A 243,793-nucleotide genomic window follows, 5' to 3' on the forward strand; every position below is an offset into this window, starting at 1 on the left:
ACTGATGGCCTGATGGAGTGCTGGGTTGCTGGAGATGATTTGGTCGAGGTATTTACTATGGCCCTGTCAGCCTATTCATTAGACATTTGAGATTACATGGCACTTTCAACAAAGAGCAGGGTATTCTTGCAGTGTCCTGATCAAGATTTTAATTGTTTGGACATGAACCACAAAAGCTAATGCAAGAGACGGTCTCCAGTCTGAACAGAACTAGATTGTTTCAAGCATCAGTTTTCAAAAGGAATCTAGTCATTCTCCTTGAAATTTACATAGGGAACATTCATTGATGACTAAAGGCATTTTTAGTAGATATTACTCTCCATTTTCAGATTGTCATCTCCCTTCCATTTTCTCAGTAATGTGCGAAAACTGACAAAGAAGCCAGGCAGATGAATCGCTCCGAGGCTTTTGATCAGTGTCTATCCATATCAGCATGGCTCAGATTGGCAACACATTTTAATGGCAGACCACATACACAAACCCATGTTCACCATTCAATGGCATCACACCTTGCATGCCCAACACATTGTGCCAACCATGTGTATAACATTTACATCTTCTCAAGAAACAGGTGGTCATAATAGTATAAGTTTGATAAAAAAACAATTAAGCATTTGTAAGAGCCTTATGTCATCTTGACAGACTGATGAAATGCTGGCTACAGCACTGCACATCATTTTTTCAAGGCAATCACAGTTTCTCTCGCCCTGTCTCTCCTGTTATATGATTGTGTTGTTCATTAGCCCTGTAGACCCACATGTCAAGATTTTATACCCAATCTGGCCCATCTTACAACAACAACTGGACTAGAACTTTACTGTGCATCAATTTTTGTTGCACTATGTTGGTGAGTCATTTGCATCATTAAAATATAAATTAACATTTTCTTGTTTTGTACTGTAAATGTTTAATTGTATGTTTTGCCAAAATTAACTCCCAGTAAATCATGTTGAGATTTCGCCTTTAGATAATTTTACCAAAAAGGTTATATTTTGTACTTGCATTAACTTTTTCACTAAAGTTATCAGCGGGAAGAATTTCACCGCAATACGGCCAAATTTTGCTTTGAAGAAGAAAAAAAAACGATTCCAATGAATACAAAATACAGGATGGCATTTATAGGCTGCTGCCTGTGGTCTGGCACTTCAACAAGTTGGCAGTCTGAACCACTCAGATATGGGCAGATGCTCACCAGATGCCAGGCAGTTCTCCAAAGCAGAGAGAGAGAAATCAGAGGAAGCATGAACATCCAAGGGTCAACCATAAAATATGTATAGTAACTGTACTGGGAGGAAGACAGAGTGTAAACAAGAGTTGGGAGGGGGGGCGAACTAGAGATGAGCAAAATTATAAGCATGCTTCTTATAAAGCAGCAGTGTTGTTTAAAATAATAGTATTAAAAAACACAAGTTAACCACCCAACTACTCACAAGCTCTGGTTGCAATGGGAAGGTAATCATAACATTTATTTCATCCAAGATTTATTTCTGGATTGAAGATAATTTATTAACCAAGAGAAAGAGACAATATCTTATGATTAGTTATATCACTGCCACAGATAAACAGAGTGGAAGATGCATAACTGGGGAAGCGCATGAACGAGCTTATGCCCAGAGGGTTGCATACTTTGACTTGCATTGTCTCAGAGCCTGGGCTGGAAAAATAGGCTGCTCAATCTTGGCAATCATCAAGCATTCATTAACAGATTAAGGAGGTATCGGTGCTGAAGCCAAGATTTGGTCACATTCCTATTGACACCCCAGCACCAGTTAAACACATTCCTAGGGAAAACAGAGTCCAAGGCTAGTACATAAATCTGTGAAAATGCTGCTCTTCTTCAAATGCTGGACTGGTTGAAGTTGTTGTTTGGGAGGGAGAAGATGGAGCGGACACAAGTGGCCTGATACACAGGCAAGGCAATTGTGGCTGGCACCACATAGGTTTACTGGTGGGATAAAATCAAAGTGTATACTTTGGAGCACCTCTTTAAAATATACAACTGGCAATGATGGGGGACAGGGAACAAATCAAGGGTTTTGGTGTACCTACTTTAGGGATATCTCAAAAGTCCGAAATTCGATTTATTTTCCCCATTAATTCTATTTTTTTAAATAGATGGAGTGTGCCCATACTTAAGTTTAGAAAAAAAATATTTTTTTAACCATGTAACGCCACAACAGGTAAAGCGGTGCGTGATATCACATTTGTTTATTATGAAGCAACATGCTGAGGATAGAAAGTCCCCATCGGACTCCAAACACCTGCCCCCTGGGCACTGGAACAGACTTTTAAAAATTTCAATCATCAGTTTTCATTTTTTTTTTAAGATCCTACTGCTTCATGTTTATTTAACAATAAACAAATACTTTTTGTGAAACCGGCACTGAAGGAGTTAACACACTGAACCGGGAAAATCCTCCTGCTTCTTGGCAACCAGTCTGTGTTAATCTCCACACATCGAGCTTCAGTAACTTACTGGTCAACAGCAAGGAGGTGTCCAGACCTCCCCGTCAGTTTAAAGCACTGTGGCACTCGTATATTTTCCGTTTTATTCTCAGAAATGAAACAAGTCATAATCAGTCTCACTAGCAAATATCGCAGATCACATGAACAGATGCGGTAAAGTTAACATCCCCCCACCCCCTGTAATCTCAGACATACTTTCCTGTCAACTTTCCAGAACTCAGCTCGAGACCTTTAACCTCAATAAACAATCGTTGGGAAAGGCAAAAGATAAACGAATTAGGCACCGTCCCAACAAGACGCCAAATACTTGCACATCTTCTGAAGGAAGGAACGAAGCCCGCTTGCTTATAGTTAACTTGACTTTCTCCAAGTCATTATCACTATGTGGGCTGTCAGCCACCGCTAAGGGTGGGTGTGAAAGTGAATCGTAAATAGCACTTCATGCTGAATATGCCGGAGCCCTTTTTTCGCCTGTTATTAGAGAGGGAGGTGGTAGGATATACATTACCTGCATGAGATGGTGATCTCCACTTTAGTGGCCGGGATGTTGGCATGGAGGGGATCGAAGTCTCCTATGGACGCCATATTCTTGAAGCTTTCCACGGCGTCTCCCAGCCGAGCCCTGAAGCACTGAGCGGCTCCACTCCTCGGCTCGGGTTAGTGTGTGCACGAGTGATGTCACTTCATAACAAACACGAGGAACCGTCGGCGGGCGGGCAGAGAGAGAAGGAGGAGGGAGAGAATAGCGGCACTGAGCTTAGCTGCACCAAAAATCCCAACTAACCCAGCTCACAGAGGAGGAGCACAGGCATTTTTACTCACTGGCGGAGGCGCGCGCGCGCGCGGGGGGAGATTTCGGGGGAATTTAAAGAGAGGATGTGAAACTACACTATATTTCCAAAATGGTTATGGGACTGATTACATTGTGTATGCCCCTTTTAGTGAAATTACAGAGAAAACCATATATAGACAGTGAAACATACGTGCATTGTTCGTTGTATATAATTAAAACTTTGTTTTAATGGAAAGCTCACTCGACCAGAAATTAAGGTTCCAATACTGTTTCAAGATTCTTTCAATTCCTTCAAACAACGCCAGATAATCTCTGGCATAACCACGCAAAACCTATATCGACACTAGCATGTTATCATTGCACTAATAATCTATATGCTAATCTTTCAAATGTACTAAACACAGTAAAAGTATTTTCTATTCAGTCTACGTTTTAGACATATTGCAATCTCGGTAGTTCTGTACGGTCGCGATAAAGTAAAGTAATTGTAGAGTATGTTAAGAATTCGGAATAAATGAGCAATCCACTTCCGGTTACAGGCTCTGGGTTATCCCAGTGCCTACAAGGAAATACCACGTTCATCGAGACGTCGCTAATGACAAAGAACTGGGACAGGCGGAATTGTTCAGAGATAAACAGAAGCAAATACATGTCTGAAAAACAAAATATCTGATCGCGCTTTTATTAAATGGTTTAATATTACAAATAACAAGTATTAATCTCATTGAGTTCCACTTTAATACACTAAATCTAGGTTTGGTTGCTGTTATGAAATTACAGTTTTGACCACTATCCCACCAGATTTCCAAGGTCAATTTGAAACTACTTTTGAGGCTGTATTTAAATTATGTGCACGAAGCGAATCTGGATTTATTTATTGGACTGCGTTCACACCAAGATTACACTCTGAGCTGATTGGAAGCGTATCGGAAACATCTTCCTTTTTAATAAGGATGCTTAACAGGCAGTTGATTTTCTTACAGCTGCGAGTGGAATGGGTCATACCAGGCAAATATCAGGAACTGTACTAAATATAGTGAAATCCGATGAATAAAGAGAGAATAAATTGTCGGCAGCTAGGGAAAAAAGTACGATTTTCAAAAATAGCTAATTTGGTACCTTAAATTCTAAGGGCATTGGTACACAGATTATTAAAGTCTGGGAACTTGGGACAAGAAGAATTAACAAGGCATTCTAGGGATAGTTTACAAATACCTATTTACTCACCATGCTATTTAACCTTTCTCCATATGCTTGCGTGAAAAGTGTTATAAAAAGAAATACATATGCTAAGAAAGGCTGTTTTGTTTAATCAGGCTGGCAGTCTTATCATTGGCACTAAGCAACCAGTCTAAAAGAAGTAGCCAACAAGCCGTTCCCTTGCTAGTTATTGTTACTTGATTATTTCCAGGAACAGACTGTCGTCAGTCGTCAGGTGCAGTTGTTGGCCGCAATTATTGGTTCAACAGTTGATTACGACTGAAAAAAGTGTAATAGCGCCATGTACTATTCGTAACAGATACATCGTTGCAATACTCTTAGGACAGATTTTGGAACAGATGGCTGCCTCGAGCGTCAATTCTGCGGAGGTTTCCGATTCTCTTTAAATCGTTCTGGAAAACTGTAGCCTGCACAGTGTTCAGAACAACACCGAGATTTACACTTCGCCTTAGAGATGGGAAAAGCGAATCCTGCTCTGAATAATAACAAAAACCATTCGCCCTAGCCATAAAGTGTGTGGGTGTGTACATATATGCTTGTAGTGAACAATCCCACCTCAGGACTTTTGTTCTAAAACCGAGGAGAAACATTGCATTATCCAACTGTTGTTGTGTATCATTTGTAATAAGGACGATTTATAAATGCGGGTTTGTAAATGAGTATTTTAGGATAGTAAATATACTAATTTCGTTGTAACGCATTGCCCAAAGGTGTTTATAACTTAAGAAACAGGTTTGATCACATGCTTTGGTCCTATAGTGTGGTTCTCTCGCACTGACATCATAATCCATCACGGGGTGTTTAAATAGTTTATCAACATCAATCAATCCCAAGGTATGCGATATGCTTCCAACACGCCTATATTTGCATAGCAATGCGTTTGGGGGATGGAGGTTTATATTCTGGTTCTACATTTTTGATTCCTACAATTTTGAGATGTTTTGTTGGGGTGTGTATAATAAGGAGCAGTATGAAAATAACTTCTCTGACTGAGTCAAATGAATTGAGCAAGTGTTATTGCATCAAATGATTTTCAACTGATTATTACAGGTGATACACAAAATCAATTCGACAATTCAGTATTTCTCACGGTCCACTTTACAACAGAAATCCCATGGGAAAATTGTTCAATACAAGCACACACACACACACATCCACACATTTTGTTGCAGAAGTCTAGCATATATCCTCTCATATATTCGTACAGCAAGTGAAAATAAATGCTGTTTCCACTATGGGACGTTACTCCAGCGTCTGCATGTTAATCCCTGTTTGTGCATTATTTTATCATTGGTTGTTAGTTCCAGATTGTTGCTTTTTACCTGCCTGGGTATTTCTATCTATGAATATTGCTGCTGTTACTTATTATATTTGTGAGTCACTACTGTTTAGCTTTTGCTGTCACCGCTTGCTTCCAGTCACTTTTTACTTATAGATGTTTCTCTCTGCCTATTGCTATTCATCTGCACGAATGTTACTGCGTGGATATAATTTTTCGATTTGGGTGCCATTCCCCTCTTCTTGTCTGTATGTGATTCCATTTTACTTTAGGGTGTGACTCATCGTTTCCTTTCTGGGTGCAATTCCACTGTTCCTGTCTGAGTGTGTACGTGTCTGAATATTGTTCATTGTTACTCTTTACGTGTTGATGTTGTACCGGCCTAGGTTCTATTGCTATTTTTCTGCCTTTGTGTTGTTCCTCTCTTTCTATGTGTGTGTTGTTCCAGTCTGAATGTAACATGATTCACGTTGATAAACCACTTGGACACCCCGTGATGGATTATAATGTCAGTGTGAGAGAACCAAACTTTAGGACCAAAGCATATGATCAAACCTGTTTCTTAATTCTGTCTGAATATTATTTGTTCCTCTTTATGTGTTGATGTTATTCCTGTCTAGGTTCTATTGCTATTTTCCTGTTTCAGTGTTGTCTCCATCTCGGTGAAACTCCTCTAATGTTGCTCTTTTCCTGTCTGGGAGTGCATCCATTGTCCCTGCATGGCCGTATCTCCATTGTTCCTGCCTGGCCGTATCTCCATTGTCCCTGCCTGGCCGTAACCCCATTGTCCCTGCATGGCCGTATCTCCATTGTCCCTGCCTGGCCGTATCTCCATTGTCCCTGCCTGGCCGTATCTCCATTGTTCCTGCCTGGCCGTATCTCCATTGTCCCTGCATGGCCGTATCTCCATTGTCCCTGCATGGCCGTAACCCCATTGTCCCTGCCTGGCCGTAACCCCATTGTCCCTGCCTGGCCGTATCTCCATTGTCCCTGCCTGGCCGTATCTCCATTGTTCCTGCCTGGCCGTATCTCCATTGTCCCTGCATGGCCGTATCTCCATTGTCCCTGCATGGCCGTAACCCCATTGTCCCTGCCTGGCCGTAACCCCATTGTCCCTGCCTGGCCGTAACCCCATTGTCCCTGCCTGGCCGTAACCCCATTGTCTCTGCCTGGCCGTAACCCCATTGTCCCTGCCTGGCCGTAACCCCATTGTCCCTGCCTGGCCGTAACCCCATTGTCCCTGCCTGGCCGTAACCCCATTGTCCCTGCCTGGCCGTAACCCCATTCTTCCTGCCTGGCCGTAACCCCATTGTCCCTGCATGGCCGTAACCCCATTGTCCCTGCCTGGCCGTAACCCCATTGTCCCTGCCTGGCCATAACCCCATTGTCCCTGCATGGCCGTATCTCCATTGTTCCTGCCTGGCCGTATCTCCATTGTTCCTGCCTGGCCGTAACCCCATTGTCCCTGCATGGCCGTAACCCCATTGTCCCTGCCTGGCCGTATCTCCATTGTCCCTGCCTGGCCATAACCCCATTGTCCCTGCATGGCCGTAACCCCATTGTCCCTGCATGGCCGTAACCCCATTGTCCCTGCATGGCCATAACCCCATTGTCCCTGCCTGGCCGTATCTCCATTGTTCCTGCCTGGCTGTATCTCCATTGTCCCTGCCTGGCCGTAACCCCATTGTCCCTGCATGGCCGTAACCCCATTGTCCCTGCATGGCCATAACCCCATTGTCCCTGCATGGCCGTATCTCCATTGTTCCTGCCTGGTCGTATCTCCATTGTCCCTGCATGGCCATAACCCCATTGTCCCTGCCTGGCCGTATCTCCATTGTCCCTGCATGGCCGTAACCCCATTGTCCCTGCCTGGCCGTATCTCCATTGTTCCTGCATGGCCATAACCCCATTGTCCCTGCATGGCCGTAACCCCATTGTCCCTGCCTGGCCGTAACCCCATTGTCCCTGCATGGCCATAACCCCATTGTCCCTGCCTGGCCGTAACCCCATTGTTCCTGCCTGGCCGTATCTCCATTGTCCCTGCATGGCCGTAACCCCATTGTCCCTGCATGGCCGTATCTCCATTGTCCCTGCATGGCCGTAACCCCATTGTTCCTGCATGGCCGGAATCCCATTGTTCCTGCATGGCCGTATCTCCATTGTTCCTGCATGGCCGGAATCCCATTGTTCCTGCATGGCCGTAACTCAATTTTTCCGATATGGCCATAACACCATTGTTCTTACATGGCTGTAACTCCATCGTTCCGGTCTAAATGTAACTGCTACGAATCTGTCTGGGTGGTGTTATTTTGTTCATATCTAGATATTACTCCTCTCTTAGTTTCTGTCTGAAAGCAGAGAATCAGGGTAAAGGGTAAATGGTAGCTATTCAGAGTGGCCGAAGATGGGAAGTGGGGTTCATAGGATTACATAGGATATACCGCACAGAAACAGGCCATTCAGTCCAACCAGTCCATGCCGGCCTTTATGCTCCACTCGAGCCTCCTCCCGTCTTTGCTCATCTAACTCTATCAGCATATCTATTCCCTTCTCCCTAGTATGCTTATCCAACCATCCCTTAAATGCATCTATACAATTCGCTTCAACCACTCCCTGTGGTAGCGAGTTCCACATTCTCACCACTCGCTGGGTAAAGAAGTTTCTTCTGAATTCCCTATTTGATTTCTTGGTGACTATCTTATATTGATGGCCTCTAGTTTTGCTCTTCCCCACAAGTGGAAACATTCTCTCTGTATCTACTCTATCAAAACCTTTCATAATTTTAAAGACCTAAATTAGATCACCCCTCAGCCTTCTCTTTTCAAGAGAAAAGAGACCCAGCCTGTTCATCCTTTCCTGATAGGTATACACTCGCATTTTTGGTATCATCCTTGTAAATCTTTTCTGCACCCTCTCCAGTGCCTCTATATCCTGTTTATAATATGACAACCAGAATTGTACGCAGTACTCCAAGTGTGATCTAACCAAGTTTCAATACAAGTTTAGCATAACTTCACTACTTTTAATTCTATCCCTCTAAAAATAAAACCCAGTGCTTGGTTTGCTTTTTTATAGCCTTGTTAACCTGTGTCGATACTTTTAGTGATTTGTGTATTTGTACTCCGAGATCCTTTGTTCCTCTACCCCATTTAGATTCTTATTTTCCAAGTAATATGTGACCTCTCTATTTTTCTTACCAAAATGTAATAACTCACATTTATGTGTTGAATTTCATTTGCCAATTATATGCCCATTCTGCAAGTTTATTAATGTCTTCTTGTAGTTTTTTGCAGTCCTCCTCGGTATTGACTATCCCTTTGTTGGGCTTTTTACATATTGGGTTAGAAAGGAGTCCTTTACACCTTGTAGGAATTCCATTCCCTTATCCCCTTTACCTACCTCGTCTGTCCAATTACTATCAGGGTAGTAATCCCCCATGATTATTATTCTATGTCTTTTACTTATTTCCCTAACTTGTTTGCAAGGATCAGTGCTGGGACCACTGTTGTTCACAACTTATATTAACAATTTAGACTTTGAAATCAAAAACACAATTTCTAAATTTGTGAATGACACCAAATTGGGAGGGATAGTGAACGCTGAGGAGGACTGCAACAAATTACAAGAATAAACTTGCAGAATGGGCATATAATTGGCAAATTAATTTCAACATAGATAAGTGTGAGGTAAGAAAAATAAAGAGGCCACATATTACTTGGAAAAGAAGAATCTAAATGGGGTAGAGGCACAAAGAGGATCTGGGAGTAAAAATACACAAATCACTAAAAGTTGTAACGCAGGTCAATAAGGCCATAACAAAAGCAAACCAAGCACTAGGGTTTATTTCTAGAGGGATAGAGTTGAAAAGTAGAGAGGTTATGCTAAACTTGTATCGAACTGTGGTTAGAGCACATTTGGAGTACTGTGGCCATATTATAAAAAGGATATAGAGGCACTGGAGAGGGTGCAAAAAAGAATTACAAGGATGATACCAGAAATGCAAGGGTACACCTATCAGGAAAGGATGAACAGGCTGGGTCTCTTTTCTCTTGAAAAGAGAAGACTGAGGAGTGACCTAATAGAGGTCTTTAAAATTATGAAAGGTTTTGATAGAGTAGACACAGAGAGAGTGTTTACTCTATCAAAACTAAAGGCCATCAATATAAGATAGTCACCAAGAAATCAAATAGGGAATTCAGAAGAAACTTCTTTATCCAGAGAGTGGTGAGAATGTGGAACTTGGTACCACAGGGGGTGGTTGAAGCGAATAGTATAGATGCATTTAAAGGGTGGTTAGATAACCATATGAGGGAGAAGGGAATAGAGGGTTATGCTGATAGAGTTAGATGAGGTAAGACTGGAGGAGGCTCAAGTGTAGCATAAACACTGGCATGGACTGGTTGGGCTGAATGGCCTGTTTCTGTGCTGCATATCCTATGTAATTCTATGATTGTTGTTATTTTGTCCCTGTCTATCTGCAACTCCTATGTTCCCATCAGTGTTCTTCCTGCCTGAAAATTCTAATGTGTTCCTGTCTAGATGTGTTTTTCCTGTCTTGGAGTAACTCCTTTGTTCCTGTCTTGGAGTAACTCCTTTGTTCCTGTTTAGCTGTAACTCCTTTGTTCCTGTTTAGCTGTAACTCCTTTGTTCCTGTTTAGCTGTAACTCCTTTGTTCCTGTTTAGCTGTAACTCCTTTGTTCCTGTTTAGACGTAACTCCTCTGTTCCTGTCTGCGTGTAACTCTCCTGTTTCTGTCTGAATATTGTTATTTGTTCCTCTTTTTCTGTTGATGTTGTTCCTGTCTAGGTTCTATTGATATTTTCCTGTTTCAGTGTTTCTGTCTAGGTGAAACATTTATATTGTTACTCTTTTCCTGTCTGGGTGTGCATTGATCATTCCTGTACGGGCGTAACTCCATTGTTCCTGTCAGGCTGTAACTCCATTGTTCCTGTCAGGCTGTAACACCATTGTTCCTGTCAGGCTGTAACACCATTGTTCCTGTCAGGCTGTAACACCATTGTTCCTGTCAGGCTGTAACACCATTGTTCCTGTCTGGCTGTAACACCATTGTTCCTGTCAGGCTGTAACTCCATTGTTCCTGTCAGGCTGTAACTCCATTGTTCCTGTCAGGCTGTAACTCCATTGTTCCTGTCAGGCTGTAACACCATTGTTCCTGTCAGGCTGTAACACCATTGTTCCTGTCTGGCTGTAACTACATTGTTCCTGTCAGGCTGTAACTCCATTGTTCCTGTCAGGCTGTAACTCCATTGTTCCTGTCAGGCTGTAACACCATTGTTCCTGTCTGGCTGTAACACCATTGTTCCTGTCAGGCTGTAACACCATTGTTCCTGTCAGGCTGTAACACCATTGTTCCTGTCAGGCTGTAACACCATTGTTCCTGTCAGGCTGTAACACCATTGTTCCTGTCAGGCTGTAACACCATTGTTCCTGTCTGGCTGTAACTCCATTGTTCCTGTCAGGCTGTAACTCCATTGTTCCTGTCAGGCTGTAACACCATTGTTCCTGTCAGGCTGTAACACCATTGTTCCTGTCAGGCTGTAACACCATTGTTCCTGTCAAAGTGTAACTGCTATGAACCTGCCTGGGTGTTGTTCTTATCTAGGTATTACTCTTCTATTTCTGTCTGAATATTGTTACTCTGTCCCTGTCTATCTGTACCTCCCATGTTCCCATCAGTGTCCTTCCTGTCTGAAAAGTCTACATGTGTTCCTGTCTATATGTGTTGTTCCTGTCTGGGAGTAACTCCTTTATTCCTGCTTGGTGTAATCCCCATGTTCCTGTCTGAACGTTGTTCCTCTGTTTCTGTCCGAGTGTTGTTCCCCTGTACCTTTCTGAAAGTTGTTTCTCTGTTTGTGTCTGAGTGTTGTTACTCTGTTCATGTCTGAATGTTATTCCTCCATTCCAGTCAGTGTCCGGTTCCTCTGTAGTGTTTCGTCCCTCTTTCTTCCAGCATCTATTTTTACATTTGACCCCCCCCCCCTCTTTTTCTCGTGAACTTACCTCAGCACTTGGCACCCGTACTTGTTGTGCGCCTCCAGATGATGGATTTTGTCGAATTTACTGGAGGGAAGGTGCATCCTAAAAGTAAGTTATTGGTTCCAAACATTTTAGAAACAAAATGTAGCTGTGTTAGTTAAGAAACTTAGAACTAGTGAATAATAGTGATACAATAAGTGGCTTTCCAAAATATTAACCTCAGTTACTGCCTGTTTACTGGCGACCATTACACAAATTGTTGTTTAATAACACAATATCGTGGTTCCATTGCTGACTTTCTTGGTGCAGGTTCTTGATGGTGTGCCACAATATAAAAGAGTAACAAAAAGCTCTCAATCTCCGTCTTGAAAGCTCCAACTGACCCAGCATCCGCATCCTTTTGGGGGCGAGAATTCCAGAGTTCTACTACCCTTTGTGTGAAAAAGTGCTTCCTCATTTCCCTCTAGAATGACCAAGCTCTCATTTTAAGATTATGTCCCCCTTGTTCTTGATTCCTCCACCAGAGGAAATCGTTTCTCTGTATCTACCGTATCCAATCCTTTTAACATTTTAAACATCTCAGTCTGATGTTATTTAGTAGCTGTTTTTCATTCAGATGGAAACATATAAAAAGAAACATAAGGATCCATACACTGGCGTCAGGCCAAATGCACAGCATGGAATATTCAAAAAGCAAAAAAACTGCAGGTGTTGGAAACCTTTAAAAACAGAAATGCTGGAAACACTCAGCAGGTCAGGCATCATCTGCAGCAGTTATGACGAAGGGCCCACACCCGAAATGTTAACTTGTCAGTTCTCGCCACAGATGTTGCCTGGCCCTTCTGAGTGTTTCCAGCATTTTGTGATTTTGTTACTGAATGTTCAAAGACGGCAATGAATTGGCATCAGTTTTTGTTGAGAGTCGGAAAGCCTCAGAACTGCAGCGATATTTATTTCTGCATTATTTAACTGCACTAATATTGAACTAAGAGGTGACGGTAATCGCACCTCTTTCTTTGTAAGGAGTAAGAAATAAGGCTTTGTTTAAAAAAATGAAGAGTGGTACAAAATTGTAATTTAGAGATAAACGGACGGCTGAAAAGAATGCTTCCATTGTGCTTTGATGCCCTCGTGCACTATAAATAAAACATACAAGAATGTCAGAAACAGCGCGGGTAATATTCAGCCCCTCGTGAGTATTGATAGAGACTAGTTGAAAAAAACATTCGTGTTGAGAGCTTTCCCAAGTTGTTATCTTCACGGGTTTTGAGCGCCAGCCACTGGTGCAAACGTGCTATGATTTTTTGTGTAAGAGAAATAATCAAGCTCTTCGTGTTCCAAAATTGCATTTCGTCTTTAGTTTGCAAAGAAAAGGAACTTACGAAAAAAAACTAAAGCTTACTGCGGTTTTGATTAAAATACTAAACACATCCAATTCCAATATTATTCTAGGAACTGAGGTATAAAATCCTTTATAAATGTGACAACGGTAAATTCCTCCTGCAAATAAATCCCTCCTTATAGTGTGTTAGTGTTGGTAATAGTGAAAGTGGTACAAGTAGGGCCAACATTTTTTTTTAAAGTCTAACAACCTAGAGGAAGTGGAGGGGTGAAGAACGGTGGTGGAGAGGTAGAGCTGGGTGTTGTCAGCATACATGTGCAAGCTGGCCCCATGTCTGTGGTTGATGTCGCCAAGGAACCATATAGATGATGAGGGTGGTTAGTTAAGTGATGCGCCATGGGTAACTATGGTCACTTAAAACAAACAATAAAATAAGTTTTTTTTTTAGATCCAGCACCCATATAAAAGAAGTAAACTGGACAAAAATAATACGAATTGTAACATCAGGTTTTCCTCTTGAACACAATTAAAAAGACCTTGAAGAAGCAGGTAAGACAAAAGCAGTTTCTGGCCTAGATAGAGCTTGGTAATATAGTCATGACATCCTATTGTCTTCAATCTCACTTTCTCTGGGGTACGAAATATTACAAAATCATTGCTTTTGGTTCCAGTAATGACCACGAACAATGTTCTGACATGAGAAAAATTATCCACATGGGTGGCATTCTCCCAACATTACATGCACTTTTCCACAAACCACAGACAATAGAGTTTATACAAAAGAAGGATACTTAGTGTTTCTGAAATGTAGTTAGGTTAACAGTATGAGGATGCTTTGTATGCCAGTAGAAGCCCCATCTGATCTCTCAGCTGGATGTAAAAGATCCCATGGCACTATTTCAAAGAAGAGCAGGGGATTTCTCCCCGGTGTCCTGGCCAATATTTATCCCTCAATCAACATCACTAAAAAAGCAGATTATCTGGTCATTATTACATTGCCGTTTGTGGGAGCTTGCTGTGTGCAAATTGGCTACCACGTTTCCTACATTACAACAGTGATTACAGTTCAAACGTATTTAATTGGCTGTAAAGCGCTTTGGGACATCCTGAAGTCATGAAAGGTACTATATAAATGCAAGGTTTTTTTCTTTATTAAAGATAACTTTTGGATGTAATTGTTTGATTACCGCTTACAACTAGAAAACAGCCCAAAAAGAGGCTCCTACCGATTCTGTAAGATGTCATTTTGTGAATACCAGTATACATCTGTGGGAAAGGTCAGGGAAAAGCTTTTACTGAATAAATCAACTGTAGGAAACTTAGCAGGAGTTTGATTATGAAATAGGACCACATGGCAAGTGAAAACAGTTGGGTACAATGATATGGATTAAAGCCAGATTGCTAAACTGCCAAAAATAGAATTTATTGGGAGATTGGGACAGAATCAACAAAACTAGGTCAGTTTTGTTCAGCTGGAAAATGTGGTCACCTTGCTTTTAGATTATGTAAAGCCTAGTTACTCATTAACTTTTTGTCAAGGACCATAATCCTACATGTCTTGTTTGAGGGCCAGTATCGGTAATGCTCCAACGCACTGCACCATAAATTAATGATGGCCTGTACTCATGACTTCCAATGCACTATGGTGAGTTCTTGATTTAAATTGTGGTACAGTTTATCAATGGGCTTTCACTTGTACTATTCCACCTTTCCTAATAGAATTCCCTTGCTAATTCATGCTGGAGAAGAAGGGGGAGGGAATAGCACTGAATCCCAGTGTAAATATATTCCACATACAAGTAAGCTATGCTAGGAGCACTCAAAATACACAAAGCAGTAAGTCTGCACAGGGCTATTGGTGAGGGGAGCATGGGCCACAAGTAGCCCCAGCATTATCATGAAAAGTTTCAGGCCTTTTGTTGGCCTGTTACTATTGAGGGAGTGGGGGAGGGTGAAACAAGAGGTCGCCCCAAGCTGAGAGCTAGTACCATGCTTCTTATTTCTTCTCCCCATACTTACTCACTATCACTTATACAACAGAAACTTGTGTTTTGACAAAGGGTCCAGACCCAAAATGTCAAACTTGTCTATTCTCTCTACAGATGCTGCCTGGCTTGCTGAGTGCTTTCAGCATTTTCCGTGTTTTGTTTTGCATTTATGTAGCTTTTTAACATAGACAATGTCCCAAGGCACTTTACAGAGGAGAAGCATTCTGGCTGCCGAGTCTTTGGAAAGGTGACCAATAGCATGGTCAAAGAGATGTATTTTTGGAAGGTTTTTAAATCTGGGGAAGAAGGTAGTGAGGTAATAGGGGTTTGGGGAGGGAATTCTAAAGAGTGGGGGCAGGGTGAAAACTGAAGGCCATGACACATAAGATGGAGTAGAAGGATGAGAGTATGCAAAGGATGTGAGAGTTAGAGTACAATAGGATGCAGGAGGGAACATAAGACTGAAGAATGTTGCAGAGTAGGGTGAGGCAAAGCCATAGAGGTATTTGTAGCTGTGGACCAGGACTTTAAATTCCGTTAATTGTAGGATGGGAAGCCAATGTAGGTCAGTAAGGATGAGAAAGCAGGGACTAACTACAGGATACAATGTGAGCAACATTTTGGATAATTTGTAGTTTATGGAGGACTGGCAAGGAGGGTGTGGACAAAACGAGTTTAGATGTGACAAAAGTGTCGATAACGACGTTGGCAGTGGTGAGGCAAGGTGCAGAGGCAAGGAATGTTGCCGATACGGGAGTAAGCATTCTTGGTAGGCAATAGGTTATGAGTTTTGAGGCTCAACTCTGGGTTGAATAGAAGGCCGAGGTTTGTCCCCTTGGCAACTTTGAAGTATCCAGAGGCAGAAAAGTTCAGGGTGGTGTTGACCTTCATTGCCATAGGCAGTGCTGTTCCTGTGGTGGCAGATGTCGTCAGGTCAGCTTGCAGCAGATGGCATAACTCCATCACTCTTGGACCAGGCTTGAATGTTTCTGACATTTGCACCCACTGTTTATGGCCAAGCCATGACACTGTGAGATCTGGTGCCAAAGAAAAGTATTTTGCACCTGACCTCACTTAAATGAATTACCATTACATTGATTATTAAAATGAATTTTACCTTAAGGTGCTCGCTGTTCCTCCAGAATTAACTGCAGTATATGTCACTCAATGTTATTAATCCTACATATTTTTAAATCAGCAAGACACATAGAAATCCTTAATGATGGCTCAAAAGAGAACTTACCTTTGCGTTCTGATTAGAAGTACAAAACCAGGAACTAATTTCTGCATCCCAGACTGCCATGGATCACTAAGCCAACAGGCATCAATGATTGTTCAGAAGGCAAATGTCACTTCCAATGGATATTAATTCCTAACAAATGGCCAGCAGAACATTTTTTGCATAGGTAGATTTATTTAGTTGTGTCCCATAAAATTGCTTTTAAGAAAAAGTGCATTTTGTAATTGCAAGCATTACTTTTTCTCCCTAAAATCAAGCAATGATAATATTTGGAATACAGTTTTTAAGATTCGCTTATGGGGACACGCTTGTTTGTTATTATGCTCTACTTGTTTAATATCATAGAGAGTATGTTGAATCAGTTAGCAAATTGAAATGCTGTCAAATACTACAAGTGTTGTAGGCCAAATGTGAAAGTTGAAGGTTTCTCTTTCTATTGTTTGGACACATATTCACCACATAACCATTGCCATGGTCACAATTGTGTTTCCACATTGGGGGGTGTGGATGGAGCGATTTATCTTCTTCTTCTTAGGCAGTCCCTCGGAACCGAGGATGACTTGCTTCCACATTAAAAATGAGTTCACAGGTGACTGATGAGTCCAATGTGGGGACCTACAGTCTCTGTCACAGATGGGGCAGATGGTGGTTGAAGGGGCGGTTGGGTGGGGTGCTTGGGTTGACGTGCGCTCCTTGCGCTGCCTGCGCTTGGCTTCCGCTTGCTCCCGGCAAAGAGACTCGAGGTGTTCGGCACCTTCCCGGATGCTTCTCTCCACTTTGTGCGGTCTTGGGCCAGGGATTCCCAGGTGTCGGTGGGGATGTTACACTTTTTCAAGGAGGCTTTGCGGGTGTCCTTGAAGCGTTTCCTCTGCCCACCTTGGGCTCTCTTGCCATGCCGGAACTCCGAGTAGAACGTTTGTTCTGGGAGTCTCGTATCGGGCATGCGGGCAATGTGACCCGTCCATCGGAACTGATTGAGCGTGGTCAAAGCTTCGATGCTGTGGATATTGGCCTGAGTAAGAACACTGACGTTGGTGCGCCTATCCTGCCAATGGATTCGCAGGATCTTGCGGAGGCAGCATTGGTGGTACCTCTCCAGTGCTTTGAGGTGCCTGCTGTACATGGTCCATGTCTCTGAGGCATACAGCAGGGCAGGTATCACTGCTGCTCTGTAGACCATGAGCTTAGTGCCGGGTTTGAGGTCCTGGTTTTCAAACACTCTCTTCCTCAGGCGACCGAAGGCTGCACTGGCACACTGAAGGCGGTGTTGGACTTCGTCGTCAACGTCTGCCCTTGTTGACAGTAGGCTCCTGAGGTATGGAAAGTGGTCCACGTTGTCCAAGGCCTTGTCGTGGATTTTGATAATCGGGGGGCAGTACTGTGTGGCGGGGGCAGGTTGGTAGAGGACCTTTGTCTTACGGATGTTTAGTGTAAGGCCCATGCTCTCGTACACTTCGGTGAAGGTATTGACGATGGTATGGAGTTGGACCTCCGAGTGAGCGCAGACGCAAACGTCGTCTGCATACTGTAATGCAGCCATATAGCACGAGAATCCAAGTTTAAGTGCAAGGTTATATCCTTTCCTAAGATGTCAACATTAATTGTGTTTCAAAAGTTTACCAAGAAACAAGTAGCTTTTTCCATTTTCTCATAAGGAAATGAATCACTTGACATTATTATTGTGCTGGCAGGTTATGCCCATTGGGCAATGTTTACATATTTGCGTTGAATTTTCAATTTTTAAGAAACACATGCTTTTAAAATGAAAAAATCCATTTGAATTATATATTTTTCATTATTGGACAATCTTTCAGGATAACAGTGACAATCAGGTTGGTTTTTACCAACCAAAATGCATAAACTATGATTTTTAGCATCACCTAACCCATTTAATCTTTTCACTTTGGTGAATTTTTATACTCTTACATTGAGAAATGCCAATGCAAACAAATAGATATTTTCTACTTTGGATATGAAGTATCGGCATCAAGTGGTCCCTGGCTAACTATTGAACAGCCCCAAGGCTGAGTAAATCTCCCTCTTTTCTGCGGCAATCATGCACCTTAATCCCAATCTCCAAAGCATTCTGCATTGCACCAGTGTGAAAGTTTCTATTTCCCGTCTAAATGAGTGCACATTTGCAGGTAGTTTGTGCTGTGGAACCTTGCCCATTAAGAATTGGGTTTATACTGCCAAAACCCATTTTTTATTCAGACTCTTGCAACTAACAGAGAATTTCTATTCCATTCATCTGCAATGAATTCAAACCTAAGTCCCAGAGATGAAAAGGTAGTGTGCTAACACTTTTAAATAACTTGCTTCTGGAAACCAAAATACAAATATTAAAACACAATCTATATAAACAAAGTAATACACTGTTTATAACAAAAGTAATCCGCTATATATGACCAGTAATGTTGACATAATTTCATATTATTGCAAAAATACTGATACTCTTATTGCAGAAGCTGTATTTAGCATGGAAATAATCTTCAGTTTCAATGCTAGTGGCAGTGTACAGAAGAAATCAATGAAGGTTACGCGCCTCATTTTACTGCAATTGATTTTACTGTTTAAAATAAATGTATTGACAAGAACTCAAAAATACTTTAAAAATAACCATGGCCTCAGAAATCATTTTATGTAATTACATTTTGAATTGACACCACAGTAATTGTAGAGTTACTAATTGATTAACAAGAAATTCTTCAAGCATCATGAATTTTGTTTTTATCAGTCAGCACTAAAATTTGTTTTGAAAAAGGTCTTTTCACATAAGGATCAAATGCAATAAAAAAATGTAGATATGGTGTGTGAACAATATCCGATTTGCTTTATAAAGTATAAATAAATAATATAAAATTCATGGGAAGAAGTTAGACTTCTTAAACAGGTGAATCAAAGCTTCTGCTAATTTTAGGAAACCTGATTGATTTTACCTTAGCCCAAGGAAACTAAGACCGATTTAACACTGGCACTTTGACACCAGCTGAGAGCAGTTAACCATGCAAAGATTAGGGATTGATTCTGGGGCCTGCTTGATCTGAATGACCAAGTGCTGCACCACACAGTACATTACCACCAAACCAATAGGTTATATATATATGCTTGAAAAAAACTGTGTGGAACTATTGTTTAACAAATATAAATTATTCAATGAATCGTAATTAAAACTAGCAATCCCACAATTCCATTATTCAACCCTGGTGGACTGTCCTCCATAGAAGTAACCTTTGTCTCCCCCCATCCCCAACCTCAACAGTACAGGAGTTATTGTGTCCTTTAGAATATTGTTTGGCTATAACCTTCAATCACATTCCTAAAGAGACATTTATCCAGTTCCTTTTTGTTTATCAACACAGGACCAGCTTCTTTTCAAATCCATACATTGTGAGGAAGAAAAATGTCCTTTAATCATGGGAGACATTCACTAAACATTTAACTTACCCTTATTTATTTTGGGATATTACAGTTCTCTGATGTAGGCAGTTGCTGGGAAAACTTTTATTGTAAAATGCATTTTTTAAGAGATGATTGATTCCTTCCCAGAACAGATGTTACCATTTACTCTTGCAAAGCTGTGGAAAAATCCATCAATGTCATGGTGATTGGATGAAGAGGACATTCCAAACAAAAAATTATCTTGGGCATGAAGAACGCTTGAAGGCAAAATGAAACTAAATTTAACATACCATTTTTACCTCAGTATTTTTGTGTTTTTTAGATAATGATTGCTTGGAGTTAGAGGGTTTACATTAGACTAAATAAAAGTATAATATGTCCTTCCACTAAGCATTGATAAATAATTTGATTAAAACCAATAAACATGTAGTTGTTTTGCCATTGCATAAATTCACCTCACTTCTTACAAGACCTATCTATTTGGAATAGAAAGTAACAGCTGATGGTGCCAGCTGTTTGATTTTTCACTGTAGCTATTTGCATAATGCATGGGATATTTTAATGAGGAATAGCCTCAAGGTTTCTGTGGTCTTTCAGAAACTTCACTGAAAAATAATGAATCTTTCATTACAGTAGTTTTTTGTGTGTCAGGCACTACAAAAGAGACCTCTCAAATGTTTTTTTTTGCCCATAAAAGCTTTTATATGGGAATTCAGGTTCATATTTTGTTCACATCTCAGAGTTATAGGAATGGCTTCAGTTATAATACTTTTGAAACAATGTCAAAAGAATGAAAATATCTTAAGTATGTGATATAAATAAATAATGTAAAAATTTACATAGTCTAAAGTATCCTTTGAATAAATGGAATAGTTGAAACACCTTAAAGTTACAATCAACTTGGCTCAGTTAAATTTTTTTGCAGTCAGCAGGTTGTGGGTTCAAACCCCACTCAAGGACTTAAGATATAATCCAGACTGACACTTCAGTGCAGTATTGAGGGAGTGCTGCATTTCTGGAGGTGGCATCTTTCAAATGAGATGTTAAACTGGTATCCCATCTGCCTATTCAGACGGATGCAAAAAGATCCCATGGCACTTTTTCCAAAGGAAAAGAATAGAATAGGAAGCTGTCCTGATCAACATTTAGACCCTCAACTGACACCATCAAAACAGAAAAACTGCTTAATCATCGTATTGCTGTCCGGCGAATCTTACTTGCACAAACTGGATTGCCACATTTGCCTACAAAACAATATCAATATTTCAATGGCTGTGAAGCACTTTGCAATATCCTGAGAACATGCAAGGCACCAAATAAATGCAAGTCTTTCTAAGATATATTTTAATGAATGATCTAATACATAAAGCTATGCAGCTGTTGAACATTTATCAGAACTTTAAACTCACTGATTGTTCTTGCTGGAGTTTGTACTGACAAAGCGTATCCTCCTCATGGATAGCTGAATGTTCTCAATTGGAACTGATATGCTAATCAGAATGTATTCACAGATATAAAACAAACAAAAAATTCTGCAATTTATTTGCCTTGGCAGCCTTGATGTAGCGCCCACCACATTAATATTTTTAAATGTAATTGTAACCAGGTACTATGCAGGCTATGAACTTCCAGGGAGACACTACCACCTTGTTAAATAAATTCCTTGAAGAAAAATCTTCTTTATTTCAGTTCCTGGTCAAATATGTCAGTGACTAGATTTACAGCTTAATATCTCTATCTGGCTAATACCAAAACTGAAATGGACAAGAATAGAAATGTTTTGACAACTTTCCAACTGTAGGACAGTAGATAAAACAAGAGATTATTTCATTAAAATATTTCAATTAGCTGACATGATCAATTACTTGAAGTGGGACTAATTTCCTCAGTCCCTCAGTATCACCAGCTCTACCCATTCTGCCCCAATTCAGTATACAAGCAGCTTAGTGTAGAGCCCTTTGTGCAAAATAATGCCGTAAATGTACAGCGTGATCTTGACCAAGTTGTGCAACACAGAGCTGGAACAGGAAATAATAGTAGAAAGAATGTGAACTTTCATTTTTGCCATATTGTAAAATGTAGACCCATACATTTAAAACTAGCTCTATGGGGTCGATTTTCAGTGTGCCGTGAAGCGGGATTTTAGGCGTGCGGGGGGCTAAAATCCCGAATTCGGGGGTCCCGACACCATCCCACCCAAAACCCGCCTCCATGTAAGTTTCAAAGGAGGCGGGTACCCGCCCCGCACTGGGACCCGCCGACCCGAGGCGGGAAGAGATTAGTGCCAATTAATTGCCTGTTAACAGGTAGTTAACAGGCAGTTTTTAGCCTAATCCCTATTTTGAAGGTTGTCGTGTGGGATTCCCAACAGCTCCAAACCACGCCAGGTTAGAGGAGTCGGGCCGTCGGGTTGAAGGACTTGGAGGGGTCGAGATGTCGGTGTTCAGGTGAGTGATGGGTGCATGAGTGTAAATGTAAGTGTGTTTGGTGTGTCTAAAGTGTGTAAAGAAGTTTAAATTACCTGTACTTATCTTTACAGCCTTCCTTCCTCTAGGCTTCGGGAGTCCTTCATTCAGCCGGCACAGAAAGCAGAATGGCTGCAATCTGTCAAAAGTGACAGCCTGCAGCTTTCAGTGCCGGCGAGATTTCTAACTGAGTCTGCGTAGAAGGACTCAGGTTAGAAGTAAGACTGTCAGTGTTTGACAGCTTCAAACAGCTATGAAACACTGATATTTCATCTGTCAACATGTCTTGACAGATGAAATTTCAGTCTGTGATGTCACCTGTTGCCGGGTGACCCTTAATTGGCCTGCTGAGCCCGCTGGGTGGGCTCAACAAGGTCAATCAAGTGAAAATCGCGTGGATTGGCCGCATCTCGATGGAGGCGGGACTACAACCCGAAAGTTGTAGTCCCGTCTCCTTCCCGACTGCTGAATGAAAATCCAGCCCTTTGTCTTTTAGAAATGGTGAGATCTCAGACCTGGAGATTGCAATCTTCAACAATTGTTCCATTTTTTAAAATAGCAGCTAATGAGTCATAGAGCTGGTTTGAATTTAACCCACTTGCCTTACACATAAGTATCATTTTGTGTTCGTGAGACTGTATCTGGCACTAATTTTTAATCTGCACTAAAGGGATTTTTGAGATTATGTCAATCTCCCTCAGTAGTGAAATGAAGGTAACATGTATGACACGATGGGTAATTTTAAAGGGTCTTCCGTCTTTGTAATATAAGGAACAGAAATGCAAAACATAAACACAAGTTATTTTAAAAATGAGAATCCATGGTATTTCCTGCAAATGGATAAGGAACTGGTTGAAAGAGAGGAAGCAGCAAGTACTAGCCAGAGGAATGAAGCTTGTCTGAGGAGATGTACTGAGTAGAGTGCCCTAGGGATTGGTACTGGAGTCCATATTATTCTTGGTCTACATAAAAAAACCTGTGTTCAGAAATAAAATATAAAATGGTCTAATTTGCAGATAATACTAAGCTGGGAGCAGTCATTTGAAGAGGCAGCCAAAAATTACAGAAGGACATAAGTAAAAGTTGCAAGGAGCATAACTATGGCCAATTAAATTTAGAATGGACAAGTCCAAGATATCACATGTTGGAAGAAATAATGAGAAACACTAGTATAGATTTTCCCATCAGGCATCTGTTCAATCAGAAGTCAGAGCAGGCAGAACGCTGACCCTTCATTAATTTTGCCCTTTGTTAACTTTCAGGGTCAGCCTCATTATAATAACATCCAGCATTGAAAATGACTATTACTGGGAGCTTTCCCATTGGTGGTAAGGAAATATGGTGTTTGTGCAGGATTTACAGGCCTGCAGCTAATTATAGACAGTTATCATAGTTTGCTGATTTGCAAGTTTGCACCCTCCTTCTAAATACTTCTGCAAGCAGTTCAGCAGGCTAGTGAATAGCCTGTTTCTCAGATGGAGCCATGGTGATTCTCCTGGAGGAAATGAGGCACAGCAGAGTAGTCCTCTTCAGGACACGAGATCCCCTAGGCGAACTGCTCAAGGAGTATGGCAAGGTGGCTATAACCGTGAATGCTAGAAACATGCTACTGTGCACTTGGAAGCAATACAAGAAGTTTCCTGACCTTACCACGTCAGCCAAAATGGAAGAACCTGACAAATCCTGCGAAGGGAGGCCATGGAGGGTGCTGGAAATGGGGAACTACCACCAGCTCAGGATTCTTGATGATCTTCTCCTGTTCTTCCTTCTCATCCTATTTTCCCATTCACTCAATGGCAACAAAATATATACTAAAACACTTTACTGTGTCGCTCCTTCTACTGAAAACCGTATGGAAAGGCTTCTTATGAGGACACCATTGTAACCACGCTAATTCTTCTTTCTCTAGGTGTGTCACAGGAGGCCAAACCAGGCCCCAAGATGATTAAGCATGCTAGAAATTTATCCTATGTTGTCACCCACTCTGACCTTCCCAAGCAACAGTTCGATACATCCACCCCGTGGGATTTAAAGTGAGCTATATAGGAGTGCACTGGGTAAGACACACAGAAAGTAAGCAGAAGCAGTTGGTAGCGACTGACATGTAGCAGGAACCTGCTGTTCGGATGGCCAGCTCAGATCCTGCTTATGCTGGTGGGCCTGGAACTTGTGGGACCTGTTTTTAAAAGAAGGATGCTTTCTGAGAATCATGCATTGGTGGGGATCACATGGTGGCTTGTATGAAGAAGTTCACTAATCGCATGTGCACTACCTTGCACCATGGTTTTGTAATACTGTAGTCCTCCATGGAGTGTGTGTGTGAACTCCAGAGACTGCAGGGGAGTCTTGCATGGCAGAGGTCATACGGCGAGCCAGTGCATCTCCTGCAAATGCATAGGCTGCTGTCCTTAACTTCCCAGGTAGAACAGACTATACTTTCCTTGGTTTGACAGGTTTGGGGATCAGTTAATGTGAACTAAGGCTTCAATGATCTCATTGCTGCCATCAAGTCTGCTGTCATATTGATCAGTATCCATGATGAGGCAGTGCCTAGCAGCAGAGGCATGGCTGGAGAGGCACAGTTGATAGCATCTCTCAGAATTGCAACACAACCAAACCCTCTGATGCTTGCACATGTGCCAGAAAGTACACAAGGCCAGGTCACCCATGCAGTTGTGGAAGTGGCAGAGCTTGCAGCTGGTCCATCTGAAGACCCTGGTGCTGAGGGCAAGGGCTACCTCAAAAGGCCACTTCACGTAGACATGCTTTTGAGCTATCACCTAGATAAAGCACAAGATTTGCTTTAAGAGGATATGCCTTACACACTGTCAGCACCTGAAATCATTTTTTGTCAAATGGCAGGAATAGGAGATTATGAAGTTGAGTGGAATATTTAAGGAATATTTTTGGAAGGCATGGGAAGATGTAAGCAGGACTATTAATGCAATGGGTAGATTCCAAGTTTAGGAGAAGTCTCCTCTCTGAATGGTTTGATTCAACAACCTCTTCAGGCTCTTCCTGCTGGTCCCCTTGTTGAATTTGGGGGTCTTCCACCCCTGGGACCTATATGATGATGTCTCTTTTTAGGGAAAACTATGAAGTGGCGTGCTTTATGGTTACTCTTGATGCATGCACCTTATTAGTGTTCTCAGATACCGCAAAAGTGTCACGAGGGCTTCACAGGGTAGCCCTGATCACCCAGGATCCACCGTGCCACTTGCCTTTTGAATCAAATATTGTGAAGGCACCATGAAAACTACCTGGAAAGTGAACACTGAACTGCATAATCCGGTGCATATAAGTTGAATATTCATGGAGTGGAATCCTTTCCAATTCATGTAGATAGTAGCATGGTGTGAGGGATAATATAGTGCCACAAGGGTACAATCTAATTTCCTGAATCTTTGGGAATCCTGCACTGTAAAATTGCACAACCCTCTCATGCTGCTGTTGGTTGTTCATAGGGAAAGAGATATCATTTGTTGCTCCAGCATAGAAGGCATTGGGTACTTCATACAACTCTGGCCTGCCGATTGACTTATGTTGATGATGTTCCCAGTGGTATCCTGCAATCAACCCAAAGCATAAAAGTTTATGGTAACAACCTTACCAGCTTCTGACAAGGTTGTCCCTGTTTAGCTGCAGGTTAGCTTGGAGCATTCCCCTTGTGAATTGGAGCCTCCACTGGCTGTGCACTTCTGACCAATTCATCTACATACTCTTCCTAACGATGCAGGTGCATGAGTACCACCAAGTTGGTGCAAAGCATCTCAGGTGGAACGTGGTCTGTGTGGCATACCTCTATTGGTCCTCTTGTTCTTCCAAAAAAGTACAGTAAACCTATTGTGTTACAGTTGTGGAAGTTGAAAAAAAACAGTACCACAGAGTTGCCACATGGGGCTCCTAAGTGGAAACATAAAAATAACAAGAGAAAAGATAGATGTAACATGAAATTGCACCTTTTAATCTTCATAAAGGGCCTTTTAAGCGTACTTCCATAGAAAGCACAGTCTCACAATCTCTCGAAATCCAGGGCACTCATTTTAGTTGGGCAGATGGATAATGCAGTGTGAATTATGGAAAACTGCAAGAACAATCCAGTGATATCACTGTGGCCTCATTATCATACATCTGCTGCCATACTGGGCACTGAAAAATCGGATCTCAAAATTGGACCCTATGCTAAATGGGCAGAGATCTGGATTAATGGTTCTCCACTCTTTCCAAACAGTTACATCTACTTTGGAAAAAGAAGTGGAGAACCATTAATCCAATTACATCTACTTATCTGGCATCACGAATCAGCAAATCTACCCTACTTTCACAATGAATGATGTTGAACTAGCTAAGGGAGAGACTGAAAGAGATTTAGGAATGCTAATTACTCAACATTTAACAAGTCAAGGAGCATAGGAGCAATCAATGAAGCTAATAACATTGGTTAAATTAGTAGCCTACAAGGCTGAGGCCACCATACTGAAATTGTGCCGTGCTCTGAGACCACGGCCCCGATTTTCCTGGAGCCGTCGGGCGGGATTTCAAGCTGACGGGGGCTGAAAATCGCAGAAATAGGGGGTCGCGACTCCCCCCGCCCGAGTCCCCGACTTTCGCCCCCGTGTTTCAGCGCGACCCGAATCAGTCCCGCCCGCAGCAGACGGGACTGGTCGGCGGGAGCCTAATGATCAATAATTGGCATGTTTAATCCTATTTTCAGGGGCCCTTGGAATTTTCAGCCTTTCCCCACGTAAACCACGCCTGGTGGGAACACCGCTGATGAAACCTGGCGTGAACAATGTCGGCTTGCTTGCTTTCAGCTGCAGGTCAATCAGGCATGAAGAGGTTTAATCAGCCAGCATTTGTAGGCTGCAGGACCTTGTTGCTGAAGGCTTGGGGGAACTTGTTGAAGGCTTAGGCACAGCTGTGGAAGGTGCACACACTTCTCCAGTGTGAGCTCCTGGGAAGCCCCTCTCAGCACCCTAACTCAGCGCCTCCTCAATGGAGGAATCTGCCAGAAGCATGGGAGGCCTTTTGTTCCTTCCCTTCTTGACATTAGAGGATCTCCAACAGCAGAGGAGGCTGCAGCAGATCCAGCAACAACAGCAGCACCAGCAACAACAGCAGCACCAGCAACAACAGCAGCACCAGCAGGAGCGACAGGCTGTGGCTCAGCCACCTGAGGCAGCACAGGCCAGAAGGGGCCAGCGCCTGGAAGCCTGTCGGCGCAGGAGATACCCCCCAAACAGGGTCTACAGACACAGGGTGAGCTACCTCACCATGACTGAGCAGCAGTGCCAAAGGCAGCTCCGACTTTTGCGAGAGGTAGTGACTGACATCTGCGCAATGCTACAGCAAGACCTGGAGCCCAGAGCACCAGGTCGACACTCCTTACCAGTGGCCATCAAAGTCACCACCGCACTCAACTTTTATGCCTCAGACTCCTTCCAGGGATCAGCAGCAGACATCAGCGGCATCTCCCAGGCGGCCGCACACACTTGCATCAAACAGGTCACCGATGGCCTCTTTGCCCTCGCACACAATCACATCCATTTCACCTGGGATCGCGCAAGTGTGAGGGCACGAGCGCGTGGATTAGCTCAGCTGGCAGACTTTCCAAGGGTGCAGGGCGTCATTGATTGCACACATATGGCCCTTAGGGCACCCCATCGCAATCCAGGAGTTTTTGTCAACCGCAAGGGCTTCCACTCCCTTAACGTTCAGCTGGTGTGTGACCACAAGAAGGAGATTTTGCATGTTTGTGCCAAGTACCCTGGCAGCTGCCATGACTTCTTCAGACTGCGCCAGTCTGTGCCTCTGCTATTCAGTCCGCCAAACGAACTTCAGGGATGGCTACTTGGAGACAAGGGATATCCCCTGCGGAGTTGGCTAATGACGCCGGTGAGGAGACCAGCCAACAAAGCTGAGGAGCGCTACAACTCCAGCCACATTTGCACCAGATGCATTATCGAGCAAGCCATCGGATTGCTAAAGATGCGCTTCAGATGCCTCGATAGATTAGGTGGAGCCCTACAATACTCATCAGCCAGGGTCTCCAAAATTGTTGTGGTATGCTGTGTGCTTCACAACATGGCACAGCGTCGTGGCTTGCCGATTTCGAAGGACCAAGAGGCTCCTCACAGAGCCGCCTCGGATGAGGATGATGCTGAGGAGGAGGAGGACGGAAACGAGCATCCTGCAGAGGCCCGTCAACCAGCGGCACCAGTGCGCGAGAACATTGCTGGGCGGAATGCAAGGAACGCACTCATCCTGGCCAGGTTTGCGTAGCCTGGTACCTCAAACACTGTAGCCTCGCTGCTTCTTAACTGACCATGGACAGTGGCCCATCCCTGCGCATTTCTACCTATTGGACCAGCTTGCTGACATCTGCAAGAAATCCTAAGGCCTCATTGTGAAATCCCCATTTGCCAAATGACAGACGCCACAACTGCAGCAGTTGCCACCAGATTTTTTATGTACAACAAAGTGATAGCATTAAATCTATATACAAGACTTCTCACCCAAGTGACTACCCTTGTGATTAGTGGTGCTTTATTTTTCTCTTACGCGTGCTCCTACATAGTGGTACCCCTGTGGCTTCAGCAGATGTGGAGGCCCCTTGCTCACTTTCCTGCTGCTCCTGTCTCAACACCTTTGGCGGGCATCCTCTGGGGTGGCGAGCCTGTGAGGGCTCGCCAGCAGTCTGCTGCTCCTGCGGCTGTGCAGGGGTTGAAACTCCTATCTCACTTGGGTGTGGACTCCGGCGGGGCTCTGACCGAGGGCTCTGAAGTGGCATGGAAGTGAGAGCGCGTGGAGAGGAGCCCCCACTTCCTTGAGGTGTGCCAACAACCTCCCTCTCATGGGTCAGCTCCCCCTCAGTGCCTGCAAGTGGCTGGAGAGCACCTTGCAGCACATCAGGGGGGCCATGGGGACCCGTCTCTGCACTGGAAGTCCTGCTCAGAGGGACTTCCATGAAGGCCTGGTTTCGGTGCTCAATAGATGCCCATCGCTCCTCAAGAGATGTCATTCTATTCTGAGCACTCACCATGTTTTCGATACCCTGGCGACTAAGCTCCTCCATGGCCATAGCCCTCCTCTTCTCGGCTGCAGCCCTCCTCTCCTCGGCCGCAGCCCTCCTCTCCTCGGCGGTAGCCAGCCTCACCACGGAGGTAGCCATCCTTTCCGTGGTGATGCTTTCATGCGCCAATGACCAATAAGGCTGTGCTCATGCTCGCCATGGACTCCTCCATTCACTCCACACTCGCAGCGACCCTGGAGACAAAACCTGCCAGAGACTCCTGCATCTGTGCATGGAGATCCATCACCTCCTCTCTTGCGGATGGACCCAGAGGCATAGGGTCGACATGCAGCTGAGCTGAGCTGGCAGAGGCCTGCGCCCTCCGACGAGGACTCTCCACTGCTGTCCCTGTCTCCACAATCTGCTGATGCTCACTTGTGAGCTGTGAAACACCAGGTGACAACACTACTCTATGTCCCGAAGGCCCCCCCGAGGTGTGAGTGTCTGCGCTGGTGCTGGGTGCGCTGACTTCTGCTGATGCTGCGCCCTCAGAGGCTGGAGCTTCCTCTGAGGAGTCTGGCTGCAAAGCCTCTTCCTCCTCGGCAGTGGGGACGGGGGCTCCGGATGGTCCTGTGGGGGAGTAAAGGAAAGAGTTAGAGATCTGATGCCAAGGCTACTTGCACATTGGATTTGGCATATGCTTATAAGTCCAAATGATGTAGCTTCAGAATCATATCAGCGACTCATGCTATGTCAATGAGAGAGATGGGAAACTATTCTGTCACCAGCTTGCGGGCTTGCTCCTGTCTCTCCTGCCCCAGCTTCCACAGGCACGTCAGCCCCAGCAATCTCTATCACTGCTTCCTCCCAGGGGCTCAGGTGGGCGAATGAGGGTGGTCCTCCTCCAGTCCTCGCACGCTCTCTCCTATTGTGAGCTCTCTTTTCCTGCAATGAGGGAGACAAGTGGAGTTTGAGTGAGAGTGCAGGAGTGAGTGTAGAGATTGCATAGCATAGATACTTAGAAGGAGACAAAGATGGTGTGAGGCTGCAAGACCAAGGGCCCTCCCTGTGTGTTGTCAGTTGTGTTCAAAGCATCAGAGTGCGAGGGAGTGTGAGGGCTGCATGGTGGAATAGTTATGTGAATGTGAGCATAGAGAGGGAATGGGTAAGGGTGCATGGATGTGACTGTGAAGTGGGATGTGGAGGAAGAGATTGCTGAAGCTGAGTGCTGGTGGGGAAAGGCAATGGGGATCAGGCTGAGGGTGATGGAAACTTCATACTTACTTTTCCTGTACGGTGAAGGTCATGGAAGCACTTCCTGCACTGTATCCAGGTCTGTCGGGTGACTCCCTGAGAGTTGACCTCTGCAGCCACCTCCATCCAGGCAGCCCTGGTCTCTTTGGGAGGCCTCTTCCTCCCTGAGCTAGGGAAGAGGACCTCCCTGTGGGCCCTTACCCCATCCACCAATGTCTGGAGTGACGTCTCATCAAATTTGGCGGCAGCTCGGCCTCTGCCGCTGGCAGCAGCTGGTGCAGGCTCCTCTGCCATTCTGCAAGACTGGTTGGGAAGCCTGCAGAGGTTGAAAAGCTTGCTGGACACTTTAAAAGCACCACGAATGATGACATCATACTGTGGGGCTTTCTGACTGGAAATGGACAATTAGCAAGGATGCCCACACGCTGGAAATAAATTGGCCAATTGAGGGAAAATTGCGTGCAGCTGGCTGACCCATTTAGATTCGGGTTGGAACCCGACATTCGGGGAACCCGACAATTCCCCGCACCTTCGGGAAAATCGGGGCCCACATCTGGTGTGCTATGGTAATGTCTGGTCATCAAGATACAAAGGAAACAAAGAATGAAAGACATTTTGAAATGATCCAACTCCCCCCTCCCCCAATGCAAATGCTATATTTAACATTTTTTTAAAGAAGAAAACAATCCAACATGTTAATTGCAATATTTTATCTCAGTTTTTGATTTTAGGAAAGTTGCATGAATGTTTGTAGGTTATTACAAGGTAACCTCTTTGCAAAGGGTTCCTTTTAATCTGATTCATTCCTTGTGAAGGGGTTAATATAAAACTGTTTATAATATCGAGTCTGCTGTTATTGAATGTTCAATAAGTTGGCATTAAGCGCTGCTTTCTAGCTTGTGATCTACAACATCGCAACATCCAAGGTTTGCTAATTTACTACCACAACTAACAGCAGCTGTGTTTTTCCTCCAAACTTTTTTTCTGTAGGTCTGGACTACTCTTTCTCTCTTTCATTCAGAAAAATAGTCCAATGTATAACTGTGTGTGTCACGTGAGACAAGAACATAATTTGTCAACTCAAAACTCTAAACTGGTCAAAACTGGCTCCAGAAACTGTAATATATATAGAAACCCATGATCGAAATTGCATGCCTAATCTTCAGGTTGAAGATCTTCATGATATGTTCAGATACCTGAACAGCAGTCTTGGTATTTTGCTTTGGGTGGGGGAGAATGCAATGCAGATTGGTTAAAAGTTTCCAACTACAATAATCCTGATTTTTGGGTCCAATTGGATGAGTTCTGACTGCACGGGAACTTCTGGGATCAGTATCATTTTAATAAACAGAGAAAGATCTCAGGCTGTATTGGGCCGGGGGCTCACATAGGTTTGGGAAGGGGAGTGGAAATCACATGGCAGCTATGTTTACAGAAAGATAGACAAGGTCTGATTAACTTTAAAGGATTGCAGCTTAAAAGTAAGTGATCATATATGTACCTAGTTGTACAACTGTACCTAGACTTCTAACAGGCATGATAGAGACCCATGTGAAATGCTATTAGACATGATCAAAGCTGTAGAGAGCCAGCTTGCTTTTGAGCTATGTCAGAAGTGAAAAAGCCCACTAAGGACCATGTGGGGCCACTACTGGATACCGTAGGGCAGATTCAAACTGATTCTCAGGTTAGGGCAGAGCTGCTGAATGACTATTTTGCATCAGTCTACACTCCTGTAGATGATGCTTATGTTCCAGATGACGGGTGCTCAGTATTGAATAGCATTATTGTTAAAATAGATTGTAATGTAATTTTGGATAGATTAAAGAAGCTCAAAATTGATAGGGCTCCAGGTCCAGATAAAATCCATCCAAGGGTGATTAAGAAGATGGGACAGGTGCTCTGTCAGCCCCTTGCCCGCATTTTCAATAGTTCAAAAGAGTCGAGGATAGTTCCCTTAAACTGGAAGGTAGCTCATGTAGTTCAAATTTTCAAAAAAGGGGACAAATCAGAGCCAGGGAACTACAGGCCTATCAGCCTGACATCCATTATTGGCAAGATGCTAGAATGGATCATAGGAGATGTCTTTTATGATCACTGGTAAAGGGAGGGGCCATTAGAACATGGCTTCTGAAAAAATAGGTTGTGCCTAACAAATTTGATAGAATTTTTTGAGGAAGGCACTAGGGTAGTGGATGAGGAAAATCTGGTAGTCATCATCTACCTGGACTTCAGAAAGCCTTTGATAAAGTACCTCACACTAGGTTACTTCACAAGATGGAATCTTGTATCAGTAGAAATTTGAAATGCTGGATTAGAAATTGGCTCAAATTCCGCAGTCAAAAAGTTGCAATTAACGGATGTGGTTCAGCTTGGAGACATGTTATTAGTGGTGTCTCCCAGGAATCGGTCCTAGGCCCGCTACTCTTCATGGTCTTTATTAATCATCTGAACAGCGGTGTTGGGAGTACGGTAAGTAAGTTTGCAGATCACACTAAAATCTGTGCAAGGGTTAAGATGGTAGAGGAGTGTAATCAGATCCAAAAAATTTAGATGTGCTGTGGAGTGAGCCACCCATTGACAAATGGCATTTAATTTAGATAAATGTAGTGTCTTGCGTGTTGGTCGGGCCAACAGTATTATTTGCATACAGGAAAAAAAAATTAGCAACACACATACTCCATGAATGGTGTTGAAATAGTCAAAAGATGAAATTAAAGGAAATCATTATGAATTTGAGTCTGCTACAGATCTCTACTTGGGTTCAGTGCTACCATTTGGTTTCTCAAGCGGTCTGGTCATCTGCTTCTTACAGGAGTTAACTCTCACCGCCCTATATTTACTAAGGCCTCAGCAGGACTTGGGAGTATAGTGATCAATATGTTCTGCATTGGATCTCTGCATCTTGCGCACATATACACCTTCAATCTCTCTGAAAGCAGACTGAGTTAACACTATGATGTTTGGGTGGATTCATAAATGACTTTATTCCACAGTAGGAAAAACACAGAGAACACAGAGGAATATGATCAAGGGATTTTGTGCCTTCTTGTTTGGCATTGTACTCATTCCTACAGAGTTAACTTCCCCGGAACTAATTATTGGATCCAAAATAGATTGATGCTAACCAAATTTTATGTTGATCAAGGAGGCTGATGTGTCAGGCTGCCGGCTGTGAAGATCTTTGTGTGGAGTTTCCGCAGAATGTACTAGACACTGCGCCGGTTTTGGCGAGGTTCTGCAAAAACTCATTAGCATAAGCCCCAATGTAATATCTCTCATGAGTCAGCGCATTCAAGCCGTGTAATTGATTCATAACTGGAACAGCGCATTCACCAGCATTACAAAGAGGAGCGATATAGCCACGAAATGAACCATTCTTCAACTGACTGATATAATGGGCTTAGTCTTATGACTGCTGGTCACTGCGGTCTTTAATTAACTAATTACTGCAGCAGAGCAGGACCACACCTGTATGACTTCAATTGATTGCTGGTCACAGATCTTATGTACCAAGGGCAGATCAATTGATTAAATTCAGTTAAACTTTAGTTTCAATTCAGCGTAATTGCAGCAGCAGCAGCAGGAGACGCAGACCTGGGTCAAGGTTCAATTGACTGCTGGTCACTGCAGGTACAGGTGATTAACACGGGAATCATGTGACCAAGGGTGCCTGTGCTTCCAAACATAGGAACAGGGGTAGGCCATTTAACCCCTTGAGCCTGTTCGCCATTCAATGAGATCATGGCTGAGCTATGACCTAACTCCATATACTCATCTTTGCCTCATATCCCTCAATATCTTTGGTTAACAAAAATCTATCTAACTCGCATTTAAAATTAACAATTGCCCTAGCAGTTCCAAACTTCTACCACCCCTAACTTCACTCCTGAAAGGCCTGTCTATAACTTTTAGGCAATGTACCCTAGACCTAGACTCCCCAACCAGCAGAAAAAGTTTCTCTCTATCTACCCTGTCAGTTCTCCTTAATACCTTAAAAACTTCGATCAAATCACCCCTTAATCTTCTAAATTCTAGGGAATACAACCCTAGTTTCGGCGATCTTTCCTTGTAATTTAACCCTTGAAGTCCAAGTATCATTCTGGTAAATTTACGCTGCACTCCCTCCAAGGCCAATATATCCCTCCTAAGGTGTGGTGCCCAGAACTGCTCACAGTACTCCAGGTGTGGTCTAACCAGGGTTTTGTATAGCTGTAGCATAACTTCTAACCCCTTGAATTTTAGTCCTCTAGACCAGCATTCCATGAGCCTTTTTGATTATTTTCTGTACCTGTCCATGACATTTTAACAATCTACATACATGGACCCCTAAGTCTCTTTGGACCTCCACTGTTTCTATCTTTTCACTATTTAGAAAGTACTCCGATCTATCCTTTTTAGATCAAAAGTGGATGACCTCACACTTGCCATAATTGAAATCCATTTGCCAGTTTAGCCCATTTACTTAATCTATTAATATCTCTTTATAATGTTATGCTTCCATCTACATGCTTACAGTGCCGCCTATTTTTGTGTCATTGGCACACTTGGATATGTAGCTCTCTGTCCCATCATCTAAGTCATTAATAAATATGGTGCATAGTGGAGGTCCCAACACAGATCCATGTGGGACACCACTTGTCACATCCTGCCAATTAGAGTTCCTGCCCATTCTCCCTACTCTGTTTCCTGCTGCTCAGGTAGTTTCCTAACCAGGTCAATAATTTGCCTTCAGTTCCGTGAGCTTCAACTTTAGATAACAGTCTCTTATGTGGGACTTTATCAAAAGCCTTCTGGAAGTCCATATAAATAACATCCATAGACATTCCCCTGTCCACTACTTTAGTCACCTCTTCAAATTATTATTTTTTCATTACTGTTAATTTGCTTAAGTTAATTTTGGTAAGTCCCCGTCCTTGATTCAATATTAGTTTGCTTGGGATATCTGGCGTGCTATCCTCTTCCTCTACTGTAAATACTGACGCAAAGTAATTATTCAACAAGTCTGCCATTTCCTTATTTTCATTTACATTATCACCGTTAAAGGTTTTTGGGCGCCCGAGTTTCTGGGTGCAATGTGATGAAGACCCCCAAACGGCACAATTAGCAGAAATTCGCCATTCCGATCGGGGGTGTGGCATGTTTTGTGGGCGGGACTGCTTCGGACAAATGGACTTTTGAGTCAGCATAAAAGATTGCAGATACTCCAATGTAAAGTGGTTATAGACGTAACTCGTGCTTAAAATTCCATGACTTTTGGCGGTATTTCATTCGATTCTGCCCAGATTGAGCTGATATCTGGGCAGAAATCATGTGGAAACTCCAGGCCCTTACATTCTGCTTAAACTAGTCTCTTAGATGAGCACTCCTTTTTATATCTATGTATTTATGCATCTTTGCCAAATAAACAGCACCATGCCTGTTGCACGTCTATCCCAAGATAAATCCAGACATATTTCTCGGACTGATTCAGCTGCATTATTTGTATGAATGAATAGTCCAACAGGAGTATTTCACAAGATAGCTGACATGGCCAAATCTCAGTTATAATCCTACCACAATTTAAAAAACAAAATCAAACAATTTATAAAAATGCATGATCCCAGTACTGAAGATACAATCTAAATATAATATAAAAAAATAGATTTTCCTATTCTCTCTTCAATGTGCCAATTTTTGCCAGAGTATGGGTAACAACAGCCTTCTGGTACTGCATTTGCGACCATCGATTACATGAGGTCCTAGACAATGAGTGACAGTGAGTTCTTTGACCATGGTGGGCATCAGATAAGCTTTATCCTGTTCTCACAAGATTCAGATGTACAATTTTTAATAAAGGTCATTAAATAGAGATGAACATCAGAATTGCAGGCCAACTTTTCCTGCCTTCAGCCTGGAGATTCTCAGATGCTATACTTTCCCAACTCACTGCATTATTGAAACATGGAACTTTCCAGGCTTGTATGGTTCAGCACCATATCATAAGTAGTGTATTTACCAACTAATCTTGTTGGTAACAAATCTGTTAGAGTTTTGAGAGGTTGTAACTAGCAGAATAGATAAGGGCAAACCAGTGGATGTGGTGTATTTGGATTCCCAAAAAGGCATTCATAAGGTGCCACACAAGAAGTTCTTATACAAAATTAGGGCTCATGTGATTGGGGGTAATATATTAGTATGGATTGAGGATTGGTTAACAGACAGAAAACAGAGTAGGAATAAACGGGTCATTTTCGGGTTGGCAGGCTGTAACTAGTGGGGTACTACAAGGATCAGTGCTTTGGCCTCAGCTATTTGCAATCTGTATCAATAACTGAGATGAGGGGACTGGGTGTAATTTGCTGACAATACAAAGCTAGGTGGGAAAGTAAGTTGTGAGGAGAAAACAAAGAAACTTCAAAGGGTTATAGACAGATTAAGTGAGTGGGCAAGAACATGGCAGTTAGAATATAACGTGGAGAAATGTGAAGTTATCCACTTTTGTAGGAAAAATAGAAAAGCAGAATATTTTTAAATGGTGAGAGATTGGGAAATGTTGGTATTCAGAGGGACCTGGGTGTCCTTGTACACGACTCGCAGAAAGTTAACATGCAGGTACAGCAAGCAATTAGGAAAGCAAATGGTATGTTGGCCTTTATTACAAAAAGGTTGGAGTACAAAAGTAAAGAAGTTTTACTGCAATTATATAGGGCCTTGGTGAGACCACATCTGGAGTACTGTGTACAGTGTTGGTCTCCTTACCAAAAGAAGGGTGTACTTGCCTTAGAGAGAGTGCAATGATGGTTCACTAGACTGATTCCTGGGATTGGGGGGATTGTCCTATGAGGAGAGATTGAGTTGACTAGGCCTACATTCCTTAGAGTTTAGAAGAATGAGAGGTGATCTCATTGAAATATGAAGTTCTTAAGGGGTAGAAGTTTCCTGAATGGGGAGTCTAGAACTTGGACTGAGATAAGGAGAAATTTCTTCACTCAAAGGGTTGTGAATCTTTGGAATTCTGTACCCAAGAGTGGTGTGGATGCTCAGTCGTTGAGTATAGTCAAGACAGAGATAGATGGATTTTTGGATACTAAGGGAACCAAGGGATATAGGGATAGTGCGGGAAGGTGGATTTGAGGTAGATCAGCCATGTTTTTATTGAATGGCAGAGCAGGCTTGAAGGGCTGAATGGCCTACTTCTGCTCCTATTTCTTATGTTCTTAGGGAGTGCAAAACCTACCTATTTCAAGCACAATCTTTCTCCGTAGTTGCCTCATCCAAATTGCCACTACCATCTGACATTAATTCCTCTACTCTCATTGTGGATACGTACATTTAACTCTCATTAAGCAGTATGAATTAAGCAGCTTCTGTAGGGACTGGAAAAATTGCTACTACTGTTAAACTCATCAATATTTTCAGGTGCTGGTTATCTCAACTCTGCTTGATATTTAACATCAATCAGCACCAAAAAGCCTCCTGCTATCACCAGTATTGGCTCCATGCCACTAACAATCCCATCAACATAGACACCACTTCAGATGCCAAGTAGTTGTCTTTTTAAGCTCGGGACCTACATTGGCACCAGCGGGCATTGCCTCATTTACACAGTCACTTGGCACAATACCCGCATTAAGCTGCTCCACTTACTAAGCTGTTAACTCGACTCTGAAGGAATTTCCCTTTTACAAGATGTTGATTTCCTCAGGCAGGCTTCGGAGCTGATTTTCAACAACCCAACTGTCACTTCTAGGTTTCAATGTGAACCAACCCCTTTGCCCCAAGTTATGTGCTGCATGCATCCTTGCAGTAGGAGTGCACCATCTGTTCCTCAGGTCAGCATCTCCTAACTTTTCAATACTGAATGCTACAAATTCCTTATTATGGTTATCTTGGGTGGGACAATAATCCCCTCACATCTTCACGATTTCTACACTGAAAAAGGCTATTGATTTGTTTCTTGTATTGGGTCGAGGGACAATCACTAAAGAGCCTCTTGGTTCAGGATGCAGTCCATACAAGTTGTTTTCCTAACCCTAGCCTGCTCTCAGCGATCCTGCTTTACTGGCACAACTGATATAGTTCCTAACGAGAATCTTGTGTCACAAACACTATGCCAGAGTTTTCTCTTCCCAAGGACAAATCCCTATAGAATAAAAATTGACACCTTGGCCCATCCATTAATGCACTGGTTCTACCATTATGCAGATGCCTTTCCCCTGCAGCCGACCATTTAGTGCCCTTTTTCAAGCCTCCCACAGATGATTTCAATCCAAATCAGTCTACTTCAACTACCTCTGAATAGAATTAGGATTATATAGGTATAGCCGACATATAAACAGTTCAGAAATAAAAATAGAAAATGCTGGAAATACTCAAACATAGGAGCAGCAGTAGGCCATTCGGCCCTTCGAACCTGCTCCACCATTCAATATGATCATGTCTGATCCTCTATCTCAATACCATATCCCCGCGCTCTCCCCATACCCCTTGATGCCTTTTGCGTCTAGAAATCTATCTCCTTCTTAAATATATTCAGTGACTTAACATCCACAGCCTTCTGTGGTAGAGAATTCCATAGGTTCACCACCCTCTGAGTGAAGACATTTCTCATCTCAGTCCTAAATGTCCTACCCCGTATCCTGAGACTGTGACCACTCGTTCTAGAGCCCCCAGCCAGGGGAAACATCCTCCCTGCATCCAGTCTGTCTAGCCCTGTCAGAATATTATACGTTTCAATGAGATCCCCTCTCATTCTCCTAAACTCTAGTGAATACAGGCCTAGTCGACCCAATCTCTCCTCATACGACAGTCCTGCCATCCCAGGAATCAGTCTGGTGAACCTTCGCTGCAGTCCCTCTATGGCAAGTATATCCTTTCTTAGGTAAGGAGACAAAAACTGCACACAGGTGTGATCTCACCAAGGCCCTGTACAACTGTAGTAAGACATCCTTGCTCCTGTACTCAAATCCTCTTGCAATGAAGGCCAACATACCATTTGCCTTCCTAACTGCTTGCTGCACCTGCATGTTTGCTTTCAGTGACTGGTGTACAAGGACACCCAGGTCCCTTTGTACATCAACATTTCCCAATCTATCACCATTTAAATAATACGCTGCCTTTCTGTTTTTCCTACTGAAGTGGATAACTTCACATTTATCCACGTTATACTGCATCGGCCATGTGTTTGCCCACTCAGCAGGTCAGGCAGCATCTGTGGAGAGAGTTAATGTTTCAGGTCGATGAGCTTTCAGTTTGGTATGAACAGTTCAGGATTATTTACCAATGGAAGATCTCCCAGCCCAGAGCCCCAATGTCACTAAAGAATTCAATTTGAGGGTCACTCAAATCCTTGATGTCATACCTTCAGGGATTCCTGATACTGAAGATGAATCCTTTCTCCAAAATCTCCCATAAATCTCAAAATGTCGTTTCCAGAATTCATGATTCTCATCGCTCAGTGGGACATAGTCATAGACATACAGAAACTGTTGCATGTAGTGCTCCAAGTTGACAAGGATACAAATTATATTGTGCTTCAGCGGATTCCACAGTAGGTTTTTCCCCTCGTGTTCGTTCTCTCACCACCTGTGAGAGTGGCACTGGGAGTCCTCAACATTGACTCCGGACCCCATGAAGTCTCATGGCTTCAGGTCGATAATGGGCAAGGAAACCTCCTGCTGACTACCACCTACCGCCCTTCCTCAGCTGATGAATCAGTAGTCCTCCATGTTGAACACCACTTGGAAGAAGCACTGAGAGTAGCAAGGGCACAGAATGTACTCTGTGTGGGGACTTCAATGTCCATCACCAAGAGTGGCTCGGTAGCACCACTACTGACCGAGCTGGTTGAGTCCTGAAGGACAAAGCTGCCAGTCTGGGCCTGCGACAAGTGGTGAGAGAACCAACATGAGGGAAAAACCAACTTGACCTCGTCCTCACCAATCTACCTGTCACAGATGCATCTGTCCATGACAGTATTGGTAGCAGCGACCACCACACAGTCATTGTGGAGATGAAGTCCCGTCTTCACACTGAGGACACCCTCCATCGTGTTGTGTGACACTACCACCGTGCTAAATGGGATAGATTCAGAACAGATCTAGCAGCTCAAAACTGGGCATCCATGAGGCGCTGTGGGCCACGAGCAGTAGCAGAATTGTATTCCACCACAATCTGTAACCTCACGGCACAGCATATCCCTCACTCTACCATTACCATCAAGCCAGGGGACCAACCGTGGTTTAATAAGGAGTGTAGAAGAGCATGCCAGGTGCAGCACCAGGCGTACCTAAAAATGAGGTGCCAACCTGGGGAAGCTGCAACACAGGACTACATGCATTCTAAAAAGCAGAAACAGCATGCTATAGGCAGGGCTAAGCGATCCCACAATCAACGGATCAGATCAAAGCTCTGTAGTCCTGCCACACTGAGTCTTGAATGGTGATGGACCATTAAACAACTAAGAGGAAGAGGAGGCTCCATGAACATCCCCATCCTCAATGATGGTGGAACCCAGCACGAGTGCAAAAGACAAGGCTGAAACGTTTGCAACCATCTTCAGCCAGAAGTGCCGAGTGGATGATCTATATGGCCTACTCCTGAGGTCTCCACCATCACAGAAGCCAGTCTTCAGCCAATTCGATTCACTCCACATGTAATCAAGAAATGGCTGAGCGCACTGGATACAGCAAAGGCTATGGGCCCGACTACATCCCGGCTATCGCGCTGAAGACTTGTGCTCCAGAACTAGCTGTGCCTCTAGCCAAGCTGTTCCAGTACAGCTACAACACTGGCATCTATCCGACAATGTGGAAAACTGCCCAGGTATGTCCTGTCCACAAAAAGGACAAATCCAATCCGGCTAATTACCACCCCATCAGTCTACTGTCATTCATCAGCAAGTGATGGAAGGTGTCATCGACAGTGCTATCAGGCGGCACTTACTCACCAGTAACCTGCTCACTGATGCCCAGTTTGGGTTCCGCCAAGAACACTCGGCTCCCAACCTCATTACAGCCTTGGTCCAGACATGGATAAAGGAGCTGAATTCCAGAGGTGAGGTGAGAGTGGCTGACCTGGACATCAAGGCAGCATTTGACCGAGTGTGACATCAAGGAGCCCGATTAAAACTGAAGTCAATGGGAATCGGGGGGAAAACTCTCCATTGGGTGGAGTCATACACAAAGGAAAATGGTTGTGATGGTTGAAGGTGAATCATCACAGCCCCAGGACATCACTGCAGAAGTTCCTCACGGCAGTGTCCTAGGCCCAATAATCTTCAGCTGCTTCATCAACGACCTTCCTTCCAACATAAGGCCAGAAATGGGGATGTTCGCTGATGACTGCACAGTGTTCAGTGCCATTCACAACTCCTCAGATAATGCCCGCATGCAACAAGACCTGGATGACGTTCAGTCTTGAGCTGATAAGTGGTAGGTAACATTTGCACCACACAAGTGCCAGGCAATGACTGTCTCCAACAAGTGAGAGTCTAACCATCGCCGAATCCCCCACCATCAACATCCTGGGGGTCACCATTGACCAGAAACTTAACGGGACCAGCCACATAAATACCGTGATAAGAGGAGCAGGTCAGAGGCTGGGAATTCTGAGGTGTCTCACCTCCTGACTCCCCAAAGCCTTTCCACCATCTACAAGGCACAAGTTAGGAGCATGCTGGAATACTCTCCACTTGCCTGGATGAGCGCAGCTCCAACAACACTCAAGAAGCTTAACACCATCCAGGACAAAGCAGCCCGCTTGATTGGCACCCCATCCACCACCTTAAACATTCACTCCCTCCACCACCGGCGCACCGTGGCTGCAGTGTGTACCATCTACAAGATGCACTGCAGCAACTCGCCAAGGCTTCTTCGGCAACACCTCCGAAACCCACGACCTCTTCCACCTAGAAGGACAAGGGCAGCAGGCGCGTGGGAACACTACCACCTCCAAGTCACACACCATCCTGACTTAAGTATATCACCGATCCTTCATTGTCGCTAGGTCAAAATCCTGGAACTCCCGACCTAACAGCACTGTGGGAGTACCTTCACCACACGTACTGCAGCAGTTTAAGGCGGCGGCTCACCACCACCTTCTCAAGGGCAATTAGGGATAGGCAATAAATGCTGGCCTTGCCCATGACACCCACATTCCATAAACGAATAAAAAGTCCTTCAAATCCTGTTCCATTTTAGGAAGCGTGTAGTACAGCACACCAACTCAAAACCTCCTGAATTCAAATCTAAATATTTATATATTTTTACATAGACTCTTGATTTGTAAAGGTTTTAATTAGGGCTGCATCAGGCCTACAGGACTGGATTTGCACACTGGAGGGCAGTGCTGCTATAGGCTATAGCCAAATCTGACAATAACATTCTCCTAGACCAAATGCATGTCATTGACCAAGATCAGTTTCAAGCTGCTGAATTTCAACAGACACCTGAAATTAAATGTGGCAGCCAGCAATATCACTTTTAGTATAGCACTTTCCTAGTGATAGTCGAAGTAGATTTAAATATCAGAGCATGGTGTGGAAAATGTAAAAATGATACATGGGTGCAGTAAGCAGTGTTCTTTTGAAGTTGGGCCTCAAGCCTGTTGTTGAGGTAGTGTAGAAAAAGTTTTACTCCAGATCAAATTGTGCTATACCTGACCTCTGTGTATCTTAAAAATACTGGGAGCTAAAAAATGAGTTTGTTTGATTTGCCAACAGTATATCCCTTCATTATGATAGCACAAATTCACCAATTATAATTGGCCAGGAGTCATTCTGGTCCTTTCCCACAAACCAATCTGACCATTTTCAAAAATGTACTGTTCAGCCCAAATGCATAACTCTTTCCTCTCCAATTGCTTTTTGAATGCTTACCAGAGTCAATATTTAATGCACCAGGAGGCAGTATATTCTGTAAGTAATTAAGTAAGCCGAAGTTACATTATGCTTCACTCATTATTTTTTCATTTTAGAAAAGCACCCTCTGGTTCTTTTCTTTTGGATGTGCATAAAGCATCTTTGTATATCAATTTTATTTGCGCATTTCATGATTTTAAAAACTTAAATATATTTTCCCATTTTTCTAGTAGATTTAGCTTCCTTATCCCCTATTTAACCGTGTTCTAAAACATGGAATTATCTGTTGCCCTTCTCCAAATCCTTTTCACTGCCTTAACTTTTAAGTAGCTTGTTCATATTTTGACAACATTCATTGCGCTTCATAATGCTTTAGTGTATTTGTATTTTACAGGTCTACTTATACACCCAAATTATTTATTTGCATATGCAAATGCTGCCATACAATGAAGCAATGCTTTTAAAGCTCAATTGTTAAATGCAATTTTTTCCTCAATCTATTCACTACTTTGATATATAGTGACTATTATATGGCTAAATAGGAAATTAATGAAAATAGTTAAGACTTGCATTTATATAGCACCATTCACGACCAGCGGACATCTCAAAGCGCTTTACAGTCAGTGAAGTACTTCTGAAGTGGAGTCACTGTTATAATGTGGGAAACGCGGCAGACAATTTGCACACTGCAAGCTCCCACAAACAGCAATTTGATAATGACCAGATAATCTGTTTTCAGTGATGTTGATTGAGGGATAGATATGGGCCAGGACACCGGGGGATAACTCCCCTACTCTTCTTCGCAATAGTGCCGTGGGATCTTTAACGTCCACCTGAGAGCAGACGGGGCCTCGGTTTAACGTCTCATCCGAAAGACGGTACCTCCGACTTAGATGGTAAAAGAGTGAAATGCTTGGAATAATCTACCAAGCAAGGTAATAGACAGAACAGTGGAGTTATTAGATGCCACGAGGAACGAGTTGATGTAGTGGAGCGTAGACGTTTACAGACCAAGTACAGACCATCCAGGAGGGAGGGGGGAGGTTTTAGCATCACAGCTGAGCTCAATCCAAATCCTGTCCTCACCTAATATTCCCACATGGCCAATTCCCAGCAGGGGTGGACCTGTGGAATTCTCTGCCACAGAGGGGGGTGGAGGCCAGTTCATTAAACATATTCAAGGAGGAGTTGGATATATTTCTTAAGGCTAAAGAGATCAAGGGATATGGGGAGAAAGCAGGGACCGGGTACTGAATTTGGATGATCAGCCATGATCTCATTGAATGGCAGAGCAGGCTCGAGGGGCCGAATGGCCTACTCCTGCCTTCTATGTTTCTATGGGTCACTGGACAATGATCAACAGCAGGAACATGAGCTGATTTTTATGCCACTCTGGATAACAAGGCCAATTATAGTGCCCCCATCACAGCTAACTCAGCAGATACTAAATCAAACCTAGGCCTGCATGCTCACTACCACACAATGGGCTGAATTTTGCCGGCGTTCGGAGGACGGGCTTAACAAGCCCCATCAACGGAAAATCTTGTTGGAAGTCAGGATTGAGACGGATGCAGGGTCCCCACACTTCACGGACACTGCCCACCCCTGACTCGCCAGGGTTGGCAAAATCCAGCCCAATGAATTTGCCCAGTGAACCATTAATTGCTTCTATTTTATATTATGTTTTATATAGTCTAACATGCACTTGTTGGAAACAAGATTCATTTATGAAGCAGATCATCATGTACAATTTGATACTATTTGTTCTGCCTGTCGGATAAATTTTGCATCCAAAGGGTATCTCCCATTTATGGATGGTTCATTTAATCTGTGCAGTTTAAGCAATTCACACTCCAACTTGGGATATATTGTTGCAGATAAACGTAGTTTTAAATGGTATGGTTCAGTGCACTTAGATGTGATGTTCTTTCCTTTTAATTCACATGATACAACGACCCATTGTAAAACAAAATATTTGCAAGTTAAGCACACATTTCTTTATTAGGCCATTTGTTTACAAGCAGCCTTGAGAAACATCAAATAAAACCTAAAACAATCTGGTTCAAGAGGATTATTTACATAACATTTTCAGAAGCTTAGTAAAATCACACTATCATTCAGTCTAAAGCTAAATAAAATATATCCCCATTTAGTTATCTACATTCTACAGCATCTGGAAATCAACCAGGTGCAATGTAACTTGTTTCATCTCTTCAAACTCACTATATACAGTGCATTTCCACTCCAGGTGAAACTGTCCAGTTAATTGTTAGTTCTTAAATGCAAATATGCACATATTTCTCACTGTTAATATAGCAGCATTTTATCCACTCAACTGCAATGGCTACTTCCTCTTATTTGAAAGAAAAGCAGGCCGATGGGATTGACAGTGTAGTCTGAGCAGTGAGTGACAACATGGTAACGTTACAAATGGGAACACAAAACACATTTTCTAGACAAACTCTTTGCTACAAACATTTGAGTGCCAGAACGAGAATACTGGTGCGTAAACAGACATTGCTAAATCCAGTCTTTAAAGTAATGCAACAGCAATAATTCCAACCAGAAATGTACACCAAACACAAGTACAAACACTTAGGCCCACATTTGCTGTATCTATTAAAACCTGCACAAACCTTTTGGGGCAATACCACAGACCAAGTACATTGCAATTCCCATTAGCTGTATAGGATTATGATTTGCTACGCATGCTGTATTTTTTGATGTATAAGCCTTGCTGTTCTGAAAGCTATTGCAGACTGAATAAGCTTCTAACAGCTCTGCATAGTGAAAAGCTTGTCACAGTTACTATTCACACAACACAAACAGTCATGCATTATTTTTTTGATAGCTTGTTGAGTTGCTTCTTCTCTGATGAGTGTTTGATTAATGGTATGAATTTGAATGCTCAGAACAGATGAAAATCTCTACAGCCATATCTTCCAGTTTGCCTTCAGCCCAGTTATAACTGCTCGCTCAACCACCACAAAAGTGCTATCTGCCAATGCCAGTGTTTCTTCTGTCTTCTGTTGTAGTATTTATATTCAGCTGCTATTGACATCATCATTTGTGTCTGCAGTTTCCAAAATCTGTCCGTCCGATGGTCTTCGTGCACTCCAAATCCTCACAGTTTGGTCACTGGAAGAAATGTTTTAATTTGAATATATATATATTTTTTAAGAGATATTTTATACACAAGGGATTTTGTTTCCCTTAAAGTTTAACAATTATATATACAGTAATGATATATATACAGTAATGATATATATACTGATGGTTCTGGAAATCTTTACAGCCAATGTTCTGTACTCACTCTGACGCAGTAAAGACATGGGTAGAGTTGGTACAAATAGCATTTATGGGGCTGTCATGCCCTCTCATCTCCCCAAGTGGTGAAAAGTTGTCCACATTCCAAAGCTTAAGGATACCACCTCTGCAGCCACTAAGCAGAATTGGCCGGCCTGGTAAAATTCCCAAAGCGCACACCCAGTCCTTATGGGCATTTGGAACTTGCTAGAAAACAAAATCATGTCAAAACCTTGAATTTGGAACAACTTCAGTTAAGCAACAAATCGTAGCCTAGGAATTAGCATGTGGGCCTTCACATTATAGTCTTCCACTATTTTAGCTTATAAAAATCTCCTCCTACTCCAGGTGTAAGGTACTCAAGGCTAAGAACAAACCAAACTCCTCCTCTTCATTATAAACTTTCTTTTTCAGTGTCCTTTCCATCCTCATCGCGTCCAACACTACGAGGAGCTCAGATTTCGTAGATCATCTGTTCAGCCGTCTCAACCTCTTGCATGCACCGAGCCATTTCAGGCCTCAACCAATCCCAGCTTTAACAGAATAACTTCTCGTCTCTTTCCCGTCTCACCCCAGCCCCAAAGAGATTTCACAGAGGAAATGTATATCACTTTCTCCCTCAATCTCCTCTTGATCACCCAAGTACCTTTCCTTTGCCCAATGCTCAAGGACATAGTCTATGGCGGTCTTCAGGTGTTCCCCTGCCTTCAAAACTATCACACATCTTTAAAAAAAAAATGCATCCTTTATTCCACCTTCCTCTGCAACTCCCACCCAATTTCCAACCTGCCCTTCCTCTCCAAAGCCATGGATGTGTCATCGTCAGCTAACTCCATGCCAACCATTCCTACCACTTTCTGTTCAAACCCCATCCAGTCTAGTCTTCATCCCAGCCACTGTGGCCTTTGCTGCAGTCCATCACACCATCACCTCTCCTCTTTGGTCCACTTCCAAAGCAATGTGTTTTATTGTTCCATTATTACCTATCCCACCAGAGCCTGCACGTTTTCAATATAATCTCTTGTGTGGTCACATACAGCATGTCTGAAAGTACCATCCTTGTCTCTCTACTAATACTCATATGTAGACCGCCTATTGGAGACATTATAAGTCAGCTTCCATATGTGTGCCAAAGATACCAAGCTTTATCTCTGGCAACACCCCTGGCTCCACACCTGTTGCCATACTGTCTGACATCAAATCATGAATGAGCAAAAACTTCCTCCAACTAAACATTAGCAAAACTGAAGCCATCTTGTTTGACTCTGGCCAGAAACTCCACACCTTATCCCCCAACTCCATTTTCCTTACCAGCTGCTCACTCGAGCTAAACCTGAAAGTACACAAACTTGCTGTCCTGTTGAACTTTGAGCTGAGCTTTAAACCTCACATCGAGACCATCACAAGCTAATACCTATCGCTGCAGTATTGTGTCGTGTCCCTACCTCAACTCCCTTACTGCTGAACTGCTCATCCATGCTTCATCACCTCCAACCCTCACCTTGTTAGCCTCAAGAGCTCAACTCTACACAAACTCCAATTCACCCAGAACTCTACTGCTGCCTGCATACTATCCCACACCAAGTCCTCCTCATCTATCAGCCACCGCCTCGCCAACCTTATATATTCAAGGCGGAGGTAGATTGATTTTTGGACTCTAGGGAAATCAAGGGATATGGAGATCGGGCGGAAAAGTGGAGCTGAGGTCGAAGATCAGCCATGATCTTGTTGAATGGGGGAGCAGGCTCGAGGGGCCGTATGGTCGACTCCTGCTCCCAATTCTTAAGTTCATCTTCACCAACTCTCTATTCCCCAAAGTACTGACTGAAAAATCCTTGTTCATCTACAAATCTCTAAATAGCTTTGCTCCACGCTACCTCTGAAACCTCCTCCAGCCCTCCATGTTAGCTCACAACTTCCACTCTGGATCACTGTAGGTTCCAATTTTAATCCTCAGCTCAGCTGTCAGGAAGCATATCTCAGACTCTGATTCAACAACTTGCATTCAGATAAAGTTTTTAATATAGTAAAACATCACAAGGTATTTCAAAGTTTGGAGTCAGACCCAAGCAGGAGGAGGGAGGAGGAGGAGGAGATTTAGGAAAAGTGCAGTTGAAGAAGCAGGTTTTAAGGACAGTTTTGAAAGTAGCAAAACATGAATCAAGGCACAGGAGTATGAGAGTAAGTTCCATAATGTTGGATTAAAATGGCTGAAGGCTCTCTAGAGCACAGAAGGAAGGCACACACCGTACACTAGTGTTGGAACAGTGGAGGTGCAAGCAAGGAAAAGGGCTGGGGCAGATTGCAGGGGTAGAGAAGAAATAGGCCATTAAAAAGAATTGTAAACAAGAACAAGGTTTTTGAAGTTGATGCACCAAGGGATGGTGAGCTAATGAAGGTCAGCAAGAATAGGGGTGATAGGTGAGCAGCATTTTGTGTGTGATAGGATGTGGGGTGCGAAGTCTGAAAGAGTTGTTTATTTATGGTGGTGCTCAATTCCAGCAAAGAGGGCACTGGAAAAGCAGAATTTGCAGATGATAAAGGCATGAATGAGGATTTAGCAGCAGCTGGGGTGAAAGGATGGGGATAAAAGAAACTTCATAGGTGGGAGATGTGTTTTTTTTTTGTGATGGATCAGCTGTAGGGTTTGAAGCTAAGCTCAGGTTTTGCACCAGTGGGTTGAGCTTGAACAGGAGTCCAAGATGGGAGATGGAATCAGGGGTTGGAGTATTGGAGTTGCTAGCAGGGATCATACAGGGTGACCTGAGTGTTAAGCTGCAGAAACTTCTGGTTCATCCACAACTTACCTCATAGGTCAAAAGGTAACATAGCAACAGTCATAGAAAGGGTGGTGGAGAGAAAAAGCTGGGCATCATCAAAACATAAGAAAGCTGACTCTATGCTTCCATGTTCCAGAATCTTGAGGGTTAGGGATAACGTTTTTAAGGAGCAGGGTGATTATGACAGTTTTGAAAGGAGAGCAACTGACTGTTGGTATGCACGTTGAAATGGAAACGTTTGTAGGGCTATGGAAAAAGAGGTCAGTGGGACTAATTGGATAGCTCTTTTAAACATAGAAACATCGAACATAGGAGCAGGAGTAGGCCATTCGGCCCTTCGAGCCTGTTCCGCCATTTAATGAGATCATGGCTGATCATCCAAATTCAGTACCCTGTCACTGCTTTCTCCCCATATCCCTTGATCCCTTTAGCCTTAAGAACTATATCTAACTCCTTCTTGAATATATTTAATGAATTGGCCTCTACGGCCTTCTGTAGTAGAGAATTCCACAGGTTCACCACTCTCTGGGTGAAGAAATTCCTCCTCATCTCTGTCCTAAATGGCTTACCCCTTATCCTTAGACTGTGACCCCTGGTTCTGAACTCCCCAACCATCGGGAACATCCTTCCTGCATCTAGTCTGTCTAGTCCTGTTAGAATTTTATAAGTTTCAATGAGATCCCCTCTCATTCTTCTAAACTCTAGCGAATATAAGCCTAATCGACCCAATCTCTCTTCATACGTAATTCCTGCCATTCCAGGTTATCAGTCTGGTGAATCTTCGCTGCACTCCCTCCAAGACAAGAACATCCTTCCTCAGATAAGGTGACCAAAACTGCACACAATACTCAAGGTGTGGTCTCACCAAGGCCCTGTACAACTGCAGCAAGCCATCCTTGCTCCTGTACTCAAATCCTCTCGCCAAGGCGGCCAACATACCATTTGCCTTCTTAACCGCCTGCTGCACCTGCATGCTTACCTTCAGCACAAGGACACCCAGGTCTCGTTGCACTTCCCCTTTTCCCAATCTATTGCCATTCAGATAATAATCCGTCTTCCTGTTTTTGCCACCAAAGTGGATAACCTCGCATTTATCCACATTATACTGTATCTGCCCAATCACCCAACCTGTCCAAATCATACTGGAGTTTCTCTGCATCCTCCTCACAGCACACACACCCATCCAGCTTTGTGTCATCTGCAAATTTGGAGATATTACATCTAGTTCCCTCGTCTAGATCATTAATATATATTGTGAATAGCTGGGGTCCTAGCACGGATCCCTGCGGTACCCCACTAGTCACTGCCTGCCACTCGGAAAAAGACCCATTTATTCCAGCTCTTTGCTTCCCGTCTGCCAACCAGTTCTCTATCCAAGTCAGTACCTTACCCCCACAATCCCATGTGCTTTAACTTTGCACGCCAATCTCTTATGCGGGACCTTATCGAAAGCCTTCTGAAAGTCCAAATACTCCACATCCACTGGTTCTCCCTTATCTATTCTACCAGTTACATCCTCAAAAAATTCCAGTAGATTGGTCAAGCATGATTTACCTTTTGTAAATCCATGTTGACTTTGTCCGATCCTGTCACTGTTTTCCAAGTGCTCTGCTATTACATCTTTTATAATGGACTCTAGCATTTTCCCCACTACCGATGTCAGGCTTACCGGTCTATAATTCCCCGTTTTCTCTCTACCACCTTTTTTAAATAGTGGGGTTACATTACCTATCCTCCAATCCATGGGAACTATTCCAGAGTCTATAGCAATTTGGAAGATGACCAGCAATGCATCTACTATTTCTAGGGCCACTTCCTTAAGTACCCTGGGATGTAGATGATCAGGCTCTGGGGATCTATCGGCCTTCAATGCCGCCAATTTCCATACAAATACTGATTTCATTCAATTCCTCCCTCTCATTAGACCCTATGTTCCCTGACATCTCTGGAAGGTTATTTGTGTCCTCCTTTGTGAAGACAGAACCAAAGTATGTATTTAATTGGTCTGCCATTTCTTTGTTCCCCATTATCTGACTGCAAGGGACCTATGCTTGACTTCACCAATCTTTTTCTCTTCACATATTTATAGAAGCTTTTACAGTCAGTTTTTATGTTCCCTGAAAGCTTACTCTCATACTCTATTTTCCCCCCTCTTAATTAATCCCTTTGTCCTCCTTTGCTGAATCCTAAACTGCTCCCAATCCTCAGGTTTGCTGCTTTTTCTGGCCAATTTATATGTCCTCTCCTTGGATCTTATGCTATCCCTAATTTCCCTTGTTAGCCACAGTTGAGTCACCTTTTCTGTTTTATTTTTATGCCAAACAAGGATGAACAAATTCTGTAGTTCATCCATGCGATCTTTAAATATTTGCCATTACCTATCCACCGTCAACCCTTTAAAGTAACGTTGCCCAAATCCATCTTACCCAACTTGCGCCTCATAACATCGTAGTTTCCTTTATTTAAATTCAGGACCCTAGTCTCTGAGTCAACTGCTTCACTCTCCATTTTAATGAAGAATTCTATCATATTATGATCGCTCTTCCCCAAGGTGCCTCGCACAACAAGATTGCTAATTAATTCTCTCTCATTACATAATACCCAGTCTAAGATGGCCTGATCTCTAGTTGGTTCCTCGACATATTGGTCCAGGAAACCATCCGGTATACACTCTAGGAATTCCTCATTCACAGTATTGTTACTAATTTGGTTAGCCCAATCTATATGTAGATTGAAGTCATCCATGATAACTGTTGTGCCCTTATTGCACGTGTCTCTAATTTCCCGTTTAATGCCATCCCCAACCTCAGCATTACTGTTTGGGGGTCTGTATACAACTCCCACTAATGTTTTCTGCCCCATGGTATTTCTCAGCTCTACCCATACAGATTCCACATCATCAGAGCCAATATCCTTCCTTACTACAGGAAACTCTCGTTTAAACGGCACCTAAATATCTGGAATTCTCTACTAACCGGCAAAATTCTCACTCCGAAAACAACACCTCAATAACCGGCAATGTTGCCGAGTCCGAGTCTCCAGCGGTGGCCGAGTTAGTCAGTGGGGGTAGTTCTCCAAACTGCCACTACTCAGCTTCTTGGCGCTGTCGGAAGTCGGAACACCTCAATAACAGGAGTCTGACTCTCCTGTGCTGCCGGTAATCTCTTCTGATCCGCCATTTTACAGGAGTACTGTGTCTCCCACGCTGTTGGTAGTCATTGCATTGCATTACCCTCAACTGGCAGTACTGTAATTAATCAAGCATCTGCCACCATCCATTTAACATAACATTCTGTAGGCGAGTACCCAATTACTGTATACTGCACATTTTTGATTTTTTAAATTTTTCTTTGTTAAAAATAGCCTCGGTAGATAACCCTCTCTGTCATCCGGAATTTTTGATCAACCGGCAACACGCCAGTCCCGTCGGTGCTGGATACCAAAGAGTTTCCTGTATTGTGTTAATCTCCTCTTTAACCAGCAATGCTACCCCACCTCCTTTTCCTTTTTGCCTGTCCTTCCTGAATATTGAATACCCCTGGATGTTGAATTCCCAGCCTTGGTCACCCTGGAGCCATGTCTCCGTAATTCCAATTACATCATATCCGTTTACATCTATTTGCGCAGCTAATTCATCCACCTTATTACGAATGCTCCGCACATCAAGACACAAAGCCTTCAGGCTTGTTTTTTTTTTTTTTTAAAAACACTCAGTCCTTTTAGAATTATTATTTACTGCGGCCATGTTTGATTTATACCCTTGATTTCTCTGCCTTCCACTTTTGCTTTTCTCCTTCCTGTCTTTTGTTTCTATCCTTGCTTCCCTTTCCTCTGTCTCGCTGCACAGGTTCCCAACCCCCTGCCATTTTAGTTTAACCCCTCCCCAACAGCACTAGCAAACACTCCCCCTATGACATCAGTTCCGGTCCCGCCCAGGTGCAAACCGTCCGGTTTGTACTGGTTCCACCTCCCCAGAACCAGTTCCAATATCCCAGGAATTAGAATCCCTCCCCCTTGCACCATTCCTCGAGCCACGTATTCATCTGAAATATCCTATTTTTACTCTGACTAGCACGTGGCACTGGTAGCAATCCTGAGATTACTACCTTTGAGGTCCTATTTTTTAAATTTACCTCCTAACTCCCTATATTCAGCTTTTAGGACCTCATCCCATTTTTTACCTATATCGTTGGTACCTATATGCACCACGACAACTGGTTGTTCACCCTCCTCCTCCAGAATGCCCTGCAGCCGCCCCAAGAGAGTTGGCACAAGCACGATGGTCCAAATAGCCTCCTTCTGTGCTGTATGATTATATGCATTGTGCCAAGGAGGGGCATTGGAGTAATCAGAAGCTAAGTCAGGAGACAACCAGGGAACATGATGTGGTCTCATAGAAGAGATGTGTGCTGAGGGTCATGGTGGAGAGAAGAGAGACCAGAGACAGTTTTGAGAGGAGAGCTGGGGTAGGAAATTTCAAGTTTTTCTCCTTTTGTTAGATCTACTCAGCCATCATGCAACTTACATCAGCTTATTGCTGTGTAATCATACCTGGAGCAGTTCTTGCTGGGCCATGTCCCATTTTTTTATTCCATTATCTCTGGATCCACTAAACAGGCTGTCACCCAGGATTGTGAGCGATTCAATACCATCATAATGCGGTGGCTCAAAATTGTAGGTAGGGCTTACAGTCCCTATAGCACCTTCTGTTACATCAAACATCTAAATAGAAAGGGTAAAAGAGTGAGAGATTTATTTATATTTAGACTGTAATGTTTACCTTTCTTTCTACTTCTGTGACTTCTACACAAGGTTATGAAGGCTGGAATACTATAGATTAATTTAGTAATTCACAACCGTCAAATTGTAATTGGGTGGGGGGCGATTGGGGATTGAAATGGCTGAACTTTTTACAACCAATACAATTTGAGAAACAAGCAGATTCTGCAAAAGTTACATTACATATAGATCACAGTTTTTATTTATTTGTGGCATTTTCATTTATGTTTCCGCTCTTTTCATCTCTTCTAGGGAGCGAGCCTTCAGAGTCAGAAGGTGCAGTGTTCAAACCCCATTCGAGCCAGTTCTGGCAAGTGGAGACGAAAGCTCTGACTCGGAGTTCTTGGTTGACATCCAGTGGGATACTAACATGCAAAGGATGTGGGAGACACCCCCACCTCATCGTATGGGTTCTGGGAGCCCCCCAGCTGGTACAAAGATGGCTACATTCATGTTGCAGCCTATCAGACTGTTAATCAACATGCAAATCCTTCCACTACTTCACAATATTCTCTTCTAGGATACTCTGACTGATTAGATGATCATATAATTTAGTTCCAAATCCCTAAAAATTACAGTCTACAATCTACCATAAAGGGGCATGGAAAAGTGATTCAAAATGACTTCCTACATTTTTTCTGTGCACAATGAGGAACTGTTAGGACTCCAATGTGTTGCAACCAACATCTCCAATGTTAGATTACCATTTACAGTAGAAACATTGCTGTGTTTTAATTTTAAGATGTGGTACATTATTAATGAGTTTGGTTTAACTTAAAAACAGGAGTTCAGCATTCAAAAGATACATCTTAAGTATATGTTTTAATAGGCCTCAAAAAGCACAATCAATTTACATTTTAAGGTTTTAGTGATACCATTATAAATTACTTCACAATATTGTCCAGTACTAGATACAAAGCACAGTCATGCATTTTGCAACGCAAGGTTCATCAAAAGACATTTGCAATAACAATGTAAATTTTGCTATAAATATTTAATTTTGCACTATGAAAATATTACCTTTATGTAGTGATCTTTGGACCCAGTAATAATTAGATCTTGTCCATTTGCAGTTTGGTCAACAGTAAGGCACATAACTGGACCTAAATGACCAGTCAGCTTTCCAGTGGATTGAAACCTTGAAAATGGAAACATGGTCACCTAATCATTCTAAATGCATATACATTGCTAAAAAAATGTTTAAGAACATAAGAATTAGGAGCAGGGGTAGGCCATACGGCCCCTCGAGTCTGCTCTGCTATTCAATAAGATCATGGCTGATCTTCAACCTGAATTCCACTTTCCTGCCCAATATTTACTTTTTTTTTTTTTTTTATTCGTTCCTGGGATGTGGGCATCACTGGCAAGGCCAGCATTTATTGCCCTTGAGAAGGTGGTGGTGAGCTGCCTTCTTGAATCACTGCAGTCCGTGTGGTGTTAAGTACTCCTACAGTGCTGTTAGGGAGGGAGTTCCAGGATAATGACCCAGTGACGATGAAGGAACGGTGATATATGTCCAAGTCAGGATGGTGTGCAGCTTGGAGGTGAGTATTCCCATGCACCTGCTGCTCTTGTCCTTCTAGGTGGAAGTAGTCGCAGGTTTGGGAGGTACTGCCAAAGAAGCCTTGGCGTGTTGCTGCAGTGCATCTTGTAGATGGTACACACTGCAGCCACGGTACGCTGGTGGTGGAAGGAGTGAATGTTTAAGCTGGTGGATGGGGTGCCAATCAAGCGGGCTGCTTTGTCTTGGATGGTGTCGAGCTTCTTGAGTGTTGTTGAAGCTGCACTCATCCAGGCAAGGGGAGAGTATTCCATCACACTCCTGACTTGTGCCTTGTAGATGGTGGAAAGGCTGTGGGGAGTCAGGAGGTGAGACACTCGTCACAAAATATCCAGGCTCTGATCTGCTTTTGTTGGCACAGTATTTATGTGGCTATCCAGTTAAGTTTCTGGTCAATGGTGACCCCCCAGAATATTGATGGTGGGGGATTCGGCGATGGTAATGCCGTTGAATGTCAAGGGGCAGTGGTTAGACGCTCACTTGTTGGAGGTAGTCATTGCCTGGCACGAATGTTACCTGCCACTTATCAGCCCAAGCCTGAATGTCGTCCAGGTCTTGCTGCATGCGGGCATGGACTGCTTCATTATCTGAGGAGTTGTGAATGGCGCTGAACACTGTGCAGTCATCAGTGAACATCCCCATTTCTGACCTTATGATGGCAGGAAGATCATTGATGTAGCAGCTGAAGATGGTTGGGCTAGGACACTGCCCTGAGGAACACCTGCAGCGATGTCCTGGGGCTGTGATGATTCACCTTCAACCACCACAACCATTTTCTTTTGTGTTAGGTATGACTCCAGCCAGTGGAGAGTTTTCTCCCCCTGATTCCCATTGACTTCAGTTTTACTAGGGGGGTTCCCTAATGCCACACTCGGTCAAATGCTACCTTGATGTCAAGAGCAGTCACTCTCACCTCACTCTGGAATTCAACTCTTTTGTCCATGTTTGGACCAAGGCTGTAATGAGGATTGGAGCAGAGTGGTCCTGGCGTAACCCAAACTGGGCATCAGTGAGCAGGTTATTGGTGAGGAAGTGCTGGTTGATGGCACTGTCGACGACACCTTCCATCACTTTGCTGATGATGGAGAGTAAACTGATGGGGCGGCAATTGGCCGGATTGGACATACCTGGGCAGTTTTCCACATTGTCGGACAGATGCCAGTGTTATAGCTGTACTGGTACAGTTATAATACTGTACTACCAGTACGAAGACAAATTGATCACAACACTATTCCAAGCTCGCAGAAATTAGAGTTTTGACTTTTTTACATTATAATTTAATAAAATTGCTTTTTTCCCCCCCTGGTAAAATAGCTACAATAAAACAAATGTTACATGCTTAAATGCTAATCATTAACAGTTGTGGTCAATTGACTAAAGATTTTAACGTTCATTTTGTTGATCGTGATTTCTCATTGACCTGCATCAGCTTATGAATGCTTACTTGAGCTAAAGGGGGTCAAGTTTACCTTATTTACATCGTTAGTTTTGCACTAACTTAGCAGGTTCCTGCAAACCCAAACATATTATATGGCTATGACAGTATCTTTGGTGGAGACTATGCAGATACTGAAATTTATTCTCCCATTCAAACTGTATTACAAAGCTTTGCTTTTCAGAATTTATGCATGAACGAATATAAAAACAATTTAACCAAACTAAATTTCTACAAGGCCAAGTTTCTTTCACTTAAAGACAAAATACCTTTTGAGATCCCACATTCGCACAGAGTTACCAGAGGCAGCATAGAGAAACATGCCAGTGGGGTTCAGTGCAATTTGGTTTATCTGATTTTCTCCAGAAGGGATGGTAACTGTCCTATTTTTTGTGCTCGCACAAGCGTCCCCCATCGCTACCTGGCCTGATGACCTGAGAGACAAGAAATTGATTTTTCATGCTATATTATACTGTTATCTTTAATAAGTATGATCTTACCATTATCTTAACATGAAATGTAAATTTCTTCTCAAATTTGACAGAACAAAATGTTGCGCGTTCTTCTCAGAGGCTTTTCACATTCAACAAAGTTAAGTACATTCACTTGCATTAGGTGCTAGATGTCTCACTGTCAACTACGATACTTGGACACTGACCAAGCTGTACTTACTGGAGCCGAGATTTGTCCAGCATCTCAGACAGGTGCAGAACTACAAAATACACCCCCTGTACAGGTAGCCTACAGCTCATTAATATAGGCAAGTTAATTTTTTTACAAAACAACCAGTATTGACTATTACTATCTAAAAATTTATATTGACAACAGTTACAACATATTTAGAAATATCTTAAAATTTTAATTCTAATCAAGAAAGTCTTTTGTTTTTTTTGAACTGTAACTCAATTCTAAAATAAAATCCTAAATTACCAGGATAGATACTTACGTCAGTGTTCGAATGCATTTGGCAGAGTCTCGAATATCCCACACCTTAACATAAGATGTAGAAACAGAAAATACCAAACTGGAATAACTGCAGTATTTGACAGACACCACGTTATTGGGATGTCCACCAAGAGACATGATCTCTTGCCCAGTTACGAGGTTCCATACTTTACATGTGCGATCTGTTAAAAGTTTACAGAAAGGATTACTGCAGTTAGCCTGCCATTTATTTTGACGTCAGCTCACTACATATATAGCTACTTCCTTCCATGCATCCTCCTTTATCTGCAAGATTATTAAACTGGTTGCAGATTCCTCCACAATTTCTGAAGCAAATTCTCCTTTGAACTCACAAACGGGGTAAGAAAGATCAAGTACTGTATCCTCCTCTTGCTTCTTTGTAGATACAAAGCACAATAGTTAGATTGATTTGATAGAGTAGATCAAATTTAAACCAGCAATCCTGGGTCATCGACCTGAAACGTTAACTCTGTTTCTCTCTCCACAGATTTTCTGTTTTTATGATAGTTAGATTCAGTGCCTGAGTGAGACCCTGCTACACATATAGCAAAACAGGAATAATCCCAACAGGAGCACTAAAGATTGGGATTAACCAACCAAAATCACACCATGATACAAAATTGACCAAGAGACTGCGCACAGCAGAAAAGATCTCCAACACTATTGCCTCAAATGGGAAAGCAAGTGAAGGGAAACATAGAAAAATAGGAGTAGGCCATTCGGCCCTTCGAGCCTGCTCCGCCATTATATTCCCACTCTCTCCCCATACCCCTTGATGCATTTTGCATCTAGAAATCTATCGGACTCCTTCTTAAATATATTCAGTGACTTGGCCTCCACAGCCTTCTGTGGTAGAGAATTCCATAGGTTCACCACCCTCTGAGTGAAGAAATTTCTCATCTCAGTCCTACCCCGTATCCTGAGACTGTGACCACTCGTTCTAGAGCCCCCAGCCAGGGGAAACATCCTCCCTGCATCCAGTCTGTCTAGCCCTGTCAGAATATTATACGTTTCAATGAGATCCCCTCTCATTCTCCTAAACTCTAGTGAATACAGGCCTAGTCGACCCAATCTCTCCTCATACGACAGTCCTGCCATCCCAGGAATCAGTCTGGTGAACCTTCGCTGCACTCCCTCTATGGCAAGTATATCCTTTCTTAGGTAAGGAGACAAAAACTGCACACACTACTCCAGGTGTGGTCTCACCAAGGCCCTGTACAACTGTAGTAAGACATCCTTGCTCCTGTACTCAAATCCTCTTGCAATGAAGGCCAACATACCATTTGCTTTCCTAACTGCTTGCTGCACCTGCATGTTTGCTTTCAGTGACTGGTGTACAAGGACACCCAGTCCCTTTGTACATCAGCATTTCCCAATCTATCACCATTTAAATAATAGTCTAGCTTCTTGTTTTTCCTATTGAAGTGGATAACTTCACATTTATCCACGTTATACTGCATCTGCCATGTATTTGCCCACTCACTCAACTTGTCTAAATCACCTTGAAGCCTCTTTGCATCCTCCTCACAACCCCACCTAGTTTTGTGTCATCAGCAACCTTGGAAGTATTACATTTGGTTCCAACCAAAAAGGGTCTTTAAAGGGACAAACACTTCTGATCTGCCAAAGCTGGGTAGTTGCTTAGCAGGTGGCTTGTGGTGTACTATTTGCTTACGTAGCACTTCAAAGTAATTCATTGTGTAAAGTGATTTGAGGTGTTTCCCTGTGATGAGGCAATTTGTAAATACTTTGAGTGAACCTGAGTTACTCCCTTGCTGTCTAAATCAAAAAACAATTTTAAAAAATTCACTGAAAGTGTAGATCAAATTTAAACCAGCAATCCTGGGGCTGCAGCCCAGTTGATGTAAAACAGAGACTATGGCCCTGATACTTATGGGGAGGCGGGAGGGTGCAGGGGAGCACAGGGAAATACTGGCAAGGCCAGGGATGTGGAGGTCCTGCCGAATTTAACGACAGGACCTCATTATAATTATTTTTCTTCCATTTCCTGCCCGGCAGCCGGACAAATTGACAGGCTGCTGGGTGGGAAAACCAGCAGCAGGAGGCTGCAGCCGGGGACCTTTGGGGACGATCCCTGGCAATCAGGAGGAAGCCAGATATTGAGGCCTCGGAATTTAATGCAACCTATTTCCTCCTACAGTTTGAAGCAATTCTTCTCACCTTTTGCTCCAGTGAAAAGGAGATCATCTGTCGCATCCAGACATAGCACCGCTTTGTTGTGTCCTTCAGCTACATGACTGCATTGAAGCGGTGCATTCCTACTGCCTTTGGAACTGGGGAACAGGTTAATTATTCCCCTGTGAAAAGAATGGTAATAAAACTGGTTGATTAATTAATACCAATAAAAGATTTTGCTACATAAATCACAGATCAATAGAATAGACAAAGGGGAAAAATTGCACTGCTAGCATTTATTTTTAATTGATGAAATAAAACGGTCTTGGACTGCATTGTATTATCCTTCAGGGTCAAGTTATGAAATTAGTTGGGTTTTTTTTGCAACACTGCAGATATAACAATCGGAGTAATTTTCTATATTATTGAAGGGCAAAGCAATTGCCACTTTTTGACAAAATGTGGGATATCTCTCATACGTGGATAGGTCTAAATTCTGGGGGAGATATTTGACAAGTGTGACTGAATACCTCATCACCTCTTTGCTACCCTTTCACCAATTTGATTGACATGCTACAATATGCTCCATTTGATCTAGATCTTAATAAAGATCTCGGGCACATTTACTTTCCAGCTTTCTCCCATTATTTCTCTTCTCCGGAAGGTTGTGGCTCATGTCAAGATATAATTCCATGAGTGGAGCACCCTTCAGGCAAATGACAGTTAATTCTGTGGCACGTCACTCTTACTTAATTGTCACTAATCTACAATAGGATTAGTGACAATTAAGTGAAAATGACATGCCACAGAATTAACTATCATTCTGTATTTTGGTAAATGACTAATGTCATGTAATTATGTATGGTACATAGTTTCTTCTATCACTGCTGCTGTAAAATTATGAGCCAAAATTCCTTGGTGCAGGCAAATTGACTCTTAGAAGCACATATCATTTTTGACACTTAAAAATTGCATCTTTTTAACCAGTTTTAAAAACATGCAGCTAATTTCACCAGTTCTTATTCTTTTAGAAAGCAACCAACATGTTTTTCTTTTCAGGCATCTGTTATCTTGCTAGAATACAATTCATCATTTAAAAAAAAATGCACTGCAATTTGTGACATCAAAGCATTAGACTTCTTTTATTAACAGAGGAAAAGCTTTAACACCTACAAATGGAAAAAGTTAGGGTCATTCTTCAGCAACCAAAGCTTTTCAAAAACCATTTAGTGCACAAACAGAGCAAAAGTAAAAGTAAATAAATTTAATAAGCAACACCAAAAGCAGGGTAATCATCCAAACAGAAAAAGCAGTATGACCAATCGTTTATCTCCTGACATAAAAACACCCAACTCCCAAAGAACTCCCACAAACATTTCAGTACATTGCAACTAGTCCCAAAAAGTGGCAATTGAGGGCACCATTAGCATGCAGGAAATATTAGAAGCAATGAGCACGACAGTAGAATCTGCTGAATTGTGAGCAACAAGTTAGATAGTGTACCTTTGTACCTCCGAAAGAGAGGAATCACTTTCATCTGACCTACAATAAAACAGTGATGGAATTGTGAAGAGACATGAAAGAGGAGATATCAGCAGGTTAAACTCTGCACAATAACTAAAAAGTAGCACAAAAGCAAAATACTGCAGATGCTGGAAATCTGAACTAAAAAGTAGCAGTTTGGTGGGTACTTTAGTACTTAAAGTTACTGTACAGTAACATTGTTTTAGAAAAACTGATGCATCTTTTACTAACAAATTTATTTCACTTCATTAGGTGCTGCAGAGTCCAATACCTACAGATTTAAGGGCGTGAAAAGAAGAAATTAGGGGGAGGAAGCGCAAGTGAAGGGAAATGAGGGAGAGACACATACAAAAGACAACGTTCCAAGTGACAAAAAATGTCATCTTAGAGTTGCATCTCCGAGAACTGGTTCCTTTATTGCATGTTTGCAGATATGCAAAAAGCAATTAAACTATGAATTAGACATAGTTTGTTTAAACAGTACAATAGTTAGTTAAATTTTTCTAATGCATATTAATACTGACAAAGATACTGGAGATTTTTTGAAATGGCACTGCAACATAATTGTTGCAGCCTTCCAGTTGAATTGAGAAATTAAGCCAGTAGGAGCCTCATTAATATTCAAAATAAGGCTCAACAATGCAAATAGCAATTTAATAGATCTTTTAACCTTACTTTTGATCCCAAGGTGTTTAATCCTATCTACTGTGGAAAATAGTAATCAGATTTGAATGCTAAAATTAATTAATCCACTGACAATTTGGAATACTAATTAACCCAAATTCTGCCAGCACACTAAATTGATCTGCAGTACAACTACCAGCGACTTCATAGACCTGGCCACAAAACAAGCATACAAGGTACACAATGGTTATAACACATGCACTCTCTTCTCTCTAGTTTTTTCAATTCCCAAAATTTTCTTTTGTCCTGAAGCACAAGCCAAGGTACGTTTTTAACTCCAAAAATGCCCCTAGAATGAATGATAGCTTACAAAGTAGCAGGTGTGAATTGTGCTAAACCTTCATCTATTTGATACATTAAGCTGGTTAAAGGCGGCTCTGTACTCAGGACTGCCAACTTGAGAATTTATCTTTCCCAACATCTAAGTAATTTGATGTTACTTATCCATCTCGGATATTCTTACCCAAAACTACATATCTTTTCTCATCTCCCAGTCCTCAATCAATAGTTCTCTGTAACCAGCAGCTGAAGATTCTTCCTTTTTTTAAAAACTATTAGGTGCCAGAACAGGAGACTGCAATGAGAGACAACTGTAATAGGACAGACGTGTCACTAATTTGACAGTGGTGACTGTTTGGAATATTAAGGACTTGGGAGATGTTCTACTGGGGAAAATCAGAATTCCTAGTAGCACAGCAGTGGTGGTTTTGGGTAATTTCCCCCATCAGGAAACACCTAGCAACAGGTGACTGCTTCTGACAACACTGAATAAGACGGAAATCATCAGGTGAAGAATTTGTGGTCTAAGGTCCCCATTTGCCACTCTGGTGAAGCACGTTGGTACATCGACCTTGAAAACTGCTGCATTTTCAGAACTTGTACCAATCTACCTCCATAATCAATAACTGGCCTAATAACGCAGTAGCTCTGAGATTTTAAAATTACATATACAGATTGGAAAGTCTTTTACATGGGAAAAAATGTGCAAGACACACTTGTGACTTCTTCTTAAAAAAGATTATGGTTCATGAGTATTCTAGATGACAAAGTCATTTAAATCTTTGCTCAAAGTACAATTTTAAAGATCAACACTGGTCCAGTAGATATGAAAATAATCTCATCATGGATATCGCAACAAATTCAAGTTGTATTAAGTAATAGAAGATGGAAGCATCAAGTTAGAAACAATAGGCAGAAGTAGAAGGTGAAGGACCATAAATGTTAATGGGCACATTTAAAAGACATTTCATCTTGTGCCTAAAGGAATTCGAAATGTTATGATATGTGGGAAAGAAAGTGTTCACAGGCAGTCTTAAAATGACTCATTTCATTTTACAAATGTATCGCATCTTCAAGAAACCCAAACTGCTGTATAAACTGTACTGAAAATCAAAACATTCAACTGTAGCATTAATAGGTCGCTAAATGCCTATTTATGGTAACTAGGGATAATTGCCACAGAAATTTCTGAATCGAAATTGGAGCAAAAGCAATGTTCAGGAAAAACAGAATTTTTGCCCAATTCATAGAATGTGGATTGGGGTGTGCCCGCCCTTTCAATAATAAAATTACATGTTATGTGGACAGTACTGCATTTTCCCAGTCAATCGCTGTTCTGTACATAAAGCATGCTATCTTCTAAGTCATACCAAAATATTACCTTCAGGTTTGGTGGATATCAAAGGCTGCAAAGAAGCACTTCACAAGACTTAGGGGGCGATTTTACCAGCCCTGGGGAGGCGGGTCTGCCGGGAAAATGGCAGAATCTGGGGGCGGGTACCCATTCCGCCTCCGTGCCATCTTCAGGAGGCGGGTACCTGACCCGCGCCGGGTCCCGTCTCCTGGAGGTGGGAAGGAGATTACAGCCACTTAGCTGCCTGTTAACAGGCAGTTAAGAGGATTATCCCCATTTTTCCAACAAAAGCGCGGGCTTCCCGATGTCGGGAAACCCCGCCAGGGTCAGCGAGGCGAGCAGTGGGTCTGTGGGGTTGAGAGGGGTCCAAAAGTGCGCTGTGGAGGTGAGTGATGGGTGCAAGTGTGGAGAGCTCTAAGTGTGGAGAGGTAAGTATGTGAGGCGAGTGAAAAGTGTTAGAAAAAGTTTACTTACCTTTGTTTCTTCCTGCAGGATTCAATCGTTGAGGATCGGAGGCTCCGGCATCTCCATGGCAGAGATGACAGAATGGCTGCTGCATTCTCCGATGCAACAGCCATCTGCTTTCCGCTCAGGAAATAGGTTTGGTGAGCCTCGAGTACAAGAACTCACCAAGCAACAAAGAATGTCAGTGTTTGACAGCTACTCAAAGCTGTCAAACGATGACAATTCGTGTGTCAAAAATTTGACAGATGAAACGACATACGCTGACGTTCTGTGTCACTGGCTTTCCCTTAATTGGCCTGCTAAGCCCGCTGGGTGGGCTTAACAAGGTCAATCAAGGGAAAATAGCGTGGGTTGGTCACAAGTCGATGGAGGCGGGACTAAGCGGGACCAAGCAGAGTTCCGCCTCCAACGCGCCCCCATTGGCAAAATCACCCCATTATGTTCTGTTGGGATTTGCTGGCTGAATGTCTAAATTCCTGATCAATCTAACAGCAGTTTATGTATTGAACTTCCATGGTAGTCTTTTGGAACTCTCTACTTGCAGAGGTGCAGGCTCAGTATTAGAAGTTAAATGAGGCAGGAGGGGGTTTTATCAGCTCCCCTGCCTCACTTTCCTGTGTTTACCTATGGTGCACTCCAAAAGGTTGGGTGTGCGCCAGGAGCCTCCATAAAAGAGGGTCTGTGGGGTTCCAGAAGTACCCTGAAGGTACAGGGAGACTACAGGTTAGTTTCCCCATCCTCTCACAGCACAATCTTCAGGCCTTCAGTGACACTCCTCATTTTGCTCGCATTCTGCAAGGTCCTACCGGGGGGGGGGGGGGGGGTAAACCTGTGCCAGATGGGCAGCCGGGCCATGTTAATGGCCAAGGTCAGGAAATTTGGCAGGATTGCTTTCCTGGCTCCGGCAGAGGGGGGTGTCTGACACTCATCAGGGGGTTCAAAATGAAAACTGACATTATTGTCTTTCTCATTCGTCCAAGGGAAGGTAGTCACCTGGGATAATCTCCCTTTAAGAAAATCACTGGTCAGTCAGATGGTCTCCCATTCTGTCATATACAAAGCCTCATTTGAAGATCCACCCTTTATTTTCCACCCAGATGAAGCAATGTTGATACCAAAACACAAAGATATCAAGGCAAGTCAAGACAACAATGTTCAGTAAAAGCAATTATGCTGCTCAAAGTTTCTGCCTTACAGAAGGCAAGGAATTCTCCATATTTTTAAACATTCATTTGTAGGATATGGGTGCCACTGGCAAGGCCAGCGTTTATTGCCCATCAGAAGGTGGTGGTGAGCCCCCTTCTTGAACCGCTGCAGTCCGTTGGGAGAAAGAATGGGCTCCAATTTTCCTTGATTAGGCTCTGCCCTGCCAAGGAGCAATACTCATTACACAATTTGTTAATCTTATTCAGTAATGGGTTTACCTTAATTCTTATCGAAGAAGTCAACTGCCTAGACTAAAAGATTCTTTGTCCTATTTACATAAAAAGTCAATTATGTTTCTATTTAATGACACAGGAAATTGACACCAGAGTTAAAGAAAGAACATGCACTTATATAGCACCTTTCATAACCTCAGGATGTCCCAAAGCACTTCACAACCAATGCAGTACTTTTGAAGTGAAGGCACTGTTGTAATGTAGGGAAATGGAGCAGCCAATTTGCACACAGGAAGATCACACAAACAGCAATGGAATAAATCCAGACTTTTTTTTATTTTTATAAATATAAATGATTTTGGTTCAGGGATAAATGTTGGCCAGGAAAATGGCAAGAGTTGTTTTACATCCACCAAAGGGGCATACTTTGGTTAAATGGTTTAATGTCTCATTCAAAAGACATCACCTTCTTCAGTACTAGATTCTGTGTTCAAGTCTGTGGAGTGGGGCTTGAACCAACAACCTTCTGACTCAAGAAGCAAGAGTACTACCACTGAGCCACGGTTGACACCTAAAAGGTGAAACGGAAACAAAATGCAACAAATACAAGGGGTCTGCCAGACTGCCAGTAACTGTGTAGTTCACAGTCAATGAGAGCTATTAAGGTAACAATTCTGAGTGAGGAATAAAAACTTTAAGCTAGTAAGAATTTATAGGTTCAAAACTCTGACATTACTTTACTCAGATTCAAGTATTACAAACAAACAAAAAATAGCACTTAAATGCAACTATCAAATTAGGTCACAGGTTATTTCCCCATTCCCACCAGAAGCAGGTAATAATTAGGAGAAAAAAAAGCATACAATATCCTCAGTGAACCTGGGACTGGGTCCGAGTCAGCAGCATCTGAAGACACAACAAAAATACACCAGAGTGTAATATGCTGGTAATTAAGTGCTGATGATAGCACCAATGGACAAAAAATGCTTGCTTCAATTTGCCATTGCAAGTCGTCAAGGAATAGAATTTGCTGGAAACTAGCAATGTCATCACTACCCGAGATATGTTCCAAATTAGCTCTTTCAAATCTCTGGTCATATCAGTTGCAAGCTGTTTTTGTTTTTTTTAAAAAAAGGGGCACTACACTAGATTGGAGTGCTAATCTGAGTCAGTAGGATATCCTATACAAGGATCCTGATGAACCAGCAAAAGAGTCAGAAGATTTAATATTCATGTTTTCTTCAGCCAATGGGAAGAGTGGGCTTACGGCCAAGAATGAATATTCTGAGACATTCTGTACCCTTCACACCGTAGTCTCTAAGAGTGTTAGTGCCTTTTACTGATTTCTAGTACTTTTCAAAATGTTTTAATTGTCGCTCCATTTTCAGCTCTAAGCATCCTCACATGCAGATGATATGGGGTTGACTCCATTTTGCTATAACTTTAAGCAAATAGTCTTACAATCATACTAGTTTTTCCCCTTTTAGAGTAGTGAATGTATGCCCCAAGACTCTTGTTAAAGATGCTCAGCCCTCACATTAACAGGCTGTCTGGAAAACAATACATGGCAAAAATACTCGGGTCAGTAGAGGATTTTGTTGCAAGAATAATCTCCGAAACGCAGCTTCTCTCGAGGTGTGTCTCTTCCAGATAATAGAGCCGGTAGTATTTTGCTTTTGGTCATAAATATAATAGATAATCACCAATAAATCAAATAGGGAAGTCAGGAGAAATTTCTTCCCAAAGAGTGTTAAGAATGTGGAATTCCCTACCACAAGGAGTAGTTGAGGTGAATAGCATAGATGTATTTAAGGAGAAGCTAGATAAACACGAGGGAGAAAGGAATAAAAGGATATGTTGATGGAGTTAGATGAAGTAGAGTGGAAGTAGGCTCATGTGGAGCATAAACACTAGCATGGACCACTTGGGCCAAATGGCCTGTTTCTGTGCTGTACATTCTATGTTAAAAAAGGGGATTGGGGTGCTCCAAAGCAGAGAGAGTGGGAAAGCAAATGTGTGGAGAATACCCAAGCATGTTCCTGGAACGGTAAAGAGGGGCCCTGGCTAAATAAGTTAGGCTGTGGTAATGAGGTTGAGCAACTTGCCGAGAACTCACGGATGAATCAGGTTTACTTGGAGAATGTTTTAGATGTTCGCTTTCTAATGCGGGGGAGGGGGGGGGGGGGGGAAGAAGAGGAGCCAATAGTAAAATCCTCCAAAGCTGAGCTTGAAAAGAACTCTGGAGGTTGATGTATAAATTGACCTATGCCTAAGACCTGACCTGATGAACATGAGAGGTTGAAATCTCATCCTCTAGGTTTAGCTGCTCCCAAAAGGGGGAAGCCAATTTTAACAAGTAAGATCAGTCAGCATCTGTGTATAGAAGTGAACAGACAAGTTAACATTTCAGGTGTAAATCCTTCATCAGAACAGTTCTGACAATGAGTCCACACCTGAAATATTAACTTGTCTCCATAGACGCTGACTGACTTGCTGAATATTTCCATCTTTTTCTATTTTTGTCTCAGATTTCCGAGTATCTGTAGCTTTTTAAAAACTTGTTTGTCAACATACACAGCCTGAGCAATTTGTAGGTAGATTGAGCAGATGTATTGAGAAGCAATAGGTGCAGAGCGGGGAGTCCAACCCTTCTTGCTCACATTAGTCAGATACGCAAAGTCCAATAATCTCACGATTTTCTGCAGTAACAGATGTCAGCCATACCTCAGTTCCCTCGCCATAGTGAATGGTAGGCTGGCATTGACCGAATGATGAAGCGCATTGCGGCAGGAATCTTTAGTACTTGTATTTGGTTTTGGGTCCATCATTGTTAATTCTAGGCTGCGGAGTCTGACTAGGCAAGGTGTACAAATTTGGCAACTGGACAGACTTGCAACAAAAAATCTACTATTGCACGATTTTACACCTTCAAAATCAATGGGTTATCCATGCCCCTTACGTCAAAAGCACTTGCAATTTATTTGTATCTATTAAAAGTACTCTTGCCTCATCCAGGAATCCAGTACATCACTGTCTCTTACTTTATCATTTAATGTCGCTAATTCCTCATATGCTCAAGTCTCTGTGCAAAATAGTCTGGTTTGGTTTGAGTCTCTCTCATATCATCTGCTTGGCAACCAGAATGTGCCTGGGTCAAAGGCCTCACTCATTGTCTCACCCTCACAAAAATTAAACAGGGTGGAAGGAAGCTTCTATCTTTGACAAACTAGAGAATATATTACTCACTACAGCACTAACGTTGTGCTACATTGAGAGGTGCTGTCTTTTGGACATGTTAAACAGAAGGCCCCATCTGCCAGGATGTAAAAAGATCCCATGTGGCACGATTTGAAGAAAAGCAGGGAATTCTATAATATTGTGGCTGCATTCCTCCCTCAAAAGCCACAAGTAGATTATCTGGTCATTCATTTGCTGTTTGTAGGACTTTGCTGCCAGCAAATCAGCTGCCACATTTATTTACATAACCAGTGACTGCACTTGAAAGGTAATCCATCATTTGTAAAACATTTTGGAATACCATAAGGACCGGATACTGAAGAAATGCAAGTTTGCTCTTTCTTATTGGGTCTAAATGATAAAATGAAGACCTCATCCAAGTAGTGCAACATTTTTAACAAACATTTTAAGTACAACAGCAGCAGGAATTACAACACGAGTGCACCCTAGATCACCCACTCTAAATTACAATTGTGTCCTAGTGCGAGAGTCTGGGTCCCTATTCAAAGCCAGAATATGAACTTCTAACTTTTTATAATTCTATGAAGCTGCATCCAAGAGGTCAAGCCGATGTACTGAGTTCCATCTTGGGTAGGAGATAAAGTGCCCTAAACTTGGCTAGTGTGGGTTTTTTTTGAATGGCGAAGAGCTGTACTGAAGCTCATTTATTGCTTTAAAGACAAAAGGCACAAGGATATAGCTGCATGAGAGAGATTTTGAGCAGTGATTTTTGTCCCCAAGTGGGCAATTTTGCCAGCTTAAGGACTAATTTCTTGCAGTTATAACAAGTTGTTATTGCTCCATTGGAAAAAAATCCAATATGTTAGAAGGAATAACCAACAGCTTATATTTACATCAAAGCACTTCACAGATGGGGGGTAATGGGGGGGGGGGGGGGGGGGCGGAGAAGAGGAGAGAGAAAGTAAAAAAAAAATAATGAAGCATCAGATGCTGAGTCATGATGAGTGTAAGGAGCAGTTTGGTATAATTACCTAAACCAGATGTAATCACATATCTATTGTGTTGTATAATATGTTGGGTTACAGTGGAGCACCAAACAAATGCAGAGGAAGAATTGATGTGCTTTTGTGCTTAGTGCCACAGGGCTCAAAACACATAGGCTACTGCTCAGTTCAGATCAGGATATAGTCAGTCTGCTTTATTGGAGGTGATTTATCACAGTTGCACATTGCAGTAACTGTCAATGCCATAGGGTTCTTAGTTTTGCAATCTGCCTGGTCCAGCAGCATCCAGTTGGATAACAAATAGAAACCCTTACATTCATACAGAAACAAAACTTATTTTGTACATATAATTCCTGGGTCTTTGTTTTTCCAGTGGACTTCAATTGCCAGTGCATTCTATCACGGTACACAACTACATTTACACTGAAGGATTATAATGTAATTTTTGGAGGTTTAATAAATAGTCACTAGTGGGAAATTATTGCATATATATATAAAAATTTGCTTGACAAAAATGGAGCATTTTTGCCCATTTTTTAGGGGCTCTCACTTTGTACTGCATTTCCTAGCTTAAAAATTGGTTAGTTTAATTAAAATAGCACCCTTAAAATGGCTTCTGCATGCTGGGAGAGTAGGTTCTATTCTTTTGAGCTCTGCCCCAAATACCTAAACGCATAGTTGATTACTAACCGAGAAATGTGTCTGGAAAAATAAATCACGAGGTACATCCCATTTAGAAATAATTAACATGTGCCACTGGACTATTAATTGACGACATAATCTAATCAGGATAGCCCCTGCATAAACAGCACTAGTCATGCATCATTTTGTGTACGTATCATGGAGCTTGCTGTCCATTATTCAGGTAAAATACTTCTGACAGAACGACTTCTCAGATATGCGAGTGTATTTCAAAGGGTTTAATGGATACAAGAATCAGAATTTTGATGTACCAGATATGGTTTTCACCTAACTGCAACAGAAATGAAGGAAAGATGGGAACACCTACATAATTCCAAGAAAAAGCAGTAGGGATTGGGTTGCTAATCCGCTTTGCCCATCTTTTTAGAGATCTCCACAAAGAACACCAAAGGAACTCAATGCACTGGTTTATTCTGTAATCGTTTTAAGAACTGGTTCAAAGGTGCGGTCTTATTTGAACAAACTTTAAACGACGACTGGTTATTTGCTTCAATAATTAAACAGATTAGGTAGCTTAGTACAGTAAACTCTTGTTTAAACAGCACTTAATCATCCAGAATTCTTTGATAACCGGTAATCTTGCCGAATCCATCCATTTTTAGTTTTTCCGAGTCCGAGTTTCCCGTGGTGGCTGATTTAGTCAGTGGTTTAAATTTTTTTTGTGTTAAACATTGCCTACCTCTCTGTTATCCGGAATTTTTCATCAACCGGCACCATCCTGGTACCGTAGGTGCTGGATACGAAAAAGAGTTTACTGTATGTTACGAGAGTCTGGTTAGACTGATAATCATCCAAGGTGATACGGGTGCGTAGTAGAAATCCTATTTCTAATTCAGAGACTATAAACAGGTCAATAGTTTGCCCAGGGCATGCTGCCACAGATTATTTTTCACAAAGTCAAGCTTTCATAGAAAGCACTGCTTTGCCTGTGGGTGCTAGCTTTTGTGTTGGACAGGACAAAAGGTATGTGGAGAATTATGAATTTGAACAATCTGAGTTTGGGGTGTGGGGAACATCATCAATGTGGAAAGCAGTGTTTCGCATTCTCATCTGAATAGAAAGCCCTTGCAGGATACCAGATTATTTTGGATGATGAATTATAGAAGTTTGACATTCTATGTAATATCAAGAGTGAATTGTGAAATACTAAATAATATGAAGACTCAGCATTTAAATATGAAGGGCTATATATGTGTCGGAGCGTACAATTCTAGTCTGGTTAGCTGCTAAGACTTACTTTTCCTGTCAGCTGGCATTTAAAAAAAACTATCTTTATATTACAACACATTTGTCAGGTTAACATTTTGTAAACACATGGCCAGAATGATAACCCAATGCATATTTAAATGTCTATTGTATATACATGTTAGCAGGAGGTAGTCACACCTATGAAATTAATTAATTCAGATGTAGTCCGTGGTCAGGGACAGGACGGTGTGACTATGAGTGAGGCAGGTACGGGGAACCAGGAGGTAGTGTTGGAGGAGCCGCAGCCCTTGCTCTTGTCAAACAGTTTCGAGATTCTTTCTCCCTGTGAGGGCGGGAGCGGGGACTGCAGGGAGGATGAGCAACCTGGCCACAGCACCATGGAACAGGAGGCCATTCAAGTGGGGGGGGGGGGGGGGGGGGGGAGTAAAAAGAAAAGAAATGTTGTAGTGGTAGGGGATAGTATCATTAGGGGGATAGATAGGGTTCTCTGCAGTCGAGAGCGGGAGTCCCGAAGGCTGTGTTGTCTGCCCGGTGCCAAGGTTAAAGACATCTCTTCTGGGCTGGAAAGAAACTTGGAGGGGGAGGATCCAGTTGTCGTGGTCCATGTTGGTACAAACGACGTAGATAGGACAAGGAAGAAGGTTTTGTTAAAGGAGTATGAACAGCTAGGGGTCAAATTAAAAAACAGAACCTCAAGGGTAATAATCTCTGGATTATTACCTGAGCCACGAGCGAATTTGGCTAGGATAAATAAAATTAGAGAGTTAAATGCGTGGCTCCAAGACTGGTGTGGGAAAAATGGGTTTTGCTTCTTGGGACACTGGCACCAGTACTGGGACAAGAGGGAGCTGTTCCGTTGGGACGGACTTCACTTGGCCAGTGCTGGGACTAGAATCCTGGCGAATCATATAACTAGGGCTGTAGAGAGGGCTTTAAACTAATTAGTGGGGGGGAGGTTTCTAGAGAGCAAATAATAAAAATGACTACGGAGAAGGTCACAGACTTAGGTAGCAGTGGGGGAATTAAAAAACAGAGCATGTCAGGAAGGGACAGAAGGTATGGAGTAAAAGGTAAAGTAGTAAAAGGGGAAAAAGCAAGAACTAAGTGTCACAAAACATATTTGAAAGTTCTTTATCTGAATGCACGTAGCATTCGTAACAAAATGGACGAGTTAACGGCACAATTAACTACATATGGGTATGATCTTGTGGCCATTACAGAAACATGGCTGCAGGGTGACCATGACTGGGAATTAAATATACCAGGTTACTTAACAATCAGGAAGGACAGGCAGGAAGAAAGGGGAGGTGGGGTGGCTATGTTAATAAAGGAAGGAATCACTGTAATACAGAGAAATGATATTGGGTCAAAGGACCAGGATAGTGAAACAGTTTGGGTGGAGATACGGAATAATAAGGGGAAAAAAACACTAGTGGGCGTAGTCTATAGGCCTCCGAACAGTTGCAACTCTGTTGGACGGAGTATTAATCAGGAAATAGTTGAGGCTTGCAATAAGGGAACAGCTATAATTATGGGGGATTTTAACTATCATATTAACTGGACAAATCAAATTGGGCAGGGCAGCCTTGAGGATGAGTTCATTGAGTGTATTAGGGATGGGTTTCTTGAGCAGTATGTAACTGAACCGACCAGGGGGCAAGCAACCTTAGATTTGGTCCTGTGTAATGAGACAGGATTAATTAAAAATGTCCTAGTAAAGGATCCCCTTGGAATGAGCGACCATAACATGGTTGAATTCCATATTCAATTAGAGGGCGAGAAGGTTGGATCTCAAACAAGCGTGTGGAGCTTGAATAAAGGAGACTATGAAGGTACGAGAGCGGAATTGATTAGGAGTGGACTGGGAAAATAGATTAAAGGGTAAGACGGTACATGATCAGTGGTATACATTTAAGAAGTTATTTTACAACTTCCAAAAAATATATATTCCACTGAGGAAAAAAAAAAGGGTGTAAAAGAAAAGATAGCCATCCGTGGCTAAGTAAAGTAACTAAGGATAGTATCCGACTAAAAACAAGGGCATATAAGGTAGCCAAATCTAGTGGGAGGATAGATGATTGGGAAGTCTTTAAAAGACAGCAAAAAATAACTAAAAGATTGATTAAGAAAGAGAAGATAGATTATGAAAGTAAATTAGCAAAAAATATAAAAACAGATAGCAAAAGTTTCTATAGTTATATAAAAAGAAAAAGGGTGGCGAAAGTAATGTTGGTCCCTTAGAGGATGAGACTGGGAAATTAATGGTGGGAAACATGGAGATGGCAAAAACGCTGAACAATTATTTTGTGTCAGTCTTTACGGTAGAGGACACGAAGAATATCCCAACACTGGACAAACAGGGGGCTCTGGGGGGGGGAAGGAGCTAAATACGATTGAAATCACTAAGGAAGTGGTACTTGGTAAAATAATGGGACTCGGTAAAATAATGGGACTCAAGGCGGATAAATCCCCTGGAGCTGATGGCTTACATCCTAGGGTCTTGAGGGAAGTGGCGGTAGGGATTGTGGATGCATTGATAATTGTCCAAAACTCCCTGGACTCAGCACAGGTCCCAGCAGATTGGAAAACTGCTAATGTAACACCCTTATTTAAAAAGGGTAGTAGGCAGAAGGCTGGAAACTATAGACCGGTTAGCCTAACATCTGTGGTTGGTAATAGAGTCCATTATTAACGAGATAGTAACAGGACATTTGGATAAACATAATTTAATAGGACAAAGTCAGCATGGTTTTATGAAGGGGAAGTCATGTTTGACAAATTTGCTTGAGTTCTTTGAGGAAGTAACATACAGGGTGGATAAAGGGGAACCAGTGGACGTAGTGTATTTGGACTTCCAAAAGGCATTTGACAAGGTGCCACACAAAAGATTATTGCTCAAGATAAAATATCACGGGATTGGGGGTAATATTCTGGCATGGGTGGAGGATTGGCTATCTAACAGAAAGCAGAGAGTTGGGATAAATGGTTCGTTCTCAGACTGGCAATCAGTAACTAGTGGTGTTCCGCAGGGGTCAGTGCTGGGTCCCCAACTCTTTACAATCTATATTAATGATTTGGAGGAGGGGACCGAGTGTAACATATCAAAGTTTGCAGATGATACAAAGATGGGAAGGAAAGTAGTGAGTGAGGAGGACATAAAAAAACCTGCAAAGGGACATAGACAGGCTAAGTAAGTGGGCAGAGATTTGGCAGATGGAATACAATACTGGAAAGTGTGAGGTTATGCACTTTGGCAGGAAAAATCAGAGCAAGTTATTATCTTAATGGCAAGAAACTGGAAAGTACTGTAGTACAAAGGGATCTGGGGGTCCTGGTGCACGAAACTCAAAGTTAGTATGCAGGTGCAGCTAGTGATCAAGAAGGCCAATGGAACGTTGGCTTTTATTGCTAGGGGGATAGAATATAAAAACAGGGAGGTATTGTTGCAGTTGTACAAGGTATTGGCGAGACCGCACCTGGAATACTGCATACAGTTTTGGTGTCCATACTTCAGAAAAGACATACTTGCTCTCGAGTCAGTACAAAGAAGGTTCACTCGGTTAATCCCGGGGATGAGGGGGTGGACATATGAGGAGAGGTTGAGTAGATTGGGACTCTACTCATTGGAGTTCAGAAGAATGAGAGGCGATCTTATTGAAACATATAAGATTGTGAAGGGGCTTGATCGGGTGGATGCGGTGAGGATGTTCCCAATGATGCGTGAAACTAGAACTAGGGGGCATAATCTTAGAATAAGGGGCTGCTCTTTCAAAACTGAGATGAGGAGAAACTTCTTCACTCAGAAGGTAGTAGGTCTGTGGAATTTGCTGCCCCAGAAAGCTGTGGAAACTACATCATTAAATAAATTTAAAACAGAAATAGACAGTTTCCTAGAAGTAAAGGGAATTAAGGTTTACGGGGAGCGGGCAGGAAATTGGACATGAGTCTATGTTCGGAACGGTCATGGCCCTGTGGGTAACGGAGTGGGCCCAGGGGCCATGTAGCCTGGTTCTGCTCCTATGTCTTGTGTTCTAATTATGTGTTAGATTTCAGGAGATGGTTCTATTCCTGTTCCTGGCTGGGGTGGAGATCACCTTTTACAGAAGGTAAGTACTGTAGAAAATATAGGGACAGTGATCTCTTGGACGAGTTTCGATCGCCTCGATGGGTCGGAGAGGAATTTCCCAGATTTTTTTCTCCCAAATTGGCCATTGGGTTTTTTATCTGGTTTTTCGCCTCTCCCAGGAGATCACATGGGTTCGGGAGGGATGTAGAGTGATAGTAGATTTGAGGTTAGGATCAGATCAGCCATGATCTTATTGAATGGTGGAGCAGGCTCGAGGGGCCGATTGGCCTACTCCTGCTCCTATTTCTTATGTTATGACCACTTACATGTCTACAGATTGTGATTAATATGTTCTTATGTCTCAAGAATTTATGGATTTCATAACATGCTTTTAATCCCCCACCCTCAGCATAAGTTGACATCAATGCCAGTTAACATTCACAGTAACTTTTGATAGTTGCAGTTGATAAGACTAATGGGACAAAATCCAACCAAGGCAGGTGAAAGGTCTTCACGTTGTAGGGAGTGTAAAATTAAGCTTCACTCAAATTGTTTGACATTAAAACCCCTCAATTGTTTTCCAGATGTGACTGTATCATAGCTAAATACATCAATACACTCCTCCGAATAAAGCATTAAACAAATTAAAATCAATGCAGGCAAGTTCTCCAGTTACCCAAGTTAGGCAAGAACAATTTTTTCTTGGTTGTATTCTGCACACTTGTGTGAATCAAAACAGTGGAAAAACCATCGACATTTTTGTGGTCATAAAAGAAAAATAATTAAATTGAAAAAAAGTAAACAACCAAAGAATGGGCATACATTTGTGTTCGGAACAAGTGAACTGATAGGTATTAGCTACAAAATTCATTGGTCCTATAGGAAAAGTTTCTTACAGTTTTTGTTCTTTAACCTTCATTTTCTCTCCTGCCAAGTTGCCTCTGTCATACAACTTCCTTCTGGATGATGGTGAAGGTTCAGGTATTTTCCTTTCTGCTGCTGCTGATGGCCGAGGTCTAAAATAAGAGCAAAGTTTTTATAAACCATAATGCCCTAAGTAGTAGCTACAAAATCCAAACAGCAAAATTTAACATCTAATTACTGAAAAAAAACCCAAATCATTCAAAGTTAATTTAGATGCACTATTAATGCACTATAGTATGCTATCCTGCTTCAAAAAATTCCATCAGATTACTTGTCAAATTAATGACACACAAACGTTAACTAATATCCTCTGTTGTCACTCATCTTCATGTCTTCAATAGGCTATTAGTGCACTTTATAATATTTTATGCCGCAAGAAAAAAAATATTGGTATCTAAATATAAACTTTTTTTTACCTGTAGTTTTGTTCCAAGTCAAAAACTGCACTCTTGATGTTCCAGGATTAGTGATCATTTCTGTACATTTATTCTACAAATCAGTTTCTCAGACACTAAAATATTGCACAGCTGCCCTATGCCCTTCACCACCATTCTCTGCCTCTCAAAACAGCGTCTTGAGCAGATATCTACAAGCATACTGTCTGAAGCCAGGTACGACTGAGCACCCCATCATAAAGCCAGCAATAAAAAGTACCTCTTACTTGCAAAAATAATAAATGCAAACAACACATGCACTTAGTGCTACATAATCTAAGCTAAATGCAGTCAAACCCCAGTAAGAAAAGATCAAGACCTCACATACAGCAGTAGCTGAAATATTACAATATTATTGCACACTGGATATAATGCTTGGAACACAATATAGCATTTGTTAGTGTAAAGTTTTTAAAAATGTAACTACCATTTTAATTTTTGTTATTTTCCTTGGACTAAACTTTATTCTTTGCAGAATTTTTAGTCTTGTAAAATGTGATACGTAGCTTTCCGGATATGGGCAAGACTGAACCGACTATTAATGAATTCAGGATTTAAGATTTTACTTTGCTAACTCAATAGGATGCACCATTTGAACACTTTTTTTCTTTCTAAAATTATGCAAGTATGAATAGCTGGAAGTAATGTGTGATGCTACAGAAATTTGTTTTACATTTTCTATGATGCTGTAGCAGGGAAAGAAAATCAATTAAGTCAGTTGTCCAAATAAAAAGTGCTCAACTATAATTGACTGATTCCATCAAAACATGACCAATTCAGAAACATTTAGTTAAACTCTAATTTTATGTTATTAATCTAAATACATTTTAGTTCAGCTAGATTCAAGACTGTGATCTTCAACTGTTCACACAACCAATTTTCTTTGCAACACTACAATGTTATTAAAAATAAACTGAACTTTTATTGGAAGGGTATTCACAAGAAAATAAACAAAATCATACAATTTCATTTTCTATTTTGGAAAGTTACAAAAAATACACTAAAATGTAACCACCAGGTGATTTCATCATTTTAATGTATTTATAAGGTCAAAATCTTATTAAGTATTGTTTATCCTCCATGTAAAAATCACGAGACCTTTATGCAAATAAGGTAATTCACAGGACACTGTCCTGTCCAAGACCTTTTCACAAACAGTAACCTTGCAACTGGCTCCAAGCTGCACAAGAGATTGTATTCTGTTTTTCCCCCATTACTTTGGCAATACAGGTAGACTATCCTTTATCCGAACTTCCGAAAACCTCTAAAAAACCGAAAGTTTTTCGTTCAGCGCAAGTCGTGCGCACGGCATGACCAGAGTGGCGCACGACTTACGCTGAGCAGGGCAGAGGGTCACAGACTTCCCTCCTGGGTAGGAGATTGCAGGCCAAGCCGGGCAGTGTGAAGGAGGTACCGGGAGAGTGAACCCAACAATACAGCGTCCCGTCCGATATTCTTTTCTACCCCCCAACCCCCGCCACCCGACCCGACCCGCGGCCCGTCCGATATTCTTTTCTACCCCCCAACGACCCCCCCCCCCGACCTGAACTGCGGCCCGTCCGATATTCTTTTCTCCCCCCCCACCTGACCCCCGACCTGATTTGCGGGCCAGCTTAGTAGGAGTCAGCCGATATCCGGCTTTCCAGAGAAGCAGGAAGGGGAATGAGACACAGAACAGTCGCAAGAGGTAGCCTGAACTTTTAAAATTTATATTAAATACAAATTTCCCAGTCTTATTAATAATACCTTCCGAAATCCGAAAAACGAAACTCAGCTGGTCCCAAGGCTTTCGGATAAGGGATAGTGTACCTGTAGTAACAATGGCAAAGGCAAAGCCAAAATGGATCCAACAATATTATGATTTGAATAGTAGAGCTACAAGCACCCACTAACCGACTGAAGAGCAAAAAACAAGCGAGTTTGGCATGGGGATGCCAAGTTGTATTCAACGAGCACCTTAATACTGACTGGCATTTTTAATATTAAAAGTCAGAAAATAATTGAAGACCACTTTGGTGCTTTAAGGGATTAATCAGAGAAGGTACGATGCGAGGATGAAGACGTGGCTGATGAGAAAGATACTTGGTATAGTTTTTCACATCCAAAAACAGTGCTGTGGTCCTGGTAGTTTAAGATAGATGTGCAGCTAAAATTGCTGCAATAGAAGTTACTGTTGAAATGGTCTTATATGCTAATCAGTATCGGAAGAGCAAGGTAATGAGAGTGGCGAGATGACATAGGAGTGAAGGGTTTAGATTACGACATTGGGACAGGAGGGGCCTGTACAAGATGGAAAGGCTTCATTTGAGCAAGGAGATCAATGTCCTCATGGGGCGAGTAACTCACACAGTGGGGGGGAGGATTTAAACTAAAATAACAGGATGGAGGGAAAAAACAAGACGAGGAAGCAGAAAGGAAAACAAAACAAAAGGGACAATGAACACAGGAAAGATGAGTGAAAAACAGGAAAAATTCCAAAGATTCCATTACAGCACTAGAAGAAAGGGATTATACAGGAGATGGTGCAAAAGCTGAATCTATTTGGTTAGAGTTAAGGAAAAAGGGAACTATTACTCTATTGGTCGTATATTTTATCGGTAGTCACCATTGACCAGAAGCTTAACTGGAGCAGCCATATCAACACCATGGCTACAAGATCACGGTAGATGCTGGGTACTCTGACGAGTGGCTCACCTACCGACCCCTCAATTATGATCCTCAAGGCTCAAGTCAGAGTGTGATGGAATGATCAGCACGCGCCTGGATGGATGCAGCTGCAGCATTCAAGAAGCTTGACACCATTCAGGACAGAAAAGTTCACTTGCTACTGGACCCAATATCCACCCCTCCACCACTGCCACATTGTAGCTGCAGTATTATCTAAAGGATGCACTGCAGCAACTCACCAAGCTTACTTCGATACAGCTCCCTCCCGTGACCTCTACCATGCATGAATGAAGAGGAGCAATGTTGCGGGAACATAATTTCCAAGTTCCTCTCCAAGCCACACACCGTCCTGGCTTGGATATATACCGTTCACTGTCGCTGGTTCAATATCATGGCATTGATAACACCACTGTGGGAGTACAATCACTACAAATACTGCAAGAACGGCAATGCTTCAAGTAGAAGGCCCATCACCATTTTTTCAGGGAAACTAGAGATGGGCAATAAATGCTGCCTTACCAGCATCACCCACATCCCGAAAACAAATGAAAGAAAAGTCTATTATAGTCCACTGAAGAGTGGGAAGGAAATCAAGGAAGAGAAATGTAGACAAAGAGAAAACTGCAGGAACAGAGCAAAAATAATTGGTGTCTAATTTAAAAAAAAATTTGTTTGTGGGATGTGGGCGTCGCTGGCAAGGCCAACATTTATTGCCCATCCCCAATTGCCCTCGAGAAGGTGGTGATGAGCCGCCTTCTTGAACCGCTGCAGTCCGTGTTCTAAGGGTACTCCCACAGTGCTGTTAGGTAGGGAGTTCCAGGAGTTTGACCCAGCGACGATGAAGAATCGGCGATATACATCTAAGTCAGGATGGTGTGGAACTTGGAGGTGGTGGTGTTCCCATGCGCCTGCTGCCCTTGTCTTTCTAGGTGGAAGAGGTCACGGGTTTGGGAGGTGCTGCAGTGCATCTTGTAGATGGTACACACTGCAGCCATGGTACGCCAGTGGTGGAGGGAATGAATGTTTAAGGTGGTGGATGGGGTGCCAATCAAGCGGGCTGCTTTGTCCTGGATGGTGTCGAGCTTCTTGAGTGTTGTTGGAGTTGCACTCATTCAGGCAAGTGGAGAGTATTCCATCACACTCCTGACTTGTGCCTTGTAGATGGTGGATAGGCTTTGGGGAGTCAGGAGGTGAGACACTCGCCACAGAATACCTAGCCTCTGACCTGCTCTTGTTGCCACAGCATTTATGTGGCTGGTCCAGTTAAGTTTCTGGTCAATGGTGACCCCCCAGGATGTTGATGGTGGGGGATTCGGCGATGGTAATGCCAATGAATGTCAAGGGGCAGTGGTTAGACTCTCGCTTGTTGGAGATAGTCATTGCCCGGCACTTTTGTGGCACGAATGTTACCTGCCACTTATCGGCCCAAGCCTGAACGTCGTCCAGGTCTTGTTGCATACGGGCATGGACTGCTTCATTATCTGAGGAGTTGTGAATGGCACTGAACACTCTGCAGTCATCAGCGAACGTCCCCATTTCTGACCTTATGTTGGAGGGAGGGTCACTGATGAAGCAGCTGAAAATGGTTGGGCCCAGGACACTGCCCTGAGGAATTCTTGCAACGATGTCCTGGGGCTGTAATGACTGACCTTCAATCACCACAACCATCTGCCTTTGTGCTAGGTATGACTCCAGCCAGTGGAGAGTTTTCCTCCCGATTCCCATTGACTTCAGTTTTACTCGGGCTCCTTCATGCCACACTCGGTCAAATGCTGCCTTGATGTCAAGGGCAGTCACTCTCACCTCACCTCTGGAATTCAGCTCCTTTGTCCATGTTTGGACTAAGGCTGTAATGAGGTCGGGAGCAGAGTGGTCTTGGCAGAACCCAAACTGGCCATCAGTGAGCAGGTTATTGGTGAGTAAGTGCCGCTTGATAGCACTGTCGATTACACCTTCTATCACTTGCTGATGATTGACAGTAGACTGATGGGGCGGTAATTGGCCGGATTGGATTTGTCCTGCTTTTTGTGGACAGGACATACCTAGGCAGTTTTCCACATTGTCGGATAGATGCCAGCGTTGTAGCTGTACTGGAACAGCTTGGCTAGAGGCGTGGCTAGTTCTGGAGCACAAGTCTTCAGCACGATAGCCAGGATGTTGTCAGGGCCCATAGCCTTTGCTGTATCCAGTGTGCTCAGCCGTTTCTTGATATCACATGGAGTGAATCGAATTGGCTGAAGACTGGCTTCCATGATGGTGGGGACCTCAGGAGGCGGTGGATATGGATCATCCACTCGGCACTTCTGGCTGAAGATGGTTGCAAACGCTTCAGCCTTGTCTTTTGCACTCAAGTGCTGGGCTCCACCATCATTGAGGATGGGGATATTCATGGAGCCTCCTCCTCCCGTTAGTTGTTTAATGGTCAACCACCATTCATGACTGGATGTGGCAGGACTGCAGAGCTTTGATCTGATCCGTTGATTGTGGGATCGTTTAGCCCTGTCTATAGCATGCTGCTTCCGCTTTTTAGCATGCATGTCGTCCTGTGTTGCAGCTTCCCCAAGTTGGCACCTCATTTTTAGGTACGCCTGGTGCTGCTCCTGGCATGCTCTTCTATGGTCCTTATCGAACCAGGGTTGGTCCCCTGGCTTGATGGTAATGGTAGAGTGAGGGATTTGCTGGGCCATGAGATTACAGATTGTGGTGGAATACAATTCTGCTGCTGCTGATGACCCACAGCGCCTCATGGATGCCCAGTTTTGAGCTGCTAGATCTGTTCTGAATCTATCCCATTTAGCATGGTGGTAGCACCACACAACATGATGGAGGGTGTCCTCAGTGTTAAGACAGGACTTCGTCGCCACAATGACTGTGTGGTTTTCATTGCTACCAATACGGTCATGGACAAATGCATCTGCGATAGGTAGATTGCGGAGGACGAGGTCAAGTAAGTTTTTCCCCTCGTATTGGTTCTCACCACCTGTCGCAGGCCCAGACCGACAGTTACGTACTTCAGGACTTGGCCAGCTCGGTCAGTAGTGGTGCTACCGAGCCACTCTTGGTGATGGATATTGAAGTCCCCCACCCAGAGTACATTCTGTGCCCTTGCTACTCTGTGCTTCTTCCAAGTGGTGTTCAACATGGAGGAGTACTGATTCATCAGCTGAGGGAGGGCAGTAGGTGGTAATCAGCAGGAGGTTTCCTTGTCCATGCTTGACCTGAAGCCATGAGACTTCATGGGGTCCAGAGTCAATGTTGAGGACTCCAAGGGCCACTCCTTCCTGACTGGATACCACTGTGCTACCACCCCTGGTGGGTCTGTCCTGCCGGTGGGACAGGACATACCCAGGGATGGTGATGGAGGAGTTTGGGATCTAGCCACAGACTGCAGTAAAAGTAAAGTAAGTGGCAAAGGGGAAAGTCTTATAGAATGTGGCCAAGACTACGTTCTAGATCAGTACATTTATGGAGGGAAGCACTGCTGAATCTAGCTCTAGAAAATGAAGTGGGGCAAGTAGGTGATGGGGAATATCTGGGAAACAATAACCATAACATAACTAGGTTCAATATAACAAATTAAAAGGAGAGGGAACAGGTAAAAAGTACTTGACTAAAAAGAAAAGCCAACTTCAAGATTTAAAAAAAGGAACTCGGCAAATAAATTGAAAGGAAAAATCTGGTAGGCAAAAGTAAACCAATAGAAATTATTCAGGCAGGAAGAGATGATTAGAGTACACACTCAGCATAGACCTACTAGTGGTAAAGGTGGCACAGGAAAAGCTGGAGTTCCTTGGATGAGTAGGGGATTTCAAATTAAAATACCAAAAAAGAGGCATGTGACAAATTTACAGCTAATAATACAAAAGATGATTACGCAGAGTATAGAAAATGTAAAGGGGAAGCAAATTAGAAAGCCTGTATGAAGAAAGACTGGCAGGTGACAAATAGTAAAGGATTTAACATAAAGAGAGAGTAAGGGTAGAGCCAATGAGGGCTGAAAAATAAATCTTATGCAGAATAAAGGAATAGCAGAAATAGTGAAGCACTTTATCTGGCTTAGAAAAGTGTGGTAGAGGAAAAGAAAGTGCAAGATGAGGAAGTGGAGCAGTTAGATAACAAATATAGGTAAGAAGTATAAGCAGACGCTCAAATCCTCCGTAAGACAGCACTTGCCCTGGTGTACTCTACAGCGCAGTACAGCTCTCTGGCATGTCTATCAAGTTCGCATGTTAAATCCGTTGATATCCAGCTGAACTCTACTATAAGAATTATCACTGGTACGCTTTTATCGACACCAACACCGCGGCTGCCTGTGCTTGCAAACATCACACCACCACACCTATACTGCAAATATGCTGTCTCCAGAGAACACAACCGCTACACCAGCAAAGACATGTCGATCCAGGCCGTCTTGAACAACCTACCACCAACCTGTCTCAAATCTAGAAGGCCATTTGGGACTCTCGGCGAAGCCCTTTAGCGATCTCTCCTCAGCCTTGATGACCAATGGCGAAATGCTTGGAAGGACTGTGACATACGGAATGGATTCCTTATGGAGGTCCCCACAGTACAACCTGAAGGATCAAACCTTCCTCGCAAACAGTGGACAACCATTAACCGCCTCAGAACCGGTCATGCTAGATGCTGCCACCTTCTCCACAGATGGAAGATTAAAGCATCCCATCATGGAGCTCCTAATCATACCCTGGAGTACATCATTGAGCACTGCCCTCAGAGGAAATTTGCAGGCAGCCTACAAGATAGCCACGCTGTTACACCGGAAGCTTTGGCCTGGATATCGGACTTAGATACTGACATTTGATTTGCTTTGCCACTACCATACAAAAGAAGTATTGTACTGAATAATTTGGTGAACTCAAAGTGGAAAAAGCATGTGATAGCTTGTATCCTACAGTGCTAACAATGGGTACCCAAATGTCAAATATTCCAGTTCCCAGCACCAACATTCCTCATCTTGATCCGCTTTACATGACAGGGATAGTCACAATAGAAAAGGACAGGGTCTCTGTGATTCACCTTTCTCTCTCTTTTCCCTCCGCCATTACCCCCCAACTCCCAAGATAAGTCATATTTTAATGATGTTATGGATTTGCATATCTACAATGTGCTATGTTCAGTTACTAAATTAGAAGTGTAATGCCTTTTGCACTTGAAGTTTTTCTGAATAATGACAAACTTTTTAAAATCACAATTTCTGAGCACTCATTTTTATAACCCGTTTTAAGCTTTTTTTTGTAAATCAATACCATTTAAGTCTGGAATGCATGCAAAACACTTATTTTATGCTAAACACGATTTAATACCACAATTAAGGAATAAAGACAGAAAAATGCCATGATAAACCAATGCAACATCATGCAACAAGCGGAGGTAATTAGTGCATGGCAGGCAGAACTTACATGCTACTGCCAAGCCTAAGAGGCAAGCCAGATGGTGATGGTATTATCTCTTTTTCCCTAGCTGAAGCAGCATCAGCCTGCAAAGAAGTCCCAGTGTCCTTTTCAAGTTCTTGCACCTCTGCAACAGGCATTAATGGCACAGGCACAGCAAGATCTCCTGCAACAATATCTGAGGCAGAATCACTACTGTCTGCATAAAGCAATTCCATTTGTGTAGCTGTCCTCCTTCGTGCCTGTACAATAATGTGCAGAAACATTTAAGATTGCAATGTATTATTAATGGTTAATTTTCAGCAGAATACATTTTTGATTATTTAAACTGATATTTTAAATAGCTACAGTAAATAACTATTAGGATGACTCCAAGCATGTGGTAGTTTTCAACCAACTTGGCAGCATGGATTTAATTCAGCCATCTACTGTATTTCTCTGGTCAGGCACAATTACATTTCTGCTTCAATGTCAAGGAGCAGTTTATGAAGCAATCAACTTCAAAGCAATAATTACTAATCATTTTAAAGCATGAACAGGACATTAGACAATACTGCAGATATTAATCTGACAAATTAATTTAATTTAAAACAAACATACATTCAGGAGGTCTCCCTGCTCTATAATGTATGCATGCCCTAATGACCTCTTTCCAATGCTTCATATTAGGTAACAATGTATCTCTCACTAAACCAAGTTGGAAAATAACAAGTAGCTCAAATACCTTATCCTTTGGTTTGGTGTCACCTGTTAATCTCATAAGGTCAGATGTCTGTGGACTGTAGAAAAAGGTAAAAAAAAACTAAGAAACCAAATAAACTTCCTGTCACTAGAAACGATTTAATCAAGTTGATCTTCAATTGATTTATTCAACAATTTATTCTGACCATTATTTTAATAGGAGTTAACACCCAATTAATCAACCTATTAAAACCCAATTTTAGTCAGTTTCCTCTAATTTAGCAAAGACAGAGTTAATGTGAAAGAAAATATTTCCTGCCTCCATTTAAAGTTACATGCTTTCTAGCCCCTACCAATAACTTTGATGAAATATTGAATGCACACTATCGCTAATCATGAATAATTTAAGTACATCCTTTAAAACACTTTGAAATATCACATTATACTCGTGGCTGTTCTCAAAATGGCAGACTTAGCAACATAAGGAAGGAGATCCATATTTTAGTACAGATGTTACAAAAAGGTGCTGCAGGTACTGCACATTTTGAAGCACTGATATGCTGTGATAGGATGCTACAAATAGCCTATGTCATCTTATTCTTTGAATGTACCTCAGCTTCCAAATACAAGTGAATAGTTCATCCAAAAGATAAAAAGTGGGAAAATGCTCCTTCATTCAGGTACTATACATAGATCGTGTACATATGCTCCTCCCCATACCCTGATTATACAGGTGTATTCAATTCAAATCGGTTCTTTTGAAAAGTTGAAGCAAAGAAACAAGCTGATACAAAGATGGTGGAATAAATGTTAAACATGTTGGACCATGTCACAAAGCATTGAGGGCCAAGTAAAATGGGAGCGTTCCACATGGGCTCTAAAATAATTTCAGTTACCTCATCAAAATAGCTTTAGATTTTAGGAAATCCTAGGCTCAAAAGAACTCATGTTTGTGCAAACAAGATTCAAATTTTGGGTAAACATTAATGTTCAATTTTACTAGTACCTTTTAGACATAATTTCTTACTGAGACAGTTAGCAGGCTGAAATACCTCCCATCTCAACCCTTCACAAGCTAGATGATATACTATGAATGAGAAGATACTGCAAATAAGTGAGTATAACTGGATTTTTGCTCGTGTTATCCTAGGATCATGGGGTAAATAGTTTCCACATTTGAAATCTTCAATACAAATAATGTGCACAAAGCCAATGACAAACCACAACAAAAGAAATCCTCACAAATTAGGTCAACCATTTCAAAAGCCAAATCTTGAGGCTGTATAAGGTTTGCCATCTGCGACTCCAAGTCCGGTCACAGACAGTCTGTTAACTGTTAAATTCAGCAAGTCCAAAAACGAGCATGGGGTTGACAGGATAACTGCTGCCTTCTCTATTCAGATCTTGTAAAAGCTCCTTATTGCAAGATAAATAATTGGGAAAGGAAAGCAGCATATTTGTGTCAGGTTTATGATTTCAGAATATGGGTATGTCATCCTGTCAATGAACTGAAGTGGGGTAAACAGCAACTGAAGTTTGCTCAGTATGTTAGTCTCAAGATCATTTCAAGCATTAGTCATGTCTTGGGTGAATCATCCTGGCAATTCTCTTGGGGAGCACCACATGGGAGAAAGTCCAGTTGCAATGGTCTCGTTAGGAATCTTGCTTTCAGCATCAAGTCTGAATCCTGCTTGAAGAGGGTAGCATTCAGGCAAGTCATTCTTACACTGGCTTCCTTTGGAGTTTCTCTCCATTTAAGAGGAAATTAAATACCAGTCCAGTCATATCAGGTGCAAGGTTCCACACAAAGCACTGGAATGTTGGCTTAGCTGCGATTGAGTTCCATAGAATGATACAGCATAGAAAGAGGTCATTTGACCCATCATGCCTGTGTCAGCTTTGGAAAAGCTATCCAGTTAGTCCCATGCCCCTGTCCATTCCCCATAGCCCTGCAAATGTTTCCCTTTAAGTATTTATACAATTCCCTTTTGAAAGATTTGATTATGCTTCCACCACCCTCTCAGGCAGTGCATTCCAGATCATAACAATTAGATGTGTAAACCAAATCTCATCTTGTCTCTGGTTCCTTTGCTAATTACCTTAAATCTGTGTCCTCTGGTTACCAACCCTTCTGCCACTGGAAACAGTCTCTCCTTATTTACTCTATCAAAACCCTTTATGATTTTGAACACCTTTATTAAATCTCCCCATAACTTTCTCCGCTCTAACGAGAACAGCCCGAGTTTCTCTAGTCTCTCCATGTAACTGAAGTCTCGCATCCCAGGTAATATTCTAGTAAATCTCCTCTGCACCCTCTCTCAAGCCTTGACATTCTTCCTAAAGTGTGGTGCCTAGAATTGGACACGATACTCCAGCTAGGAAATAACCAATGTTTCATAAAGGTTTAGCATAACTTCCTTGCTTTTGAGCTCTATGCCTCTCTATTTATAAAGCCAAGGATCCTTTATGCTTTTTTAAACAGCCGTCTCAACTTGTCCTGCCACCTTCAAAGATTTGTGTACGTACACCCGCAGGTCTCTGTTCCTGCACCCTTTTAAAATTGTACCATTTAGTTCATATTGTCTCATTCTCCCTACCAAAGTGCATCACCATCACACCCCTACATTAAGTTATATCTGCCTGTCCATTTCACCAGTCTGTCTATATCCTCCTGAAGTCTGTTACTGTCCTCCTCACTGTTTACTACACTTCCAAGTTTCGTGTCATCTGCAAACTTTGAAATTATGCCCTGTATACCCAAGTCCAGGTCATTAATATATCTCAAAAAGAGCAGTGGTCCAAATACCAACCCCTGGGGGGACACCATTTTTTATTTCCCTCCAGTCTGAAAAACAACTATTCACCACTACTCTCTGCTTTCTGTCCCTGAGCCAATTTTGGTATCCATGCTACCACCACCCCTTTAAATTCCATGGGCTTCAATCTTGTTAATGTCTATACGTAGTACTTCATCAAAAACCCTTTGAAAGTCCATATACATATCAACCGCACTACCTTCATCAACTCTCTCAATTACTTCATCAAATAACTCGATCAAGTTAGTCAAGCACAACTAGCCTTTAACAAATCCACGCTGGTTGTCATTTATTAATCCACATTTTTCCATGTCTCGGATTATTGTCTCTAATCTCACCACCAACGTTAAGTTGACTGGCCTGTAGTTGCCAGGTTTATCCATCTCATTTTTGAACCGGGGTGTAACATTTGCAATCCTCAAGTCCACAGGCACCACTCCCATATCCAAGCAGAATTGGAAGATTATGGCCAGAGCCTCCACTATCATCACCTTTACTTCCCTCGGCAACCTAGGATGTATCCCATCCAGATGACTTTTCTACTTTGAGTGCTGCCAACCTTTTAAGTGCCCCATCTCTATTTTAACCTATCCAATTTCTCTACTGCCTCCTCCTTTACTGTGACAATGGCAGCATCCCCTTCTTCAGTGAAGACAAATGCAAAGTACTCATTTAGTACCTCAGCCATACCCTCTGGCCCCCACTAGCAGATCTCCTTTTTGGTCCCTAACCCTTCCTTTTACTATTTATATGTCAATAAAAGGCTTTTGGGGTCCCTTTTATGTTAACCACTAAACTATTCTCATACACTGTCTTTGCCTCTCATTTCCTTTTTCAGTTCTCCTCTGTACTTTCTGTATTCAGTTTGGTTCTCTACTGTATTATAAGCCTGACATTTATCATAAGCTTCATTTTTTCCTATTTCATTTTAATCTCTACTGCCTGGAATTTGCGGTCAGCGGCGAAATCACAGCGCTCGCCGCTGACCTTGAAGAAAGCTGCCCACAAACATCTAGCAATCTCTCTGGCATAGATTTCAGTTCTCCCAACCTCTTTGAATCTGGCGCCAAATCACGTGAATCTCCAGCGTCCAGCAAGTGATGTCATCAAGCTGGCTAAGCAGCCAATCACATTGAAGAATTCTCTCAGACAGCAAACAAGGAAGTAAAATGCACAAATTCTAATTTACTTTTTAGAAATTTCAGAGAGCGAAATATAGATGCCCTTCCTATCCCTTGTGGGAATGTGTCTAGTCTGTACCTGAACCACGCTGCTTTAAGGCCTCCCATTGCTCATTTACTGATGAGTATTTTCACGTTTGATTGTTCCTTGTCCTTTTTCATAACTACTCTAATCTTTGCAATAAAGGCCAACATGCAATGTGCCTTCTGAATTGCTTGCTGTACCAGCATGCTAACACGGTGTTTCCTGTACGAGAACATCTAAATCTCTCTGAACACCAACATTAAATCTTTTCTCATCATTTAAAAATATTCTGTTTTTCTATTCTTCCTACCAAAGTGAATAAGCTCACATTTCTCCACACTATACTTCATCTGCCACCTTCTTGCCCACTCACTTAACCTATATTCCTTTTCGGACTCTGTGTCCTCCTCACAGCTTACTTTCCCACCTAGCTTTATATCGTCAGCAAACTTGGATACATTGCACTCAGTTCCCTTCATCCAAGTCATTACTATAGATTGTAAATAGCTGAGGCCCAAGCACTGATCCTTGCGGCACCCCACGACTTACAACTTGCCAACCGGAAAATGACCCGTTTATTCCTACACTCTGTTTTCTGTCAGTTAACCAATCCTCTATCCATGCTAATATATTACCCCCAACCCCATGAGCCCTTATCTTGTGTAAGAACCTTTTATGTGGCACCTTATTAAATGCCTTTTATAAATCCAAATATACTACATCCACTGGTTCCCCTTTATCTACCCTGCTAGTTACATCCGCAAAAAACATACATTTGTTAAACACGATTTCCCTTTCATAAAACCATGTTGACTCTGCCTAATCATATTATGATTTTCTAAGTGTCCTGTTTCCACTTTCCATAATGGATTCCAGCATTTTCCTGATGACGGATGTCGGGCTAACTGGCCTGTAGTTCTCTCTTCTCTCTCTCTGCCCCATCTTTCTTGAATAGCAGGGTTACACTTGCTACCTTCCAATCCGCTGGGACCGTTCAACAATCTAGGGAATTTTGGAAGATCACAACCAATGCATCCACCATCTCTGCAGTCACCTCTTTTAGAACCCTTGGATGTCGGCCATCAGGTCCAGGGGATTTGTTGGCTTTTAGTCCCATTAGTTTCTCAAGTACTTTTTCCTCTATTGACATTAATTACTTTTAAGTTCCTCACTCTTATTAGCCTCTTGGTTCCCCATTATTTTGGTATGCTTGTGTCTTCTACTGCGAAGGCAGATACAAAATGTTTGTTTAAATTCTCTGCCAGTTCCTTATTCCCCATTACAATTTCTCCTGTCTCCGCCTCTAAGGGACCAATGCTTACTTTTGCTACCTCTCCCAAGACAGGTAGCCATAGTTTCAACCTCTGAGGATTTACACTCTGGAATTCCCTCCCTAAACCTTGGTCTCCTCTGCCCGATAAAGGCCCTCATTAAAATTCACCACTTGGACCAAGCTTTTATCGACCCCACCTAATAGCTCCTCCTTTGACCTGGAGTCCTTTTTTGTCTGATTGTGCCTCTGAAGCACCTAGGGACATGTACTACTTTAAAGGCACTATATAAATGTAAGTTGTGTTTTTGCTGTCGTTAGCCTACAGTGTGCTAGCACGATGATTTCCCTCTACCTGGAAAAATCTATACAAGGTGGTGAGGACGCTACACTACTTCCAGTGCAGAAGGGTTTGTTGTTCACTCCATGGCATGCTCTGTCATATTTTGCAAGTCAGGTTTCTTTTGATAAGCAGCCTGGGCTTGCCTACAAAACTGACGTTTTGCATTAGCACGTGTCAAAAACAAATCAAGCAGCTCAAATTGTAACAAAGCACTTTCAGAAGTTTCTGAGAGACATGTTCAAGTGGTGTACAAATGCAAGCCTTTCTTTATAATATAAAAAGAAATTAAGGCTGCTTAAGACTATGACAAAAATAATCAAAACTAACTGTGGATAAGATAAATTTGGCCAACAGCAAGGAAAAAATAAGATAGGAGAAAATAAAATAAACCTGGACACCATCCAGCATTAGGCTGAAAAGGGTGAAGATAACATTCGCACCATGCAAGCGCTGGGTAAGGGCCAAGTCCCCCACCACCTTGGGGTCACCATTGACATGAAGCTTAACTGGCTCAGACATAACACTGTGGCTACAAGTTGGGTATTTTGCAATGACTGTTTCACCTCGCCATCATCTACAAGGTTCAAGTCAGGAGTGTGATAAAATACTCACCACTTGGTTGGATGGGTAACAACAACTTGCATTTATAAAGCGCCTTTGAAGTAGTAAAACGCACCAAGGCGCTTCACGAGTGTTCTCAAACAAAATTTAGCACCAAGCCACAAAAGGAGATATTAGGACAGGTTGCTCAAGCTTGCTAAAAGTGGTAAGTTTTAAGGAGCATCTTAAAGGAGAGAGGGGTGGGGAGGATTAGGGAGGGATATCCAGAACTTAGGGCTTAGGCAGCTGAAGGCACAGCCACCAATGTTGGAGCCATGAAAATCGGGGCTGTGCAAGAGGCCAGAATTGGAGGAGAGCAGAGATCTCGGAGGGTTGTAGGGCTACAGGAGGTTACAGAGATAGGGAGGGGTGAGGCCATGGACTGATTTGAAAACAATGATAAAAATGTTAAAATAAAGCCTCAAGAAGCCAGACAGCATCCAGAACAGAGCAGTTTACTTCATCTCTATCTTTGCCACTGGACTTAATAACTACCCCCTCCATCACTGGTGCACTACGTACGATCTACAAGATATGCTGCAGCAACCAATCAAGATTTTTGACCGTCTCCCTAACCTGCAAACTACCATCAAGAAGAATACAAGCAGCTACATCATGGGAACACAAGTCACTAAAAAAAAAAGTACTGGTCAATTTACATTTCAGAAAGCCTTTCACAAGGTTTCACATGAAATATTTACAAAGCCACATCTTGGCCTTGGCTCAGTGGTAGCAGTCTCGCCTCCAAGCCAGAAGGTTACGAGTGCAATGATACTCCAGAGACTTGAGCACATATTAGGCTGACACTTCAGTGCAGTACTGAAGGAGGTGCTAGCAACATCTGCCCTCTCGGATGTGTGTCAAAGATCCCATGGCACCATTTGAAGAGCAGGAAGGTTTTCCTAGTTTCCCAGCCAATATTTATCCTTTAACCTATATCACTAAAATGGATTATTTGGTCATTTATCTCATTTTTGTTTGCGGGACCTTTCTGTGCCTAAATTGACTCCCGTGTTTCCCTACATTACAACAGTAACTACACTTTAAGGTCAGCCGTGGCTCAGTGGGTAGCACTCTTGCCTCGGAGTCTGAAGGTTGTGGGTTTAAGTCCCACTCCAGAGACTGGAGAACAAAAATCTAGGCTGAAACGCCAGTGCAGTACTGAGGGAGTGCTGCATTGTCAGAGGTGCCGTCTTTCGGATGAAATGTTAAACCAAGGTCCTGTCTGCCTTCTTAGGTGGACGTAAAAGATCCAATGACACTATTTCAAAGGAGAGCAGGGGAGTTATCCCCGGTGTCCTAGCCAACATTCATCTCTCAATCAACATCACTAAAACAGATTATCAATATCACACTGCGGTTTGTGGGAACTTGCTATGCGCAAAATGGCTGCTGCGTATCCTACATTACAACAGTGACTACACTTCAAAAATTACTTCATTGGCTGTAAAGCGCTTTGGGATGTCCGGTGGTCGAGAAAGGCGCTATCTGCAAGTGCAAGTCTTTCTTACTTTCAAATGTACTTCATTAGCCATGAAGCGCTTTGGGATGTATTGAGGGGGGGCAATGCAAGTGCAAATTCTTTCTAACCAAGAGTCGTGTGAATCCAGGGTAGAATACATGATTGCATAAGAAATGGAAACAAAAAAAGGAAACCACCAGATTGATGATTGTCGGGAAGGTGCAGGCATCAGTGCTTGAATAACAACAGAAGACGCTGGAAAAACTCAGCAAGCCAGGCAACATCCGTGGAGAGAGAAAGAGTCAACGTTTCAGGTCGAAACCCTTCTTCAGAACGGAGAAAAAAAGGCAGGAAATGAAACGGATTAAAAGACCAGTTTGGGGACTGGGAAATGGGGGAGGGGATGAAATCACACAGAAACCCCACAGTGCAGATAGAGGCCATTTCGGCCCATCGAGCCTGCACCGACACATATCCCACCCGATCCCCGTAACCCCTACACCAACACATATCCCACCCTATCCCCGTAACCCCACGTATTTAATCCCCCTAACACTAAGGGTCAATTTATCATAGCCAATCAACCTAACCCGCACATCTTTGGACTGTGGGAGGAAACCGGAGCACCCGGAGGAAACCCACGCAAACACGGGGAGAATGTGCAAACTCCACACAGTCACCCGAGGCCGGATTCGAACCCGGGTCCCTGGCGCTGTGAGGCAACAGTGCTAACCACTATGCCACCGTGCTGCATCTCTAGACCCAATCTGCATTTGGTCTCCTCTACATTGGGGAGGCCAAACGCAGATTGGGTGACCGCTTTGCGGAACACCTCCGTTCAGTCTGTAAGGGTGACCCTGAGCTTCCGGTCACCTGTCATTTCAACTCACCGTCCACGGCCTCTTGCATTGTTCCACGGAAGCTCAGCGTAAGCTCGAGGAACAGCACCTCATCTTCCGATTAGGCACTTTACAGCCTTCCGGACTCAATATCGAGTTCAACAATTTCAGATCGTAACCTCGGCCCCGATTTATATTTATTTCTATATATATTTATTATCCACAGCTTTGGTTCGTGCCTTTTCCTTTTTTTTTCTCTCCCACATGGCAGCTCTGTCTCATTCTGCCAGTGCATTTCACACTTCATCTAGAGCCATCTTTTGTCTCTTCACCTTTCCTATTACCATCTCGTCTCGTCTTGAATACCTCTTAATGTCTCTTCACTTCCCTTTTGTTCTTTCATCCCCTCCCCCATTTCCCAGCCCCCAAACTGGCCTTTTAATCAGTTTAATTTCCTGCCTTTTTTCCCTCAGTTCTGAAGAAGGGTTTCGACCTGAAACGTTGACTCGATTTCTCTCTCCACGGATGTTGCCTGGCCTGCTAAGTTTTTCCAGCGTTTTCTGTTATTTCGGATTTCCAACATCCGCAGTATTTTGCTATCGTATCAGTACTTGAATCCCTGTCGATGTTAATCTACATAATAAAAGGTTGGCATACAAAGCAAGAATAGGATACTCGTCTAGAGATAAGCAAATACAATCAAAGACAAAATGCAACTGGATGCACTGCAGGGTGAGTTAGGGCGCTGAACATACAAGATTTGGTAGTAGTTAACAGTTTAAAAAGAGCTGAAAATCTTCAACACTTCCAAGCCAATACTACCCCTGCTGGTAGGCATATAGTTGTCAACACTGGATGACAACAGGACTGGGTTATCTGAAGATGTAAATAGTCATCAGGTTAGGACACTGACTATAATAGTTCCAGAGCTCTTTAGATATCCTCCAATTATTCACCCAGCAAAAAGCAATTTAGTTTCTCCTAAACTCACTAGTTTCTTCAAAACTACATTTAATTGAATCAACTTTGGTAACAGCATGTTAAAAAATTGTGGCAGATTCTTGAACTCACTTGCTAGTGATTTCTTTGTTCTGTTGAATACATCACATAAGTAAAGGGCCATAGAATTTATTTCAGTACACATTTTAAAAAAATGTACAAGATATATACAAATAATAGAAATGCACTTTGGCACTACATCAGCTTACCTGCCTTCCGTTCCAGGACTGGTTACATTTTCTTCTTCACTGCTTTCATCTCCATTTTCTACAAGTTATTACAAAACACAAATGTTATCCCTTTAATCTGCATTAAAATTGTATTAAAGGTTCCTTGAGATTTTAAATACTTACAAACTCCAAAGACTAGGATTATATTGATATATTTGTGCAAGTTGCTAGCACTGTACATTTCCTAACAGTTGTGCACATGATCAGAGATTACAGAGCAGTAATCTAAAGGCTCAGAGTATATTAAGCCAAGAGAGCAAAATTTAACCAGCTCAAAGTAGCCATTTGAACTCCAAGTACAAAGATGAGATTACTGCACTGTAATTACTTCTTTATTTATGGTTTAAGTTATGTGTGAATTTTAGCAACAACCTGTAATGCGCATATGCCATCTATTAGTTTACTACACAATTTTGATTTGCGATCATGGCCAGTTCATCCTGTGTGAATTGCAGAGTAAACATTTCTTTAAAGTATTCCAGAGTTAAATAACTGCAATACCACAGGCCAACAAGATCACATTGGTTAATATCACAAATCACTTTATAACCTACAAAGAAAAAAAAAAGTTTCTCGCCTCGGATGGTGGCCTGGAAAGTTTATATATTCCTTCAGATCACAATTGATTCTGTTCCAACCGGCAATTTTAGGTTTCATTTGAAAATTTGAGATTTAGCTGGCATAAACTATTACAGTCTTCAAAGGGTTAATCAATGAAAGTACATTGCTAGATAAATTTAAAGGAGTACGCTACCTTGACTCCACTAAAATCCTACAGAACCAATTATATATTTCTACATAATTAAGGTAATTATCTTTAAATCACAAATTTTCCATTAAACAAGTAAAATGAAAAGCAGAAGTGAACAAGTGACAGCAACAGCCTCAGGCAAAGTAGCTCATAGCTTAGTTTTGATGGTGTTACATCTGCAATGTTCAGTTGTCTCGGCTCTCCACAGATGCTGACTGACCCGAGTGCATCTAGCACTTCTTAATTTTTGTTTTAAACTAGCTTGTAGGCTTCAGCTTCCACCCTGTATTCAAACTGATATTGGATACAGCCAAAGTTGGCATGATCTCTGCTTAAAATTTGTTAACATTTATTATTTACAGGAAGAAAGGCCCATTGCTGAACTATAGTTTAAAATGGATTCCAAATAGCTACATTTGGTTAGAAGAGTACTTTGATGACTAGATGTTTCAACTAAAATCAAACTCAATTTTGAAAATGAATTAGCTTAGAACACAGATTACAGTTTTGGTATATAAAACTTGAGGGATCATTTAATGCTGGCAAATACAATAGACAATCTACCTTTGCTTATGGCCACCTTCAATCTTTGAACATAGACAATCCTCCATATACAAGGCAATAGTCTGCCATCCAAACAGGTGAGTCATAGGTAACTAAGAAATTTTATTTCTACAACAGTCACAGGAGACTGTGATCTCCCTCAGCCTACAGTGCATTGAAGGCCTTATTCTGGATTCACACCTCAGTTTTTTTTAAACAGAGGCAGAAGAGACCAGCTGATATTTTGAGGCAAATACATAAACATGAGAAAGATCCTAATTGTTCCAAGTTACAGCATGCTTTGCGTACGGAAAATAAACAACAAAGACAGACCACCATGCTGAATGCAAGTGATCTAGTGTTTCTTCTTCTGTTCATTCTCCACATACAAATGAATGTATCAGACCTATTCAAGAGCCAAAGAATGATAACCGAGTGACAATTTTAAAGCCAGTTTAGAGCAGAGGAAAAAAATATTGTCTGACATTCAAAAACTCCCTCCACAAACTTGTGAAAATCACTCATGTGGTTACTGTGCAGGTCAGGGCCATAAGAAATGGTCACACAACCCACAGTGGTTACAGCACAAACAGAACAGCTAAAGTGCAAACAAAAATACACACTTCCATTTAGCTTTATGTTGCTTTTGATGGTTTTAGTTAAGATTTTGTTTCTAAACAAAATAGCTGCTGCTCCTTTTCAGCTGTTTCTGTAAAAATTAGCCAAAACTCGACAAACAAAAATATACTCATCTGTATGCTAAACCACAAGGGTGGGTCACTCACTGAGGCCTGAACTTCAATTACTTTGCATGGAGGGCTCCGAGCCAAAAGTCTGATTTTTTTTTTTTTTTAATAAACGTGATCATGTGCGTCAAACACGAGCCTGCAAGGAAGTTATTTCATGTCCCACAAAGACAGTATTAGATGGAAAGGGCGTGAGAGTTTCTGGGCATCTCTTTTAGTCCTGGGATACCATTAGTATTGTATGTTTCCTGCCAAGGACAGATGTAAGCTGCAGTGGTTCCTGTGTGAACCAGTCATGAACCAGGCGATACACTTTAAAAGAGCAAGGACTGCAAAAAGTGCATAGTTGAAATATTACATCCTAAATGATTCAATTAAATCAAGAAACATGTTCTGGATGAAAATAGGGTGCCCCAGCAAAGAAGAAAACCTTGCATCAATCAATTCCCTCTCAAGACAGGCCATCAATTAGTCAGAGATCTTCTCCATTGTTCAGGTTGCCTCCAAGAATCGGTTTCTTTTGTGATGAGCATTTAATTTCTTCTCAGCCACTCTCAAGTCCAAGCCCGTCTGACAATTGAATACTGCTCCCACTGGATGGCAGATCCATCGCACTCCTCGCGAGAGAGGAATAAAGCAAAACAACCTCCCCTCCCCCATCCCCAGTCAAGAGCTTCACGTTCCAATGTTGGATGAAGTGGAGGCTACATGAAGATATTTGTCAACACCGGGGTGAGGTTGTGAAAGCTCCAAGCTTCCCCCCAGCCCCATGGTCAACAATAAAGGTCACACAAACAGATTTTGGAGGACAGTAAAGCACTAGAACTTAAATGTAATGTACCCGGAATTTAAATGTATGAATGCCATCTGCAGCTCTTTTCTTCAAGTTTTAAATACACCTGGATCTGAAGGTCTCACTTACATCATGTGGATGGTTCAGCGATACAACTTTTATTTAAGACCTCTTGAAAAGTTCTGAATGGGCCACATATTGTAAGAAGTGATGCAGTCTGTAAGGACAATGTAAGCACCAGTGGCAGGTACATGTATTTGTGAAACAGCAGTGGGACGTGGAACTTTTATATCCAGGCATGGAGTCGCACCACTTATAGCAGCATCTAAATCAGTGCACAGTTGAACCAAGAAAATGGTGCAGAAAACAAACTGCAATGAGCATCATTAAAAAGACAATGCAAGAATGCTAAAAATAAATGTATTTAGAAGAACTCACAAAGAGAGAGAAATAATTGACCAAGAAGAAAACAGAGCAAGACTATTTTTCTTCTCTGCTACAGAACAAAGGAACTTCTCCCAATAATGGGAGAAAACTAGCACAAACTGAAGTGGTGCATGTACTAATGGTTGACAGATCGGGAAGGCTTATATGGTATGGAAGGCACTGAAAGCAGGCATCATGATGTCTGTCAACAGGAATGACTAGGGGCACTTCACATAAATCTTGAAACCAGACACTGACATCGGTTGGTAGCCCTTGGTATACCAAAATCAAAGCAGTCAAGACTGCTCAAAACAAATCTGCATGAAATCAATCCTTTTTATTCAGATAACGTTTGGTAAAATTAGATTCTGGTTAGCACATTTTGGCTCATTTTGCAACAAACAATTTATTTTATTGGGCAGAGACAGAACATGCCTATTGCAGATGCTAGAGGAAAAGGACTTGGTAGCCTATTTCAAAGCAAGTCTGTGGTGCAACAGATCGAGTGGGCAGGAAATAATCAGGGGATTACAGAGGCCTAATTTTATTGAAGGGATAACATTCCAAATGATTTCTTTATCGTAAGATTGAGGAAACCACTGAATGTATGTGGAGATTGAACAATAAAATTAAGAACTGCCAACTTACAGCAAATAAATCCATTTTAATAAATATCCCACTGTAGAGATGAGGATTTAGTTTTTAATTTTAGATTGCATTCATTGCAATTTTTACTTGACCTTAAAAATGTTTCAAATACTAGACATTTCTCTGTAAGCTTCGAAGATCTATGGATCATCTCAAACTGCAAAGCCATATCATACCTTAGGACACAAGATAATTTAATTATTGCTGAGTGCACAGGTAATTGCCTGTATATCCTTACAACATTCACACAAAATGTGTTCTGATTAGCATTAGAAAAAGTAAATTTTATATGGTTTCCTTCGTGGACTACAAACCACAATGATTTGAGCATCTTGGTGCATCAGTTAGAGATCACAGTGCATAGGAGTTTTTTTTGAATCGGGATTTGGATGGTTTAAACCTACGATACGTTTTACAAATATAGCAACTTACAAAAGTTATCAGCCTTAAACTTGGACATTAAATATGCTATCCACAGATTATACCAATATACTATAGATCACTGCAATGTATTCACCATGTTGGCAATTAAAATTAATTATAAATATCATCTGAGTTTGGAGACTTTTTCCAAACACTGGCAGTGCTCAAAACTATGTCTGTAATCTAATGTAGGACTTAACAGTCTTTCACGGATTGTCTCAATGCACAATAGCCACAGATGCTATTTAGTTTTGAAAGTCTTTTCATGAGAGGAAACCATCACCCGAGAGACTTTTATGGACATTATAAATCTTATTTTAACTAAATGGTGTGGAGCACAATTGTTAGCTTGTATTTATACACACCTGTTATTTTTGTTTTAACTAGTATGAAGTATCTCCAACATTATACATTTACATCAACTGTATATTCACAATATCCATAATTTAAAATCACAATTATTTAAATGAGTTAAAATAGCAATGAACAGACAGAAAGAATCCAGGACTGTAGTGTTTTCATACAGAAATATTCAACATTTAAGGTGCAAATGGAGCCAACATTTTGCCACATCGGTCAGTAGTTAACTTCTGGAGCACATGTATACAAGGTTTCAATGGTTCACATGATGTAAAAGGTGGTGGTGAGTTTGGAAAATGATGATCTGCATTCAGATCCCATAAAATGCCACATGCAGACTTTAAACATTTACAGACGTTATGAAAGATGCAACAAGGTTAGCATACAAGCATGTTTAGTAAACCATGCAGTTACATATAACAGTAGGCGCAATTAACTTACCCATAGGTATGCTATCTAGTTCTGTGTAAATAATAGCAACCGGGAAACAAAAGAAAAGCAACAAACCAATCAAAAGGAATCCACTATATTAAAAAACACTGTCCCACAGTGTCAACAGCAAGAATGAACCAGTGCTGAAATTAAACATATATATCCAAAAATACATTTATAGTGTGTTATTATAGACACATGCTATTGCTGAAAATATGAATAGTGCCCAAAAAGTAACCATTTCAAATGATAAAACACCCCACATATGATGCACACCTCAAGGTAGATTAATAATTTTTACTTCTATAAAAAAGGAAGAATGTTAACACATTTTTGTCCCAGTGTATCATCTCAGGAAATTCAGAATATGGAATAATGTTATGTTGAAGTACAATCCTACATACCCACCTACCACCAATAATTTTTTTTTACTTTGCAAATGCAAAGTCACAATTTATACTGCATATTATAGGAAAGACTGATCCACTAGGTCAAAGCTGTAATGTCTGAAGAAAACAAACATTAGGATAAATGAAAGGCAAAATACTGCGGATGCTGGTAATCTGAAATATAAACAGAAAATCCTGGAACTACTCAGCAGGCCAGGCAATATCTGTGGAGAGAGAAACAGAGTTGATGACGCAGAATTTGTGGTCAGCGGAGAAGTAAAGGCGTGCACTGCTGGCCCCGAAGAAAGCTGCCCACAAAGATCCCACGATCTCTGTGGCGAGAAGTTTACCTTTATTGACGTTCAAGTTAAAGTTATTTCAGCGCTCTATTGTAGGAAGTCCCTAGTGCGATGCTTCTGTGATGTCAACAAGCTGTCTAAGCAGCCAATCACATTGCAGAATTCTCAGACAGAGAAACAGGAAAGAAAAAGCTGCTTTTATTTGGACTTTTTAAAAATGTCCAAATAAAAGAGATCAAAACAAAGATTGGGGCTCTCACATGGGGAAAAGGTAGAACCTGAAATATATATATAAATATTTTTAAGTTTCTTTAAAATTGTAGTTAGTCATAATGGAGAAATTTGACACGGGACAAAATTAAAATAAGCTATTCAGGCCAAAGTATTTGTTTAGCAGTCAATACGCCGTTAAAACCCCAGTTACACCTAATGCAACAAAGCCCAACATTTAATGGGGTATTTAACAGTGATATTACCACGTTTAGATGCACATGTGCTATATCCTGCCATTTTGGTCCGTTTCAAAGGGGTAATAACAGCAAACGCTGTTAGTTCGCTGTTGTTACCCACCGCAAATTCCAATCCACTGTTTCAGGCCGGTGACCATACATCAGAACTGGAAAATGTTAGATGTACAGGAAACTTTGGTTTATCCGGAGGTTAACTGTCTGGAATGCTCGAGCCACTGGCAAAAATCTGGAGCCGTTTCGTTAGGGTTTCTTTTCTTGTCGTTGCTTTTTTTCCCCACCAGTCAGGCTCTGCAAGGTCTCGCTGAAGCTGTTGCTAAGCTACAGAGACGCTTGCAAGGTACAGCCGACTGTTTAGAAGCTGTTGCAACAGGGTTTGTTGCCAGATACGGATCCCAAAGTCTCCATATGTTTCAACATTAGCGCTGGCTTGTCCGGCAGTTTTGATGGGACGGCAACAGCTTGGTCCTGTCAGTGCCGGATAGCACAAAGTTTCCTGTAACAGGTTTTAAGCAAGCACAGAGGCAGGGAAAGGGTGGGGAGGGGAGGAAAGCATAAAAGGGAAGGTTTATGATAGGATGGACGGCAAGAGTGATTAAATGAACAGCAGAATCCTTACCAGCACCTGCTGCCCAAAAAAATGGGAGCACTCCTTCCAGGTGAAACAGCGATTGACTTGTACTTCTTGCAATCTAGTACACTGTATTCGCTGCTCACGATGCGGTCTACTCTACATCGGGGACACCAAACGCAGATTGGGTGACCACTTTGCAGAACACCTCCGTTCAGTCCGTAAGCGTGACCCTGAGCTTCCAGTCGCTTACCATTTTAATTCTCCGTCCCACTCTGACCTCTGCCTCCAACACGGTTCCAATGAAGTGCAACAGTAGCTCGAGGAACAGCACCTCACCTTTCGATTAGGCACTTCACAACCTTCCAGACTCAACATACAGTACAACAATTTCAGATCATAACCACTGCCTCGGTCAGGAGGGGTTGGTAATGATTCTACTATTCATTTAATCACTCCTGTCTTCCACCCTATCACAGATCTTTCCTTTTGTTCTTCCCTTCCCTCCCCACTTTCCTGTACTTGCTTAAAACCTGTTACATCTGCAACATTTTCCAGTTCTGACAAAAGGTCACCGGCCTGAAACGTCAACTCTTTCTCTCCACAGATGCTACCCAACCTACTGAATATTTCCAGCATTTTCTGTTTATATATTAAGATAATAACTGAGCAGCTGTAGGTTAGTTCACCATTGAGGGATCAAGCAATTTACAACACGACCCTAGTCACTTGTTGGTTCTTGATAAATAATGACTAAACCCAGTTTTCTGGTGACTTATTCTGCATTCAATTGTTCGCCTAGTGATAGGAATTTAAAAAAGGCACAGGTATTTGACATATTGCACGAACAGTATAGCTAATTCTCGCGAATCCATCACAAGAGACGCAATTTCAGAATAAAATAAAGCCTCACATACGATGGAAAGCCTAAATCTCAGGATTTTTAATACGCCAATTTGCATGTGCGTGAAAAAATATGCGATCTGCGCAAAAAAACCCAGCGATTTGCACATGCGTGAAAAAATATGCCGACTATATAAAACTTTGAAGGAATAAGTGTCATAGGTTTGATGTAACTGTTGCAATCTCTTATTTTTTTTTAACCACCACCAGCAGTATTAAGGACACGTGGTCAGTACCAACAGTTTACTCAAGAGGGAGAGAAACACAGATCCCACCTTAGAACAAGGTTCATCAGATTGGCTCATTTCACAACAACTTCGCGAGAGAGAGAAAAAAAAAAATCAAAAATTCTCAGACAAAAAGCTGTTGAAAGCGGCTTCTCGTATTGCATGCAAACAGTGCCGCTGACATTTGCGATCATGTACTTCAGCGTATTTCCCGTCAGAAAGGCTTTCTTCTGCCTCTTTTTTTCCAATTTTGCTACATTTTCACGTTCAATTCTTTGTAGCCAAGAAAGAGTTACACAGCAACACGTCCTCTCGCATCTCAGGATTCCACAGCAGACCAGCTAAGAAACCTTAACCACACCTCCCCACCCCGCCCCCGAGAGAAAAAAAACCACATCATTCACAAACAAGTTCTTTTGCATTTGTAATTTTGCCAAAATGCTCGCTAGAGGAAATCTTTGACGGCATTTACAACGTCATTGCACATAGCAACCAGAACAATACATCTTCTGTTAGCAACCATATTTGCCTTAAACATCCGATACCAGCCTACTGGCCTATTAGTAGTCATTAATAGCAGTCTTCTAGAAGCCCTTTCAAAGCTGACAAACTTCTGCCTTCTAGTAAATCAGCATTGGGTGATAGCTTCAGTGTCCGGCCATTCCCAGCTAAACGTGGCATTGGGCTAGGCTTCTGCAGATTTTAGCTATCGCCGCTAGGTAAGTAATCCATATAAGATGCTGAAACTTAAGAGTGAAGTTTAACTAAAGAATGTGTCGAACTTGCTCATAGCCTACTGACTGCAAAATACTACATATGCAGTTGGATTGTAGCCACAGCTGCTATATGAGTTTATATTTTGTATACCAAATCATGATTTTTAAGAGTTTGTATCCTGATTTGAGAGGCAGTGGGGTTGGCAATACTGCATAAACAGTGCTGCTTTATGCACGTCTACATTGTGATTTTTTTTATTTCCAGACTATTCCAATGACCGAAATTAAAGATAGAATGGACAGCTATAACTGGAATTTGGTAGCTACTTGGATGTTAATTCAGTGCTAGGTGACATAGCCGTTAAGATTTGCATAGATGAATGGTGTGATTTGCATAGGTGAATAGTGTATCAGTAAAGTTTATAATTGACCAGTCAACCTCCAGAAGATGAAAGCAGCTTAAGAAATGTTAGAACATGCTAAATCAGCTTTTGCAAAATTACATTTAAGCCCCAGGCTTGATCTGGCACCTGCAGAAACACTTCGGCTATACAGTGATCAAGACCAGTAACTTGGGCTAATTTTCCCAAACGTAGCCAAGAGGTAACTGTCACCAATCCTGTCCGGTTGTGCTGACTGAGATCAACAAACTGCAGAGGCCAGGGAATGAACCTAGGATCTTCCAGTCCATAAGACTCCGATAACTTTATTCCACTATTGAAGCAACTTTATCCCGAGCTCCTAGAATCATACAGCACACAGCCATTTGGCCCATCGTACCTGTGCCGGCTCTTTGACAGTGCTATCCAATTAGTCCCACTCCCTTGCTCTTTCCGCATAGGCCCTGCAAATTTCTCCTCTTCAATTATTTGTCTCATTACCTTTTGAAAGTTACTACTGAACCTGCTTCCACCACCCCTTCAGGCAGTGCATTCCAGATCATAAACCCTTTGAGCAAAAAAAAAAAAAATCTCCTATTCTCACCTCTGGTTCTTTTGCCAATTATCTTAAATCTGTGTCCTCCGATTACTGACCCTCCTGCCAATGGAAACAGATTCTCCTTATTTACTCTACCAAAACCCTTCATGATTTTGAACGCCTCTATTAAATCTCCCCTTAACCTTCTCTACTCTCAGGAGAACAATCCCAGCTTCTCTAGTCTCTCGACATAACTGAAGTTCCTCACCCCTGGAACCATTCCAGTAAAGCTTCTCTGCACCCTCTCTAAGGTCTTGACATCCTTCCTAAAGTGTGGCATGCAGAATTGGACACAATGCCCCCAACTGAGGCCGAAACCAATCATTTATAAAGGTTTACCATAAATTCCTTGCTTTTGTACTTTATGCCCGTGTTTATAAAGCCAAGGATCCCACATGATATTTTTAACAGCTTGTTTATAGTACTGGAAGCCACACCCTGCTCCCATGTCGTTATTAAAAACACAGAAACAGGGCGGTGGGGACAGCTCAGCAACAACAATTCAGATGACTGCAGACCTCCTTTATGCTTCAGTCTCCTTTCATTGCACATCACAGACATCCAGGTTATAAGGATGCACAGCAACACAACACACCTTGAACACAGACACACGCAAATAAATACTTTGCCCCAGGATGGCCACGTCTTCACATTTATTTGTTACTTAAAAAATTACTTCCCAATAAAGTTTCATGAGATTGCTGGTCTCCACCCTCATCACCCCGTTTCCAAACCTGGACACTAAAGCAGGCACACGACCACAGGTCCTTGGTTCCCAGCACATCATACCATGCACCGGAGTCAATGAGCAGAAACATAGAAGATAGGAGCAGGAGTAGACCATTTGGCCCCTCGAGCCTGCTCCGCCATTCAATGAGATCATGGCTGATCATCCAAATTCAGTACCCAGTCCCTGCTTTCTCCCCATACCCCTTGATCCCTTTAGCCTTAAGAAATATATCTAACTCCTTCTTGAATATATTTAATGAATTGGCCTCTACTGCCTTCTGTGGTAGAGAATTCCACAGGTTCACCACTCTCTGGGTGAAGAAATTCCTCCCCATTGCTGTCCCTGGACCCAGGAACACAAGGCTGGCATGAAGGCTCACCACCTTGTGGTTAAGTTGTTAATAAATTCTACATGGCAAGATGTTATTAAGATGTTACTCCTCCTCCAGACCCATCTTTTGTTTCTTGACTTTTCCCATTACCACCCCCTCTTGCCTTGCACCATCATCCCTTTTGTCACTTCTGCTCTGCAACCTATCACAGACCTCCCCCTTTGCCCTTTTCTTGCCTATTTACTTGCTTAACAATGGTTAAACCTCAAACATCTTCCAGTTCTGATGAAAGCTCATTGACCTGAAATGTTAGCTCTGTTTCTCTCTCTTGCCACAGATGTTACCCAACCTGTTGAGCATTTTCCAGCAGTTCCTGTTTTTATTTCAACTTTCCAGCACCCACAGTCGTTCTGTCACAGAAAACAAGTATTGATGCAACATGAACTCTAACTGAATTGGACTTAAAATTCAAATACCTTGAAGGTATTATGGTAGTTAGCATAAGCACTGGGTTTTGCTTCACTAATATATGGCAGTTTAGTGGAATCCTTTCTGAAGGATGAAATAATGCACAATAATTGTGATAACCCTCTAATTATTGTGGACTGTCCAAGATTCAACGTCAGACATGCGATTTGAATCAAGATGAATAACTCCCACTGTTTGGGGAAAGATTACATTCTTTAAGAGAATGTATTGCTAAATTCTAAGAAATAAGGGTGAGACAGCCAGAGTGCACCAAATCTATAACCTGCCATTTGTCCTCCGTGATCTTTTTACAACCCCGGAAGATGAAGATGGAGAAAAACTTTCACTTCTAATTTAGAAACAAATGTAGCAGAGATGCATCTTACTCTGTGGCATATTGCAGAGCTAGAGAAGCAGATACCAAAAAAAATAAGGCATGCGTCAGAACCAAACCTCGAGGCTTCAGCAGTGCTTTTGCACAGGGAAGGAGACACACATTGGGCCGTATTTTCCGATTGGAGGCCTCCTGTATGCGGAGGCCTTCGATCTGGAAAAATCTACGAACTTATCTGAGGGCTCCCGAGGCCCCTATACTTTCGATCCTGGGCCTCTCCAAACTCCAAGTGCGCAGGGTCCACGTATCCCAGAGGAGCAGGCAGTTCGCAAGCGTCCCTGGGATCACGTGGGCCATGGGGAGCCAATAGGAGAAGGGAATCTCCCTTCATACACTTGATAGATAAACCTGTCAAATGTATGAATGGAGATCACCCCAAAAACATAGTAAAACTTTAAATACATTAAAAAAAAATCACCTTTTTAAAATTAGTTGAAATTACATTAAGTTAAATATTTTACACAAAAATTAAATTTTTTGAAAAAAATTAAAGTCTTTTACAGGGCTAAAAATAACCTTACCTTTTTTAAAAGATAAATGAGTGAAAAGATTTTTTTTTTTTTTTTTTAAATTTGCTTTTTTCCCCCAACTCTTATCCTGGTAAAAGCAGGCCTTTACTAGGCATAAGAATTCTAAGGGTTTTCTGCGGGCAGAGGGTCTCCAGAAAACGGAACTTCTGCCCGTGGAGGCTCTTCTCTAGGGCAGGCGTCCGATCTGTCAAGATTCTTGACAGATTGGAAATGCCGGTTTTCAGCGCATGCGCTGTGCATGCCTGAAACCGGCATTTCCGATGTCCCTACGGGTGGGTGCACAGTGCGTATTTTAGTCCCGCATCTTAAAATAGCCAGGGGAATTCAATCCATTAAAAGAAACCCAAAATTGATCATAGACCCAGAAATGGATAGATAGGAAGCTCTGGAGTTTATTGCTTCATTTTGTGTTTTGGAACCTTCATTTTAGTGACAGGTTGCATTTCAAACCAGAAATTAACCTGCTTCTCAATGTCCCTGAGACAGCCATTGATAGTCGAGTACAATTTTTTTTTATTGCTGATGGATTTTAAATTCTAATTGAATTTTTGAGACTGAAACGGAGGTATCTAGTTGGTAACCCACATTGCCCAAAGACTCCTCAATGTAAACACACAGCTAAATGTTGTTGGATGAGCTGGAGAAGCCAAAACTTCCTCCAACAAAATGGTGGCAGAACCAAAACCCTTGCCTCTTCAGCTCCTATCAAGATGCACAAGTCTTTTGGCCTCAATCTCAACCTCCTCCACGACTGGCCCTCAAACTACGCTTGGACATGTGGCATCTTGGTATGAAATCACAGAAACCCCACAGTGCAGATAGAGGCCATTTCGGCCCATCGAGCCTGCACCGACACATATCCCACCCGATCCCCGTAACCCCTACACCAACACATATCCCACCCGATCCCTGTAACCCCACATATTTTAATCCCCCTAACACTAAGTGGCTATGATAAATTGACCATCAACCTAACCTGCACATCTTTGGACTGTGGGAGGAAACCGGAGCACCCCGAGAAAACCCACGCAAACACGGGGAGAATGTGCAAACTCCACACAGACAGTCACCCGAGGCCGGATTCGAACCCGGGTCCCTGGCGCTGTGAGGCAACAGTGCTAACCACTATGCCACCGTATGCTACTCAATTTCTCCAATGCTTTTCACACTGGCCTCCCACTTCCACAAACTATAACTCATCCAGAACTTTGTGGCTCACATCACAATTTAAGATCTTTATTCACCTTTTCAAATCCATCCATGGTCTTGCCCCACCTTACTTCAGTAATCTCCTTCAGCCATGCAACCCCCTGAAACTGACTTACTACTTCTTCCTTCCGCTCCACCATTGGTGGCTGCTCCCAAAGTCACTTACTCATGCCTCAATATACCTATCTCATCTCCTGCCCCGCTTTCAAGTCTCCAAAATACCCTTCTCTTTCATCCTTTCGAATGTTGTAAAACGGATTTTAAATGATATTTTTTCATAATATATGGTTATATAAATATAGCTTGCAGCATTAAACATTTAAGTTGAAAAAATAAAGTATTTTGAGTTTAGTGACAAAGGCGGTGTTTATAAATGAAGGTTTCCAGCATATAAATTTCTAAAGGATTATAAATTCTGACAATAGCTAAATTGTCATTTGTAACATACAGCAAAAATCTAATGAAGTGGTTCTGAATTCCTGGGATGACAATTTTGTGATTATAGATAAACCAGACAAACTGGACCATCCTAATTCTTGAGGAAAAGTGTGTACTATAAAGAAATTGCACATTAAGTTTGGTGATGAAATTCTTCTAAAATGTTTGATTTGTAATAAATATAATGAGCAAATGGTCATCAGCATTGTCCTGTTAAAGGAAGCATATCAAGAGACTTTGCAGGACCAAACTCTGGATAGCCAACATCTGGGTCATCTGTAATTGTCAGAAATTTTGAACAATTTTATAAAGGAGAGCTAATAAATAAAGAGTTAGATTTAATGTCAGATTTAATGTGGGATAATCATGATTTGGTCCTCTGGAGGTTTAATCTTGCAAAATAAAAGGCAGTAATATGCCTTTAAAAAAAATATACACACACACATACACTTAAAAATGTCCTCTGCTTCACACCCCTCAAATTAAGGCGGCAGACAGGCACCCACTCCCAGCTGTCTCAATTCTGCCATATACCTACCTGCTAGTTAATACACACAAGTCACAGGGGTGTTTTGCTGTTTCCCAGTTTTTCATTTTCTCATGCCTGCTGTAAAACAACTTCTCTTCTCTAGTGTTCTCCAGATGGCCCGGCTAAGTTCAAGATCTCGCTTTGTTGGAAGCCATTAGCTTTAAGGCAACAGCATACTGATATACCCCATTTTGGAAAGTCACTTTCCCAATTTGATGTAAAAGTTAGAAGTACTTTAAACCTTTGTTGAATAAATGCCAATTTGTTGCATTAGTGCACCAGTGATGCATACCTGAAAAGGTTAGGTTAAGTCACCAATTAAAATTGGTTTTCAAGTTATCTTTTGACAAATTTTCAAAGACCAATTTGTTCACTACATTTTCCCATATACTGTACAGCAAAATGAGAAAAGTAATATTCAACAAATTCATTTCAAACAGAATTAATTCAAAATGCCAGTAAATGAGCATGTATAACAAATCTACATTGCACCATGCATGGAAAACAAAATATGCATGCCACCTGCAAAGATATGGGTCATGCAATTACCTTGCAAAGCATTTCCAAGTAAAGCTTCCAGCTCTGGATTAAATTCGGCCTTCTCTTTCAACATGTGGAACAGCAGTTGGTTTTGAGTAGAACTGTTAATTTCTATTTGCTTTACTCGACCTTCTAGAACCTTAATTTGAGATTCCTTCTGAGCTGCTTGGAGACCCTAAGATCAGATAAATTATTTTTTCTTTGAGGCATTCTCTTAAACAGTACAAAGTATTGCAGTTAAAGCAACAAAAATATCCAAGTTACGGTCAAGTTAGACTTAATTATTTTTTTTCTCCCCAGATCCCTCCATCTCAGAATCAAGATATATATACTTTAAACTTTACTCCGCCGCCTTGATGGAAATTGCACAGAACGATCAATACCTACACTAGATTCATATCAATTCTTTACCTACAAGCAAAAGGTAAGTAAGAAGAGCTAGCTTCAACACAAGTACTCCTCTATAGTTAGGAAAAATATATGCAATATAATTTTTTTTTTTTTTTTTTTTAAATTCCTACAACACCAAAAAGTTCTTGTATTCCATGCTTCAAAGTACTTAGAACTACTAATGTTAATTACAAGCCTGCTTATAAGGAGTTCCATAAAGTCCTGTGGTGAGCAACATCCTTTTTATTCTGCATGCCAAAATGCTGTGATCAGCCTGGAAAATTCATTACCAACAGCAGTACCTGCAAGTCAAATCTTGCACAGAAGCAATACAAATTTGGAATCTACTATTCACTTTAAGTGCCAGAAATCTATGTAGTTAAAAGATTTACACCTAACATGCACCACATATTAAGTATGTAAGTCACACATGTAAGGCCGCACATTAAAATATACCCATTGCGTCAGCCACTATTTTCTGACTGTCTTAAACCATTCTGCAACCATCCTAATTTGCTCCAAGAGGATGGAAATGATACCAATTTCAACCCAGTAACTATACAAAACCAAATAATTCACATGTTCTCCCCAAAGCTAATAATCACAAATCAGCAAGTGATATAAAATTGAAAATTGCTCAATTTTTTAAAACTACTTTGAGCAACTTTGTTATTACTTCAGCCAACTGATTGTATATAGCTCAAAGTTTATGATACCAAAATGCATAAAATCTTAAATAATTGACCCCAAAAATATAGGGGGGGGTGGGAAGAGAGCGAGAAGATGAAAAACGTACGTACATCCAGAACAAAAATCACAAAACACCAAACTGAGTGTTTAGATATCCTTCAGAATCCCATGCTGTTATATATGGGACCTCTTCCCAATCAATGCTGTCTTGTAGACTATCTACCATAACTTCCTACTTCATTCAACACAAAGAGGTTATGGCATAGTTGTACCAAACACTGAACCTGCAACTTTAAGCCAACTTGAAGAACTTCAATACTGAAACAAAGATTTCACCTGGCAGCGGTGCTCTGGAGTGCCTCATTATGGCCTTGTACAGATTGACCACAAGTGGCTTTCCGCTATTTGATGAAGTATTCATTTGTACGTGGAGGTTGATTGACTACAATAATTAATTCTTCAGAGTTTTACTCACAAATTTACCTTATTAATAACCATTGTGAGGAAGTGATCCAACATGTAGCGAGCTTCGGTCAAAGAGCAGGAAGTGATCACTGCTGAAACGTCCACTGTGCCCCCTTCCTCCTGCAAATGATGAGAAAAAATTTAAAACAATTTAAGTTTTTGCAGTGTTCAGGGGAATGAGGTGAAGACTACTTATGCTCAACATTTCTGTAAAACTCTGATGCTATTTAATGCAAAAGTTACTTTTAAATAATTAAAATGCCATGCTGTTCTGCTCAATTTTATTGCAAGCAGTTTTCCCCTTAATTTGACAATAATGTGGTGAAAGTGGGGGGAGGGGAGAAAGGTGTGCATCCATGTGGGAGAGACAGGGCAAAGGGAGAGAGTGTCAAGGGAAAAGGAAGAAAAAGGCTGTTAAAAACATTATTTTTAAGATTTGCTTCAATAAATTTGTAAACTGGGTGAACATGCCAAGGACCCTTCCCAGTTAGAGGAGAATATTGCCACCGTGTGTTCCTTGCAAACTAATGGAGCAATTGCCTATAAAATGAAGATTACTTCAAACATTTTACCACCAGGGCAGACGGAGTTCAGAGAAAGGAGATCAAGATCTAGGATCTGGAAGATCTCGGTTTGTGCCACAATTTGGGATGGATGGACTCTTACTTAAATTCTTGAAGGTCATTCCTGATGTGGAAATTGTTTCCTCCTTTCAGCTCTTACCAACTGTACTTTCAAGGGGTTAGCAAGTGATTAGGTTAATCGCCCCTGTTGCTTTGGTAATAGGCTACAATGAGGCTCTGTTATTGCACAAATGCTTTATAACCTTTGGACTGCTGATATTCCCACTAGCGTTAAGAAAGTATAGCTGAATAGATGATATCCTTCCTCAAGAGACTAACACTTAAGAATTGAATAAACTGCAAACAAGAAATCTGCAGGCTATCAAATATTATCCAGCAAAGCATCTTCTAAAACCTAACCCGAAGCCAGTGACTGCTTTCCACTTGTATTACAGGAGCACCAAATATCAAATTGTGCATCATCCTGTGACAGTCAGATTCAGCATGTGGAGGCAGCAATTTATGTTTAACCATCATCAACTAAAATCACTATTACAAGGGTCATTTAAAAACTAGCTGGCATAGCCTGGGGTGTCAATATTCCTACTCATCGTACCACTTGTTTTGTTTGCATAATAACTTGCATTTGTATAGCACCTTTAATGCAACAAAAAATGTCCCAAGGTGCTTCAGAGGCACAAGGAAAAAATAATTGCTGAATCAAAGGAGAATATATTAGGGGGGTGATGAAGAATTTGGTCAAGGTGGTGAATTTTAAGAATGACCTTAAAAAGAGGGCAGCGGAGAGGTTCAAGAAGGGAATTCCAGAGCTTGGGGCCTAGGTGGTTGAAGACACAACCACCAATGATAGGGAGGGACGATGCACAACAGGCCAGTCGAAGTAACCGAGTATTCAGGAGGGGTGGGGGCGTTGTAGGACTTGGAGGTTACAGAGTCAGACGAGCGGGGCCATGAAGCAATTTAAACGCAAGGATGAGAATGTAGGCCAGTGAGGAGTGGGGCGGAATCTTCTCTTCACAGAATCACAGAAACCCCACAGTGCAGATAGAGGCCATTTCGGCCCATCGAGCCTGCACCGACACATATCCCACCCTATCCCCGTAACCCCACGTATTTAATCCCCCTAACACTAAGGGTCAATTTATCATAGCCAATCATCCTAACCCGCACATCTTTGGACTGTGGGAGGAAACCGGAGCACCCGGAGAAAACCCACGCAAACACGGGGAGAATGTGCAAACTCCACACAGACAATCACCCGAGGCCGGATTCGAACCCGGGTCCCTGGCGCTGTGAGGCAACAGTGCTAACCACTATGCCAACGTGCTGCCCCTTCTTAGACAGTCCCTCGGAACCGAGGATGATTTGCTTCTACATTAAAAATGAGTTCGCAGGTGACTGATGAGTCCAATGCGGGACCTACAGTCTCTGTCACATGTGGGGCAGATGGTGATTGAAGGGGCGGGCGAGTGGGGTGCTTGGGTTGACGTGCGCTTCTTGCGCTTGGCTTCCGCTTGCTCCCGGCGAAGAGACTCTAGGTGTTCGGCGCCTTCCCGGATGCTTCTCCTCCACTTTGTGCGGTCTTGGGCCAGGGATTCCCAGGGTGGGGCGGAATAGGGTAAGAGCTGCAGACTTTTAGATGAGCTGCAAGTTCTTAAGGGTGATGGAAGGGAGGCCAGCTGGGAAAGTACTGGAATGGTCAACTTTGGAGATTACACAGGATGGATGAGAGTTTGAGCAGCAAATGGGCTGAGGTAAGGGCAGAAGCACACATTGTTAGATGTGGAATTAGACCATCTATGATGGAGGATATGGGGTGGAAAACTCAGTTCCAGGTCAAATAGGATGCAGAAGTTGTGAACAGTCTGGTTCTCCCCCGAAACCGTGGCCAAAGAGGGAGATGAAATCAGCAGAGAGTATATGGAGTTTGTGGTGGATGCTAAAGACTATGGCTTCAATTCCCATTGTTTAACTGGAGGAAACTGTGGCTCATCCAAGACTGGATGTCGAACAACCAGACTGACAATGCAGAGGCAGTGGAGGGTTTAAGAGATGTGGTGGAGAGGTAGAGCTCAATATCATCAGCATACGTGTGGAAGCTGACTCAATGTCTGCAGCTGATGTGGCCAAAGGGGAAAATGCAGATGGAAGGGGAGGGAGGCAACAATAGATCTTTGGGAGATGCTGGAAGTAATGGTGCTGGGGCAGGAAAAGAAACCATTGCTGGAGATGTCCTGGTTATAATTAGATAGGCAAGAGCAGAACCAAACAAGGGTAGTCCCTCTGAGCTGGACAAGAGAGGCACATTGGAGAAGGAGCATTGGAGAAGGATGGCGTAGTCAACCACGTCAAAAACTGCAGAGAAGTCTGGGACGACGAGGGGTAATAATGCATTTTTCTCACTCATTTGTGACTTTGGTTAGGGCCATTTCAGTGTTCTGGCAGGGGCAGAAACCCAAATGGAGAGATTCAAAGATGGAGTTGCTAGAAAGATGGGCACAGATTTGGGAGGCAACAACGCGCTCAAGAACGTGAGTGGAAAGGTAGATTACAGTTGGGACGATAGTTTGCAAGGACAGAGATCAAAGGTAGGTCGAGATGATGGCAGTTTTGAAAGGGAGGGGGACAGTAACTAAGGTGAATCATTTAAAATGTCAGCTAACATGTGGGCTAGGAAGGGAAGTTGTGCGGTCAGCAGTACAGTGGGAATAGAGTCAGGGGAGCATGAGGTAGATGTCATGGACAAGATGAACTCAGAGGGCAAGTGGGAAGATAGGAGAGAAACTAAGGAGATGCGCAGGTTCAGGGCTGGTGGCAACCAGAAAAGGCAGCTGAACAAATGGTCTCAATTCTAGTGACAAAATCCATGAGCTTCTCACACTTGGAGGTGGGAGTGAATAGGGCAGGGAAGAGGTCTTTGGAGAGTGTTGATTGTGGAGAAAAGCTGGTAGTTATCTGACACTAGGTGGCTAAAGCAGTTGTGCACCAGAGTCTGGGCGTCTTGAACTTCAGGGAGTAAAAATGGCGGGGGGGGGGGGGGGGGGGGGGGTGGTGGAGAAAGGGGAGGGAGGGAGGAGAGACAGGATGACAACTGCAGAACACTGCTACCCTGTATGGGTGAAGAGTCCTCCCGTACATTCACTGCATCATGCTCAGCATTCCTTATTTTGCACCCACTGAATCCCTACCAGTTCTATCAAACATATCCTATCAGTACTGAGAAGGTACAAAGTGACCATCCTGAAGTTTTAGAATCCCAGCTTTATGGAACATCACCTCTTGGTTAACAAGAATGACAAATTTATCCACCAAAAGCCTCCAGTAACTCTGCCCTTCTCCAAATGTCAGTCCTCCAAGGCTCAATTTAAGGCAGAGTCTGTGGACACCTTACTATTACCTTCATACTGGTAATTGTCAGCTAAGTGCACCCAGAACAATATACAGTATTATTGTGTATGTGCCTTTAAGAGAAGAACTGATTCTATACTGCAGTACCGGCAGTGACCACCCCTGTATATAAAGCCATAGCAGGCTTCTGTATTTCAGTCTTGAATTACTCTCTGTTCAGTAAATACCTGTTTTATTGTTCTCCTGCAGTCTGAGTATTATTGATCCTCGGACACAACAAGTATGCCTTTAGGTCAGACCCAAGAATTACCGATGGGGTCTCTGAAGAGGCAGGTGATAGAAAATAGGACACACATTTGTTCTATATTTGTTGGTATGGAAGAATTGTACAATGCAATTAAGGCAGCTATCTGGTAGTTAGATTTATGTATAGATGTTTCAGGACTTTTATTTTCCCCAATAAGTACAACAGTAAGGAATAATTACAAAATTGACTTGCCTTTGCTTCCTCCATCTGCATGATATTGGCCTGGCATTCTGAAATGCTATCATTAATGTAATCAATATTTGCACTCAAAGACTCAGTTTCCTCATTAATGCTATGGATTGTTTTATCATCTACACACTCCTGTACAAATTTTTCTCTCCGCCTATTCAGCTTGTCACATCTTTTTGTCAGATCTTCACGTTGCTGTAAAATAAACAGTGAAACAGGTAAGCATTTGCGGGGGCGAGGGAATCAACTACATTCTCACAAATATAGCACATAAATATAGAAAATGCTGGAAATACTCAGCAGGTCAGGCAGCATATGTAGAGAGAGAAACAGAGTTAACGTTTCAGGTCGATGACCCTTCGTCATCGACCTGAAACGTTAACTCTGTTTCTCTCTCTACATATGCTGCCTGACCTGCTGAGTATTTCCAGCATTTTCTGTTTTTATTTCAGATTTCCAGCATCTACAGTATTTTGCTTTTGTAGCACATAAATATATTGTTCCTACTGATTTCAATGTAAGCGTTTGTTGGCTTACTTTAGTGTCTGATCAGTAGCACATAAAAATACCTTCCCAGAAGTTAGTTTTAAATTCTTTCAGATTTGTACATTTTTCTTCAACTGCACACAAACACATTCAAAATAAATGTATAAAAAAGAAAATCAATGGCATTCACTACTCAACCAGTCAGCCAGTTATGAACCACAGCAGGATCCGGCCTCACCTGTAGGCCGACTCTCCTGCAACAGGCTCGAATCTTCCACCCTCTCATCTGAAAATTATGATTAGCTACCTGCAAACCCTGGCTTTGCAGTAATTTTCTTTTTAAAACTGCTGATAATGGAGAGATAGCAACGATGCTTGCGTCTGCGCTCAAAGACTCAGTTTCCTCATTGATGCTATGGATTGTTTTATCATCTACACACTCCTGTACAAATTTTTCTCTATCTATTCAGCTTGTCAAGAGACGATGGAGAGACGACACTTGCGTCTGCACTCACTCGGAGGTCGAGCTCCAGGCCATCATCAACACCTTCACCAAAGCGTACGAGAGCATGGGCCTTACACTAAACATCCGTAAGACAAAGGTCCTCTACCAACCTGCCCCCGCCACACAGTACCACCCCCCGATTATCAAAATCCACTACAAGGCCATGGACAACGTGGACCACTTTCCATACCTCGGGAGCCGACTGTCAACAAGGGCAGACGTCGACGACGAAGTCCAGCACCGCCTTTAGTGTGCCAGTGCAGCCTTTGGTCGCCTGAGGAAGTGTGTGTTTGAAGACCAGGACCTCAAACCCGGCACTAAGCTCATGGTCTACAGAGCAGCAGTGATGCCCGCCCTGCTGTATGCCTCAGACATGGACCCTGTACAGCAGGCACTTCAAAGCACTGGAGAGGTACCACCAACGCTGCCTCCGCAGGATCCTGCAGGTCCATTGGCAGGATAGGCGCAACGTCAGTGTTCTTGCTCAGGCCAACATCCCCAGCATCAAAGCTTTGACCACGCTCGGTCAGCTCCGATGGACAGGTCACATTGTCCGCATGCCCGATACGAGACTCCCAAAACAAGCGCTCTACTTGGAGCTCCAGCACGGCAAGAGAGGCCCAGGTGGGCAGAAGAAACGCTTCAAGGACACCCTCAAAACCTCCTTGAAAAAGTGTAACACCCCCACCGACACCTGGGAATCCCTGGCCCAAGACCGCACAAAGTGGAGGAGAAGCATCCGGGAAGGCACCCAACACCTCGAGTCTCTTTGCCGGGAGCAAGCGGAAGCCAAGCGCAAACAGCGCAAGGAGCGCATGTCAACCCAAGCACCCCACCCACCTACTCCTTCAATCACCGTCTGCCCCACCTGTGACAGAGACTGTAGGTCCCGCATTGGACTCATCAGTCACCCGAGAACTCATTTTTAACGTGGAAGCAAGTCATCCTCGGTTCCGAGGGACTGCCTAAGAAAAGCAGCAAATGTATTATAAGGAGAAATGCAAAGCACCACTGAAACCGTCTCATCAAAAATGTCAACAAGGTAAGAGAGGGAGGGAAAAAGACAAAGCGAGTCAGAGAACACGCAAAGGTAAATTAAGCATGCTTGATATGAGAAAGAGGCTAAGAAAAATTAAGACAAATGTATTGGCACAGCTGCAGTACAGTAAAAAAAAAACTGTTCTTTTCACAGCATTGCTAACAGAGCCACATTTTCAGTGCTTGCTCACATTAAATACGTTTTGTGCCATTTGCATTTGCAAATCAGGTAAGTATTCAAAGCATACAAGCAAAACAGCTCACCAGCCTCAAATTGCCAATGTAATTTTAATCATTAAAAATAGTTGGCAAGATCAGTTCTCTATAATAATTAAAATCTAAAGAGCAAGCGATCAGTTTATTTTAACTTCATAAACCTGACTTTTTTGATGACACGTCACACCAGCTGCTTTCATGCAACAATTAATACCCATCCTTCCAAGAGTGATTTCTGAAAGCAACATATACCAAGTTTGTTAATAGTTAACCATGATCAATTTATAGCAAGTTTTTACAGATTAGTGTCACCTTCAAAAAAGGGTCAAGTACCATACAGAAGGAGTTAAATAGAAATATGGAAAATTTAGCATTTAAGAGTACACATCATCCTGTTGTCTGAAAGAAAAATGAAAGTATCAAGTAACCTAACCAGATCGTATTTGCTGAAAAAAAAAAATACTTCCATTTCTAATTTTCAAGTTGGGGGGGAGGTGGAAGAAAGACGGCGGAGAGATCATTCTTACTTTGAGAAGTCGATTCATGTCAGCTTCCATGTTAGCAATAGTCATCCTCTGCATGATGATTTCAGTAACTCTACGTTCAAGTGACTGCCATTTCATTCTGGCTGCTCTAGAAGTATATCTACTTGTAATTTTCCTCTGGTACTTCTTCCTACAATTGATCAGAATCAAATTGTTAGCCCACACAATCTCATATGATCTGATATACAAACTTGTTTAAAGTTGGTAGTCACTATTGTTATTGCTAATTTCACTTAATTATTTCTAAGGGAGTGTTCAAGAGTTTGAATTATTTATACATCGAATTAATGGACCATAAAAAACAGCATGCAACCATTTGGCCTATTGAGCCTACTCCACCAGCTTGTTAGCCATGGCAGCTGCAACATTTTAATCTTAATCCTTTTATCCTTCCGATGAGACCCATGCCTCAAGTGCCCATCTCCCCATAAGTATGTCTCCTTTTTAAACACTTCAAATGCTGCTGCATTTTTGGGCCTTCAGGGAGTATGCATTACACATTTTCAGTTTACTTTGTGTGGAGAAATTGTTTCTGGATTCACTTTTAATTTAGTTCTAATTTTCTTGTGCCCCCTTGTTCTGGATTCCTTTAGTAGAAGGAAGAGTCTAATACAGCTCATTGTCGATCTGGTCAATTCCTTTCATTATTTTTAAACACCTCAATTGAATCACTTCTTCACCATGAAATATAACGTGAGTTCACTCAGCCTCTCATAATTGCCAAGTCCTTGCATCTCAGAAACCAAACTGGTGAATTGCTGCTAGTCTCCCTCCAAAGCCAATACCTCCTTCTTAAAATCAGGTGCCCGAACTGAATGAAATCTAAACCAGCATTCTGTGTAACTGCAGTACACAGTACTTCCTTGCTTTTATATTCCACACCTAGAGAAGAAGCCCCTTCACTTTTCAATAGATTTGACCAAAACGATTTCTCATTTTGCAATGCTGCTTACTGGTATTAATTTCCCATAATATACACACTACACGTCATTACTCAATTCCACTTTTTCAGAACATATGTGGCATGGCTCCAAGATGACTTTTCCAGGTGATTTTTGTTTCTCTTCTGTCTTCTTGGCGGTTCTTTAGGTCACACGCGAGGTCATTTATTTTGGTATTTGGGCAATGTATATCTCCCCAACAGAGCTCTCCTCATTCCCCATAACTTGTAATATTTTTCAAGTGTTTATCCAATTCATGGACTGACTCAGCTTCAAAAACCATGTGGTAAAGTATTCTATTCTACAACTCCCGTGTGGAAAAATACCTTCTCTTGTATTTTTATTAACCACGTTTATATCCTCATTATCAATTTACCAGTAGAAATAATCTTCCACTATTTATCCTCTCATTACTGTACAAAACTTAACATTTCTATTAGATTTCACTAACTATTTCTGCTCTTGTGAATACAGTCCTAGTTGTTTGTTAGCCTGCCAATATAACTTGATCCAACCAGCCCTAATATAACTTTAGTAAATCTACAACAAATGTTTTCCATAACTTAATATCCTTTCTATAGTGGGGTGCCCAAAAGAATCCTAACTGCAGTCTAACCAACATCCCTGATAGACTGTAAGGTAGTGGAACCTGCTGGGTAAATATTTTGCGACTGTTTAGTAATTACTTCTAAAAACAAAACCTGATTTGTAGGCCATAGTCTAAGTCACAGGTTCGGAGATTGATTCTCATTATTCCAAGACGAACACAAAGAGGTTTGGGTCATTTCCAGTGGTAACTTACCCTAGTGAGAGTGTTCTATTCAAACACTGCAGATGTTACAGTACTAGATATAATAAGGTCACGATTTGGTTTGTAGGGAGCAAGGACTCACTTACAGGAGTGGTCCTTTGTACTGACTTAGAAACCTTGGAGTATGCCAGATGTTTCTAACAGTTCCAACACATATTTCCAGGACACATGCGAGCTATATAACACCATTCCAAGAGACATTCATTTACTCCTATTCTCCACTTTTCCCTTTACCCACCCCTCTTTTCAAGCCACTACTTCATCTTCAAAACCACGAACCTTACTTTTCACAACATATGAGAGTTCAAACACTTTCAATGTCCAAATATACCACATGACTAAAGTCATTCCCATCCTATGCTTAGTAATTTTCTCAATATGCTTAAATTAGCCAATTTATGCATGACCTGCCCCTTACAAATCAGTGTTTAACATCCTTCATTAGCCCTTATCTTTCTGTTACTTGGGTTATCCCTCAATATTGACTTAATAATGTACTTACTACTGACGTAAGGTTCACTCGCCTGTAATTACCCAGCTCATTCCAGTTCCTTTTTTTTTTTGAAAGGTGTAATATTCACAACCCTCCAGCCATTTGGTACAATTTATTACATAGAAACATAGAAGATAGGAGCAGGAGTAGGCCATTCGGCCCTTCGAGCCTGCTCCGCCATTCAACGAGATCATGGCTGATCATCCAAACCCTAGCACCCGGTCCCTACACCGACAGCCATCCCACCCAAGCCCTATCCCCGTAACCCCACGTATTTAATCCCCCCTAACACTAAGGGTCAATTTTTATCATGGCCAATCAACCTAACCCGCACATCTTTGGACCGCACATACCTCAGAATTTGAAAATTATGGATTAGAATCTCTGCTCTTTTATCACTAACCTCCCTCAATATTCTGCAGCTTAGATCATCAGGCCTGGTGACTTAGTGGTATTAATCTAAAAAGAAGAATCCTTTTAATTACAGGAGTTTATATTTCATCCCAAAACTCTGATGGAAGTATTTTGGGAGCACCACATCCCCCCCTTTTAACTATTGAAAATTCAATTTACTTAGACAAGGATGATACACCCTCATGTTTTTTCAGTGTCTACCTTTCCCCTTAGCATTAGCTTGGCTCAGCTCGTAGCACTCCCGAGTCAGAAGGTTTTGGGTTCAAGACTCATTCCAGGACCCGAGCATGTAATCTAGACTGACATTTCAGTGCAATACAGAGAGTACGGTATCAGAGGTTACATCTTACAAATGAGACATTAAAATGAGTCCAATTTGATGGCCATGTCACTATTTGAGTAGCAGGGTGTTCATCCAGTGATCTGACCAACATTCTTCCCTCAGCCAACACTGCCAAAAACAGATCCATTGGTAATTCATCTCGTGCGGTTAGTGGGATCTTGCTGTCTGGAAATTGTTTTATAAGCAAAGATAGCAGCCAATGACTACATTACAAAAAGTAATTCACGGCACGTGAAGTGTTTTGGGATGTCCTGAAAATGAAATAAGATGGTAAATAATACAAGTTTGTTCTTTTCTTCCTTGTGAAGGTAGCAACTCATGGTGGATTAGGAGCATCATGGGTACCAGCAGTCCTCAGATACCAAATTCCAATTCTTAAATGGTATCTGAAACAATGAAATTCTGGCTATTTAATTATGAGGACAGCAGTAAAGTCTGATCCTACACTCTCTCCTTGAACCACATATGTTTAACAACATGGATACTGGATAGCAATAAGAAGCGAGAATCCAGAATAATTCCACCCTCCTTAGCCCAGGACAGACCAAATTTTTCATCGCCAAAGTTACCTGGGTGAAATGAACCGTTTGAGCACAGACCAGGGATTAAAACCAGAATATTTCTGGTCCATCTGTTTGCATCATAACATGGTGCATTAAACCATTTTGGGAGCTCTGGCAACTAAAAAAAAAAAAAAATCACAAAACTACATTATGCATTATTACTTTGTTCTTCATTTAGAAAACCTACCAAGACTGAAAATAGCACCAAAAATACCTCATCTCATTTGTTTTGTCTGCTGGAGTAGCCAGGGTCCTAGAAGTAAGAGTCCTCCCTTTATGTGGGCCACTGAAGCTGGCAGTTGATCGATCATGTTCATAAATACTCGTGTGGGATGGTGGCTCTGAAATAGGGTCTGGTAAGCTCATTTTACGACTCACTCGTCCAGCCACTTTATCTGACATAGACTTTGATAGCTTTCGAAGGGCTGTAACCTAAAGATAATAATATTGCAGGCCTTGAGCAACAAAGAAGATATACAAGACTCCAAAACAGACTTTCAACTCTTATGGTCCAAACATAACCATAACAATTATCGAAAATGTTAACATACAAACAGTGGGTGTAATTGCTGGATAACACTCGCATCACCTCTCGAATCTTCAGCATTTCAACATAAAATAACAGACAACCCATAAGCCAATACAGGTCATGATACACATCAATGCTACCATTCATACTGAATCAAATGGCATAGGTCTAATTTCTCATTGACTTTAAACTTGCAGCCAAACAGAACTTCTCGGCCATGGTTATTAATTGCACACATCCTTAAAACTATGCTCAAAAATTTGGAGCAGAACTGCGGATAACATGGCTGGTACAATAGACTTATTCAATGAGTACTTACAATTCACGGCACACAGGTATGAGGAGGATATAAAGCTCTGTACAAGATCACATAAGGTTTTTAAAAAGCAAATTAACATGGTTTCTTGAGCAAATATGAATTTTAATCAGCTTAAGTCTTCTGTTCAACAATTTTTTTTCCATCCATGCCAATATTCTCCCCTCCTCTCGAGGCCATCGACTTCTTAACTCGGGTATGGTTCCACATATACCGTCTGGTACCTTACTCAAGTGGCAATATCTATTCATGTGGAAGGTTTGATACCAAGTGTTAGCAGACTATTAAACTTTAGAGATTTCATAGCCATATCTGATACTGGCCCCATCAGAAATGTTCTATCCAGTGATCTGTGCTAGAATTACAGTCAGGTTCGAGCACCCTAATAGATTTCCCCTCCCTGATCCAATAGTGTGGAGGTCAATATTGTGCTTATATTACCATCCTGGCAGAGTTCAACTAACTCAGCAGACTGGAAATTGAACCTTTGACCTTAGTGGGCTCTATGGCTCAGCTAGCCACAGCAATCAAGAGCTATAATTTTAATTTATCAACGCCTTTTCATTAAGTTTAGCCATTTCAAAATTAAAAGTTTACTGTAAATTTGAGAATTTTAAAATATGGAAGATTACAAAAATATTTGATGTGTTTAATTTATCCTTGGTACCCAAAATTACAATGAACCACTATAATACTTACATTAAAAAAACACCAGAAAGATCTGGTCATAGAAAGTAGCATTTCATCAATTACCCTTTAGGAAATTAACTTTTCTCTCTAAATGAAATCCAACTCAAAATAATCTGGTGCAGATTTTATGAACTCTATACATCAATTTGCACCAGTCGTACGAGGATCATCAATAACTTATTACAAAAATATTTTGAAACTATTAAGCAAATGGATGTATTGATTAACTTAAATGATCATTTTACATCAAGCAGGTTGAGGATTCCTGAACAATAACTTATATATTGTACAGGTACATTAATTTGTTTTTACATTGGTCACTTCATTGACCTGAAGACAGATTGAAGAGGGGGAAAATGGTTGGATTGATCCCCTAATGGAACTTGATTTTAAGTTATGGTAAGCAATGAGGGTACGATACACTTCAAAATGCCATTAGCTCTTTAAGAGGACACTTCATTGTAATACAGCACAAAACAAAAGAATAATTCTCAAACTGTGATGCAACTTCACATTTTCCAGTGTGCTCCATTGGTGTTCTAATTTTTATGAATAAAAACTTCACGAAGCAGCGGCGAGAGGATAAAGAGCTGCCCGAGAGCGGACCTGAATTAAAGCAGCGGCAACGCAAGGCTCCGATTCAAAAACATCAAAGAGTGATGTCACAAGAGAGCAGGTAGGTGATTGATTGGTGAATATCACAGCTCTTTTTGCTCTCAAAGTTAAAGGGGATTAAATTAAGAGCAGAGAAACTATAACTTTAGTACTTATTAAATTAATAGCTTAAGCTAAATAAAATAAATAAATCTAAAATAGCGATTGAATAAAATCTTCAACTAATTAATTAATAAATAAAACAAGATTAGAGATGGCAGGGGGTGTGTTGTAACTGCAGCATGTGGGAGTCTGTGGAGAGCATCGCTATCCTGCGCAACCACATCTGCAGTAAGTGTCTGCAACTCAAAGAATTGTTGAGCTGGAGTACGAGCTGCAGACATTGCGATGCATCAGGGAGGGGGGAGAGTGACCTGGACACTTTGTTCCAGGAGGCAGTCACACCCTTTAGGTTAAGTAGTACTTTAGAGTTAGTCAGTGGTCAGGGACAGGAGGATGTGACTGAGAGTCAGGAAGGTATGGGGACCCAGGATGTAGTGATGTAGGAGCCTCAGCCCTGGACCTTGTTCAACAGGTACAAGGTACTTTCTAGCTGTATGAATGAGGAAAAGGACTGCAGGGAGGATTGGCAAACTGACCACAGCACTGTGGTACAGGGGGCCATCCAAGTGGGGGGAGAAGGAAGGAATGCGGTGGTAGTAGTAGGGGATAGTATAGTCAGGGGGTTAGATACTGTTCTCTGCAGCCGTGAAAAAGTCCCAAAGGCTGTGTTGCCTGCTCGGTGCCAGGGTTAAAGATATCTCCTCGCGGCTGGGGAAGAATTTGGAGTGGGAGGATCCAGTTGTCATGGTCCATGTAGGAACCAACGACATAGGTAGAACTAAGAATGAGGATCTGCTGAGGGAGTTTGAGGAGCTTGGTTCTAAATTAATAAGCAGAACCACAAGGGTAATCTCTGGATTACTACCTAAGCCACGTGCAAATTGGCATAGGGTCAAGCAGTTCAGAGAGTTAAATGCATGGCTCAAAGAGTGGTGTGGGAAAAAGGGGTTTCAATTCATGGGGCACTGGCACCAGTACTGGGGAAAGAAGGAGCTGTTCCGTCGGGATGGGCTCCACTTAAACTGGGCTGGGACCAGCTTCTTGGCGAATCGAATAACTAGGGCTGTAGATAGGGCTTTAAACTAAAAAAGGGAGGGGGAGGGGTCAGGTGAGGGGAAATTTAGAAATCGAAAGAGAAAGATCAAGGCAACAGAGCAGTGTAGCGATTTGGCTAAAAATAAGCAGAGTGTGACAGAAAGGGATAGAGTGTTTAATGGTAGCAGTGCAGCAGAGAATAAGGTCAAAGCAGGGAATAATGGTAAAATTTTTTAATTAAAGGCCCTTCATCTGAACGCACGAAGCATTCGTAACAAGATAGACAAACGAGTGGCACAAATAGAGATAAATGGGTTTGATCTGATAGCCATTACAGAGACATGGTTGCAAGGTGGCCAAGGTTGGGAACTAAATGTTCCAGGCTACTTGACGTTTCGAAAAGGAGGGGAAGTAGCCCTGATAATAAAGGATGACATAAGGACAGTAGCGAGAAAGGATCGCGGCTTGGAAGATCAGGAAGTAGAATCAGTATGGGTGGAGATAAGAAACAACAAGGGTCAGAAAACATTGGTAGAGTAGTAAATAGGCCCCCTAACAGTAGCTATACCGTTGGACAGAATATTAATTAAGAGATAGTCGGAGCTTGCAACAAAGGTAATGCAATAACCTTGGGGGGACGTTAATCTTCATATAGATTGGACAAATCAAATTGGCAAAGGTAGTCTGGAGGACGAGTTCATGGAATGTATTCGGGACAGTTTCCTAGAACAATGTGTCATGGTACCAACCAGGGAATAGACTACTTTAAATCTTGTATTGTGTAATGAGACAGGGTTAATTAGCAATCTCACAGTAAAGGATCCTCTGGGGCAGAGTGATCATAGGGCGGATAGAATTTTACATTAATTTTGAGAGTGACTTGCCTAAGTCCCAAACTAGACTCTTAAACTTAAATAAAGCCAATTACTTAGGTATGAGGGAAAAGTTGGCTAAGGTAGGTTGGAAAAATAGATTAAAAGGTATGGCGGTAGATAAGCAGTGGCTAGCATTTAAAGAAATATTTGATAATTCTCAACAAAAATACATTCCATTAACAAAAACTCCACGGGAAAAGTGATCCAACCGTGGCTAACTGAAGAAGTTAAGGATAGCATTAGATTGAAAGAAGAAGCTGATAATGTTGCAAAGAATAATAGTAAGCCTGAGGATAAGGCGAGGTTCAGAAACCAGCAAAGGTTGACCCAAAAAATTGATAGAGAAAAAATAGAATGAGAGAAAGCTAGTAAGAAATATAAAAGCAGATTGGAAGAGTTTTGACAAGTATGTAAAAAGGAAAAAAGAGTAGCAAACGTAAACGTTGGTCCCTTAGAGGCTGAGAAAGGAGAAATTATTATGGGGAATAAGGAAATGGCAGAAACGTTAAACAAATATTTTGTATCTGTCTTCACAGTAGAAGATACAAAAATCACACCAAAAATGGTGGGGAACCAAGGGTCTAATGAGGGTGAGGGACTTGATGTAATTAATATAAGTAGAGAAATGTAATTAATGTAAGTAGAGAAAAAGTACTAGAGAAACTAATGGGACTAAAAGCTGACAAATCCCCTGGACCGGACAGCCTACATCCTAGACTGAAGAGATAGTGGATGCATTGGTTTTGATCTTCCAAAATTACCTAGATTCTGGAATGGACCCAGTGGATTGGAAGGTAGCAAATTTAACACCGCTATTCTTTTAAAGGAGGGAGAGAAAAAAAGGAACTACAGGCCAGTTAGCCTGATACCAGTCGTCAGGAAAATGCTGGAATCCATTGTTAAGGAAGTGGTATCAAGTCACTTAGAAAATCATAACATGATTAGGCAGAGTCAACATGGTTTTATGAAAGGGGAATCGTGTTTGACAAATTTATTGGAGTTTTTTTGAGGATGTAACTAGCAGGGTCGATAAAGGGGAATCAGTGGATGTAGTATATTTGGATTTCCAAAAGGCATTCGATCAGGTGCCACATAAAATATTATTACACAAGATTAGGGTTCATGGGGTTGGGGGTAATATATTAACATGGACAGAGGATTGGTTAACAGACAGAAAATAGAGAGTAGGGATAAACAGATTTTGTTCAGGTTGGCAGGTTGTAACTGGTGGGGTTCCGCAAGTATCAGTGTTGGGGCCTCAGCTATTGACAATCTATATTAATGACCTAGATGAAGGGACCGAGTGTAATGTATCCAAGTTTGCTGATGATACAAAGCTAGGTGGGACAGTAAGTTGTGAGGAGAACACAGAGTCTGCAAAGGGATATAGATAGACTAAGTGAGTGGGCAGTAAGTTGGCAAATGGAGTATAATGTATGGAAATGTGAGGTTATTCACTTTGGTAGGAAGAATAGAAAAACAGAATTATTTTTTAAATGGCGAGAAACTTTCAAATGTTGGTGTTCAGAGAGATTTGGGTGTCCTCATGCAAGAAACACAGAAAGCTAGCATGCAGGTACAGCAAGCAATAAGGAAGGCAAATAGCATGTTGGTCTTTATTGCAAGTGGGTTGGAGTATAAGAGTAAGGAAGTCTTGCTACAATTGTACAGGGCCTTGGTGAGACCACACCTGGAATACTGTGCACAGTTTTGGTCTCCTTATCTAAGGAAGGATATACTTGCTTTGGAGGTGGTGCAATGAAGGTTCACTAGATTGATTCCTGGGATGAGAGATTGCATAGAATGGGTCTATACACTCTGGAGTTTAGAAGAATGAGAGGTGATCTCATTGAAACATACAAGATTCTGAAGGGGATGGACAGGGTAGATACTGAGAGGTTGTTTCCCCTAGCTGGAGTGTCTAGAACTAGGGGGCATAGTCTCAGGATAAGGTGTAGGCCATTTAAGACTGAGATGAGGAAGAAGTTCTTCACTCAGAGGGTTGTGAATCTTTGGAATTCTCTGCCCCAAAGGGCTGTGAATGCTGAGTCTTTGAGTATATTCAAGGCTGAGATAGATTGATTTTTGGACTCTAGGGGAATCAAGGGATATGGAGATTGGGCAAGAAAGTGGTGTTGAGGTCGATGATCAGCCGTGATCTTATTGAATGGCGGAGCAGGCTTGAGGGGCTGCATGGCCTACTCCTGCTTGTTCGTGCTTATGTTCTTATGAACATTACTGCTCAACTTGTAAGCACTTGCATGACAGTGAATGGCAAAATATGCAAGAGAAAATGGTAGAGTAACCACATATTGAAGTTGAAAGGACTTGAGGAAAATATTAATGAAAATCACTAACATATTGACTGATGTATTAAGGAATTTTGGAACCGAGAATTTGCTAGGAACACTGTGTATTCATTAATTTTACAGAGAAACTACCACTGTTGTATTTTTGAACAAAATCTCTCAGCACTGTTTTAACACGAAATAAGGTGATTTAAAATAGGTTTAGAGCTCCAGAGTGAGAATAGGCCATTTGGAACCCATGTATGATTATTCTATTGTGGGCTTCCCTCCCACACCACCTGTTGATCCCACTAAGTTCCATCCCTTACTCTCACTAAAAAGATCAAGCAGTATAATCCTCAATAGATATCAATCCAGCTCCCTTTTGAAATGTGCCAAATGATCCAATTAACTACCTTCTAAGTCTGTTTCACATACCCACTATCCTGTGGGGATGAAAAAGGATTTTCTAATCTAACATTCTCAAACTTCGGGAATTTTACACTTGTATTCTCCAGTCTTGCGTCCATTGTCCAAGTTTCAGCTTGTTTACTCTAACCATATATCAACACCTTTCATTATTTTGAAGACCTATGTCATGTCTCTCATCAGAAGACTTTTCTCCAGCAAAAATAAATTTAGTTGCTTGAGCCTTTCTTCACAATTTAGTCCCTCAAGGCCTGAAATCATCCTGGTCACTTCTCTAAACCTTTTCTGTTAATCATAGATCAGGTCAACAGCAATTTTTTTTATACCGGGTTAATGTTTCCTCAATTTAAATGCCTGTACTGCATTAAAGAAATCATCTAAAAGATGCTCTAACCGCTTCAAACAGAACATATCATTCCTAAACTTACTATAACAAAAATGTCAGCAATTAGAGCTAGGTTACAATTATATAAAAGGTAGGCTCTGGTAAGATTATACCGATGGACTATTCTTTGTGATTCAGTGCTGATCATGCTGTAAAAAATAAGATACCGAACAGCCCAATTGAGAATTCCCTTGCAAGAAAAAACTGCATCTTCTTACACAATTGACAGACAGTTTTCAATCAGAAAATAGCAATGGTTGCTTCACTGTGCATAGATTGACCAATATTTTCTTCAACACTGATAAACCCCATGCTGTAAAAGCAATGACTTATTTATAACTTCACTCACATTCACTGCACAGGAACTGAAGATATGACTATTTCCATACATACTGTTTCATGAATGACCTTAATTGCAAGCTTGAGGTTTTTGTAATCTGTTAAACTGGTGGTTTGATTTATGCATCAATGGAATTCATTTATCGGACTACATTCTAGCATAACTGTTCAACCTTTCAACTGCTGCAATCAATACTGCTGTTTGAAGTTTCAGATAGGTTTTCAGCATGTTCAAGATTGGGCTACGTCTATCAGTTGGAATAAATATTATTGTTTTGACTTATACCAGTGCAAATAATGAACAGTGCCTCACCTCCTCAGTTTTTCGGCGTAAGATTATTTCTTGTTGTCGTTTCTTAGCTTCCAGAAGTTTCATTTGATGCTGAAGAAAAAAAAAGAGAAAAACTTTAAAAATTAAGGCCACGATTTTGCCATAGGTGGTGGGTTGGAGTTGGGTCCCGGTCCTGCTGCTCCAAAATAACAATTTTCAGTTAACTGGGCTCATTAAGCCCGGTGCGCGCTACCCGACCCAATCAGTGGGTGCGGGGCTGCTGCTCGCCTCTGTCGACGTCTTCGATTCAGGTGCTTTTAAGGGGCCCATGTAGGCTTTGCATTTCATTTCCTTTCTGCTGCTCCTGAAAACTGGCGATTCTAACATGACTGCTGCAAGATCCGAGGCTGCTCCTCGTTTTGATGACGACTCCCTCCATGCTCTTGTGGAGGGAGTAAGAGCGCGCAGGGATGTTCTGTTCCTTCCCGATGGAAGCCTCCTCAGCAGACAAAGGCAGCCTTGGCTGCAAATTGCTGAGGAGGCAAGCACAAGGTCGTTGTGCTCACGCACCTGGGTGCAGTGCCGAAAAAGGTTCAATGATCTGCTACGCTCAGCAAAAGTGAATATAACATCACACTTACCTTCAATCTGCTTCCCATCTCTTCTCATCACCAGCACTCTGCATTGTCAACCTGCTCCGTCACATCCCAACTTACCCTTACTTCTCTATCCCTCTCTCTATGTACAGAATCACTTCACCATCCTATTATGCACCCCACCCCCTCACACTCGCTCTCACTATTATGCAATGACAACAGCTAACAATGCACAGGGAGGCACCTTGGTATTGGCACCTCACTTCATCTTTGTCTCCCTCGAAGCTTCTATGTTGTGGATTCTTCACGCTCATTCCATCAATCTCGCCGAAACTCCACTTGTGTCCCTCATGGCAGGGAAAGAGAGAGCCCACAATAAGAGGGAAGACAAGAGGAGGCCCACTATCCCTGGCGATTTTAACAAATGCCGAGGAGGCTGCTCACGACATCGTCGGAGGTGCAGAGGAGCTGGAAGTGGGGGGGACAGAGAGACGGGCGCAGTTGAGCAAGCTGGTGACAGGACAGATTTGTAACCCTCTTATTTAGATTTCATGAGTGACCGATATGGCATCTGATGTTCATACAGATTGACTTCTGATCATCTGCACAATAGGATGTGTCGGCTACCTAAATATCACATGTCTAACTCACGCCTTTACTCCTTCACAGGACCATCGACAGCCCCCATCCCCACTGTCCAGGAGGAAGAGCCGGACGACTCCTCAGAGGAACCTGCAGCCTCTGAGGAAGCAGCGTCACCAGCAATCAGCGCACCCAGCTCTAGCGTAGATTCACCCCTCGGTGGGTCCTTCGTGGCACAGAGTAGTGTTGTCACCTGGTGGATCACAGCTCACAAGTGAGCACCAGCAGATGGTGGAGACAGCGACACCAGTGAAGAGTTCTCGCCGGAGGTCGCAGGACACTCCAAGCTCTGCTCAGCTGCATGTAGATGCTGTGCCTCTGGGGCCATCCAGAGAGTGTGTGGTGTTGGAACTTCAGGAACAAGTGTAGGAGTCTCCGACAGGGTTTGCAACCACGGTAACTGCGAGTGTGCAGAGAATGGAGGAGTCCATCTCAAACATGAGCACTGCTGTGGTGCTCGCAATGGCGAATGAAAGTGCCACCATGGAAAGGATGGCAACCTTCATGGAAGACATAAATTGCCAGATTCAAATGAGCATGGTCACTCTTGTAAATAGATAGTCTGCTATGGAGGCTAGATGGGCATCTATTGAGGCACCAGAGATACATGGACGTCCCCGTTATGAGGATTGTCAGTAGAGAGACGGGTCCTCATGGTCCCACTGATGTGCAGCAAGGTGTTCTCCAGCCACTTGCTAGCAGTGAAGTGTGGGTGACCCATGAGAGGGAATTTGGTGGTCGACGACAAGGAAGTGTGGGCTCCTCTCCAAGCGCTCACACTACCATGCCACTGCGGAGCCCTCGGTCAGAGCCCCAGATTCCATACCCAACTGAGATGGTCATCTCAGCCCCTGCACAGCCGCAGGAAGAGCAGACTGTTGCGGAGCCCTCCCAGGCTCCCAAACCCAGAGGACACCCACCAAAGGCGTCAAAGCAGGCGCAGCATAGAAGTGAGCAAGGTGCCTCTACATCTGCTGAAGCCACAGGGGAAGCACACGGACAAGCACGCGTAAGAGAAAGTTAATACACAAATAGTCACAAGAGTAGTCACTTGGGTGTTTTCGTCTATTACAAAGTAACGTTTGTCATCCTGATTTTAAATGTATTAAGTGACGGCAAAGATTTGAGGATTTGGCCTATGTGTGCTCAAAAATGGAAGTTGCACAGTGAGGCATCAGGGCGTCTTTCATCTGTTATGATGGTGGTGAGAGTGATAGGAAACCACAGTTTATTGTACAGATGACGTATGGTGTGTTAAGAAGGTCGGCCAGACATTCATTTCCATGTGCCAGCCACATGTAGTAATTGCGTAAACTTACGCGAATCTGGCATGGATGAGTGCATCCCTTGCCTCATGGCCAGCAATGTGGTCGCGTGCTGGTGGAACTGGCACATCCACCTCCGCAACATGTCCCTCATCTGCCGCCGCCTCCTCCTCTTTCGAGGAAGCTGTGCACTGAGCCACTTGTTCCTCAGGCAGCGCTAAGCCACGCTGCTGTGCAATGTTGTGCAGGGCACAGCAGACCACGATGATGCTGGAGACCCTGGCTGGTGCGTACTGTCGGGCTCCACCAGATCTGTCGAGGCATGGGAATCGCATTTTGAGCAAGCCGATGGTTTGCTCTATGATGCTTCTGGTGGAAATGTGGCTGACAATGTACCGCTCAGCTTCGTTTGATGGCCTCATCAGTGTCATTAGCCACTTTTTCAGGGGATAGCCCTTGTCTCCAAGTAGCCATCCGGAAAATTGGGTTGGCGAATTGAACAGCTGAAGCACAGAAGACTGCCGCAGGATAAACGTGTCATGGCAACTGCCAGGGAACTTGGCGCAAACATGCATAATGATTTTCCTGTGGTTACACACCAGCTGGACGTTAAGGGAGTGGAAGCCCTTGCGGTTGACAAATACAGCTGGGTTGTGATGAGGTGCCCTAATGGCCACGTGTGCAATCTACGCCCTTGGGAAGCCTGCCATATTTGCAAAGCCAACTGCACGCACGGTTATACTTGCTTCATCCGTGGAGAAGTGGATGTAATTGTGTGACTTTGCAAAGAGGGCATCGGTAACCTGCATGATGCAAGTGTGTGACTGGGAGATGCCGCTGATGTTTGCTGCTGATCCCCGTTAGGACCCTGACGCAAAGAAGTTCAGTGCAGTGGTGACTTTGACAGCCACTGGTAAGGAGTGTCCACCCACTCCTCTGGGCTCCAGGTGTTGGTGCAGCATTATGCAGATGTCAGCGACCACCTCTCGCGAAAGTCTCAGCCTCCTTTGGCACCGCTACTCACTCATGTTGAGGAAGCTCATCCTCGGCTTTTAAACCCTGTGTTGGGGGTATCTCCTGCTAAGAGGTGCAGCTCTGCGCTGGCACCCTCTGCCCTGTGCATCATCAGGTGGCTGAGGAGAAGGTTGGCGCTCCTGTTGTTGTGCCTGGTTCTGCTGCGGCTACTCTTCCTCCGATTCAGAGGACCAGGATGAGAGGGTATAAATGGTTCCCATTCCGCTGGTATATCTCTCAGTTGAGGAATAGATGTTGTAAGTGCTCAATGTGGCCAGAGGGTATTCCAAGGAGGTCACAGTGCATATGGATCTCAGCTTAAACACTCAAACTCAGTAGATCTGCAAAATCTGTTCCAAAACCTCAAAGCACAAAGTTCTGGCATCTGGAAGGCAGCGATGTTGCAGCTCCGCTTTTATGCTGCAGGAGCAGCTGCCAACAATTCAGGTACTTGCTGAACCTGGCACAATCAGCTGGTGTGTTTGTCACACAACGGGCAACATGCTGAAAACATAGTAAAATGGGAATAGCCAATAAAAATGGGATTATCTAGGCAGTTAACAAGCTGTTAACTGCCTTAAGTGCTTCTCCTGTCGTTTGGTGTCAGGTCTGATTGGGACTCACTGACCCAATGCTCTGTAAAGTTGCGTGGTGGGGGGGTTCGCAACCCGCCGTCAGTCATTTGGATTTAACTCCCGACCCGCCTCCAAACCTGCCCTCGTAGCGCCGGCAAAATCACGGCCTAAGTGTGTAAAGGGAAAGAAACTTCTATGTTCCAATTGAATCAATAGTAAGTTCAGCTGCAACAGGACCTTGCCTACTGAAATAAACTAGATGATGACAAAGTCAGCAGCACAAAGTTGTGTTTAATTTCCCAAATAGGTTTACATATGGTATATTTTCTCAGGTTTAGGGAATGTTTTCTTACTGTATTCAGAGCAAATGTTCCATAAAATTTACAATTCTGCACTAACCTAGTGACAAACAAAACAAAGCTTCACTGCGTGCTAGGATAATGACGCACTTCTTGCTGCACTTGTAACTTGGTGTGGTTGACACTGTACATTGAGCATTTTCTTCAATTGTTCATCTCATCGTAGTTGTAGATTTGTTCTGGATGAACCATTTTGCTTTTATCCTTTGGGAGTGCAGGGAGAAGAGTGGACGAAGGCATGAAAGACCGAGACTGTGACAGCAACAACCTGTTGCTCACGAGGTAACCTTCAGAATGAGGGAGGCCGTTTGTGGTGGATGTGGCCGAAGATATTTTAGAGATACCGAGAGAGATTCGGTTGTTGTTTTGTATGATGGGAAAAGCTCATAATGGGATGTCTAGTTTGGCTATTCATTCGATGGCCTGAGATGCAGAGTGGAGAAATGAGGTGGCTCCCGCAACAGATCTTAGCGGGCAGGTTCGGTAAAATCAGAGCATCAACGTGCCAGGGTTGGGTAATGCGGTGCCTGATTGATAAAATTTGTCGGCCATGTTGTATTCTACTCAGCAAACCAAGTAGAAGGCTCAGGAGACAACATGCACAAGTGCCCAAGATGTGTTATTAGGCCTGGAAGACAGTTACCCTAAATCTCACATAAATGGGAATACTATGCATTTTAAAGAGGATGAGCCTGAGTGAGCGGAGTCGACTTTCTCCAAAACCAACTTTTATATTTCTTGGCTTACCCTTGGAATACAGGAGGACAAGTATGGAAAGTAGATTTTTCTTTTTGCAATGGCTCCAATTTATTCAGGAAACATTTTATCTTGACACTGCATAATAAAATTGATACCACGGATTTTGCAAAAGACAAGGCTGAAGCATTCACAACCACCTTCAGCCAGAAGTGCCAAGTGGAAGATCCATCTCAGCTTCCTCCTGGAGGTCCCCATCACAGATGCCAGTCTTCAACCAATTCGATTCACTCACGTGATATCAAGAAATGACTGGGTACAGCAAAGGCTATAGACCCGACAACATCCTGGCTGTAGTGCTGAAGACTTGTGCTCCAGAATTAGCTGTGCATCTAGCCAAGCTGTTCCAGTACAGCTACAACACTGGCATCTACCAGACAAAGTAGAAACTTGCCCAGGTATGTCCTGTCCACAAAAAGCAAGACAATTCCAATCTGGCCAATTACCGTCCCATCAGCCTACTTTCAATCATCAGCAAAGTGATGGAAAATGTCGACGACATTTTCCATCAAGCAGCACTTGCTCACCAATAACCTGCTCACTGATGCTCAGTTTTGGTTCTGCCAAGACCACTTGGCTCCAGACCTCATTACAGTCTTGGTCCAAACATGGACAAAAGAGCTGAATTTCAGAGGTGAGGCGAGGGGAGAATGACTGCTCTTGACATCAAGGCAGCATTTGACAGAGTATGGTCCCAAGGAGCCCTAGAAAAATTGAAGTCAATGGAAATCAGGGGGAAAACTCACCACTGGTTGGAGTTACACCTAGCACAAAGGAAGATGGTTGTGGTTGTTGGCGGCCAATCATCTCAGCCCCAGGACATCGCTGCAGGAGTCCTTCAGGGTAGTGTCCTAGGCCCAACCATCTTCAGCTGCTTCATCAATGACCTTCCCTGCATCGTAAGGTCAGAAGTGTGGGTGTTCGCTGATGATTGCAGTGTCCAGCTCCATTCGCAATGCCTCAGATAATGAAGCAATCCGCGCCCGCATGCAGCAAGAACGAGACAACATCCAGGTTTGGGCTGCTAAGTGGCAAGAAATATTCACGCCACAGAGTACCAGGCAATGACTATCTCCAACAAAAGAAAGTCTAACCAGCTCACCTTGACATTCAACGGCATTACCATTGTCATATTCCCCACCATCAACATCCTGGAGGTCACCATTGACCATAAACCTAACTGGACCAGACACACAAATACTGTAGTAACAAGAGCGGGTCAGAGGCTGGATATTCTGCAGCGAGTGTCTCACCTCCTGACTCCCCAAAGCCTTGGCACCACCACCTACAAAGCACAAGTCAGGAGTGTGATGGAATACTCTCCACTTGCCTGGATGAGTGCCGCTCCAACAACACAAGAAGCTCGACACCATCCAGGACAAAGCAGCCTGCTTAATCGGCAACCCATCCACCACCTTAAACATCCACTCAAACACCTCCACCAAAGACGCAGTGTGGCTGAAGTGTGTACCATCTACGAAATGCACTGCAGCAACCCGCCTAGGCTTCTTCGACAGCACCTCCTAAACCCGTGACCTCTGCCACCTAGAAGGACAGCAGGGGCATGGGAACACTACCACCTGCAAGTTCCCCTCCAAGTCACACACCATGACTTGGAAACATATCACTGTTCCTTCATCATCGCTGGGTCAAAATCCTGGAACTCCCTACCTAACAGCATTGTGGGAATACCTTCATCACGTGGACTGCAGTAGTTCAAGGCGGCGGCTCACCACCTTCAAGGGCAATTAGGGATGGGCAATAAATGCTGGCCTTGCCAGCAAAGCCCACATCGTGTGAAAGAATAAGTAAAAATAAAAACTTATTTTAAGGTGTGCAGGACAGCAAGTAATACACAGTGTGTAGGGATATATAATATTTAGCTGGACTATCTAGCCAGACTATACCCTACAGTGCTGTCCATCACAATTGCATTTTAAGTTAGCTCATGGTTTTGAAATGTGATGTCTTAGTGCCAAGCTGTTTGAGATGCAAATCAGATGTCAAAAATACCCAAAGCTCACAATGGTCAAGTCTGATGTTCACCCTCCAAACTCAATGTCAAAACTGAACAACATAATTGCCTGCCTAGTGGAAAACTCTACTCTGGGTCTCCAAGGGAGAATACAACTTAAAAGATCCAAGTAAAGATTTAATAGTTGGGGGATTTTCTTTCATCAATTCACGATTCTCATGTCAACTGTTTTCCATGCCATAGCAGTGAGATGGAAGTCCATGGGGCAGAGGAGGCTCACATTACATATCCAAAGACTCAGTTAAAAGACTGAACGTCAAGACTACAAACAGCTGCTCATCTTTCAGATAGACTAAAATAGTCTAGGTTTTTTATAATGACTGCAATTTCGGTAAATAAATTCAATGGCTAGTTTTAGATTGAACAATATGGTGAGGCAGACTGGTGTTTGCTGCCTTTTGGACAGGAACAAATAATGGGCAGCCAGTGAAACTTGCTGCCTGAAATATTGCAGTAAAAGGTAAAGACTCACTCTGTGGCATGTTGATATACCTATCAATTCCTCCAATAAAAGGCGAAGAGTTACGAAGGTGACTAAAGGATTTTATTGACTAAATAACAGCCCACTCTCGTGGGTGATCCGATCCAAGCAGGAGGAATACCAGCCAGTCGCTCACCTTTATACCTGGCCTGGTGGGTGGAGCCAAGGCGGAGTCGGCAGTGGTCATCCCAGGTATAGCAGTGTGGCAAGAGGCGACCTCGTACCGTGATACAATAGTGGTCAGTGATACAGTTATAACGAACAGTGGTGAACAGTGCTAACTACTAACAGTGATACGATAGTGAACGTGGTTTACCACATTCACCCCTTGTTTAGAATTAAGTCCGGCGGGGTGAAGTGTACTACCAATTCTGGTAGGTCAGTCTGTCCGGAGGCTTCGTAAGCCTCTCCGATCGCCGCAGCGGTGGTGTTGCCTTATCCGGTGCTGGTGCCTTATCCGGTGTTGATGCTGGTGTTTGCGTGGTCGGCGAGGGCTCGTGGGGTTCCGGCATGCCGTCTACCTGGACTGAGGTTGGGGGGGGTGGTGGCGGTGTTTCCGGATCGGCTGAGGGTGCGAGGTCTCGTAGGGAGACAGTGTCCTCCCGCCCGTCTGGGTACGCCACGTAGGCGTACTGGGGGTTGGCGTGCAGGAGGTTCACCCTCTCGACCAGGGGGTCCGTTTTATGGGTCCTCACGTGTTTCCGCAGCCAGACCGGCCCCGGGGCGGTCAGCCAGGTTGGTAGAGTGGTTCCCGTAGTCGACTTCCTGGGGAAAACAAACATTCGTTCATGGGGGGTGGTGTTAGTGGCCGTGCAAAGTAATGACCGGATGGAGTGCAGCGCTGTCGGGAGGACTTCTTGCCAGCGGGAGGTTGGGAGGCCCTTAGACTTTAAGGCTAAGAGGACGGCCTTCCATACCGTCGCGTTCTCTCTTTCCACCTGACCGTTACCTCTGGGGTTGTAGCTGGTGGTCCTGCTTGCTGCAATACCTCTCTCTAGGAGGAATTGCCGGAGTTCCTCGCTCATGAAGGAGGAGCCCCGGTCGCTGTGTATATAGTTCGGGAACCCGAACAAGGCGAAGAGGGCATTCAGGCACTTAATGACCGTGCTACTGGTCATGTCGGGGCAGGGGAAGGCAAAGGGGAAACGGGAGTACTCATCAACGATGTTGAGGAAGTACACATTACGGTCAGAGGACGGGAGGGGCCCCTTAAAGTCGATGCTCAGGCGCTCGAAGGGGCGGGTGGCCTTGATCAGGCTTGCTCGGTCCGGCCTATAGAAGTGCGGTTTGCACTCCGCACAGGTCTGGCAGTTCCTGGTCATGGTCCTGACCTCCTCGATGGAGTAGGTCAGGTTGCGGGCCTTAATGAAATGGTAGAGTCTGGTGACTCCGGGGTGGCAGAGCTGGTCGTGGAGGGTCTGAAGCCTATCGATATGCGCGCTGGCGCATGTCATTCGTGAAAGGGCATCAGGGGATTCGTTCAGCTTGCCTGGCCGGTACAAGATCTCATAATCGTAGGTGGAGAGCTCGATTCTCCATCTCAAAATCTTGTCATTCTTGATTTTGCCCTTCAGCTTGTTATTAAACATGAAAGCCACCGAACGCTGGTCGGTGAGGAGGGTAAATCGTTTGCCTGCCAGGTAGTGCCTCCAGCACCGTACTGCCTCCACGATCGCCTGGGCCTCTTTCTCGACCGACGAATGTCGGATCTCGGGGCCCTGTAGGGTCCTTGAGAAGAAGGCCACTGGCCTCCCCTCCTGGTTTAGGGTGGCGGCTAAGGCGAAGTCGGATGCGTCGCTCTCCACCTGAAAGGGGATGGACTCGTCCACTGCGTGCATCGTGGCCTTGGCTATGTCTCCCTTAATGAGGGAGAAGGCCGCGCACGCCTCCTCCGTGAGGGGGAAGGAAGTGGCTTTCAGGAGGGGTCTGGCTTTGTCCGCGTAATTGGGTACCCATTGGGCATAGTAGGCGAAAAGCCCCAGGGTTCTCCTAAGTGCTTTAGGGCAGTGGGGGAGGGGTAGCTCCATGAGGGGGCGCATTCTTTCTGGGTCGGGGCCGATGATTCCGTTCTCCACTACGCAGCCGAGGATGGCAAGGCGCGTGGTGTTAAACACGCATTTCTCCTTATTGTAGGTGAGGTTCAGCCGTTGGGCCGTACGGAGGAATTTCTCCAGATTCGCGTCATGTTCCTGCTGGTCGCGGCCGCAGATAGTGACGTTATCTAGGTAGGGGAATGTAGCCTGCAGTTCGTTCTGGTCAACCATCTGGTCCATCTCCCTTTGGAAGACCGAGACCCCATTAGTGACACCGAAGGGGACCCTAAGGAAGTGGTATAGGCGCCCATTCGCCTCGAAGGCGGTATACTGGCGGTCCTCAGGGTGGATAGGGAGTTGGTGGTAGGCCGACTTCAGGTCGATGGTCGAGAATACTTTATACTGTGCAATCTGATTGACCATGTCATATATGCGGGGGAGGGGGTATGCGTCCAGCTGGGTATATCTGTTTATGGTCTGGCTGTAGTCGATGACCAGGCGGTTTTTATCGCCGGTCTTTACGACTACGACCTGGGCACGCCAGGGGCTGCTGCTCCCCTCGATAATGCCCTCTTTCAGGAGGCGCCGCACCTCAGAGCTAATGAAGGCTCTGTCCCCGGCGCTATACCGCCTGCTTTTGGTAGCGACGGGTTTGCAGTCAGGGGTAAGGTTAGCAAACAGAGAGGGTGGCGGGACCTTGAGGGTGGAGAGGCTGCAGGTGTTACGCGGTGGGCGGTTTAACGTTTGCTGGTTGTTGACTGTGAGTGGGGGGAGGGGTCCACCGTATGCTAGGGTTACGCTTTGGAGGTGGGATTGGAAGTCCAGCCCTAGTAGGACGGCAGCGCAGAGATGGGGGAGGACGAGGAGTTTAAAGTTTTTATACTCCGTGCCCTTAACCGACAGGGTCACGACACAGTAGCCGCTGATGTCCGTGGCGTGGGACCTCGATGCCATCGAGATTCGGCTGCGCGTTGGTAGGACAGAGAGGGAGTAGTGGCTCACCGTGTCTGGGTGGATGAAGCTCTCCGTGCTTCCGCTGTCGAACAGGCAGGTCGTGGCGTGGCCGTTCACTTTGATGTCCATCATTGACTTGGACAGATGGTGCGGGCGGGCTTGGTCCAGGGTGACGGAAGCTAGTGTGTAGCTGAGCGAGTCGTTGTCATCTGCGGGCGAGGCGGTCGGGCGTGGTGAGTAAAATGGCATCTCCCACGAGGTAGGGCCCCATGAGGCACTATTGGGGTCGGTTGCCTTAATCAAAGATGGCCGCCCCCATGACTCATGTGTGGGGATGCTGGCCTCAGTTGCCCTAAACAAAGATGGCCGCCCCCATAGTTCGCATGCGGCACTGCTGGCCTCTGAGGATCCGCTCCTGCAGGCCTTGGAGAAGTGGCCTTTCTTCAGGCAGGTTTTACATATGGAGTTCTTGGCTGGGCAGCGCGACCTCGGGTGCTTCTCCTGGCCACAAAAAAAACAGCCGGCGGCCCGATCGCGGATGCCCGATGTCGGGGCCGGTGCCGGGGGTGGTGGGGCCGGTCGGGGCCGGGACGCCGACGCAGAGGTAGGTCCCGGGGGCGGCGCTGGGAAGGGTGCTGTGGTAGGGGTCGGGCCCGAGTCCCAGGGTCGCGAGCAGTACCTGGTGAATGCTTCCTGATCTTGGTGGGCCACTTCCAGGGAGATAGCGAGGGCTTCAGCTTTTTCCATGCTGAGGTCTTTAGCTTCCAGCAGTCTTTGCCGTGAGTACTCGGACCGTAGGCCTTTCAGGAATGCGTCGCGGATATTATCTTCAGTATTTTCGGCTGCCGACACCGATTTAAAGTCACAGTTCCTGGCGAGTGCATATAGCGCCTGTGAGAATTCGGCTACTGATTCTCCTGGCTGTTGCGGCCGTGATCTTAGGAGGTGCCTAGCATACATGTAGTTTACCGGGGTCCGGTACTTCTGTTTCAGCAGGTTGATGGCGGTCTCGTAGGTAGTCATGTCCTCGATGAGAGTGTATACTCTCGGGCTCAGTTGTGCCTGCAGGACACTTAGTTTGGATGCCTGAGGGACGCTGGATTCTCTCAGGTATGATTCGAAGCAGACCAGCCAGTGTTTAAAGTCTGCGGCTGAGTTTGCTGCTCGTGGGTTCAGGTCCAGGTACGGCGGTCTGAGGGCTCGCAGCCAAGCTGGCTGGTGTGGCTGTGCTCCTGGGAGCTGCGCTGGTGGCTCCTCCGCCGGTTGTGACTCGTTGTCGGACATCATTAAATTTAGTCAATAAAATTGATATACCTATCAATTCCTCCAATAAAAGGCGAAGAGTTACGAAGGTGACTAAAGGTTTTTATTGACTAAATAACAGCCCACTCTCGTGGGTGATCCGATCCAAGCAGGAGGAATACCAGCCAGTCGCTCACCTTTATACCTGGCCTGGTGGGTGGAGCCAAGGCGGAGTCGGCAGTGGTCATCCCAGGTATAGCAGTGTGGCAAGAGGCGACCTCGTACCGTGATACAATAGTGGTCAGTGATACAGTTATAACGAACAGTGGTGAACAGTGCTAACTACTAACAGTGATACGATAGTGAACGTGGTTTACCACACATGTTATTCTCATTCACATCACACAGTGCAAAATATGGATGACAAGACACCAGTCGATCGAAAGAAACTACATTTACTCTGAATATTAAGCATGTATATTGGGATAGTCTGAAATACAACATTGATAATTTATCGATACATATCCAGCTATCTATTAAAATTTGTATGTGGCATGTGCTTCCTGTCCAAAAACCCTCGCCACAATTTTACATTGTAACATAAGCATTTCTAATATGAATATCAGTGCACTTACCTGTAACACTTAATTAACCAGTACCACTAGGTGGTGCGGTTTTATCTTATCCTCAAGTCGCAAAATGCTTTCCAACACAAAAGTCTTGTGCCAGTATTTTCCTTTCACAATCAAAAACGTGGTCTTAATTTTTTTTAAATTACATATTTACAACATGATTAAATTTGCCCACTAAAATAGTGTATATTAATGCCTACATTAAAGTTTTTAATTGAAGACGTCAGCCTCTTCCAGATGCCTGGGCTTGATGCTTTTAGCCAGAGCAATGATACTGGTAGCTGAATCTAAACTGGGCAGTCTGGGCATGCGCTTCATGCCGATACACAGCCAATAGACATCACCCATGTGCAATGTACCCAAATTCCAAAATGCATCTGTAGAATTTAGTCAGCTCAATGGTTATAATATTCTTCAGCAATTTCTGCCCAGTTGTTGTTCAGAATTATTTCAACAGTTTAAAAAAACTTTCAAAAGCTTTTTTCAAAGTTAATGTTGAGTGTTTAAAAAAAAATGCAGTGTGCATGTACTTGAGAAAAAAAGTGACAGACTACTGATAACACACCTGTTGTGACTTTTGTTTTGTCTGTAAACTTTAGAAAGTGTATTAAGCTAAGCGAGGGAAAGTTTCTTTCCTCATTCTAAAGTTGAATTTTGAAGCAAACTGAAAGACGATGTCACTTAATTTATCATGTGTTCGGCTGATACCAAGTAGAATGTTCACATTTTCCATGTTTTGAGATCTTTGCCTATTTGCCAAGAAGAATTTTAGATGAATTTATTTTGTTGAGAGGCTATGAAGCTAAATTAATTCCATAGGGGGTTAATTCCTGCAACAGATATAGCAGACCTAACCAACATTCCAGATACCAACAGGAGTACCAGATGAAGTAGTTAACACTTGCATATACTTACAATACCACATCAGTTTGAGACAATGTAGGGGACTGTTAGCCTAGATCAGCGAAAACATGGTATAAACACCCCTACTGTTAGAAAACAGCATATCCTCAGACTCAGCAATATTACAAGACATCTATTAGCATATAAGTCTTGCAAAGGATATGCACCTCCTGTCCACAAACCTTACTTTCTGTGGTCACTTTTTTTTGGCAACACTTTGCTGTCAACATTTAACACTGTCTATGTAAACATTTATAATGGGAATTCTAATGTCCACACATCAGCATCATTGCAGGCCTCTCACCATTTGTAGTGCTGCGGCCCTTCGAGATTCTGGTCTCCTAGTTCCATTCCTTGGTTTATGGCTGGTTCCTTCAGCTACTCTTGGAACTCGGGTAAGCCTCCAGCACCACTCCTTGGTCTACTCCACTGCTTAATTATTTCTTTCTCTTTGCGCACACCCCACTCTGGCTCCAGCCTACAGCCTCTGTATGGTCGTCAGGCTCTCTCCCGTGCTCGCCGACCTAAACCACACTTCAAATACCAGTTCCTGCCCTTCATCAGCTAACAGGCTTTTGAAATTCAGGTGTAATTACATAAAAGGGGCTTCCCATGACTGTCCTTGAACGCACTGCAGTTTAAACAGGTTCTTTCCCAGGTCATGGGGAAGCCCTTTAGGGAAAATTTGGAAAGTTAGATCCCAGTTAAGGCCCAGAATTACCTTTATACTACAAGGAGAAAACTTCCTTATAGGCTTACCTACAACTTCGTGAAATCCATTATTTAAAATAAAAAAAACATTGCTTCTCCAAATCTGAAGCTGGGAGGGGAAAATGTTCCTGGTTCCTCATCATGCCCCAAGTATCCATTCCTTCCCATCTCTTGCCATTTTGCTTTCCTATTTCTCCTTTTCCCCATCCTTCTTCCAGTCTCCTAGCCAGAGCATCCATAGCTTTTTGACCCTTGCCATTACCTTCTTCCCCTACCACATACCACACCTGCCCACATCTCTCTTCAACAGGCATCTCACTTCTGCCACTGAAAAATGTGACCAATACCCTAGATCCCTCCACTGATCTACAAGCAGCTCAAAAGGCACTAGCCACCTGCTAGACTGAAACACTGCCCAAATCATTCCATACCCAGTACCCCTTACCAGCTACCACCTCAAAGGACCATTCCTTTTCAGTTGTCATGCCTCCCTCCTGTTGTTTCTAATCATATTGCTCTCCAATCAGGCACACCATGGCTGCATCATAAAATACTGCTTTCCCCACCACACCATCTGCTACCTTAAATGGAGAGAATGGAGAAACAGAAGAATGCAGAGAACAGCAAAAAGAAAAAAGAGCCAGAAGAGAAAAGGGACAAGCACAAAAAAAGACAGAAAAGGCAAGAAGCTGCAACACAGACAGCTAAGAGGTAGACCATATCCACTGCCTTAAGAGCAACACTAGATTTTTCCACTATATATAATTTATTTAAATTCTTGTACGAATTTCCTGGTTCTACTTTGTGTCAACTTTAATAATGGCTAAACCCCATGTCAACATTTGCTAGCAGATTGCCCTCCAAATTCAGTGGAAGTGACCACCTGTTCTTGCAGCAATGGAACTTCTGACTTACCATGAGTAATGTTACAGGAGATCTGCTGGCAATATTAATGTCACAGAAGAAGGTTTGTATTTAGTTAACAAACTAATAACTAAGTTGTTAAGAAGTGTCAGTCACTTCAACTGTGATACATTTTGATTAGATTGACTGTGGAAAACAGAATTTTGAACACAATAAAATTACAAATATGCAAGAGGTGTAATATCAAAGTAAAAGCTCAAAGATTAACCCCCATTTCTTTAAGAATAGGATTAGAAATGTCTTCACGACTTCATCTTTGTACAATGTCAATAGAATTGTTAATATATTAGCATTTTCAAACACTTCAATACTCACTTCTTGCTTGCGATGGTCTTTCTTCAGCTGAGCAATTTCTCGGTTTCTCCTAGATTCCGTCATGCGAGCTCGTTCTTGTTCGTCCTTCATTTGTTTCATTATACGGACCTTCAAAACCATGAGAATGTGACATTGATTGTTACAGTAAGAGTCATATATTCAACATGTTAGAATTGCTCTTGCTCACCATCGTTTAGTGCCTTCTCTGATCTGGAGTTAGGCGACATATTTTATAGTGTAGTAAAAACTTTCCAGTATCTGCACAGGTGGATTGCATCAGCCTCGGACATTAACCCTGCCCATTACATTACATTATTTAGCCATGTTTTTCTTTGGTTGCCCCTTGACCCAAGACTGCTAAAAGCACCAAGCAATTTTCAACCAACAGGCTCACATTATGTAATGTTTCTCATCACATTCACCATCACCACTTATCCTATGTTACTCTTCATAAATGTGATTAACCAAGATAGAAAAGGTTTACAATTTACTTGCAATCAAAGATACCTCTAAAGAGCAACAGCTGCCATCAGTTGATGTAGCCACATTATTCTGCAAGGGTAATACTTAAAGTTTAAGACAATAATCAACATTGAAAAAAGGCAGCTTAAACTACACACACTATTCTGATAATTAAAGTATGCAGTGAATTCAAAACAGGATCATACAAGAAAGTAGCACATTATGTTGGTCAACCACAAATACACATGAATACATAGGTTCATCTCCAAGGTCCTCACAGATCAAGAATCTGATAAATCAGATACAACAATCAAAGTGATCCACTCAAAGACCACATATTTCTCACAGGAAGGGAAATGCAGAGGTGGAAGAATAATTCCTTCTCCTCCACTGCTCTTTGAAATCCTAGCAACCAGCTCCGGAGTTGCATGGTTTCCAACTCATTTCCTCAACTAATGAGATCAAGACAATTTAAAATACAGACTCAACTGGACAAAGTCTTGTGCAGTATGGTGTCAATATGCACAAAATAACTGCAACACTCGCATTTATTAATAGTATAGCCTATCGAGACAAACAGTGGCAGTTTGTGACTTTTAGTATTCAAGTAACTGGTGCCAATATTCAAAATGCAGAACATAACCATATATGTTTGCTGCTTCTTATCATTTTACCATTGCTTACATCCCCTTTCTTTAAACCAATGCCCTCCTTTTTCAGTTAGGTAGGGAAAAGATAATCTTTGCATTGGCTTTTCCAGGGTAGTCAATGCTACTCTATGTTCATCCGAGGAGAGATATGCTTGACTAGCCAAGATACCTCTCTTCCTACCAATTCTCTTTTCAAGATGACAAGCTGACAAATAAAATCTGCTCTAACTTATTGCTTGGTGGTCATTAGTAAGACATAATTTGTACCTTTGTTTTCTTCATTTCTTCCACTTCCTGCTGCAGTTTTTTCAACTGTTTTTCATACTGCAATTGACTTTTTAACAATCGAGCATGTTCCTTTTGGGCAGTATGTAACTTCTGCAATTGTTTGTTCATCACTTGAAGCTTCTTTTCATATTCAGATTTAATTTTATTTGCTTTTTCTTCAGAACAAGATTCCATTGAACCTAGAATACCCAAGTTTTTGAATTTAACTAAACTCAAATGACAAAAGCTTTCTTTCCACCACTGATACATTTTTGCTGCATCTATTGTCTCAAGTTTGTGCAATTAAATATTTTTTTAGATCAAGCATTGGTATAACCAATCCTTTTATTGCTTAAAATGAAGGCAACAAAATGCTGAACAGACCTAAAAATTTCTGCAATTGAAAAAAAAAAGAGCCAGTATTGAAAAGATAAAAATATTTTAAACTTTCTAAACACATTCAGAATTACCAAGAACAAACTAACAGCACCATAATTGTTATACCTAGATTTTGTAGAACACGGTCTCTCTCCAGTTGGGTGTCCCGAATTTTATTTTGCAGCATCATCAGCTTTTCCTCATACTGCTGTTTCAGTGTCTGAAGTCGCCGCTGGCTATTTTCTAGTTCATCAATTAGTTTCTGCTTAATTGCTATTTCACAGGTAATGTTAGCCAGATCTGCCTGGAAGTTGGCTATTAAGAAAAATGTACAATTAGACTCCTCAAAAATTAGAGAGAACATTTCAGTTATTTTTTTTCATGGTCAATATTAAAGAAGTGCATTTAAATATGTATTTTCTGATGGAAAGGAAAATTCTTAAAAGTCCCTCCTGGTGGCAGTCATAAGCCATCATAGAATATCAAACATTTTAGCATACAAGAAAGCACTTCGATCCACCTGCCTGAACCAGTGTGATTGCCAACTCCAAATCAGAGCCATCTACCCAATTCCTAGCCACCATACCCTCACGATTTTAAATCTTCAATTGTGTAATTCTTTGTAAATGCAGGAATTATTTCAGCTTTAAATAGCTGGTTGCGGAATTTGTTTCGCATATTCAAATAACTTTTTGCGTGACACAATTTCTCCTCTTCTCATTTACACTTCTAGTATTGATCCTAAATGTATGCCTCCTCATTATTAGTTCATGAGTGAAAGTAATTCATATTTTAATCCTTTTAAAGCCTTTCAAAACTTTAAACACTTCCATTAGATCCACCCTTAATCTTATCTGCAATGAATATAATCCAAGTTTTTCAAGTCTATTGTAACTATATCCTCTCAACCCTGGTATATTCTTAGTAAATCTAACTTGCACCTTTTCCATAACTCCCAATATTCTTTAGACAATGGGATGCCCCAAAACTACAAAATACTCCAACTCTACCTTAACCAATGTATTGTACTGATTAATCAACACTTTTTTTTTTATATAGAAGCATTGAATGCAAAATCAATCATTTATGGTTTTACCCACCTGAAATTTTGCTTTAAAAAGATCTGTGCATGTGCATCCATAGATGTCTGTTCCTCCACTACAGAAAGCAAACACACTTGCCCATACCAATCTTTAACAATGAGATTTTTGGCTTTAGTGGCTGTGGTTTGGTGTGAGAATCTAGCACACTCGCTGGAAGAGTACTTTGGTTGAGACCACATAATGTACCATGACAGGGGATGCACCAGGATAGGGGATAAGTGGGCATGGATTTGGGGCGACGCAAGTAATTCCTGATGCCAGACAGTGACATTGACCAGCACCCATAAAAACTGAAGCAGAATCAGTTTTTTTGAGGCAAATTAGGTGTGATACCATACCGGTATGACCCAAAGCTGAAACCACTGCACAATCTGAAACTGCACAAAATTAATCCCTCTCAAAACAGCTCAAGGAAAAACAAGTCCTCTCAAAATAAAGCAACATACGTATACAAATAATTTTTTCCCCCCACTGTTGAGAAACAATATGCCGTGCCTACGGGCATTAACAAAGGAGAGACTGCGGCTCTGCTGCAAACTGGGACGGCAATGCAGTACAGCTTGCAGGAGAGGTAGATCACCTTAAAGCAATCACTTAAAAAAAAAAAGTGCCCCTCGGTGAGTCTCACTCTTGAATGGAGGGAATTCTTCGATTGCATGGAGGCTCAATGAAAAAGGAAGAACGAGAACTAGCCAGTAACGGAAATGAAGTATTACAAAAGGATGCAAACTGAAAATAATTCGGCACTCACGAACTAGAAAATTAAGAACTTTTTCTTTTATTCCCTGAAATGTCAGTGGGTCTCCTGAAAATTTTATGCGAACTTGAAGTTTTAGTCCAAAGATTAAAAATTTGGATTAGCAGCAGCCCAAAAATGACTAACCCACACCAAGATCTGACTGAACTGCTTTTTAAAGCAATAGAAATACATGTTAAAAGCATTACCTTCTTCATCTAACTCCGAGTCAGATTCATCCGAACTTTCACTTATTTCTACATCATCCTCTTCAGCATCCTCTTCATCACCTTCTTCATGATCACTGCATTCCTGACCCTCCTCCTTTAAAAGGTGATATTTCAGTCACTTACACTTGGATTCATTGTAAAGGTCAAATCTTTTTAGTTATTTACACCTTGGCTTACCTCTTCCAAGTCATTCTTCTCTTTTTCCTCAGTGTCTTTCTCTTCTACCTTATTCCCTTCAAGATTCTCCTCTTTAATTATACTATGCAAAACATATATTAAAAGAATTACATTTCCATAGTTTAAATTAAATCAGGATTAAAAACTAAAATGTTGAAAACTTAAATACTTAATTAATTACATACATTAGAGATGGCAGGGCAGGCGATGCGTTATTGCTGCAACATGTGGGAGCTGGTGGACACCATTGAAGTCCACGGCGACCACATTTGCAGTAAGTTGGTTACTCGAGCAACTTCGGCTCTGTGTTGATGAGTTGGAGTCCGAGCTTCAAACACTGCGACACATCAGGGAGGGGGAGTGTTACCTGGACGCTGTGTTCCAGGAGACAATCGCGCCCCTTAGATTAATTAATTCAAATTTGGTCCGTGGTCAGGGACAGGTGGGCGTGACTACGAGCGAGGCAGGTATGGGGAACCAGAAGGTTGAGACTCAGCCCTTGCTCTTGTCCAACAGTTACGAGGTTCTTACTCCCTGTGTGGACGAGAGCAAGGACGATAAGCAAACTGATCACAGCACCATGGTACAGGGAAGCAAAAAGAAATGTGGTGGTGGTAGGGGACAGTATAGTTAGGGGGATAGACACTGTTCTCTGCAGCCAAGAGCGCGAGACCCGAAGGCTGTGTTGCCCGCCCGGTGGCCAGGGTAAAGGACATTTCCTCTGGGCTGGAGAGGAACTTAAAGTGGGAGGGGAAGATCCAGTTTTCATGGTCAACGACATAGGTAGGACAAAGAGGTTCTGCTGAGGGAGTATGAGCAGCTAGGGGCTAAATTAAAAAAGCAGAACCACAAAAGGTAATAATCTCTGGATTACTACCTGAGCCACGTGCAAATTGGCAAAGGGTAAATAAGATCAGAGAGATGAATGAGTGGCTCAAAGATTGGTGTGGGAGAATGGGTTTCGATTCCTGGGGCACTGGCACCAGTACTGGGATAAGAGGGAGCTGTTCAGTCGAGACGGGCTTCATTTGAACCAGTAATACAAAAAGAAAATACTACAGATGCTGGAAATCTGAAATTTAAAAAAAACAGAAAATGCTGGAGATACTCAGCAGGTCAGGCAGCATCTGTGAAGAGAGAAACAGAGTTAACATTTCAGGTCGATGACCTTTCGTCAGAAATGGAAAAAAGCAGGAAACGGAACAGATTTTTAAGCAAGGGTAGGGGCTGGGAAAGGGGGGAGGTGATGAAAGGACAAAAGGGAAGGTCTGTGATAGGATAGAAGGCAGGAGAGGTTAAGAGATATTCAAGGCAAAAGGAGATGGTAATGGGACAGGTTAAGAAACAAGAGATGGCTCTAGATGAAGTGTAAATTGCACTGGCAGAATGAAAGACAGCTGCCATGTGGGAGAAGAAGAACAGAAGGCACAAACAAAAAGTGTGGATAAAAAATATATATATGATAGGGGCCGAGGTTATGATCTGAAATTGTTGAACTCTATGTTGAGTCCAGAAGGCTGTAAAGTGCCTCATCGAAAGATGAGGCGCTGTTGCTCGAGCTTACGCTGAGCTTCGGTGGAACAATGCAGGTGGCAGAGGACGGTGAGGTCGGAGTGGGAGTGGAGCGGAGAATTAAAGTGGCAGGCGACCGGAAGCTCGGGAATCCCCTTACAGACTGAACAGAGGTGTTCCGCAAAGCGGTCACCCAATCTACGTTTGGTCTCCCCAGTGTAGAGGAGACCACATCGTGAGCAGCGAATACAGTATACTAAATTGCAAGAAGTACAAGTAAATCGCTGTTTCACCTGGAAGTGGTGTTTGGGGCCCTGGACAGTGGGAGAGGTATAAGGGCATGTGTTGCATCTCCTGCGCTTGCACGGGAAGGTGTCGGGCGAAGGGGAAGGGGTGTTGGGGGTGATAGAGGAGTGGACCAGGGTGTCGCGGAGGGAGCGGTCCCTTCGGAATGCTGAAAGGGGAGGCGAGGGGAAGATGTGTTTGGTGGTGGGATCACACTGGAGGTGGCGGAAATGGCAGAGGATGACCCATTGAATGTGGAGGCTGGTGGGGTGAAAGGTGAAGACCAGGGGAATTCTATCGTGGTTCCGGGAGAGAGGGGCAGGGGTGAGGGCAGAAGTGCGGGAGATAGAACGGACATGGTCAAGGGCCGTGTCAACCACAGTAGAGGGGAATCCTCAGTTGAGGAAAAAGGAAGACGTCTGAAGCACTGGTATGGAAGGAGAAACTGGGAGAATAGAATAGAGTCCTTGCAGGAGGCAGGGTGGGAGGAAGTGTAGTCTAGGTAGCTGTGGGAGTCAGTGGGCTTGTTGTGAATGTTTGTCAATAACCTATCCCCAAAGATGGAGACGGAGAAGTCGAGGAAGGGAAGAGTTGGAAATGGACCAAGTGAAGGTGAGGGAAGGGTGGAAATTGGAAGCAAGTGAATGAAATTATCTAGTTCAGGGCGAGAGCAGGAAATGGCACCGATACAAGTTATCCATGTACCGGAAAAAAAGGTGAGGGAGGGGACCTGAGTAGGACTAGAACAAAGAGTGTTCCATATATCCCACGAAAAGGCAGGCATAGCTAGGACCCATGCGGGTTCCCATAGCAACATCTTTGATTTGGAGGAAGTGAGTGGAGTCAAAGGAGAAGTCGCTCAATGTGAGAACAAGTTCAGCCAGGCGGAGGAGGGTGGTGGTGGATGGGGACTGGTCGGGCCTCTGTTTAAGGAAGAAGCGGAGCGCCCCCAGGCCATCCTGGTGGGGGATGGAGGTGCAGAGGGATTGTACGTCCATGGTGAAAAGGAGGCAGTTGGGGCCTGGAAACTGTTAAGGTGGCGGAGGGCGCCGGAAGAGTCGCGGGTGTAGGTGGGAAGAGACTGGACAAGGGAAGAAAAAAAAAGAGTAGAGCTAGGAAGAGATAAGTTCCGTGGGGCAAGAACAGGCTGAAACAAGGTCTACCAGGGCAGTCCTGTTTGTGGATGTGGGAAGGAAGTAGAAGCGGGCTGTGCGAGGTTGGGAAACTATGAGGTTCGCGGCCGTGGGGGGATGATCTCCAGAGGAGATGAGGTCAGTGACAGTCTTGGAAACGGTGGCTTGATGTTCGGTAGTGGGGTCATGGTCCAGGCGGAGGTAGGAGGTGGTGTCGGAGAGTTGCCGTTCAGCTTCCGCTAAGTAGAGGTCAGTTCGCCAAACAACAACAGCATCACCCTTGTCAGCAGGTTAATATACTATATTTGCTGCTCACGATGTGGTCTCCTCTACACTGGGGAGATCAAACGCAGATTGGGTGACCGCTTTGTGGAACACCTCTGTTCAGTCTGTAAGGGGGACCCCGAGCTTCCAGTCGCCTGTCACTTTAATTCTCTGCTGCATTCCCATTCAGACCTCACCGTCCTCGGCCTCCTGTATTGTTCCACTGAAGCTCAGCGTAAGCTCGAGGAACAGCAGCTCATCTTTCGATTAGGCACTTTACAACCTTCTGAAGTCAACATAGAGTTCAACAATTTCAGATTATAACCTCAGCCCCCATCATATATATATTTTTTATCCACACTTGTTTGTGCCTTCCGTTCTTCTCTCCCACATGGCAGCTGTCGTTCATTCTGTCAGCGCAATTTACACTTCATCTAGAGCCATCTCTTGTTTCTTAACCTGTCTCATTCCCATCTCCTTTTGCCTTGAATATCTTAACCTCTCCTGCCTTCTATCCTATCACAGACCTTCCCTTTTGTTCTTCCATCCCCTCCCCCCTTTCCCAGCCCCTACCCTTGCTTACAAATCTGTTCCATTTCCTGCTTTTTTCCAGTTCTGACGAAAGGTCATCGACCTGAAACGTTAACTCTGTTTCTCTCTTCACCGATGCTGCCCGACCTGCTGAGTATCTCCAGCATTTTCTGTTTTTATTTCATTTGAACCAGGCTAGGACCAGTGTCCGGGTGAATCGAATAACTAGGGCTGTAGATAGGGCTTTAAACTAAATAGTAGGGGGGGGGGGGGGGGGGGGGGGGAAAGAGGGATATGCTGAGCGGAAATTTAAAAAAAGTTAAAGAAAAATGAAAAGGCAAAAGTGCAGGGTAGCGATAGGAGTAATGATAACCAGTGTGTCAGGAAGGGACAGAGCGTATACATATAAGAATGCATCAGAAAGAGGGGTAAGAGTAGGGAAAAAAGTAAAAAGACAAAATTAAAAGCTCTCTATCTGAACGCATGCAGCATTCGTAACAAGATAGAGGAGTTGACAGCACAAATAGAAATAAATGGGTATGATCTGATAGCCATTAGAGAGACGTGGTTGCAAGGTGACCAAGGCTGGGAATTTAACATTCAGGGGTATTTGCCATTTCGTAAGACTCGGCAGAAAGGAAAAGGAGGTGGTGTAGCTCTGTTAATAAGGGATGAGATCAGTGCAGGAATGAGAAATGATATTGGCCTAGAAGATCAAGATGCAGAATCAGTTTGGGTGGAGATAAGAAATAATAAAGGTAAAAAGTCACTGGTGGGAATGGTCTACAGGCCCCCAAACAGTAGCCACATTGTAGGACAGAGTATAAATCAAGAAATAATAGAGGCTTGTAAGAAAGGTACGGCTATAATCATGGGAGATTTTAATCTTCATACTGATTGGACAAAGCAAATTGGCAAAGGTAGACTTGAGGAAAAGTTCTTAAGAGTGTATATGGTATGGTTTCTTTGAACAATATGTTGTGGATCCAACCAGGGAGAAGACTATTTTAGATTTGGTAATGTGTAACGAGGCTGGATTAAATAATGATCTCGAAGTGAAGAATCCTCTTGGGAAGAGAGAGATCAAAGCATGGTAGAATTTCAAATTCAGTTTGAGGGAGAGAAAGCTAGGTCTCAAACTAGTGTCCTGAACTTCAACAAAGGCAATTACAAAGGTATGAAGGCAGACTTGGTTAAAGTGGACTGGGAAAATATATTACAGGGTAAGACTGTAGAAAAACAGTGGCAAACATTTAAGGAGCTATTTCATAACTCTCAGCAAAGATATATTCCAGTGAGAAAGAAAGACTCTAAGAGAGGGAATGTGCTTGTTTGATTTTTTTTTAATGTAGAAGGAGGAGTAATGTCTGCAATTACTGTAAATCTGTGGTTTGTTTTAACCACAGTCTGACCATTTGTTGATAAACCTGTTTGGTAGAAAGACTCTTAGAGAAGGATGAACCATCCGTGGCTAACTAAGGAAATAAAGGATGGTATCAAATTGAAAAAAGCATACAATCTTGCAAAGAACAGTGAAAGGCCAGTGGATTGGGAAAATTTTAAAAACCAGCAAAAGACGACTAAAAAAATGATAGAGAGAGAAGATAGCTTATGAGAGTAAGCTAGCAAGAAATATAAAAACAGACAGTAAGAGCTTCTACAGGTATATAAAAAGGAAGAGAGTAGCTAAAGTAAACGTTGGTCCCTTAGAGGATGAGTCTGGGGAATTAATAATGGGAAACAGGGAAACGGCGGAGACTTTGAACAAATATTTTGTATCGGTCTTCACGGTAGAAGACACTAAAAGCATCCCAATAATAGATAATCAAAGGGCTATTGGGGTGGGGGGAAACTTAAAACAATCACTATCACTAGAGAGAAAGTACTAGGCAAACTAATAGGACTAAAGGTGGACAAGTCCCCTGGACCCGATGGCCTGCATCCTCGAGTCTTAAAAAAGAGGTGGCTGCAGAGATAGTGGATGCATTGGTTGTAATCTACCAAAATTCCCTGGATTCTGGAAAGGTCTCAGTGGACTGGAAAACCACAAATGTAACGCCCCTATTTAAGAAAGGAGGGAGACAGAAAGCAGGCAACTATCAACCAGTTAGCCTAACATCTGGCATTAGGAAAATGCTGGAGTTCATCATTAAGGAAGTGATAGCAGGACATTTAGAAAATCATAATATAGTCAAGCAGGGTCAGCATGGTTTTATGAAAGGGAAATCATGTTTGACAAATTTACTGGAGTTCTTTGAGGATGTAATGAGCAGGGTGGATAAAGGGGAACCAGTAGATGTCGTGTATTTGGATTTCCAGACGGTATTCACTAAGGTGCCACATAAAAGGTTATTACACAAGATAAGAGCTCACGGGTTGGGGTAATATATTAGCATGGATAGAGGATTGGCTAGCTAACAGAAAGCAGAGAGTTGGGATAAATGGGTCATTTTCAGGTTGGCAAACTGTAACTAGTGGGGTGCCACAGGGATCAGTGCTGGGGCCTCAGCTATTTACAATCTATATTAATGACTTGGATGAAGGGACCAAGTGTACTGTTGCCAAATTTGCTGATGATACAAAGATAGGTGGGAAAGCAAATTGTGTGGAGGACGCAAAGAATCTCCAAAGGGATATAGATAGGCTAAGTGAGTGGGCAAAAATCTGGCAAATTGAGTATAATGTGAGGAAAAAAGCGAGGTTATATCCACTTTGGTAGGAAAAATAAAAAAGCAAATTATTTAAATGGAGAGAGATTACAAAATGCTGAGGTACAGAGAGATCCGGGGGTCCTTGTACATGAAACACAATAAGTTAGCGTACAGGTACAGCAAGTAATCAGGAAGGCAAATGGAATGTTGGCCTTTATTGCAAAGGGAATGAAGTAGGGAAGTCCTGTCACAACTGTACAGGGCGTTGGTGAGACCACACCTGGAGTACTGCTCACACTTTTGGTCTCCTTATTTAAGGAAGGATATATTTGCATTGGCGGCAATTCAGAGAAGGCTCACGAGGTTGATTCCTGAGATGAAGGGGGTTGTCTTATGAAGAAAGATTGAGCAGGTTAGGTCTATACTCATTGGAGTTTAGAAGAATGAGAGGGGATCTTATTGAAACATAAAAGATTCTGAAGGGGCTTGACAGGGTAGATGCAGAGAGGATGTTTCCCCTCGTGGGGGAATCTGGAACAAGGGGGCATAATTTGAGAATAAGGGGAAATCCTTTAAAATCGGAAAAGAGGAATTTCTTCTCAGAAAGTCATGGATCTTTGGAATTCTCTTCCCCAGAGAGTTGTGGAGGCTGGGTCACTGAATATATTTAAGGTGGAGATAGACAGATTTTTGAACGATAAGGGAGTCAAGGGTTATGGGGAGCGGGTAGGAAAGTGGGGTTGAGGCCAAGATCAGATCAGCCATGAGCTTATTGAATAGTGGAGCAGGCTAGAGGGGCCAAATGACCTACTCCTGCGTCTTAGGGGCCGGATATTCCGATCTCTACGGGTGGGTACGCGCTGTGTACCCACCCGTAGGGACATCGCAAATGCTGGTTTCAGGCATGTACTGCGCATGCGCTGGAAACCGGCATTTCCGATCGGTCAAGAAAGCTCTAGACAGATTCTCCGGCTGCCCGGGAGCAGGGTCTCTGCGAGCGGATAGTTCCACCCGCAGAAAACCCTTACAATTCTTACGCCTGGTAAAAGCAGGCGTAAGGCCTGCTTTTACTAGGATAAGAGTTGAAAAAAGTAATTAAAAAAAAAAAAATTTTCCCCACTGATTTATCATTTAAAAATGGTAAGTTTATTTTTAGCCCCGTAAAAAATGTTATTTTTTTCAAAAATTTAAAGTTTTGTTCAAAATAGTTAATTTATTGTACTTTCAAGTCATTTAAAAAATGATTTAAAAAAAAATTATTCAAAGTTTTACTATGTTTTGAGGGTGATCTCCATTCATATATTTGATAGGTCTTCCTGTCAAAAAAAAATATTTCTGGGGTGCCACTGAAGAGTGAGGCAAGTGCTTTTAGGATATGGAGCCAGAAAACCAGGCAGTAAATAGCAGTGAGCAGGCCCCTGCTCATACAGGGATTTGCAATGGCATGGGTCCCACCCTGCAAGATCGACTGGGTAAGCTATGGACAAAGATTTCAGATTCATATGCAATTGGCTTAAGAATAGTTTGTGCTATAAAGTCTCAAAAACCAATAAAGCAAAGTATGAAGTCAAGAAAAAAAGTCAACAAATTACAAAAAAGCTCTGAAACTTTTAATTAATTGAATACACATTCTTTCTCCTTTTAAATAAACAGTTCAGTATTTTCATTCACTTACTTTAAAAGGGGAAGTGCTCCCTAAAATATTTTTCCTGCAGAAACAAGAGCCCCATTTATTTGAAACAAGAATCCAGTTCCTCAAAAAGTGTTTGCAAACCACTTCTTTGAGTCAGAGATATGGGTAGGTGAGATGTGTGCATGGTTTTAAACAACAAAAAGCTAAAAGTACTGACCTCCAGTCTTTGCGCCCACTTCCTCGGGTTCGTGCAAAGAGCTGCAGTTAGTACTGCAATAACCAAAGGTGTTGGTTTTCAGTCTAAACTACCAACCATTAATACCTTAGGCAAAGGGGTTCTAATTCAACCCTGTTTATGTTTCACATTAAAATCATGATGATTGTAGCTGTAAGTTTATTAGTGGGATGGTTTGTGCGCGTTTAGGTACTACCTGCCAGTATCAAACTTTCGATACAAAAACTGCAAGTTCATTTCCAACCTTTCCTCTTCCAGTCTGCTTTCCTCAAGCTCCTTTAGCCTTTGAATAAAAGTAAATGAGCAGTACAATATCGCAAGGCCTATGCCAACGTAGGACGATTGAGGAGGTTTTGCAGTCGCCAAAGTACCAAAGGAGTAAAAACACTTCATAAACTTTCTGAATGCAATTTAAAATAAGTCTTACTGTAATAGTGACAACTTGTTAAGACATTATACACACATTAAAACTTCAGCTGTCACAGGGATTGGGGGCAAGGTACTGACTTGGATAAAGAACTGCTTGGCAGACAGGAAGCAGAGAGTTGGAATAAACGGCTCTTTTTCCTGAGTGGCAGGCAGTGACTGGTGAGGTACTGCAGGGGTCTGTCCTAGGACCCCAGCTATTCACAATATATATAATATATATATGATCTAGATGAGGGAACTAGATGTACAAGAAACTCTCGATTTACCAGCACCTAAATAACCGGAAATCTCTGTTAACCGGCAAAATTCAGGAGTAGGTTCAGCTAAGTTTTACTTCATATTAGTGGCCGTTCCTGGATCTGTGGCTGTGTAACCGGGGTTCCTGCACCTGCTGCTAAGCAACAGGGACACCTGGATCTGTTGCTGTGTACGGGGCTCTCGTACCTTTTACTATACCTCTCTGTAATCCGGACATTTTGATAAACCGGCACCACGCCGGTCCCGGATAAAGAAGAGTTTCCTGTAATATCTCCAAGTTTGCAGACGACACAAAGCTGGGTGGGCGTGTGTGCTGTGAGGAGGATGCCGAGAAACTCCAGTATGATTTGGATAGGTTGGGTGATTATACTGCATCTGCCATGCTTCTGCCCAATGTGGATAAATGCGAGGTTATCCACTTTGGTGGCAAAAACAGGAAGGCAGATTATTATCTGAACGGCAATAGATTGGGGAAAAGGGGAAGTGCAACGAGACCTGGGTGTCCTTGTGCACCAGTCGCTGAAGGTAAGCATGCAGGTGCAGCAGGCGCTTAAGGCGGCAAATGTACGTTGGCCTTCGTAGCGAGAGGGTTTGAGTACAGGAACAAGGATGTCTTGCTGCAGTTGTACAGGGCCTTGGTGAGACCACACCTTGAGTATTGTGTGCAGTTTTGGTCGCCTTATCTGAGGAAGGATGTTCTTGCCATGGAGGGAGTGCAGCGAAGATTCACCAGACTGATACCTGGGATGGCAGGAATGGCGTATGAGGAGAGATTGGGTTGATTGGGCTTATACTTGCTGGAGTTTAGAAGGAGAGGGGATCTCATTGAAACTTATAAAATTCTGACAGGACTAGACAGACTAGATGCAGGAAGGATGTTCCCGATGGCTGGGGAGTCCAGAACCAGGGGTCACAGTCTAAGGATAAGGGGTAAGCCATTTAGGACAGACATGAGGAGGAATTTCTTCACCCAGAAAGTGGTGAACCTGTGGAATTCTCTACCACAGAAGGCAGTGGAGGCCAATTCATTAAATATATTCAAGAAAGAGTTGGATATATTTCTTAAGGCTAAAGGGATCAAGGGATATGGGGAGAAGGCAGGGACAGGGTACTGAATTTGGATGATCAGCCACGATCTCATTGAATGGCGGAGCAGGCTCGAGGGGCCGAATGGCCTACTCCTGCTCCGATCTTCTATGTTTCTAAATAAAGGTAGTTTATTAAATCGTCGAATTATGCATGTAAACCTGAAGAATCAGCTTAGGTGTCACTTATCATCATAAACGATCACCTCATACTTAAGTTACTCAGGAATTGCAATTTCTTGTATTGAAAATTTAATTGATGCAATGAATGTTTTCTGCTGTTGACCAATCTTGCAAATTGTATATTTTAAAAAATGACACTTCAGCATGGAGCTAAGCAGAAATTTCAAATTTGGTGGTCTGGCAGTTAGAGTCAGAGTTATACAGCGCAGAAAGAGGCCCTTCGGCCCATTGTGTCTGTGCCGGCCATCAAGCCCTATCTATTCTAATCCCATTTTCCAAGCACTTGAAACGCCATGGAGTACAAGGCTACGGACTAAGTGCTCATCTAAATGCTTCTTGAATGTCATCAGATTATCAGTTATCAGATATTATACTGGCAAAGAAGCATATAAAGTATATAAAGTCAAAATCTGATCAGTATACAATGCATGAAGACCATGGTGTTCTTGTCTACTATTTCATTAGACGGTGGTGTCACCAGAGACCTGTACACAGGTTCCCCACACTCCCACTTAGCTGCATGGTGTGGGGGACCCAATCAAGAGAGAAGGTTGTGGGCAGACTAAGAGGGAGTTGTACATCCACCAAAGAGGAAATAAATCATGAGTGCTAACAGCACAATGAGCACAAAGGCTTAAGCTAACCAATAAAAGATTTTTTGTAAAAAAAATACAACTGATGCACTCTGTTCCACTATTGGTTGCTTTAAAAAAATCCACTCTATATAATGATTTTAAACAGCAAATACTCTTAAATTTTCATAGCATTATAAACAATTTTATATTGAAATTAACATATGCACATGATCTACTCCAATGCCTACCAAGTTACTCTGAACAAACTTCATATAATTAGGGAAAAATGCAATTTAAGCATTAAGCTATACTTCTCATACCAAATATTGAATCATAGCAGTTTAAAATCTTAAGACATTTTATACATAAGAGCTACTCAACATTCACACTTACCTTTTCTTCTTTTTCTTCTCTTTTTTCTTAAGTTTTTCCAAGTCCTTTTTAGCCATTTCCAAGACATCCAGAGCTCCTTTTTCTGAACTAATAACTGAACCAGAAAAAGTGCCATTCAAGTATGGGGGTCTTGCTGAAGCCCTTGCAAGGTTACGCCGTAGGTTTTCATTCATAGCTTCACTCTCAAACAGTTTTGACCTAAAGGCAGAAGAATATCAGGCTAAGAAGGTAATTGTGGGTTAGAGTTAAATATGGGAAAAGATAATGAAATACTCTACAGAACACAAATATAATCCTGCTCAAATTATGGAAGTGGCATGATTTATATGGAATGCAATTTGGGCTGAATAATGTAGATTACAGCATTATCTTGAGATAGGAAGAAGTATCATGCATTTAATTGGTTGTTTCTTCCTTCAATTATTTATCAGAGATTAAATAAGTTATACAGACTCAATTATACTCTTGTATACATAGTCTGTTGGAAGGCTGAAGCTGAAAGCGCCTTATTCGGACAGGATCTCACTGAATTGCCACACATCTGAATGCATGCATTCAACATTCCAGCTTTTGACATCAGCAATAATGTTATTGCTGCATATCTTTTGCCTTATTTCAAAATTAAACAGAGCCAACATACAATCCCCATCATCTTGACTTAAATAAAAACATAGTTACCGGAGATCTTCAACTTCTTGGATATAATTCCGAATCATTGCACTAATTTCTTCATTTCCATCCCCTGTAATTTATCAGGATAGAACACTTAAATTAGTCTGGTTTAAAATGCACAAATGTAATCCATCATGATTGAAGTAGAGGGAACCAGATAAAGGGTTGGGGGCTTGGGGAGAAGAGAGAGAAAGTGCTCGCGTGAAAATGAGTGACGAGGACGAGGGGACGAGAGCGAGAGCGGCGACATCAATGGCATCCACTCCCACCGAGGCCTGGGGTATGAGAGGCTCCATGGCACTGCAATGCAAGAAGGGCATCTAAAAAGAAATGCAGCTCCTGCTCTGCAGTTCCTAAAAGAGCTCTATTAATGCAAGGTAATATGACCTATTCTGGGGGCTTTATTCAGTCCATAACAGAAACTACACTTTCTCTCAGCAGGCATAGCTTTTGTTGAGCCTAGCAGAAGCAGCACTGGGTGGAATATCCGCAGCCAAGCTCCCTTGAAATTACAGTGGGCGCTGCGGCAGATCATGACCACCCCACTATCTCCACACATCTATCCATCTCTCTCTCGCCCCCTCCCGAAATATCTATCTCTCAATATCTATATATTTATATCCATATACAGGAAAATGTTTTTAGGGAACATATAGACAAAAGTTAAACAATGTACTACAACTTGAATTCAATTGTTCAACCTTACATTCATTGAGTGACCATTGGTCATTTCTGCAGGGTACTGAGCACTTTCAGAACATATGCCCAGGGAAAGATAGGCTTTGCTGCTGCACCAATGAACATGCAGAAATAACTATTATTTCTGAATATTTAACATCACTTTCTGGCATCAAAATCACATTAGTCCACCATTTAAAGAGAGAAATAAACAGAAGCATATTTCTCTTAATTTTGAACTGTCTAAAATTAAAAGGTTACCTGATTTAGCAAGAACTTGGTTGACCTGATCACTGAGAAGCTGTGTTACTCTTGCCCTCAGCGATTCTATGGTCTCTTGCATAGCTTTTATTCTCATTCGCAGATTATTGTTTTCAGTTTGTAGCATAGTATTTTCGTGGAACATATCATTGATGCTCTCCACACCATCGTCTCCTATTATTCTCTTACCCTAACAACAGAAACAATTTTTGGTTGAGACTCAAGATCAAGATGCTAGAGTCCATTATAAAAGATGTAATAGCAGAGCACTTGGAAAACAGTGACAGGATCAGACAAAGTCAACATGGATTTACAAAAGGTAATCATGCTTGAATAATCTACTGGAATTTTTTGACGATGTAACTGGTAAAATAGATAAGGGAGAACCAGTGGATGCGGTGTATTTGGACTTTCAGAAGGCTTTCGATAAGGTCCCGCATAAGAGATTAGCGTGTAAAGTTAAGGCACATGGGATGGGGGGGCAAGGTACTGACTTGGATAGACAACTAGTTGGCAGACAGAAAGCAAAGAGTTGGAATAAACGGGTCTTTTTCCGAGTGGCAGGCAGTGACTAGTGGGGTACCGCAGGGATCGGTCCTTGGACCCCAGCTGTTCACAATATATATTAATGATCTAGACAAGGGAACTAGATGTAATATCTCCAAGTTGGCAGACGACACAAAGCTGGGTGGGTGTGTGTGCTGTGAGGAGGATGCCGAGAAACTCCAGGATGATTTGGACAGGTTGGGTGATTGGGCAGAAGCATGGCAGATGCAATATAACGTGGACAAATGTGAGGTTATCCACTTTGGTGTCAAAAACAGGAAGGCAGATTATCTGAATGGCAATAGATTGGGAGAAGGGTAAGTGCAACGAGACCTGGGTGTCCTTGTGCACCAGTTGCTGAAGGTAAGCATGCAGGTGCAGCAGACAGTTAAGAAGGCAAATGGTATGTTGGCCTTCGTAGCGAGAGGGTGGTTGGAGTACAGGAACAAGGATGTCTTGCTGCAGTTGTACAGGGCCTTGGTAAGACCACATCTTGAGTATTGCATGCAGTTTTGGTCACCTTATCTGAGGAAGGATGTCCTTGCCATGGAAGGAGTTCAGCGAAGATTCACCAGGCTGATACCTGGGATGGTAGGAATGACGGATGAGAGATTGGGTCGATTGGGCTTATACTTGCTGGAGTTTAGAAGAATGAGAGGAGATCTCATTGAAACTTATAAAATTCTGACAGGACTAGACAGACTAGATGCAGGGAGGTTGTTCCCGATGGTTGGGGAGTTCAGAACCAGGGGTCACAGTCTAAGGATAAGGGGTAAGCCATTTAGGACAGAGATGAGGAGGAATTTCTTCACCCAGAGAGTGGTGAACCTGTGGAATTCTCTACCACAGAAGGCAGTTGTGGCCAATTCATTAAATATATTCAAGAAGGAGTTAGATATATTTCTTAAGGCTAAAGGGATCAAGGGGTATGGGTAGAAAGCAGGGACAGGGTACTGAATTTGGATGATCAGCCATGATCGCATTGAATGGCGGAGCAGGCTCGAGGGGCCGAATGGCCTACGCCTGCTCCTATCTTCTATGTTTCAAACGGGTTTCTCAACTGGTTGCCAAACTTAACTCCGATTTCTCTGCTGCCTGTCTCCGTTCCACTTAGTCTGCAAATTAATTGTCCCACCCATGCCAATACCATTAATCTTGGCTCCAGACAAGGCCTCTTCACCTCAAATGTCACAATTACAGAATATTGCTTTGAAAGCGCCATTTGAAGGAGGTCAAGCAGCCAACAGTTCAACATGCCCTCGCCAAGAACCTGCCACAACTCCAGGTAATTGGAGCAAGCCAACATCTCAACACTGTCATTTACTCCACCGATTGCAAACACCAGGAGAGGTACATTCACCCTGGAGGATTCGGTCAACTTGAGGAGAGAATAACAAACATGAGAGAACAGAAGTATGTTGTGGAAGTAATGGGGCAATAAACTGCTGGCTAAAGGGCTAGCTTAGTTGGCCTCCCTCTGTTGCATAGCACAGGAATTCTGATCAGGCAGTGTCTGTAAATAAAAAAAGACAATTATCTGAGCATGATTACCTTCATTTGAAACTATACACAATACCCTTGCAATGTCTGGCACAAACTCTGGAAAAATTCATACATCGATTAAAAGGGAAATTAAAGAAGCTTGCAATAAGGGCACAGCAGTCGTCATGGGTGACTTTAATCTACATATAGATTGGGCTAACCAAATTAGTAACAATACTGTGGAGGAGGAATTCCTGGAGTGTTTACGGGATGGTTTCCTGGACCAATATGTCGAGGAACCAACCAGAGATCAGGCCATCTTAGACTGGGTGTTATGTAACGAGAAAGGATTAATTAGCAATCTTGTTGTACGAGGCACCTTGGGTCGGAGCGATCATAATATGATCGAATTCTTCATTAAGATGGAGAATGAAGTAGTTGACTCAAAGACAAGGGTCCTCAATTTAAATAAAGGAAACTACGATGGTCTGAGGAGCGAGTTGGGTAGGATTGATTGGGGAATGGCACTCAAAGGGTTGACAGTGGATCGGCAATGGCAAACATTCAAAGACCGAATGGATGAACTACAGAAGTTGTTCATCCCAGTTTGGCATAAAAATAAAACAAAAAAGGTGACTCAACCGTGGCTAACAAAGGAAATTAGGGATAGCATAAGATCCAAGGAGAGGACATGCAAATTGGCCAGAAAAAGCAATAATCCTGAGGATTGGGAGCAGTTTAGGATTCAACAAAGGAGGACAAAGGGATTAATTAAGAAAGGGAAAATAGAATATGAGAGTAAGCTTGCAGGGAACATAAAAACTGACTGTAAAAGCTTTTATAGATATGTGAAGAGAAAAACATTGGTGAAGTCAAGTGTGGGTCCCTTGCAGTCAGAAATCGGGGGAATTTATAATGGGGAGCAAAGAAATGGCAGACCAACTAAATACATATTTTGGTTCTGTCTTCACAAAGGAGGACATAAATAACCTCCCAGAAAAACCGCGGAACATAGGGTCTGATGAAAGGGTGGAACTGAAAGATATCAGTATTTGTAAGGAAATGGTGTCAGGAAAATTGATGGGACTGAAGGCCGATAAATCCCCAGGGCCTGATAATCTACATCCCAGGGTACTTAAGGAAGTGGCCCTAGAAATAGTAGATGCATTGCTGGTCATCTTCCAGAACTCGATAGACTCTGGAACGGTACCCATGGATTGGAGGGTAGCTAATGTTACCCCACTATTCAAAAAAGGTGGCAGAGAAAAAGCAGGGAATTATAGACCGGTAAGCCTGACATCGGTAGTGGGGAAAATGCTAGAGTCCATTATAAAAGATGTAATAGCAGAGCACTTGGAAAGCAGTGACAGGATCGGACAAAGTCAACATGGATTTACAAAAGGTAAATCATGCTTGGCTAATCTACTGGAATTTTTTGAGGATGTAACTGGTAAAATAGATAAGGGAGAACCAGTGGATGTGGTGTATTTGGACTTTCAGAAGGCTTTCGATAAGGTCCCGCATAAGAGGTTAGCGTGCAAAATTAAGGCACATGGGATTGGGGGCAAGGTATTGACTTGGATAGAGAACTGGTTGGCGGACAGAAAGCAAAGAGTTGGAATAAACGGGTCATTTTCTGAGTGGCAGGCAGTGACTAGTGGGGTACCGCAAGGATCGGTCCTAGGGCCCCAGCTGTTCACAATATATATTAATGATCTGGACGAGGGAATTGGATGTAATATCTCCAAATTTGCAGACGACACAAAGCTAGGTGGGAGGGTATGCTGTGAGGAGGATGTCATGAAACTCCAGTACGATTTGGACAGGTTGGGCAGAAACATGGCAAATGCACTATAATGTGGATAAATGTGAGGTTATCCACTTTGGTGGCAAAAACAGGAAGGCAGATTATTTGAATGGCAATAGATTGGGAGAAGGGGAAGTGCAAAGAGGCCTAGGTGTTCTTGTGCACCAGTCGTTGAAGGTAAGCATGCAGGTGCAGCAGGCGGTTAAGAAGGCAAATGGTATGTTGGCCTTCGTAGCAAGAGGGTTCGAGTACAAGAACAAGGATGTCTTGCTGCAGTTGTACAGGGCCTTGGTGAGACCGCAGCTTGAGTATTGTGTGCAGTTTTGGTCACCTTACCTGAGGAAGAACGTTCTTGCCATGGAGGGAGTGCAGCGAAGATTCACCAGGCTGATACCTGGGATGGCAGGAATGACATATGAGGAGAGATTGTGTCAATTGGGCTTATACTCACTGGAGTTTAGAAGATTGAGAGGGGATCTCATCGAAACCTATAAAATTCTGTCAGGTCTGGACAGACTAGATGCCGAAAGGATGTTTCTGATGGCCGGGGAGTCCAGAACCAGGGGTCATAGTCTAAGGATAAGGGGTAAGCCATTTAGGACTGAAATGAGGAGGAATTTCTTCACCCAGAGAGTGGTGAACCTGTGGAATTCTCTGCCACAGAGGGCGGTGGAGGTCAGTTCATTAAATATATTCAAGAAAGAGTTGGATATATTTCTTAAGGCTAAAGGGATCAAGGGATATGGGGAGAAGGCAGGGACAGGGTACTGAATTTGGATGATCAGCCATGATCTCATTGAATGGCGGAGCAGGCTCGAAGGGCCGAATGGCCTGCTCCTGCTCCTATCTTCTATGTTTCTATGCACGGGTACAGTAGCGTAGTGGTTACATTACTGGACTAGTTATCCAGGGAATAAGAGTTTAAATCACACCATGGTAGTTTGAGAATTTGTATTCAGTTTTTAAAATCTAGAAATAGAAAGCCAATACCACTAAGAAGTGATCAGGAAGCTGTCAGATAGTTGTAAAAATCCAACAGGATCACTGATGTCCTTAGGGAAGGAAATGTGCTGTCCTTACATGGTCTGATTGTGGCTGACTGTTAACTGCCCTCTGCAAAAAGCCACACATTTGCATGAAACTGCTAGAAAGGAAAAAAAATAATAAAACCTCCCTAAAGTCTCTCCACCCCCTACAAGGCACAGGTCAGGAGTGTGGTGAAATACTCTCCACTTGCCACTTCTGACGTCATTGCAAGTACAGAAATAGAAGGATAGAGCTGATGAATGCATGGCTGGAGAGATGGTACAGGAGTGAGGGCTCTAGATTCTGGAGGCATTGGGACCGGTTCGGTGGGGGGGGGGGGGGGGGGGGGGGGGAGAGGAGGTGGGGCCTGGACAAGCTGGACAGGTTGCAACTCAACAGCGCTGGGTCCAAGATCCTCATGGGGGCGGGGGGTTGCCAGTGCTGTTGGGGAGGGTTTAAACTAGCTTGGCCGGCAGCTCCTCGGCGGGAAGGCATTCCGACTGGGAGGAGGGGAGCTGAGCATGGCGGCCAGAGGCCGAACTGGAAGAGGGAGAAGCAGGCCCCGGGCCGTCAGACCTTGGAGCCGGCGACGGTGAGGAGGAGGCCGCGGCGACCGGAGCATTCACATCCCGACGATGTGTTCGGCAAGTCGGGCGGAGGCAGCGCAGCAGCACCAGCCACGACGACCCGCTGCAGCGCGTCGGCCGGCAGCTCCATGGCAGGAAGCTCGCAGTCCGATTGGGAGGAGGGGAGCCGGGCATGGCAGCCAGAGGTCGGATCGTGAGCAGGAGAAGCAGGCCACCACTTGGAGCCGGCAACAGTGAGGAGGATGGAGCGGCTGAGGGACATCGTGCTCCCACTACCACTGGAAGCCATTGTATTGACTTTCTGAACATGGCGCTGTATGAATAGCTGACGTGTCCCTACGGGGAGTAAGCATTCCATTGTAATTGTACTCGTACTGGTTACATATGGCAAATAAAATTGAATTGAATTGAATTGGATGGTAACTTGAGTGTAGATTCAGAAGGGAGAGAAGCAAAGCTGGAAATGGAAAGCAGAAAATTAGTAAGCTAGTTTGGAAGGTAGACAAAACAAAGGCTAGAAAATAAACAAAGGAGTTTGGTAGTGCTGAATGGTATATACTTTAATGCAAGGAGTCTCGTGAATAAGACAGATGAGCTGAGGTTAAAGAAACAATTACAGCTGTGAGGAGGGATGATATGTTCGAAGGATCATCAAATGAGGCCATGCGAGTTGAAATGAAGAACAAAAATGGGGCAATCACACTGCTAGGAGTGTACTATAGACCCCTAAAAGAGTCAGAGAGAGATAGAAGAGCAAATATATAGGCAAGTTTCTGAGAAGTGCAGAAACAATAGGGCACTAATAGTAGGGGATTTCAACTATCCTAATATTAACTGGGATAGAATCAGTGTAAAAGATATAGAGGGTACAGAATTCTTAAAATGCATTCAGAAGAACTTTAGCCAGTACGCAGCAAGCCCAACAAGACGGGGCGGTTCTGAACTTGGTTTTAGGGAATGAAGCTGGGCAGGTGGAAGGGATATCAGTGGGAGAGCATTTTGGTGGTACTGATCATAATTCAGTTAGATTTAGCGTAGTTATGGAAAAGGACAAAGATATACCAGGAGTAAAAGTTATCAATTGGGGTAAAGCAAATTTTACTAAGCTGAGATGTGATTTAGCAAAAGTGAACTGGAAACAGCGACTTGAAAGTAAATCAGTGTCAGAGCAGTGTGAGGCATTCAAGGAGATAGTGAGGGTTCAGAGCAAATATGTTCTCTCAAAGAAAAAGGGTGGGACTCCCAAATCTAGAGCCCCCTGGATGTCAAGGTGTATACAGGGTAGGATAAGATAAAAAATGGAAGCTTATGCCAGATATGGAGAGCAGAAAGCCTGGAGGAGTATAGGGGTGAAATTAAATAAGTAATTAGGAAAGCAAAGAGAGGGCATTAAAAAATATTGGTGAGTACTGCCATAGACATAGCGAAGGAGGAGGTAGAGGAGATACTGGCTGGGATAAAAATTGATAGAGGAAGGCTGGCTGTACTTAAAAGTAGATAAGTCACCAAGACCGGATGGGATGCATCCTCAGATACTGAGGGAAGTGAAGGAAGAAATCGCGGAGGTACTGGCAATAATCTTTCAATCCTCCTTAGAAACGGGGTGGTACCAGAGGACTGGAGAATTACAAATGTTAAACCCTTGTTCAAAAAAGGGTGTAAAGATAAACCCAGCAACTATAGGCCAGTCAGTTTAATCTTGTAGTAGGGAAGCTTTTAGAAAAAAAATCAGGGACAAAATTGTCACTTGGACAAGTGTGGATTAATTAAGGAAAGCCAGCATGGATTTGTTAAAGGCAAATCGTGTTTAACCAACTTGATCGAGTTTTTTGATGAAGTAACAGAGAGGGTTGATGAGGGCAATGCAGTTGATGTGGTGTACATAGATTTCCAAAAGGCATTTGACAAAGTGCCATATAATAGGCTTGCCAGCAAAATTGAAGCCCATGGAATAAAAGGGACAGTGGCAGCATGGATAGGAAATTGCCTAAGTGACAGGAAGCAGAGAGTAGTGGTGAACGGTTGTTTTTTGGTCTGGGGGAAGGTATACAGTGGTGTTCCCCAGGGGTCGGTTCCAGAACCACTGCTTTTCTTGATATATATTAATGACTTGGATGTGGGTGTACAGGGCACAATTTCAAAATTTGCAGATGACACAAAACTTGGAAGTATGGTGCACAGCAAGGAGGATAGTGATAGACTTCAAGACGACAGACAGGCTGGTGGAATGGGCGGACACATGGCAGATGAAATTTAACAGAAAAATGTGAAGAGTTGCATTTTAGTCGAAAGAATGAGGAGAGGAAATATAAACTAATGGGTACTATCCTAAAGCGGGTGCATGAACAGAGTGACCTAGGGGTATATGTGCACAAATCATTGAAGGTAGGTTGAGAAAGCGGATAAAAAAGCTTACGGGATCCTGGGCTTCATGAATAGAGGTATAGAGTACAAAAGCGTGGAAATTATGATGAACCTGCATAAAACACTGGTTCGACCTCAACTGGAGTATTGTGTCCAATTCTGGGCACCGCACTTTAAGACGGATGTGAAGGCCTTAGAGAGGGTGCAGAAAAGAATTACGAGAATGAGTCCAGGGATGAGGAACTTCAGTTCCATGGATAGACTGGAGAAGCTGGGGTTGTTCTCCTTGGAGCAGAAAAGATTGAAGGGAGATTTGATAGAGGTGTTCAAAATCATGAGGGGTCTGGACAGTAGATAGAGAGAAACTGTTCCCATTGGCAGAGGGGTTGAGAACCAGAAGACACAGATTTAAGTGATGGGCAAAAGAACCAAAGGCTACATAAGAAAAAAACCTTTTTTTACGAGTGGTTAGGATCTGGAATGCACTGCCTGAAGGAGGCAGACTCAATCATGGCTTTCAAAAGGGAATTGGATAAGTACCTGAAGGAAAAACATTTGCAGGGCTATGGGGAAAGGGTGCAGGAGTGGGACTAGCTGAGGTGCTCTTGCAGAGAGCCGACATAGGCTCGACGGGCCAATGGCCTTCTTCCGTGCTGTAACCATTCTATGATTCTAAAATCAAGGAAAACCCAAAGATGTTTTATAAATACATAAAGAGCAAGAGGATAACGAGAGAGAGTAGGGCCTATTAGAAACCAAAAAGGTAACCTGTGTGTTGGAGGTGGAAGACGTGGGTATGGTTCTTAATGAATACTTTGGGGTTGATTTTCAGTGTGCCGTGAGGCAGGCTTTTAGGCGTGCGGGAGGCTAAAATCCCGAATTCGGGGGTCCCGACACCATCACGCCCAAAACCCACCTCCATGCAAGTTTCAAAGGAGGCGGGTACCCGCCCCGCACTGGGACCTGCCAACCCGAGGCGGGAAGGGATTAGTGCCAATTAACTGCCTGTTAACAGGTAGTTAACAGGCAGTTTTTAGCCTAATCCCTATTTTGAAGGGTGTCGTGTGGGATTCCCGACAGCTCCAAACCACGCCAGGTTAGAGTCATCGGGTTGAAGGACTTGGAGGGGTCGCGATGTCGGTGTTCAGGTGAGTGATGGGTGCATGAGTGCAAAGGTAAGTGTGTTTGGTGTGTCAAAAGTGTGTAAAGAAGTTTAAATTACCTGTACTTACTTTTACAGCCTTCCTTCCTCTAGGCTTCGGGAGTCCATCATTCAGCCGGCACAGAAAGCAAAACGGCTGCGATGTCAAAAGTGACAGCCTGCAGCTTTCAGTGCCGCCGAGATTTCTAACTGAGTCTGCGTAGAAGGACTCAGGTTAGAAGTAAGACTGTCAGTGTTTGACAGCTTCAAACAGCTGTGAAATACTGATATTTCATCTGTCAACACGTCTTGACAGATGAAATTTCAGTCTGTGACGTCACCTGTTGCCGGGTGGCCCTTAATTGGCCTGCTGAGCCCGCTGGGCGGGCTCAACAAGGTCAATCAAGTGAAAATAGCGTGGACTGGCCGCATCTCGATGGAGGCAGGACTAAAACCTGAAAGTTGTAGTCCCACCTCCTTCATGAAAATCCAGCCCTTTGTGTCTATCTTCACAAAAGAGAGGGACGATGCAGACATTGTAGTTGAGGAGGAAGAGTGCGAAATACTACAGTGAGAGGGGAAATATTAAGGGGTTTGGCATCTTTGAAAGTAGATAAATCGCCAGGCCTGGATGAAATGTATCGCAGGTTGTTAAGAGAACCAAGGGAGAAAATAGTGGAGGCTCTGAATTTTCCAATCCTCCAGCTACAGGTGTAGTGCCAGAGGACTGCTAACATTGTACCGTTGTTTAAAAAAGGAGAAAGGGATCGACCAAGTAATCGGTGGTGGGCGAATTATTGGAAAAAATTCTGAGGGACATTAGTAATCATCATTTAGAATGGCACGGCAAAGACAGTCAGAATGGATTTGTTAAGGGAAGGTCGTGTCTGACTAACTTGATTGAATTTTGAGAGCTAACAAGGAGGGTCGATGAAGGCAGCACGTTTGATGTAGTCTACATGGATTTTAGCAAGGCTTTTGACAGGGTCCCACATGGTAGACTGGTCAAAAAAGTAAAAGCCCATGGGATCCAAGGGAAAGTGGCAAATTGGATCCAAAATTGTCTCAGTGGCAGGAAGCAAAGAGCGATGGTCGACGGATGTTTGTGACTGGAAGGCCGTTTCCAGTGGGGTTCCACAGGGTTCAAAACTAGGTCCCTTGCTTTTTGTGGTATATATCAATGATTTAGACTTCAATGTCGGGGGCATGACTAAGAAATTTGATACAAAAATTGGCCGTGTGGTTGATAGTGAGGAAGAAAGCTGTAGACCGCAAGGACAGGTGGGCAGAAAAGTGGTAAATGGTATTCAATCCAGAGAAGTGTGAGGAACAGAGGGACCTTGGAGTGCGTGTCCACAGATCCCTGAAGGTAGCAGGACAGGTAGATATGGCGGTTAAGGCAGCGTACGGGATGCTTTCCTTCATTAGCCGAGGCATAGAATACAAGCGCGAGATTATACATAGAAGATAGGAGCAGGAGTAGGCCATTCGGCCCCTTGAGCCTGCTCCGCCATTTAATGAGATCATTGCTGATCATCCAAATTCAGTACCCTGTCCCTGCTTTCTCCCCATATCCCTTGAGCCCTTTAGCCTTAAGAAATATATCTAACTCCTTCTTGAATATATTTAATGAATTGGCCTCCACTGCATCTGTGGTAGAGAATTCCACAGGTTCACCACTCTCTGGGTGAAGAAATTCCTCATCTCTGTCCTAAATGTCTTACCCCTTATCCTTAGACTGTGACCCCTGGTTCTGGACTCCCCCACCATCGGGAACATCCTTCCTGCATCTAGTCCTGTTAGAATTTTATAAGTTTCAATGAGATCCCCTCTCATTCTTCTAAACTCTAGCGAATATAAGCCTAATCAACCCAATCTCTCCTCATACGTCATTCCTGCCATCCCAGGTATCAGTCTGGTGAATCTTCGCTGCACTCTCTCCATGGCAAGGACATCCTTCCTCAGATAAGGTGACCAAAACTGCACACAATACTCAAGGTGTGGTCTCACCAAGGCCTTGCACAACTGCAGCAAGACATCCTTACTCCTGTACTCGAATCCTCTCGCTATGAAGGCCAACATACCATTTGCCTTCTTAACTGCTTGCTGCACCTACAGTACATGCTTACCTTCAGTGACTGGTGCACAAGGACACCCAGGTCTCGTTGCACTTCCCCTTTTCCCAATCTATTGCTGTTCAGATAATAATCTGTCTTCCTGTTTTTGCCACCAAAGTGGATAACCTCACACTTATCCACATTATACTGCATTTGCCATGCATCTGCCCAATCACCCAACCTGTCCAAATCATACTGGAGTTTCTCTGCATCCTCCTCACAGCACACACGCCCACCCACCTATGCTTGAACTGTATAAAACACAAGTTAGGCCACAGCTAGAGTACTGCGTACAGTTCCAGTCATCACATTACAGGAAAAATGTGATTGCATGAGAGAGGGTAGAGAGAAGATTTGTGATGATGTTGCCAGGACTGGAGAATTTTAGCTATGAGCAAAGATTGGATAGGCTGGGGTTGTTTTCTTTGGAACAGAGAAGGCTCAAGGGAGACTTAATTGAGGTGTATAAAATTATGAAGGGCCTAAATAGAGTGGATAGGAAGGACCTCATTCCTTTAGCAGAGGTCAATAACTAGGAGGGGGGGGGGGGGGGCATAGATTTAAAGTAATTGGTAGTAGGATTAGAGGGGAGTTGAGAACTTTTTTCACCCAGAGGCTGGTGGGGGTCTGGAACTCACTGCCTGAAAGGGAGGCAGAAACCCTCAGTGCATTTAATAAGTACATGGATGTGCACTTGAAGTGCCGTAACCTACGAGGCTACAGACCAAGAGCTGGAAAGTAGAATTAGGCTGGATAGCTCTTTCGGCTGGCAAAGGCACGATAGGCCAAATGGCCTCCTTCAGTGCTGTAAATTTCTAGGATTCCAGGATTGCCTGGATGAGTGCATCAGCAACACCACTCAAGGAGCTCAACACCATCCAAGACAAAGCAGTTCACTTGACCAGCACCCCATCCATTAACTTAAATATCCATTCTGTACCATGATGCAGGGTGCACTGCAACGTCGCCAAGGCTTCTTCGGGAGCACCTCTCAAACCTGCGAGCTCCACCACCTAGGACAAGGGGATCTGGTGCAATCACCTTGAAGTTCCCCTCCAAGTCACACACCATTCTAGCAGCGACAGTGCGGATCCGGGAGGAGCGGCAAGGCGGCAGTATAAGGTGAGCCCGGGGCGAAGGTAGGCCCCACAGCAGCAGCAGTGCGGACCTGGGAGGAGCGGCGAGGCGGCACCAACTCAGCGCCAGCAGAATTTTCGAAGAGTGACACCAGAAGTCAAAAGTGACGTCGGCACAAGGGGAGGGAGCAGATTGGCGAGTATCTGCTAAGTGTTTAGACTAGGCTTTCTTAAAGTTTTAAGTTTATTCCAGCTAGGTTAGTAAATAGTCTGTTAATTAGAGGTATGGCAGGGCAGCTCACACCCATGGAATGCACATCCTGTGCCATGTGGGAAGTCCTGGACACCTCCCGTGGTCTAGATGACCACATGTGCGGGAGGTGTCGCCAGCTACAGCAGCTCGAGCACCGGGTTACGGAGCTTGAGCGGCGGCTGCAGTCACTGCTGTGCATCCGCGAGGCTGAGAGCTACGTGGATAGCACGTCTTGGGAGGTGGTCACCCTGTAGCTTAAGAGTATGCAGGCAGAGAGGGAATGGATGACCGCCAGACAGAAGAGGACCACCAGGCAGGGAGTGCAGGAGTCCCCTGAGCCCATCTTGCTCACCAACCAGTATTCAGTGCAGAGTACTGTTGAGGGCGATGGTTCCACTGGGGAGTGTAGCCAGAGCCAAATCCACAGCACCATGGAAGGCTCAGCTGCACAGGGAGGGGGGGGGGGGGGGGGGGGGGGGGGGGAGAAGAGGAGAGGGAGAGCAATAGTGATAGGGTATTCAATAGTTAGGGGAGCAGACAGGCGTTTCTGCAGCTGCAGCCGTGACTCCAGGATGGCATGTTGCCTCCCTGGCTCCAGGGTCAAGGATGTCACTGAACGGCTGCAGGGCATTCTGAGGGGGCGGGGGGGGGGGGGTGAACAGCCAGAGGTAGTGGTCCATATGACATAGGTAGAAAGAGGGATGAGGTCCTGCAGGCAGAGTTTAAGGAGCTAGGAAAGAGGTTAAAATGCAGGACCTCAAAAAGGTATTAATTTCCAGATTACTACCAGTGCCACGTGCTAGTGAGTACAGGAATAGAAAGACAGAGCAGATGAATGCGTGGCTGGAGAGATGGTGTAGGAGGGAGGGCTTTAGCTTCCCGAGGAACTGAAACCATTTCTGGAAGAGGTGGGACCTCTACAAGCCAGACGGATTGCACCTCAACAGGAACGGGACCAATATCCTCTCGGGAGGGTTTGCTAGTGCTGTTGGGGAGGGTTTAAACTAGCTTGGTAGGGGGATGGGAACCTAAGAGTCGAGTCAGTAGGGAGGGGAAAAAAAAAAAAAACCTGGAATTGGAAAACAAAAACGTAGGAAGTAAATCGGAAGGACAGAGGAATCAAGGGCTAGATAGTAGTCAACAAGGAGGTTTGCCTGTACTAAATGGTACATACTTCAACGCAAGGAGTATAGCGAACAAGGCAGATGAGCTGAGGGCACAGGTAGATATTTGGGACTATGATATTATAGCTATTACAGAGACATGGCTGAGAGAGGGGCAGATATGGCAGCTCAACATTCCTGGTTACAGGATTTTCAGATGGGATAGAGGGGGAGGTAAAAAGGGAGGGGAGGTCACGGTATTGATTAAAGAAACTATTACAGCTGTGAGGAGGGATCATCAAACGAGGCCACAGGGGTCGAATTGAAAAACAAAAAAGGGGCGATCACACTGCTGGGAGTGTACTACAGACCCCCCAAAGAGTGAGAGGGAGATAGAAGAGCAAATATGTAGACAAATTTCTGAGAAGTGCAAAAACTATAGGGCAGTAATAGTAGGGGATTTCAACTACCCCAATATTATTAACTGGGATAAAATTAGTGTGAAGGGTATAAAGGGTGCGGAATTCCTAAATGCATCCAGGAGAACTTTTTTAGCCAGTATGTAGCAAGCCCAACAAGGGAGGGGGTGGTTCTGGACTTAGTTTTAGGGAATGAAGCTAGGCAGGTAGAAGGCTATCAGTGGGGGAGCATTTTGGTGCTAGTGACCATAATTCACTTAGATTTAAAAGGTAATTATGGAAAAGGACAAGGATTGACCAGGAATAAAAATTCTAAATTGGGGATAAGCAAATTTTGATTAGCTCAGGAGGGGATTTAGCCATAGTGGACTGGAAACAGCTACTTGAAGGTAAATCAGTGTCAGAGCAGTGGGAGGCATTCAAGGAGGAGATCCGGAGGGTTCAGACCAAACGTGTGCCATTGAAGAAAAAAGGTGGGGCTAACAAATCTAGAGCCCCTTGGATGTCTAGGGGCATACAGGGTAGGGTAAAGAAAAAAAGGGAGGCGTATGACAGATACCGAGGGCTAAATACTCCAGAATCTTTAGAGGAGTACAGAAAGCGCAGGGGTGCAATTAAAAAGGATATTAGGAAAGCAAAGAGAGAGCATGAAAAATTCTTGGCAAATAAAATCAAGGAAAACCCAAAGATGTTTTATAAATATATTAAGAGTAAGAGGATAAACTAAAGAAAGGGTATGGCCTATTAGAGATCATGAGGGTAATCTGTGTATGAAAGCAGGAGACGTCGGTAGGGTTCTTAATGAATACTTTGCGTCTGTTTTCACAAAGGAGAGGGGCGAAGCAGACATTGCTATCAGGGAGGAGGAGTGTGCAATATTAGATGAAATAAACTGCGAGAGAAGAAGTATTAAGGGGTTTAGCAGGCTGTTAAGCGAAGCAAAAGAGGAAATAGCAGGAGGTCCTGACCATCATTTTCCAATCGTCTCTGGCTTCAGGTGTGGTGCCGGAGGACTGCTAATGTGGTACCCTTGTTTAAAAAGGGAGAAAAGGATAGACTGAATAATTACAGGCCAGTCAGCCTAACCTCGGTGGTGGGAAAAGTACTGGAAAGAATTCTGAAGGACAGAATAAATCTTCATTTAGAAAGACATGGATTAATCAAGGTTAGTCAGCACGGATTTGTTAAGGGAAGGTCGTGTCTGACAAACTTGATTGAATTTTTTGAGGAGGTAACAAGGAGGGTAGATGAGAGTAATGCGTTTGATGTAATGTATGTGAACTTTAGCAAGGCTTTCGATAAGGTTCCACATGGCAGACTGGTCACGAAGTTAAAAGCCCATGGGATCCAGGGGAAAGTGTCAAGTTGGATTCAAAACTGGCTCGGAGGCAGGAAGCCGAGGATAATGGTTGATGGGTGTTTTTGTGACTGGAAGGCCGTTTCCAGTGGGGTTCCGCAGGGCTCAGTACTAGGTCCCTTGCTTTTTGTGGTATATATCAACGATCTTGACTTAAATATAGGGGGTATGATTAAGAAGTTTGCAGATGATACTAAAATCGGCTGTGTGGTTGATACTGAAGGAAGCTGTAGACTGCAGGAAGATATCAATAAATTGGTCAATCCGGAGGGCTAACAAGGAAAGGGAATACACATTAAATGGTAGGACACTGAGTAGTGCAGAGGAACAAAGGGACCTTGGAGTGCATGTCCACAGAACCCTGAAGGTAGCACGCCAGGTAGATAAGGTGGTTAAGGCGGCATACGGAATGCTTGCCTTTATTAACCGTGGCATAGAATACAAGAGCAGGGGGGTTATGCTTCAACTGTATGAAACACTAGTTAGGCCTCAGCTAGAGTACTGCGTGCAGTTCTGGTCACCACATTACAGGAAAGATGTGATTGCACTAGAGTGTACAGAGGAGATTTACAAGGATGTTGCCAGGAGTAGAGAATCTTAGCTATGAGGAAAGACAGGATAGGCTGGGTTTGTTTTCCTTGGAACAGAGGAGGCTGAGGGGAGACCTTATTTGAGGTGTATAAAATTATGAGGGGCCTAGATAAAGTGGATAGAAAGGACCTATTTCCCTTAGCAGAGGGGTCAAAACCAGGGGGGCACAGATTTAAAGTAATTGGTGGAAGGTTTAGTGGGGATTTGAGGGGAAGTTTCTTCACCCAGAGGGTTGTGGGGGTCTGGAACTCACTGCCTGAAAAGGTGGGAGAGGCAGGAACCCTAACCACATTTAAAAAGTACTTGGATGTGCACTTGGGATGCTGTAACCTGCAGTGCTATGGACCAAGAGCTGGGAAGTGGGATTAGGCTGGATAGCTCTTTGTTGGCCGGCGTGGACACAATGGGCCTAAATGGCCTCCTTCCGTGCTGTAACTTTCTATGATTCTATTCTATGTATCACCATTCCTTCATTGTCGTTGGATCAAATCCTGGAACTCCCTACCCAACAGCATTGTGGGAGTACCTTCACCGCATGACTGCAGGCGTTCAAGGCAGCACACCAACACCTTCTCAAGGGCAACTTGTGATTGGCAACAAATGCTGCCCTTGCCAGCAGCACACACCCAAGAATGATTTTAAAAAAAAGTAATTTAACTGCTTAATGAATTGGTACTTAACTGTATAGTAGTTATCTGAAATGACTTGGGATGCAGGAATGTTTTCTAAGTTGGGAAAAACAAAGACACTGCAATGCATAACCGAGGTTTCTAGTGTGTGCAGAATCAGTACACCGTGTGAAGGGCTGGCCCCATCACATCAATGGCTTAGAGACTTATCTCTTTACATGGCTTCCTCAGAACACTGACTGAGGCAAGGTCATCTCCAGTGTTGTTCAGCTTCGCAAGTACCTAAAGAAAAATTTGCAGATTTCCTTCCAGTTTCCCCAAATTCGCTTACCGTCTTGTATTCTGTAAGTTCCATCTGCAGCCGTGCTATTTCACCACGGAGCACATTGATTTGCTGGCTCGCTCTGTCCTGGTTGACCATCACTTTATTTTTGATGTTTCGTGCACGGTTTGCATATTTCAACGTGTTTAAAGTTTCCATGAAATCGCGATCTGATGGACTGACGCAAGCTATCATAACGGTTTGGCTGTAAAGGAAAACTAGAGGCTCACTATAGAAATACATCTCACCAGTCACATGTAAAAATATCTAAAAGATCAGTTCAGTTACCCAGTTAAGAATAAAACCATGTGATAAATTACAAGCTATATAAATTTAAGCATCTTACAACGTTCCATCATACTCCTGCTCACTTGATTAAAAAGATTCAAGTGCTTTCCTCAAATTTATTCTCAACTTTACAACAGTTGTGTACATGCTTTTCACTTGTCTACGAGTATGTTAAAACATTGGTCTCAGAGACTACACAACTGTACAAATTCTAGATTATCTGTTTGACGGAACCTGCACAATGGGCCAAATCCTGACTTCAGCCAGACTGTCGAGAGCTGTCCCTAAGCCATGACACTTTACTACAGCGAACAAAATAAAGTTTTAAAATGTGAAATCCTATTGAGTTTCTTGCTTACAAGAGACAATGAACTTTCCCCAAGTTATTTAATCTCGCAGGAAAATGAATGATTTTCCCAACTGTCATTATTTTTGGGCAGCTCAGATATACATCATTTTGACTGTATTTCCCCATTTTCAGCAATCCTTTATCATCTGGAAAGAGCATCCCAGACACCTGGCAATCTTATTTACTGATTTAGATGTAGAAGGATGTAATCCACTCGTTTTAGATCTCGGGTAGTCAGTTCTTCTGGAGGTTTAATTGGGCATTTCTTCTTCTGTGCCTACCCTCTTCTCCCCTACACAAACAGAAATTTATCAGTTGGCAAGACAAGGTGGGATTGAAGATGTGATGTGCCCGTCTGAAATGCTGAGTATAAAGTCTGTATGGCATTTTGAATTTTTCAAAGGCACCATCATTTGAACAGAGGGAATCTTTAAACTAATTTTAAGATTTTTGTTATATGGCACAGTTTGAGCAAAGGCCCCACAGCAAATGTTGACATTGCAGAATTATTCTGATTTAATCTGTCCCATGAAAAATTCTAATCTATTTTGATTTCTATGCCCCAGCTGTCAGTGGCTTGGGAGGAGGATGTTATTATTAACACGACTGAGGAACAATGGATGGCTATAATTTTGCCTCTTGCTGGCCTTCAATGCTGACATGCATCAGCTCCTAACAGGAATGTGAAGAATGGATACACTCACCACCCCAAGAGAGTGACCTCCCTTTCCTTCTTGCTAACTTTGTATCGTAGGAAACTTGAATACATTGCACTCAGTCCCCTTCATCGGAGTCATTAATATAGACTGTAAATAGCTGAGGCCCAAGCACTGATTCTTGTGGCACCCCACGAGTTACAGCCTGCCAATCTGAAAATGACCCGTTTAACCCTACTCTCTGTTTTCTGTCTGTTAACCAATCCTTTAACCATGCGAATACCTAAGCCCCAACCTCATGTGCCCTCATCTTGCTTAACAACCTTTTAGGTGGCACCTTATCGAATGCCTTTTGGAAATCCAAATACAGGAAACTTTTTGGTATCCGGCACCGACGGGACTGGGATGGTGCCAGTTGATTAAAAATTCCGGATGACGGAGAGGGTTATCTACCGAGGCTATTTTTAACAAACAAAAATTTAAAAAAATCAAGAAATGTGCAGTATACACTAATTGGACTTCCGACAGCACCAAGAAGCCCAATAGTGGCAGTTTGGAGAACTACCCCCACTGACCAACTCGGCCACCGCGGGAGACTCGGACTCAGCAACATTTCCAGTTATTGGAGGTGTTGTTTTCGGAGTATGAATTTTGCCAGTTAAGAGAGAATTCCGGATATTTAGGTGCCGTTTAAACGAGAGAGTTTCCTGTATACTACATCCACCGGTTCCCCTTTATCTACCCTGCTGGTTACATCCTCAAAAAGCTAAAAAATGTCAAACACAATTTACCTTTCATAAAACCATGCTGATTCTGCCTAATCATATTATGATTTTCTAAGTACAGGAAAAGTTCTGATATCCGGCACCGACGTGTTGCCGATCTATCAAAAGTGCCGGACATGCAAAGTCAACGTTGAAGCATACGGAGATGAAAATCTCCGTATTTGACAACAAACACTGTAGCAACAGCTCGTAAACACTCGGCCCGTACCTTGAAGCATCTCTGAAGCTGTTGCGAAGCTCCAAAGACGCTTTCCAGAGCCTGCCTGTTAACAGAATGCTAGGAGAAGAAAAAAAAAACAAACTAAAATGGCTGCTGATTTCTGCAGTTAGAGCAAAGTTTCCGGCCATACAACCTCCGGATAAACCAAAGTTTCCTGTACCCGGTTACCACTTCCTTAATAATGGATTCCAGCATTTTCCCGCCGACTGATGTCAGGCTAACTGGCCTGTAGTTCCCGGTTCTCTCTCTCCCTCCTTTCTTGAATAGTGGGGTTACATTTGCTACCTTCCAATCTGCTGGGACCTTTCCTGAATCTAGGGAATTTTGGAAGAGCACAACCAATGCATCCACCATCTCTGCAGCCACCTCTTTTAGAACCCCAGGATGTAGGCCATCAGGTCCAGGGGATTTGTCTGCTTTTAGTCCCATTAGTTTCTCAAGTACTTTTTCTCTAATGATATTTATTACTTTAAGCTCCTCGCTCTCATTAGCCCCTTGGTTCCCCACTATTTTTGGTATACAATGTGTTTTCTACTGTGAAGACAGATACAAAATATTTGTTTAAAGCCTCTGCCATTTCCTTGTTCCCCAATATAATTTCTCCTGTCTCAGCCTCTAAGGGACCAATGCTTACTTTTGTTCACGAGATTTGTTATCTCAAGGGAGATCATTCACAAGACTCAACCAATAGCTTCTAAAACAATGTTGACTGGCCGTATGACTAATTCTATTCAGATGAACATTAATAGCATGCCATTTTCTCCATTATCTATGTTAGACTAGCTCATCTATAATTCTTTATTCCACAAAAGGAAACCACAAGGAGAATCAACTGCTTATGTGCTTCCTGGAAGCCAATTCAAGACCAGGAAAAGCATAACCCCTTTCAAAGTCACAATTTCTTTTCAAAATTTAATTTATTTTTTCTTGTCTAGCTATTAAACATTCAACAATTTGCTTTTCTGAAATATGCCAATTACTGGGCAGGTTTCACTAACTAGAAACCCATGTCGTGGAGCGAAAATAGTACAGAGGGTTACAGCATTATCCCGTCACCTACAATACATGGGTTTGATTGGATAAGTGATCCCCCTCTCCTGGATAAGAGTTGAACAACTGAGTTTTACAGCCCACCTCCTAATGAGCAGAAATCCACAATGTGTGACTGTGTATACATCAGCACAAATGAACAGCAATGTAATTAATTATAGATTGAAGTCGTGAGCATGGTGTGGGTAACAAAATACAGAGTGGTCCAATAATCATTTTGGTTAAAGCACACTGAAGAGTTGTAGGAACCCAAAATGAACAAGTGTTTCATTTTCCAGCACTTATGTCACTGTAGCTTCAGCAGTACAAAAACTCAAACCCTCCCCAACCTTATAAAACTAAAATAACCAAACTAAAATAACCAACATTAGAAGATTGACACAAAAAAATACTTCCATCTTTAAAAAAAACCCACAAAAGAAATATTTCTAAGATGATCTGATCAATTTGTTACTAATACCTACCTATTGCCCCCCAAGGAATCTTGCAGCAATCGTGTTAATTTTGAGTCTCTGTAAGGCACATGAGTGACTCGTTTACTTTTATCGCCAAGTGCACTGATGACATTCCCAAGTGCCAGCTGGAAAGCAAATTTTGAAAGAAAATGATTAAGATTTTCATATAAACTGTCAAAGTCTCAATGTACTGTTTTTAATGCAAGAATTATCATTTTATCTGCTTTAAACATTCTTACTTATGACAGCAAATGTCTACTCATTAAACTCCAATATCAGTCATGCAGAGCTAAATTGGCACTATAGACATGCTTGTTTACTACAAGGAAAATTATAAATCGGGAAAGAGAAGGGAGCCTGGAAGCCCAGCACATTTTTGTAGTTACACAGGCAAACGGTCAGCCTAGCCTCAATGGAAGCACTGGCACCCAAGTCAGAAGGTTGTGTGTCAAGCCCCACTTTAGGTGCTTGAGCATATCTAGGCTGACACTACAGTGCAGTACTGAGGGATTGTTTCACTGTTGATTCACTTCAGATTAGATATTACACAGAGTCTCATCTGCCCGTTTAGGTGGAGGGAAAAGATTCCATTGCGCTATTAAATGAGAATATTACTAAAAACAGATTATCTTGTAAATTTCTCATTACTGTTTGTGGTACCTTGCAAAATGGCTGCTGTGTTCCCTACATGACCACAGCGACTATACTTCAAAAGTACTTTTGTCTGATGCGCTTTGGGATAGCCCAAGGTTGTGAAAGGCTCACTATATATGCAAATTTCTCACCTCTGCATCTAAAATATATTAGAAATCTTGCATTCGGTGCAGAATTAATATTTGGCACACTTGCTTCTTGTTTGAGTTTTGTAACACTTACATTTCAGTCTTCCCAGCTTTAGATGGCAGGGCAGCTTCTCCAAGCTCCATCTCCCAAGGTTTGTTTATATAGATTACCCAGCAGGTAACTTCAATTTCTCCCTGGGCCTCGGACCTTGTTCCTGCCCATCCCATTTCCTTACCCAGACCTCATACTACTCACCTTGTATGCTGACCTGCCTGACTTTAAGGCATCTTATGTCCCTGCCCAGGCTTCGGCTTGTGCCACCTGCTTGCCTGCCCTCGGCCCATTCCGCTCACTTTTTTTTGTGGGAACACTACATTAGTTTTTAAAGAGTTGGTAGCGCTAAAAAACAGGATACAGAACTAGAAAGATTACAGAACTATAAACGTCTAAAAGAAAAGCCGGTTTCTAGCACAGTGCTGGGGAACAGGCTTTGGGTTTACACGTGGGGAGGAGTCATCCGAACAGTAGGGTGCTGGAAAGTATTAAAGGAGATGAGGAATAAGGGAAGATGGGAAATACAAGGCATGAGGCTGAGGATCAGAGATAGCAGGGAATGAGGACTGCGGGGGGGGGGGGGGGGGGGGGCAAGGAATGGGGTAGTGGATGGCAAGTTAGGTTATGCACGCTGGCAGGAGGTGGGTGATTGGAAAGAGAGATTACAGGGAGGGTTGAATTAAGGCATGAAGTCATAGTGCAATGGGGAAAGAGTTGCAAATGTGACGCGAACAAGGTGAAAGCGAGAAGCTGCAGTCATAATGGGAATGGGATGTAGTGGGAAGGAAAGGAGTTGAGAGAAATCAAGACTGACCAGGAAGAGGAGAAGGAGATGGGAAACGAGCAGCGAGGCCTGCAAGCCACATCTTCCCTGCGTCTACCACTGGAGGATACTATCAGCATCCTTGGCAGCTCCACCCCAGCGGTACCACCAGAAAGCAGAGCAAAACGAAAAGAAACAGACAAGTACAGGAACAGAAGCAGAAAAGAGAAACACAGAAGTAGAAGAGAGAGACAGAAACACGAAAAGATACCGTTCACTCTGACTTACTGTGCAATAGTATCACATAATATATTGCTGAACACCCATTTCTCACCCCAGCTTAAGGTTTTGGCAGTCTGCCAATGCTGCTTGGAACCCAAACTCCCACCCAACTTCAATTATCTTAAAGCTTCGCTATCACTTCATACTCTGTCACTGGGAGATGGATTCCTGTAATTTGGACTGCTGTGACACTTTTGTGGCCAACAGGCAATTGAATAGCAATAGATTTAAAATCTTGTGAAAAGCATGTGCCCTGTAACTGAATTCCTGTAACACTTTAGTCACATCGATCAGTCATGTTTAAACATATTTATATACCTCCAAATGGAGACCTCCCAACCCCATTTCCAAAGATAATTGCCACTGTTCACCACAGCACAATCTGCCTCATGTCTATTAAAAGCCAGGCCTCTTGGCCCAACTTGGTTCAGGGGAGGACCCAAGTGGCAACGGTCTCCTGTACCAGCACCCTTCCACCCCTGCCCCCCTCCCCCGCCCAGTACTTTTCAGGCTACCTACCCCTTCGGCTATTCTGGATATTTACTGGCCTGCATATTTGTTTAAAATGTTTTCTGACTCACCCACCTAGACTTATTGGTGGCACATCTGCTCCCTCACCCAGACTGCAATCCCACTGATTGTTCGGACTCCAGTATTCTGACTCGCCATTCCCCCCACAATTACTCCCAGATCCAGCCCTCCCACTCCTTCCCTTCTACACTGCATCCCAAATCCCTAGTTTCCTCCTGGGAGCACGCTACCTCCACCCCAACCCAATCCTCAGTCCTACCTCATCTCTGAAATAGCTTATTGCACCTTTTGTGAATATGTTTACCATCATTCATGGCAAGTCAGAGAAGAGTTATTTTAGAACAGGTGATGTAAAACCCATTTTACAGTTTATCTCCTGTAGCATTTCAGAGACCAAAAAATACATCTCCCGAGCTCCTCCTCGCTGCTCCCGCTGGTCCCAGTCGGGACCAGCGGGAGCAGCGAGGAGGAGCTCGGGAGAAAACCCGGCGACCAGCGAGGCCCGAGACCAGTCGGGAGCAGTGATTCAGAGCCGGTATAAAAACCGGAGAGAGGCGAGGCCCGAGACCAGTCGGGACCAGCGGGAGCAGCGAGGAGGAGCTCGGGAGAAAACCCGGCGACCAGCGAGGCCCGAGACCAGTCGGGAGCAGTGATTCAGAGCCGGTATAAAAACCGGAGAGAGGCGAGGCCCGAGACCAGTCGGGACCAGCGGGAGCAGCGAGGAGGAGCTCGGGAGAAAACCCGGCGACCAGCGAGGCCCGAGACCAGTCGGGAGCAGTGATTCAGAGCCGGTATAAAAACCGGAGAGAGGCGAGGCCCGAGACCAGTCGGGACCAGCGGGAGCAGCGAGGAGGAGCTCGGGAGAAAACCCGGCGACCAGCGAGGCCCGAGACCAGTCGGGAGCAGTGATTCAGAGCCGGTATAAAAACCGGAGAGAGGCGAGGCCCGAGACCAGTCGGGACCAGCGGGAGCAGCGAGGAGGAGCTCGGGAGAAAACCCGGCGACCAGCGAGGCCCGAGACCAGTCGGGAGCAGTGATTCAGAGCCGGTATAAAAACCGGAGAGAGGCGAGGCCCGAGACCAGTCGGGACCAGCGGGAGCAGCGAGGAGGAGCTCGGGAGAAAACCCGGCGACCAGCGAAGCCCGAGACCAGTCGGGAGCAGTGATTCAGAGCCGGTATAAAAACCGGAGAGAGGCGAGGCCCGAGACCAGTCGGGACCAGCGGGAGCAGCGAGGAGGAGCTCGGGAGAAAACCCGGCGACCAGCGAGGCCCGAGACCAGTCGGGAGCAGTGATTCAGAGCCGGTATAAAAACCGGAGAGAGGCGAGGCCCGAGACCACAGCTGGGGCAGTCGGGAGAGCAGGAGGCCAGTAACTGCTGGGGCAGTCGGGAGAGCAGGAGGCCAGTAACTGGTGAGTTTAAAAGCTCACCTTTCGCGGGCTTTTTCTTTCACAGCTGGTGCAGTCGGGAGAGCAGGAGGCCAGTAACTCTTATATAGGTGGAGCTGTTGCTAAACCCGAAACACTACAGTGTAGTGTCTCCCACCCTTCCACCTCCTCTAACCTTTTAGGGGTTAGGGGAAGTTGAAAAGGTAGGTTCAATTTATTTTATTTCAGGAGCCTAACCTAGGTGGAGAAGGTTCCAGGACAGGAGGCGGCAGTGAAAATACAACACCAGAAAACAGGTAGGTGACTGGTTGGTGAGTACTTTCACAAACTTATTCTAAGTAGAATTCAATAATTAAGCTAAATCGTAGTAAATAAAAGGGTATTGTAAGGGTTAAGTCATGGAAGGGCAGCTCGGACCCGTGTCATGCTTCTCCTGTGCCATGTGGGAAATCAGGGACACTGTCCCTGACAACTATGTGTGCAGGAAGTGTGTCCAGCTGCAGCTCCTAGCAGACCGCATGGCGGCGCTGGAGCTGCGAATGGACTCACTCTGGAGCATACGCGATGCTGAGGATGTTGTGGATAGCACATTCAGTGAGTTGGTCACACCGCAGGTAAAGGCTAGCTCAGACAGTAAATGGGTGACCAAAAGGCAGGGTAAAGGCAGGAAGGTAGTGCAGGAGTCACCTGCGGTCATCTCCCTCCAAAACAGGTTTACCGTTTTGGGTACTGTTGGGGGAGATGACTTATCAGGGGAAGGCACCAGCAGCCAGGTTCAGGGCACCATGACTGGCTCTGCTGCACAGAAGGGCGGGAAAAAGAGGGATAGGGCTATAGTGATAGGGGATTCAATTGTAAGGGGGATAGATAGGAGTTTCTGTGGCCGAGACCGAGACTCCAAGATGGTATGTTGCCTCCCTGGTGCAAGGGTCAAGGATGTCTCGGAGCGGGTGCAGAGCATTCTGAAGGGGGAGGGGGAACAGCCAGTTGTCGTGGTACATGTAGGTACCAACGATGTAGGTAAAAAGAGGGAGGAGGTCCTACAAGCTGAATTTAGGGAGTTAGGAGCTAAATTGAAAAGTAGGACCTCAAAGGTAGTAATCTCTGGATTGCTACCAGTGCCACGAGCTAATAAGTTTAGAGAGAGTAAGATAGATAAGCTAAATACGTGGCTTGAGCAGTGGTGCAAGGGAGAGGGATTTAAATTCTTGAGGCATTGGAACCAGTTCTTGGGGAGGAGTGACCTGTACCAAGGGGACGGTCTACACCTGAACTGTGAGGGAGCCGATGTCCTCGGGGTAATATTTTCTAGGGCGGTTCGGGAGGATTTAAACTAATTTGGCAGGGGGATGGGAACCTAGGTAGTGGAAAAGAGGGAAGTCATATGAAGTCAGAAATAGATGGTAGAAAGGTGAGAAGCAATAAGCAAAGGAGAGAAACACAAAGGGCCAAACTAATTCATAATGAGAGTGTGAAAAAAGCAAGCCTGAAGGCTTTGTATCTTAATGCTAGAAGCATTAGGAACAAGGTGGATGAATTAGTTGTGGAAATAGAGGTAAACAAGTATGATTTGATTGGGATTACAGAAACGTGGCTGCAGGGTGGGCAAGGCTGGGAACTTAACATCCAGGGATATACAATATTTAGGAAGGATCGGCAAAAAGGTAGGGGAGGTGGGGTAGCATTGCTGGTAAAGGAGGGGATTAATGCAATGGAAAGGAAGGATATTAACTCGGATGAAACGGAATCTGTATGGGTAGAAATGAGAAATAGCAAGGGGAGGAAAACGTTAGTGGGTGTGATATATAGGCCTCCAAATAGTAATATGGAGGTGAGGGAAGGCATAAAAAGGGAAATTAGAGAAGCGTGCGATAAGAGCACAGCTGTCATCATGGGTGACTTTAATTTACATATTGATTGGACTACCCAAATTAGTAAAAATTCTGAGGAGGAGGAATTCCTGGAATGTTTTCGGGACGGTTATCTGGACCAATATGTCGAGGAGCCGACTCGAGATCAGGCCATTTTAGACTGGGTATTGTGCAATGAGAAGGGACTTATCAACAATCTTCTTGTACGAGGCCCCTTGGGTCAGAGCGATCATAATATGATCGAGCTCTCAGTCGAGATGGAGAGTGAGGAAATTGAATCAGAGACTAAGGTCCAGAACTTAAATAAAGGGAATTACGAGGGTATGAGACGGGAATTGGGTAAGATTGATTGGGTGGTGTTTCTGGGGGGATTGACAGTGGATAGACAATGGCAAGCATTCAAAGATAGAATGGAAGAATTCCAGAACATGTTTATACCGGTTTGGCATAAAAATAAACCTAAAAAGGTGGCTCAACCGTGGATAACGAGGGAAATTAGGGACAGCATAAAATCAAAAAAAAGGGCATATCAACTGGCAAAAAAAAGCAGCAGACCGGAAGATTGGGGGCAGTACAGGATACAGCAAAAGAGGACAAAGGGATTAATCAGGAAGGGGAAAATAGAATACGAAAGTAAACTTGCAGCAAACATAAAGACAGACTGCAAAAGCTTTTATCGGTATATCAGGAGGAAAAGACTGGTAAAATCCCAAGTCGGTCCCTTGCAGTCCGATTCGGGAGAATATATAATGGAGAATAAGGAAATGGCAGACCAATTAAACTCATACTTTGGTTCTGTATTCACAAAGGAGGACACAAATAACCTCCCAGGAATATCGGCAAACATAGGGACTAATGAGAGGGAGGAGCTGACAGAAATTAGTATCTCTAGGGATATGGTGTTGGGTAAGTTGAGGGGACTGAAGGCCGACAAATCCCCGGGGCCTGATAAACTACATCCTAGGGTACTTAAGGAGGTGGCCCTGGAGATAGCAGATGCTCTAAGGATCATCTTCCGGAACTCCATTGACTCGGGAACAGTACCCGTGGATTGGAGGGTAGCTAATGTTACCCCAATATTTAAAAAGGGGGGTAGAGAGAAAGCAGGGAATTATAGACCAGTAAGCCTTACATCGGTTGTGGGCAAAATGCTAGAGTCCATTATTAAGGATAAAATAGCGGAGCACTTGACAAATGGGGAAAGGATCGGACAGAGTCAACATGGATTTACAAAGGGTAAATCGTGTTTGACTAATCTGCTGGAATTTTTTGAGGAAGTAACTGGTAAAATAGATGGGGGAGAGCCAGTGGATGTGGTGTACCTTGACTTCCAGAAAGCCTTCGATAAGGTTCCACACAAAAGATTATCATGCAAAATTAAGGCTCATGGGATTGGGGGCAAAGTATTAACGTGGATAGAGAACTGGCTGGCGGATAGAAAACAGAGAGTTGGAATAAACGGCTCGTTTTCGGAGTGGCAGGCAGTGACCAGCGGGGTGCCGCAAGGATCTGTCCTGGGACCCCAACTGTTCACAATATATATAAATGATCTGGATCAGGGAATTGGATGCAATATTTCCAAATTCGCTGACGACACTAAACTAGGAGGAGGGGTGGGCTCTGATGAGGATGTCAGGAGGCTACAGTGCGATTTGGACAGGTTGGGGGAATGGGCGGATACGTGGCAGATGCACTATAATGTGGATAAATGCGAGGTTATCCACTTTGGGGGTAAAAACAGGAGGGTAGATTATTATCTAAATGGCAATAGATTGGGAGATGGGGAAGTGCAGAGGGACCTGGGTGTTCTTGTGCACCAGTCACTGAAGGAGAGCATGCAGGTGCAACAGGCGATTAAGAAGGCAAATGGTATGTTGGCCTTCATATCAAGGGGGTTCGAGTATAGGAATAGGGATACCTTACTACAGCTGTACAAGGTGCTGGTGAGACCGCATCTGGAGTATTGTGTACAGTTTTGGTCGCCCCATCTGCGGAAGGATGTTCTTGCCATGGAAAGAGTGCAGCGGCGATTCACCAGGCTGATACCTGGAATGGCGGGAATGACCTACGAGGAGAGATTGAATAGTTTGGGCTTGTACTCACTGGAGTTTAGAAGATTGAGAGGGGATCTCATCGAAACATATAAAATTATGGCAGGCCTGGACAGGCTGAATTCAGAGAGAATGTTTCCAATGGCAGGGGAGCACAGAACCAGGGGCCACAGTCTAAAAATAGCGGGCAAATCATTTAAAACAGAGATGAGGAAGAATTTCTTCACTCAAAGAGTGGTGAGCCTGTGGAATTCCCTGCCACAGAGGGCTGTGAAGGCTAATTCAATAAATATTTTCAAGAGAGAATTGGATATATTTCTGAAGGCTAAGGGGATTAAGGGTTACGGAGAAAAGGCGGGGACGGGGTACTGAACTGGTAAGATCAGCTAAGATCTCAGACGAAGATCAGCCATGATCTCATTGAATGGCGGAGCAGGCTCGAAGGGCCGAATGGCCTACTCCTGTTCCTATCTCTATGTTTCTATGTTTCCTGTATGTTAGATGGCATAATGCTATTAAAAATAAGTGCATCTCTGAAAACATACTCTAAGTAATGCCACAGAACATCTGCTATTATGTACACACACACACACTTTTCTCAAGTTGTAGATTACGAAAAATGCCACTAGAGGATGCTATTCCCTTGAAAAACAATAAGAAGTTCTAGGAATCTGATGAGTACTTTGAAATTCAGTTCAACTGAATTCCAATGATCAGTTTTCAGCACAATTTAGTGGTAAACAGCTGAGATTTGGAATAAAAAGCAAATCCATCACTTTCCCAGAAACAGTGTCAATTCCTATCTCAGTGGCAGCACTCGACTTCAGGTTGTGGGTTCAAGTCCCAGTCCAGGATTTGAACACAATCGCGGCTGATATTTCACTATACTACCGAGAGAGTAATGCATTTTTGGAGCTGGCATCTCCTTGTTCAGGTGGACACAACCGATCCCATGGCACTGTGTTTGAAGAAAGGCGGAGTGTTCTTCTAGTGTCCTGGCCAGCATTCATTCCTCGACCATCACCACCAAAACTGATAATTCTTCTCATTGCCATTTGGTGGGAACCTTGCTGTCCAAAAACTGAATGTCATGTTTGCCTACAACAATGCCTTCACTTCAAAATGTAACTCATTGAAGTGCATTGGATGTCCTGACAATGTGAAAAGCACCACCTAAAAGCAAGTGATTGATTCTTTCCATACAAGGCACAATTAATTCTGATTCTGGTACTGATCTTCCTGATCTCGAACAGCTGCTCACTGGATAAACTCACTACGATTATTTAGCAAATGTGCTTGCCAGTACAGTAAAATGTGCATGATCAACTAAAACTAGCCATTAAGATTTAAATACAGAAACAAAATTTAACCACCAGCTCGCAACACAAATACATGCCAAAATCCTCAGGTGGATTTACAATTCTGGATTATTAAAAAAAAATTCTTGGTTTGAGGAACACCAAAGAAATAGTAGACTAGGTCCAAAATTGAATAGGCTAGGCCTATATTCTTAAGTTTAGAAGAATGAGAGGTGATCTCATTGAAACATATAACATTCTTAAGGGGCTTGATAGGATAGATCCTGGCAGGGGAGTCAAGAACTAGGGATCACAGTTTCAGAATAAGTGGTTGGCCATTTAGGACTGATGAGAAATTTCCTTCCTCAAGGGGTTGTGAATCTTTGGAATCAAGGATAGTGTGGGAAGGTGGAGTTGAGGTAGAAGATCAGCCATGATCTTATTGGATGGCCTACGCATCTCCTATATTTCTATGTTCTTAAATGATACATGCATCCCTCTTTACAAACATAGATTTACTGCTACCAAACACATTTTGGGATTTTTCAACAATTTCCCTAGAAAGGATTGAGAAGAGTCCAAATGTTTGGTTTTTAAAACAAAGTTTATTCATACACAGTTGCCATAGGACTGGGACTTTTGTTGTTTTATTTTTCTTCCCCTTCACTCTGATAAGTTTAGTTGGACTTGTTGACCCAGCCAAGTCAAGAGTTTAATTAAAATTAAAATTGAGCTCTCTTATTAATATTCACACCGACCATCTGCCACCTCCATGCCCGACAGGTCTTTCTGTTTCTATGTTTACAGTTTACAGCACTCCTAGCAGGCAGGATTACACGTGTGCATGAAACAAAGTTTAGTCACTGTGTGGAGCCATTTTGCAGGTAGGGATTTTTTATTGCCGCTCCGCACTGTGGGACTCTGTGCATTTCACAGAAGCCCAAGGAGTGGGGCGCAGTGCTCATTTTCCCCCATCCCAGCGGCATTCGTGGCATAAGCAAAAGACACGAATCACAAGGGGATAATATTGTTGTACTCTAGGGTTGTTGAGCAGTATGGGCACACCACTAAATGCAAAATACTCAGCACCGTCATACCAAGAAAATATCCAAGGCAAGCCCCGACATGTAGCACCACCAGCGCCAATCCTTGCCACGTTTGGGGGGGGGGGGGGGGGGGGGGGGGGGAGTAGTTTTCCTAGATTTCCTCAAAAATTTCCATTTTGGAGGAGCAGACAGTACTGGTGAGACTCGTTTAACTGGGTTAGCACTGTTTACAGCCTAGATGTTGGGCCTTTTCCCTTGAATGCTACTAGATTAATATTCCAGTTTTTTTTTAAGTCTATAAATGTACTGCACATATACAGCAAATCTCATGCTACCAACATCTATTTGCACAGCAATTCCACTATCCTACAGCATGCCAGAGCATTTAGCACAGAAAATAAAAGTTATGTAGGAGGAGGTACACATCATCCTGCCAAACTTAACACTAAAACTCTCCCTACTACTACAAAATATGATTCATGGTAGCACAATGCAACATGTACTCACTAGACCACAGTTAATTGAAATTCCTTCTTTTGCCCGCTCGCCAGTTGCTCCTGTACGCTTCAGCCTTTCTGAGCCTGCGAGGTCAACAAAATGGAACTTGGCTGTGAGGGTTTCAAACTCATTCATTTGTGTCGATTCACTAATTACTTTGTTGTCTATCACTTCATCCTGTGTTAAAAACAAAATTAAACCAAATATGGAGCAAGTCAAAACATTACAATATTTTTCAGCAATTTACACACTGCAATTTTATCAGTTCTGTCTTTTCACTTTACAGGTGCTTACTGAATTGTGTATTCACAGCATTTTTTTTCATATTTCCAGGATTTGAGTTGCGCCCCCCACCGCATATATATTTAAAACCAGCGAGTTACATGAAATTCCTCTGGAAATAACAAATTCTTTTCAATGACTGCACCTAAATTTGCCTATAAAACATGTTCCAAAGATTCTTTGGTTCTCTCTCAAAACAATAAACAATTATGAATTTTTGAAAGACTAAAATAAAATATGTTCAACTTTCCAATCAGCTTTAAGTGTACACAAATACTTATGTATTTCCCTGAATTATACAATTAAATACTCACGAATTAGTGTTTATCTAATTAAGGCCCATAGGTGTATCTTACTTGAAAACGTAATTGTTATAATTCTTCAAAAATTAAATCAGTGATAGCTCACAGGTAATAAATCAATTTTATATAGCTTTCATCCATTAAACACCGAGGAAGGTAACAACTAGGTCGTGAAGGTGGCAGGGCAGGTTGCGAATGTGGTTAAAAAAGCATACGGGATCCTGGGCTTCCTAAATCGAGGCATAGAGTACAAAAGCAAGGAAGTTATGATGAACCTGTATAAAAGACTGGTGACATAAATCATGCCATTTATGTAGAAAGGACTTATGAAATATACTGGGCGGCCTGCTGGTGGCGCTGTCCAGGGAGAGTATAAATACTTGGGCATGGGCCCAGCTTGCTCAGGGACATTTTGTAAACAGGAACTAGTGAAGGATAACTAGACTTCCATGTTGTGTAACAGTCGATTAAAGCCTTGTTTAATACTCAGACCAAGTGCCTAGTAGTTTTCTTATGTCAACTGGTTTAGCCTCAATTGCAGTGTTGTGTCCAATTCTGGGCACCGCACCTTAGGAAGGATGTGAAGGCCTTAGAGAGGGTGCAGAAAAGATTTACAAGAATAATTCCAGGGATGAGGGACTTTAGTTACGTGGATAGACTAGAGAAGCTGGGGTTGTTTTCCTTAGAACAGAGAAGCTGGAGAGGAGATTTGATGGAGGTGTTTAAAATCATGAGGGGTCTAGACAGAGTAGATGGAGAGAGAAATTGTTCCCATTGGCGGAAGGGTCGAGAACCAGAGGACACAGATTTAAGGTGACTGGCAGAAGAACCAAAGGCAACATGAGGAAAAACTTTTTTACGCAGCGAGTGGTTAGGATCTGAAATGCACTGCCTGAAAGGATGGTGCAGGCAGATTCAATCGTGGCTTTCAAAAGGGAATTGGATAAGTAACTGAAGGAAAACATTTTGCAGGGCTACAGGGAAAGGGTGGGACTAGCTGAACTGCTCTTGCAGGGAGCCAGCATGGGCTCAATGAGCCAAATGGCCTTCTGTGCTGTAACCATTCTATGATTTGTCTACCAAAAACTTGAGTAAAACACAATTTACAATACAAGCACAAATTCCATCTGCACAGAAGAAAAAAAGTAAACAGCTACAATATAAAAAAAAAAGCAATCTTGGAAAAAAAATTACTTGAACTGATGGAGCAATCCTCAAGATTACACAGAAACCGAAATCAAATTAAAAAAAAAAATCAAATTGCCAATTCACGTTGAAGAATAAGCTTAAAATACTATTAGGTCACAATAAATCAGACTGCTGGTTCCTTCAATGGCAAATTAAATTCGGAACTTACATCATTTTTGACGCAGACACGCATTTGACATAAATGTATTGTAAAAATGGCATGAGAGCGAGAACTCTGAACATTCATTTCTGTGCTAGCAGTTGTACGAGAAAGAGCTCCCAGCTTCAGACACTGCAGCATCTACAAAACAAGGTGGAAAGACGTCAGAAGTATTAGAGTAAGGCTGTAGATCTATGTAAACAGTTTATTCACCAATGCACATATTGTGCTGCTCAGCTCAGAACGTTTATATCTCCAAAGGACAAATGATACTTATTCACTAACAAATGTGCTGAACTCATTACTTTTTAGTGAACTGTAGCAAATACAGTGCAACTGATGCACTGGAATTGGAGACAAAGGGATAGACACCAATATATGGTTTCCTTGAAATATCAAAAATTTTAACTGAATCTTAGCTTGACTGAGAAGTTTTTATATAAGTTCGAAGTAGAGACCGTTTAAACAAATACAATATAGGGAAAGTGTTCTCATCAGCATACTGAGTAACTACAACAGGTTATGTTTTGTAACAATACATTGAAAAAAATTAACTGGTTCATTCAAACATGTTTAAATAGTACATGTAGCACAGTACTGGGTTTATCTAAACAGTGCACTAACAAAATACTATTGAAGATTTATAGTTTAAACATTAATATTGTACAGTACATACCAGTGATGCAGATTTTTAAACTTGTTTAATCTGTTACAATACATAGTAACATATTAAACAAATAGAAACATTTACAAAATATATGGTAAGTGGATAAGGCAAGGCTCCAATCCAAAAAAGTCAAATCATTATTCTTTGTAGAATCTGTGGTGTGCTTAAGTATATTTACAGATCATCACTGCTTTATAGAACTTCTGGCCAGTTTGTTGATTATAACAAGATCATGCCTACTGATCTGTTCCTCACTTTCACCCTTTTAGCAAGATCAAATTTTTCCATCTTTAAGCTCAGTATAAATTTAGACAGTCACCGACATTTACATATGTATCAAAGTCAATGCCACCTACATTTACATCCTTATTCAGAAGAGGACTTGCTTCACTTGCAGGGTAATTTTCTGAGGCTCCACTCAGTCACCTTATGCGACGCATGCAGACTAATCCACATGGGGTTCAGTATTGCCCAACACTTCTCCTGCCTCCATGAGTGCATCAGTTGTACAAGGTATTGGTGAGACCGCACCTGGAATACTGCATACAGTTTTGGTGTCCATACTTAAGAAAAGACATACTTGCTCTCGAGTCAGTACAAAGAAGGTTCACTCAGTTAATCCTGGGGATGAGGGGATGGACATATGAGGAGAGGTTGAGTAGATTGGGACTCTACTCATTGGAGTTCAGAAGAATGAGAGGCGATCTTATTGAAACATATAAGATTGTGAAGGGGTTGGATCGGGCGGATGCGGGGAGGATGTTCCCGATGATGGGTGAAACTAGAACTAGGGGGCATAGTCTTAGAATAAGGGGCTGCTCTTTCAAAACTGAAATGAGGAGGAACTACTTCACTCAGAGGGTGGTAGGTCCATGGAACATGCTGCCCCAAAAAGCTGTAGAAGCTACATCATTATATAAATTTAAAACAGAAGTAGACAGTTTCCTAGAAGTAAAGGGAATAAAGGGTTATGGGGAGCGGGCAGGAATTTGGACATGAGTCTAGGTTCGGATCGGTCATGGCCCTGTGGGTAGCGGAGCGGGCCCAGGGGCCGTGTAGCCTGATCCTGCTCCTATTTCGTGTGTCTAATTCGGTTAGATTCAGGAGATGATTCTGTGGTAGTAGATTGGCGGTTAGGATCAGATCAGCCATGATCTTATTGAATGGCGGAGCAGGCTCGAGGGGCCGATTGGCCTACTCCTGCTCCTATTTCTTATGTTCTTATAAATTCGTGCTTAGGTAAAACACACACAGCAGACATGCTTGAAATTTCATCAATGGGCTGAGTATGGTTCATTGTCTGAGGCAGTAGACAGCCCGAGAATAAACTTTCTCTTGGATCTCAACAAAACCTTGTTTAAATTCCCTGATACAAAGCCTGCAGACAGTATTGGAAAATTACAGTTTGCAAATTACTGCTGCATATTACAGGAAACTTTGTGTTATCCGGAGGCTAAATGTCCAGCAAGCTCGAGCCACCGGCAAAAATCAGGAGCCGTTTTTTTTCTTTTCGTTGCTTTTTTCTCAACAGTCAAGCTCTGCAAGGTCTGTAGCTAAGCAACAGCTTCAGCTAGAGACGCTTGCCGACTGTTTAGAAGCTGTTGCTAAGCAACAGGGTTTGTTGATTCACACGGAGCTGAAAATCTCCGTATGTTTCAACATTAGCGCTGGAGTGTCCGGCAGTTTTGAGGGAACGGCAACAGCTCGGTCCCGTCGGTGCCAGATAGCACAAAGTTTCCTGTAGATGCCTTTTCTCATTGCTCATGCTGCCACATGTCAGAAGTGCACGATACTGTTTGTTGATTTTCCACACCCAAGTATTTCTCTTCTTTGAAGCCAGGTATTTTTTTTTTTTTTTTTTTTTAAATGGCAAAAAGTCAGTAAAACAGGCCAAACTCACCAGCTTTAAGAACTTTAGAACAGAATGGCATATATGTAAATTGACAAGCTTAGAGATTCTGGTTTGACGGAGTAGGTCAAAACACAATGCCATTGCTGCTCTTCAAATTGGGAGCCAGGCAGTGTGGTCTCTGAGGTGATCTTTTGCAAAGCCAAGATTTTAGGCAAACTGCATTGCCTTTTTCACAAGCAAAACATCACTGAAGTTGTTCTGCATCATCATTCGAGTAAACCACTTGACCAGTGCTGCTTGTTTGTGGAAATTGACTGCTCCTCGTTCACCTGATTGAGCGTACCAATATCTTTGCATCTTGGCTGACTTTTGCCCAGCTCTTCAGCCACACCAACAAAAAATGTTCTATAAACCTCTTCAGTATTAGCTAATTTGCTACAATTTAAACATATTTTCAAGTTACCATGTCTCACACTATGTTGAGCCACATCTTAATTGGTTTGAGCATGACATCCACATCACAGCGCAGAATGGATATTGCAAGTAACATGCATACTACAGCCAGTTAGCTGCCACACCCATGAAAAATTAGTGTGCCTTTGTTGTGCCTGTTGTGATGCCTCAGTGGAACTGCAGATGCATCCAAAAAAAATTCAATGGCTTGGAATTTTCAGTCCTGATGACAGCGAACTGGCAGCGTTCACCGTCATTTCGCCGTTGAAACTTACAGCAACTTTAGGATTTAGCACATATGCAGCTTAATGCCAAAATCCCGAAGTTACTGTCGGGCATTCACTGCTCCGCCACTGGCTGTACCCCCACCGAGCCGCAGTGCCCCACCCCCCCATAGAGCCGCAATTAGTGTAATCTCTCAAATCATGGAAACTGACAAAAACTTTGGTTCTGCCGCGGTAATTACGCTGTTTATTACCCCATTAAAAGTTAGACTCAAAGGGATTAGGTGTAACTGGGGTTTTAACAGCGTACTGACTGCTAAATAAAGGTTGTGGCTCTGAAAAACTAATTTTAATTTTGTGCAGCGTCAAATTTATCCATTTTAATAAAGAAACTTGAAAAAAAATTCCAGGTTTGCCATTTCCCCATGTGAGAACTCCAATCTTTGTTTTGTTTTCCAACATTTTTAAAAAGTTAGAATTTTAGGAGCTTATCCACTTCCTGATTAGCTGTCTAAGAATTTTGAGCTGCCTAGACAGTTTGTTGACGTCACAGCAGTTCTTCACTGGGAATTCCCAGTAACTTCCACGTATTTCAATTAAGTGTTGGAAAACCCAAAATTCACAACACAAATTGCGAGAACATTGTGCGAACCTTACTTCGGGGCCAGCGGCGAACGCCTTTACTATGCCGCTGACCGCAAATTCTGGGCCAATGTATCAAGTCCTTTCGAGTCAAAGCATCAAACATAAATTTAATGCAATTTGTTGCTAATTACATGGGATCATGCCAAAACCTCTTTTTTTTTTTAAATATACGGAAGTTAGATTTATGGAAACTCCTCTGTAGTGCAAAAAAGTTAGATTTTGCACCTACGCCAATTGCAACCAAAGCATCCTGAAATTTTAGAATCATCTCTAATCAATGCCAAATTAACCAAACAAGTGACATATTCAGGTTAATTCTTTTAAGTAGTAACAAAGAGTAGACAAGGGCAATGCAGTGGGTGTGGCATAAATAATCTTTCAGAGGGCCTTCGCTAAGGTGCCACACAAGAGACTCTTAACAAATGTCAATGTGTGAAGTCAGGGGCCAGGTAACAAAACTGATTGAAAGACAGCCAATAGGAAACAGAGGGTAGGAGTTTATGGAAGTTTCTCCGAATAGCAGAAAATGGGAAGTGACCTGCAGGTATACTGGGACCACTGTTATTCACTATATACACACACACACAAATGATTTGGACTTAAATTGGGAGGGATGGTGTTGAAATTTGTAGATGATACCAATTTGGAGGTATAGCTCATCATAGAAAGGACTGCACCAAAATACAGGGAGACAAACAGGATTGCAGACTGGGCGGATTAAATGGCAAATTAAATTGAATATGGCGAAGTGTGAGGTCGCTCATTTTGGTAGGAGGAATAAGGAGGCTACATATTAATTGGAAGGCAAAATACTCAGTGGGACAGAGGAGCAGTCTGTTCTGGGAATAGACACATAAATCACTATAAATAGAAACAAGTTGATAAGGCCATAAAGACTGCCATCGAAGTACTGGGAGGGTCATTTCAAAAGAATAGAATACAAAAACAGTAATGGATAAGAAAGTAACATAAGAAATAGGAGTAGGAGTAAGCCATACGACCCCTCGAGCCTACTCAGTCAGTCAGTCATTCAATAAGATCATGGCTGAACTTCTACATCAACTCCACTTTCCCACCCTATCCCCATATCCCTCAACTCCTTAGTGCCCAAAAATCTAATCGCTCTCCGTCTTGAATATACTCATTGACTAAGCATCCACAGAACCTTGGTTAGACCACACCTGTGTGCAGTTCTGGTTCCACACAACAAAAAGGATATTGAAGCACTACAGAATGTGCAGAAAAGATTTACAAGAATGTTACTAGAATTGAAAGGATGCTACTATCAGGAAATTATGAGCAGGGCTGAGGCTCTTCTCTGGAAGACGGCCTGATACAGATCTTTAAAATGATGGAGTGAGATAGGGTGGACATGAAGAAACAGTTTCCACTTGTAGGTGAGTCCAGAACAGGCATGCGTTATCTAAGATAGCCACTAACAAATCAAATAAACAATTTAGGAGGAATTTCTTGGCGAGAATGTAGAATTTGATACCACATGGAGCGGTTGAAGCAGATAGCATTGCTCCATACAAGGGGAAGCTTGATGCATACATGAGGGAGTAGGGAAAAGAGGAATTCGAGGGCAGGGTGGGAAGAGGCAATTAGACCAGGAGCCAATGTATGGCAGTAAGGACAAGGGTGGTGGGAGCGCGTGACAGTGCAGGATAGGATATGGGCAGCACAGCAGAGTTTTGGATCAGCTCAAGCTTAACAGGTTGGAGGCTGGCCAGCACAGCGTTGGAATAATTGAGTCTGGAGGTGATAATGACAAGAATGAGGTTTTCAGCAACAAAGGGGACTGAGGTAGGGATAGAGGCAGCCAATGTTATGGAGAAGGAAACAGTTAGTCTTTGTGATGAAGAGGATATGGCGTCAGAAGTTCAGCTCAGGGTTGAATAGGACGCTGAGGTCATGAACACTCTGGTTCAACTTGAGAGTGTGTCGTGGACTGGTATGGAGTTTGCGACAGGGCTTTGATCCTCCCAATGTTTAGCTGGAGGAGTTTGAGGCTCAACTAAGACTCATTTTTTGAAGAGGCAACAAACGTGGTAGATAAGGGAGTGTCAATGGATGTTATTCATATGGATTTCCAGAAGGCATTCAATAAGGTTCCACATAACAGACTTAACAAAAATGAGCACATGGAATTGGAGGCAACCTATTGGCTCAGATAGGGACTTGGTAAGAAGTAGGAGACAGAGTAGGGATAATGGGAATGTACTCAAATTGGCAGGATGTGACTCGTGGTGTCCCCCACGGATCTATACTGCGGCATCAGTTTTTCCACTATATTTATAAATGACTTGGATGAAGCCATATATCCAAGTTTGCTGATGACACTAAGTTAGGTGGCACAGCGAATAGTGTAGATGGAAACAGAAAGTTGCAAAGGGACACTGACAGATTAAGTGAGTGGGCAAAACTGTGGCAGATGGAGTTCAATGTGGGAAAGTGTGAGGTCATTCACTTTGGATCCAAGGTATTTTCCAAGTGTGAGAAGCTAGGAACTGTGGATGAGCAGAGATTTAGGGGTACAAGTACAGAAATCACTAAAGGCTGGTGGATAGGTGCAAAAAAATAACTTGAAAGGCTAATGGAATGTTGGCTTTTATCTCAAAGGGTGGAAGTGATGTTAAAAGTTGTACAGAGCTCTGGTTAGACCCCACCTGGAGTACTGTATTCAGTTCTGGGCATGGCACCTCAGGAAGGATAGATTGGCTTTGGAGCAGGTGCAGCACAGATATACCAGAATATCAGGGCTAAAAGTTTTAAATTATGAGGACAAGTTGCATAGACTGAGCTTGTATTGCCTTGGATATAGAAGATTAAGGGGTGATTTAATTGAGGTGCTTAAGATGATTAAAGGAATTGACGGGGTAGATAGAAAGAAACGATGTCCTCTAGTAGGAGAGTCCAGAACAAGGGGGCATAACCTTAAGATTAGAGTTAGGCTGTTCAGGGGTGGTCAGAAAGCACTTCACACAAAAAGTAGTGGAAATCTGGAATTCTCTCCCTCAAAAAGCTGTTGAAGCTCAGTCAATTGAAACATTTCAAAATGTAGATTGCTAGATTTTTGTTAGCCAAATGTATTAAGGGTTACAGAACCAAGGCAGGTAGATGGAGTTAAGTTACAGATCAGCCATGACCTAATTGAATGGCTGAATAGGCTCAAGTAGCTGAATGGTCTACTCCTGTTCCCATCTTCCTATGGATGCCAGAAAAGCAGTTGGGCAGTAGAGAGGGCGAGAAAGATGGTGGTGAGGTAAAGCTGGATGTCATTAGCATACATGTGGAAGTTGCCCCATGTCACCAAGAGGCAGCATATAGATAAGGAAGAGGAGGAGGGGGGCCAGGATGGATTATGGCTTCTGCTACGATAGGGGTGGAACCAAGTGAGGACAGCCCCACTGAGCTGAACGATGAAGGCAAGACTTCAGAGGAGCATACAGTAACAAAATACTGTGGATGCTGGAAATCTGAAACAGCAGAAAATGCTGGAAACACTCAGCAGGTCAGGCAGCAACTGTGGAGAGAGAAAGAGAGTTAACGTTTCAGGTCTGTGACCCTTCACAGACTGGAAACATTAATTCTGTTTCTCTTTCCACAGATGCTGCTGGCTGATATAAAAATTTGTTGTTTTTCTATGATAATCTCATTAAAACTATACAGTTTTAAATTACTGCACAATGATGGGTTGGATTACACTAGTTCCAGTGTTCACAGTTGACCCCGGGGTCTGTTCGGACACTGGACTTGATGGTGGAGGACCAAATATGTCTTTAGATCGATTCTTCAGAGCTCTAAAAATGATGTCCAGGACTTTTCTAATCTAAAATCCATGGCTTGGTTATCCCAGTTGGGACCACATTTGAAAATAGCATAGCTGAATAGACCCCTTGCACACCCCCTCAGCTCAGGAAAACTCTTGCGCCTCATCTTTTGATGTTCCCTTTGATTGGTGTAATTTTGCCTTGGGTGTTTAACTACAACACACTCGAGTTTGACTCCTTCAAAATTTATTTTATTACTACTTAAATTGGATTCTCCACCCAAAGCATTTAACTATTAATGAGTAACCCAAAATTCTAAAATTGAGTTCACAGCAAAAGCTCTTTTCAGCAAACATTCTCCCCATCCCCAGCTGTTAGCATAAAGTGAAGCTCAAATCTCATTACAATGAACCTCACTAAGAAAATTTAAAACCCAAAATAAAATGGTTTTACCAAGTTTCTGTTTGGAACCCCACTATCAAGCATTAGATGTACTTGATTCTGGCAAGCAATAGGATTTTTTTTTTTTTTAAATGGACAGTGAGATGATATTTAAAATATTATGAAATGTATTTACTATTTTCCAAGAGATGATTTAAATGTAATTTCTTAACCACTTTTTCCACTGGTTTCCACAATTACCACAAATCTGGTTTACAAGTGCCATTAGGAACTCTCCTGCATCCGATATTTACAAAAAGTTATGAAAATCCTACCAAGTTTAGGAGACTTTTTTCAAAAATTGTACATTCCCAAACAGGCTAGAATTGGTAGTTTGTTCAATTTTGATGTGATTACTGAAGGCCGTGTATACATATAGAAAACATGATGCCCTAAAAGATCAGATTAAAAACTTAAATTACAAAATGAGTGAGTAAAGCTGAACAGCTTTCAGAAAGGCAGGAAACAAATCTTCACTTAAAGTAGCAGAATGCTTTTCCCTCAGTCTCGTTAGTAGTGAACACAAATGGTTTCATCTTTTGCAACGTTAGCTTAATCAGGACAGAATATATTAAGTTTATCGCACCAGCCTCTACACTGTATAATGCTTGCAAAATTAAGTCAAGTGGCTAATCGTTCCAAATATATAGTTCCAGTCTGCTCAACTCACTGAACTGCAAAACTGTCCTGGCAGGATGGGATGAATGCGTCTCCATTCATCTAACTTTTTTTTTTACCAGCTCTCAACAACTGAGTAAATACACCATGTGGGAAACGAACGAGCAATACAGACCTGGTAAGGCCAAGTCCAACCCGTTGTCTGTGCTGAGTTTGCTATTTTCAGCCAGCGCAGCAGTGGAGCATTACAATTGGCCTCATTGTTCCCGGACTCGAGGCAAAAAAAGTCAGGATTTCTGTTCCCCGTTGCTTTCCAATGACCTCCAATAGAGAGCATGAAATATTTTGAAGTAGAATTTAAGCTTAATTAAACTGGAGTCATTTGAGGAATGAGATACAAGAAGCACTTCAAAAAGTAATAGATTGTTTGGTAAATGTATGTATGGCTGAACAACATTTTGTCAGATGTAGAACGTAGGACAAAAGTACATGATCCTTTAGGCTAAGATCCTAAAAAATAAATCTGTTATTCATGTTAAATTCTTTAAGAGTTTATACATACTCTATGATTTGGTTGCTACTTTCTTAGGTTTTGTCATTGAGTGAATCAGTTTAAAATGATGGAGGACTGCAATATTTTCCACCCCCTGAAAACATTGGGGGAAAAAAAGCTCCTCATATGGGGTCAGAAGTATTGGATGTGTTTTGGGCAGAGGGCAATTCTGTAATGCACATTAAAAAATAAATGCTTGTCATGTTTTCAAATAATATTCTGTTAGTTGCTCATCTAAACCAGTCAGTTTAGCATCTCAGTCTGGACAACGGGAATGTCTGAAGTATTGTATATAATTTGCATTTTCTAAATTTGGTTCACATAACCTAAAAAAGGTACATTCCTCCACCCAGACAAAAACTGCCTCCCAGTTGCTCCCACTGCATTTGTTGCTCATCATCTTTTTGATTTTAACTCCCAACCTCACCTCAGCTTCTGAGCCAATGGTACGTGTTGTTACGCCGACAGTGTAAATTCCTCCATTTGCATCTTCATGGATCTTAATGTTTGATTTTTTGTGTCTTGCCTCTAGGTCACGGGTTGAATCAAACAGATCGAGAATCTCTTCATTATAAAGCTTGAAGAAATAACAAAAATTAAATCACAATGTACAACATTAAAATTTGCTTACTCCATAAGCAGAAAGGGTTTTATAAAACAATGCTTCCATTGGAAACATCACATTATTCTGAGTTGGGGGGGGGGGGGGGGGGGGGGTGGTTATATTAAGAAATCTAAAAGCTCAAAATTGATAAGATTGTGACAGAAGATGAGGTAAGTCAGATGTGATAAAAAGTGATGCAAGAATTAAGACTTCATAACTCTCAAGATGAAAGGGAAGCAAGGAATTCCAGTTTTGAAAAAGCTTATCGCCCAATACACAAAACGTCCCTCAACTTTAGTATCCAACCCTGTTGAAACCTTTCTGGTCTTTATTTTGTTTATACTATTTTGGCGATTGCTGCTGTGAACTCTCTCTTGTTCTTCCCAATTTCAAAACACTGCCCAAATACATTCTCCTCCTTGCATGCTCTTGTCTTGAAATCAAGACTCATCACAACATCTACTCATTCTTGTCCAGGAATAATACTACTGAACCCCTTACATCCTGCATTTTCCCTTCCATCTTGATTTAACTGGTCCTCTCAATCTTGGTGGTAATCCTGCACCTAGGTTTCTAAAAAAAAATTTAAGTTTCAATTTTTTTTCATGGTCTGGATACTTATTAAGTTTCTGTTGTATGGTTAAAAAAAGTCAAAAGGCAATCTAAATTTGTAGCACAAATGTGACCTTATCCTGATTTATTCACATTTTTAAAACATACATAAGACAAACTTTTATATAATTCTTTAATTTACAAACTTTCAATACTGTTTTTATGACAACACTTAACATTTAATTAAACTTGTACCTAGTCATCATCTGTTAACTATAGCTAGAGGTAATTCTATATGATACAGAACACTTTACAGCTTTGCATAGCTAATTAAACTAGCAGCTGTGAGGGCAAAAATCAGTAATCTAGGGAACAGTCTTTACAACATAACTATCAATGGGGCATGTTGAAACCTTGCTAAATATAGGTGAAACTGAGTACAGCTGTTCTGACCTCCATAAATAATGACTTTAAAATACACACCTCAAGAAACTGAGTGTTAACTTTAAACTCTGGTGGTGGCAGTCCACGTTCAACAGCAGCACGCTTTCGCTCCTCAATACCGCAGTAAAGGTGTTTGACAGCACGCGGAATTATACCCTGCTCAATTTCAGTGATGTTGACGTCAAATCCAGTCCCCATGGTGTACGTCTTCCCAGAGCCAGTCTGAGGAGACAAGGTGTGTGTTTTTCTTCCCCAAAGACTTTGTTAAATTATTAAATACCAATTACTATACACAAAATATTTAATCTTTCACAGAAAATAAAAGATTGCTTTGCATTTGTGCTCCTGAAGTTGATTTTACTTTCATAACAATTTTGAAAAAGCAAAAATTCTAATTTTTCTTCCCCCTCTCATCACAATGCCGAGACTCAGAGTCTCTAACTAGTCACTAGGAGGTGTGCAAGAACGTGTTGAGATGATTCCAATTGTGCCTTTCTCCCAATGAAGCACTGGAACTCGTGCTCTGCATCGTTCCCTCTGATATCCCAATGGCAGAGATGAGCATGCAGATACAAAGCTGCATCCAACCTCTCTTCAGTAGCTTAATGCACAACCAAGCCATTAAATGTTATCTGTATTAAACTTATAGTGAGGTCTTCCTTTAAGCAAGTACTATAGAATACTTTGTCCACAAATGTTATTAAAATAAATCTTACACAATATGACACTCACCTGACCATATGCCAAAACAGTGGCATTGTAACCTTCCAAGCAACCATCAATAAGCTTTTCTACACACTTCAGATAGATCTCATTCTGCTGAGTGTCCATATCATAAACAAAGTCAAACGTAAATGCTTTATCCTTTCCAAGGACAACCTGGGGCTCTCCGGGTATAACCGAGGTGCAAATGTGGCATCCTTCAATCTTCTCTTTAGCAAGTTGTGGACGAATTCTGTACAGAAAGGAAGGAATTGTGAACACATTGTACAGTTGACCCAGAGATATTAAAACTTCATAGGATAATGCTGCAATAGATGTTTCAATACATATGTCTTCCATAAAGCTTCTGTAATGTCGACTTGCATCATATTACTGTCCATTTCTCTACCGTTACAGCTGGTGCTCAAGGGGCTATTTTGTTTAGTGTAGCAGAAATGGAAAGTAGTGTTAGGCTTCAACCAATTTGTAAATGCTTTTGTATTTTGGAAAATATACCTTAGAACTGTGCAAACAGCAGGGTGGGTGAACCTTGACCTTTAATCTGCAGACATCGTCAGCATTCCTCTGCAGGAACAAATCTTTCCACTTCGACCACTGCCCCCGCAATCAGGTCCTTCCCAACATCCTTTTTCACCCGGGACACTAAGTCAGACTTTTCCACAACTACCACTCAGCCAGAGTGATGGAATGAAAATCTCTCACTTGCTGACTGCAAGGGTCCGACATCAATTGAATGTGGGCAGTCTCATACCAGTTCTGAGTAGGCATGAACAGACAGCACAAAACTGTCTTTAATTTGGCACTAATTGGAATTCTCAGGAGAGCCTACAGGGTGTAGGAAATGGAATTTAAAAATTATGCTGTTGCAGCAAGGGTGCTTTTTGGTGGTTGGGGCTGAGGCATGTTGGGACAAAGTAGCTGCAGCTCTATCCTGCAACTGGCTGCGATATAACTGACACTTGATGTTGACACTCGATGCCTGAAATGGAATGAAATCCCACACCTAGCGAGCACAAAAAAAGGGTCTCAACTTTCAATCACTAACCAGTTAACCCTGCTGGTAAGAATGTGTATGTATGTTCTTGGTGCTGGATGGAAGCAAGACTTGGCGTTGGAAGGGAAAAGAGGACCAAATATCTGAAAATCTCTTAGTGTCAAACGACATAACAAAAACTACATGCCATCCACATTCACTGTACACAAGAGGTGGTTCTGAAAAGATTCTAGACATAGGAAATAACTTATAGGGCTATGGGGAAAGAGCAGGGGACTGGGATTAATTGGATAGCTTTACCAAAGAGCTGGCACAGGCATGATGGGCTGAATGGCCTCCATCTATGCTATATCATTCTATGAGGCATACTATGTCATTTCCGTAGCACAAGACAGAGTGTTGAAGTTCCACCATCCACACTGCTAAAAGCTTAACCTTAATACTACTTTGTGCTGTAATGTGGTAAACAGCAATATGCATTGCCACTTATTACTGAACTCCCAGTAGACAAAGGTATAAACTTCAAGAATTGGATATTTTTATAAGACAGTGACATTTTAAAAGAAGAAGTCTGAGAATTGACTAATAGGGGAAAAAAAAACAGATGGGAGTCTCTTTAAAATGGTGTGAGCAATGCTGCAATATTAAAAACATTCAACAGAATACTCGAATGACAAAAGGCTATCCGAATAATTAGGTTTAGCCAAGTAGTGTATGGAGTATGATGTAACTAGGAATGGGAAGCAACAGGACAATAGAATTTAGGCCACTAGTATGGTCCAGGATTATAATCCAGATTTATTCATCCTTAAATCAACAGTTAAGATTCTCATCTATATATCCTCACTTGAACAGACAGCTTCCTACTCTAAAAAGGACAATTTATCTGCTGGTGACAGAGTTAATTGGCCAAATCATCTCATGATTGCCTTTTTGCATTTACTTTAAACTTTGCTGAAGAAAAGCACAAGCCTCCCGTTGCATAAACAGTCAAACACTGAAACAAGCACAATTTCATTTAACCAAAAGACAGAAAATTTATAGAAGCTATTCATGATTTTAAACAGAAGAGAAATTGTTCAGAGTGGCAGTGGGGTGGGAAAAAGGAGGTTTACACAATCAACACGAGTTAGGTACCAGTGAGTTATTGGTAGAGTAAAAATATCAGTAATCATTTTTTTTAAAAACACAGCCTATGCATAATTACAGAGTAGCTATTTGTTGATTAACTGTTAAGTTACCTATAACTTTTATATATTCAACTTAGCCGATTTCTAAAGGAGTACCCACTTGAAAAAGTTATTAAACCGTAAAAAAATGATGTGGTGCCTTCTAATGACAGAAGTTTGAATTCTACACCTCACTGTGCCCCCTCAACTTCCAATAGATATTAAGAAACTATTTGCACGAATTGAAGTGCAACTCTGAAGCACTGGCACATGTGCACATGGAAGTGAACAGTAAGGAACTCGGCAATCTAATGAGATCAGGAAACGTACTAAATTTTGCTACAGTCTCGAGTACTGATTTGTTCAAGGATCACTCCAGGGTTGTCCACAGGATTTTTGGCAGGGTTGGAGTCAAACAATTCAAGTGAGTTAAGTCCCAAAACAACTCCTCATATCTGTATTTAATTCTGTTACTCTCCCTTACCCTGCTAAAACAATTTAAAAAATGTATTTCTCTTCCAGATGAATACATTTTATGTTGCTCTTTTATTTTATTTCCATCATTCTTGTTTCGTCTTTTCTGAATATCTGCGGTTATTATTTTCATAGAATTTAAAAATCTGAAATAAATGCTGACCAGCTTGGAGTGCTTCCAGTATTGTTTGTTTTTCTTTAGCAAGGTTAAGCTTACAATTCACATTCAACATGTCACCTGACAATTTCAGCAGGTAGAAACATAAAACATACAACCTCTTCCTCAGCAGACTGGCTGCTGTAGCACTGACTCCAAGGATGTTCAGTTTCTCCTCCAGGGATGCCTTTGAAGAATTGCCGTCTGTGGTTGCTGGCTTCTTTTTTTGGTCGTCATCTTCTCGTCTTAACTAACCTGGTATCTTTTTACTGGCGCTGGGTTCGGAGACTTAAACTATGAACCAACAGCTGTAATGCACTTATGAGTTTTACTTATAGCTGATTAAACTCGGTCACTCTTGTTTTTGTAGAATCTTTCAAAGTTCTTGACAACTTTTTAAACTTGACCCTTTCGAAAAGCTTCCTAGCACTTTTAGAATCTGCTTTGCAATTCTCTACACTGCTTATTAGAGGTGGAGCAAAGCATGGCTGCATTCCTTAATGTTTTGATTAAGACAAGCATATGTGAATGGTGGCAAAACCATAGCAGCCAAATCCTGAATGGTTGATACTGCTGCATAGATCCTTTCCATATGGCAACCAACGAGACAGATATGCGTCAAAAAAGGATTGCCAGATGTCAGTTAGTTGAGAAAAACTACACCTTGTTACTGCTATTTCCAGATCGAGACACTGGCTTCAAGACTCTTCCTGTTAAAAGTCTTGCTGTTGCAAGACATAGCACATCAATGCAAATGTTTAGTCAACTAAGGAAACCAATAGTGTGCCTCAATTATTCTGGGGGTCCTTTTATTGCAAGACCCATAGTGCATTACGCATCACTTTCCCATAACCTTCAGGGGTCTGGTTCAATTTAACAGCTTACTGGAAATAGCAGGATATAAAGGTACTTTGAATTTCAATTTAGCAGAACTCAAGAGTAAACATTTGTTTTATAGAGTACATGCACGGAGTCAAATATACTGGCTCCAGTCACAAAGAGGCAATTATTGTTCAATAGTCTTGGAATAGTTTTTTTTTTAAGCGATTAAGAGGTGAAATTCCCAAATCTCAGTCAGGCAGTAAATAGGCATTAAAAGAACAAAAGGGACATGAAAATAACCATTTAATGAGGTACAAAGACAAAATAGCTTCCAAAGTGGAATTGAAAGGTGCAAGGGGGTGGTGTCTGCAGCAAGGCCCAAAGATAACAGCTTCAGTCTTCAAGATGTTGAAGAGGAAGAACCAGCTTATCCAGCATTTTTAAAAAATCAGTCAAAGCGATATGACAGCACAAAGTCAGTTGAGAGGTTGGGGGCAAGTTTGGGAGTCATCAGCACTGGTGGACGCTAACCCCACGCATGCAGATGATGTCCGTCAAGGTAAAGCATAGAGATCATGATGAGCAGGGGTTTATAGATAAATCCTTCGCAGCTCCTTGGGGTGACAATAGGCAGGAGGGAAGAGAAGACGTCATTGCTGGATATGTGCTGGCTGAGTTCAGATAAATGGGAATCGAACCAGGCAAGGACAATCCGAGTAAGCTGGACAGCAGGAGGATAAGTGTTGGCAGAGAATGGCATGATCAACTGTGTCAAATGCCACAGATAGATCCAACAGGTTAAAGGAGGATTAGGCACCATGATCAGTCACAAAAACTCATTCAAAAATTTGGCACAGGCCATTTCAGTGCCCTTGGTTGGGGGGGGGGGGGGGGCGCGCTCAAAAAGATGACCATGGAGATGGGAAGTGACAACACAGTCAATAATCTTAAAGATGGCGTGATAATTAGAGATCAGATGTGTCAAAAGTGTTTTTTTTTTTTTAAAAAGAGAGGATGATGACACTAGTTTTGGAAGGGAGAGGGTCAGCACCTGAACGAAGGGAACCACAATGTGAGAGGGAAAGGAGTTGAGTGGGGAGGTGATCATGAGAGCAAGTGATGAGTCTCACAGATGAGAGGAGTAAGAGAATGAGATCATACATCCTGGAGGAACTTTTTGGTCCAACTCCTTTTGTAGGATTTAGGATCAGGTAAATTTACACCGAGTGCTGCAACAGCATTTAAAACAAAAAATAGCATTAAAATAAGGAACAAACCTTGGTCATACATACACTTCATATAATGGATACTTAAGTTTGGTTAAGAAATGGTTAAGAAATGTTTAAAATTGATGATTTGAAGAAACTCAATTAAAATTACAAATTGTAAATACTGCATTAGATAATATAAATCAACTTTGAAATCATGTCCTTAAGGAGGTCATAATCTAGCTTATTTATTTTACAATATCTAAGATGAGTCTTCACAAATAAGAGATTCAACTTCAGCTTATCCAATTGTTTATAAATGGTTGATCTCACACAGCACAAGATTAAAGATCACCCTTTTGATAATTCTTCATTCTGGATAGTCAAAAAAAAATCTGATACGAGTTACTCAACCTCAAGCTATAAACTATGTTGATCAGATTTCCAATCTTGAAACTTTTTAATGTGCCCTGCTTCAAGGCAATAGTAAAAGTCAAAACACCTTCAAACTAACAAAGAATTGAAAGAATCAGTTTTATCTTAAACAACTGCAGAAAGAAGATAATACTCCAAGTTTCAGAAAAGTTCAAGCTACTCCAGGAATTAAAAACAAACAACCCGCTGCATCCTTTATCGCAGGATATCAAACCGGAACAAAAGACCGTATCCATTTTTCCTTCAATCGTCTCCTTTTGAAGATCTCAAATTCTTGTTCGGATCTAGTTCCATAGACATCGGTTGCGTTTTCAGGCCCATTTATGTATGTTTGTATACTTCAACTAATTGTGGCTGCTCATTTCTGCACCTGCCGAAGGGCAATTATATCCTTATCACTGGGTAACAAGAAATGCAAACAGTCGTCCAGATGCAGTCTTTCCAATGTTTTAAACAAAAACACACAATCTTTATTGATTTGAACTCTGGCCTTTGGTTAACACAACTCAGCACCTTTATCAAGTAAAATTGCTGTGGTTTTTTAAAGTGCAATATACTATTCGTTAATGATACAAATCACTGACTATGAACAGTTCTGTATAAAGATGTGCTTTCCAGAGCAGAATAGGGTCTCCTCTTTTTTCACCACTGAGATAATGGTATTGTCAGCATAAGGCATTCCATTTAACAGGTTGTACAGGCATTAGCAAAACACATCCACATAGTCAATGAGCTTGAATGCGAGTCAAGACTGGAATTTCCACATAGATGGGAGTAAGAATGTAGTGCCTTACAGGTAAAGATACTGTACCATCATTTATGTTGCATTTGACAATTGATTTGAGATAAGCATTTTATCTTGAACTTAAAATTTTTTAACTTTTTAATGCGTTCCTCATAAATCAATATTGCATAAAACCAACATGCAGTGGCCAGCTGCCATTTCATTTGACTTTCTACAAGGACTGGTTGTTGTACTTGTGAATGCTAAGCAAGCACACCTGATCTGTATGTCCTTTCTTGGTCGACTGAATGTTAACTAATATCCTCCTTGGGGAATACACAGAGCTGAATTTCATCAGGACTCCTCAGAATCCACAACCGCATTTTTTTTGCCCGCTCCATCAACTGTACACTTCTTGGTAAATGATATGAAGTGAGCATCTTGCAGACCCAGCAAGTTAATAGTTAAATAAGCCGTGTACATCCAGATTTAATGCAATCTAATCTGTTATTTGGAGGGGGGGGGGGGGCGGGGGGAGGAGGGGGTAAAGAGAGGGGTGTACTTTACACACATGCTCCTGCCTTTCAAAACAGACTGCTAATCTTCTCCAGGGCAACGTATCACTTTTCAAAGAGCACAGCTCCTGCAAACACCATTTACCCAGTTAAAAAAAATATACAAGCAAATGCAATCATAAGAATGCTTTGTATTGCTGCAAGTTATTCCAACGCAGATGTTTCCATCATCTAACACTCAAATACCAAAAATAAAACTTCATTACAAGAAAAAGGTCAATCACTTAATAGTCTAAATGATTTTGAAAGCTTAACAAATTTACATCATGAAAATAATCTTTTCCAATAAAAGCGTAACAAGGGGAAAGATCTAGGGTCTATGAGCACGGAGGAAGAGGAGAAGCCAGCATGTTCGGAAAGATCAACTGGAAATTGACAAATCTTGCAGCCTTGGCTCAGTGGTAGCACTGTCCTCGGAGTCAGAAGGTTGCAGGTTCAAGTCCCACTCCAGAGACCCGAGCACACAATCTAGCCTGACACTCCAGTACAGCAGAGGTGCTGTCGTTCGGATGAGACGTTTAAACGGAGGCCCTTCTACCCTCAGGTCAATGCAAAAGATCCCATGGCGCTATTAGAAGAGCTGGGGAATTCTCTTCCCACCACCCCCCCACCCCGTAAATTTCCTGACCAACATTTATTCCTGAACCAACACCACTAAGAATAGAGATTATCTGATCATTATCTCATTGCTGTGCATGGGACCTTGCTGTGCTCAAATTGGCTGCCACGTTTCCTACATTACAAGAGTGACTACTCTTCAAAATTATTTCATTGGCCATAAAGCATTTTGGAATGTCCTGAGGTTGTGAAAGGCACAAAAGAAATGCCCGTCAGTGTAACTCTCAATCTTGTTTCCAATTCCTCCGAGGCCATGCACCTGCCTCCCTTATTCCTACTTACCATCAGCAGTGCCACAGGAGATCTGCTAGTAAACACAAATAATTCACAAAAAAGTACTCCAAAAATCTTGCATTGTTCAGATCAAAGTACCATCAGATATCCAACTTAATTATTTAGGATTCCTTCAATTTATATCCTCCATACAGATGTAAAAGGCTTTTCTCTGTATGAACAACAGGATAAATACGTATATAATTCAACATTTTAGCATCACATACTTCTAAAGTATCAAATATTTAAGGCAAAAAACTGTGACTAAATCACATAACCCCCATCTGTTACGCTAACCACACTGGTTGCCTCAAACATCTTACGAATTAGAAGTGGAACAAAACCTGGTTTCATTCACTGTGTAAGTAGGCCAAGCCATTAAACAGCCAGAAACCACAAAAAAAGTCATCTTAAATCATCTTTCAACGCCACCATTTGCAAATCAGCACATATTATATTAGATTAGAAGACTGACCAAACTGGTCAATTCAAAAAAAAATTATGTACACAAATACATGAAATATAATTCTAAAAAAGCCACTATTCATAAGGCATGTATTGTTCGTTAGAAATGCTTCCAAGAAGCTTCTCCCACATAGACTGCCCTTCTAATTGAAGGCTATAGCCTGAATTAAAGGCATTGTTTGGGAGAAGGTTTTTTGTGTCACCAAGAGAAAACTGATATTGCCAGAGCCGGAGAGTGGTGCGCTTTGATGGTGAGCTCGCTGATTGCTACTGAAGTCAGTCAGGCCTGGACCATGGCAACTGGCCACCTGTTAAAGGCCCTGGTCATTGGAGACTCAGTGGGAAAAATAACTAGGTGTAGTGCTAGAGAGATGACAACTTAAGCAAGAAATGCAAACCCACCACAGGTAACAAGAGGGAAGGAAACAAATAACATTTTAGATCAAGTAAAGAAAAACAGTTTGGCGTAAAACAGTTTGGCATGGGAGGAGACAAGAACAATGTGAACAAGAAAAACTGAAGGAGGCAAATACTGCAAATTCCTCACTGTGGAGGTGAGAGAAAAATATACATCTTCGTGTGGTTTAAATAATTAACAGTACGAGGTGTTGGGGAAAACAGAACAAGGTTACATGTATCTTAAGCAAATTACTCCCCTGTCCCCTCTCTTGCAACCCCACCCCCCTCCCCCCACCAGTAATGTGCAGCATTAAATATTGTGCTTGTGAGATGTGTATCTTGCAGTATTAGTAACAGTATTATCTTGCCAGTCAGGTGATATACTGCATCAATACATTACCCACATTACATCGACAAGCAAAGTACCGTTGCGCTTAGGACGCTATGGCACTGCAGCAAGCTTCAGAATTCACACTTCAGGTCCTGGATTATCCCCAAGAAATACCTACTCATTTTTAATGTCCCTTTACAATAGCATGCTCCCATCATGTGTCCCTTATTCATGTACCCGTGTCACATTTTAGATAAACATGGGAAAATACTGCCAATTATAACTGTCTTTCTGCCCGACTGGCAAACTTCAACACAGTACCAAAACAGTAACATACATCATGCAGGGTGGATTAGCCAAGGGAAACTTCAGTCTTTCCACTTGAAATTTATTTTGAAAGTCCCATGATGCCTCAGCTTCTGCTTAGAACAGTGTGCACATTATTCCTTGCTGAACAACACAAATGCTGGCATTTTCATTTCAAATAACTGCTGGCATTCTGTAACTGGCACAGCCAGTCACAAAATATTCCACATGAATTCAAACTCGTACTAAGAAGCTAACAAAACCTGACAAAATGCGGACTACATGTCATTTTCTTGACCGAATTAATGATTTTGGAACATGACTTTCTAGCATCTGCAGTTAATCAAATACTTGTTCCTGTTACTATAAGCTCCTTCCCTAAACTTCTTCCCAAAATAATTAAAGTTACTTCAAACTACAACAATTATACAAATGTTTACACATCCTAGTCTTACCCCAATTCAAAGTTGCTCAATTTAAAATTATTCGCTAATTCAATTTTAGCACCAAATTCCCACTTGTGTATTATTGCAATGCTAAATTCAAATATTTGGATAATACAAATTTTTAGAATGAAAAAAAAATTGAATTATCAAGAGTATACTGTAGTTTCAGTAAACCAACTTACTTAAGAAATAGGAGCAGGAATAGGCCATTTGGCCCCTCGAGCCTGCTCCGCCATTTAATGAGATCATGGTTGATCTGATCTTGAGCTCAGCTCCATTTCCCTGCCCGCTCCCCTTAACCCATCACTCCCTTATTGTACAAAAATCTGTCCATCTCCACCTTAAATATATTCAATGACCCAGCCTCCACAGCTCCCTGGGGCAGAGAATTCCACAGATTTACAGCCCTCAGAAGAAATTCCTCCTCATCTCAGTTTTAAATGGGCGACCCCTTATTCTGAAACTATGCCCCCTAGTTCTAGATTCCCCCATGAGGGGAAACATCTTCTCTGCATCTACCTTGTCGAGCCCCCCTCAGTATCTTATATGTTTCAATAAGATCACCTCTCATTCTTCTAAACTCCAATGAGTATAGGCCCAACATTTCTTCACAAGTCAACCCCTTCATTTCGGGAATCAACCACGTGACCCTTCTCTGAACAGCCTCCAATGCAAGTATATCCCTCCTTAAATAAGGAGACCAAAACTGTATGCAGTACTCCAGGTGTGGTCTCACCAACGCACTGTACAGTTGTAGCAGGACTTGCCTGCTTTTATACTCCAACCCCCTTGCAATAAAGGCCAACATTCCATTTGCCTTCCGATTACTTGCTGTACCTGCATGCTAACTTATTGTGTTTCATGCACAAGGACCCCCCAGGTCCCTCTGTACTGCAGCATTTTGTAATCTCTCTCCATTTAAATATAAATTGTTATTTTATTTTTCTTACCAAAGTGGATAACCTCACACTTTCCCACATTATACCCCATCTGCCAAATGTTTGCCCACGCACTTAGCCTGTCTATATCCCTTTGCAGATTCTTTGTGTCCTCTTCACAACTTGCTTTCCCACCTATCCTTGTATCAGCAGCAAATTTGGCTACATTACACTAAGTCCCTCCATCCAAGTGATTAATATAGATTGTAAATAGTTGAGACCCCAGCACTGATCCCTGTAGCACCCTAATAGTTACCGTTTGCCAACCGGAAAATGACCCCGACTCTCTGTTTTCTGTTAGTTAGCCAATCCTCTATCCATACTAATATATTACCCCCAACCCCATGAGCTCTTATCTTGTGCAGTAACCTTTTATGTGGCACCTTATCGAATGCTTTCTGAAAATCCAAATACATCACATCCACTGGTTTCCCTTTATCCAGGCTGCTCCTTACATCCTCAAAGAACTCCAGCAAATTTGTCAAACATGCTTTCCCATTCGTAAAACCATAGTGACTCAGCTTGACTATATTTTCTAAATGTCCTGCTGCTGCTTCCTTAATAATGGACTCCAGCATTTTCCCAATGACAGATGTTAGGCTAACTGGCCTATAGTTTCCTGCTTTCTGTCTCACAGAAACATAGAAGATAGGAGCAAAAGTAGGAAATTTGGCCCCTCGAGCCCACTCCACCACTTAATGAGATCATGGCTGATCATCCAAACTCAGTACCCTGTCCCTGCTTTCTCCCCATATCCCTTGATCGCTTTAGCATTAAGAAATATATCTAACTCCTTCTTGAATATATTTAATGAATTGGCCTCAACTGCCTTCTTGTGGTAGAAAATTCCACAGGTGCACCACTCTCTGGTGAAGAAATTCCTCCTTATCTCTGTCCTAAATGGCTTACCACTTAACCTTAGACTGTGACCTCTGCTTCTGGACTCCCCCACCATCAGGAACATCCTTCCTGCATCTAGTCTGTCTAGTCCTGTTAGAATTTTATAAATTTCAATGAGATCCCCTCTCATTTTTCTAAACTCCAGCGAATATAAGCCCAATCGACCCAATCTCTCCTCATACGTCATTCCTGCCATCCCAGGTATCAGTCTGGTGAATCTTCGCTGCACTCTCTCCATGGCAAGAACATCCTTCCTCAGATAAGGCGACCAATACTGCACACAATACTCAAGATGTGGTCTCACCAAGGTCCTGTACAACTGCAGCAAGACATCCTTGCTCCTGTACACGAATCCTCTCACTATAAAGGCCAACATACCATTTGCCTTCTTAACTGCCTGCTGCACCTGCATGCTTACCTTCAGCGACTGCTGCACAAGGACACACAGGTCTCGTTGCACTTCCCCATCTTCCAATCTATTGCCTTTCAGAGAATAATCTGCCTTCCTGTTTTTGCCACCAAAGTGGATAACTTCGCATTTATCCACATTATACTGCATTTGCCATGCATCTGCCCAATCACCCAACCTGTCCAAATCATACTGGAGTTTCTCTGCATCCTCCTCACAGCACACATGCCCACCCAGCTTTGTGTCATCTGCAAACTTGGAGATATTACATATAGTTCCCTCGTCTAGATCATTTATATATATTGTGAATAACTAGGGTCCTAGCACCGATCCCTGCGGTACCCCACTAGTCACTGCCTGCCACTCGGAAAAAGACCCGTTTATTCCAACTCTTTGCTTCCTGTCTGCCAACCAGTTCTCTATCGAAGTCAGTACCTTGCCCCCAATCCCATGTGCTTTAACTTTGCACGCTAATCTTTTATGCGGGACCTTATCGAAAGCCTTCTGAAAGTCCAAATACACCACATCCACTGGTTCTCCCTTATCTATTCTACCAGTTACATACTCAAAAAATTCCAGTAGATTAGTCAAGCACGATTTACCTTTTGTAAATCCATGTTGACTTTGTCCGATCCAGTCACTGTTTTCCCAAGTGTTCTGCTATTACATCTTTTATAATGGACTCCAGCATTTTCCCCACTACCGATGTCAGGCTTACCGGTCTATAATTCCCTGTTTTCTCTCTACCACCTTTTCTAAATAGTGGGGTTACATTAGCTGCCCTCCAAACTATGGGAACTGTGCCAGAGTCCATAGAATTTTGGAAGATGACCAGCAATGCATCTACTATTTCTAGGGCCACTTCCTTAAGTACCCTAGGATGTAGATTATCAGGCCCTGGGGATTTATCTGCCTTCAATCCCGTCAATTTCCCCAACACCATTTCCCTACAAATACTGATTTCATTCAGTTCCTCCCTCTCATTAGACCCTATGTTCCCTGACATCACTGGGAAGTTATATGTGTCCTCCTTTGTGAAGACAGAACCAAAGTATGTGTTTAATTGGTCTGCCATGTCTTTGTTCCCAATTAGAAATTCCCCTGATTCTGACTGCAAGGGACCTATGCTTGACTTCACCAATCTTTTTCTCTTCACATATCTATAGAAGCTTTTACAGTCAGTTTTTATGTTCCCTGCAAGCTTACTCTCATACTCTATTTTCCCCCCTCTTAATTAATCCTTTTGTCCTCCTTTGCTGAATCCTAAACTGGTCCCAATCTTCAGGTTTGCTGCTTTTTCTGGCCAATTTATATGTCTTCTCCTTGGATCTGATGCTATCCCTAATTTCCCTTGTTAGCCATGGTTGCGCCACCTTTTTTGTTTTTTTATGCCAGACAAGGATGAACAAATTCTGTAGTTCATCCATGCAACCCTTAAATGTTTGCCAATGCCTATCCACAGTCAACCCTTTAAGTAACGTTCCCCAATCCATCCTAGCCAACTCGTGCCTCATACCATCGTAGTTTCCTTTATTTAAATTCAGGACCCTAGTCTCCGAGTCAACTACTTCACTCTCCATTTTAAATAAAGAATACGACCATATTATGATCACTCCTCCCCAAGAGGCCTCGCACAAGATTGCTAATTAATTCTTTCTCATTACATAATACCCAGTCTAAGATGGCCTGATCTCTAGTACGATAGCAAAATACTGCAGATGTTGGAAATCCGAAATAACAACAGAAAATGCTGGAAAAACTCAGCAGGTCAGGCAACATCCGTGGAGAGAAATTTGAGTTGACGTTTCGGGTTTGACCCTTCTTCAAAACTGGAGAGAAAAGGAACTAGATCGAAGGCAGGGCTGCGATCGGACAAAAGAATAAAAGAACCAAAAGAAGTAAAAGAGATTAGAAGCTAGACGAGATGGTAATAGGCTGGGATTAGGTGTAAAGTGTACTGGCAGGGCAAAAGATAGCTGCCAGGTGTGAGAGAGAAACAAAAGGAAAAAGGGGGGGGGGGGGGGAGGAAAGGAGTGGAAAAATATAAGTACTCTGCAGCCTTCCGGTCTCAATATCGAGTTCAACAATTTCAGATCATAACCTCGGCCCCTATTTCATTTTTACTTATATTTTTCCACTCCTTTCCTCCCCCCCCCCTTTCCTTTTGTTTCTCTCTCACACCTGGCAGCTATCTTTTGCCCTGCCAGTACACTTTACACCTAATCCCAGCCTATTACCATCTCGTCTAGCTTCTAATCTCTTTTACTTCTTTTGGTTCTTTTATTCTTTTGTCCGATCGCAGCCCTGCCTTCGATCTAGTTCCTTTTCTCTCCAGTTTTGAAGAAGAGTCAAACCCGAAACGTCAACTCAAATTTCTCTCCACGGATGTTGCCTGACCTGCTGAGTTTTTCCAGCATTTTCTGTTGTTATTTAGGCCTGATCTCTAGTTGGTTCCTCGACATATTGGTCCAGGAAACCATCCCGTATACACTCTAGGAATTCCTCCTCCACAGTATTGTTACTAATTTGGTTAGACCAATCTATATGTAGATTAAAGTCACCCATGATAACTGCTGTGCCCTTATTGCACGCGTCTCTAATTTCCCATTTAATGCCACCCCCAACCTCAGATTACTGTTTGGGGGTCTGTATACAACTCCGACCAATGTTTTCTGCCCCATGGTATTTCTCATCTCTACCCATACAGATTCCACATCATCAGAGCTAATATCCTTCCTTACGATTGTGTTACTCTCCTCTTTAACCAGCAATGCTACCCCACCTCCTTTTCCTTTTTGCCTCTCCTTCCTGAATATTGAATACCCCTGGATGTTGAATTCTCAGCCTTGCTCACCCCGGAGCCATGTCTCCGTAATCCCAATTATATCAAATCCGTTTACATCTATTTGCGCAGCTAATTCATCCACCTTATTACGAATGCTACTTGCATTAAGACAAAGCCTTCAGGCTTTTTTTTTTTTTTTAAAAACACTTAGTCCTTTTATAATTATTATTTATTGTCTCCCTCCCTTCATAAATAGAGGCGTTACATTTGCGGTTTTCCAATCTGTTGGGACCTCTCCAGAATCTAGGGAATTTTGGTAGATTTCAACCAATGCATCCACAATCTCTGCAGCCACTTCTTTTAAGACCCTAGGATGCAGGCCATCAGGTGCAGGGCACTTGTCCACCTTTAGTCCCATTATTTTACCGAGTACTTTTTCTTTAGTGATAGTGATTGTTTTAAGTTCCTCCCTCCCTATAGCCCCTTGATTATGTATTATTGGGATGGTTTCTACTGTGAAAACTGATACAAAATATTTGTTCAAAGTCTCTGCCATTTCTCTATTCCCCATTATTAATTCCCCAGTCTCTTCCTCTAAGGGACCAATGTTTACTTTAGCTACTCTCTTCCTTTTTATATACCTGTAGAAGCTCTTACTATGTTATATTTCTTGCTAGTTTACTCATAATCCATCTTCTCTATTATTATTTTTTGTCGTCCATTGCTGGGTTTTTTTTTAATTTCCCAATCCTCTGGCCTCCACTAATCTTGGCAACATTGTATGCCTTTGTTTTCAATTTGATACCATCGTTTACTTCCTTAGTTAGCAACGGATGGTTCTCCCTTCTCAAAGTCTTTCCTTCTCATTGGAATATATTTTTGTTGAGTTATGAAATATCTCCTTAAATGTCTGCCATTGCTCATCAACCGTCTTGCCCTTGAATCTATTTTCCCAGTCCACTTTAGCCAACTCTGCCTTAATACCTTTGTAATTGTCTTTATTTAAGATCAGGACACTGGTTTGAGACCCAACTTTCACACCCTCCAATTAAATTTGAAATTCAACCATGTTATGATCACTCTTTCCTAGAGGATCCTTTACTATGAGATCATTTATTAATCGTGTCTCATTACACAGTACCAGATCCAAGATAGCCTGCTTCCTGGTTGGTTCCACAACGTATTGTTCTGGGAAACCATCACGGATACACGATGAACTCTTCCTCGAGGCTACCTTGGCCAATTTGATTTGTCCAATCATCATGAAGATTAAAATCACCCATGATTATTGCTGTACCTTTCTTACAGACTTCCATTATTTCTTTATTTATACTCTGTCCAACAGTGTAGTTACTGTTAGGGGGCCTATAGTGACGCCCACCAGTGACTTCTTTCCCTTATTATTTCTTATTATCGCCACCCAAACTATTCTACATCTTGTTCTTCTGAGCCAATATGATTTCTCACTACTGCACTGATCTCATCTTTTATTAACAGAGCTATTCCACCTCCTTTTCCTTTCTGTCTATCCCTATGAAATGTCAAATACCCCTGAATATTCAGTTCCCAGCCTTGGTCACCTTGCAACCACATCCCTGTAATGGCCATCAGATCATACCCATTTTTATCTATTTGTGCCATCAACTCATCTATCTTGTTACAAATGCTGCATGCATTCAGATAAGAGAGCTTTTAATTTTGTCTTTTTACTATTTTTTCCATGCTTTGACCCCACTTTCTGATGCACTCTTATTTTTATATGTTCTGTCCCTTCCGGTCACACCATTACCCCCATCGTTACCCTGCTCTATTGTCTTCTCCTTTCTCTTCGACTTTTTAAATTGCTGCTCACCTGAACCCTCCCCCCGCCCCCCCCCCACCCACTATTTAGTTTAAAGCCCACTCTACAGCTCTAGTTATTCGAATAGCCAGGACACTGGTCCCAGCATGGTTCAAGTGAAGCCCGTCACAACAGAACAGCTTGCTCTTACCCCAATACTGGTGCCAGTGCCACATGAACCGAAACCCATTTCTCCCACACCAGTCTTTGAGCCACATGCTCATCTCTCTGATCTTATTTACTCTATGCAAATTTGCTCGCGGCTCAGGTGGCAATCCAGAGATTATTACCTGTGGTTCTGCTTTTTAATTTAGCCCCTAGCTGCTCATACTCTCAGCAGAACCTCTTTCTCTGTTCTACCTAGGTCATTGGCACCTACGTGGACCACGACAACTGGATCTTTCCCCTCCCACTCCAAGTTCCTCTCCAGCCCAGAGGAGATGTCCTTAACCCTGGCACCGGGCAGGCAACACAGCCTTCGGGACTCACGCTCTCTGCTGCAGAGAGCAGTATCTATCCCCCCTAACTATACTGTCCCCTACCACGACTACATCATTTCTTACTCCCCCAACTTGAATGGCCCCCTGTACCATGGTGCTGTGGTCAGTTTGCTCATTCTCCCTACAGTCCCTGCTCTCGTCCACACAGGGAGTAAGAACCATGTACCTGTTGGACAAGTGCAAGGGCTGAGGCTCCTCCAATGCTACCTTCTGGATCCCCATACCTGCCTCAATCTTAGTCACACCCTCCTGTCCTCGACAACGGACCAAATTTGACATTTTTAACCGAAGGGGTGTGATTTCCTCCTGGAACAGTGTCCAGGTAACTCTCCCCCTCCCTGATGTATTGCAGTGTCCGAAGCTCGGACTCCATCTCATCAACTCTGAGCCGAAGTTCCTCGAGCCACCAACACTTACTGCAGATGTGGTCGTTGTGGATCACACGGGTGTCCACCAGCTCCCACATGCAACACATCGTCTGCCCTGCCATCTCTTATATTTTATTTAATTAATTAGATTTTCAAGTTTTGAAATATTAATCATCTATGTTTAGTTATGAATCCCAGCTAGCTCCTTTTATCCCCGCTGGTGTCACTCCTCAGATCCCACTCTTGCCGCTGGTCTCGGGCACTGCTCCTTTTATCCCCGCTGGTGTCGCTCCTCAGATCCCGCTCTCACCGCTGGTCTCAGGCGCTGCTCCTTTTATCCCCGCTGGTGTCACTCCTCAGATCCCGCTCTTGCCGCTGGTCTCGGGCGCTGCTCCTTTTATCCCCGCTGATGTCACTCCTCAGATCCCGCTCTTGCCGCTAGTCTCAGGCCTCGGGCGCTGCTCCTTTTATCCCCGCTGGTGTCACTCCTCAGATCCCGCTCTTGCCACTGGTCTCAGGCGCTGCTCCTTTTATCCCCGCTGGTGTCACTCCTCAGATCCCGCTCTTGCCACTGGTCTCAGGCGCTGCTCCTTTTATCCTCACTGGTGTTACTCCTCAGATCCCGCTCTCGCCGCAACCAGTCACCTACCTGCTGTCCTGTGGCGCCACCCCTTGTTTTTTGTTGTTCTTCAAATCGTCGGAGGTGCTGCCGCCACTTAGGTCCCTGCACTTTTCCAATGAAGCTCAACGCAAGATCAAGGAACAGCACCTCATCTTTCGACTAGGCACTTTACAGCCTTAACATAGAGTTTACCAACTTAACCACCGCTCCAATTTTCTCTCAAACCTCAAACAGGTAATGGAGGATGGCTGCACCAGAGCCACTGGGAGTGGGGGTGGTGTGGGCTGGTGATCCCCTATCGGTACACGACCAGCGGGGTGGTTCACACCCCTGGTGTCTAACTGCCTTTCTTCCACCATATTCCTGGTCAATGGAAGCCTTCAGCTCTTGGCCAGATTTTTCATGCTTCCCTCCCCCTCTGCTATTCTGCTGTAACCACTTAGACCTCCTCTGGACCGTGTCTCATTATCATCCCTTTTGTCCTGCATTATCTTTTTGTTACTGAATCACTCCTGCCCTCCGCCCCATCACAGATCTCTTCCTTTTATTATTTTCCTGTCCCTTTTCCCTGGTTCCGTACTTGCTTAAAAGCTGTCCATCTCTAACATCTTCCAGTTCTGAATGAAGGTCACCGAACTCAAACATTAACTCTGTTTCTCTCGCCAGGTGCTGCCTGACCTGCTGATATTTCCAGAATTTTCCATTTTTATTAGTTATACGGCGGTTGGTTCATCACGGTGATTATTTGCATGGTCTTCTGCACATGTGCCCACATGGGGACAGAGCCTAAACAACGTCCCGCCCCTACCAGAACGGCGTATGCCCTGGTTCATAGGCAAAACAGAATGAGACTACCAAATGCATTTACAACTGGCACCAGTTCAGCTAGTTAGGCTTCACATCTACATCCCTGCAGCATTGAAAACTTCACTGCAGCACAAAATGTGGAGAACGGTCTTCAAAGAACAGTACTACACCTTTGTTTTAACTTAAGTCTACAACAGATTACCAGAATAAATCAATATACGTCTTTGCAAAAATCAGGTTGTTGAGTGAAGAATCCAGAGGAGGACTGGGCTCACTTATTCAAACAAGATGACACTTGCTACTTTCCTGGAGACAGAACTTTGCAGCTGCTCAATGAAAATGCATGCCTTTATCTGCAATTCAACAGGAAGGCATCAAACTCAGTTGATTATCTGCGAACAATATCACTAGGTAGTTACAGATGAAGAAAGTCATTCGGCGCATCTAAATCCCCATAAAGATAAAGACGTTTCCCCACTGCAACATCTAATTGTTTCTTAAATGCTTCCGGGATTTTCTCCTCCACTACTTGATCTGGAAGTCTATTCCATATACCGATCAATATGTGTGAAGAATTTCTTGCCACCAGATCTAAATTTACCATTTGCTCGTTTGAACCAGGGTCCTCTTGTCCTACTGTTGCAATTTATCTTCCATTCCCTTAAACTTGTATGTCTCGTATGTCTCGATTAGATGGATGCTTTTTTTTTTGGGTGACAGGCTGGAGAATTTTTGGCACTATTCAAGGTGTTTGACCAGAGCACTGTATAGCTTCATCGAACTTGTATTCTATTGTTCTGGTTATGTAGTTCAGCATTCTGTTGGCTTTAATTGCTGCTCTACATTGGCTGGACGTGTTTAGTTTACCAAGACCCAAACGTCTCTTTCAGCTTCATCCTTAGCTATTTCAGCACAATTCATGAAGTATTGTGTCTCCATTCTTCCTTCCTGTGTGCCATTCAAATATCATCTGCCACTGTTGACCTATTCACATTTTGTTCAACATGTTCTGTAATTTGAGCTACCTCGTTGAATTCCACTGTCCCTCCTAATTTGGGATCATCTGCAAATCCGACCATTTTACATCGAGTTGCTAAATCCAGATCATTTATTTAAATTAGAATCAGCAATTCTAACACTGAACTCTGGAGCAACCCACTCTGGAATGTCAATTCCTCAAAAGAAGTTGAAGGTTGGTCAAACAGAATCTTTCCTTCTGAATCTATATTGACTGTTTACTATATTGTACATATAATCCTCAAGTTTACACCTGATAATCAATTCCTTGGAGGGGAAGTGAGACAAATGCATCTGCAGTAGCCTGTGTCTGTTTTGTCAATCTTTTTTAAAAAGGGCAGCACATAAAATTTAAAAAGGGAAAACAAAGAGAAGAGTTCAACATAAAAAATACAATAATGACCTATTGCGCTACCTATGCAATTTTACTGTAACTTGCTGAAAGTTGTTGCCCCACAAACTTGCAGTACAGGTAATATCACAAAAGAACTACAACAGTTCAGTGAATATCATTTAATGCAGCACTGACTATGGAATGGCATAAAAAATCTGGGAACTCTCAGAAAAGTTAAATTTCAAATTCAAACATTATATATAAAATAAAGTCATGAGTTGCAAGGTGCTGCCCTCCGACCGATGCAAGTCAACCAACAAATGTTCCATTTCATTTGCATTGGACGAACTTTCTTCCTTGTTATTTTGTCCCAGGCATAAGCAAATGGAGGTGGCAAACAAAACAGTATTAATTCTAGAATGGAAATTCAAATTATCAAATTAAACATTAATGCCACATTAATCTTTATTCAAGATATGAAAATATATTTCAGATTTAGAATTGAATAAACCAACCATAGTACATTATTTTTTGTTATGAGCTTCAGAATACCTGAAGAACATGACACACAGTTCATGGGTACCCACATGAACAGCCAAGCAAGTGATCAAAAACAGAATAAATTCCCCATATAAAAGTGAGGTATTTATGGAAATTGACTTATTTTCTTAATTTTCAAAATTTGAAATGTATGGAGGGTGGAGGAGGGGGAAATCAACATCCCTTGTATTTCTTTGCAATTTGTGTTCGATACAATAGCCAGCCACCAGGGTCACTAATCTCACACTAGCAGCCTCCCTCCCAAAGTCTACCTGGGCACTCTCACCTGCAGCACTCCCCTACTGTTTCTTTTTAAATCCAAGCCACTTGGTTTACAATCCATTTGCCCGCCCGCAAGAGTTTGCTTTAAAACTAATTTTAAACTAAAAAAAAGTGCTTTTTCCCCCCCCAATACTAGTTATTTTTCAATTAAATATGTGCTAAAATCTGAACATTCTGTACAGAATGATTACAGGCTAGCAATCTAATCAAGGATCAGATGGCTATTATCAAGTACTTCAGATTTGTTCTCTTTTCCACAATCCCTTGATTAGATAAGTGATGACCAACTAATAATCTATTCTCTTCAGAAAATTTATCTCCAACTGCTTTCCTCCCTCATCCTCATTAAAAAGCAGTTCTTCAATGAATCTTGCTCCTCCTTCAATTTTTCCCATCTAATTAAATATATCTAGGTAGCCTGAATTTAATTCATCTACAAATTTGGGTCACAACGGTTTGCAGCAATTATATGTCAACAGCAATTATAAGTCAACAAACTAAAGCAATGAATGTACACAATTCCTCCCCACGCCACACGCCCCCCCCCGATCCATTTACTTTAAAAGCCCAACAATGTCCCTACAATTATTGCTGCTTCTTGATGCACAAGAAATGTATTTAAAAGACCACCAAAAAAATGTCACTTATTTAGGAACATTAAGAACTACAAATTTAACAGCTAGAGAGTTTGGCAAAATCATTTAATTTTGGATTGCCCAAGCATGCGAATTACTTCAGTTTTCCATAGATTGGGTTCGTTCTACAGGACTTTCTCAGCCTTACCAACAGAAACCTGGCTAATCGGGACTCATCTGCAATATTGCTTCTTTTGCACCTCTAAAGTTAAGTAGCAGTCAAAGATATTAATCCAGCTCCAGACACTGGGAAACTATAGGAAACTGAGCACAGTAACAAATCTGTACACCTCAATTCGCAGACATGACCATTTCTGGATTTTAGTTGTAGATCTAGGAGGTATAAAAACCGAAGTATTTGCTTATGTGTGTACAAATCAGCTTTGAAATCAGAAACAAAGTGTAAATTATAATCCGAGGTTAAAAAAATGGAATCTTCGGTGGAGCCTATGCTCCTAGTAGCAGTCTCCCAGCTAATGCAACAACTGCAGAAAGATCGGCCTTGCTCTACTAAAGAGTTTAGCTGCTCCATTGTTGAAGTAACTCAGCAAGTAAGCCCATTCCTATCTGGTGGTTTCAGTTTCTCCCATCAGAGGGTCACATCATTCTCCGAAAGTTCGTTAAAATAGGCCTCAATAATCAACATATGGGTGCAGAAATTTCGATCCCTACGCGTGTACACACTGCGCATGCGCTGGAAACCGGCATTTCCGATCTGCCAAGAAAGCTCGTGACAGATCCTCCGGCTGCGCTGGAGAAGGGCCTCTGCGGGTGGAGAGTTCCGTTTTTTGGAGACCCTCGCCCGCAGGAAACACTTATAATTCTTGCGCCTGGTAAAAGCAGGCGTAAGGCCGGCTTTTACCAGAATAAGAATATTAAAAAATAAAAAAAATTTCCACTGATTTATAATTTTTAAATACTTTAAAGAAAGGCACGTTTATTTTTAGCCCCATTAAAAACTTTAATTTTTTTTCAAAACATAAAACTTTTGTTCAAAATACTTAATTTATTGTAATTTAAAGATATTTTAAAAATGTGATTTAAAAAAAAAAATTATTTAAAGTTTCACTATGTTTTGGGGTGATCTCTTCATATATTCCTGTCAAATGTATGAAGGGAGATTCCCTTCTGTGATTGGCTCTCCATGGCCCACGTGATCCCAGGGACGCTGCGAACCGCCTGCGCCTCTGGGATACGTGGGCCCTGCGCACCGGCATTTTGGAGAGGCCCAGCAATGGAACTCTGCGCCTCCCAGGAGCCCTCCAGTCTTGGCGCAGATTTTTCCAGATCGCAGCCCTCCGCCCGCGGGAGGCCTGCGATCGGAATTTCTGGGCCATGATTTCCCCCCCCCCCCACCTCTTCCTAGGAGGGCAGAAAGCACAGAACACAAGAAAACTGGTATTTTCAGATTAATGCCGAGTTTTCCACCAGTTTTAATGCCAATCTGTTGACTTTAAACAGCAGCAGAAAACATTCCCCCTCTTTGGCCAAAATAGTTACAATATATTTCTTTATAACTAGTGTACTATTAATGGCTTCAACTCCAGAAACATGACAATAAGTACACAATTGGTAAATCTACCCCCGTATAAGAAGCAGCCAGAAAAATGTTCCCGGCTGGGGTTGACAGGGCCATGGGTTGTTAGGTCATCAAGGTAGGTGCTACAAAAAGGTCTGCTCAACTAAAACTTTGACACAAGCACAATCTGAAGGATATTAACTGGGTTTTAAGCTCTCATGAATTGATGGATGCACAAACAGATTAGCAATCTGAATACTCTTCAGGAACAAGTTTACCGATGACACAAAGATAGGCAGCAGTGTAAGCTGTGTAGATGGAAGCATAAAATTACAAAGAGGTATTAATAGATTTAGTGAATTGCAAAACTGTGGCAAATGGATTTCAATGTAGGCAAGTGTGAGGTCATCCACTTTGGACCTAAAAAGGATAGTTCAGAATACTTTCTAAATGGTGAAAAGCTAGAAACAGTGGCGGTCCAAAGAGACTTGGTGTCCATGTACAAAGATCATTAAAATGTCATGGACAGGTACAGAAAATAATCAAAAAGGCTAATGGAATGCTGGGCTTTACATCCAGAGGACTAGAGTACAAGGGGGTAGAAGTTATGCTACAGCTATACAAAACCCTGGTTAGACCACATCTGGAGAACTGCAAGTAATTCTGGGCACCACACCTTAGGAAGGATATATTGGCATTGGCAGGAGTGCAGCGTAGATTTACCTGAACTACAAGGGTTACATTATGAGGAGAGATTACACAAACTAGGTTGTATTCCCTGGAGTTTAGATGGCTAAAGAGCGATTTGATCGAAGCTTAAGACATTAAGGTGAACCAATGGAGTAGATAGAGAGAAACTTTTTCTGCTGGTTGGGGAGTCTAGGACTGGGGGGGCATAGTCTAAAAATTAGAGTCAGGCCTTTCAGGAGTGAAATTAGGAAACACTTCTACACACAAGAGTGGTAGAAGTTTGGAACTCTCTTCTGCAAACAGTAGTTGATGCTAGGTCAATTGTTAATTTTAAATCCGAGGATAAGATTTTTGTTACCCAAAGGTATTAAGGAACATGGAGTTAGGCCATGATCTCACTGAATGGCCGAACAGGCTCGAGGGGCTAAATGGCCTACTCCTGTTCCTATGATGCTATGAAAAGTCTCTAACCTGCTGTTTGGGAAGAACTGAGGAAGAAAATAAATGTCTTCAGACTGCGCTCTTAAATGGCTAATTACAAATCAGGCTTCATTGTTAACGGGAATCCTGAATGGCTTTCAGGATTATCTAAAACCCGAGCCTAGTTAAAGTTCCTGAGCTGAACAAAAGTTCCAGTACCTTGTGTTTGACAAGTTCAGACAGCTACCACTTTATGAATACACATGATGCCATAGAAGAACATAAGAAATAGGAGCAGGAATAGGCCACTTGGTAAGAACTTTGTATTCACAGCAAGTATCCAATATGAATCAGTAAAAGTTTCCACTACACAGCCGGGTGGGGCTGTGCTGCCTAAAAGTACCAATACTGGACCGATTTAATATCACATGAACCAGAAACACATCTACACAAAGAATGCACCATATACATGACCATATACTTGACATTTACCAAAAAAAAACATTTATAGAAACCAGTTACTCGAGTACAATACATTCTATTTACGCCATCACAGCAGGGCACAAACTGTAGAAATACAGATGATTACATTGTGCAAGGGAAGAGAGCACAAATAACGCAAACCGAGAAATTGAAAAATTGTTTCCTTGAACAGAACAGACCTTGTTAGCAGTGATTTCCAACTGATAACCATAGCTCAAATAATACACCAGCCATTGATAAATGTAAGCTACAGAAAGTAGGCAAGATTAGAATTCCCTAATTTAGTACACTCTCCCACACAGCAAGACTCAACAGGATCAATGTTAACTATACATCCCCGCCTCTCAAATTAAAAATGCTATTTCTTAAACTTCCTCCGACAGTATTTTAAAGCTTAAAGTCCAAATCTTGCATTATTAGGGAGAATTCAGGAATTACTTAAACTATACTTCAAAGCTACCCTCTTAGAAGCAGCAGCAAATTTGTACTGCAGTAGACATCTGGCATAATGCGTGCATTGTCAACACAGATTATTAATTTAAAAGCAGAATATTTCACAATAGGGTAGTTTGTACTTGGTCTGTGGAAGGAATGAGCTTTATGGGCTAAATGGCCCATATTCCAGGTACACTTCGATCTGACAACACCCTTTTAAATTAATCCATGGATACTGTATGTATTTTTTTTGCCACACTGATCCCAAACAGGTTTATCAACTGTCCAGGTGTTTACTCACATAGCTAGAATAGTCACATTTTCAGTAACTAAACACCATCAAACATTTTCTGTAAAGATCAGAATCTTATTTCTATTTTATGTACAAATACTAGTCCCGCTCTGCAGGAAAAAAGCCATATTAAAATATTAAGACCATCAAAAGAGCCAAAATTACATTTTGAAGCAAACTATACACAACCTCAAACAAAAATAGGATGTGTAGGCTAAGCATGACTGATTTTTTTAATATGGTGGATGAATTGTTGGACACTATCTCGTCAGTCACAACATACAACAGGCTACCTCTGCAGACTGCAGAGAATACAGATGCCAGACCAGCTAACATCCACACCTCAGAACATGGCCATGATGTATGTACAGTACATTGACTGTGCTCAGATGGGGGCCATTCTCAGAACATTCGAAGCATTTTCTAACTGATCAATCGGTCAAGCTATTCCATTCAATTCAAATATCTGATGTGATCGACACCATGGGTAATACTTCTAAAGTAACAGTTTGATTGGCAGCTATAACTGACGACCAAGGCCTAGAAATTCAGTTGTTAGCACCAGCCGCTAGCACCTTAGGAGGAGAAGTGGGGCACTAAGCGGCTAGCGCCCGGTGCGATCTGCGCCTCTCGCGAACTTCAGTTCAGATTCAGCGCCGGCGCAAAACCGCTGCGCCCGCTCAGCTGCGCGCGCAGATCCTGACGTCATTTCATGGTGCAACGCCCTTGGTGCGCCCCGAACCGGAAATTCAGTGGCGCCGGCCTAATGTGCGACTGGCGCCCCTAGCGACTGTTGAGGGGAACGGTTCCCAGTCGCTGCGGGGCGCAAATTAAAGGGGACTCCTCCTGCAGTATAAATGGCAGCCATTTTGCTCCAATCCTTCTTTGTGAGAGACGGATATGTGGAGAGAGACAAAGGGAGAGCGCTCTCTGGTTTGACTCAACGCTCGCACAGGTACTTGTGGCTTCAGGCCACAGCTTTGCACTTGCATTTAACTTTCAGTGCCATAGCCTTGATTCGAAACATATAATGGGGGCTGCAATGGGTGGAAACGTTGGCTTGCTGCATTGCATTCAAAGGGCTCAGAGATGCCGTGAAAGAGTGCCAGTCATGGCCAGACGGAGAAGTGCCAACAGGCGTTGGCACAGGAGGCCTTACCCACCCAGGGTATACCGCCAGCAGACATTGGAGGACCACCAGAGGAGGAGAAGGACCAGCACGGGAGGGAGCCACAAAGTGCAAGGGCCGTCCGTCGGTGGCTTGTTGCAACTTGGTTCTAGGCCCCCTCTCAGGGAATGGCTTGTGCCAATGAAAGAAGATGAATGTAGCCACTCCGCCAGCCCTGAGCCGGTCAAGGCAACAAATACTTAAAAAAACAAACATGGACAGTGCAATTCCAGAATTTTTTTTTTTTTTTTTTTTTTTTTAAAAACTGTGCAAACCCTGAGCCCTTCCCGCATGACAAACTAATTCAGAGAAACCCCCCCAAAAACAGTCAGAGACATAACTGGCTCTCTCAACCTTCAGAAAATGCAACAAGCAGTTAACCCAAAATGACCATGATCCTCAGCCTTTATAAAAAGCAATCACAACAGTCTCGGCCTTCATATATTAAAAAATCATTTGGCCACACCTTCTACTTTTTCCCCTGCGAGGGTGAGCCATCTCGCTTGCGCGAGTGGCCCCTTCCCGCCCTGCAGCTCCTCCTCAATGGGGCCCCAGTGGCTGCAGCAAGGCTGGGGGAAGGCTGCTGAGGGTCAGATGGTGAGACGGCAGATGCCCTTGGGGGTCGGCCTGGCCCAGCTCTGGGCCTGGAGGGGCCGGCTGCAGACTGCTCCAACTCTGCTTGGGCGGCAGCAGTCTGTCCTACGGGTGGTGGCAGCTGCAGTGGAGGAGTGACAGTGTCGGCTGCAGGAATGCTGCCAACCTGACAGAGCACAGGCACTCCCTGGTCAGCTGATACATTGGCACTCGCACGGGCCAGCACTGCAACATGCGCAGCAATCTGCTGAAGCACAGACTGCTGGGCTGCTGCGGCGTGGCGAGTGCCCCGGCGATGCCTGGCCGATCCAGCAAGAGTGGCAGCAGTTAGTGCTCGTGTGGCCCTGGTCTGTGTCTGCATGAGACCAGCCAGTGAATGCACGGCACAACTGAGCACTTGGCTGGAAGCCGCCTGTGCAGCCGTGAAGTCCTGAAGACTCCTGGCCTGTGCTGCCCCGAATTCTTGTACACTCCTTGCCAGTGACTCTATGGAGTCAGGCATCCTTGCCACTGCAGCCATGAGCTCAGTGTGCCTGTGCTCAGCCTGGGCGCCCATTTCCGCAAGGAGCCGCACCTCCTCTGCGCTCACCGTAGCAGGACTGGAGGCCGCACTCACCCTCCGGGGAGAAGGCCGCCGAGCTTCCCCACCCCTCCCGCGTTGCTGCAGCCCGCTGGGCCCCGGAGCTTCACTCCCCTCCGACTCTTCCCCCCTGCTCCCCTCCAGGGAAGACGTGTCCCCATCATGGCCATGGGCTGCCTCAGCTGAGGGTGGCTCTGATGGGCCGGCTTCCTCTTCCTCACCTTCCGATTCACTCACAGTGCCAGCTTGAGGTCCCGCCTCCTCACCTGGCGATTCACCATCTGAAAGCAGGGAGGCACAAGAGTTGCTTCAGAGTGAGGACAGGGCAGCAGCGAGGGAGGCATGAGTGCTGCTATGCACTACATTGGTCTGACAGTGGCAAAGGATGCTGGTGTGAGGCACAAGTGGAGAGAGGTCAAAAAGGTGATGCACTTACCATTGGGGCCCACAACAGGGTCGGCATCTCCAGTGGCGACGGGGCCAATCAGCCGGCCTGACATAATGCGCTCCACACGCTGCTCCAGGTCGCTGAGCTGTTTCAGGTCAGGACGGCCTCCCCCGGTCTGTCGCTGCTGCCTTCGGTTGTGCGCCAGCTTGCCCTGCAAGAGAAAGGACAGCCTCCAAGTACAGTGTGAAGCCCTGATCTTGCCTGCACTGCCTCCCATGGTGGAATAGCCCTGACAGTGTGAAGCCCTCATCTTGCCTGCACTGCCTCCCATGGTGGAATAGCCCTGACAGTGTGTAAAGTCCTGAATGTGCAAGTGATTTTCATGACAGTCCCATAGGTGTTGGATGAGGGCTGGGCATTAGGGCTTTCAGGTCCCTTTGCCCATAAAGTGAGGTGCACATGCAGGGATGAGGAGGACACTGGAAAGGGTACTCACCCTTACAACCCGAGTGAGGTCGTTGAACTTTTTTCGGCATTGGACAGGAGTCCTGGCAACCACGCTGTTGGAGGTCACCCTGTTTGACACCTCCCTCCAGGCTTTCCGATAGTCGTTGAGCAGCGGCCTCCTGCCACTTTCAGGGAACAGAACATGGTGCCTGCGCTCCATTGCGCCAACCAGCACCCTCAGGTCACCCTCACTGAAGCGCAGCGCTCTCTCCCTGGCCTTCTCCATTGTCCTGGGCGTTGAGCAGTTCAAGCAGCAGTGGTCAGGCCTTGCTTCAGGGCTGCAGTGCGTGGCAGCCAAACAAATCCACCCTCCCCTTTTAAGAGCTGACCGGCGCCAGTGTCTGCCTTCAAATCAGCAACTCGCCGCACCTGCGCTGCGCCCGCCCTCGGTGGTAGCGCCCCGGTCCGCCGGCTTAGCGCCTAATAGTCGTGCATCGCCTGCTTTAGCGCAGCGGCAACCTCTTGGGGCGATGCAACTGAATATCGGCGAAGGTGGCGCTAAGCACAAAATTTAGTGAACGCCTGGCTGTCGCGCCCCAAACGTGGCTATACTGAATTTCTAGGCCCAAATCAGTTTGAGAAAGGAGGGCCATCATTTGACAGCTCAATAATCAGATGCTACAAGTTGTAGGATTACATTTGATACCTTGCATTCAGCTCACTAGTGAGTCAAAAGCCATCAGCAGTACAAGTCTATTTAGAGCTCTGGTAGAGATCAGCTACACAAGTAAGTGACCTCATTTTGAGGGTCAGTCTAATATTAAGAGTTAATGCAAGAGATGTGTATTTGCTGCTTCTGGAGGAGTCTACAAAATAAATATATTATTGCACTGTATGTGCTCAATAAATTTAGCAAGGAGCTCACACGACAGTACATGATATAGTCAACAAACCAGTGATCAGGATTTTCTGTTCAATCGCTAGATCTTGCGTTAGATACCGAACAACTAAAGGCACGCTGGTCCAAATGAAACACAAGGTCTGCTTATCAGGGTGGTCAGTGATAGCGAACCCCAAATAAGAATATCTAGCGTGAAAAAAACCCCAAAATAATAAAAGCCAGTCAGTGCGTTCATATTGTAATAACCAGACATACAAGCAGCATTTATATAACGCCTTTAATGTCGTAAAACGTCCCACGGCACTTCATAGGAGCGTTATCAAACAAAATTTGACACTGAGCCACAGAAGAAGATATTAAGAGGTGAGAGGTAGGTTTTAAGGAGCGTCTTAAAGGAATGAGAGGCAGAGAGGTTCAGGAGGTAATTCCAGAGCTTAGGGCCTAGACAGCTGAAGGAACAACCGCCAATGGTGGAGCGATTAAAACTGGGGATGCGCAAAAGGCCACAATAGAAGGACCAGAGACCTAAGAGGGTTCTGTAAGATAGGAGGGGCAAGCCATGGAGGGATTTGAAAACAAGGATGAGAATTTTAAAATCGAGGCGTTGTCAGACTGGGGGTCAAGGAGCACAATGGTGGTGGATGAACGCGACTTGGTGCGAGTTAGGACACGGGCAGCAGCGTTTTGGAAGAGCTCAAGTTTATGGAGGGTAGAAGATGGGAGGCTGGCCAGGAGAGCATTGGAATAATCAAGTCTAGAGGTAAAAAACAGCATGGATGAGGGTTTCAGCAGATAAGCTGAGGCAGGGGCGGAGACGGGTGACGTTGCAGAAGTGGAAGAGGCGGTCATGGTGATGGAGCAGATGTGGTCGATAGCTTATCTCAGGGTCAAATAAGATGGCAAGGTTGCAAACAGTATGGTTCAGCCTACGACAGTGGCCAGGGAGAGGGATGGAGTCGGTGGCTAGGGAACTGAGTTTGTGGTGGGGACTGAAGACAATGACTTCAATCTTCCCAATATTAATTTGGAGGAAATTTCTGCTCATCAAGTACTGGATGTCGAACAAGTAACATGGCAAATCAAAAGCAGTGGAGGGGTCCAGAGAGGTGGTGGGGAGGTAGATCTGCCTGTGGTCAGGGTACAAGTGGAACCTGACGTGTTTTGGATGATGTCGCCGAGGGGCAGTATTTATTTTCTCTACACAAAGACACTGCATGGAATATAAACTATATGCAACTTTTACTGGGTGGGAGGGGATATACTTTTATATCCAAAGATAAATAATAACCCTGTATACAACATAGAAAAAACTGCAGAAAAGTACTGCTATGCATTCAACTATCTTGACTTAGCAATTTCGTTTTTACATTTGACCAACAATCCACAATGACATAACAGTACAGCCATTAGGAACTTTTTAAAATTACACTGCAGAAATGAAGTAGGATATTTGATTCTGCAGCCAAGGCAAAAACCTATTTAATACAAGGCGCCATAACTGCCAGGATCGACTATTAAAATGCATACAGTAACATTGCGATCATGTCCTGCATATCTGAATGATAATCATTAGTAATGATTTAATTTTAGTAACGGAATATTTTACTTTTGAAAAAAATAGTATAGTATAGATCACAAAAATATTTGGAGTATGTAGAGCCGGTGACCGCCCCTTACCTAACAGCAACCCGCACAGTGCACTCATCCTGACCAGGCGCCGCCATTGCACCGTATCGGATCCGAAAACAAGTCCGGGGAAATAAAGCCTCTTAAAATAAATCCGGGGACGTGGGCGAGTCGAGCCGCCTCGGAGCGCAGCCTCCCTCGCTGTGAATGGAAGAACACCGCTACCTCTCCCAGCAGCCCAGCCGAGGAGGAGCCATGGAAGCTCTAACCTGAACGCAGCACTGAGCGGGTCGCCGCCCCTCTCATCCCCGCACTGAAGCCGGGCCCGCAGTAAGGGGTGGGGTAGAGGGCGGGGGGAGGAAACCGCACCGAGCCGCGCAGCTCGCCAAGGCTGCACTCGTTGGACCCAGACAGCGACGCGGCTTCAACCGGGGCTTCTATCCGCAATGCGCCGCTGAAGCCGAGCTCGCACGGTGGGGGCCGGCCTGCTCCCACACTATTGGCCGCCCGCGCCCAGGCCGGCCCTCCCCGCCTCTTGTGTCAGGTGCTGGCAGCGCCGCCGGGACATCACCGGCCGCCTCCCTCCCGCTGCGGCTGGCGGCGGCGAGGATTTTAAAAAAAATAACACGCCGAGAACGGGGCTTCGAGTCAAATTCAACTTATTTTGAAATTAAAACGACACTAAAGCGGTTTTAAATATAAACGGGCCTTGGTGCGAAAATAAAAAAAACAGTCCGAATGGGGAAAAGGGGGCGGGGCGGAGCGGAAAGGTCCGATCGTCCCCTTTTTGATGGACAGTAACCTTGTCCAATCAGAACGCGCGTGGTTTTATGACGTGAGACAGAGGCGTGCGGGAGCACCTGACAGGTGCTGTGGTGGCGCGCATGCCCGGGCTGTGTGTTGACGTTACACTGATACACTGTGGAAGGGTCGCATTGTCTGCATGCCCGATAGGAGACTCCCAAAACAAGCACTCTATTCGGAGCTCCTGCACAGCAAGAGAGCCCCAGGTGGGCAGAGGAAACGCTTCAACGACACCCTCAAAACCTTGAAAAAGTGTAACATCTCCACCGACACCTGGGAATCCCTGGCCCAAGACCGCATAAAGTGGAGGAGGAGCATTCGGGAAGGCGCCGAACAGCTCGAGTCTCTGCCGGGAGCAAGCGGAAGCCAAGCGCAAGGAGCGCACGTCAACCCAAGCACCCCACCCACCTGTGACAGAGACTGTAGGTCCCACATTGGACTCATCAGTCACCCGAGAACTCATTTTTAACGTGGAAGCAAGTCATCCTCGGTTCCGAGGGACTGTCTAAGAAGAAGACACTGTGGAGCTCCCACGATCCTTTCATGTTCTGTCACAAGAGGCAAGGCAGCAAAGCCTCGGGCGGTGCAGGCGAAGGGCGCCCGGGTTCCTTCCAGTGCACTCTCTAATCCAGCAGTTTTATTTTCCGGCTTGTTGTGGATGGTGGCACTATATTTTGTGGTTTTTGAGTGGAGCCGATTTAGGTGTACTCTTTTGGGTACGAACAAATAAACTGTAAATTAACAAAAATACATTAAAGGAAACTTAATAAATTAAATTAAAATTCCATTGCCAATGGTGATACTGCACTCCAGTCCCTTCGGTGCCCACCGGTCGTGGAAGGCCTCAAGCGTGCCAGTGGACACCGCGTGCTCCATCTCCAGGGCTACCGGGCGTGAGCATAGCCGCGGAAGAGAGGCAGGCAGTCGGGCCGAACGATCCCCTCGACCGCCCACTGCCTGGACCAGTTGATGACCACTTTGGCCAGGCCCAGGAGCAATCCTACGAGGAGGTCCCCCGATCTGCCCGCTCCCCTCCGCACCAGGTGACCAAAGATCAGGAGCGTGGGACTGAAGTGCAGCCAGCAATCAAGGAGCAGCCCCTTCAAATAATGGAAGAGGGCCTGCAACCTCTCACACTCTATATAAACATGGAACACGGACTCCTCCACCGGTTCAGGTTTATGCTGGACCCTGGGGTGTTGGGACACACCGTGCATCATTTGCAAAAAAAAGTCAATCGTTTGTGTGAAAAGGAAAAACAAACTAGGTGGAAGTCCCATTAGCTGAAACTAATTTATTTTCCACCCCCGGGGTTCAGCTCTTGCCCCACTCTATCATAAAGATAAACTTGAGAGCCGCCAACAGCAGGCAGTATTTGAAGCGAGAGTAAATATGCAAAATAGCAGAATAGGTCACAACTCCCATTTGAATTTAAAGCCATATTTGAAACCAAAATGAGCCCGTCTAGTTCAAAAGGAGTAATGCTTGGTCGCTCGCCAATGCATTTAGTAGTGTGTAAATAAAAATGTTAAATAGAAAAACGTATGTCAATTTGGGAAGCAGCGAGGCATTGCTTACATTTATAGGAGTTTCTCTACAGTCTAAGCTGAGTTAACAGCTAAAGGATACAAAACAAGTACTACAGCCCAAAAGCTGATAGCAGGGTATTATAATAGTGGCAAGTTTACATAGGCAATTTAAATTATGAGTGTGGACCTAGAGATTTGTAATGGGAAAAGATCACAATACTGTAACTTCTATTTATAGAACACCTTTAACGTTAATAAAATGTCCCATGGTGCTTTACAGGGGAGTTACCAAAATTTGACACTGAGCCACATAAAGAGTTATTAAGACAGGCGACCAAAAGCTTAGTTAAAGAGGTAGGTTTTAAGGAGCATCCTAAAGGTAGAGAGGTTTAGAGAGGAAATTTCAGAGCTTGGGGCCTAGGTAGCTGAAGACATGGATGCCATTCTTGGAGCAAAGAAAATTGGGGATATGCAAGAGGCCAGAATTGGAACAGTGCAGACATCTTGGAGGGTTGTAGGGCTAGAGGAGGTTACAGAGGTGGGAAGGGGCGAGGCCAGGGAGGGATTTGAAAATGAGGATGAGCATTTTAAAATCGAGGTGTTGCCAATGTAATTCAATGAGCACAGGGGTAATGGGTGAACAGGACTTGGTACGAGTTAGAATGTGGGCAGCAAAGTTTTGAATGAGATCAAGTTTACAGAGGGTGCAAGGTGGGAGGCCGGCCAAGAGAGCATTGGATAGTTGATTCTAGAGGTAACAAAGGCATGGATGAGGGTTTCAATAGGAGATGAGCTGAGGCAGGGGTTAAGATCATAGAATGGTTACAGCACAGAAGAAGGCCACTCCACCCGTTGAGCCTGTGCCGACTCTCAGCTAATCCCACTCCCCTACCCTTTCCCCGTAGCCCTGCAAACATTTTTCCTTCAGATACTTATCCAACTCCCTTTTGAAAGATAAGATTTTGTCTGCCTCCACCACCATTTCAGGCAGTGCATTCCAAATCTCAACCACTCGCTGTGTAAAAGTTTTTTCTTACGTCGCCTTTGGTTCTTTTGCCAATCACCTTAAATCTGTGTCCTCTGGTTCTCGACTCTTCTGCCAATGGGAACAATTTCTATCTACACTGTCCAGACCCCTCATGATTTTGAACACCTCTATCAAATCTCCTCTCAATCTTCTCTGCTCCAAGGAGAACAACCCCAACATAGAAACATAGAAGATAGGAGTAGGCCATTCGGCCCCTCGAGCCTGCTCCGCCATTTAATGAGATCATGGCTGATCATCCAAATTCAGTACCCTGTCCCTGCCTTCTCCCCATATCCCTTGATTCCTTTAGCCTTAAGAAATATATATAACTCCTTCTTGAATATATTTAATGAATTGGCCTCAACTGCCTTGTGTGGTAGAGAATTCCACAGGTTCACCTCTCTCTGGGTGAAGAAATTCCTCATCTCAGTCCTAAATGGCTTACCGCTCATCCTTAGCCTGGTTCTGGACTCCCCCGCCATCGGGAACATCTTTCCTGCATCTAGTCCTGTTAGAATTTTATAAATATCAATGAGACCCCCTCTCATTCTTCTAAACCCTAGCGAATATGAGCCTAATCGACCCAATCTCTCCTCATACATAATTCCTGCCATCCCAGGTATCAGTCTGGTGAATCTTCGCTGCACTCTCTCCATGGCAAGAACATCCTTCCTCAGATAAGGCGACCAAAACTGCACACAATACTCACCCTGCACAACTGCAGCAAGTCATCCTTGCTCCTGTACTCAAATCCTCTCACTATGAAGGCCAACATACCATTTGCCTTCTTAACCGCCTGCTGCACCTGCATGCTTACCTTCAGCGACTGGTGCACAAGGACACCCAGGTTTCATTGCACTTCCCCTTTTCCCAATCTATTGCCGTTCAGATAATAATCTGCCTTCCTGTTTTTGCCACCGAAGTGGATAACCTCGCATTTATCCACATTATACTGCATTTGCCATACATCTGCCCAATCACCCAACCTGTCCAAATCATACTGGAGTTTCTCTGCATCCTCCTCACAGCACACACGCCCACCCAGCTTTGTGTCATCTGCAAACTTGGAGATATTACATCTAGTTCCCTCGTTTAGATAATTTATATATATTGTGAATAGCTGGGGTCCCAACACCGATCCCTGCGGTACCCCACTAGTCATTGCCTGCCACTCGGAAAAAGACCCGTTTGTTCCAACTCTTTGCTTCCTGTCTGCCAGCCAGTTCTCTATCCAAGACAGTACCTTACCCCAATCCCACGTGCTTTACCTTTGTACGCTAATCTCTTATGTGGGATCTTATCAAAAGAAACATAGAAGATAGGAGCAGGAGTAGGCCAATCGGCCCCTCGAGCCTGCTCCGCCATTCAATGCGATCGTGGCTGATCATCCAAATTCAGTACCCTGTCCCTGCTTTCTCCCTGTACCCCATGATCCCTTTAGCCTTAAGAAATACATCCAACTCCTTCTGAAAGTCCAAATACACCACATCCACTGGTTCGCCCTTATCTATTTTACCAGTTACATCCTCAAAAAATTCCAGTAGATTAGTCAAGCACGATTTAACTTTTGTAAATCCATG

The 243,793-nt window shown here is 43.0% G+C and overlaps 2 protein-coding genes across 8 annotated transcripts in view; both read right to left on the reverse strand.

The window, feature by feature from the left end:
• The window catches only part of LOC147105619 (copine-8), a 474,554-nt gene extending 471,258 nt beyond the window's left edge, over positions 1-3,296 (reverse strand). For both annotated transcript variants that reach the window (XM_086010162.1, XM_086010161.1), the window contains exon 1: positions 2,975-3,296. In XM_086010162.1, coding sequence (XP_085866288.1) covers positions 2,975-3,051 — 77 coding nt within the window. In that variant the 5' untranslated portion in view covers positions 3,052-3,296. The remainder of the gene's footprint in view (positions 1-2,974) is intronic.
• Positions 3,297-45,273: 41,977 nt separating this feature from the next.
• LOC147105620 (kinesin-like protein KIF21A) lies at positions 45,274-239,598 on the reverse strand. 6 transcript variants are annotated; one of them, XM_086010164.1, is made up of 35 exons: positions 238,905-239,595; positions 207,947-208,169; positions 207,254-207,436; positions 206,042-206,191; positions 196,398-196,529; positions 194,466-194,633; positions 183,902-184,017; positions 180,099-180,294; positions 163,270-163,459; positions 162,337-162,400; positions 161,659-161,856; positions 150,492-150,573; positions 150,294-150,408; positions 148,372-148,560; positions 147,868-148,067; positions 146,489-146,596; positions 131,094-131,162; positions 123,392-123,609; positions 119,595-119,742; positions 116,826-117,017; positions 112,413-112,514; positions 110,859-111,024; positions 101,140-101,160; positions 95,988-96,045; positions 86,287-86,341; positions 85,572-85,804; positions 77,023-77,142; positions 61,766-61,804; positions 60,308-60,444; positions 58,107-58,287; positions 57,430-57,594; positions 55,185-55,302; positions 53,937-54,107; positions 46,613-46,812; positions 45,274-46,437 (listed from the first exon to the last, which is right to left on the reverse strand). In XM_086010164.1, the coding sequence occupies exons 1-35, from the start codon at positions 238,949-238,951 to the stop codon at positions 46,344-46,346; spliced, it is 4,848 nt and encodes a 1,615-aa protein (XP_085866290.1). In that variant the 5' UTR covers positions 238,952-239,595; the 3' UTR covers positions 45,274-46,343. The 6 variants fall into 6 exon arrangements, 5 of the variants coding, with proteins under 5 accessions (XP_085866290.1, XP_085866294.1, XP_085866292.1 ...); XR_015081534.1 differs by lacking the exon at positions 45,274-46,437 and adding an exon at positions 52,361-52,590 and having other exon boundaries at positions 46,724-46,812; positions 238,905-239,598; XM_086010168.1 differs by lacking the exon at positions 131,094-131,162.
• Between the last annotated feature and the right edge of the window lie 4,195 nt (positions 239,599-243,793).

Source organism: Somniosus microcephalus, chromosome 17, assembly GCF_052327205.1.
Source record: "Somniosus microcephalus isolate GS21.2 chromosome 17, FLI_Smic_1.0, whole genome shotgun sequence".
NCBI lineage: Eukaryota > Metazoa > Chordata > Chondrichthyes > Squaliformes > Somniosidae > Somniosus > Somniosus microcephalus.

Coding starts and splice junctions, on each gene's coding strand:
- LOC147105620 (XM_086010164.1), bottom strand. CDS start 238,951: ATGGCGGCGCCTGGTCAGGATGAGTGCACTGTGCGGGTTGCTGTTAG. Junction 208,170..238,904: donor ACTGTGCGGGTTGCTGTTAG/GTAAGGGGCGGT, acceptor CTTTCTGTACAG/AATTCGTCCACAACTTGCTA. Junction 180,295..183,901: donor GATTCCTTGGGGGGCAATAG/GTAGGTATTAGT, acceptor TTTCCTTTACAG/CCAAACCGTTATGATAGCTT.